Source organism: Barbus barbus (assembly GCF_936440315.1).
Source record: "Barbus barbus genome assembly, chromosome: 17".
In the NCBI taxonomy this organism is placed as follows: domain Eukaryota; kingdom Metazoa; phylum Chordata; class Actinopteri; order Cypriniformes; family Cyprinidae; genus Barbus; species Barbus barbus.
The window spans coordinates 18,971,816-19,260,173 of NC_136745.1; the positions used below are offsets into that span (position 1 = coordinate 18,971,816).

The 288,358-nt window shown below is 38.2% G+C and overlaps 6 protein-coding genes across 11 annotated transcripts; 2 read left to right on the forward strand and 4 right to left on the reverse strand.

The window, feature by feature from the left end:
- The first annotated feature begins 29,280 nt into the window (after window positions 1-29,280).
- On the forward strand, window positions 29,281-91,724 carry drp2 (dystrophin related protein 2). The gene is made up of 22 exons (XM_079439214.1): window positions 29,281-29,342; window positions 39,997-40,153; window positions 44,169-44,289; window positions 46,373-46,641; window positions 49,837-49,983; window positions 51,478-51,556; window positions 52,907-52,967; window positions 55,478-55,539; window positions 56,036-56,110; window positions 57,492-57,693; window positions 59,145-59,230; window positions 62,977-63,134; window positions 65,978-66,144; window positions 67,113-67,224; window positions 67,622-67,758; window positions 69,682-69,747; window positions 76,649-76,714; window positions 79,216-79,356; window positions 81,707-81,944; window positions 84,951-85,068; window positions 85,230-85,363; window positions 87,858-91,724. Exons 1-21 carry the CDS (start codon window positions 29,296-29,298, stop codon window positions 85,322-85,324), a joined length of 2,604 nt encoding a protein of 867 aa, XP_079295340.1. The 5' UTR covers window positions 29,281-29,295; the 3' UTR covers window positions 85,325-85,363; window positions 87,858-91,724.
- Window positions 91,626-95,744, reverse strand: LOC306883756 (uncharacterized protein). The gene is made up of 4 exons (XM_079439213.1): window positions 94,878-95,744; window positions 94,137-94,681; window positions 93,177-93,318; window positions 91,626-92,583 (listed from the first exon to the last, which is right to left on the reverse strand). Exons 2-4 carry the CDS (start codon window positions 94,257-94,259, stop codon window positions 91,868-91,870), a joined length of 981 nt encoding a protein of 326 aa, XP_079295339.1. The 5' UTR covers window positions 94,260-94,681; window positions 94,878-95,744; the 3' UTR covers window positions 91,626-91,867.
- Window positions 94,428-98,442, reverse strand: LOC306883605 (aryl-hydrocarbon-interacting protein-like 1; the record flags this gene model as incomplete). Its single annotated transcript, XM_079438972.1, has 6 exons — window positions 94,428-94,681; window positions 96,183-96,324; window positions 96,436-96,612; window positions 96,876-97,064; window positions 97,594-97,753; window positions 98,399-98,442. The coding sequence occupies 6 exons, from the start codon at window positions 98,440-98,442 to the stop codon at window positions 94,428-94,430; spliced, it is 966 nt and encodes a 321-aa protein (XP_079295098.1).
- Window positions 98,443-98,973: 531 nt separating this feature from the next.
- LOC306883758 (transcription initiation factor TFIID subunit 7-like) lies at window positions 98,974-107,169 on the reverse strand. 2 transcript variants are annotated; one of them, XM_079439215.1, is made up of 13 exons: window positions 106,925-107,169; window positions 106,723-106,756; window positions 106,406-106,482; window positions 105,331-105,409; window positions 105,053-105,186; window positions 104,778-104,895; window positions 104,598-104,656; window positions 104,073-104,145; window positions 103,621-103,731; window positions 103,353-103,547; window positions 100,719-100,831; window positions 100,140-100,199; window positions 98,974-99,296 (listed from the first exon to the last, which is right to left on the reverse strand). In XM_079439215.1, the coding sequence occupies exons 2-13, from the start codon at window positions 106,739-106,741 to the stop codon at window positions 99,252-99,254; spliced, it is 1,083 nt and encodes a 360-aa protein (XP_079295341.1). In that variant the 5' UTR covers window positions 106,742-106,756; window positions 106,925-107,169; the 3' UTR covers window positions 98,974-99,251. The 2 variants fall into 2 exon arrangements, with proteins under 2 accessions (XP_079295341.1, XP_079295342.1); XM_079439216.1 differs by having other exon boundaries at window positions 106,857-107,132.
- Window positions 107,170-108,797: 1,628 nt separating this feature from the next.
- elf1 (E74-like ETS transcription factor 1) lies at window positions 108,798-152,421 on the forward strand. Of its 4 annotated transcripts, none has more exons than XM_079439218.1 (9): window positions 108,798-109,132; window positions 138,045-138,406; window positions 145,010-145,178; window positions 148,167-148,274; window positions 148,465-148,626; window positions 148,852-148,935; window positions 149,522-149,714; window positions 149,810-150,151; window positions 150,847-151,784. In XM_079439218.1, the coding sequence occupies exons 2-9, from the start codon at window positions 138,335-138,337 to the stop codon at window positions 151,649-151,651; spliced, it is 1,935 nt and encodes a 644-aa protein (XP_079295344.1). In that variant the 5' UTR covers window positions 108,798-109,132; window positions 138,045-138,334; the 3' UTR covers window positions 151,652-151,784. The 4 variants fall into 4 exon arrangements, with proteins under 4 accessions (XP_079295344.1, XP_079295343.1, XP_079295345.1 ...); XM_079439217.1 differs by lacking the exon at window positions 108,798-109,132 and adding an exon at window positions 121,859-122,193 and having other exon boundaries at window positions 150,847-152,421; XM_079439219.1 differs by lacking the exon at window positions 108,798-109,132 and adding an exon at window positions 131,079-131,199.
- A 6,829-nt stretch (window positions 152,422-159,250) lies between these two features.
- LOC306883761 (tenomodulin-like) lies at window positions 159,251-197,568 on the reverse strand. 2 transcript variants are annotated; one of them, XM_079439223.1, is made up of 8 exons: window positions 197,425-197,557; window positions 189,767-189,907; window positions 175,389-175,529; window positions 170,722-170,820; window positions 165,300-165,459; window positions 164,796-164,902; window positions 160,237-160,485; window positions 159,252-159,817 (listed from the first exon to the last, which is right to left on the reverse strand). In XM_079439223.1, exons 1-7 carry the CDS (start codon window positions 197,470-197,472, stop codon window positions 160,276-160,278), a joined length of 906 nt encoding a protein of 301 aa, XP_079295349.1. In that variant the 5' UTR covers window positions 197,473-197,557; the 3' UTR covers window positions 159,252-159,817; window positions 160,237-160,275. The 2 variants fall into 2 exon arrangements, with proteins under 2 accessions (XP_079295348.1, XP_079295349.1); XM_079439222.1 differs by having other exon boundaries at window positions 159,251-160,485; window positions 197,425-197,568.
- Window positions 197,569-288,358: the final 90,790 nt, after the last annotated feature.

A 288,358-nucleotide genomic window follows, 5' to 3' on the forward strand; every position in this document is an offset into this window, starting at 1 on the left:
ATGTCTCTTTCACTGACATAAATGCACACTCTAGCCTGTCTGTGTTTCTCTCAGCGGCTGGCTGATGGGAGAGCACATTACATGTTCTTACTGGGTGTTTCTTTAATTAAATTACCCTCTGCTGGGTTCTATATACTCTATTATCTGCAAATAGACTGACATCCATTAGATCCATTCAGGGCAAAGTCGTACGTCACCTATAAGTAACAACCATTGCTTAATTTTTTTCTTTAGCATTCAGGGTGTAAAGTATAAGCCTGGCTTCCTATAAAACCTGGTTTGTGACAATCTCCACTATAAATAAAGCTGATGTGATTTTACTCACCATCAAAAAGCATTTCATGCTCCTGAAGCCATGCTGAAGTTTATCTGAATGAACGCTCCCAATTCCTAGCGACAAAATGGTTCATTATCAGGGCACAAAGGGAATGACAGAGGAGCTAACACGGTGAATGATGGATTAGCTTGTGTGATAAATGCACTTCAGCATGGTGTCCTACTTAAAGTGACAAGCACTCTGTTTGTGTGGTTCGACACTAAATGCTGTTGGTCCTTTGCGGCACAGTTTGGTGCAGGGTGGTATACAGCCTGAGTGTTTTTCACTGTAGCTATTCGCTTTCTGTCATACTGTCTCCATCTCTTCCACCTTCTCCAAGTTTCACGTCCAGGCCACCTGAGACTTCTTATTGGTGAGAATGTGCAGATGGGCTTTAAAACGCTCTTGATTCAGCTGGCTGAATGCTCACGGATGGAGCGGAGGCGAACGGGACACTTTGGAGTCCTTAAGTTATCTTCCATCAAGAATTTTGTGTTTTATCTTTAAAGGGATGCGTTGCTCAAAAATAATATAAAAATGGTGTCATTTACTCACCCTCATGTAGTTCCAAACTTGTATGCCTTCATTTCCTCTGTGAAGCACAAAAGAAGATATTTTAAAGAATGGGGTCCAAAGTTGTGTTGGGGAAAAGTGGCAGTCCAATGTTTTTTTCGGTGAACTATCTCTTAAATTGTGCAAAATTCTCTTTTTTTTTTCTCTAAGTTATATTTATGGGCTTTTATACCTTTAATGGACAGGAAAGTAGAAAGCAGACAGGAAAGCATTTGGTGAAGAGAGGGGAGTGGGATCAGCAAAGGACCTCGAAACAGGAATCAAACTCTGGTTGCCACAAGCACATTTGCGCTATGTGCCAGTGCACTAATCACAAAGCTATTGGCGACGACAAATTGTGTGAAATTCTTGAATTATGAAGATTTAAGGACTCAGAATTGTCCCATTTGTCTCTATTGTTTTTGCTTTTATTCAGCTAAAATGAGTGTTTTGAAACATTTTAAACATCTGTATTGTATGGCAAAAAAAGAGAGAAGAAAAAAAACACGGCCTTTATTCAAAATATCATCTTTTGTGTTCCACAGAAGAAATAAAGTCAATCAGGATGCAACAACATGAGAATGCTTAACTGAATTTTTTGGCGAACTATCCCTTTAAGACCTGCAGTCTCAGATATACCACAGTGCAAATCACACTAAAGAGGACAGATTCAATTGTATATTAGAGAACGTACAAGAAATCTAACAGTATTGTGAAACAGACATAAAAGCATAGACTTTTTTTTAGATGTTAAAATTAATGGCTTCTTGTTACTTGTCAGTTTGAAGAGAGGAAAAAGCTCAGGAACTCTGCTTCTTGCTCTCATTTGGCCTATGTTTCTAGAGCCCTTACACATATAGGTTCATTCATACACAGCTAAGTGACACCACAGCCTTGTGTGCATGACATGGAATTGGGACATTGGGAAATAGAGAAAGACTTTTACTCTCAGCTGAAACTATAATGTAAATTACGAATGCCTGCTACAGCTCTGAAATATCTGGTCTCATTGCTCTGGCTAGTTACTACCAGCCAGCTGCACATTAAACTTTTATGGCTTTTGTTTTGAACTTCAGAATTTTTTGCCCACCTTTGTACTTTGACTGGTGGGTGAGTGACACATCTTCACGTAGGCCTTTCGTAGCTGAAAAACCGTCGCTTGTCCACCATCGAAATAGGATTTGTGTCCATCAACACCCGTAAAGGTCAGCCGGTGAGTAGACTTTAGAGATTAAAGAGGAACTCGGTGCAGGTGGCAGACCTCAGGCCCAGCCTGGAGCTGTTTGTGGCTCGAGAGCACGTCCAGGAAGTAATGAAATCTCGGCTTGGCTGGCGACGCTCATTGGCATTCGCACTCCGTCTGCTTCGCTTTCCCGCCATCGGCCATGTGTGAGCTCAGCTGACTGTTGGGATTGTGTGGACAAAGCATGCTGTCCCCTGATAAGGGAGCCTCCGCTGGTTAGCCATTAGCCAGATTAGCACAACTAGGAGGCCTGGGCAGCAGCATCATGTCAAGTTCAGAAGCCGGAGAACTTGGTATCTTGGGCTGAGCTTCATTTGTGGGTCCTTGCCTTGGCATGCGGCCCAGATCCAAGGGTTTCAAGGGAAAGCAATGAGCAGCTGTTTGATTTTCTGTTTGCTTCAGTCTCTTATCACATCTTCTCTCTGGCAGTAGGGTGACAATATGATCCTCTTCTTCCTGTAGGTCCCAGGATACGCAAATTGCCAGGTCTTCTACTCCTCTCCATACCGCTCTGCTGGCTGCTCCTATAGCTTCTAGAGAACGCCTCCTCTCCACGCTGCTTCGGACACCAGGAACCTGCCGCCACGTCAATCACGTCCTCACAGCTGGGTAATTAATTTCAAGTGCAAATTGTAGCCGTCTTCACTTGAGAAAGGGTGAGAATAGATCAGACTTTTCCCCCTCTTTAGTCTGTTTATACACAGTCCTGAGGCTTTCCAGACTGAGCTTGTTCTTCCAGACCAGTTTGCCAATGAGACTCTGCTTAAATCTCCAGGGTGGTGATCAGAGGTTTTTGTTTGTGCATCTTTCAAAGCCAAGCGACTGAACGGAATATCAGTCATTTTAGAGTTGCCTGCTTGGCTACAAGTCACCTTTGAATTTTCAAAAGATATACTCTTTATGAGAAGAGACCTTTGTGACTAAGCCAATAGCCTTTGGTGTCTTTCAAGAATACATTACCAAGCCTACTATGCGGAATCTCATGATACTGGCTTTGTCAACACAAGACTTTGTGGCTTCATTGAGTTTACCTCTTTCTTCTCTTTCTTTTTTTCACTTTTTGCAAACTTGTTGTTTGCCTTGTTCAGTCTATGTTGAAATTATTAGTGTTGGGAAATTTGACTTTGGAAAGCGTATTTGCGCTCGTCTTAAAAACTGCTAATTGCATAATTATTTTGGTTGGTTGGGATAGTTTGCTCACATTTAGTTGCTCTAATCGCTTGTAGCATAAACATACTGCAGACATCAATGTGGGAGAGTTAGAGTTTTCAAACGAAAACCCAGATATTATGATGTAACGTGTCCCATTTAAAAAGCTACAAGTAAAGCAGTTACTTTGTGTTTCTCAATTTTTAATTGCATATACTGATTCCTGTGTTGTACATTACATAATTTTTTTTTTTTTTATCTCCAGTGGAGAACATAATGGTTAAAAGTGTGCATAATTGCTTATGCAGAGATTGCAGGAACATCCCACCCACACGATTTACTGGCTTGCATATACACACACATAGACACAAACACTCAATTACACACAGGTCTTTTTGTGGTTGACAGAATACCCACATTTTCTCTGTGAGCCCTCATTTAGGTGAGCTGACCTTGCATGAGCTGCGTCAATCACTTTCTATCTGCCGGTAAATCCTCCCTTATCTTAGGCTTAAACTGACGGAGCTCGCACACATCTGCACTGCAGGAGACTGTGAGGCTGTACGATCCAGGAACAGAGTCAGATTGACTGAAGCTACTGGAGTGATGGGATGGTTTGTTTGTGAATGGCGAATGCTGAAAGTGGGTTCGGGTTCAGGTCGTTCACACAGGATGGGGGCTGAATGGTGTATTAGGCATGTTCAGGACAGCCGTGTGGCTAATTTGAAGCCCGGATTCACTTTTGTGCAAGATGAAAATTGTAGAATTGTATCCAGCACAGATTTTGTGTGTGCATTTGCTCCATTACCTGATTTGCATAATTACCTTAGTGAAACGGGCGCTAAAACAGCACATGTAGAGCGTGCAAATAAGCGGTGCTATCAGTGAGCACGATTTACTGTTAGTAAATGCGTAAAGTTTTAGGAGAAGGTGGTGTTTTGTTATAGCTGTTGAGACAGCACTGTCTCTGGAGGTAGAGCTGTGTGATTTGAGTCTTATTGTCCTCCAAGTCATTTGAGGGAACAGCTCTGCCTCGAGTCTGCAGTGCATTCAGTGGAACTGTAGATCTCACCGTTGGCTGAATGTGTGCTCTGTTTCGCTCTCCCTCTTGCTGTCTTTCTCTCTGTCACTCTCCGTTATTTTGAATAGCATTGGAAACCCCTGTTGTTAGAGAATAAATTTGTTGCACATTATTATGCTTTTTAGGCATGCATGATATATCAGTACAATTATTAGATTTTTTTTTTATTATTATTTATCTGTGTCGGGTGATATTGGATATTTAATTGTGCATGATACTTTCCCCTGTTTTTACATTTAGATTATCTTTGCTGTCATCTAATACTCTGTTAAAGTATTTAAAAAACATTGATAATGCATATTAACATGTAATCTTTAGGCAATCTCAAAATGAATACCCTTTGTAATGTTGCACATTATAGTAATCTGATGCCTAAATTAAATTGATTTTAGTTTTTAGTGTTTTATTTTATAATCTGTTTATGCAAAATATCAACCATTTACTGTAGTTATCAGCCAAAACTTGTGACATTCTGTAGTTTGTCTCATATTCATCTTTTAATCATATTTGCAAATGTCTTGACTCCACAGCCAACAGAGCAATGTTGTCTTTACTGTTCCAATACTTATGGAGGGCACTGTATATATATGGTTAGATCATGATATAACGAATATTGATCTTAGAATGAATTAGTGCTGAACTTATATTGTTGCTATATGATATCTAGAGACCAGAATGAAGGTAGTTGATACAATGCTGATATAGACGTAACAATGTGCAATAAATTATATTAAAATTAAAAATCTGTCATTTACTCACCCTCATGTTGTTCCAAACCTGTATCTATATGAATTACATTTCTCAAAATATCTTCTTTTATGTTGCACTGAAGAATTTTTGTGTATGTTTATCATCTTAAAATGGCCAAATATTGACCAGTTAATTGGCCCAAGGAATAATGATGATGAGCTGATGATGAGTACATGATGAGTATGAAGTTATTCATTCTTTGTATGATTGTCAAAACATGTATGTATTAATCAAACATGTCCTGTCACATTGTCTCTCTTCTCCTTTCACTCATCAACAGTACTTACATCCCCCAACCCCTTTCTTCTCCTCATGTTTTTTTTTTAAGAAGCTGAGGGTTGTTCTCTGTGAATGCCCCCCCCCCCCCCATTCCTGTAGTGAAGCTGAGCTAATGTGGCGTCAGTGCTGTCCGTATGCTGCCCTTCCACACAATCTGCGGCTGTGTGTGCGTGTCTCTGACGTAGAGAGACATAAGGTGGCAGCCTGCAAACCTGGAGATGCTTGATTTTTTCCCTACCTGTGTCAGCATGAGGTTCAAGATACTTTGCTCGATCTGACACTGATAAGCTTTTATCTTGCGTGTGGGAAGATTTTTTTATTTGTATACAGTATGATGAATAGTAAGTGTTTCTGTTGACACATAAGGGGTTCACAATGAGTTGGTTCATTGACATTCTGTTAAGGTATATTTGTACTGCTATCTGTAGATCTCTAAAATGGGAACCCACTAAGCAATTTGTCAGACAATACGTTGCAGCAAGTGTGTCTGTGTATGTCAGGGTGAAATCAAGCAAAAGTCAAGCTGGATGCGCTTGTGTGCAATTAAATGCATGTCAGTGGGCAGGCATTCACATTAGATCAACAGAACATGACATTTTCTTGGTTGAAGACAGATGCTTGCTCTATTTCTTGCCTGATATTTTCCTCCTTTTGTGATGGCAGATTTACACAAATTAATTTGCATTTTTTCCTCCTGACATCCAAATTGTGCATTCACATTGTAAAAAAAAATGTAAAGAGTTAACTGGTCAAATATGATTTGATAAAAGTGATGGTATGATTCCTGATCAGTATGCAGCCTAATTATAGCGTAATGACAAGGAGACTTGTGTTCATGTCTGTCAAGCGCTTGAGTGTTTGAACATAATTTCATGCATCCATAACTAGGTCTCTTTACTCAATTTTCCACTCTGGCAATCCTGATGATTGTACAGCTGATGCAAACCTAATTTAGTTTTCAAAGAAAGTCTTTGACCCTGTAGCAACAAGTTAGAAAGGTGTTACAGCATGGGAAAACAGCAGACCTTATGATCACTCAAATGGAGCTACTTTATTGACCGCTGCTATTGTGCTGTGATAGATTTAACTTGCAAAATAAAGAGTCTTTACTGCATCACATTAATTAGCTGGCATGTCTCTTTAGATTGTTTTAATCCACAGCTAAACCTGCAGAACTGCAGTATAATCAAAGCACTGTGACAACAACTGAATCGAGTCATCCAGAGCTAACCGTGGGTCATAGTAATCAAATGTTAGTCATCCAGTTTTAAACAGCACTATACTTTCTAGACAACTGCATTTGTATTGCACTTCCTTTTGTGAACAGCTGTAACTAGCACTGCCTACAAAGCACATACAGACTGGAAACAAATTTTAGATTGACTTTGAAACAATTTTCACGAAGAATTTACTAAATTTCACAAGTAATTACAATTTTAAGATGAAAGAATGAAAGACTAAAATAGAAATGATAGAATAGTTTTTTTTTTGTGTGGAAAATGTACACCCATTATCTATATGAATAAATATACTACATGAATAAATATTATATACATATTCTGTATGTACTGTATATAGTACTGTGCAACATTTTAGGCTTGGTTGGAAATCTTTTTGACTGTTTTTTTATGTTTCCTGATTTTATTTGATGTTTTTTTGACATATTACTTACTGACATACTACAGCAAAATGTATCAGCTTAAAATAATTGTGAAGCATTTATTGTGCTTGCACATGTACAACTTGCACAGTATTTATATGTGTGTTTACTTTTATATTGTTTATATTAGTACTTTGTTTTGATGGTCATTCATAGCATTCTGATGTCAAATATTTTTGAATAATGACTCATTTTTATCATATCTGTATTTACTGTATATTTTGCCATTGTCCTTGCTGGTCATTATTGCAAAAGTAATCACTTCAGGATGATGTTAAATTCCTCTGCAACAGTTTATTTTGCACATATGTTTACATTAATTATTATTATTATTATTATTTTAAGACATTTTAACATTTGCCTTGGTCATTTGAAAGCTAGAGATGCAATATTAAAATAAGGTGTAAACTGTTGTTACATATGTTTTTAGAGTCTTTTTAAAGAGATTTTTGTATCACGCTTGGCTTTTCAGTGGTAGGTCACTGCCAAGGGTTGTAGAGTCTCAGACTAAACATCTGAGCCTCAGGCTAATTCATCCCACTCAGGAAGAGAAAGCGCAGCCACTACTACTTCAACCAAACCCTTAATTATGATAGAATTAATCCTCTCCACAAAATGCTGAGGCTGGGTGCAGACCAAGCCTTATTTTGGCTTAGCTCAGATCCCCGCCAGAGGTTAGGAGCTATTAAATGTGGCCTTTCCATGTGAGGCCATTTTTTTCCTTCCTTTTTGGTTGAGCACCTTGTCTTTTCATTAACTTGTTCCTAAGCATCCTTATATTTCATTTGTGAGTCTGAAGTGTCAGTGTGCTCTCATATGAATCAATCAATGTAATTATTTGCTTGATTGAACCCCTTAATTATTTTTTGCTGATTTGTTTCTGGAACAGCTGAATATTCAGAGGAGACTCTTGAGTGAGGTTGAGTATTTTAAGAGCCGTCACGTATCTACGAGTTGAAAACAGTCGGGATAGTTGTTGGCGTATTAAATGACCCCACAAACTTAGTCACGCTAATTTATCAAAGAACCAGGATGTAGGCAGAAACCGGAATTAATTACTAGTCATATAGCTGCTAGCTGGAATCTAGGAGTAGCAGTAAATAGCCCATGCTAAAGGAGAGATAAATCATTCACAAGTGCTACTCTAGTGGAGAGGGGCCTCTCTAACGTCACGTACCTTATATACATTATCAGCACAAATACAGTACTCGTAAATAACAGTTCACCCATGTTGTGCGGCTTTTCTTGAAATGTTATAATGCACACGATTTGCACAGGAGAGCCACGCACCGATGAAAAATCACATGTAAATTGATCAAGCGCGGTAATATTAGGTAAATATTCTCAACATTACCCACTTCACTCTGTCAGCAGACGGAAGGCTGCAAAATTTAGTGCCCCCCCATGAGGGATAATGTCCCACACATGAATGCCGGCATATAAATTACACTGAGCTCTACCTGTTTGCGCTGATGGGTGGCTGAAGAACTTATGTGCTTTCTGGAAATTGAACAAACAAGTTAATACAGTCTCATGGTGATTTTTTAACCTAGCGATCTTTTTGCATTGACAGGCTCGACTGAAATGTGGGGCGTTGCCTGTTATTTGCGAGGGGTCTACGCGTGGCCTCGGGGGGTTTTATCAGGAATACAGCACCCTAATGAATGAATTCATCATGGTATTTTCTCTTGGGGGTGGTAATTCACTTGACTGTGGATGGCGTGGCAGAGTTTCCGAGCTCTGCGGCGGTAACGCTAGCGTTAGATGCTGCAGTATTATGGTGATTAGCGGCCTGTCACACTGCACCCAGAGGGCAAGCTCCAGTTTTTGCCATCATCCTCTGGGCCATAAATAATTCCCATCGTGCTGCTGTGTGATGGCTTCCCCTAATGGTGCCAGGCAGCATGCCGTGACCGGTCACTGTCAACTGTGCCCACCTGAGACCCGCAAACACTGGGGGAAGGAAGTATAGCATCCAGCGCCGCTGCTCAAAGCAAGCCCACTTCTGGCCACTATAATTGAGGTCTTATCCAAGATAGAGCTGTTCATGTAAACTGTGTTCTTTTAGACAGGTCTGCCTCAGGCCCAATGATAGAGAAAAGAAAGTGTTTACCCTTGAGGATCCAGTTCTACCACACTGTTTTTTTTTAAGGAATCCTGACATCGGTGTCAGGATCGGTGTATTGAATCATAAAGCTCTAGGAGGCCCGCTAGGGGATTGGAGCTGGGAGATGTGGAATCCCTTGACAAACATGAATGTATGTGAGCTCTTCTGCCTATTTATCACATGCAGCTTCTGCAATCAGCTGAAACACTTCCTGTAGTAACTGTGATACCCTTGTGGTCTAATAAAAAGGAAGCAAAGAATAGGCACTTCTTAATTTAAATGCTATCCCAAATAGTAGTGCCTATGCATTATTAGAATTCGTTTTACAAGAAATAGTCAATATATCTCCTTTTTAAGGAGAAAATATGAACTTGAACTTCAGTTTTTGAATGAATAAAGGTTTAACACAAAGAATTTATCACATGCGTATGTTTGCAGATGCTAAGAAGTAGCAAAACTATTACTATTAATATAAAACCAATAATATTTTTTTCTTTCATATAATCAGCAAAAAATACTCAATCATGTATTTACAATGAATGGTGTCTGGAGCTTTCAAGCTTCAAAAAGGGACCATAAAGCACTTTATATTCTTTTGAAGTCATACAATACCTTTATGTGACAAACAGACCAAAGTATAAGGTCTTGTATAAGTTCAAAGTATAAAGTATCTTGTGAAATTTAAAGGGACAGTTTGCCCAAACATTTAAACTCCTATTTACTGATATTGTTCCAAACCTTTAATTCTTCTGGAATATCGGGGGAAATGTCTCAGTGGTTTTGTGCATACAGTGGAAGTCAATGAGTGACATGAAAGTGAGTAAGTGATGACAGAATTTTATTTTAGTGTGAACAACCAGATCTTAAGGCAAGGCAAGTTTATTTATATAGCACATTTCATACACAGTGGTAATTCAAAGTGCTTTACATAAAAGAAAGTAAAATAGTTATTAAAAATAAAAACAAGGAATTAAAAATAATAATGAAAACAATTTTAAAATTGTATTTTTTTAAATTTTAAAATGATATAGAAATTGATTTAAAATGAATTTAAAACAGCTAAGAGAAAATGATTATACATAAAATACAGTGCAGTGAGTTCGGACATAGCATAGTGCTCATTCAACAAATGCACAGCTAAACAGATGAGTTTTGAGTCTGGATTTACATGTGGCTAATGTTTTAGCGCATCTGATCTCTTCTGGAAGCTGGTTCCAACTGTGGGCGGCATAATAGCTAAAAGCGGAATCATAGAGTCAGTTAAATAGAGTCAGTTCAATGAAATCTTGAACCTCATCAGTTTCATTTGCATACAAATCATACAGGACTGTGTTTCTCAAAAGCAAGATAAACCAAAGTACAATCCATTGGCACCAATGGTCATTACAATCTGCTTTGGCCTCTGGTGGTTTTGGGAAATTAAATGAGCTGGATTGAGCAATTCATTGAAAAGATTAAACTCAAAACAAAAGTTAGTTTATGAATTGTGACCCTGGACCACATCATAAGTTTTTAAAAATAAGTAAATAATAATAAATAAGCTTTCCATTGATGTATGGTTTGTTAGGAACGGACAATATGTGGCTGAGATACAACTATTTAAAATCTAGAAACTGAGGGTGCAAAAAAATCTAAATATTGAGAAAATTGCCTTTAATGTTGTCCAAATGAAGTTCTTCACAATCCATATTACTAATCAAAAATTTATTTTTTATATATTTACGGTAGGAAATGTACAAAATATCTTCATGGAACATGATCTTTACTTAACATCCTAATGATTTTTGGCATAAAAGAAAAATCAATAATTTTGACCCATACAATATATTGTTGGCTATTGCTACAAATATACCCGTGCTACTTATGACTGGTTTGTGGTCCAGGGTCACAATTGGTCATGGCTACTTCTCTTCTGTTGTGATCGCTCAAATGAAAGTTAAAGTGGATTTTCATTGAATTGGGTCTTACAGCTTCAGAAGATGTGGGATACAGTGCAAGACTTGTATCGATCACTTTGATACCTTTATGGTGTATTTTTTTGTTATTTTGGAACTTGACAGCCCCAGTCCTCAATCTTTTTCATTATATTAAATAATGTGCTCAGTATACTCTTAAATTCACCTTTTGTAAAAAGTCAGAAAAATCAAATGGGTTCAAAACAGCATGAGGGTGACTAAATAATGGCAGAATGGCCTTTTTTCTGTCAAGCACTAAACTGAACTTCTACTTTCCCAGGGGTTTGCCTTTGTATAATTAAAGCTGAAGTATCAGGCAGGCCGTGTGGTACTCTGTGTGAGGTAAGAAAAGAAGTTGTGAAGTTATGAAGTCCTGCCCTGTCGAGGGCGAGGGACCTGCAAGCGATGCAGAGAGCGAGCCTGATGGTAGAGGGGCAGAATGAAAGGAGGAGACGGAAGGAGAGAGAGATAGTGCTCATCTCTTCCATCGTAGCTTGTGAGGCTCACATAGACTGTTCTGGCATCGCTGTGATCTTCAAAGTCATACTAAACCTTGCTCCGGAGGGGCAACATACAAGCTGCCCTTAGGCAGGGAAAGCTTCGCCACTTCAAAGTTTGTTCTGCACTTATATCTCTCCCATTTTCATTTCCCCCCTCTCCAAACGCCATATTTAAATTAACTTTGTCTTTTTCATTTACTTTAACAAGAGAAATGAAGCCAAATGAAGCTTTGTTCAAGGCTGGATTAGATATATCTTAGTGACACAAAGGTTACAGCGGGTAATTAAAATTTCCACCAGCACAGTCTCAATATATCACACTGTCACTTTTTTAGGGTACAGCTGGCAGTTTCTGTCTCTCTCTCTCTCTCTTCTTGTTTCAACGGACGAAATGAGGATGAGGATGAAAGAACGGGCATTTTTCAGTTCTTTGTTTACCACCCCTCAGTTCTCACCTTGTGTTTCACCTCAGGCCACAAAAGTTTTCTTGCTCAGTTTTCTTTTAATTCTCCATTCTGTTTTCATGTCACGAGCATCTCAAACTGCAAAACCTGAGCCTTGAGACCAATTTCCACTGGTTGTTTTTTAATATCTAAGTTCTGTTTTGTGTTAAAAGCAATCCCATATGTAAACCCAGCGCGCATAGCACAGCATACAAATCTGTCACTTTGTAATTCAGACAACTAGTGTTAAAAGTGCTGAAGGGAAGATGTCAACTTAAATTTGCAGTATTTTGAAATACTCCATGCCTTTTCTCTTTTTTCTTCCAGAAGATGCCCGTATTTGAAATGAGTGTATACTCTGCATTTGATATGCACCACTGTGTCTATGTCAAAATTCGGCCAGTCTCATTAAATTGGACCGCTGCAGGAGAGAGACACAAATGAATGGAAAACCCAAAGGATAGCGATGAAGTCAGCACAAGTTGCATGTGCAGGGCTGCAGAAAATGTGATACAATACTAATTAGCTCGGATTCCCTCTGAGTCCATGCACATTGTAAGGAATTTCATAACCAGGGGTTAAATTGAGCAGGAACAATCTGGAATGACACTCCAGAACCCTTGATTAAATATTTGTTTCAGAAATTCATTGATATGCAGTAGCAACTTTTCTTAGATTATCAGAAACCATTTAGCCAAAAGCAAAAGATTGTTCCCAAAAGTAAAACTCATATTGAATTTAGAGATATTTGTACACTACTGTTTAAATGTTATGATTTTTTTATGTTTTGAAAGAAATCTCTTATGCTCGCCAAAGCAAAATACAGTAAAAACAGAAATAACGTGAAATATTATTACAATGTCAAATAACTGTTTTCTATTTGAATATATTTTAAAATGTAATTAATTTCTGTGATGGCAAAGCTGAATTTTTAGCAGCAGTCTTTGGTGTCACACGATCCTTCAGAAATCGTTCTAATATGCTGATTTGGTGCTCAGTGTTGAGCAGTTGTGTTTCTGAATATGAAGAGTTCATTTGCAAAAACAAATAACTCAAAAATGTTCAAAAATCATGTTTTTTCATTGTGCATTCCAATTAATCTCAATCAAACTGCAGTTGGGTTATTTTGATTAGGTTAAAAAATAACTAAAAACACAGCTAACTAACAAAATAAAACACAATAAAAACATGAAACATGATTTTTGAAAAGTTATTTGTTTTTGCAAATAAACTCTTCATATTTCTGTGGAAACCGAGATAGATTTCTTTGATGAATAGAAAGTTTTTATTTAAAGCATTTATTTTAAAATAATTTATTTAAAAATTTTTACTATCTACTTTACTATCACTTTTGATCAATTGAATGCATCCTTGCTGAATAAGATTAATATTAATTGCCTTAAAAACATACTGATCCTAAATATTTGAATGTACATGTGTATCTGTATAAGCATTTCAATTTTGATGGATTTGTTTGTTTTGTTTAGCACTACCCTGGTTTACATTTAGCTTAGTTGTGTCAGTGGATCCAAGAGCAATTATACTTTTTATACTTCAAGCTTAAACTCATTGTTCACCGTATTATGTGTTTATTCCTGTGAAGATGTTGACAGAAGAATGACAGGCTTCATCCATCCAAACTGAATATGTACCTCGCTAACAGACAGTGTATTTACGTATATTTTATGTTTGTTGATAACAACATCTTTCTTGAATTTAGCCTAACATTTCCCTGAAGAACATTATATTTGTTCTCATTCCCTTCACATGGCCCCTCTTGTAGGCAGTCTTTCTCATTTAATTAACTCATGAAAGAGCTGTCTTACAATGCCATTTTGCGATGCAAAATATCATTACCTTATCTCCAATGTCATTGCAATCCACCATGAAAAATAACAGCCTTCAGTCTCTCTCTGAATTGATGCTATTGTTCATTTGACAGGAATGCAAAGTTGTATTTTTTTTATTAGATCCTCACATTAAGGGATGTGGATTGACTCGCTGTGGTAAAATGTCATGCGAGCCGCACTCTCTCATTTGTTTCTGCCCATGCTGTGTATCCAAAAGGCCACCATTCCTTAGAATAAGTTTACACGGCCCACATCAGCACCCACCTTCTCTGGACTCATAGCTGTTGCCAGAAACAGTATATAGACGCTTTGTACTATTTTAGCAAGTGTATAATCAAGTATATATTGTGTAATGTGTTCAGTTATTTCCTCCTTATTCAACAGGTGCCTCACGGACCTCATTTGACCCATTAGGCTTTACTTTATGGCCCCAACATGCCTATTAGACTACTGTTAAAATTATTTTTTTAAAATTATACTTTTATTCAGCAGGGATACATTAAATGTGGCATTGAAGACTTTCATATTGTTGCAAAAAATCATTTAAAATGATATATATATATATATATATATATATATATATATATATATATATATATATATATATATATATATGTGTATATATATGTCAGTCATCTGCCATGTGTGTCATGTGTTCCCGCCTCTTGTGTCCATATTTGGTTTGTTTCCTGTCCTCGTCTAGTGTTATCATTGGTTGATTCTTGTCCAGCTGTGTTTGTCTCTGTCTATTACTATCCTGTGTATTTATAGTCCTGTCTATTCAGTGTGATTTCGTCTGGTCTACTCGTTACTCCCCGGTGTTCCTGTCTGTGTCAGCCTTGCCTTGTCTTGCCCTGCCTTGATGTCATCATTAAAGATTGTATTTTGAGTTTACATCCTCGTTTGCGTGTTCCTCGTTCCTCCCTCGTGTGTGCACCGTGACTATATATATATATATATATATATATATATATATATATAAAGAGAGAAAGACAGATTTATACATATTACAATGATTTGTGAAGGATCATTTTACATTGTTTTTTGATAAAAAAAAATACAACCTTGTTTTTTTTTCATTAAAAATTATTAATAACCCCAAACTTTTCAAAAGTAGTGCACTTGTTTAACCTCCAAAGCATGAAATTTAGTCTGCACCATTTAATTGTTTTTCCTATGCAATATCATTTTGAATGACAATGTTAATTATTTTTCACAAGAGCTAATCTCTCAAACCTGTAGAACGCCGTAAAGCATAAACCAGGCTTTAGTTACAGAAAATTCCTAGATTTATGGAACCACTTCCTGTTTATTTACAGCGCACATTCATGTACATCTTTTTGATGTAACACATCAATTCAAGGTTTTAAGTGTTATAAAAGATGATACTGAATGACCCAGCTGCATGTATAATGAAACCATTTGAAACCATGTTGGCGTTCGCTGAGAAAATATACATATATTACGTAGAATCAAAGCAACAGATGCAAAAGGCTGAAACGATGGCAGTTTAAATGCGGCCTCTGTTGACCTCTGAAGCATTGACTTGTTGACCTGACATTGAGTACTTAATCTTTCATTTCCTTGGGCCCAGAATTCATAGCTCATTTAAAAAGCGAAGAAAACATTTTCACGGTGCTGGGAAAAACCTCTTGCTCATTAGTGCTATCTTAATTATGCTTGGGGAATAGACATGGATTTTGCTTCTAAAGAGACATTTGCTCAAATATAAGCATGTGTTGCAGTATTTACTTTGTGATTTATTTTGCTTCTGCTCTTACTTTGAAAAGCCAGCAATAATTAAGAAATGAGTTGTACTTTCAGAGCAGACAGTGAGACCGGACCCCCTCCTGCGAGAGTGTGCTTTGTTCTTGGCACAGGCCAATTACGGCTGTGAAATACAAGCTTCAGACCTGCCTTATTCGGTGCCCTCTTAAGCAAAATGATGCTGAGGAACTGAACCCAGCTGCTGTTAAGTGATTGTTCAGTTTGGAGAATGGCAATGAAACTGGTGTGATACATCAACCCCCCACTGAGTCCAGGCAAGGCCTCGTCCACTCTGTGGCTCTCTATTTCCATGCTTTGTGACTCAAGTGATTGGCACTTTCGAATGCTTTCGTGATCGAGGTGAGAAAGATCTTGCTGGCTCTCTCATCTTGCTTTTTATTGCTGTCTCTCTCTCTTATTCACAAACACAAACACAGTTCTGCTACTGCTCTGTTTGTCTCAGATTTATGTAAATATCTTAATCAGATTTTTGGTTGATTTGGCTTTGCTTGTAAATTGAATGAGGAGTCATTGGAAAACGGCTCATATGATAATATCAATGTTAAACAAAGGCAGATGATGCATTTTATTGATCTTCATTAGGTTCTGAATCTAAAACCCTTTAATTTTTAGTCTCTGTAATGCTGTTTGGGTCTACAAGGACCTTGAACGTCTGTAACGTCTGCGTTCACAATTGGATCTTGTCATATCTGCACCAGCTGAGTCAAAATAATTTAGGAAGCATTTCAGCTCAGCTAGAACCTCCATTACGACTTCAGTTTGGATGGGTGGAGTATACAAAAAAAAAAAAATTCCGGGGAGGTTTAATAATTTATGGCTGGCTTTTTATTTAACAACAAGCTGTCAACCTGACTCCCGTCTCATAGAATTTCAGTGACTAATTCTGCAAACAGGAAGTGACACGGCTGACAGGGCAGCCCACGTGGACGAGCAGGAGAGGGTGAGATGTCACATAGAAGGCTGTCAAAAGCCTTTTCTCTCACTTTTAATGAGATTCCCAGATTTCAAATGAGCCGTAGTCTGATCTGCCTCAGCTCTCCTTATTATTCGTGGTGGCAGCCGTGACTTTGGAGTGTGTGCGTTTAGGTGAGCGGACAACCGTTTGTGTGAAAATATATATCCATCAGTATCTATGGATGTAGACTGCTGCGTCACAACGTTGCTGTGTCACATACCGAACTTCACTCATCATTGTAAACAAATCATGTAGCATCAATATTAACGTCTAACAATAGAGCCTTGATTAGCTGCCGTTGTAATTAAGGGTTGCTAAATTGGTGATTTGCTGGACCAAGAGTTTATGGTTTACAGATCAGTGGTCCTTAAGAATAGCTTTGAAGTGGTGTATTAATCAGATTTTTCCATGTATAGAGGCAGAGGAGTGCGTTTAGTGTCCATGTATGAATCTTTGATAATTAGGTTTAAACAGCACATGCATATTTACTTAGATGAAATTAGCAGAGAATTGTGGGCTGATATGAGAGGATGTTCAAACAAACACAATCTGTGTGAAGCCGCTTCGTTGTCGCCTAGAAACAAGACGAGCTCAGTCAGATGTGCTCTCTTATGCTCAGAGTTTAAAGGTAACTTTCCATCAAAAGATCATGCAGTGTATCTGTGGAACTTGATTAGATGTAAAAGTGAAATTCAGTGCCACATTTCAGATCTTAATGCTGTTTATAATATTTCTTCTTAAAGCCATCCTGATTCATATTTTTACGTTGGCACACTGTTTGAAAATATATATTTTTAAAATTCTAACAGAATGCTTCATAAAAAAAGAAAATTGCGAAATTTATCATATCCTTGTTGTTCTAAAACCACATGATGACTTTCTTCCACAAAGCTGTTTATTTGTATTTATTTATTTATTATTTGTTTTGTGAAGAATATCAGTTTTGAAAGCTTGCCAGCCCCAGTGGCCAGGAATATTTTAATATTCAAAAATTCACCTTTTGTGTTACACAGAACAAAGAAAGTCATACGCGCTAGGAAAGATGAGGGAGGGTAAATGACAGAATTTTCACTTTTGGTTTAATTATTTCTGTTAGTAATTTTTCACAAAAATCTTCCCATCTGCAGCTGCTCTCAAATCTCATTCTCCTGAAACCATTAAAACACCATGGCAGTAATGATTAAAAATATGAATCATGTAAATTTAGTAATAAAAAAATACCATCATAAAAACAATGGTGTTCTCTATCTTGCATAAAGAGTAATTTCTACATAGAAACAAACATTATTTTTTATATTTTATTGCATATTCTGCTGAAATGCTCATTACTGCAATCCTTCCAGCAATGTCTGGATGTGTATTATGTTGTCATTTAAACATATTAAAAACTAAATATTCTGAAAAAAATAAACGGCTGTTCATCAAAATGACAGAAAAAAAATTAACTGAATATTCATGTGTAATAATAATGATAAAAGTGGAAAAGTTAGGTCTATGACGCTCATCGCCCGTAATTTTTTTTTAAAGCACTGTGCTTCTGCACACTGAAATTTGGCAAGTTTGATCACTGATGTCAAGCCTGGTGTGACACGAGTCGTTAGTCTTCAAACTCCAGGTTTGAATATGTGCAAATGCAAAAATATATATGAGAGCTGCTGTGAAGGGGAACGTTTCCTAACGACTGAGTGATTGTGTATGTAAATAACCTTAATATAAACTGAATTGTCCTTTTCTGAGTTCCTACTCCCTGAATTTAGCTGGAAGTCTGAGCCAGCCCTCATACAGTATAACCTTTTATGAATTCATTAAACAAATGACAGAAGATGCAAGAGTGTCACAGGGGAACCAATCTGCCAATTCGTGTAACAGTGTATGTGTAATTCAGCAGATTAATCACACCTCCACTCGCACTCAATAACTTTACCACTCAGTAAACCATTCTCAATTTTCCAATGGGAGTTTACAGCAGAAGTGGACAAAGAGGTACATGAACTGTCTTGATTGAAGTCTTAAATGAGTTCTCTCTAATTGCTCCTTTCTGCGGTAGTTAGTTTTGCTCTCAGGCAGTCTTACATGAAGCAGAGACCTAGTTCTTTTGATATGAGCTGCAATGTTTGCACTGTCATCTGTTTTACACAGCACAGACTGATCTCATCAGAATCCTACATATGTTACCACCCCTCCTTAACCTTCATAAAGGCCTCTAGAGCTCAGCTCTCTGCAGGGTGACAGACAGCCACTGTTCATTAGGCAGATGTGGAACTGATCTGAAGACAGTTTGAGAATCTGAGGACTTTGCATTCATGGCAGTTTTATTCAGGGATTCATTCTCAAATAACTCATCTGTAGTACTGAATGTCAATTCATTTTGAGCCTGTGCTCTCAATATCATAGAAGCACAGTTTCATTGTGAACATCAACATAATGGGCCTCATTCTCTATCCATGCATACACATATTTTAGCATAAAAGCTGTCATATGGTTCATACTTATTCAGAATTTATAATTATAAATTTGTTCACCGTTTTTTCCTAATTTGCTGCTTATTAATAGTAAGTAAGGTATTTGTTGTAGTAGTAGTTATGTTTTGGTACTGGGTATAATTTATTATGTAATTTATGTGTATGTATGTTAAGTTATGATTTAAATATACAAAAATATTCAAGAAAACATTCTTATGATCAGTGTTGACAAAAGTTAAAACATCAAGCTTTATATTTTTGTGGACATTTTTTATTTATTTATATATTTTAGGATTCTTTGATGAAGTCCAAAAGAAAAGCATGTATTTGAAATAAAAATCTGTAACATTATAAATGCCTTTACAGTCAGTTCGATCAGTTTATTGCATCTTCCCTTATTAAAAGTATTTTTATATTTTTTTAAATTAAAAATCATTCAAAGCTTTTGAATGTTAGTGTAATGGGATTTCTGACAGATGATTTGACACTGAAGACACTGTTATTTTCATTTTAAATTCTAATGTATCACTGTTTTATTGCTGTTTTGCTGTACTATTGATCAAATAAATACATGCAGCCTTGGTGGGTACACACTCACACACATGGAATGGAAAGGTCATCAAACAGTCAAAGCGAGCAATATCTGTGAGGTAAACAGATGTTTACATGCTCAGATTTAATGCAAAAATACCAGAACAAAAATGTAGTCAGATTGCAATGTTAATGTGTACCATATACTGTGCAAAATTATATGAGCACATGTCTTCCAAACAAAAGTTCTGTGCATGCAAAGAACATTAGCATAGCAACAAGAAGCTGTCAACACTCCTGTTAGAGACATAGGCGTGTTTTCCTTTCTAACACATGTAAAAATATATCAAAACAGATGTTGTTTCTTACTTTTCCATCCATCCAGTTTCTTTTTATTTTATAAAATGTTAAGACATGCAATCTCCTCCACTAATTATTTCTTCACAACCTCCATCATGTTTATAGTTGTGATGCAAATAAACGCACACTGCACTGGAACTGCCAGACTGTAAAAATGGCCAATTCTTCTATTTTTAATGTATTATTCCAAGACAATTTCGATGTAGGCCTAAGTGTTCACTCCGAATCAGATTACGCATACAGTTTCAGTGACGTGATCACTGACCGGATTGAGATTTCTTTTTAGTCAGTCACAAATTTTCACGCCTTCACAACACATTAGCTTCAGTCTGTTGGCTGTTTTGTTTCTTTAATATGCTTCTCAAATGCCTGCCCTGTTATTCACCCTTCGCTTTTTGTTTGATATATTACAAAGTGCAAAGTTGGATTGTTTCAATACCTCTCAGTGATAATTGGCTGTCTGCCGTCAAGTGTGTTTTGTCACTCCACTAAACTGCAAGAGCTCTACAACACACTAACCTTATATTTCTGTATTCAAATTTATTCTCAGTGCACTCACACGAGCAAATAAGCCTAACCTTCCAATCACATTGAAGCACAGCTCAAATGGAGAAAACATGCTTGAAACATAATAAGAATGTCTACATTAGGTTGCTACTTTGGTTTTCTGAGCATTTCCCCGAAGCCTTCTTGGAGAAAGTCAGGGTTATGAGAGGTGCTTTACTGGAGAGGCTATACAGCTTGGAGACTTTTAGTTGTGACTCAGAAAATTGTGTTTGCTGTAAAGTCCTCCTGACCAAAGCCTTCACCTTCTTTCCCAAACCAGCAAACCGTCTTCCACGTGGTGCACAGCTACAGGTTCCATTCAGTCTGTAGTGTGGATAAGTAGTCTGCTGGGGTTTGACTGCCAGACCTTCGGCACTTAATTCTGCTTGTACACACGTATGAATAAAACATGTGCTTATCAATCATCTGATGCACAGGGGCGAGAGTGGCATTACGCAAGTGCCAGAATAATGGCCTGTCATCTTGCTGAGCCAACCATAGCCAGGGATAATGACTGCTAATGCTAATGGAGGTCTAATTTCCAACACTGCTCTTCAGGGTGGAAAACAAGGGCACTGCCTCCATAAATAAGTGTGCATATGGCATGTTTTTGTACGGAAAATTACTGTTTGTCATTGAGGGGATAATAATTTGTCTGGGGTAGGGCAAACTGTTTTGTGCTCCGTTAAACGGAACCGAAGTTACACCGCAACCTAAGATTCTGCATTCGTTGGCTGATTTTGGCTACTAGGCTTTGTGTCACAAAAGGTCAAGTTTAGCTCTTTAGCATGACACTGTCAGTGAGTCACTCATTTACACTCATTCATTTAAAAATAGCTGTGTATGTATACTACTGTTCAAAAGATTAGATAAGTAAAAAAAAAAAAAATTATTTATTATTTTTGAAACAAGTCTCTTATGCTCATGAAGGCTGCATTTATTTGATCAAAAATACAGTAAAAACAACAATATTGTGTAATAGTGTAACAATTTAAAACAGCTATTTTTATATTTTCTTACATTTTCAAATGTAACCTGAATTTTTAGCAAATCTTCCGAAATCATTCTAATATGCTGATTTGGTGCTCTAGAAACATTTCGTATCATTATCATTGTTTAAAACAGTTGTGATGCTTAATATTTTGCGCAAACAGTTACACATTTTGGGGTTTATTTATGTATTATTTGATTCTTTGAATTGATTAATTTGAAATATTAAAGCCATTTTAATGTTGCAAAATTTATCTGTCACTTTCAAAGAGTGTAAGTGATCTCTGAAGTGAAAAAAACAACTTGAACGTGTATATTGCTATTCTTTCAATATGTTATAAGGCTGTGAATCAACAAAAATGTCATTAATTTCAGTTTTCCATGACTAATCATGAACCATGAATATTAGAATGTCCGATCATACATATATTTAAACATTACATCACCAAATGAATGTAGATTCAACATAAAAGAAGTATACTTTAAATAATATTTGATTAATGGCATTTTTCACCAGAAAAGGTCAGTAACACCAATGTTAATACCAATACTGCTTCATTTATCTGTGCTAAATGCATTTTCTTAAATTAGTAAGGTTTTAACATTACTGTGAGCATAGAATGCTAGGAAAACAAATGCTGCATTTCTTGCGTGAGCAATTTTTTCAATGTTAAACTCTCCAAATTAATCACAGAAACTGTCAGTGGGATGCATAGGATTGTTAACAGATAGCATTTTCTAGGTATAACCGGATATATCCCTGTGGCATTTTGAGCAAGTTGGGCTTCAACAACTAAATCTATTCACATCTAGCCTTTGGTCCAGCCAGATACTTACCCTAATCAACAACTAGGCACTGGAAATAATGAATACACAGAGGTCAGTTGGAGTTTGTTTGAGATGTAGGGAATACCCAGCACAACAGGAGGACTCTGGGTAGGCCAGAGAGGCGGACAGTGGCCAGCTGCCATGTGTTGAGTGTCACTTAGACAAGCGGGCAGCCAGTTGCGGCCTGCTGGATTGTGTACATGGCATTTTCCTGGCCCTGTGGGTGGACAAGCTAGGTTGGTGTGATGTGGAATGTGAGGGACAATAGTGCTTTTGACTGCAGGACTTGTGCAGTATTTGAGCACTCCTTCCAGACCATAAACAGCAGACCGTCTCTGTAAGCCCAACTCACCCACTGGAGAGGATCTGTATGTGTATATAACGAGAGACAGGCTCTTGCATGCACAGGCTGGTGTCAGAGGAAGAGCTTCAGGTCTTTACACTAAGGTAAGAACTATCACTGTCTTGTCGATGTAGAGTTCAAAGAGCAGATGTTTTTCACAGTGAACTGAGGCCTGAATCAGATTATCAAGGTCGGCTTTTTAAATGTTACATGACTTGTCTGTCTCCTTTACAGACTTTGATCACCTGACATTCATGCTGTTAAGGCGTTTGAGAGAGTGTTGTGCTACAAACTGAGTGTTTTATTTTAGTGACATGGAAATGGTCGGTCTTTGAAGGCAAAGCTTGGCACTTAAAGCTCTGTGGCTCAGTAGTGGTCAGTATAAAATGTTCTGCACATTGTTTGTCAGTAGACTGGCTCGGCTTTGATTGTGCCTTTGAATACTGTATGTTGTGTGCCTCTAAGTCAACTGGAGATACAATGAAGGAGTGTATCTGTATTATGTCTCTCTTTCTTCTTGGTTCAAACCAATGTATGCAACACAAGAGAAAGTTACACAAGAACTTACATCATGAGCCTTCATTTGTTCTAACAAAGATCCAGTGCAATAGACTTTTAACTAGTGAATATATACATACAGTATACACTACCGTTAAAATGTTTGAGGTCGGAACGATTTTTAAAAAGATTTTTGAAATGAGTCTCTTATGCTCACCAAGGCAGTATTTTTTTTGTATCAAAAACACAGTAAAAGAGTAATATTCTGAAATAATAATATTATAAAATATATATTTAATAATAATGTACAGTTATAATAATGTATTTTATTCCTATGAGTTATATGCTGATTTGGTGCTCTCAAAATATTTCTTATTATTATCAATGTGAAATCCTGTTTTGCTGCTTAATATTTTTGTGGAAACTGTGATTCAAGATTCTTTGTTTTAAATAGAGATGTAACATAAATGTCTGTACTGTCACTTTTGGTCAATTTAATGTGTACTTGCTAAATTAAAGCATTAATTTAGCAAAAATTATTATTGACTCGTACATTAAGTATGGGTTTCTTGTCTATGTTCTGCTGATTTCTGTCTAGGCATATACTTTCCTACAAAAAGCTTGAACATTTCTCCTTTTGTTTCCCAAGGGAAAAATATACAGTTCTTCATTGTGCCATCTTTATTATAAGTTGTAATATTCAGGTAATAAGCATAAGTTTTCATATTCAGAACCTGTCATTAAATCAGTTAGTATAGGCAATTTACAAAATAATAATTGTGAAGTTCAAAACATATAAAAGGCAACATACAAAATATCAAAACATGTTTTATAATTTAAACTACAGTTTAAAAAATCTACTTTCACTCAGACACTTGTCTGATGATGCTAATGTGGTTTTATTGTTTTCACTTGTTTACCCAACAGCAAAAATATTAGAGATGTACTGATTGACCGGCCAGTGATCGGAATCGACCAATTTTTCGCATGACCGGCCGGTCAGTCTCTCAGTCGCGTGTAAACACGTTGTGTCGCGTGAGAATGATTCTAATTTTAATTGCATTCAGTGTAAACGGCGACTGATAATGTATTTATGTCGTGCCAGATGAGGCTTGCACAGCCTGAGTGAGTGTGTGAGAGAGACAGCACACACAAAGTAACTCACAGAAATTAATAGATGCATACTGCGGTAAAAAAAATATGATATGGTAAGCAACATTAGACGGCCATGATGTTTCCTCGAATAACAATATCTGCCCGATTGCAATGTGACACTGATTTTATACAATAGTATTTCAATAAACAAGAGGTTAAAATTAAGTGACTTAGGTTTTAGACAAAATATTGACTGTTTTTGCTCAATTTAAAAAATTTAAATTTAAATTTTCACTGACGAAAACGAATCGAGTGAGTCAATGATTCAGTGGCCCATTCATAAGGACAGTCACTTGCCTCGTTTCTGAATGAATCAGCCGTTTGAATGAATCGGTTGAATGAATTATTAAATGACTCACTCATTAAAACAGAAATTTGCCGCCACCTACTGGTGGTTTATTCATATTTAAAAGTATCCTTGCATTTTTTCAACATTTATTTGTATGTTTAAAAAAATGTGTAAAACATTAATCTCGTAAAATTATTAATGCATTTGAAATTTTGCAGTGTAAAGGCATTTATGGCACCTCAGCTTCATCAAAGTATCTGTGTAAATGCATCTAATACCACGTCAGATGCAGCTTCTGTCTCCTCAGCAGTGGAAAGATAGAGTTTGCTAATACTAATTTCATTTGAATGGTAACAACTCTACAGTTTCTTATTATGCTAACTGAATTAATTGAAACAAAGTAAGAATTTGATGTGAAAGATGACATTTAATAAAGTTAGGGGAAAGAAATTACCATTTATAAACTGGCGAATGACATCTGTTTTGTTACATAAAGCAACTAATTTTAAGTTAACTATTTCTTCCTCTTTCCAGTCACAGAGCACTTTATTTTGAGAGTTGTTAAAGTGAGAGATTAGTCCAGATTGGGGGAATTGTAATGTTTAATAATTTATTTTATTATGTAAATAATTTTTGTTGAAATCTGCATAGATTTTTGTTTGTATATGCTGTCAATTATAGTTCTTAGAAAGAAAATCGGAATCGACAATAATCGGTATCGGCAGGTCACAAATCGGAAATCGGAATCGGCCAAGAAAATTGCAATCGGTGCATCTCTAAAAAATATATTCAAATTTTAGTTTGGAGAATTTAATTCACAATAACTATTCTTGTGTTAAGAAGTTTTTGAAATAACTGTTTGAAAACAACATACAAAACAACTGCAAGAGAAACACACATTTATGTAACTGGATAATTGACTCAAAGCATTATACTTGCTGAGATAAAGCCCTTGTGACGACTCACCCGTGTGACAACTAGCCCCAGGCTCCCTTTTATAGATTGATGCTGTGCATTTGAAATCCATAGAACCGAATCAGAGAGTTGGTGTGTATATATGCATGTTTGTGTTTGTATGAGTGGGAGGTGTAGGATTTCTGTAGGCATGCCAGTCCCTGTGCTGCCTGGGCCAGAAGAAGTGGTGCAGGGTCCTGGCAGTGGACAGCGGATCACGTTCCATCCAATCGCCTCTGATTGGTGGAAAAGCCTCTCTGTAAATCCTCGCCAGAGGCTCATTTCCGCAACTGTTTTTGTTTTGAGCCTATTCAGCACAATTTTTGTCAAACACACAAATCACTAAGTGGCGAGGGTGTGAGTAGGGACTCGTAATGGCACATAAACACAAAACAGAAAGGGATCCTGCATTGAATCAACTGTTCACCCCTCCTCCAAAGATCCTACCTCACTATCTCCTGACCATTTTGAGTTTAGCAGTATCTGATGCCCGCATCTAGATACCTGATGAACCATAAACAACCAGAATTAATCACAGACAGTGGATTAAATACAGAGAGAGAGAGATAGAGAGAGAGAGAAGGATTCAAGAAAGACTGAAAAATGACAGTGAATTAAGAGGAACCGCCTGAGGAGGGGACGCATTAGAGCCGTGCGGATGCATTAATTCACTTCCTGCTCTGGGGAACATGACATACAGAATTTCTCATTGAGACACATCTCAGGTTCTTTTGGTTTTGGCTACGTGTCATGGCCGCATGGGCCCGGACAGCCGGATGTGTTTATTTCTGCACAGATGTCGGTTGAGATTATGCAGCATTGACTAGGTGACAGTATGTCGTCATGGTCAGTTAGCAAGGGGTCCCAGAAGAGGCCTTGAGTACTGTAGATGATGTGTGGGATGATGGGGCTAATCAGGGATGGGATGGGACTAAACAACTCGGGGATATATGCCATCATAACTCACATTATATAATCAGTCACTGTACTGTACTATGTGAATACAATACAAATTATTGCCAGCTGTATTATATATTCAATCATTATTATTGTTTACTTTATTTTGATACACTATCATAAGCAAAATGTTTTTAAAAGAAGACTGTTATGGTCACCAAGGCCACATTTATTTGCTAAAAAATACAGTAAAAACGGTAATATTGTGAAATATTATTATGATTTGAATAAACTGTATTGTATTTTAATATATTTTAAAATGTAATTTATTCCTTTGATGGCAAAGCTGAATTTTCAGCAGCCATTATTCCAGTTTTTAGTGTTACACGATCCTTCAGAATTCATTCTAAAATGCAGCTTTGGTGCTCAAGAAACTTATTATCAAAGTTTAAAATGAAAATGTGGAATCGTGATTCTTTGAGGATTTTTATATTTATTATTGAGATTTTCTAAATATTACATTTAATATTAAATTATTAGTGTTTTATATATTAACTTTAAGTGTTAGTTGATGAAAATTACAAATGCAAAAATTAGGGAATTAGCAAGCACATTTCGAGACAATGCAATACAATACAGTATCAGCCAACATATTTCAAATCTGTAATATTGATCAATAACCGAAATGGTTATATATAGCTGATGTTATATATTGCTCATGTATAGCTGATGTATCATGCATCCCTAAAATCTGACATTGACATTGCCAGACCTCAGACCAACTCCATTTGGAAAAGTCCCAGCGCTCCCTATGGCTAGTCCCTCCCTGGGGCTAATGAAAGGCTCAGAGAGGAACATATAGGCAGTCTGACAGCCACACTGAACGAGACACAAGGGGTTTCATGACTGAGGGAAAACTCCTTAATCATGAGACTTTTGCTGGAATGATTGTCTCTCCGTCCCTTTGCTCTGGACGTGTGCTGAATTCCAGCGATGCTTTAAGTAACAGCAGCATTACTGCCACTCTGGCTCTGGCTGAGAGAAACAGAGCTTACGTGACCTGTAGGCATTACTCATATTGTATTTATCTGCTGAGTGCTTCAGGGATCAGCTGTGCATACTGTGGGAATTTGTTTGTTCCTGTGCGAGTTAATTTTTTTTATTGTTATTGTAATTGAAGGATCATTACAATTGAGGGATAATTGCTGATTATAATAATTTGTATGTTGTAAATGTGGCATGATAGGTAAGTCAAATCTGGCTCCGGTCCCTTCCCAAAACACTCTTATTATGCCTGTAATTGTGTGTCACCTCTAACAAAGTCCCTGTAACGCATGGCCGTTCACTCAACGACCATCTTGGCAACACTCCCGGCAGATAATTTCTAGACAGCAGGCATTTTGTGTACTGTACAGTTCCTGTCTACTTAAATTGGGAAAGAACAAATCTCCAAAACTATTTGTCAAAAAAGGGCAATCAGCTCGTTTAACAGAGAAGTGGGACTTCCATTCCTACTGCCGCTAGCTGATGTGTTACAGTTGTTTCCATTCTTTTACTGTTTTTGTGAGTGAGCTATCTTCTCTTCTTTATATTGTTCCTGTACTTCTAATCTCTCTATATGTAAAAAAGGTAATTGATGAAATATAATGAATAACTCAGGCTATAATAAAGCAACATAATAAAAATAAAGAGTGGTGTTTAATGTATTATCAGAGCTGTGGTTCAGATGTGGGAACCATTGTGACTGTGATATTGCTTATATAAGCCTACAGCAATTCCATTAACAAGCAGTTAATATAAATTAACTTACATTTTACACACAGTTATTTTATCTAATTTGCTCCACTAATGAAAACAGCCCTACCACACCAGGATTAATGAACAACACCAAACAAATACACACTAGTGGGGTTCATTCTTGAATAAATCAGTGTTCTTGAATTAATTGTTTCAGTGAATGATTCAATGATTCCCTTATCACTTGTGGCCCTGTCTCAAATCGCACCTGAAACCCTTGTGGTCTTCCTCTGATTCCGCACGTTCGTGATGTAATGCCACTTTGACTGTCGGGTAGAAGTTTTCCGCGGAGCTCAGGACAGGGCGTGGTTCATTCCTGAATGAATCATTGTTTTGGAAAGAATTAGTTGGATAATTGATTCAGCCATTCACTTATAATAAGATTTTGTCACCACCTACTACTGGCACGTCAATGTAACTTGCAGAAAGAGTCAGTAAATATCTCTACCAAACAGACTGGCAGCCTAAACACCAAGAAGAAATGCATCAGTGTTGGAGTCGGCTCTCTTGGAACACGGCTCAGCGAATCAAATTGAGAACCAATACTAAAGGCCTAGGTCATACAGAACTCATCTTTGCATTACTATTTTTACATACCTCTGCGTTCAATCTTGCGTTTTTAAACGCATTGCTGTTCACACAGAGCATGTTTTTTTGTATTCTATTGTGCTGTTTTTCTATTTCTGTTTCCTAAATATACTCTAGAATGGCACGTTCGCGTCTTTTGCAGCATCTTGTGCATTACACAGCGCCAACTCATTTTTGCGTGAAATGTGCACAGTGGAATAAAAAAAAAAAACGCAAGTTCTAGAGACAGGTTTTTGAAAACTTCTTTCAACTTGTGTGCTACTGTATGATTATGTGAGTTCTCTAAATTTGAAACTGTGTGTTTCAGCTGCAGGGCGGCCCTCGTGGCCGGGATGCCACTGTGTACCCTGCCAGTCGGCGGTGGATCCTGAGGGGCAGGAGCTGCCCACCCAGTGCAGGGGGCAGAGAAACAAGCACCCTGACCACGACATGAATATCTGCTGGAACGAGATCAAACGCAAATCCCACAACATCAGGTATATCACATCTTCTGTTCAACCTTCTATTATATCAGCCTTCTATTGTGTTCAATGTCTTCTGGGGATTATTAACCTTGTCTCAGTAGAACCAGTTGAAGATCCACATATTGCAATTCTCCCAGTCTCAGAGGCGCTAATGAAACCGTTGATTGAGTTTGGGCTGTTTTGCATGCCATTTGTATGTATGTTTGTGTGTAATGCAGTGTGCTATGTTTACATAATTAGCCTCTTAATTACAGCCTCGACCCCAACTTTTCTCTGGGGACAAATTTACCAGGTCGTGATTGGTTTAGACATCTAGACAGCACTGGGTAATAAGATCACCCCAGGATGGCCAGCAGTCTTGTCAGTATTCTGACATCATTCAGCCCTGAAGGCAGACTACAGCCATACAACATCACATGTAATGGAAATGTATTGAATACTAAGTGGCTTCTACAAAAGACCCTCTGGGATTATATTGCAGCAGCGTTACGGTGACTGACTTTTTCAGCTGGCCATGTTTTGACAGACAGATGTCCCTTCCATCTAATCGCCTGGTTTTTCAGCTTTGGCATCTGTAAAATGCAATGGCAGGCATTTTTGTAGACTTAAATTATGTTTGATTTTTGTTTGGAAGCAAATAATATACAGTATTCTCTTTGGTAAATTAATGGATTATGGTCAAGGTTTTCGTGTGTCTCTGTGCTGTTGTTTTTGTAGAGCTGTCATTATTTATTTTATGCCTAATGTTGAATCACTGCTTGATTTTTGTAGATTGGGTTTCAGAGCAACACAACATGAATAATTTACTTGAAATTTTAGCTGTTTTTCTTTCTCAGGCACTGTGAATGGAAGAAATCAAACAGACTTGCTAGTAGGGCAGAACAGAGCTTGTCTTTGTCATTCTCATCAGAATGTTTGGCTTCACTGGGGTCCACTCACACGGCAGTGAATGTGCTGTGACCGGGGGGCTATGTGACTGAGGGGGTATATGGGTGGACAGAGGCATGCTGGGAATGTTTGATTGCAGACGTGCCTGGATGTTTCGCACCTCTTTGATGGCGCAGCTGTGAGTGGGTGCTGATGGTGTGACTCAAAACCCACATCCCTAAATCTGCTCAAAGCATCTCTTTGTCTGCGTAGATTGTAAATAATTAACACATCTGAACTGCCACGACTGACTGCGTCATGCTGTATTTTGAAGTTAAAGCTAGTACTCTTTGGTGAGATCATTCCACATACTGTACATTCATATTTGCAGAGTTTTGTGAAGTATATGTGCAGAGCTTGCAGTGGTGAACGTAATAAAAAGAAGGCCATTCCAGTTCAGTTCTGTTATTTTCCACGCTCAGCGCTAAATGGCAGGGGAGAGCATGGTGACCTTTCAGCCATCCTCAAAGCCTCATCCAGTCTTTTCAACAGCAGGCAGAAAAAGGCTTGATTGAGCATTAACAGCATGCTAATTGCTGTCCTTTCTCTGAGTTTTAGGCTCGGAGATTAGAATGTTAAAAACCCTTTTACTAATGGGTCTACTGTCATGTCAGACTTGACATGTAATAAATGTACTTTGTGCATCTGAGTGCAGTCTACGAAAGGGAGAGGAAATGGAATATTCTGTCAAGGGTTTTTGCTTGTTTTGGAAGTAAGATGTCCTTAAGTTTTCTTTAAATTATTAAAGGTAGATGATTAACTGTGTGGGCAGCAGGAATCTATTGTCAGCTTTTGACCATTAAAGGGATAATTCTCACTAAAACCTGTGCTAATACCCTCATGCTGTTCCAGGTCTATATGACTTGTTTTTTTCTGTGGAACATAAAAGAAGATATTTAGAAGAATGTTGGCAGCTAAGTTTTGGTTACCATTGACTTTCAATATATGAGATATTTCTCAAAATGTTTTCCTCTAAAGAAAAGAAGGTTTTGAATAACATAAGGGTCAGTGAATGATAAGTAAAAATACATGTGTTGGAAATTACTACAGTACCTTGTGGTGAAGTCTTAGGTTGTTTAGGATAAGAAGGGAGATATTATTTTTCTGCTTAGCTTCCCAGTGTTGCTTGTTATCACAATTTGTTGTGTTTTGCTGATGTGTTGGTGATTTGACAATGCTTACCAGCAAGATTTTGTTTGGTCAGCAAGCTTCACCAGAATAATCCTGCTGATTCACCAGCCAGAAGGGATGGAAATAGTTATTTTTTAAAGCTTCCAATTCTGACAAACCTTTAATGATTTTGGTTCCATAAAGATTTTATTAGTAATTCTTTAAAAAACTTTTGAGGAAGAAATATTTTCTTATTACATTCATACAGCAGTCTGTTACTACTGATGGCATAATTTCAATAGATATGACAAGTAAGGAATTCTTTTTGGAAAATTCTTCCAAAAGTGCATTTACAGACTTTTTAAAGGCTGCATAAATGTAATTAAATATTTGCATATTAAATAAAAATGCTAAGTGAATAGAAAAGTGGAATAATTTCATTAATTCATTCAATAATAAACAACAAAATTCATAACTGTGTCTTTTTTAACAACGCATTGTCATATGAATGACCAGTTTTTGATTTACCGGTACTAAAAAGATCTGAACTGACAAGAGTCATTTGTTTCTGACTAAACAGATCGTTTATGTTTCAGTTGTAGATTTGGTAGCAGTCTTGTGATCATTAGCAGTACAGGGAACACTGTGAGAGAGTTTTAGTGGGTTGTTTTGTCCATGTTGGCAGAAAATTGCATGTTCGAGAATGGTTAATGGAATAAAAAAACAAACAAATGGAACCAGTTCTCTGTTCCTTCCCATATAAAACCAGCCTGGTCCAGCACAGGGTTATTTTGAGCTCAGCCCATATTCTGACACAGTCTACTCATTGTGAGAAACTTTTGAAATGTGTTGCAGCCATCGGTAAACACAGCCTTTTCTAACTTTGCTGAAATGCACATATTTGTGTTTGTACCAGATGGTTTCTCAGTCCTCGTATGGCTGTAGGAAGGAACCCATATCAGCTGCATCATGACATGGGACCAGAGATGAAGAGCAACAAAAAAGGAAATTTTTGTGAGAGGTACACTCTGGTGTTTTGAGTTTCTTGCTAGGCTTTGCAAATAAACCCACTATTCAGACACCCTAATGAACGAACGAGTCAAAAGGGATTTCGAAGTGCATGAATTATTAACTACAAGTCTACCCGGCTGTGCTTGTAGGGATTAAATCAAATAAAGCTTGTCCGGCGTGCTCATCTTTCAGCGTGGGGCTGAGCGGATCGCTCTCTTTTGCTGGGTAGACACAATGCACTGCTGATACTGTTGCATTCTCTGCTCCAGCACTCTTTGAGTAAATAATAATCATGCATTGACATAAACAATCGACAGCATGGGGTCCCTCAGAGAAATGAGAAATTGTAGTAAGGCTGAATCAAATTTTCACTGGGAGATGCTGCCAGGCACTCGTCATCCCTATCTTGGCACAAGTTTTGAGGAAGCTAATGATACAGTTGGCCAAGGCTAGACCAGCAGACATAGTCTCAGGTTCCCTCAGTTTAGCTCTCTTTTACTCGTTCATTGAGGTATCTCAGACTTCTGGCTTTCCTGACAAACCTTGTTAAAGTCAAATGTCTACTTAGCCCCACCTGAGATCTGCCCATGATCTGGCCCTAAAACTTCTGTACACACGTCTCTCACAGATAATGCTTTAAGCTGAGCTTTATTGGATGTGAGCGAATTTATGAATAGCTACATGAGCGTCTGTGCGGGATGCATATCTAAAGCTCTCTTGCAGGAAATGTATTCCTTTTTGCATCTCAGTGCTCACATGAAATATTCCAATGGCGCGTTCCAAAGGAGTGTTTATGCATACCCAATGATATATATGGAACTGGCTGATATTACAGGTGCGGTATTTGTATGCATGTGAGGGCCTGTGCAGCGGCCCATTGTGTTTGCTTAACTGTGTCTTATAAACAGAATGTAGGGTAATGAAAGAGGCGAGACAGGCAATGCCGAATTGTAAGGCTCATTTCTCCCATGGCACCATCACCTTTTTTAGCCAATGGCTTCATTCCGGCTGAGGATCTGTGCTCACAGACAAATCTCCCACCCCGCTTTTTCATTCGATGTTACATTTCGAGGCTTGTGTCGCTGAAAGGACAGGCCTCAAAGAAAATGGCGCCCAGAGCCTTAGGCGATGCTTCTGAAATGGAAAAACAACAGACATCTCACTCTTATCTTTAGCATTTAGCTATTCGCTGATCCGTGAAGCAAAGCCTAATGGTTAGAGAGTCGGACTCGTAATCCAAAGGTTGCGGGTTCGAGTCTTGGGCCGGCAGGAATTGTAGGTGGGGGGAGTGAATGTCCAGCGCTCTCTCCACCCTCAATACCACGACTGAGGTGCCGTTGAGCAAGGCACCGAGCCCCCAACTGCTCCCCGGGCGCCGCAGCATAAATGGCTGCCCACTGCTCCGGGTGTGTGTTCACGGTGTGTGTGTGTTCACTGCTGTGTGTGTGCACGTTGGATGGGTTAAATGCAGAGCACGAATTCCGAGTATGGGTCACCATTCCTGGCAGTATGTCACTTAAAACCCTCACTGATGGTTATCATGCAACTTGACTAAATAGTCAGATTTTATCTAATGAGTTTTATCTGTTCTTATTTGCTTTAATCTGTAAGGCTGAGACAGGTTAATGTCTCTACATTTACATTTTATGTATCGGGCTATTTTACAGACTACTTTGCTGTAAGAGTGTCTTGTTGATCATCTTGCATATGTCATCAGAGTGCACATTAACACACACACACATATGCACGCACACACCAAGTAACAAACGAGTGGCTAGTCTATTCTCTACTATCTGTATCAACCTAAAGTTTTTAAAGGATTAGAATCAATTCGGTTAATTATTAATTAGTTATGGCTAGCCATTGCAATTTACATATTGCGATTTGTACATATGCTATATTGTGATCATTTTTATGCAGGCTTAATGTGTATGTAGACATACATTTTGACTTACAGTAAATTTTTGTACTTTTGGACATATAGTGAACAGTACAAATGGATTTATTGACAGCATCCAAAGTGTAAGAATACATGCATACAGACATCTTTAGAAAAAAAAATTGGCACCAATTCTCACTATTAACTAGTTGCTTATTAGCATGCCTATTATTAACATATTGGCTATTTATTATCATGATTAATCGCATCCAAAATAAAAGTTTTTGTTTACATGATATGTGTGTGTACGGTGTATGTTTATTATGTATAAATAAATACACACACATACAGCAGATATTTTGAAAATATGTACATGTATTTACATGTATATATTTATATTCATATAAACTTATTATTATATTATAAATATATTTAAAGGGGTCATATGATGTTGCTAAAAAGAACATTATTTTGTGCAATGCAATGTGTTTATGTGGTTTAAGGTTCATAAAACACATTATTTTCCACATACTGTACATTCAGTTGATGGGGATACAAGAACCTGAATCTGCTTGTGTTGCTCTCGTTTGTAAGTCTCCTTGGTTAAAATGTCTGCTAAATAAATAAATGTAAAAGTCATTTAGAACAGATGGCTCTGAAAAGGCATGAATGGTCCTCAAAAAATGGCTTGCTTTGTCCCTGCCATGTGTGAACATTGTAAAAGTAGCTCCTCATTGGCCACTGGTATTGATTACTATACCCTGTGCTAGCCATCATGCCTGATGGTTCATATCGAACAAGCGACGTAACAAGACTGCCCGAGCACTGCGCACAGCTGTTGCCTGTTTGCTTCCAAGCTCACTAGCAGTAACAGCCAGCCACACTAACATGCCATCCAGCTTCTGCAACAGAACCGATCCAGATGCCTCACACATGTGCCATCTCAGCGCTGCAATCCAATCCATTAAAAGCCCTCCATTAATCTCCATTTGTTAACCCGAGTTTGCTACCTGGAGCCAAGCGAGGAGGTCTATAATGCTGCCCTGCCCTTATTCTATTGAGTTTTATTTGTTTCTCCTCCACAGGATTTGGATGCTTGTCCAGTACAAGCATTGTTTGATTTGTGACTTTTGGAGGAATCCCCATAAAGCCTTAGAGAGAGATGAGATTATCGATGGTCTAAGTCTAAGGATTCAGAAAGGCTGCAGAAACCCAGCGGTCTGTGCATGATGGGTTACTGGCTGTAATGTACTATATCTGTGGTGGCGAGCGAGGCAGAGAGATGCTGTGCAATGCTCAAACATGGCACAGGTATGAGGTATTGCAGTCTTGCTGTGGATCAGTGAATTAGTAGCACAGGGGCTTGACTGTACAGGACAGATCATATCCTAGCGAGCATAAAGGGGCAGATGTGTCCCCTGTACTCACAGCACTGGATGCAGGAACTGCTCTGATTTAGTCAAATGTGTAAAGGTGAGGCAGGTGTGAAAGCACACATAGATTCCTAAGTATTTGGGTTGTCTTTTTTTTTAATGACAGCAGCATGAATCACCTGCATGAACTCCACAGCAGTAAAACCTGAAGAACATCTCGCTGTCTGTTGAAAGGAAAGAGTTCACATGATCAATGTCACAAATTTATGTAGATTAGACCCCAATGTATTCAATAGCACTTGCATTAATGGATAAATAAACCCTTGGCATTGCTAGTAACAACAGCCCTATTAACATTGTTCGATGACTTTTTATACCAGTGCTTGATACACACTTACCTATACTTCAGTTTACAAAGCTTGTTTGTGTTTGTGTCTGTATGATGAAGGAGCCTTCAGGCAACTATAGAACACACAGGCTCTCTAATGAAATGTCTGCAACCTGGCTGCCTTTATTGAGTCTAATAACACATCATTATAGAGATCGCTGTGCTGACCCTACTTCACTACAATAGAGGTCCGAACAGGTGAAGCAGGTCTCCTATTTGGCTTCTGTCTTTTCATCGTACTTCCCCTTGTTCTCTAATTATACAGTATATAATAACAATTTCTTTTATTTCTACTGAGAATATAATTTCAAATGATGAGCACTTTTGATGGCTTTGGGGGCAGTGCTTTGCTGAAAAATATTCTTTAAACTAAATTGAAAATATGTTTGCATGAGTTTTCTATATCTGCCTGTGGTGTCCTAATGAGTGGATGGTTGCCTGACAATTGGCCTCTATCTGCGAATGATTAAAAATAACAAGCACATTAGTGTTTGTATGTCCCGGTGGACACTGTCATTTCAATTATCACTAAGTGGAGGCTACATTTAACTAGCCCTGTTGAAAAAAAAGTCATCCCTCAAAACACCCCTCTGTGTGAACCAGAGGTCAATTTGTGAGTAAAGGGACACTGAGGACAACAATCACTGTCTTTTTGCTTTGTCATTTAACAGGCACTTTTATCCAAAGGGGCTCCATATTACACAGACAGTCCCGCTGGAGCAACCTGGGGTCTTGCTCATGGGCACAATGATGACAGCTCATAGATTTCTGGATTGTTGGAGTTTGTACCTGCTGCTTTTTGGGTACTGGTCCAGATCCTTAGGCTACACCATGCCCAAATATTTGATTATTTTCTTTAGACCGCAGTTGCTATGGACCTTACAGTTTGCACATATGAGGAAGTGGTTCTCAACCTTTTTTAAAATAAAATAAAAAAAATCCCAGAAACTGGGAGTGCCGATATAGGTGAATTATCAAACTGCAGTTGTGATACCGGAACTGTGTTTTTGTTTACATAATATATGTGTGTGTGTACTGTGTATATTTAATGTGTATATAAATACAAACGCATGCATGCATATGTTTAAGAAAAATGTTATGTTGATATATTAAATATATTTATATATAATATAAAATATAATAATATAAATATAAAAATGTACTGTATATACATGTAAATGTTTTCAAAATATGCTGTATGTGTGTGTATTTGTTTATATATATATATATATATATATCAGTGCTGTCAATCGATATAAAAATTTTTACTAATTAATAACACATTTTTCTAAAATTAATCGAGATTAATCACACCTAACATTAAAGTTTTTAAATATACTTTTATATTGCAATAATTTCACATTCAATCTTAAAATGTACAATGTACAAACAAAGACAGTATATTTTTAATATTTCTTTAATGGCATCTTTTTTATGATTGAAGGCCAGCATCACTGATATCAATACTACTGATGTCTCTATAAAATTGTTTTTTCCCCTTAATATTTAGCCATTGACTGTAACCATTCAGCATTACAGTATAATTGAGAGCTATCAATTTTAACATTTATTAGACTTAACTTCCAATTTAAGTGATCTTAAAACAATCTTCACATGGACCTATTATAATAAATGACATATTTAGCTATCTGTGCCCTTCAAACAGAAATATACAGAAAATGAATAGTTACCAAACACTAAATTCTAAATTAAATATAGATGAACCCCTTAAAGCTATAAAAGTTATTGATTTCCTATTTTTTCTTTTGTTCTTGGATTAATAGACATCACCGCAGCTGGTTATTATCTTATTTGCCTGCTATTGCTTTAAAAGCTGCTGCTGCTGAACGTGACGCGGACCTCACACATCTTATTTTCTCACGACTCTCTTTACCTTTTCTGACCCACTTCAGGTCTTAAAGTCTCTACTAATGAGCGGACGAGTTGAATCGGGTGTTTTAGATGAGGGAGACAGTGCTGGGGTGCCTCAGGACAGTTTTTAAAACCGTTTCAGAGACATGTTCTTAAATGTGACGCATATATAACATCTTGCATGCATGCGCACAGTTTTAAGGCAGCTTTAATTGCCTTTTTGGTCATATATTTATACACATAATAAATAAATACAGTACACATACATATATTATGTAAACAAAAACGTTTATTTTGGATGTGATAAATCGTGATTAATAATTTGACAGCACTAATATATATATGTATAATATATATATACATTTTAAGTCATCGTGCAGCCCTCTTAGAAATGTATTGGTTCTTCTGGATGAGAACCATTCATACAAGATACATCCTAATTGCGAATTCAGTTTATGCAAAAATAAATAAATAAATAAAAATCACAAAAACAATTTGCAAATGAAGCTGTTTCCATCCCACTTCACACGTCACTGTTGTGTAAATTTGTTTGAGCAAATTATTCACTCAACATGACTCTTTTGATGTGCATCTAGGATAGTTTTATGCACATATCCTTTTACCATATATCAAGATTCTTTAACACATTTTCATGTGTTATTCCAAAATTATCATAAAAATAGGCGGATGGAAACCCCGCTTATAACTTGTTTGGGAGAGTGGCACAAAAGGAATCCAATAAGACCCATGCAAAGCACACCTGGAGCCAAAAAACATAATAGTGACCCAGGAAAATATTGCTGAGATGAGCCAAAAATATAACTTTTTATCTAGAATTCAAAGCTGTATGTGAGCTGCAAATCTAACACAGCCCACACCTCAAAAAACACCATACCTACAGTGAAGCAGCATCATGCTGTGAGGCCACTTTTTTTATCAGCAGAAGCTGAGCATCTTGTTAAAATGGAAGGTAGACAGGATGCAGCAAATACTGCTAGAAGGAAATTAATTCATGATCTCAAACACAAAAAACACTGTATAGTGACACAAATAGGTGAATGTCCTGCAGTTGTCTTGTAAAATCGCATAACCATCATGTGACCAACCTAAATGGCCTGGAGCGATATAGAACAAACTTCATCCATGACTTAATGTGGCCCTCGCTGCATTAGCGTTGGCTTTTAAATGCATTGGTTATTTTTACAGTGTCATGTGGCGATTCAGTAGTCATGCAAACAAGCTTTTTTTCTAACATAGAATGTCACACTTAAGTGTTTTTTTTTTAATCCCATTGTTTAGTTATTATTTTTTTCCAGTATTCCCTGGGTTTTGACAGTGCTCTTGAGTTCCATATAATGGGCTATAAATAACACCGTGTGAGTGTCTGCTGCATGCTGGGACACTGGGGGTTATTGCAACACAACGTTCTTCTCTCTTAATCTTCTATGCAGCATCAGGTGGGATGCTGACAGAACTGGCCTCTCTCTAAAACAATCCCAGTCCATGTGGGCAGGTGGCTAAATGACTGGCTTTATATTTTATTTATCACCTTGTGAAAATGTGATTTCTGGAAACAGATAAGATTTCATCCCATGAGTTCCTCCATGTAAATTCAGGGCAATGGGTTGAGACGTGCTTTCCTGTTTCTTCGGTATGCACAACTCTTCTTTTGACGTGGCTAGGTAGGAGATGGAGGCAGGTTGAAGCTAAGTACAAGTGCAAGTAGGTTAGGAGAGTTAGCATGGTTCAGTTAACCCCTGCTGGAAACAACCAACCAAAACAATGTTTTAATGTTATATATTATTTACTTATAATGTGAATTAAAATATTTATTAAAAAAATATAGTTATAAAGTAATATATGTCAAATTTGAATGTATTCACACTGTATATCCTGTGGAGCATCGAAAACATAATATGCTGTTGTCTAACTATGTTGGCCTGTTCATCAGAGAACAGTTGGCCTGTTCCCAGAAATGGTGACAATGTTCCATATCAGTATGTCCTGAGACTCTAGATTTGGACGGTTTTTCAGAGCTGTGATCTCAGTGGTGTTTTGACCATGGGTCCGTGCCCTGTCACAGGCTGTCGTTTGCTGTGTTGGCAGGGTGCGGCTGGAGGCCTTTTCGGACAACAGCGGGAAGCTCCAGCTGTCCCTGCAGGAGATCATTGAATGGCTGACAGCTAAAGACGAGGAGCTGTCTGAGCAGCTGCCCATAGGTGGTGATGTGGGAGCAGTGCAGCACCAGCGGGAGTTCCACCAGGTTGGCTTAACACACATGCACGCTTACTCATGCTGTCTTTCCTCACATTAGCATATCTTTTCTCTTGCTGACTTTGCTCGTGAACATGGTTAATCTTGTCATCTATCAACATAACAGAATCAATTCAGTATTTAAGACTGCAATATGGCAGCGGGAGTTCAGACATAATGACATTAAATATTTGAGCCCACCCACCTGTAAGCTAATAAAAAACCTCTGAATCCATTATCAAGATGCAAAAGTAGACCTGAATGAAACATGTTAATTGGAAATCTGAACCCCCGTCTGTTCATAAACCACAAAGAGGCTTGCAAGATCACTGAAAATAGAACAAAGAGAATAGTGGAACCAACTGATGCATGCGCAATAAAATGGCTTAAGATGCAACTTTTATGTTTACACATTTTTTCCCTCCAATTTAGGGATTGTTCACCTAAAAAGACTTTTACTCAAGTCATTCCAATCTTATATAACATTCTTTCTGACACTGGAAGACAAATGGGGAAATTTGGAAGACTACAATGCACAAATTAATGGGTATGGAAGCTTCAAATCTTTAAAAAAATAGACACAAAAGCACTAGGAAAGAATTGTATGTGTGGTTCTTATGATTTTTTGTAAACTTTTGTAAAGAAACAAACTTTACAGAAATGGATGTTTCTACATTACAGTTAAATGGATAGTTAACCCAAAAATGAAAATTCTGTCATTAATTACTCACCCTCATGTCTTTCCAAACCCATAAGATCTTTGTTCATCTTTGGAACACATATTAAGGTATTTTGGATGAAATCTGAGAGCTTTCTGAACTTGCATAGACAGCAATGCAGCTACCATGTTCAAAGCCTAGAAAGGTAGTAAGGACATCATTAAAATAGTCTGTTTGACATCAGTGGTTCAACCATAATTTTATGAAGCTACACGGAAGAGAAGAAATTGTTGAATAAAGATGTTATTTTTGTTTTCTTTGCGCAAGTATTCTCGTAGATTCATAAAATTATGGTTGAACCACTGATGTCACATGGACTACTTTAATGATGTCCTTACTACCTTTCTAGGCCTTGAACATGGTAGCTGCATTGCTGTCTATGCAAGGTCAGAAAGCTCTTGGATTTCATCAAAAATATCTTAATTTGTTTTCTGAAGATGAACAAAGGTCTTACAGAATTGGAACAACATAAAGGTGAGTAATTAATGACAGAATTGTTATTTTTGGATGAACTGTCCTGTTAAGAGTAATACTCTTTTACCAGAGTTGAAATATGTCCATATTGCAGAAATGTACAGTTCTAAGATTATACAAATAATGTGATTAGTTAACATTATGTATTTATTTAAGCAGAAACAATGAACAAGTTAAAGCAATGATTGGTCACACTTTATATTAGGTGGCCTTAACTACTATGTACTTACATCAGAAAATAAGTACAATGTACTTATTGTGGTCATATTGTATTTTAAAACACTTTTGCTGCTATTGAGGTGGGATACGGGTAAGGTTAAGGACAGGTTTGGTGGTATGTGTAGGTTTAAGGGTGGGTTAAGGTGTGAGGGATGGGTCAACAGTGTAATTATAAATGTAACTACAGAAATTAATTACAGATGTAATTACAAATAGGTATTTTTAAAAATATAAGTACAATGTAAAAACATGTATGTACACAATAAGTGCATTGTATCAAATGATTGATTTCAATGTAAGTACACAGTAGTTAAGGCCACCTAATATAAAGTGGGACCCAATGATTCATTCACGGATCACACATGAACTCACATAAACCTAGCAGAGCTGGGGTGGATATCACATTTTTGTGTCATACGGGTTTGGAAAGACATAAGGGTGAATAAATGATGACCGATTTATTTTCATTTTTAGGTGAACCATCCCATTAAATATTTACCACTCTCCTGTGCATACACATTATGTTCTGCATTCAAACATGTTTTTTCTCCCAATACACAAACACAAACTCACTCTCCCAGATAAACACACACCTTGTAATTGGCCCTGTACTTACTACAGGGTACTGCTTCCATCTTAGCAACAATTTCCAGTGCTGTCAGCTGAATAAAGCAGGAAAAAGAGGGATATTGAGAGAAAAGATCCAGCGAGAGAGTGAGAAAGAGAGAGAGATAGCAAGCTCTTTCTTTCTGTGACTGACACACTGTGAAATCAGCCTCTAAATTAACAGATCTGTATCTCACTGTCCGTTTCTTGACTCTCACTTATTTCTCCCTTATTGCTTTCTTTTTGCTCCTTATGTAGTATGTAGATGCACATATGCCCATGCATGCACCGCCATCCTTGCCCTATCATTCCATCTGTCACATACTGTTCTTTCCCTCCAATTCACCGCTGCATTGTACAATTTTCGCATTCCCAATGTGCCACATCGCCCTAAAACTTTTCCGACAAAGCATATCACATATGCTGCTCTGCCGAGAATAACAGCGTTTTAAGAAATTTAAATTATTGATCATAAGTGGATTTCTTCCTCTGTGTTTTAATATCATACTGTTTTTGTCTTCCCCTGTGCTAATTTTTCTGAGGTTGTTGACAGATTTTAATAGATTGGGTTTGCTTTAAAAACTGTGTATATACTGAAGCTTGCTCTAATACTAGTGTAGACTGAAATTGTAATCGTTTCCCCTGAGTCTTTGAACCCTAAGTAGATGCCATCATTACTTAAGAGTACTTAGTTGAAGAAACAACAGAGACATCACCAGACAGAAACAACCATTTCTTGAAGCTTTTCCTAAAAAATTATATTTAATACAAGAGTGATCTTAAGTCTTTTATTTTTGTTCGCTCAGCCAAAGGCGGACCTCTTGAGTATGAAGTTTAGCTGCTATTAAAGTTTCACAGTGAGTGAAATGAAAATATTTTCAGGCCTCAAATATTTCAGGAAATGGCAAGGGATGGGCAAGAGGGTATGCTTTCCATGAAGACCCCTCAGGAGACCTCTTGATTCCAGCAGCCTGGCAGTACGTTTCTACTTTTGACTGTTTGATTTCAGTTTACAGTTTCTTGGTTGCTAACTCAATTTGCAAATAGGTGGGTAGAGGTTTCAAGGGCATGGTACATGTAACTGGGGTGACTCCAGATGCGGTTGCACAGCCATGTTTGTAATATCTATAATCGGCATAAGAACGTAACTCTGGGTATTTCCTTTGGGTAATATGAGAAAAATATGAGAAAAATAAATAGTAATTTGAGAAAAATATGAGATAAAATAAATAGTCATCTCTTTATGCTTTAAGAGGATTGAACTGTTGGATCATCCAAATAAATGACTTTACAAAGAGGGCGTAATATTTCTATGAGATTTAAAATGGCATGATGAATGCACGAAGCTGTAGCCTTAGTAACTATTAGGGATTAGTGAAAAGAAAAACGGTAGGTGGTGCCCAGAAGTAGGGAATTTACGCCATGAATGATATATATCATAGTTCAGGTCTGGTTTGAGCTGAACGTCTCCCACATTGATTTCTATTGGACCCTAGATGTTAAAAAAGGTCTAACAGGTATTTAGAAGAGCCTTAAAGGGATTCTGGCATAATTTACTCAGCCATGACGTTCCAAACCTGTATGATTTTCTGACTTTTGTGGAATACAGAAGATGATGTCTCAGTTGTGTCCAGTGTAGCTTTAGACCCCATTGACTTTCATTGTTTGGACACAAACTATTTATACCTTCATGTATGGACAGAAGAAATAAATTCATACAGGCTTGGAACAACATTGAGGTATGAATGCCAGAATTTCCATTTTTTGGGTGAACAATCTTTTTAATGGTAATCTGTCAGTATCTACCCAGGTAAAGCTGGAAAAGCAGATTTAGTTCAGTAGATTGACATCTCAGAGGTTGATGGATGTTGTGGGGCTCCAATACTGTGTCTGTGAGCTCTGTGAGCTTTATGTGTGACAGTGAGGCTGCTTTCATGTTTATGCCTCTGCTGTTGTGTTTGATCATGTCAGCATGATGCACAAGTAAACATATGTTTTTGTGTGCAGGCTTTCATGGAAGATGTCAAATCCAGAGGGCCCTACATCTACTCAGTGTTGGAATCAGCTCAGACTTTCCTGGTACAACACCCATTTCAGGAGCCTGAGGAGACATTGCCTGATGGCAAAGGTTTGTTCCCTAGTGATGAAAGTTGGTTAATGAACCATTTTGATACATTTAACTAAGCGTCATGGCATTGTGGTCCTGTGGCTCCAGAATTAGTCACATGATATTTAAGGCTAAGGTGATTGGCTCAAAAACAAGGGGGCTTCCCTTCATAACATTATGGGCCCTATCGTACACCGGGCGCAATGCGGCGCAGGGCGCGGCGCAAGTGTTTTTGCTAGTTTCATCCCAACACAGTTCATCATCCCTATGTGATGGCTACTAGCAATGTTTCCATTCAGATAAATTTTTCATTTTCTCCTCTCTTTAATTTTTCATTAAAATTTGATTCATGGGGAAAAATAAGAATCCTGCTAAAACAATGGTAACACTTTATTTCGATAGTCCACTTTAGACATTCTACTAACCCTAAAACTACCCTAAACGTGCGTTCACACCGGCGGAGCTCCGGCAAGAGCATCTTGGATGGTGAGGGCGTCGAGGAGAGTTCAGGAGGAGAGGAGAGAAGTCAGGTCAACTTTATGGTAATGATGCGGTTGGGCGGCAACCAATCAGAATGTAGAAGTCCTCCGCTTGAGAGGGTTTCAGAGAACGCAGTCCTGTAAACTTTTGTTCCAACCACATTAGTTCCCAAGCATTTTCACGCTAGAACGCTTGTTTTTCAGCGGAAATGCAATTAATTTGCTCAAAACAACACCGATTTGACCAATTGCATTTAGGCTACACTTCAACCAGGACAGTTTGGAATGTAGGATGTGCACAAATTAATGTTAATGTTAGTTAAAGACCTAGGCTAGTAAACGTCTCCTATGAACTGCATGTTGAAATTAGACTAACTTAGCACTTAACCATGAACACAAAAACACACTACACAAATGGCTTTTATTGGTTTATTTAGTTAGCAAACATGTAAGTATAATTAAGTTCTTTCCATCGATCAATTTCTTACTTTCACAATGAGGTTAACTTATACCCTACTTGTGGTCAGTCTACACAAGATCAACTTGCTTGTTTACTTTGCGGCTCCTTTAAATACAAGACCAAAATTTTTCAATTTTTACGCTCTTGCTGGCGGTGGTGTGAACGCACAGTAACAGTCTATTCTGAGAGTTAGAATACATGTGCCTGATGTCTGGGCAATAACATGTCAGACAGTTCTAGAGGTTAATAGTACAGTGCCAAAAAAAAAAAAAAAGAGCTTTGATGAATTTAGATTTTTTTAATTAATAAATTTTAGTAGTCTTTTTCAGGATCATTTTTCAGTGAAAAAAAAAATATATATATATATAAAATGTCTTAAAGCAAAATAAAATAACAAGTAACACTACAGTAGATATTAAGATTTGTTGTCATAGATTCATCTTGAATGTGTGTTTTGTCTTATTTTTAACTTAAAAAATCCTCTTGTTGTCAGCGCCGATAGCTTTGTGGGCAGCGTGTCGACATGTAGTGCTGTTGCGCTTTGGGCGTCCCGTGTTCGAGTTCCGGCTTGCAGACCTTTCTCGATCCCGTCCCCCCTCTCTGTCTCCAACGTTGTTTCCTGTCTTCCTACTATCCTATCAAATAAAAGGGAAAACCGCCAAAAATAAATCTTAAAAAAAAAAAAAAAAAAAAAGATCCTCTTGTTTTTAGCTTATATAGTTAAAACAAGTGAAAAAATAATTTCTTACGCAGTTACTCCTTGCAAGTAAATTTATTTTTAAATATTTTAACTGGAAAATTAGAATATTCCAATGACAATAAATGCACAGTTTATTTGCATCATTGTGTTTCCATTCACTTTTTTTAATGCAATATCCAAAAATTACATAAAAATATGCGAATGGATACCTAGCTATTGACAGGCAGCTCTATTATGCCCATATTATAACCCACATTAACCCAGCACAGGTGCAAAGAAATTGCAATGCCTGATGAGAATTTGCCTCCTCGCATGTTGGCCATTAACCCAATTCTGCATCCACATGTCATCATGAGTGTGTCTGTGTCAGATGGAGCAATTAATAATAGAGAGATCAGGGCTGTTGCTCTTACTCTCTTAGCTCATAGCCTCTCTGTTACTCCCTATTTTTCCTCTCCGTCACAGAAGTCTCTCCTCGCCGGCGAATGCTGAATGTAAGTCGCTCCGTGTGGAAGCAGGCCAACGTGGCCAGTGACCTGTGGGAGAAGTTGACGGCGCGCTGCGTGGACCGACACCGGCACATGGAGCGAACCCTGGAGAGGCTGCTGCAGATTCAAGCTGCCATGGAGGAGCTGGCTGTGGCTCTGGAGCAGGCGGAGGGAGTGAGGGACGCCTGGGAGCCTGTGGGAGACCTGTTTATTGATTCGCTGCAGGACCATATAGACGCGACCAAGGTAATGCGTCTTCAGTGACTTGATCACAAGTGATTAATGCAGACAAATCACTGTTTACACTTTTCTGATTGGATTTTAAAGGGAATGGTGTCTGATTTGGTAACTACATACATCAGTTACTACTTCAGTGTGTTACTGCATGCACAAAGCATAACAGAGCAAAAAATAAATAAAAATCAGCTTCTAGATATATCTGAGTCTCCCTGCATATGTGACGTTTTGAGTAGAATTGTCAGGGTTATTTTAGTCATGCTTGCCGTGATTCATATTATCTGTGTCACTGCATGACAGGAGGTTCTGTAAAGTCTCCTACGTGTTTGTGTACCAATTATTTTATTTATTAATTAATTTTTTAAAGCTGCACAGAACTGGCAAAGTTTAAACATAATATAGGCACAATGGTTGATTGATGTGTGTAGGCGAATTTCCCGATGTTGTCTAGGATGGATCAGGGTGCATTAGAGTTTACGCAACATTATGTGATATTAAATCACAGAGCACATACCAGTGCTATTGATACAAACAGATACCATTGCAACAGTATTGTTGTTGAAACAACTATTCATTGAATTATTCTATTTTGGTAGGAGTGAATAAAACTTTATAAAATACCCAAACTGCAGTTTTACATCTTACAATTGCAGGCATGTTTAAGAAGTGAAAAGTGACTTTATTTTGACTTTTGTATGGCTGGCTGCTGAGACACTGTGATCCATGTACCCAATTTACTTCTAGATGTGCTGCCTAAATAGATAAGGATGAAGAGGTTCAGGGTGCATTTATATTTTTATATGGAAATGTATTTTTATGTCCAGATGTTGATGTATTATGTGAGGAGTTCTGATGGAAGTCAGATATTTTTTTCATTTGTTAGTGGACCTCACAGCTTGCTCAATTACTATTTCTAAGAAATTCAGCCAGATTGTAATGAGACTCTCCACAGGGCACAATTCTTTAATGGCATAGAAGGTCTTTTACTTTTTCTCTCACTTCATTTCGCTGTGGGGTTTAAGCAAGTGATTTTTTTATACTTTAAATTAAATGTACTGCGTGAATGTGTGATGTGATTTGCTCCTGATGTGAATATGTTATTTTTTTCAGTTTTGAAAGGTTTTTGTTCTCTCTTTTTCATTACACTTTTACTTTTAAAATGTTATTTTATTTATTATTTTGTTTATTTTTTTATTTTGTCAAATATTTCTATTTGTTTTTAATTAAACCTTTTACATTATTAATTTATTATATTATTTTATTTAATTTCATTTCAGAATCAAAAGGAATCAGAATGAGCTTTAATCGCCAAAAAGTTTGCAAAAACACACAAGGAATGTATGATTGTATGAAGAGCCAGAAGGCAAATGGTGGCCATAATCCGTCCAGTGGCGTTTTTATATCTTGACCGTCATTTACTTTCTGAATCTTTGTACGGTTTCCAGCCTGTGTGTTTTATGGTTTTCTGATAATAGTACAGCTCACTCGGCTGTATGCTGCTATTAGTTTTGCCCTTAAGATACTGTACACAGTCATTTGACTATGATCAAACAGAGAGATTAGTGTCGCAACAATAAAATGACTGAAAGATGAGGCATCTGAAAGTTATCCTGTAAACTACCGTGCTATTCCGAAATGTATCTCCCTAATGTTTCCTCTCGTAATCTACCAGCGACGATGTACAGACCCAGACTCCTACAGCTGTGCAGTAGGAGGTCTTTTTATTGACGATATGATCATGGTTGTTCCCGTGGAGATAAGCAGAGTTATTATAGATTTGGAACAGTGTAGGTATCTATCTACAGTAATACCTTGTGCATCAGTGAGTCAGTTTCAGTTCTGCTGTCCGGGTCTCAAAAGGCTTTCTTATGTGAGGAAATTATATTTCTGTTTCTCTATTAATGTACTCACATTTTTGTGATGTAATGTGCTTTTTTTGTGAATAGCAGATAGAACCATATCCGTGAATAGCAAATAGAACCATAATTTGCAAATAAATTCTTTAAAAATCCTACAATGTGATTTCCTGGATTCTTTCCCCCCATTCTGTCTCTCATAGTTGAAGTGTACCTATGATGAAAATTACAGGCCTCTCATCTTTTTAAGTGGGAGAACTTGCACAATTGGTGGCTGACTAAATACTTTTTTGCCCAGCTGTATGTAATTTAATAATTAACAAGTTTGTCTGCCTAGAGCTGTACCCTGATGCAATATGTTGAGTTTTTAATTCAGGCTGAAGCCGGACTCCGTGAGCTGACATGTTCGCGTTACGCTCTGACAGGACGTGGGGCATTTATCAATGTTTCCCCTGCTGTCAAAACCGGCAAGAACATGGCAGGTCTTGCAGACTTACAGTTTCTCATTCGTTTTCCTGGCTGCATGTCAAGTGTATGAACAGGCCATAAGATCAAGACTCCTACTGTCCTACTGCTCCTACAGTTACCTCTTGCCTGGGACCCCATACTGTACTGTAAAAAACAACAACATTTTAAATCATCTATTGTTTCGTTTTTAAAAAAAAATAAATGAATACTTTTATTCAGGAAGGATGCATTAAATTGATCAAAAGTGATAGTAAAGACATAAATATAATTTTTTTTTTTTACTTTCTAGTTATCAAAGAATCCTGGAAAAAAAAATACACCACAGTGTCCACAAAAATATTAATTAACCAACTTTTAAATGTTAGAGTGTTTTAATTAAACTTTTCACTTACAAAAATATTTCTCCCAGCATTTAAAAAAAAAAATTATCTTGCGACCAGTTTGCTGTCACACACATTGAGTCTTTTCACACTTACACATACACACATTTGGTGCAGTTTCACTCTCTGCCATCGACAGATTGGGTCTCTCTTGCACTTATGCCCAGTGTGGCACCTCAACGTAAGTGTGTGGAAGGAAGCGAACAGCGCTGGCGGGTGAAATGAAAATGGACAAGTGTAGACTGTGAATGGATAAAAAGATCTCTTTAAACATTAAAATATCCACCCTATGGCCAGCCTTTAAATATCAGGGCTTTTTTTAATGCTTTAAATCAGAGCAGGCATAATTGTAACACTCAATAAAACATCAAACATAAAACATAAAAATGCACAGTGCACCCAGAAATCAGATGGAAAGTTTGAGTAATTCATGGCATGATTATGTTTTTGTGTTTGTGTATGGTGTTGACCATTCATCTCTTTTTCGCTTTCTGTTGTAGCTATTTAAAGAAGAGCTGGCCCAGGTGAAGGAAGGAATGAAACAGATAAATGACCTGGCCCACGAGCTGGCCATATCTGATGTGCACTTGTCTATGGAGAATGCCAGAGCTCTGGATCACCTCAACAACAGATGGAAACTTCTGCAGGTAGTGAATTCACATCATCCTTATCTCATCCTTATCTGCCCCCATCACTTATGGACCCCTATGGAGATCATACAGTGCAATGGTCAGCTTTCCAGAATTGGCTCCAGCCAGCTAAGTTAGTGCATATACACTATGAAAAATGGAGCTTAGGAGATGGAATATAATATGCCGGTCCTGCCTGGCTGAGAGCGGTGATGGCTCCATTATCATCGGTCACGGGGAGTGCCTTTTGTCTACATGCTCATGGGAAAACAAAGGCCTTTCCGACGAGAAAAAGAGAAGATGTAAAATGAAATTGAGTGTTTCGATTGCATCTGGTTGTTTTATGTGTGTGATGAGCTTAAGAGAGCCAGAAAGAGATGCAGGAAGAATGAGAAGTACTCTTGAGTGTGGGGGAGTGTGTAAATCCAGTTATCAAAAAATGACTATGAAATGCATATCTGCAGCAGTTTGTGTGACCTAATGTGACAGAAGACAAACAGCACAAGTGTGCATGATCATATCTCTTTGTCTTTGTAGTATGGATGTCATGAGAAATGCTCTGTTGATGAATCCTTGGGTTTTAATGTGCAAACTTTTATACAGATTGCTAGGGCTTTCAATGGAATCACAAATTTAAAATGAATGTATATTAAATAATATATTTAATTAATAATACGATATCATTAATAATTAATTAAATGCAAATAACCCCAGATGACAGCATTCAAGGACTTTTAAGAATTAAGATTTTTCTTATTTGCATTTATCTTAAAAACACAGTTGACTATTTATTTATTTATTTTTTAAGATGTAATGTATTCTTGTGTTGGTAAAGCTGAATTTTCAGCAGCCATTACCCCGGTCTTCACCTTCACATGATCCTTCAGAAATCATTCTAATATGCCGATTTGTTACTCAAATAACTTTTTTTTTTCAGGATTCTTCAATGGAAATGAAGTTCAAAAGAACAGTATTTATTTGAAATAGAAATCTTTTGTAATATTGTAAAGGTCTTTACTGTCACTATTAATCAATTTATTGGATCCTTGCTGAATAAAAGTGGTCATTTCTATTTTAAAAATCTAACAAGACAGTTGGTGTCTCAATAGCTACACTGATTAACAGAAATGTCTGCTTTTACACAGGGCAGAATTATATTTCTGTTATGCCACAGCAGTGTTGGTTGTCCTTGAAAAGCCTCACAGAAACAGAGAGAATACAGAGAGGAGGAGAGAGGGGAAGAAAATACTTCATGCTTGAGTGGATTTTTTGGCCTTTGTATATGTCAGTGTTTTGACATCTTCTGAATGATTTACATTGTAAATATCTCAGAATTAGGTAGTCCACCATCCCCCAAAATTGTCACTTAATGTACTCACCGACATAGTGTTACAAACCCATATGACATTCAGTTTTTTGGGTGAACTACCCCATTACACCATCAGAGAACTTTGATTTAGTGTGTAAAGTAATCCATTCTTGAGTCTGACTGTTTCTCTTTTTCCACTCAAGGGGTCTATTGAAGAACGTCTGAAACAGTTGCAAGATGCCCACAGAGATTTTGGCCCCGGATCACAGCACTTTCTTTCCAGTAAGTGTGGTAACTCATTTGAAGCCGTAGAGTCTTTCTCTGAAATGTGATGCTGAGCACAGGGAGAGGGGTGGGCTGGTGGAGCTGAGCGGAGAGGGGTTGGCAGGACTGTGTTTAAGTGGGCAGGATGTGCTGTGACTTTATTCATTCTCACTGTCACTCACTGCCTGGTCTAACATTACAGGACAAAGACAGTGCCTGCTTCACACTTAGCCTCATTTAGAAGTTGTCCAAACTTTTCTGGCTCTCTAAATCACTACAAATCAGTACTACATTTCTACACTAATTGAGGACACAGGGAATGGCAATTTCAAGTGACATTCCAAGAAGTGTTATGGTACTTGGTCTTATCGTGGACCATTTGGACACGGTCTGGGCAAAGATTTGACCCTCAGTTATGAATGAAGCTCCCTTAAATACTCACAACACAATTTTAAAGCTGCCTTTTTTACTAAAATAGGTTTTACACAAAAGCTCATGAAAAGCACCATAGAGAAATGCCACTCAAATATAAATCCTGAAATATAAATATTCTAGAAAAAGTTGTTTTGCTTTAACCAAAAACTTTAACCAGATGAAAGTTAGCAAAAACAAAAACTTAGTGCATAGTTTAAGAGCTAGTTTATTTAGCTTATTAGCCTTTAGCTCAGCCCCTTATCTGAATACGAGGCTCAGAGGATTATTGTTGTTTTAGCAAGATTATATCTTGCTCGACTGCCAATCATTTTTTAATAATCAAAATCAATTTAAAATTGCACCTGTTTGTCAGTAGCTCAGTATAGCTGGTTTATTTTGTGCCACTTCATTTTTTGATTTCACTGGAACAGAGAGTGAGTTAGGATAGAGAAATAAAAAAGTATAGTGTACTTAGTTATGTGCGGAGGTGGTGCCCTGTTCTCTCGCTTACCCCTTTGGTCTGCCACTGACTAGAGGGAAGGATAATACTCAATGTAATTTTACATAAACCAAATATTTGTAAAATGCTGGCACCTAATTCGTTTCAGATTGTAGAAGCAGTTGGAAAGGAAGACAGGAGTGCTGAAGCCCTCTAAATGGAGTCCAGAATGACCTCAGTGACCAAATAGTTCTCAGTTTTCTCCATTTGTATCTCATAGCAGAGCAGCGTTTGACCTTATGGGCTCCATATAAAGAGGTTCGCAAAGCTCAACTCAGAAAAGCTTTCTACCATTTTGAACACTTTTGAGGTGCTGTTGTTTAATAGCCTCTCCGTGTGGAAGCAGTATGCTTGAAGAACATTGAGCGGTGCCGTTTGAGATTTTCAGAATAGCTTTTCATGCTCGACATGTCTGTCTGATTGATATTGCCCTCTTTCTTTCTCTGTCACTCCAGGCTCTGTGCAGATTCCTTGGGAACGTGCCATATCCCCCAACAAAGTGCCATACTACATCAAGTAAGTCCAGTCGTAAAGCATCAACAGTCTATGAGTGTCAGAAACGAGAGACAGTGTAAAACCGTGGGATGAGCATGTCAGATTATCAGGTATAGAGAGCAAACTCAATTACTGATCCCTGGTGCAGAAGATTATTACACTCTGATCTAAAAAGAAAACAACATTTCAACTGTGGCGTTCCTTTTGTCATGTCTTGTGCGTTTTTAGCTATTTGAGTTTATAGATGTCACAACAGAATCTGTGTTGTGTGGGAATTGCAGAGGTTGGTGTCTTCAGATGAGAGAAAGAAGGTCTGTAATAACTGAAAGATTTATGTTGGAATACAAGGAACTGTGAAGTTTTTTGTCATTTAAATAAAGCAGTAATAAAATCTAAATATTACACAAAAGCCCATGAATTTACTTAAATTAGGAATGTTGCAACTGCAATAAACAGCAATAAGTTAAGTATGAAAATTACTGACACTGAAATTATAATAAAAGAAAAAAAATTAATACATACAAATTTATAGAAATGACAGAAGTACATAAAATTACTAAAACTTATATTATTATATAAAATATATAAATTATCTAACTTAAATAAAAAAAAAATACTGTAAAAGTTATATAAATAATAGTATTATTTATAAAACATTATAGTATTTATTAATGTTTTGAATGCCTTGAAGTGCCATGTGAGTATTCTCTGAAGTCGCAGGAAATTATATCAGGGCAATGCTAATTGGCTGATGGCTGACTACAAGAATACACGCCTTACCCTGACGTCAAGGGAAGCATTTCATAGTTCTGATAAAACCCAATGTTAAAAAGAGACACCACTGGTAGTCGATGTGAACAAGCCAAAGGATGAAAATTATGCAAGTGATGGTTTACATATCATTGGCTAATCAATGTAAACAACAGCGCAGGTAATGATGAGTTAGTGAACAGCTCGAAAACTGCTCTTTTCAGACCCCCTCAGTTATTTGTTCCTATGATTTATTCCTCTGATAGTTTTTCATGGCTGCTGGTGCTATAGAAGAAGGCACGAGTACATGTTGCAGCAAAGCATGCAGCACACATGTACTGGCTTTGTGAAGAAATTCTTATTCTACATACCAGTTCATCAGATTTGAATTCAAGCTTCGTTTAGCCATGAGCTTTTCTTTGAATGTCACAAGGTAGCACTTGTGGATATAAGCACTCAATGGCTCTGAGAATCTTTGTTCAAGATTACTGTGATTGTGAGTACTCTCTCTCTCTCTATACTGTGGTAATGTTTCAGATTTACGGGATGGCATATTGGTGCCTTCACAGCTTATAACCATATATTAAATTAAGTGAAATAATGTTAATATAATCTATTGAACTATCTAAATCTACTTGAATTATCAAAAGCTTTTTACTGTAAAATGTACTGATAAGCACTCTATTATTAGCAGGTAGTAAAATAAAAAGTCACATAATGAATTAGTGTTCATCATAAGAGGCTTTTGCCTAAAACATGGACAGTACTCATATACAGACAGTGCACAGGGTCATACACACAAAGACAATCCAGCATCAGGGTGACTAACCAGACCTCACAGGAAAACTATTTTATGAGATGCCCTATTTGTATGAATGATTTTTGAAAAAAAAAGGATAAGGTCAATGAAGGTCAACCCCTAATCCCACCATTAAACATAAAAGTCACTGAGAGGTAAGCAGATTGTGTGAGAAATGTACAAATTCTTACAAATTAGCCACCAATTCACTAAAACAATAAAAGCCGTGATGAATTGCCATGAGATACAAAAAATACAATAAACGTTAACTAAATAACAGACAGTGTGTCACAAAACACCCTAATGTACATTACTGATAACAAAAATAATAAGAAACAAAATCACGCAAATACTTACTTTTTTCACTGTAAATTATACAGTAAATTTGTAGTTTTTTACTTGCAACATATTTGACTCTATTTACAGTAAAATTACATATAATGTGATGTTAAACCAACAGTTTTTCAGTGTATATGGTCAGGTCACAAGTTAACCAATTGCAGGATTTCACAGCTTCACAAACCCTATGGTTTTGTAGAAAACATTTTTATAGTGATATTAAAGTTTTTTTTTAAGTTTCCTTAAAATTTTTTATTCAGGTAGCATTTATGCACCCTTCACTCCTTCAAATATAAAAGGGGTTTTCGTTCTGTCACAAAAGGTGAAAAGCCGTTCCTGTGTGCGTCGTAACCATTTTCCAAATTTGAATATGCAGAAAGCGGCAGCAGAGGGGAAGTTTTTGTCCGTAATGACTAAAATTTGCATTTGTGTTGCATAGAAGAAACAAAGTCATATGGGTTTGGAGTGCCATGAGGGTAATAAATAATGAAAGAATGAGCAAATAATGACAGAATTTTCATTTTTGGGTGAACTAGTACTTTAATGTTTCTCTCACGTGTGTTCTCCCTCCTCACTCTATGTTTTTCTATTTTTGGCTTCACTATTCTGCACTTACTTCGCTCTTTTCTCTCCCCTTTTATAGCCATCAGGCTCAGACAACCTGCTGGGACCATCCAAAGATGACTGAATTATACCAAGCTCTGGGTGAGGCAATTACACACAATTAAACTCTGCTCTTATATCTTCTATGTGTCTACTTTCCACTGGGGAACCATAGTGTGGTTCCCCACACTGAAGCTCAAATAAACCAACTAGAAGACGGTCTCACACTGAGCTCGGTTTCTTTACCTAGACCTCGCATTATAACCTAATATTTCATCCCACCCCAGAGATGTCAACAGCTCTCTCGTTAACCCAGGGGCAGCTGGGCCAACCTTACGATTGCTTTGCCAACTTCTAATTAATGATGATTAATGGGCGTTTACTGTGTGTGTTAATCCAATGCAATGTGACGCGGGTTGTCTAAACACTCCGGCACAGCATGAACATAAACCGCTCGACCCCACCGAAGTGACACATTGCTTCCTGTCTCTCTGTTTGCCTATGTCGGAGCTCAGCTATTCTTTTGCTGCTTTTTTCTCTCCTCATGAATGATATTCTCTCTTTTTCCTCTCTCGTCTCCCCTGCTGCTCTCTCACAGCGGACCTGAACAATATCAAGTTCTCTGCATACCGGACGGCCATGAAGCTGAGGCATGTGCAGAAGGCTTTAAGATGTATGTAAAAAGAAGCACCCACACTGGCTTGCCCTTTTCCCTCTACTGCTCTTTGAGCGCAAGTCATTGATTATTCGTGAATTTCGCGTACAGAGCTGGCCCTGCTGTGCGCCTCTGATCCGTCTTTTTCATTAAAGCCCAGTGATTTTTATGCAGCTTAATTAAGCCTAATAATTGGTGTGATTGTACTTCTTCAGGGGAGGTAATTAAGAAGTCTGCATGAGTAATTAACCACTGTTCCCCCTGCGACACGCTTTGTGGGTGGAGGTTTATCTGCCACTGTCCAGACAGGAGCTTTCTCTCGTTGGCAGTTCCCTTCTTTCCTTCAGCCTCAACACTGTGTACATAATATAAATATAAATGTGCCCATGTAGGTTAGTTTTACTTTCAGGAGCCCTTTAAAAAATAATCTGGCACTGAAAAAATAAATCTGCTATAATACAATGAAATATTTATGATTTATGTGTTGCTTGCAAAAGATTTTATTTCCTTAGAATACACATCTACACCTGAATGTCCATCAACGGTAAAATATGCTTTTTGCAGGAAACTGATGTAGTTATATAACATCTAACTTCAGAAAATTTACAAGTTGATGGTTTTACAGTTTAATTTAACGTTGCAAACTTCTTACTCAACTTTGTGAAACTAGGTGCTTGTTTTCTACAAATTTTGTTCAAGTTAACCGGTTTAAGATGGCCCTCAATTTACAAACATGTCAAAACAGATGATGAAGTGGTAGTGGAGACTTTGACTTGTGCTTGAAAAGTTTGCATCTTGAAAGGATGTACAAAATATATTTCAGAAATTCAAAGCATTTTTTATTAGTTAACATTAACAACAATCTAACACACAAAAACTCTATACCTGTATGGAAAAAGAGTTAAATAAATAAATTAGTTTGTTTGTTTAATATTTTTACATATATGTACATGAAGGAAAACAGAGCATGGCATGTGTCTTTTAATATCTCTCAGGACAGGTTACTGCTTGCATCTCTCTCTCTCACACACACACACACACACACACTTCTGGTTTGCTAGTCCATGTCATTAGAAGAATTAATAACCACGCTGCTATAGAAACGATCCTTTTAGTGAGCCTGGCTCTGATGATTGAGGATGGCTGTATAAAATGAACATCTACAAAGGCCTGTTAGAGTCTGTAGCTGCCCACCTAACCCTGAAAGCACCATGGCCGTGCTGCTTCCATATTTCAGCTCATTATCCAATTAGGATGACATCAGCATACAGCCTTAACCCTGTACTCTCATTGCCGCACAAGAGATTGATGTTATAGCAGTCAAATCAAATTAGTTAACACTCCACACATGTACAGTAATAAGCATCTGGCTTATTTTTATGTGTGTGTGATTTTCTAGTGGACCTGTTGAAGTTAAGCAGCATGGTGGATGTTTTTCGAGAGCAGGAGCTGCAGCATGCTGAGCACATTATGGATGTGGTCGAGGTCATCCATGCTCTCACTTCCCTGTATGAGAAACTAGAGGAGGAGAGGTCCGTCCTGATCAATATCCCCCTGTGCGTCGACATGTGTCTCAACTGGTTGCTGAATGTTTACGACAGGTACTGACGGTAATGTCACTCACGACCCATTTGACCTGCTCCAACAAATGATGTCAAACCAACCCTGCACCTTCCTGCTGTCTGTGAGACACTTTTACTGGTTAGTCACACACTGTGCAAAAAGGGGGCGCCCTGTATCTGGGATTTAAGGGTTAATGATGTTACACTTATCTAATAATTTATTGAATGAAACTTGAAAATTTATTTTGATACTTATATATATATATATATATATACTGTATCTGAAAACAAAGAGTATAGTTTCTAAGAACTTGGCACATGTGGTTCAAAGATTTTTAGATTTTCCATTTTATTTAATGTGGACACTCTTATATGTCATTGACCCTTAAATCTTTCACTTATAGGCAAAGCTGCGTTCTCCGTGTTCCACAGTTAAGTGAATTAAAAGATGACTACGGCACTGAGACATCACCAGCAGGCAGCTAATCAGACTGTAGGAGTTAAAAGCCCCACTGCTTGACTCCAAGTATCGCATTCTGTGCCAAGCTCTTAGCTTCTTAGCCAACGTTTAAAAAAACAGATTCATTTATTTAATTATTTACTTGTTTTTCATTATCCTTCGTGAATTTGTCTCAAACATATACTAGACTCTTAACTACCTGCTGCTAATGACTGGAAATCAGAGCGAATAATTGGTAGTAATTGCTTTTTTGTTTTGCTACAAACGCTGGATGTGAATAAGAATGAGCAGCATGCATGAGGATGATAATGACAAGCTCTCAGTCAAACAAGAAAGCCAAATAAGGTAGGAAATGTTCCCTTTAGTAGCAATACTGACAGGGGATTTCTTGTTATACAAGGCAAAATGTGATTTGGTAGTGTTTGATCAGTTTTCTAGCAATTTCTTTTATTTTTTTTTTGCGTCTGTACAGCAATCTGTTTAGATTTGCTCGTGATATCTTGGTCTCAGTGGAGCTCAAATGCTTCCTGACCTGTTTTAGAATTTTTTTAAAAGGCCTATCTGGTGCAATAAATGTGAAATGTCTTTTCCTGTAAGCATAAAACATTGAATAAGACAGGAAATGTACCACTATACAAATATCTAAAAGTACACTTTGTATATATTTGCAGTATCGCTATATTTTGCTCGGCTAGCAGTAGCAGCTCCTGGCAGCCTCCTCATTAAGGATTCAGATGGCTTGGAGAAAGTTACTCCTCCAGAGTAACTTCATATGTTGACCATATATCTGTGGTAGATTATTCATAACTGTAGTGAGAAGAGGCAGTTGCTGGGATGATTTTTTATATTTGTTTTTGCATTGTGTAGTACATGGAGAGAGAAAGCAGACTGTACAACATGATGCAAGGCCCTTTCAGTCCTGTTTGGTGGCGTTTACTGTAGTTACTCCATAGTCATACTATTTGACAAGATCATTTCAATAAAGAACCTTAGTGAATTTTTAAATGTGTGTTTGTGTTTCTTTCTCTAGTGGTCGTAATGGTAAGATGCGAGTGCTCTCCTTCAAGACAGGTCTGGTTATTCTATGCAACGCAGACATCCAGGAAAAGTATAAATGTAAGTAGAGGGCTAGAGTGATGTCTTTCTGTCTTTCCTTTATCTCTACCCCTAAACCCTTACCTTGTTTCATGAAGCCACATTTAAGCCACCACTGGTCCCCACAACATACACTATTGTTCAAAAGTTTGGGGTTGGGAAGATTTTTTAAATGTTTTTGAAAGAAGTCTTTCATCCTAACAAAGGTTGCATTTATTTGATCAAAAATACACTAAGAACAGTAATATTGTGAAATATTATCACAATTTATAATAACTGTTTTCTACTTTAATTGATTGGTTTTAATGGTATTTTAAGTTTTACTATCCTTGTTAAGACATTTTGACTTTTTGATCTACACACCACCTTGTCCTTTTTTTCTTTCTTTTTGTTTTTTAGAATCTGTGGTCCAGTAACACTAAAGTAAAAATGACTGTGTCACAGTGCAAAGTCCAAGTCTTTCTCTCACAGGGTTTCCCTTCCAATCTTCTCTAATGCTTTAAAATTTCATCAGTTGCCTAAAATCTCATCTGCTGTTGTGAGAGTGGGTTAGGGGGTAATTTGACAGGGCAGACACAAGCAGGACCCAGTAAATAAGAGTCAGGCATAGTGCACTGCAGAAAGCATTAGAGGAGAAGAGTCTGAGCCAGATGTGGACATCCTTGAGTTGGAATACAACCATCATAACTCCCAAACATTGACTAAAATTTTTTTATATCTGTAAAGATAATGAGCACTGATTGGTTGGTCTGTCTTGATCTCTTTGTTACCAATGTCTTTGCCATTTCAATAGTAAAAAGCACATGTGCTCTTACTTAGAGTGTGTAGACAGGGGGACCTAGTGGTCATGTACAGATTAAAGGGGACATATTATGCTCCTTTTTACAAGATGTAAAATGAGTCTCTGATATCCCCAGAGTGTGTATGTGAAGTTTTAGCTCAAAATACCCAACCGATAATTTTTTACAGCTTGTTAAAATTGCCACTTTTAGGGTATGAGCCAAAACGCGCTGTATTTGAGTATGTTGCTTTAATGCAAATGAGCTGTTGCTCCCGGAGAAGAGGGCGGAGCTTCAAGAGCTCATGCTCCGGCAATAGCAGTGCTAGCCTTTGCAAATAAACATTCTACTATTAGTACAAGCCTGTTATCTTTACAGAAAACATACTCTGTTTAAAAGTCAGTCATCTGATTGTACTGCGCATAATAAATTCACGTTTATGAATTACACAGACAGGGAGCACAGCGCAATAAAAATAACAACATAGCTGGTCTCATGGTGCATGGCATGCTATCACAAACTTTATAAGTCCCACTCGTGATTATGAGCTCAAACTCAAGCAATCGACTCACATTGCTTTCATATGCAACTTTTAACTACCACATTCCTATTCATGATCCTTCATGGGCAGCACCAGTGAAAACAGATGGTAGCTTTAGCATCATTAGCCTTACAGAGTACCAAGAAGCTCTTTCAGAAGGGCAATTTGGAAAACAAATGCGTGATACTTACTTTGTCTGGAGCTGATGTTCGCGCACGAAGTGTTGGTATTGATCCCTAAACATATTGGGGACTTTACCGATTTTTTCCAGGACATTTCCTTAGACAATGAAACTTAACCACAGTGTCCTCAGCGGCTCAGATGGAGGGAGTCTATGGAGACTCCTATGTTCGTCCCAAAACACAACACCTAAAATGCCTCTTTGGCTCTGACATTGTATATCTCCAGCAGCTACAGCAAGTAATCAGTAATGGCGGAGTCGGACTGCTGGCAGTGTCACAAATGGGTGGGACTTTTTCCCCTCGGTGACGTGAACAGAGGGAGAATCTGAAACTGCTCGTTCTGAGAGACTGTTTAAGATTTTTTTAGATTATAAATAAATGAGTGGGTGGATTTATACCATTATAGGCTGGTTGTTTTCACACACTGCGTCCACACAACTGTGTTCAAACACCTTATAAAAGTGATTTTTGCCTAATAGGTCCCCTTTAAGGTCCTGCAGGGCCCCGGGGCAGCAGCCTCTTTGTGGAAATTGCAATTTTTTTCTTGTAAGAAAATCCTGTTTAAGATGGTAGCGGTGCTTTGGAACAAGCTGGTCTAAACGGGTCATTAATTGGTTGACCAGCCATCTTGTTCCAAATCCAACTGGAACACCATAAGCAGCCGGTTTATTGGTGGTGTACAAGCTTATACCAGCCACGCTAAGACCAAAAGAAGCCACCTACTAGCTGAAATAGCATTTTCCATCAAAGAATAGACTTTGTAATAAAGTCATAAATACAAGAAGTTGCAATAAAAATGTATTATTATTGCAGTTGCAAAAATAATCACACCTCATGTGCAATACTTTCCAAAAGAGACACCAGTGTACAATGATTGTTATACAACATCAAAGCTGCAATAAAGGATTCTGTGAGTGCTGAGGAGGGACCAGGAACAAATAACATCTCTCATTTCTTTGTTTATTTCATATCATGCCAACAGCCACTGGCACAAAGCGCTGTTCATGTGTCTATATCAATTTTACATCTACAGTGGCTTGTTTTTGGGTGTCAGCCTATTAGCTTGAGGGCCTTGGCAGTCAGAGGATCCAGGGCTCTGGCCTTGATTGACCCATCCATAATCTGTCCTTGGACTAGACTATGTATGAGGCTGGTTTACATGTGAGTGTGAATGTGTTTGCCCGCACAGCAGGAAGGTCTGTGTGTGCCAGCCACTTTAGATGGTGCTATTTTTACTGGCACTGTAGAGAACATTCTCACTCCTGTCAAGATCATTCTGCTCAGTGATGGCTAGATTCATGACACATACCGTTTGAGCCGTTCGGCTCTCTCAGCTAATGTTAGCCTTTTGTCCACATTTACACCAGTGCTTGCATGATGCACACACTTGCATATCTTGCCAGACTCCACTCTGCCAAAATGATTTTCTTGCTTATCAAATATTTTTATTTTCCAGTGATAAGAAAATCCAAACATCTTTAAAACAAGATTATTTACTTGAAGCAAACTGCACAATATATATCACAACTTGTTTTATATATACCTTTAATTTAATATTTAAAAGTTGTTTTTCAAAATAGTTTTTTTAATTGAAGAATATTTATAGTTAAAATAAGAAAATACACTTTGTAAGACAGTGTTATTTTAGTATTATTTACTTTAATAATATTTATTAATATTTTAAACTAGTTTTTCTTTTTATATTTTCAGTTTTAATTTTAATGTATGTTTTAGTAATTTTGGTATGTGCTTTTGACATTTGTTTTTTAAATATTTCTGTTTAATATATTTTTATCCCAGTTTTAGAAATGGTAATACTTCCATTTACTTCAGTTACTTGCCAAGGCACATTTCTAATTTTAGTTTTTTTTTAAGTTTCAGTTTTTCATCAAATAGTTGTATTTAATTTTATTTCAGCTTAATTTCAGTTTTATATATATATATATATATATATATATATATATATATATATATATATATATATATATCAGAGGGGGAATAAAAAAAACGGAATATATTCTTTAATTAAATTTTTATTTTTATTTTAATATATTTTTACTTGGAAAAACACATTTTTTTTTCAGTGCCAAATTATCACAGATTAAAGTGTGATCCATCTCGCCTCACACCTCCTATAACATAAAGCCATTTAAGTCTCACATTCTCAGTTTGCCCACCTCCAGGTTTCTGCACACTGGCACAGAGCTCCTTTTCCCTAGTGCCAGTGCAGCATTCAACCACGTCTTCTCTGTGTGTGTATTGCAGACCTTTTCAAACAGGTGTGCGGTCCAAGTGGACTGACAGATCAGAAACATCTCAGCCTGTTACTGCACGAGGCTATTCAGATCCCTCGGCAGCTCGGGGAGGTGGCGGCGTTTGGAGGGAGCAACGTGGAGCCCAGTGTCCGCAGCTGCTTTCGAATGGTAAGACTTCAGATTCTCTCTTTCAGTATCTCTCATTTTCTCTGATATGCTTTCTGTTTAGATGATGAAAGGGCCTCCCTCTACACAGAACCTTTGCTCTCTGCGATGAGCAAATCTTCTTAAATATTTGTACCAGAGGCCCACTTTCTCACTTTCCTTCTTTATTGCCTGTCACATTTCTCTCTCGCCCTCGCTCTCTCCTAACTAGGCTTTGCTTCTCCTGGAACGTACAGAGATTAAAGAGCTGTTCTGTGACTTTATTCCTTTGGGTTTTACTGAGTCACTGGCCAGAAACATAGTCTACGCAAATGCTCGGTCAGTACTTGGTAGTCCTTTTGTGCTTATTAAATGTGCATTTCTCCTTCACTGTGCCAACATCAGGCCTGCATACTCAAGGGGGCAATAGAGTTACCTTCAAACATCTGTGCCATTAAAAGAGAAGTGCATAATTTCGATGCCATTAACGCCACTAAATGAAATAGCAAACACGATGGCTATTTTTAAACGTTTCCCTAAACACTCCCCATCAGCCATTGGTTGCAATGTTTTGATCACACCACAGAGACACAGGTTAGACTGGTTGAGGAATCAACCAAAAAAATCTTTTGTCTTTCTATATTCTTGGTATGCAGAAAAGTATTTTACAAAATAAGAAAATAATACACATAGACCTTAAACCAGACGTGTTGTTATTCAGTTAACCAGCTTGGAAGCTAGTCAACAGTTAAACTAATTTTAAAAGCTGCTGTATTATTTTATATTGTTATTGTTATTAGATTATTTATCGGTCTGTTACCACAAAAAGTTTAAATACTTATCATCACTGTCTCAACTAATGACATAACTGGCAGGACTAATTTGCAAATGTATAGGAAACCTGTCTGGAAGAAATCGTTTTTGCTATTGATGCTAGAGGCACAGAAATTACACATTTCACTTTAACACTACCTTTCAAAAGTTTGGGCTCATGAAGATTTTTTAAAATGTTTTTGAAAGAAGTCTCTTATGCTCACCAAGGCTGCATTTAATACATTGAAACGGTAGTATTGTGTTTCAGGGGAAGTCGTGGCCTAATGGTTAGAGATTCGGACTTGTAATCCAAAGGTTGCGAGTTCGAGTCTCAGGCCGGCAGGGATTGTAGGTGGGGGGAGTGAATGTCCAGCGCTCTCTCCACCCTCAATACCACGACTGAGGTGCCCTTGAGCAAGGCACCAAACCCCCAACTGCTCCCCAGGCGCCGCAGCATAAATGGCTGCCCACTGCTCCGGGTGTGTGTTCACGGTGTGTGTGTGTTCACGGTGTGTGTGTGTTCACTGCTGTGTGTGTGCACTTTGGATGAATAAATGCAGAGCACGAATTCCGAGTATGGGTCACCATACATGGCCGTATGTCACTTTCACTTAATATTATTACAATTTAAGCAACCTGTTTTCTATTTTAATATATTTGAAAATGTCATTTATTCCTGTGATGGCAAAGCTGAAATTTCAGTCAGTCTTAAGTGTCAGAAATGATGCTGCTAATATGCGGACTTGGTGCTCAAGACTGAACCATTATCACAGTTGAAAGCAGTCATGTTGATTAATATAGCATTTTTTTAAATGATTGAAAGCATTGATTTCTTTAAAAACAACAACAACAAAATTAACAGTGGTGTAAATTGAGTTGCGTTCAATTGCGTTGGTGTGAAATCAAGCTTTCCAAAGAGTTTGGGTTCACATACTTGCATAGTGTGTGTTTCAGATTTTGAAAGTCTATGCTAATAACGGAAAATGAAGGTGTAATGCTCGCTGACATCTTCTCATCCATCTTTTACACTTATGAGGCTGTAATTCAGAAAATGCAGGGGCATTGCAGTGGAACGTAACCTTCTGGCATTTCATTCTACTGATGGCCTAATTATGAAATTGGTGTTGGGCACAGGTTTCTTGTAGAATGGCCTTAAACCTTTCGTTCTTAGGTCTGCCAGCCCTTAATTAAATCCTGTTCCATTCAAGAGCATGTGTGCAATTTCAGGCACATGTAATTAAAATTAATTTATTTTCACATTTGTTCCATGTCTGCCTTTTATAATTCTGGAAGAAATGCCAATCGGTGCTTTCCAATTACACATTTTTTTTCACTGGCTGCCTTAATCATGGCAGATCAAGAATGATACAGCGTCTAGATGAAAAGACTGGTTCACTCTGTTTGAAGTTATGGACTATCTCATGGGAAACTCTTGGCTGTCCCTGTGGTATGGACTCTTTAGAAGATCCTCTTTTGTTGTTTCCCGTGAAACTTCTGGAGTCTTCCACTCAACTCCTCACTGCACACTTTCGTTTCAGCCTACAAACACTGCTAAAGACACACACACACACACTGCCTTTCCCTTTCAGGAGACGACACACTCTAGCGATTACTAAGAGCCACGCTAGAGATACTCATGTTAATTATAAAGCTCTGCCCGAGCTTTGGGAGTGCGCCCAAGGGAAATCAACCTTTTAATGCATCTTCGATGCGAATTTAATGAGAATTTAGCACGTTCCAGATTTTTATGTCATCCTCTTTTATTAGGGTTATTGCTTGTCATCCGTTTTCCACTGTGTCACTATAACAAGGGGCGGCGTCTCTGAGATTGTATCCTTCCCTTTCACGGGGCCTTGATTGCCCTGTATCGCATGAGGACTTTTAAGGGACATGCTCTGATAGGGTGCTTGTGCCCATCAGCTACCAGAAGTTGTTTTGGTGCTTAATTGGGCATGCATAATGAATAATATGTCTTCTGGGTATCTGGATTCATGCTACTTGTTGTTGTTTGATTTTTAATTTTTTTCATGTGTATCTTCTGTGTCTACCACTAGGCTCCAGGTAAGTCAGCAATCGAGGTGTCTCACTTTCTGGAGTGGATGAGCCTAGAGCCTCAGTCTGTGGTGTGGCTTCCTGTTCTGCACCGGGTAACTGTGGCCGAGACCGCCAAGCACCAGGCACGCTGCTACATTTGTAAGCAGTGCCCTATCAAGGGCTTCAGGTGAGCTGCTGCTGTGCTGAGTCATTTTTTTGGAGAAAGACGGCACAGATATCTCTTTCGTTATTTTTTTAGCTACTCAAAATAAATTATTAAAAAAATCCACTTTTAGCTGATCAAAAAGTTTAAGGTAATAGCACTGAAGTTAAGAACTGCAGAGGGAGTAGTATACATGTGGTGTTAATGGACTGGATTTTAATTAGGGCTGAGTTTAATTGAATATGTGAATACTTTTAAATTTATATAAAAAATTTTTTTTTTTTAATTTGGCTCTTTTTTATATTTTATTTATTTATTTTTTATATTTTAAATAAAATGTATTTTCATCTCTTATTTATGCTTTTTGTCCTTCAAAGGGAAACTGAATGCACTTTATGTTTAAAAGGGGTAAAGTTGAGGGGGAAAAAACAGCTTATTAATCAGAATACAGTATGTACACTACCATTCAAAAATTTGGGTCAATAAGGTTTTTAAAATAGACTTTTTAATAGATCAAAATGATCAAAAATGAATTTATTTTAAACTTTCTATTAATCAAAGAATCCTGAAAATATTATCACAATTTCCACAAAAATAATAAGCAGCACAACTGTTTATAATAATAGATTATATAATTATTCGAATAATTTGCGAAAGATCATGTGAAAAATATATGAAAAGTGTTATTTTAAATTGTAATAATATTTTACAGTATTACTCTCTTACTGTATTTTTGATTAAATAAATGCAGGCTTGGTAAGCATGAGAGACTTATTTTTAAAAACAATACAGCATCTCACCAACATCAAACTTCTAAATGGTAAAGTACAATAAGTAATATTGTGTTTTATATGCTGGTTTTCTGGTGTCCCCACCAGACATCTTGATTACTCTAACCAAAAAGGTTATATTAGTCATTTTAATCTATTCATAATCCTAAAATGAACACATCAATATTTGGATGTAAAATATGTCTCTGACTGTTTCATCAGATACCGAAGTCTGAAACAGTTCAATGTGGACATCTGCCAGACGTGTTTTCTGACGGGCCGGACTACCAAGGGCAAGAAACTACACTACCCCATCATGGAGTACTACACCCCGGTACAGAAGCTATGTTACTTGCAGAGGATTTTTCTTTGCCAACTGGCAGCTTTGTGCTTGCTCAAAGGTTTCAGATTCAATCACTGTTGTACAAGGCACTACGCAAAATAAATATGAATTGAACCAAATTGATCTCCTGCAGTGAAATACAGCCCAAGGCCATTTGCTTAATGGTTTTCCCATGCTCCAGTCTGAGTTTTATAGGTGGGTGTCTTTATTATGCACCGGCTTTCTGTGGCTGCTCAAAAGATGATAGATTGAGATGGGAGGAAGACGAATGTTCTGTGGAGGAACTGATGTACTGGCTGTGTGTCGGAGGAATGTTACGAAGGGGATGTGTTGTGTCTCAATCACTCATGTTCTTTTTCTATCTCTCTCTCTTTCTGAATCATTCCAGACGACCTCAGGCGAGAAGATGCGGGACTTCGCAAAGACGCTAAAGAACAAGTTCCGCTCGAAGCAGTATTTTAGTAAACACCCTCAGAGGGGATACCTGCCCGTTCAATCAGTACTGGAGGGGGAGAGCTCTGAGACGTGAGTCTGACTTCCTGTCTCCACTGATGAGAATCACACCTAAGCGCCATTGTGCTCTTTTTGAAGATTTATAAGTGGAGAACTGAGGGACTGAACACAGCGCACTGCAAACAATTATTTTCTGTCCTGTTGAAAAGAAACATTTTAAACCAGCTTAACATTAGAACTTCTGGAATTCTATAACTACTAGAATGGCCATAGCATTCATACTAGACTGAACTGAATGCCATTTTTTGTCTTACATTCGAAGCTTCTATTGAGGTTTTACAATGAAGCTTTGAATGTCAGTCATCATATTTTATGAAGTCATCACTCTAAAAACTACAATATTTTTTATAATATATAATTGTGTAAGAGCTACACCGCTCCCGAATGTGCATGCCTCACTTTGTGTCTGGAAAGCAGGAGAGAAAAGATTTTTCACCACAGTGAAAATGTTGTAATTGAAAGTCTAAATGCCAACAAATATGAACCGAAGCAGAATATTTCTGTAGATAAAACTTGTTGTGAATTTTGGAAATGATTACATATACTGTATCTTATTTCAATTCATTTTTTTTTACTTTACAACGCTCTGGAGTTACTAGTAATGTTTGGATCACATGAATCCAATTCTGTGTAGCCACCACTGGAATCATAATCCATGAATAAATGGATCTGTTATGGTAGTATAGGTAATAATAAACTAAAAAAAAAAAACTTAAGTTTGTTTTATTTCACATTATCGGTCTTGTCGGAGCTAAAATTAGCATATATGCATTAGCTATAGCATTAAACTAGCATAATAATAATAATAGCCCTTATTATTATTATGGCTATTTTGTCATAAAATCGAAGTAGGCTAATATTAATAACAGCCAGATTATAGTCTTCCTAGGATCAGCCTAGCATACCTGGAACCGTGGCAGAATGAACGGCAGCAGTTGTCAGATTGGAGGTGTCCACACTTTTTTACGAACGGGAATTTTATCTTAGCAATAAAATATAAAAACAACCAATACAAAAGTTGCTAGGCAACAGTAACTTGCATCTTCAACCTCAGGAAAAAGTCGCAAAACCTGAAATTATACACCGTCTGTAATGTGACCAGTCAATTTGACCGCTTTTATCCATTCAAGGTAGAAATACTCTGAACTCTTTTGTGTTTTGTAATTTTAATAAAATAACAATGTTAGCATAAAATATACACACATTTATGAAAAGTCAGGGACCAGGGTATTATAGTTATGCAGGTTTTATTTAAACAAAGTTATTACATTGCAAAATTAAAAGAACAGTCAAAATGACTGCCTTGGTAGTTCTAGTGTTAAGCTGTTTTTTTTTTGTTTTTTTTACATTTCAGCTTATCAGGCTGGGAGGCCTTCTGGCTGCTCAGGTAAACCAAGAAAAGGATGAAAATCTAGGTTGTTTGCTGGTTTTAGCAGCCGCACCGAGGTGGTCGTCAGCTGGTAGTCCATCTGTAGTGTTTTCCCATTCGGACTAGCTGCAAACTCCCAAAACTCCTCTAAAGTGAGCAATTGGATCAGCCTGGCAAAGGAGGGGATACCAGCTAAGACCCACAAACCATCTTAGGCCAGCTTATTTTTGTCTTGCTTTTCTGAAAAAAAACAAGCAAACATCTAAACATCTTTAAAAGCAGATAAATTTAGTTGAGATAAAGATGAAAACCTAGCTGGTTTGCTGGTCTTGACTGGGTTAAGTTGGTTTCCCAGCCTCGCCAAGGTTATCTTATCTCCAGCTGGTTTAACTGGACATCCATCTGTTTTCCTATCCTGGCTAGCTAAAAGCACCCAAAAGTCCTCTAAATCAAGCAAACAGATCAGCCTGAGCAAGTTCATAGACCGGCTAAGACCAGAAAACTAGGCATTCATACATGCAGTAACAAGCTACTTTGCTAACAGATGTTTGTTCTTGTTTTGACAGGCCCTGCTCATCTCCCCGGCTGCCTCATGCGGACACACACAGCCGGATCGAGCATTTTGCCAGCAGGTACGAGTTCAGTCTCACACGGACAGGGATCGCGCCTCACTTATGCTCTGATATTCTCCCAGCAGCTACTTCTGCTCACTTCCCTGAGCTCTGATTGGCATATTGATTCTTTTTGCATGGACACAGTGTTCCAAACAGCAGGGCCTTAACAACAGCCTGGGAGGAAGTGAGAGGGATGTGAGAAAGATAGAGTGAGAGATGGCATTCAGAGGGGTGGACAGGGGTCAGCTGCTTTCCACTAGAAGAATGAAAGCTCAACCCACAAGGTCTGGAGGGCTCGAGGGAGCTGCCAGCACGGATCAGTCTCATTCTGGCCTGGATGGAGTGCACATTACACGCTCAGGAAACACTCAAACAGACATGCAACTGTACTCGAACATGTTAAAAAGCTTGCTCATACTTACAGACACATATCCGCGGGGTTTAGAATTAGGTGCAGTAGCACTTCAAGGCTTATGTCACCCTCACACATTTTTGAAGTCACAAAGAAATCTGGTTTAAACCAGCCTATACTTAATTTTTGGTCTTCCAGCCTGGTCAAGCAGGTGTTTAGCATAACCAGCTGGCCTCCTATTCATAGCATCTGAAAAGTGTGCCAAATTAACCTAAAACCAGCCAAAGGAGACCAGCTAAGAGAAGTAAACCAGACTGGTTTGATGGTATTTTTAATTTTTTTTGGGTAACACTTAACGTGAAGCCTTTATATATAATGCATTATAAAGGTATTCATAATTTAAATTGTAATGCATTATATATTTTCAGAAATAATTGTAACCAAAGTTAAAATGGATTACAATATTTGCAGATTCGTTGTTACATCAAAAATCGGTTGACTGATGTGTTTTAATGCATTTATTTTGTAAAGATATAACAGTATGTATTATAATTTATTTATAACTGTTTACAAATATCCATCTCATACAGGCCCGTAGTCAGGTATGAGGTCACTGAGGTCTGGACACTTTCAAAAATAAAATTTGTTCTCTGAATGACTAATTTGCAGTTAAACTCCTCATATGAATGTCTGCATGACATGTATAATTCAGTTTCGTGGTATGAAAACGATCGCTGCGAGATGCTGTCAGAGTGAATGAGGCTTGAAAGATTTGTGAGTGAGGGCGCAGCATTTTTGGGATTCATCTTTTACTCTTAATTTAACACTTTAAAAAGTTAAAGTAGAAAGTTGCAGTTTATGGTCAGCGATATCTTTATCTTATTTTATTTGCAAAAGATTTGAAATAATTTTGGTTTATTTGTATTTATTTTTTGTTTGTTTTAATAGCGGTATCTGGCAACACTGCGCCACCGGCACTTAAACTGACAGTAATCAAATCAAAAAAAGCCCATGGACATGTTATTGTTGACAGGATAGCACATCCGATAAGGGAAACGCATATTTAAATATATGCAAATGTAATTGAGATCTGGGCGTGGTGGAGGGAAATATGTTGAGTAATTGGTCACTTCTGCTTAAAGGCAGGGTAAGCAATTTCTGGAATTCAATGTTGATATTTGAAATCACCAAAACAAACACGCCCCTACCCCAAAAGGATCTCGCCCCTATTTTGATAGATCCACCCCACATATATGTAGCCTACGCAACCCAGGCAATCCACCAAAATTACCTGGAACAATATGTCCCAGGAACTTTTTTCCTGCAGACCTGTTGCTGTCTGCGTTTCCATCGCGGTCTAAAGTACCAAAAAGATTAGGCAAATTGTCTGGTGATGTAACGTTTCTTAATTCCAAGTTCATGTCGGACTTGCATCCTCTGTAGTTCGGACTTCACGGGTTAGACTCGGGCTCCCGCGGACGGAACGACGCTAGGCCGGTAATTCTGCAAAGAGCAGTGTACTTGATAACGTCAGTCAGCTCGCCTTGGCTGCTGCAATCTTCCTCACTGTATTTACAGACGAAATATATCAAACATGGCCTCTTTTCGTTTTCATTTAAACATATTAATAGAACAATAGAATAAAGACCAAATATTACCTGTTAGATTTACCCAAAATGAATTATATCTTATGTTTATCCACTACAGAGGCATCAGAGCCAGCGGGAAATTTCAGAAGGACTAGCCGAGGTTATGCTCCTCTCGTCGGGATACATGAGCACTGAGCGCCCGGTGATTGCATGGAGCTCACGTCTCAGAAATCGGCGAAGCACGTTTTCAAATAGGCGCTGTTTTTATAAATAAACCGCAGATTTGAGTTTTAAACAACTACATTCTCGACTGAAATACACGCATCCAGGTGTTGTTGTCCGGTGTAGACACGGTGTTACTCGCCTATCGAGAAGAAACAAAGCAACCTCGGCGTCCGATCGCAGGCCTTCCGCTCCTCGAGTTCTCTCCAGCGCTGGAAGGCTGATCCAACATTTACACGGGTCCTATTTCTTGCCTTATCGTTCCGCAGACGTTTCCGTCTTTTGTTTTTTACCCACCATCTCTATCTTACTTTGCTCGGCTGTTCACTGAACGCTCTCTCCTCCATATCACGAGTAGACACACCCCTTACTGCTGATTGGCTACAAGTTTGTTTTGGGACTCGGCCTCGACTCAGTTTTCTAAAACGCTTTTTAAAAATTGCATACACTGCCTTTAACTGATGTATCCAAAAGTATTTAATATGTTGACACTCAAATAAAATGCTGTAAGAGCAACAGAAAAACAAACAGAAACTGTATAAGTCAATTATCAAACAATAAAACCAACGTAATAACCAATATGATAAGCAATAAGCAATTTACATCATACAATCACTAAGTGATGAATGATAAATCATTTACCTAATAATAATTTAAAGAGATGCACAATATACTATAAAAAATAGGGAAATCCATCACGCATCCATTACAGTCTGCTTTCTTTACAATCCATGCACACAGTGACAATGGTAAGAAGTTTATACAGTCATATAATGGGCCAGATTAAGGACTAACCCTTTAATTCAGCTGTGGAAGCGCAGTGAAGCTAACAGCCCAATGTGACTGGTTTGGTTTGACTGCAGCAAACGATCAGGGATGTGCTCCTCTGCCCGGACTAACTTCCCTGCCAACTACCTAAATACACACAACCATATGCACAAATGAACACACAGATCAGCCCTTTGCCTACCCTACCATACTGTGCTGCCAACTGTCTCAGCTCACACCCTGCTGCAGCTCTTATCTGTACTACAAATAGACCAGAGTGCGCACACACACACTCTCTCTCTCAGCTTCTGTGTCCTTTTTCTTCATCTGTCTGTCTCCTCCTCTGTCATATGCTTGATTTCTGCTCCTGCCTTTCAATGTCTTATTTCATTTCCCCCTTTCCTTCCTAATATCAATCACTCACCATAGCACATTTCTTCCTCTTGTCTTGTCCTTTTTAATTCCCCAAATTTGTTTCTTCTCTCTCTCTCTCATGCTATCTCTGGTTTCCTCCAACAAACATCAGTGCCGTCTGCATTAGTTGTTCCTGCTTAAAACAATATTCGTTGTTTTTATTCAACTGTCACCAGTTAATGTTTCACAGGGGTCTGTTTGCATCTGACTGATTGTGTAAAATGTTCTGGGATCATCGGATAACAGAATGCCAACAGCCTTGACTAAATTAGAAACACTCGGGGACATGACACTACATGCCACTGGATACAAATGAAAATATAAAAGTGTGCTCCGGTGCTCTGATGGCTTCCAATATTCATAAAATTTTTAATTTGCAATATTTATCACAAATTGTTTAATATTATCTGAGCAATTTATTACCGCTTTCTACCCAGTGAATATTATTTTCATTGCCACTTGCAAACTGTCACTTATTTGCAGCATTATCGGATTCACATTATTTATTTACTGAATTTGGCTGTTAAAACATCTCTTACAAATGAAAAGCATGCTAATAAGCAACATTATCGGACAGGCATCATTCCTCACTCTGGCTTTGCCAGTTCACGTTTGTTTCTCGACATGCTTTCAGAAAATTCTCAAACTTTTCATTCATTTCCTTGCTTTTGTGCATTCTTAAACTACTACATCTAAATGTCGGCTAAATAAGAAAAGACTAAAATTTTGCTAAGGATCCTTCCATAAAAAAATGAACAATCCACATGTCTTTGGCAGCCCATTGGAAAATCCCTTTCATTCACTTTTATCTGATAGTTCTGCAAAATATGAGCGATAGAGAGCATGTGCTAAATGAGGTGGCACATTATTTATTTCCGACATTGTCAAGACTGGCTTTGAACTCTAATAGAAAATTAAATTCTTGTCAGATGTTTCAGATGTGGTATCTGCAGTAAGAGCACAGAGGAAGAACGTCATAGCCAAGGGAACGGAGAGTGTACGTGCGTTTATAGGCTAATGCAGAGTAATGACTGGAGGACCTCGAGATCGAGGGGGTGGGAGAATAAATCCACTGGCATTTGATGTTCTAGACTCGCCATACAGGGGTGGATTTGCTTGGATATGACAGAGTAAGTGGTCTGTACTGACAGCCTTTCATCTGAAGAACAGACAGCATCAGAAAGGCTGAATCTGTTCTGAATCTCAACACACAATGTCCATTTCAAGACAGCGCTTCTCAAAGAAGGAAATTGTTTGTCATGTACTCACTTATCTGTGTTTGTGACCTCTCTTTTTCTCTAAAACAAGAAACCGCACTAACCACACACTGAGAAACCCATTTAAACAACTACAAAGACATACGTGTATGACCGCAAACTCCATTTGACCTCGCACCACAGAATCTTTGACATCCTCAGCGGTTCCTAGTAACACATTTGATTGGATCTAGCTGATGGCGGTTTCAGCGGATTCAATTAGCAGTCGTCCTAGCCAGGCAGTGGGGTTAACCTGCGCTACACCTGGTGGATGAATGTGTATCGACTTTCTGCTATTCTCTAAGGCAATTCATCCTGCATGTGGGTTCTCTAGTCTGCTGTCTTCTGAAGTTCAATTCAGAGCTTTCTCTGGCAGCTTTCCTAGAAGCATGACATGAATGCACTTAGCACTCCTCATTACGGTCTCTATAGAGGCTCTTATATTGTTGCTAATTCACAGGCTGTCCTGGTAAGGCAGTGAAATTTCCCTAGTCTCTCACCTAAAGGGTAAGCTAAGGCAGGGAAAGTGTAGAGCATTGCTAAAAGCAAAGTTTCACCCCTGTGTTGCTAATGGTAAGCACAGGGACCATTGTCCACTCCCTGCTGTGTCGAGGACACCTCTCTTGTGCTGGGTTAATCTTGTCTGTTCTGGATGACACACAGAATTTTGCTAGAGGTGCAGGGTGAACCTTCTAACCACGCAAACTCATTTTCATACATTGTTGCATTCTGATATGGGTGGGAGTGCTGTTTGTTGCATGGTCCAAGTTGCCACAAGGGGCACTATAGTGAGCTTTATCACAGACATAGACATTTTTCAAAGACATTATAGAGCCAGTTGCCACTATTATGGAGACGTTGCCTGTTTTTCTAAGTCCTCTGGAAAACTGATTTGAAACAATATTTATTATGAAAGGTACTGCACAAATAAAATTGACATGATAAGCTAGAGCAACCTGAAATGTTAATTTTAATTTATGACAGTTTTTAGCATGATTGAGCTAAATAAATATGATTTATGATGCCAATGTTGTCTTATTTTGTTGCCGATTTGACGTACACTAACCATTCAAAAGTTTAGTTTTTCAGCAGGGATGCATTAATTTGATCTATAATGTCTAGGGCCATCGATTTAATACATTAATCTAATTAAATAGTTGTGGAATAAACTTTGTAATGCAATTAAAATTTAACAGAACAGTTGTTCTGTTATTTAACAGAATGTTCTTTTACATTTTCTATTCATCAACAAATCCTGGATAAAAAAAGGCTGCTTTCAACATAGATGATAATAAGAAATATTTCTTGAGCACAAAATCAGCATATTAGAATGATTTCTGAAGGATCATGTGACACTAAATACTGAAGTACATTGGCTGGAATCACAGGAATAAATAACATTTTAAAATATAAATAGAAACAGTTATTTTAAATTGTAATATTTCACAATATTAATGGTTTTTTTTGTTTAAAAAAAGACTTTTTAAACATTTAAAAACATTTTTTTTTAATTACCCTCCCCGAACAGTAGTGTATCTTGAGACGTAAGCTTGATTTCATTATTTCTCCATTCTAGTAGATATAGGAACTCTACAATTTCCTATATAGAAAATATTTTCAAGATGACTACAAAATAAACTATACTGCTTTCATTACTTTTGCAATTGCATTTGGTGCTGCTAGATACATAGAAATGGCTAATTTCATCGTAAATTTGGCTTTAGGTTGACACAAGGACTCAAGCTACAGTGGACCGTAACGCGTTCATACTGTATACTTTCGGGCATGTCAGTTGTATGCCACGTAATCTTTGGTGCGTGATTAAGATCTTTTTCATATTCTGTTTTCATTGTGCCACTTGTGGCAGGGAATGGGTGTTTGGGAAGTTTGGGTGAAAATATCCAGGAGAGAAAATTCATGTGACAAATGAAGTGAAAGGGGAACAGATTCTCCTCTGGCTTTGTCTTGGAGAGAGAGAAAAGAGGGTGAAGCCAGGAGGCACAGCTTCAGCGTTGCATGATAATTTGCCACCCTAGTCGTGCACGGTATCTGAAAAGTCAGGGTAGGATAACAACATGTGATTTTTACGTAGGAGAAACTGCTTTAAGGTGTCTCTTATACAGTCGCTGAGTCACAGCTGTCGTCTTCTTTTCCTCTGCCGTAATAGCCGTGTGCTATTACATTCCTATGCTTCTTGTTTGAAGTCACCGTCCTTGCCACAGCAAACAAATTACAGTGCAGAGTGACTTTGCCTTTGTATGCCTTTCTATATGTTGTGACTTGTGCTCCATAATTTTCATTTTGCTTGCTCTTTTCAGGTTGGCAGAAATGGAGAACCAGAGCTGTTCCTTTTTCACCGACAGTCTCTCTCCGGATGAAAGCTTGTGAGTACACCACCTCCCACACACACTGAAATCTGTCATGGCCACTAAGTCCCCGTGCATGGGTATGTGGATGTGCGAATGGCCATGCATGCATGCCTCCATGTTTGGTGTGGCTGGGCAGTCAAATTAATTAAAAAAGATAATGAAAATGACCCATGGCAATGTGTGCGTTCACCCTCCATCGTATTAAGTCTGTGTGACTAAGGAGCACAACAGTAGGGATGAATAGAGCAGGCTTGGATGCTGACAGGAGGGAGAGAGAAAGAGAGCGATTGGGCTATTGAAATGCTACACGAACAAGATGTTAAGAGCTGCAGGACAGCGGTCAAGGAAAGCCACTGAAATACAAGCATATATAGGTGAAATTAGGTGATTTATTAGGTGAATTAGGTGAGCCTGCACAAAATCAAAACTAATAAAAGAGGTCAGATCATCACAGCCCAGAGTCATGACTGCGCATATTTTGTGCTCTAAATGACTCTGTGAGTGAGAGAAAGAAGGAAATTTAAAGGAATTGTTCACCCAAAAATACATTTGTCCTCATGCCGTTCCAAAGCTTTATGATATTCTTTCTTCCCTGGAACACAAAAGAGTCTCTTTTCAATGCAATTACAATAAGTCATCCAGCTTTAAAAAGCATGCAAAAGGACCATTAAGCCATAATAAAAGTGGTCCAAGCCTTCTGAAGCCATGCAATAACCATTAGGAACATACTAAAATTTTTGTTATTCACTTATAATCTTCATTGCAACTGTTAATTGTGACCAGATCATTGAGCCGTTATGCAAATGATATCAACTGATTCTTTGAAAAGGTTCATCTAAGAATAACTATTCACTGTGAAACTCATAACCGAAGAGAATTAGTATTTATTGGGAAGACTTGTCGAATAGTATAATAGGGCATATATTATAAATTAATAATACTATTTGTATCACAGAGTAAAAAAAAAAAATTTAAGAATGTTAAGCATGGGCGTAGCTTGACATTTGAGCTTGGTCAAACCGATTTGTTCAGTCGCACTTTTAAACACATAATGTTTCTATTGCAAAGCTAAACATTCAGTCTGTAACTCAATAGTATGACTAGATCAGCAGCAAGTGTATGAGGTTGTCATGCAGCCATGAAAATTATGCACTATAAACATGTTTGTCAACTGTCTCAAAGTGGGCATTAATTACGTATAAATCAATTTGTTTATAAATTTAAAACAGACAGTTGTTGGACATGATTCATGTTAAACGCACAAAGTAGACACACAAACACTTTACGTTTAGTAAATCTCACTAAAAATAAATGATTAAGAAATTTATATTGTACAAATTTGTGTTGAAAGGGATAGTGCACCCAAAAATGAAAATTCTGCTATTAATTTCTCACCCTTATGTCGTTCCAAATCCATAAGACATTGATGAAGACATCATCTTTGGAACACAAATTAAGAAATTTTTTATGAAATCCAAGAACCTTCTGACCCTCCATAGACAGCAACACAACTACCACGTTCAAGGCCTAGAAACGTAGTAAAGACATATTTAAAATAGTCCATGTGACATCAGTGATTCAACCGTAATTTTGTGAAATACATTATATTTGTGCGTATTTTCTTTGCACACAAAAAGTATTCTCGTAGCTTCATAAAATTACGGCTGAACCACCGATGTCACTAATGACAGAATTTACATTTTTGGGTGAACTATAACAATTTAAAATGCATTAACAGAACTAAATTAAAAGTATATTTACTTTATAGTTCAACATATTATTTGTTTAAAAAATATTTTGTAAAATCTTTAGTGACTAAAGGATTTTACAAGCTACGCCCATGAGGAAAAGTAAATATCCACTTCATATTTTTGTGAGAACTGTTCCTTTAAAAGAGAGCAGTGCATCAGTGAGTAATGTAGTATATCTATTTGACAGGGCACAATGTGCCATTTCCTTGGCTTTTACCAAATCTTCCCCGTCCAGCGGTCTATAAGTGGCCTTTGTTTACTGATGGCCCATGTAATGGCACCTGTATAATTACAGCAGAGTGCATGAAAACAGCTAGTTTTTTATTATTGATGTGACTAATGTGAGAGCCGTGATTATTTCAGTGCTTCCTGTGTGTAGTGATAATTTGTTTTTGCTCCTGTGTGCCTGTATTTGAGCTGTGCTTATTTAGCTTGTTGTATTTGATGGCAAGGAGAGCGCTTGGATTACCAAGAGTGTGCATGTTTGTATGATCGCCTCTTGTTCAGCATCTACACTGCTGTTTGTTTTATGGATGATGGTGTGCGTTAGTCTGTGTTTGCATACACTCTAAACACTCCATCCGCAGTTTTATGCAAAATATGCGTGCATGTGTTCTGTGATGATATGCCACTGCTGCATTGTGTGCTTTTGGCTTATGTACCTGCTGCTTTGTGTACACGCTTGGCGCTGTGTGTGTCTGTCTGCTGCTGCGTGGCACCGCCAATGTGTTCAGTGTGCACTGTCTCCTGTGTGGGGGGACTCAGGGATGAAGATCAGTACCTCCTACGTCACTCCAGCCCCGCCCTCGAGCAGGACTCCCCCCACGGCCACCTGCTGGCCCACCTAGACTGCCAGGACAGAGAAGAGCTGCAGTGCACCCTCCAACGCTTGGAGAATGAGAACAGGTGAGAGCACAGCCAGGGGCATGTTCACACTTGAAGCTGAAATATGTAAATTGTGCAGAACTAATCTGAATTCCAAAAATAACAAGAATTTTAAATTTTTTGAAGAACATGTGAATGATTTTTAAACATGCAAAACTTACTGACAAGATGCTGAGAGGGTTGCTAACCAATGCTTTTTGGTTGTTAGTTCAATAAAAGCTGTATAAATATAATAAAAATAGAATAATAATCTATTTTTTCATTAGGTTATTTAAAAATAAAAATAAAAAAAATATATATATATATATATATATATATATATATGTACATGTATGAAATATATATATATACATGTATGAACATTGAATATATATATGTATATATATATATATATATATATATATATACCACAAAAACGGTTTCCTTATGCCAGCAGAATCAACTTTAAACACTTGTAGTCTTAATAATGCATCACTGTATAAAGGTCTGCTTTTATTTGCGTTCACTCACAATGAAAACAAAACATTGTGGTTTTATAAAATAAAGAAAACAAATAGGATGTTGCTTTCTGCCATTTGAGTTTCCTTTCTGTGAACAAATTAAGCCTGTCACAAAAATGAACGGAAACGCAGCATATATAGGCTGTTACGTGTCCCACTGTTTTTTCCCCTTGTTTATCTGTTTACTAAATCAAATATATTTCAAGAATTTATTCCTTGTATGTATATATATGTACTGCAGATTATATATATAATGTAATATAATATTTAGTATTACTACTGTACTAATCTCTGTTCAAAATAAAGGAAAAGAAACCGAGCATAGTAGATTCGTTTTTTTCCCCTGTTGTACCGAAATCGTATCGACCCGTGACCCCCAAACCGAGGTACGTACCGAACAATGACATCTGTGTACTGTGCCACCCCTAATATATACTGTATATTATACACACACACATACACAAACTAAAAATTACAAATCTATAAAAATATATATATATATAAATTAAGTCTAAATATTTTCTGCACTTTTGTATCCAAAGTAAATGCAAGATGTTTATAAATACTGAAATTATTTAGTAGAGAAATGTAACTGTACAATGGGTTCACTGAAGGTTATGCTGAACTTGTTGTTTTAAATAATTGGGGTAAAGTGATTTGTCTTTTTAATTGCGACTCTTGTCTTCTGGCAGTGATTGACTGCACTTTGTGTTGGCCCTTTAAATTTAACAGCATTTCAGAGGATTTAGATAGAGCTAATAGTTTTTAATTGGCTGAGATAATATTTGTTGCTGGGAAACTGTGGTTACTGTAGTTATTATGATTATAATGGTTAGTCTGGGTTAAAAGCGTCAAATTAATGAGGTGTGCTCTTTAGACCTTAAAACCGGTTCAAACATCAGCAGAAACACAAAAAAAGTTTTATTAGGCCTACCATTTTATTTCATCCCAGAGGCTTCTGTTACAGCTGTGAGTCATTTATGAGTTTTGTCTTCGGCATAAATCCTGACCTTTAAGTCATGCTCTCATGTGGTCTTGCTTTGTTATAGGTGAGTAATAGATCAATAAAGCACGATTAATTGTTAGTGTCTGCAGGGGATCTGCAACCTTAACCTCCTGAATAAATCAGGGCTTCCTGCTGTCATTATTGGGATAGAAAGAGCTGAGTGAAGGCAAAGTTAAAAACACACTTTGTTTTGTATAATTTTTTTTCTTCTGTTTTTCATAAAAATGTATTTTATTTTAGAGGTTTATAATAATTTCTCAACAAGAATATATTCTACACTCTTGGTAATCCCACCCAAATCCTCCTGAACTCGCATGCTACAAATAGAGGAATAACGAAGTAATAATATATTAATATTATATTAATTAATATATAATATTTCCATATACCACAATACAGACACTGGAATATATTTATATCTTTATATATATTTATATATATATATTAGCCCACATTTTATCCCCTGACCCACCCAAATCCGACCGAACTCACAAAAGAAAAATAATAAAATAAATAAATATTAATTATTTATAATTAATTAAATGTTTATATATTTAAGGTATTCAAATTTAATTACAAATATTTATTTGATCATTTATATTTATTTAAAACAAAATATTGGGCAAATAAAATGAACTGAAAAAAAAAACTTTTTCTATTTACGATTTTTAAGATATTTGTATGGGCTAACTGAGAAACGGTAATTGTAAATTGAGTAAAGAAACATGATTATATAAAATTTGTTCAATTTAACAACTTTTGTCTAGATGTAGCATGTATAATGACCTAAAATGATGATGATGCTATGAAAGCTATATTGATGATAATGATGGTGGCGGTGATGATGTTGTTGTCTGTCCCGCAGGGTGCTGCAGGGCGAGTATCGGCGGCTGAAGTGGAAGCATGAAGAGGCAGCGGCTTCACCCCAGCTGCTGGAGTCGGGTCCCGGTTCACCGGCCGGTCAGCAGGACGAGGAGCTCCTAGCTGAGGCTCGAGTCCTTCGACAGCACAAGACCCGCCTGGAGACGCGCATGCAGATTCTAGAGGACCACAACAAGCAACTAGAGTCCCAGCTACGCAGACTCAGAGAACTACTGCTGCAGGTGAGATACAGCCTATGAGGTATAAACATGTACTTGTATACCTAAAAAATGAGAAGTATGCCCACAGTGAGTACTAAAGTGTGAGCCAGAATAGATTATTATGATAGAAAGAGTGAAGGAATGGCGCATAGGGAGTTGTATGATTGTTACCACTGTACAGGGAGGGAAATCAGTGACTTCTGCGCTGGAGACTTTTATGTTAAATATTTATGGGTTTGAAGGAATTTTTTGAGCTTTAAAAACAGCCACTTTGAGAAAAGTAAAGATGAGTTTACAAAATATACTGAAAAGGGATGTAGAGGGGAGAAAGAAGACATATTTGAAGCTCTCGGCAAAAAGAGTAGGAAGACGACTGAACAGAGGGGGATAAACCGTATTATAGACTGCCTTGATGTGCCGCATGTAGAAGGGTAAAAGCGAGGCAAGAGATGCTTACTAATGCAGGTTCAGTAAGGACAAGGAGACAGAGAACTAAAAGACATGTCTCAGGTGAAAGCAGAAGAGATGTGGAGACAGAAAGGATTTTTTTTAAGAGTAGCTATTATTGAGACCTGAAAAGAGATGGAGGACGAGAGACTGTAAAGACATACTAACTTCTGGTGAATTGCTTCTGGTAAATTGCAAAGATGGGAAGGAAGAGGTAGGGAGAGATTATATATGGGGAAGAACACCATTGATGGAGATGGAATCATACAGGTGGAGTGGGTAGAAAACAAGTCATTTCTAGAGCTGACATACATAGAGCTTAAGGAGCGGGATGGACAGAATAGAGGGGGCAGAAATAGGATCCTTTTCTTTAGTGAAAGAAAGACAGAAAGCAGGCCGAGGAGGGAAAAGAAAAGCTCAGGCGGTGCTGAGTGAATAGGATAAGAGGTGGTTGAGCAGAAAAAAGAGAGATAGTGCTGCAGTGATATGATTGACAGGCTGGATGGAATGAGAAAGCAGAACAAAAACACTGAGGCTGTAGGTGAAAAGGAATTAGATGGAAATAGAGGGAAGGAACGGGGGGAGAGAGATCGACTTAACCTACAAAAACGAACGAGAGATGTGTCAAGGGGGAAGCAATAATGTGCTGGGATTATGGAGATCTGAACTCTTCATTCTGCACCCCTAGAAAGTCGCTGGGAAAGTTACAGTCTTACCTCTGTGAACAGCCTCAATTCAGAGATGATTCGCCTCTTTTTATTTATTTTTTGTTCATTTCACAGACAGATGAGTTTGTTTCATCCCTCAAGAAAATACAGTCTTTGTAATGTGGGAAAAAGGGGCCAAATCCCTGGTCGATAAACGCCGAAGTTTGGAGTTTTGGCAGCATTTGAAAACTTGTGACTGTTTTTCTCATCAGAGAACCCAATAACAATGTTTTCAGTTTAAAGCATGGTTAGCATACTGCACAGTATATATACTGTCTAATATTTATTAGTATAAAATTATGCACAATTGTTTGGTATACGCATTCTATGTACAGTATATATATATATATATATATATATATATATATATGTATATATGTATATATGTGTATGTATATATATATATATATACTGTATATATTGTGACGAGTCGGCTGCCTCCCCCCTGTCTATCATCACCACCCCGTCCCGTATTCGCCGCCCTTCACCAGGCTCCCGACGGGAGTGGGTGTGTGAGAGAGGAGGGGCGCTGAAACAGCCAGGGCTGGCGGCGTGTGATGAGGCGCACCTGACGTGAATAGAGCCTCATCACCGCCGCCGTTTAAACGCCGAGCGCGCCTCTCCTCGGGAGACCGGTCTCTTCCCCGTGCATGCACGCTGGTGTCCTCGTGGGTCCAGGAAAGGGAGCGTAGAGGGAACTACCCGCCGCCGCCAGAGACGCGAGCGGCCGGACCCGCAGCCCGGTAGGACGCCGACCCGTGGAATCCCGTCGAGCACCCGGGGATTAAGGAGTTGGACGAAGCCGCCACAGAAGCCGCCGTCACCCGCGCCCCGGGACCTCCAGACGGGAGCGCGTGCGGCCGCCGGACTCCGCCCCTTACCTGGACCCTTACCTCCTGAACACTGCCCTCCTTCACGAGCCCCGCAGCACAACGAGGACACCAGATCCCTGTTTATTTTGGACACTTTTCCCCCTTTGGACACTTTATTTTAATATTTTGTTTAATAAAAACCTCTCCGAGGTGTGACGCCACGCCCACTGTGTCTGTCGTTGGCTCCTCCCGCCACAATCTATATAATAGTGTTTTATATATATATATATATATATATATATATATATATATATATATATAACAGTATTGTTTATATTATATATTTAATACGTATTTAAAAATAAATATGAATAATTTTATAAAATAATTTTTTATTTTTTTATTAAAAAACATCAAATTAAAATAAAAAATTAAATTAAATTTAGAAATAGAACTATGTAATTTTCAAAAGGGGTTGGTAAGATTATTAGTATAGGGACCAATACACTCTATTAATACGTTGCTTATTAGCATGGTTATTATTAACATATTGGCTGTTTATTCATATGTATAAAACACATATTCTGCATGACCATATTATACTATCCCTACCTTATTATTAATAAGCAGCAAATTAAGAGTTTATTGAGGAAAAAGTCATAGTTAATGGTTTGTTAATAGCGAGAATTGGACCTTAAAATGAAGTGTGACCGATTATTTTTAATGTTTTGAAATAAGTCTCTCAACAACGCAGTAAAAATAGCAATATAATTGTAAAATATTTGAACCGTTTTCTGATTTAAATGACTCATTCTTTAATAAACTGATAATGGTTTAAAATGTATTTGAAAGAGGAATCATTTGTAGCATTATACATATCTTTACTGTCATTTTTATCAATTTAATGCATCCTTGCTGAATAAAAACAAAATATAACCCCAAACCTTTGAACGGTCATGTTCATACTACAGAAATGATAGAGTAATGTGGTTGAATACTATTCTGGACTGTTTTTATTAGGATTTTTTGCTCTCTCATCATCATTTTGTCATGTCTACCAGCCCAAAGATGACTCAGAGGCCAATGGCTCGGCTCCTTCTTCTCTATCCTCTCCTGTGTCAGGAGGTGGCCACCAGGGGGAGCCTCCCAGCAGAGAGACCACAGACACAGAAGCTGCAGGTATCACCTGGAATAACTTTGCAGCTTTGCTGTCATCCTGCCAACATGGGCTCATAATGGGATTCAAAGAAATGTGACTTTAAATAAGGCTTACATGTTGCTGTAAACTTGTGATGCATTTAGTTGAGGTCATGTTTATTGTAGCATTTAACGTTGTGTAGGTGAAGATTTGGATCATGAGCAGGACACCGTACTGCAGCTGCAGCAGGTAATCGAACAGCTGAGGAACGTCTTCCCATCTGAGCCAGGTCCATGAGGAACGTGAAGCAAAATTCAGAGGCCTATAATTGTGCAGGTTTGCTTATAGTTTCATTATTTCCAAATTATATAAACTTACATATGAGTATTTCAGCTTGTCAACCTTTATGAATTCTTTCAATCATGAAACACGTAGGGCTGGTCCGAATACCATTTTTTGAGCTTCGAGTATTCGGTAGTGATCAACATCGAATATTCGAAGCTTCGGTGGGAGGGGGCTGAATATATTCTTATCTCTAATAAAGGCAGGAATCTCTCTGTGTGTGTCTGTCTGTTGCATTTTTATGTCGAGAACCGTTCATCCAACTGCTGGGGACGCAAGGGAGTGCAAAGTCGCATTTTTGTGTAATATGGATACAGGCAAGTCGCGACACTTTCAGAATGAATAAAACTTTAATAAATGACAGAACAGCACAAGTCGAAAGCCGGGCGCTACATGCGGCCCGGCAGGGTTTATATTATTTAAGAACGAACACTGCACTATAAACAGGTCTGTAAGAGCAATACTTTAAATAAGGTATAGCCCAACATTTACCAAACAAACAAATAACTCCCAAATTAGCAGCACAGTAAGGCGCCATAAAGGGTAGGCTATTTAAATAAAAGAACGAAAAATGAATTAACGAAGTTCAACGAATTGTAATAAATAAAGAACACGGCAGCAGCATACTTTCAATAAAATCACACATCTTAATTAACGAACAGTTTAAATAAAATTAAATGAATTCCCTTATAGAATAAAAACATTTTAATAGTCTAAATAAAATAAACAAAATATTCTTTACAAAGTAAAACTTTTAAATAAATCACTCCCAAATCGGATATTAGCAGCACATTTTTTTAAATAAGGTAGCCTAACATTTTTCCAACAAAATCGCTCTTAAATCAGAAATTAGCAGCAGAGTAACATCGACACCATAAAAGGTATGCTAGTTAAATAAAAGAACAACAAATAAATTAACAAAGTTCAACAAACTGTAATAAATAAATGACAAGGTAGCATTATTTAGTGTTTAAATAAAAGAAAAAAAAATCCCTTATACAATAAAACAAAATGTAATGGGCTAAATAAAATAAGCTAACGTTAGTTCACATTTCAATAAACGAACAATTTTACAAATCAAACTTTCAAATAAATAAAATCAGGTTTCAAGCTGAAGCTAGAAAAGCTACCAATTTAGCTACACTCTTTTCAAGTTGTGTGCAAGAAAGATGAGCTTGTCTACATTTTCGGGCAAAAGCGAACTTCGGGTCTTGTTAACGATGTAGCCAGCTTTTGAAAAAATGCGCTCTGACGGAGTTGAAGTGGCCGGAACGCAAAGGAGGTGTTTGGCTGCAAATGCCAGTTTAGGGTAGCGGTCACTATTTTGCTTCCACCATGCAAGCGGGCCCGACTGTACTTTTGTAGCGTCTTTTAAATATTGCTCCATCTCTTTTTTTGCGCCGTCTCCATGTTCTTCTTCCTCTTCGTCATCGGACTCCATCAGCATTAAAATCTCCAGATGTTTTTTTTTTGGTGGTGGCGCCGCAGTCTCCTCTTCTCTATGGCTTGCAGACAGCTCTTCCACATTCCGATCGGTCTGTTGCTGGTGCAGATGTTCAGCCAGGCGGACAACCTATTAATTAGCATTTTCTTAGTCAAATTATGCATTGTGCACGAGATGAAGTAGTGTAGCAAAATCATCATATTAAATTACATTTAAATTATTTACTAATAATTTAATATAAAATATTAGTCTAACCTCAATGTAGACCAGGTCCTTCTTCTCTTTAATCACGATGTTGGCGTTGCTGCAAGGGCTAGTCATTAAAGCGCGAATGAGAACCGTTTCGCAGGGATCGATGTCACGTGTTAATTTTTTTTTTTTTTTTTTTTTTTTTCGAATATTCGAATCTCAAAATGAAAAATCGAATGCCATCCCTCCAAACGAATATTCGAATATTCTGGTCCAGCCCTAGAAACACGATAGATGTTCAGCAGAATCTGTAAGTGAATGGTGGTTTATACTACCATAAAAACATTAGAATTGTACTGCAAACATGCTGCGTATGACTCATTCACTGTATTCTGAAGCAGTATGATATGATTTCAGTGCAAACCAGAATGAAAAGACGTTGTTTAATTCTCAATTTAATTATTTTCTCTTTCAAACATTTCTCAATTGGCTACAATACACTTAAGAACCAGTGATGTTGGACCTAATTAATTTAAAATCTTGCATGATGCATCTTGCAAGATAAAAGCAGTAAGATGTTCAGCAAAAACAATTACGAGTCTGTTCCTGACAGTCTTCAGAAGACATTTGTGCTCTATGAAAGGAAAGAAAGTCATATAGGTTTATTTTTGGCTGAACCATTTCTTTAAAAGGTGTTTTATTTTAGTATGTGATGCAGATGCAGTACTTAAAACTGCCTGCTATCCAGTGTGTTAAAGGGAACTCTATTTGAAAACATTTATGATCTTTACATTTGATGTTTCAGCTTTCTGTTGATCTGTCTGGATGATGTAACATCCTTCTTGCATTTTTCAGGCGTTGTATTGCTCATCTTACTGTGGGCAGGGTCTTGAGAATGCGGGGCTGGAGAATCCATGAACAGATGAGGCGGCAGCAAGAAGAGTTCAAGACAACCTTCTCAGCCTGTGCTTATTTGCCAATCCCAAAGAGCTGTGGGATATCTGAGTGCTAACTAAACAAACTAATGTTTACATGGTGCCAAAGGCCTGCAGTGATCCGGACACTGTGCTAACCTGTGTAGTAATGCAAAGTGTGTGGCTTCATCAGTACAGCACAAGAACCACAAACAGGACTTACACCACGCAGAAGGGGGATCTCACCTTAGGTCCCTGTGCCAGCAACTTCTCTGTGTGTACGTTTATTTTTTTTCTTTTCTGTTTTGAAAATGGTTTACTATTTTCTGTGACTCACTCATGCACATAAATACAAATATACACATATACCGATGGCAAGTCATGCTTGGCAATGCGTGGCCCTTGTTCTGCGAAGCAGAAAAGAGCATATTCCTCTGAACTGTCAGGACACAGCAAGCTTATTTACACTGTAAGGATGACACATATTCTGTTGAGGCTATCATTTATTTAAGATGCCAAAGTGCCCATGAGCATTATGCTCCTGCCCTGACGTTCTTTTTCTCTTTCAAATAATAAATGCATATATATACACAGACACACACTGCAAAAATAATTTTCTTGATCAGTGTTTTGCCTTGTTTTTATCACAAATATATAAACATCTTTCAAACAGCATACACTACCATTCAAAAGTATGGGCCAGGAAGATATTTTTCTTTTGAAATTACTGTTCAGCAAAGAATCAACTAAATATTAAACAGCACAACTGTTTTCAGAACTGATAAGAAACGCGTCTTGAACACTAAATCTGCATATTAGAATGATTTCTGAAGGATCATGTGACAGTGAAGACTGAAGTAATAGCTGCTGAAAATTCAGTGTTGTCATCACTGGAATAAATACATTTTTAAATAAACAGTTATGTTAGTTTGTAATAATATTTTACAGTTACTGTTTTAAAAAAAAAATTAAACCATGGTGAGGATAAGAGACTTCTTTAAAAAAAAACATAGAAAAAATCTTACCAACCCCAACTCTTCAAATCAAGTGTATTTACTTTTGTTGAAATATTATGTAACTAATTATGTCCTAATTAAACTAGCAAAAAATTATGCCTTTTTTGTTTTTAAAAACTTGAGTTTAAATTATTTTCTGTGGTAGCAGACATTATGCATTGAATTTTGTCGATTGAGCATAACTTTTATTGAACCCAAAACATTTCTAACTAAATTTAGTGAGATTTATGCTTAAATCAAGGAGGAAAAAACTGTATTGACTGAGATCACATCTATTCCTAAAATTGCTTCTCAGATAAATGCACCTTGTTTTTAAGGATGTTTGCTATTTCTATTGGAAAACATGACACAACCTTGATTAATAAATTGATTTTGTAGTGTAGCCACTCGTACAGAAAGGATCTATTGAGGAGATGAGCGAATTTCTCAGCTGTTGGTTTTCACAAGAAAAAGGTCTTTCAGGAATTGAGTTTTGTAGTGTTGTTTTGTTGTCAGAGCACTCGCCGTTAAATTACAGCTGTCCAGCGTGGCATGAACAAGCAAGTAGATACCCAAGGAGATGAGTTGACGCCAGGTTCGGCCCTTTTTTTAACTTTGGCTCATTTTAAACCCAGCACAGCTCTTATTATGCCTTAAGATTTCAAAGCTCCCACTTATTTCTTTTTCTAAAGAATACCAGCCTTACATCTCTGTCTTATTGTCTTCCTGATGTAAGTGTTTTGTTTACCAAATGCTGTTCTCCAGATCTCAGCATTTCCACAATCTAAGGACGAAAATGAAAGTGAGCTTGTGGAAGGATTATTTTACATTATGCCAAGGGAGGAGGATGGCAAATGGATCATGCTCTTTGTAAACAGAGAACAAAGGCTTTTTTGTGGAGTGATTTACTGTGGGGTGTCAGATTTATATGCGCAGAGAAGATGCTGGGGGTGTAGCGAGTAGAAAAGAGAAAAAGATTGCGAGCGGGAAGACATACGGTTTGAAAAAGACCTCAAATGGGAAAGAGAGTGTGTAAATATTCACTGTGATGGGTTGTGGCACTGCAGCCCCTGCGAACAGGAATGAGATTATTGCAGCTGAGAGAGCAAGAGATGCTCTCCATTTGTTTTGGCAAACATGTTGGAAGTATAGCGATTCCTTGCGCTCCCCTTTTCCATAAAAACACAAAGTGACCCCTGTTGCACTGTAGGTTTTGCTTGAATCCCACTGCGCCATCGCCGGCTTCCTTTCACACGCATTGTGATCTCATTTTACATCACAGTGTCGAGCTTTCTGTTTGTTTTGATGCGGTTGCTAAGGAACTGTCCTCAAGGACACAGCGCTGCAGGTTGGTCTTTAGAAAGGTGGGGTGACTTCATAATGGAGGAGATACAAATAAGCATATGGAGGAAGAGAGAGAGAGGGAGAAACTCGGGTCCCCTCCGCCCCATATGCCTGCCTCTGTTTAACTTGCATGGTTCCTCATTAAGATCAACATCTGGTGTTCTATCCACAGCGACACCCATTTATCATTCCAGTGTTTCTTCAGGACAAAAGCACCTCACACATACAAACGCACACATTGAAGTATGCACATTGCGATTCGGTTTCTTTCTCTTGCTCTCTCTCCATTCCATGCCAAACAGTCTCAACTGATTCAGGGCTCTGAACGTGTGGATTGTCTGAAGTCATTTCGACACTGCAAAAATATATTTATTTTTGGCTTTTTTCCTAAGTACAATATCCAAACATCCTTAAAACAAGATACATTTACTAAATTTAATACTATGACTGAGATAGGCCTATGCAATTAAGTATTTTATTTTTTACCCAATCTTATCCGAAAGCATATTTTACATCTTAAGTAAAATGGCTAAAATTTGAAGTTTAATTTTCTTAATAAATGTCCAAATCGTATAATTCATATCCAATCGGAAAAAAAAGGATTCAATATATTCTCTGAAAAGAAGTAATAAAAACTACAAAATAGTTTTTCAAATAAATGAATCATGTTTTAAGTATATTTAGATCAGTTTAATAGAAAGCAAGACAAAATTCTGATTAAGAAAACTACCTTTAAGCCTGTAGAAAGGGAGATGATTTATTAAACATTTTTACAAATTATGATATATAGAGCTTCAACATGGTAGCAAATCATGTAGCATTATGTAATACATGGAAATTCTTCTATATGCTTACCATTTGCAAAATATTATAATTCTCCATTCTGGCATATATGTGTATCCATTTTTCCTTAATATGATCTTTTTAACTCCTAATTATTCCCTTGTCTACTTTTAGAAAATTTAAATGTGCTGAATTTGTGGGATGTGTTAAATTACAGAAGGAAATATTTTGTGGATTTTTAAAGCATTGCTAAACGCTGCCTGAGCTATATTTAGCCATCTACCAAATTAACAAATACACTCATTATTTTTGTTTGTATGTAGCAGACCTGTGTGTCACGACCCCAATATGTCTCTGGATTTGCAGGCTTGTTTGTAATATTGAACTACACAACAGGGCATTTACTGGCGTAACCTCTGAACCTGTGGCATCATCATTACACACCATGACATGTGTTGTATTATTTGTGTCCCTGCAATATATGCGTTGTGTTTTTTTATGTTTTGATTTTCATGTGCAATGCAGTTTTATTTTTAATTATTAACACCATAATTAATGTCCTAGTTTTTTTGTTTTTGTGTTTTTAATCTGTACAAAATGTGAAAGGAAGGCGTTTTAAAAAGTACTGAGTTACTGGCTGCTTTCTACTCATTGTGTACAAAGAAATAAATTTTTATTTGTTATACAACTGGTCTGGTTTGTTTTTGTTTTTTTCAGATGATGGCATTTAATCTGTTTCTTTTTCTGTTCGCGTTTAATATTTTTGGTGAATTTCCCAGGTCTTGCAGGTGATGCTGTCCTGTTGGTTCCTCAACTTGTCTTCTCCATGTTAAATTCCGTAGCTTTCCTCGGTTTCATCATCTCCAGTCGTGTCCGTCAGTCTTTCTTCCCTTGATGCTCCACTGCTTGCATCTTTGTCTGGCTTTGCGGGAGATTCTTGTTTTTCTTCTGTGATCTCATCCTGGCCATCATTTTTCTTTGTAATGTCATTGGTCAGTAGAGTTTCAGTGGCCCCGCTATCTGTCTGTGATCTCTGTGTACTATCTCCCAGCACATTGCTTTGGACTGAATCCCTGTCTTTATCTACAGCCACAGTTTTCTGTTTTGCTTCTTTCAGGGTCAGAGAGCTCTCGTCCTTTTTGTTCTTGCAGTTTTTATTCTCATCCTGTCCTTCATCTTTATTACCTTCTTTCACACTGCAGCTCTCCTCTGAGTTGTCACCGCAGCCTGATCTTGCCAGTTGTCCTTCATCGTTCCTTCCCGACATTTTACTGTCATCCGCCCATGTCACTCCTTTCTTCATCTTCTTTCCTCTCTTGGCCTGCACCTTCTTTTCCCACTTCTCCTGAGTGCTTGTCCAGTAGTTTTTGTTTTCATTGATGCACTTCATTCTTATGTTCTCACTCATCTTCTTAATCTCCTGCTTGACAATGGGTTTGAATTTGGGATCCAGTTGCAGGACCCTACTGAAATCCCTGTGGGCCTCGTCTTCGTTACATAATGCGGCGTGAGCCAGGGCCCGCTGGTACACAGCTTTTAGATTGTCTGCGGTAGAGATGAAAGTGAGAGAGTGAAGACTAGGTCTTGCCATGTTGCATTGGCTTCATGATAAATAATTCATTCAAAAGTAAACAACAGTTTTCACTCTTTACATAGGGGGCTGGATGGAGATACTGGGGAATAACTCAATATGGTGAATGATTCAATTGGTTCAACTTCCTGGAACCACTGACAAAGTGAAGCATTGAGATGTGGCTGCTAACGGAAGAGTGTAGTAAATGCTAACTGACATAGCTCAAGGCTGTTTTTACTACAGGCAATAATAGAGCAATTGGCCGGCTCGCATTGGGTGGTGAAGAATCTATATCTGCTGCCATGCTGCTGCTTAACCCGAAACAACATTTGTGTCTATATCATGGTCTATGGTGTCTAACCCTGCTCCTAGTGGCAGCAGAGTTTAGCCTAACCTTAATTAAACACAACTGAACCAGCTAATCAAGGACTTTAGGATCACTTGAAACTTCCAGGCAGGTATACTGGAGCAAAAGTGGACAGGACAGGAAAGTAGACTTCCAGGAGTAGAATTGGACACTCCTGGTCAATGTCTATTTCTGCAGTAAATGAGTGTATAAGCTCACCTTTATGTTTCTTCAGCAGTTTAGAGTTGAGATCCATCACTTCTTGGTATTCCCCAAGCTCCAGCTTACACTGACTGAGGTTTAGACAGAGTGGCAGATGGACTTTCTCTAGAGATTCCCAGTCTTCTCCTTTATGTTCCACCTCAAAAACACAGAGGGATAGATATGGCTAAGTGAGCACTGGGTTGCTGATTCCCCATGGGAATTTGTTATGCTTCCCTGTCGTTCCTGCTAAGCAGTTTTTGGATCCCATTGTACATCTCCTCTGGGATATGGGAAGGTATATATTTACTATATTTTATATGTTCTGAGGAAAATGTGAGTGGTTGTGAGGTTGATAAGGTGTTTTGAATATGGGTATTTTGATACTGTAATGTTTTGTGTGGGTGTTTAGTCCATTCATCTATGATATAGTCTTTCATGGTTCAGGTCACTCCATCAATTTAGAAAGTCTGATGAAAAGCGACAGTACACTTCTAAACAAGCCACATGATTTGAGACCATTCATGACAGTTACTCAGAATTAATACTTGTAAGCAAGGGGTTGTTCAAATTCCCAGTCTTATGTTTACGCATTAGTAATAGTGATGTTTACCATTAGAAGGTATCACTTGGCTATAAGAATGATCTAAAATGTGCGAACAAAATATATTCGAACCCTTTTCGGCTTGGTCATGAATATTATTCGGACAGTTTTATATTTGCCCAGTAGTTTTCAGGTAAGTGGACACTAGCTTTTTTAGATTACCACTATCGCTTGCACTTTCAGTGTAATACTAAATTAAGAGGCTTCTACATGGTTTTAAATTGGCTCTTGATATTTTATGATTTAATTTTTTTCAAAAAATGGTGGGGCTTGTCCTCAGTGCCTTCTACAGCTATCAAGTGTATAATAAACAAGGGCTGCACCGATGATCTCTACAATCAATCCTGTACTGTACTTTCATTCAGCAAGCTCACCTTAGTTTGGAGATGGTCTACGTATTCCAGAGCCTCCTTGAATTTAGCAGTGGCCTCAGTGTATTTATGCTCTTTCACATTGAAGCTGCCTTCGTCTTGGAGCAGCATAATTAGCCGTAGCATCTGCTGCCAGTCTTTGCCCTCGGTCAGAGCTGATATCCTGTGATTGGCCTCCTCTGCCGACTCTTCACTTTTGGTGTCATGCTTGTTTTCCTGTGCTATAGATGGATTCTCTCCCTCCTCAGCATCATTGACCTCTTCAGGGAACTCAGAATGTTCCCCCCTACTTTCCTATTTTGCATCCATCTCAGAGATGTCTTTCTTCTCTGGTTCCTTTTCTCTTTCTTTCAGGATGTTCCAGTACCTTTCTTTATCCTCCCAGTATTTTTCCTTCATTCTCTCAGAGAGAAGATTGAGTTCTCTTTGCACCAATGGAGACAGTGTGATGTCTAGGTTGGCCACCATCTGGAAGTCTCTCCTGGCCTCCCTCTCACTCCACACAGCCGCATAGGCCTTTGCTCGCTTGTAGTAGGCCTTGACACAGTCTGGAAAAGATCAATAATGGGACTATAATTTAATTCTGCAATCTGTTACTTATTTACTGAGGGTGCATTGTCTTTCTGAACGATGTGTATGTGCATTCATATCCATATGTTATCTTAAAAAGTGCTGTATTAAAAAAGGAACCTTGCTACACATGCACTGTTGATTTAGCCCAAGTCAGACACAAAGTACACCCACCTAATCTTTGGTCTGAGTGTGCTCGAGAGCCTGGTTAAGATTCCCCATTGACGGCTCTCCCCATCTTTCATTTGATCATGCCCTTTACTAAATCTTTCACTCTGCCAACATTTAAACAGACTTTCCCGCCTCTGGCAAAAAAAACAGCAGATTCTGTGAGCACATTTCAAAAGGATGAGATCCCTAGGTGACAAGAGAGAAATGTTAAAGAGAGCAAAGATGGAAGATTTGAACTGAAAAAGACAACAAGGTGTGGGTAACACATGGGGCGCGGCAGAATGAAACGAATAGCTAGAATTAGAGGGGATGGGGAAATGGGAGAAAGTGTCTTCGAAAAAGGGAAGTGCAGGAGGCCGACGTCATTCTGCCGGCTGCATATGCATAAGGCTCATTAGGAGAGCTACCCACGCTGCCTCTGGAGCTACCGCAAGAGACGATACATCTGTCACTTCACATGCTTCAAGAGGGCTTACACAGACCAACTCCTGTCCCTACTCCTCATGCAACCAGCCAAGCTTAAACAAATCCAAACCACCGAGGACGAAGATTACTATGCATGCTGCCAACTGTAATTATGAATGTGAATGCAACTGGATTAATTATGATACTCAAAAAGCAAAGCAAAGGGCCAATTCTCACGGTGGTCAGTAATGCTATAGGGAATAGGGTTTGTTCATACCTCAAATTAAATGCCATGTGACTCTTACTAATTTGCACTGGTTGTCATTGTCTGTGGATCCGATGACTTTTTATGGGAGTTGATGTTTGATTTCCTGTTAGTAATGTATTACAGAATTAAATGCATGGTTTAATTTAGTTCATTTTATTTAGTTAAAAAGAGTGAAGCAGGGAGGAGTCCTAAAAACCGGAAACAATTTAGCAGTCAGTGGGTTATGCTTAAATGCCTGAAATAAGGCCTGTGGTAAAAGATGTAAAAAATCGTTCTGAAAGTGATTCCAACAATATTGTTTCTCTGTTCATTTATCGTTATAGCTGTGGTGTGGATTTTTAGAAGTACATCTTTATCGTTATCTTTATTATCATCCTTGGTGTGAACATCATGAACTTTTCTGCAATAAGCCAAAAACTGGATTACTGGCTTTTTGTCAAAAGTAATGCTAACTTCCAAATTGGCCGACAAAAATATGTCTTTCCTGCAGCACTCTCTATAAAGGTCTACTTTTTAATGGCTGTCAATGGTAAAAAACAGGGTAGCTACAGCATCATGTTACCAGCAGGAGCGAACTGGGTCATGCTAACAAGCAAAACCTCAACCATTTGGTTTATGCTAACAAGCTGGCCTACCTTTGTGTTTGTCCAGGAGCTCTGTCGTATGTTCTATGACCTCGTAATGTTCCTCCAGCTCTAACATGCACTGGCAGTAGTTCAGTACAAGTGGAATGATAAGCCTGTCCAGATTAATGTAGTCTTCATCTCCAGGCATCTCCTACAGAGGAAGGGAAACAAACTCATGTGCACTCATCGATGTCTGTATGTTTTTTTATTGGTTTCTCTGCAGACCCCTAATAATATCCATGTCATTTTGTTTTTCCTTTACCCTGGATTGGACTGTTCGCAGCAGAACCACAGCCTCTTGGTACTTTTCTGCAGCTTCACGGAAACGACCCTGCTTGACCAAAGCGTTGCCCAAAAGATGTAGCGAGGGCACAAGCTTTAGCTTCTCATCCTTCTCCATCATCCAAGACTCCCGCTGGTAAGAGAACGGGTCGCCCACCTGAGGTAGACAAAGAATTGAAGCATGCTCGTCTCGCTTGGTTGAGGATTGAAAACATGGTCTGAGAATTGGGAACAGCATTTCTTTCCTGGCGTGTAGCACTTTATTGTGTAACATTCTGTTACGCTCTGTTTGGGTTGCAGTGAGAAATCTGTTGGAGGTGGAGGAGTGGAACTAGAACGAGTGTATGAGCGTGGTTTTGTGCAAGGGTGCGTGCATGTATTTGCTTGTTTTCTTGCACTGTGTGAATACACCTGACCCACCGAGATTAGTTCCATGATGAAGATTAGAGGCTGAGGTGTCCTCATTATCTCATCAAGCTCTGGAAAGCCTGTCGAATGGTAGTAAAACAAGTTTCCCATGCCGCATGTGTGTTTTTGGCCCTCTAGAGGATCCTTTCCCTGAGCAGCCAGTCGCATCCCTTTTGACACGATAGGATAAAGACCTGTGTGCTGCATAAAAAAATATAAATAAATAACATAACATGCCAGTGTTTCCTACAGAATTACCTAAGAATTGTTTGATTTTTGCTTGCAGCCTCTAGGAGAACCCGAAATATATTTTCTTATTGCCTTTATTTTGTGGTACATACTGTTTTAACTGCACAACATTCATACGCGGCAAACTCACAATTATAACTGATTTCTCTTGCTGTGGTGCTTAAAGATGCAGTAGTGGGGAGCATTGCAGGTAACATGACCTTTCTTTCAACTTATTTCTACATCAACCATCTAACCAGAATCTTTAGTCTCATTTGACTTGCAGGATGGACTTTTAATTTCCTTGGAATATTTAGAGAAAACAGCAAAAGTGAATGTTGATAGGAAGCAGCCAAAGGTGCATAATACATCAGACACATTCTCCTCCATTCTTATTTGAGGATTAATTGAGATCCAATTGAAGCGGATGTGATTATACCTATAGAAAGGGAAAAACAGCAGGAGGCACAACAAGAGGTTTAGTTTGATTTCAAACACTTACAGTAGCATCACACCAAAACTCTGCCACCTCTCCAATCCTCATGGAGGTTAACAGCACCTCCCACACCTCCATCTTGAACATCTTCCCCACGAAAATCTCTGTGGGATGCTTATTTTTGCGACTGTCGTCAATCGCTGTTCTTTCAAAGTTGTCCAGCAGTCTGAAAGTGGAACACCAGCTTTGTGGGTAGGAAGGCAGAGGAAAAAAAGAATAAGAACAGGATTAAGAAAGAGCAGAGATATTTTTCCTGCTTAGTACGTCATGTGCATCTTTTAACTTGCTACTCTGTGCATGTTTGTATGGGTTGCAGAGAAAAGTGCAGGGTTTTTAAGCAGGCCAGAATGTATTTTTCTTCATGCCATCCTAATAGCATCCTGGTCCAATTTTACTTTCATTATAAGACATTTAAATGTAATCTTTTTTTTTTTTTTTTAAGCATGTTGATACAGACACCTTGATGGAACAGGAGCACACAGAGTGAATACAGAGCACAGCTGGTAAATGAAGAGATTAATGTTGGCATTGTCATGGAAAATGTTTGTCATCCTCTCAAGGCTGAGGGCCATATGGCTGGACAAGTATGGGAAAAACGTCACCTGGCACAGATACGCCGCTGTCCAAAATGATAGGATGCCAAACTTTTGTGCAATTATATGCACCAAATGGTTTGTCACATAATAAAATCTTTTTATTATCAGTAGAATCAAGATACAGCCATTTCTAATCAAAGCAAATGGTTAAGACAAGAACCCATCCAAACAAACGTCCACTCAAAGCGCTATTCAGGACTATATATACATCTTACCTTGGTTCCCTTCGGAAAATGCGGCAATGGTCCTTGACCTCCATACAGAATCTTCTTTTTTACTCCAGGATGGTCAACCAAATACGTCTCTTGCATTTTAAACTCTTTAGAAGAGTGTTTCTTTATTGAAACAGTCCTGATGTCCTATAGCCTGTGAGAGCTGGTCCTTGGCAGTGTTAATTAGCAAGCTGAGGAAGAGAGACAAATCACATCCTGCAGCCCAATGCTGCCTGACTGCTTTCTGACAGATGGCTGGATTACCAGGTTGAGGATAGCCACTTTAATCTGCCTTGGCTAATCCTTCAACCCCCTGAATCTTCAGTATAATCCCTGTAAGAAGTGAAGGGATGGGTGACCAGAGAGCAGAACTCAGAGTATGGAGACAGCCGAGATCATTCTGGAAGGCAATAGAGTTCAGTAATCCCAGAAAGAGTTTGCTAGCATAATTCAGTGGGAACTACTGCAGACAGAATCATCTAGAAGTCTCTAGTATGATTTTCCAGTTTGTTGACCACCATAATGAGAGTAGCTTACAAATTTGCAGACTTACTGAGCAGAAGAAATATGCTAACAAAACCATTTCAAATATGATTTTATTAAAAAAAAACAAAAAAAACGGCATTTTCTAAAGGTTTATAGACACAAATAAAGTCACAAAAAGTACAAATACAATCTTGCACGAGAAGAAACTTGTGTGATGAGCCTTCAGTTGAATATGTTGACAATTTTTTGTAAATCTCAACACACATGGGATATTCAAATTTAGCTAATACATGCAGTAGAGTCAGTGATGTGTTCAGCAGTCGCCTCTGGTCAGAGTCGTTGTATTGCAGTATCTTGGTAATCGTGAGCATCACTTCTCGATCAGCGAGTCCAGCTGCTCTTGAAGGGAGGCCAGCTGTTGGAACAGAATAGCAGTGATGGATGGCTAGCAGTAGGGGTATAATTAAAGGCTAAGTGCAACATGTTCAACAATACCTCCAACGTTGTTACTTTTTTCCATCAAGCCATTGTCAGTTTAGGGCATAAACAAACACTGACTGCAGAAACTGACATTGGCCAAGGGTTATGGTGAATCAGTATAGCATGTATGTGTGTCTAGTTTTTTTTTTTTTTTACACTCTCCGATATTACATACAGAAAACGACTCTCACCAAGAGCAATGGGAATATGTGGAATTAAGTCTTGGATTTGACATTTTACATGCATTAGGGGAATTAATATAAATTAGATTCCAATTAAAAAGCTCTCAGTTCTATATGATTTGATTACAATTCATCTGGGTGTATTTTACGTTATAATATAGATTTGATCATATATATAAAATAGATCACTCAGTTATTGCTGTAAGTTAAACTGGGAATAGATGCGTATATATGATAATCATGTCTTTTTTTTAAATGATAAATTAAAAGGACAGACTCTAAAGAGTCATTTGTTTGTGAATTTGACTATGCTATAGTTGTGTTGCATGCTTCTGATTCACCAAAAAGAACCAGTTCACATGAATAATTTGTTCAGGAATCTGACTACACTGGTTGCACTGTATGTTTTACTAAAAGGTCCAATTTATAAGAGTTATTTGTTTGTGAATCAAAATGCACTGGTCACAATGGCATGGAGTAAAAGGTCTTGGGAATTTAAAGAATGAATATTGAGATTTTTCAAATCATGATTAATTGGAAAAATATTTTTACCCAGTTCAAATGCATGCAGAATTTGGGTTTGTATGCAGACTCACCTGTTCCATCTCTTGCTCTTCTTGATGAATCATACCATTCAAATGACCCTGGAAACGATCCTGTAATAAGGAAAGGAGAGAGAGAGAGAGAGAGAGAGAGAGACTTTATCTAGCTGACAGTATGCTGTTTTGATGCTGGCCATTTGTGAATGTCTTAACCGCTTGTACACACATGTATTTGATTTGTGACCCTGTGAATGGACCTCAGACATGTATGACCTTTCCCTGTCCCCTGTGACTACAATAACCGTGGACAAATTTAGCCAGCATAGTGCACACAGGCCAACCGAAGTGACACTGTTAAACCACACGTCCAACCCCATTCCACAGCGTCTAAATCCTCCCAATGGAGCAGCTGCCAGAGCAATGAATTTTATGCTTTTTTGTGAGTTATGTAAAAGCAGCTAAAGGCAGAAATGTAATATTTATGCCTTAAAAAGACAGCAAAAACATGCCTCCTTAGGTTTATTCAAGGCTATTTAAAGGGCTGTACTGCATAAAAACAGTGTCACCAAGGCTATGTGTTTACACAATGTACCGTGCCAGAAATTTAGTTTAGTGCTGGTAAATGAAACTCACCCTCAGGGCTTGATTTTCCACCTCCATTATCAATTTCTCCTGTTCCTTCTTGCGGTTACGTGTGTCCTGAAGCTTGGCCTTCAAATTGCTGATCTGCATCTGATACTCCATTACTGCAGATCAAATAAGAGATTGTGAGCCCTTCACACGAGCCCTAGTTAACACGAATACAGTTTAGTCATAGACCCTGGATGTCAAATTGAGCTCTATTTTATGTTCGAGAGCTAGTTAATCTGCAAATGCTCATGTAATCAAAAGGTCCCAATTATCTGTGAATTCTTCACACTCTTAACTGTGCAACCCCTTCAGGCTGCATAAATACTGAACACCACCTCTTATGTTCTGCACTCTCAGAGACAGGGAATTCTAAAACCTATTTCCATTGAGGGCATACACAGCAAGATATCAAGAAAATGCCTCTTGAATTGTGGATAATATATAAAGTATAATATATAAAAAATTAATTTGGACATGCAGAATTTGACTTACAATAGAAGATACATACCAGTTAGATGTGGTATTATTTGTCACGAGAACATAACTTTTTCAAATCCAATTAAGCGATCTACCTAGACAGAATTTTTTAGGTATTGTTGGCACATTTCGAATGTGTCAATAAAACAGTGTTAAAGGGATTTTTATGTTTATCTGCTTACCCCCAGGGGATCCAAGATGTAGGTCACTTTGTTTCTTCAGTAGAACACAAACGAAGATTTTTAACTCAAATCGTTGCTTTTACTCTCAAAGCCGTGGGTCCCACTGTTTATGTTCTACTGAAGAAACAAAGTCACCTACATCTTGGATGGCCTGGGGGTAAGCAGATTAACATCAAATTTTCATTTTTGGGTGAACTATCCCTTAATTATTTACAGATAGTTTTTGTCTTTTAAGGACAATACCATTTTAAATAGGACTGAACTGGGCTGCATTTCCCAAAAGCATTGTAAGCTTAAGTACATCGTAGACCCATTGTAACCAATGGAGCTACATGCAATTTAGGCTTACGATGCTTTGAGAAGTGCAGCCCTGGCATCTTATTACAGTCTATTGGAATAGAATTTTAGTACGGAAACAACAACACTCTTGAAAAGACATCTAACTTAAAGGGATAGTTCAACCAAAAATGAAAATTCTGTCATTAATTACTCACCTTCATGTCGTTCCAAACCCAAAAGACCTTTGTTCATCTTCGGAACACAGATTCAGATATTTTTGATGAACTCTGACCATCCCATAGACAGCAAGGATCTTAACATGATCAAGGTCCAGAAACGTTAAAATAATCCATGTGACATCAGTGGTTCAACCGCTATTTTACGAAGCTACGAGAATACTTTTGTGCTCAAAGAAAACAAAAAAAAAGACTTTATTCAGCAATTCGTTTCCTCCGCGTCCTGGAACCATTTTGGAGAGCATCACATATGTAAACAACGTATGTACACGGATACGTTGTTTACGTTTTGACCTGAATGTAAACAACGTATCTGCGTACATATGTAGTTTACGTCTGTGAAACTCTCCAAAATGGCACCACGTTGATGCAGAAAAGATGAAATGTTGAATAAAGTCGTTATTTTTGTTTTCTTTACGCACGAAAAGTATTCTTGAAGCTTCGTAAATTACGGTTGAACCACTGATGTCACATGGACCGTCTTTCGGATGAGACGTTAAACCGAGGTCTTGACTCTCTGTGGTCATTAAAAATCCCATGGCACTTCTCGTAAAGAGTAGGGGTATAACCCCGGTGTCCTGGACAAATTCCCTCTACTGGCCCTTGTCTATCATGGCCTCCTAATAATCCCCATACACTTGATTGGCTCTATCTCTCTCTCCTCTCCACCTGTAGCTGGTGTGTGGTGAGCGCACTGGCGCTATTGTACTGTGGCTGCCATCGCATCATCCAAGTGGATGCTGCACACTGGTGGTGGTTGAGGAGAGAACCCCCCTCATGATTGTAAAGCACTTTGGGTGTACAGCAATACACAATAAAGCGCTATATAAATGCATCATTCCTTCATTTAACGATGTCCTTACTACATTTCTAGACCTTGATCAGGCTATGGGAGGGTCAGAGAGCTCTCGGAATTTATTAAAAATATTTAATATAAAATATTTAATATATAATATTTGTGTTCTGAAGATGAACAAAGGTCTTACAGGTTTGGAACCACATGAGGGTGAGTAATTAATGACAGCATTTTAATTTTAGGGTGAACTATCCCTTTAAGAAGGAAACTCTATAGCTAAACCTTTTGATTTGAAGAATAGGCTATGTGAACAAAACATATGAAGGCATAGCTCTGAGCAGCATGGCTCATTTTTTCCCAGTTAAGTGCCAATGTGACGTTGAAGGCACCCTACCAGTTGAGAGACAGAGGGTTGTGGGATGATGCCAAGGTCAGGCATGTCTGTCACTCACTGGCATGGGTAAAGACACCACCAGACAACCGGTAGGCCTACACCCATCTGACCTAAATACCGCAGCAGGCTCATCATTCAAATGCTAATCTAGGTCGGCTGTTGTTTGTCTGCTGGTCTGCCTGCAATACTGAATTGTGGTTTTAAATAGGGCTTGAGCTGCTGTCCTGATGATGCACTGTAATTGATCAGACAACCCGTGTACCACCATCCTACCGATCTGACTGTTGCGGTCATTCTCATCTCTGCTTCCATCTGTCTCGTTCAGTTTCTCGTGGAGCTGCCTGACCATGTCGTCTTCAGTGTCCATGATGTTAAGATCTTCGTCCTCGTGTCGGTCACCCTCCTCGTCCTCATCCTCGCTGCTGCTGCTGATGTCGTTGAAGATCTCGCGTAGCTCGTCGTGTTGCACTAAATTAGAAGAGAACTTTACACAGGGGAAGATATAGCTATAAAAGGCAGTCAGACTTGTGCGATCACTCACCTGAAGAGCCATGACCCTTGTGTCCCGAGGTTCCAGGTGAAGACTCCAAATTGGACAGAGATAAGCTGTTGTCAGGTTCTTTGGTCTCATCCTCAGCAATCACCTCCCATCCTGACCACAGGGTCAAGGTTCAAATATCAATAATCCCTTTTCATCCTCTGAGTTTTGTTAATAGGCCATTTTGCTGTTTGTTATATCACTGTTCTGCTGAGCTTCACAAATTTATACGTGACTCATGCCACTTTTTTTCTGTAATACTGAGCTTAACCGACTCTATTTCTTGCCAAGGTGCTCCATTTAATTCGTGAACAAATCTGCCACCTGGTGGCAAGGCTGAGTATGACAGACAAGCTCAATTCTACATTAGTAATTACATTTGCATCTAAATTTCTTGTGGCACTGGGTTTGCAGCAACATGAGAGGGGAAAACAAAAGCAAGAAATAAAGGATACGAACACTGACGGCTTCGGCGTCTGTGCTCAAGAGCCTCTTCACCTCCTTTTCCACATCAGGAGACTCGATGTACTGCAGGATAAATCAGGTTAGAATACAGCCCCAAGGAACACGTTCCCAAAAACTGCATGCACGCATTCAGATGCACACATAGTACTAACAGTAGAGGTTGGCTGCACGCCAGAGAACACATTAGTGATTAAAAAGGAAGCCGAGTCAATAGCTAGCTGCAATGTAGCTGAGATTTATTCTAGAGTCAGAAGAACCTGCCACTAACTCGGCTGCTGTCACTTCAATCAAAGGAAGAGCCAGATTGCTTTCCTGCATTCCTTGGTGGTAAATGAAGATGTAATGCTTTATTTATATGTAAATCGTAGCTTTTAGCATGAACTCATTTCTCTTTTCCTGCAAGAGTAAACATTTTTTTCCCCAACTAGGGATGATAAAGGATTGTAGAATCATCAGAAAAATCCTAGGAAAAAAAAACAACAACAGAATGCTTGAGGAAAACCAAATGAGGTTACCTTCTTCTTCGCTGTCTTCCTGAACCGCCTCTTCCTTGTGTTCTTCAGAGGAAGCGTAACTGGAAGGAGACAGATGTAATTGGATATAAAATGGGTTTAATCTAGCACTGATAGACTGTCTAAACATTCACTCCAAAACAATTACTGGGAAATTCCAGTATAGGAGAGGGAGGTACTTACTGCCATGGTTCCAAACAAATTTCTTGTCCTTGTCTTTCTTTTTGCATTTGGAGTCTGTAGTGCCTGTGGGCTCCTCTAGAGGGGGGTACAGGTCTCCATCCAGTGTGCATACCAGCATCTTAAACAGGAAGGCAGGGGAATTAATAGTGTTTTGGCCTTGTAGATGTGCTGAAGCTCATTAAATGACTTGTCTCTGTTACCCAAGACTGCAAAGGAGAAATTGAATTTAAGACCCTCTAAGAAACTTCTATCAGCAGCTTCTATTAAAGTCTTACCTGACAGATATCAGCAGTCTTATAGAAGGTCTTTTTGTCAACCGTTTTTAATGACTCCAGGATGCAGGGTAAATCCACTAATTTACACGCTAAAGGGACACGATCCACACGTACAATCCCATGGCGACCATCGGCTAGGAATATGGAAACAAATTTCATGAGCAATATTTTTGCAAAAGAAATTGGCAACATTCAGAGGCTTTTTAAAATGTAATGTGCTGAAGTAAATGGAAAGTACTTCTTTGTTCATCTGAATTTCTCGCTTGCACTCTACTTACCATGTAACTCTATAGTAAGCCTGTCTTTCATGTTCATGCTGCTAGACTGAGCAATCCGTCTGACTGTGGAGGCATACTCCTAAAAACAAAAATCCAAAAATCATTTAATATGCTGATTTGGTGCTCAAGAAATTTCTTATTTTTATAAATATTAAAAACAGTTGAGCTGCTTCATATTTTTTTATGGAAACTGTGATACATTTTTTTCAGAATTCTATGATGAACAGAAAGATCGAAAGCACAGCATTTATCTGAAATGGAAAAGATTTAAATCAATGTATTGTATCATTGCAGAATAAAGGTTTCAAATTCTTTAAAAAAGAATTAAATTAATAATCTTACCAACCCCAAACATTTAAAGACTAGTGTATTTACCCTGATATCTTATTACAAATGTAACCTTTTGTCTGTGTCTGTTTTCTGACATAAAATGACATTTACATAGTATGATGTATATTCACTGAATGGACTGTTCATAATGTCCTGTGTTCCAGTGTATCCCATGCTTGTCTTATTTAATTATAACTGTGCCTTGGAGAATTTTGCTCCTTCATGTATGGTTTAACAACATTTGTCTTGACTGGAACAATGTATATCGATGAAACTATATTTGTTTGTAATTTAGGGCTGCATCAAAATAAAAGTTTGTTTACTATATGCGAGTGTACTGTGTATATTTATTATGCATATATAACACACATATGTATGTATTAAGGAAAAATATGCTAGATTTATATATAAAATATAATATAAATACAAGTATATATATATATATATATATATACAAATATATAAAAAAACGTGTTTTTATATATACATAATATACACAGTACCCATACATATAGTATGTAAACATACACTTTTGCAGCCCTAATGTAATAACGCAATAAAATCAAGTTACTTGTCTTGTTACTCTTATATGCATAATTATGAGTCAAACAACAATGATCTAAAGAGATCGATTATTTAAATGCACTTGATGGAACTGTTCAGAGAGTGTGTACATTACTTAAATACTGTCTGCACTGATGTGTGTCAGTAAAATGAACAAACAAACAAACAAACAAAAACTGACCTGAGGGAGCCGCAGAACAAACTGACTCTCCAGCTCATGAGGAGCATCTTCTTTGCTTTTGGAGCCCACCTTTCCCACTGAAACAGAGAAAAGTCTTGAAATACTACATATTCATTCACATTTATTACACATACACACAAATATGAGGTTATTAAATGTTAATACCAAGGTTGGCACTAAATGATTACCACGATCTTGAAACTCAGAATACCATGTGAATACTTGTTTTCACTTGTTTAAAACAGTTAGACAACACCTCTTTTTTTGTTACTAGAAGAGAAACAGAGTGAATTCACTAATGTATGCATGCAAGTTACCTTTCGTTTTTGAGGTCATCTTTGCTTCCTAATTCTGCTCAAAAATAGAAAAAGACACATAAAAGCAAAAGGTGTGCAAACAATGAGGTGGCTGTTTTAAAAAACGGTTAACATATTTTAGGAATAACACTTGCTTTGGAGTGATAAAATATTAAAAAGCGCATTGCAATAAAAGCGTGTTAATAAGAATAACGTTACTCGCCGAAATACGAGAAGCTAACAGGCTAACGTTATAATATCCAACAGCGTCAGATAATTGTTAAACATTCGTTTCTTTAAAATACACAGAGAATAAAATGGTTGCAATTGAAAGGTTATCGCGAATTATACACTACGTAAATACACAGATTTTGAGGGACAGAAACTAAAATGGTACAAATAAACATTGCTGTGCCTCGGCGAACTGTCTCGCGGAAGCTCAGGTATGTTAGCGCTTCACTGACACCTGCTGTCGGTTGTGTGAGAAGCAGCTGCTAACACTACAACATGAAAGCTAAAGTCTATTAACACAATTTCAGAGAATGTAAAGACTGGGTGAACACTTATGTGACCATAAGAAGAACAATATGATACCAAAAAATGTAAAAACAATCATTATAGCGCATTTGTCAAGAATGAATTAATAAAAACCAGCTGCAGCATGCACCGTCCCATATGGTCTAGCGGTTAGGATTCCTGGTTTTCACCCAGGCGGCCCGGGTTCGACTCCCGGTATGGGAAGTACTCTTTTAGCTTTAAATGTGTGGATCACGAGAAAGAAAAACAAAACTAACAATAAGGCGTACGAGTTCGAGTCAATGCAACAGAAAACCAATTACTTATGTTGTTTTTTTAAATAATGTATTTAAATAAATAAATAATTACATAACCAAGCTTTTATCACGTGTCACTGTATCATTTATAGTTGGTCAAGATATATGGGAAACTTTATGGCTAACATTATGGGAAAGCTACCGGTATATTGTGTTAATAATAACAATATCACTCTATTTATCTGCAAATATCATTATGAGCAGGTAGGGCATAGTTACAAAAGGTCAGTAAAATACAATAATTAATTATAGAAAGTTAACAGAGAAATAAATTTAGACATTTTACTGACATTCATGGGAAATTTGTTAAATATTACTTCCTTCTAGATGTGTGAGTAGTTTGGTAAGAAATGAAGATAATGGTTAAAAGGAGAGACGATGTGATTACTATATGTGGTTTTTAGAAATAAATAAAGAAAGATAAAAGTAAGTTTCTGTGTTTTTATTTCAACATGTCTGTACATTAGGTTTTAGGTCCTAAAATATCAGAATCAGAATCAGAATGAGGTATGTTTGCACATACGAGGAATTAGTTTTAGTGACAGTAGCTCCACAGTGCGACAGGACACAGATAATAAAAAAAATAATGGACAAATATACAAAATGAACAATTCAGTATGTACAGGTATGTTAGGTGCAAATTTGAAATGTAATAAGTATGTGTTAAATAAAAAAAATAAAAAGTATGATAGTGTAATATGTAGTGAAAAAAATATATTTTTAATATATGAAAATGTTAATAATACCGTTAAAAGTCTGAGAACATTTGATCAAATTTTGTATAAATAAGTAAATCCCCTGATATTCCGATAATGGGCGGGGCAGACGCTGTGATTAAGGGCTCATCTGAATTTGTTTACATCATAAATTAACGTTCAGTATAATTAAGGGGCTGTCTGAATTTATTTGATGTAACAAATGAACGCTCACTCACCTGCTGGACAAGGACACTAATATGAAGGCGAGATGATCGCCTTATAACAAAAGCGACGTTTTTACTGCTATATTTACGTTAACCAAAATAATTAGTAAATCCGATAATGTATGTGTAATGAGGTTGTGGATTAAATTGTTTAAACACAACGCGCTTTTATAAAGTGTTAATTGATATAACAACTGGAGATGTCACTCAAAACTAGTGCTAATTCACACGAAAATGATTTAAAACTGTAAACGCTCCTCACATAAAGAAAGTCTTATGATTCGTCGAGTAGGTGCCGACGTCACCCATCCCATCTACAACCCTGAAAGACGCGTCGCTTCGCTGACAACATGGGAGCGTTTAGTTTGACGCTTCGCTCGCTCGCAGTGTAGACGCGGAACCCTGGACCAATCGCTTTCGAGGGAAAATGTGAGCGCAAGGAATTCCCCAAACAGAGCGAAGCTCGATTAGAGCGTCAAAACAACGAGCTTTTAGAAGATTGTGTCTTTGCAAAAGAGGATAAAGTTACTTCGGTTTAACAGGACAGAATCGGGAAGTAGGATTCAGATAATGACAAACTGCTCAGGAATTGTTTCATTGAAATGATCGGAGTGTGTCCATCACTCTCCTCATGCTAACATTTAAACGTGTAAAATTATGGCACGTTAAGATGAAGGTAAGTGTCTCTTTACCTTGTTCTTGTTATTCTAAATGCTATTATTTAAGATTTTATAGTTTTTTTTAGTTATTGGTGAATTTGAGATTGTAGGATGGCTTTTAGAAGTTTCTCTTCTAAAAGAGTTTCGAAGAGAAACTCTTCTCAGTTTCTCTTCGAGTGTACAAGCACTGTTTATTTTATTCAGGTATACATGGAGCCTCTTGGATTTGCTGACATTTCATAAACCAACATATGTTGTCATCATTCTGATCTCATATGAGTGTTCTGATCTGAATAGCCTCCAGGATAGCTTGACCCACTGCTCTGTTGTGCCCCTCTCTCATAACTGTGCACTGAGTTGTTCCAGCATGATTGCGGGCATGTGACTATAATGACTGGTTCAGTGTGAGGATCTCTTGTTTCAGGCTGACATTGCTGGTCAAGACACAGTAAGGGCTTCACATGAGTGTGAACAATCAGTTATCCAGTCCTCGGTGCTGGGGCTTGTGGTGCATCAGTTTTTTCATCCAGACCAGGACTTATTTGTGGATGTTTGTCTTTAAAACTGGGTTGTCTTTGTGGCATTTTCACTACTTGTAACCAAGTTCAGAAATTAGCAAAGACTTGGAGTAAAAATGCCATTGATGTGTGGGCAAAAGTGCTTTTATTATCCGTTATCTGATATAACATAGTGACCAGGCAGTTATGTAAAATATGCTAGCAGAGCATTTATTGTGTTGACATATCTAGTGAATTATTTACAGATTTTGGTGTAACAGACATAACTGTTTAGTTTATAGAATTTACTTATTTGTAGTAAAACTAAGGAATAAGGTTAAAGTAACTTGAACATTTGTTCCAAGACAAATTGCCTATTTCAGACTTTGCTTCTTATAATATGTAGCACTTAGTGTCTAATTTCATATTGTAACAGAGCATCAAATCCATCTGCTGGTGCATGTAAACTCATTTGGTGTGATGTTTTTGTCATAATTTGTTTTCTTGATTTGTGGCTTGATGTCTCACCCGTTGTCTAACTTTCTAAATGTTTGCCAGATGTTTACATTTTTTGGGATACAAAGCTCCCCTGTGAGAGATGCATTTTGAAGTATTTGTTTGGCTGCAGTGTTCTCAGCATTCAAGCCATTGGGAGGTGCTGGGGTCAGGGAGTATACTTCTGTTCTCCTGCTTTGGGAGTTTGTGATATTAGTCAGCTCGTTTCATCCAAAAATGTTATCAGCTGGTTCTGATACCCCCTCCAAGACCTCGCACACCCTAGAGGACTTTAGATAGCTGGAAATTCCAGTCTTCTGAAACGCTCTAAATATACCCCTAAGTTGGGGCTGTCTTGAGTCTTTTCTTTCAGAAATACAGTCCTTGGTAGTCCCCCTTTCTTTGAACTGGATTGCCAGAAGGCAGAAAGGGGCTCTCAGATGCTCTTTCTGCCTTTTTTAGCAGATGAGGCACGTGGCTTGAGATATCCTAGAATGACAATGAAAGATATGTGGGAAGCCTCTGTGCAGGGAACATCCCCAGTGTTTGCTGTAGAATATGTGGCTATGAAAGTGACTCCCATGTGAATACAAAGCCAAGTCAAGGAGAGTTATCCTAGGACAGATTGACCCAGCTCATTCCACTCTGCTCTTGGCCCGATGGTGTACAGAAAATCACATGAGATATGACTTAATGGGCTGGCTATTGATTTGTCTCCACATTTGAAGACATCAATCTTTATAAACTCGGTATCCAGGAACTGCATCACCAGGGCATCGTCAGCTGAGAGCTTGCTGCAACATGAGCCGACTCCTTGCAGACAGACTACAAGCATCAGCAAAGATATCTGGAGTGTGCTAGGACAGTGTGCATAATATGACGCCTCATTTTTCTTCACCATTCATTGTCAAACGGCTCAATGGATTGAGTAATTGTTTGTTGGGTAATTCCTCAAACTATATCCTCATAAATCTCTTAAATATGGTTTTCAGTTTTAGAATGCTGACAAGACCACAAGACAACAAACCAGATGATAGGTCTCTGTCATATAATGGATGGGCAAAACGTTAAGTCAGTAGGATTCCACAAGGTGGTGGTGTTCATATATTAAGCTCAACTATAAGGATGGCTTTGAACCATCTTAACCAATTTATAGAAGAACTGTCATTTGGCCTTTTGGACCAGTGCTGCCTTGCCACTGAAATTGATTTATTGATGCTGGGCGTTCTTTTTTTTTTATTCCATCCTTTTAAATGTTTTGGTTTTCTGGGATGTTCTTTATTGTTGTTGCAAATTCTACTGGTTTGTCACCAAGATAATGTTATCAAGCTTGCTAACATAAACAGTTAGCAAGCAACAACAGTTATGTTTTGATGAAAGTGCAAAAACAATATTCAAGTCATCGGTAAAAAATGTTGAAAACTTCAAACGAATCAGCTAGTTTACGAATTTATGGAGTTAAATTATATGTATAATGTATATCCTGCATGTTGAAATTTTTTTTGTAAAGCAAAAAACTATGACCTTGTAATATAAACCCCATTTAATGAAAAATATAAATATTTCTAGCAAGTATAAAAATACATTGTTAACATAAGAATCAATCATGCAGAAAAAAAATTATTGTTGTTGACGCATTATATAATGTTCTATGGACACAAAACAGGATTTTCATATTAGTCATTAGTTTCACTGTTTGTAATATTACAAAGTAAGGCAGTGGTCTGTACTCTGGAAATTTTAAGCTATGTTTTTCAATTGCATTTTATTGTTAAAATAAAAAGAAAGAACTGCTACTACTGTATATTGGAAGGTGCAACATATCAGTTTAATGGAATATAACTTCTGTTATGAAATTTTAGAAGTTATGGGCCTTTTGCATTATTCCTCATATAAATTACATAAATTGTTGACAAATAGTTCTTGGTGAAGTAAGAAGGGCAGATGTGTGATTCTCACACATTATGTTTCCATAATCAGACAAATCATTTTGATTTGAAGCCTGTTCCTGACGCATTTCCTTACTGTTATAGCTCAAGCGTGTAATTCAGAAAAATATCTTGTCCTCTGTTTGCTTTCACATTAGTTTAATATTTAGGTTAGTGTAATGTTGTGCTGCTGTAACCTTGCTGTTCAGATGGCAGCCAAATATGTGGGAGTCTTATTAAGCAAGGCATTATAGAGATACAAGGCTGTCTGCCTTTGTTTTGACTGAAGAAAGACAAATATGGAAAGCTTTTTAGCAGTCACATCTTATTGCTGATATTGGTAAGAGGTGGAAGGTTTGCTCCAGTTTATTACATTGACTAAACTTCCAAAATAATTAGAGAGAGTTTTATATACAGGTACATCTAAAAAAATTTGAATATCGTGAAAAACTGAATTTTTTGTAACTTATTTCAAAAAGTGAAACTTTCATATATATTTTAGATTTATTACATGTAAAGTAAGACATTTCAAAAGTTAAAATTTTGTTGATTAGAGCTTACAGCTCATGAAAGTCAAAATCCAGTATCTCAAAATATTAGAATATTTCCTAAGATCAATCAAAGAAAGGATTTGCAAAGCAGAAAAGTTCAGGTTCTTTAAAGTATGTTCATTTATGCACTCAATACTTTGTCGGGGCTCCTTTAGCACAAACTCCAGCATCAGTGAGGAATGGCATGGAAGCGATCAGCCTGTGGCTCTGCTGAGGCACTATTGAGCCTTCAGCTCGTCTGGATTGTTGGATCGACTGTTTCTCATCTTTCTCTTGAAAATATACCATAGATTCCATATGGGGTTCAGGTCAGGCATGTTCAATCAAGCACAGTGATATAATGGTCAGCAAACCACTTGGAAGTGGTTTTGGCAGTGTGGCAAGTTGCTAAAGTCCTGCTGGAAAAGCAAATCAGCATCTCCATAAAGCTTGTCAACAGATGGAAGCATAAAGTGCTCCAAAATCTCCTGGTAGACGGCTGCATTGACTCTGGACTTGATAAAACATAATGGACCAACACCAGCAGACGGCATGGCAGCCCAAATCATCACTGACTTCAGAAACTTCAAACTGGACTTCAAGCAGCTTGTGTTCTGTGCCTCTCCAGTCTTCCTCCAGACTACAGACATTGATTTCCAAATGAAATACAAAATTTAAATTTATCTGAAAAGAGGATTTTGGACCACTGAGCAACAGTCCAGTTCTTTTTCTCCACAGCCCAGGTAAGACGCTTCTGACGTTGTCTCTGGTTCAGAAGTGGCTTGGTAGCAGTTTTCCTGAAGATGTCTGAGCGTGGTGACTCTTGATGCACTGACTCCAGCTTCAGTCCACTCCTTGTGAAACTCTCCCAAGTGTTTGAATCATCTTTGCTTGACAGTATTCTCAAGCTTGCGGTCATCCCTGTTGCTTGTGCACCTTTTCCTACCCAAATTCTTCCTTCCAATCAACTTTGCATTTAATAGGCTTTGATACAGCACTCTGTGAACAGCCACTCCTTTCAGTAATGACCTTCTGTGACTTACCCTCTTTGTGGAGGGTGTCAATGATTGTCTTCTGGACCATTGCCAAGTCAGCAGTCTTCCCCATTATTGTGAAAGAACAAGAGATACCCAGAATTTATACTGTAAAGATGGTTGTTTAATGAAACTCAAATATAAATATTCTAATATTTTGGGATACTGGATTTTGACTTTCATGAGCTCTAATCATCAAAATTAAAACAAAAATCTTTTGAAATGTCTTGCTTTACATGTTATGAATCTAAAATATATATGAAAGTTTCACTTTTTGGAATAACGAAATCACGATATTCAAATTTTTTGAGATGTCCTTGTAGTGGCTTTAAATGAGATTTTACAATTCATGTTTTCTGGTCCCTTACTGTTTGAGTAAACCCCAAATTATATGCTAACATTTTTTTTTTTATTTTTTTTATTTTTTTATTAAAAGTCAATTTGTGGGGGAAATAAGGGACGTGGGATGTTGAGTAAATGTTCTTAAGTGTGTTTGAGATTTAGATGGTCCATTAAAGGGGCAGATGTGACTAATTCATCCAGCTGATTTACACTTGAGAGTAAAATCTGTCTAATGTGTGAAGTCTAAATGAGAGTTTGTTAGTACTGTACATCATCGCCAGTGCACCTCAGTCCAGTGAAACGCTCATTCAGCGAATGTCTCGCTAGACAGGGATGAAATAAAGCAATCAAAGTAATAACATTTAAAAAAACAATACTGTACCTGTTTACTTATTTATTTTGTTTATATTTTTAATGGCAAGTTTAGAACAATTGGCCGTTCCTCCCTCAGGCTTGGATTTAAATTATTTAAGTAGGCTGAGACATTAGGTATTCTTCTAGCATAATGCTTTCCAGTGTCTGGTCCTCAGAGAGAAAACATACCATTCAACCATTTAAGCTCTAAAACAGAGCCCACAACCATCATTAGCAGCTCAGCTTATGTTGTATTTTACTATAATGTGAGTGAAAGGCACTGGCAATTTCAAAGTCTGAGATAAATGACAAGTTAGACTGATAAAGAATTAGGATTTACTTTAAATAGTGTCAAGTGTCTCAGTGCTTTTATATTGTGTTTTTCTCTGTGGCTCTGGTCAATACCCTCCATCCACAGATGTTTGATTTGAACTGTCTGGAATGTTGGCCTTGCTCTTTGTCTAATGTTTAATTGGTTGAGGTTTTGTGAGGATCGTATACTGGTAAGGGATAGTTACTTTCTAATGCAGACTAAATAATATTCCCCTCGTATCATAAAGAGATTGATGTCTTGATGGCGTTGTTATATTTGTGGTTTAAACTAATTTTTTCTTTTTTCTGCATACCTGATTGTAGTCATTTTGTTAACTTTATCCGGCACAATCTACTCAGGTTTCAAATTTTTTACATTTTTAAGGGACAGTTCACCCAAAAATGAAACCTGTTTAACTTTTTTTTTTTTCTTAACACAAAAATAAATATTTTGATTAATTTTGCCTTCTGCCGCACTTATGACATTCTTCAAAATGTATTCTGTTCCACAGATGAAAAATGTCCTCATTTGTAAGTCGCTTTGGATAAAAGCGTCTGCTAAATGACTAAATAAATAAAAATAAAGTTAGTCATGGTCAGAATTATTGACACCCTTGGTAAAAAATAAACAAAGAAGTCTTTCAAATAAATCTGCATTGTTAATCCTTTTGATCTTTTATTTAAAAAAATCACAAAAACCTAACCTTTCATTGATGTAAACCAATTGAAAGTGTGGGGACAATCTCATCATGAAATAAATGTTTTTCTCAAATACACATTGGCCACAATTGATGACACCACTAGAAATGATTATGAGTAAAATAACTCTGAAGTATATTCCCTTTCATATTTACTGTGCATTTTTAGCACGCAAGGGTGACTACAAACATGAATTTGTCCAGCTATGGCTTCCTTCCTCACAGGAATATAAATATGAGGGAAAACAAAGGCCAAATTAACTTACTTATCCATCACAATGAGAAAAACCAAAGAACATTGTTGTGATGTGCAAGAAATTATTGTTGAGCTTTACAAAATAGAAAATGTCTGTAAGAAAAGAGTTAAAGCTTTGAAAATTCCCATTTTCACCATCAGGACAATAATTAAGAATTTCCAATGAACAAAAAATGTTACAAACCTGCCTGGAAGAAGACGTGTCTAAACTGTCTTAATGCAAAATGAGGAGAATAGCTTTAGTGGCCAAACACTCTCCCAGGATCACAGCTGGAGAATTGCAGAAAATAGTTGAGTTTTGGGGTCATAAAGCCTCAAAAAGTGATCAAACATCACCTACATTATCACGTTGTTTGGGAGGGTTTCGAGAAAAGAAAATGCTCTCATCTAAAAACCAACTCCAGCATATTAATTTGCCAGACATGACTGGATCTTCAAATATGACTAGGTTCTGTGGTCAGATGAAACTTAAAAAGAAAAAAAAAGTTTTTTTTTTTTTTTTTTGACAGAAAACACACAAGATGGGTTTGGTGCACACAGGGGTAAAAAAAAGTACCCCATGTGTACAAGAAAATATACTGCTGTATCTATAACATTAAAAATCAAAACCTGTTTTCAAATGAAAGGTTTTATAATGGGCCATCTTATCTTTCATTAGGACAATTATCCAAAAACAAAAATCAAGGCAAAAATGGGTCATTGAGCATAGATCAAAGCTTCTGCCATGGCTATCTCAGTCCTCAGAACCAAAGTCTATAGAAAATGAGTGGGGTGGTGAACTGAAGAGAAGCACCAGCATGGACCTGGAATTGCCTCTGATCTCTTGTCTGGTGTTCTTCAACCTCTTCAGGCGTTACAGGTGAAGACTCAGACCTGTTATCTTGGCAAATGGAGGTTTAGAAAAGTATTCAGTAAAAGGGTGCCAATAATTGTGGCCAACGTGTTTTTGAGAAGCATTTATTTCATACATTTTAAATTTGTTTTACTTCAGTGAAAGGATTAAAAGTTTTTGTGGATTTTTTTAAATAAAATATCAAAAGGATTAACAATGCAGATTTATTTTCTTTGTTTGTATTTACCAAGGGTGCCAATAATTCTGGCCATGACTGTAGGATTCTGAACAACTTGAATGAATGCGAGTCAAGGATGACTGAATTTTCATTTTGAATTTGAATCAATCTGTCATAACTCCTCAGACTTTTGAGCTGTTCTAAAACTAAACATTCTTTTTTCATGACAGTCAAGATGGTCTTGCTTAATTCCACCTATAATGTTTCCCATGTTACCTAACCGGTGGTTAGAAAGTTTCAAAATTACAGTGATAACAAATCTTAACTCTGTGGAGTTGAGGGTTAATATATTAAACTTGTAATGGCAGTCTAAATTGCTGGAGGTGTTTCTTTCTTTCAGTAGGAGTGTCTTTATTTACTTGTTAGAGACGTGGACACTTTATCGCAGATTCGCGGGTCATGGAAGGAATGACTCAGCACCTTAGTGCAGTAACGGAATTTCCTTTGAAACTCCCCCTATCCCACTTCACATCCACTCATTTCTTACTGAGGTCAGGAATGTTGTAACCGTTCATAATCCCACATCTCTCGTCATTCTTAGCTGACAGGATTTCTCAAGGTTGACCAAATGTGATCTTTTGGTCCACATTCACATTTACAAATGTTGTTACCTTGGAATCCTGTGGATTGCGGCATGGCATTCAGTTAACCTTTATTTTGTCAGTATATTGAAGCATGTAATGAACTGAATTCTGGTCACCAAGAACTTCAAAATGTCATTTTTATTTTGTGGTTAAAATTCTTGGTAAAGCTAATTTAAAGTCACATACAGGCATGTGTTTAAAACCATAATTCCAACAAGACACCAGATTCTAGTATCTTCCTCATATATTGACTTCATGGCCCTTCGGTCTGGATTTAATTATAATGCTTCACTGCCTTTTTCTCTCGCCCCTTGGTCCTTTGAGGACGGCCCTTAACCAGGATGCAATGGAGGGAGGGCTTTTCTTTGTGCACAAAGCCTCTTGAAGCAGTCACCACCTGACCTCAGTTTCTCACAAACAACACGACCAGCCCCGAGAAGTGCTTTGTCTTTGTCGATTATCTCAAGGCTATGCCTATTTTTGGACCTGTTCTTCTAATATGCCACTTTTTTCCATCTCACAGTGACGTAAGTCATATTATAAAGGTCACTGTGGAGTTCCGTTGCATCACCGATAATAAGACATTTACAAGTTATTTAATGTTCTCACTACAAACTGTAAAGATTTTATATCAAGACACAACATGTCAGCTGGTTAGAGTAAATTGACTTTAACCTAGGAATGAGTGTACATTAGCATTCCTGAGAGCACTCAGACCACAGTTATATTTTTATGTCAGCAATTCATTTGGAGTAAATTTATAGGAGGAGACAAAAATAAAAAAAGATCTACTCTGGACACGGGCAAAGTGGGCCATGTACGTTTTAAAACAGGCACACAGCAGAAAATGAGGCCGCCTTGTGGCTCGGCTGTGTTTAGCTTGGACTCAGTCATGCAGCGCTAGTAAAGGCGGTTTTATTTTTAGGCTGTATAGGAAAGGTGTGTCTTTGAACTTTGTCAGCAAAGGCATGTGATCGGGGTCTGGTTGCTGTGAGGGCAACTGAATTTTCTCAACACTCTGTAGAGAAATTATTCTTCATTAATTTCTTTGCTGTTTATTTATATTGTAGTTTGAATTAAATTACTCACACATAATTTATCCAAGGTTTTAATTGTATACAAACAAACAAATTCCATTGAGGCAAATATGTCCTGTTCATCTATTATTTCTTACATACAAGCAAATTTGTTTGAACAGATTTATTCTTATTATGATTAGCTATAATTTTACTATGTATTATGTGTTTACTGGTTGCTGTGCCATTTCTAGGGAAACACTAATATTAAATGCAAATCTCATCTCTTTGTGCATTTATTTCAGTGACGTGGAGCCTGTTGGACTTGTTTTATGTGCCCCACTTGATGTCACAGACGGTTAATATGTTGTTGCCTCATGTCATACGTGTTGTTGGCATAGAGGGGCAGGTGCTCGTCATGTGTTTACGCACTTTCCATCACGTTATCAGTGCTGAGTTGAACATAATACCCAGCACTCCACCTCACGGTCCTTATTTTTCACCCTTTTCTTGTAATCCTCTTTAGTCTGTAAAGGATGGTGTGTATGCAATACATAATACTATGGCTTCGTGTTCTTGAGCTAGTTGAGAACACGCCCAGTAGACAGAAGGTTACCCAAGAGGCCTGACTGCTTTTTTTTTTTTTTTTTTTTTTTTTAAAAACCCCAACAGTTCACCGGTACAATTAAGGTTTTCTGAGAAAGAGGCAGGTAGTTGCCAGTAAGCCCTAACGTAACCGACACTATAGTTGGCAAAGTGTCAATTAATTGACAAATTGACTGTCTTTTTAGAGTGCATTCACTGTCTCATTTACTCGTCTAAATGGTGCATTGACAAAAACCATTGCATTTCAGCGCTTTTCACTAAGCCACGCTATGCCACAGACCTTGGCTTCCTGTTTGTCAGCTGGATTGTCTCAGATAAAAATGCTTGACAAGGGTTAAGGCCCCACATGCGCAAAGAAAGGGTGAAGAAACCTAATGGTAGATTGACATTAATTTGGTATCTTGTTCACTTCAATAGGGGTATTTGGCGCAGAGGATTCAACCTCATGTTGTCCCAATCCTGAATCCCTTTCTTTCTTCTGTGGAACGTAAAAGATATTTTGAAAAATGTCTTGCTGTTTATTTTTGCAATCCAGTGTGGGTAGTGTTGTCAAAAATATCGATATTTCGATAAATATCGATACTGAAATATCTGAACGGTACCAATATTAATTTCCCGAAGTATCGATACACCGATACTAGCCGAGCTGTCACTTTCACTTCTCTCCAAAGGCGCGTGGACAAGCACCACACGTGACCGCACTCGTCTCCTTCGCTCTGGTTAAATAGCAAAAGTGAAGTGAATAGAAAGATGACTGCTCTGGTTGTTAAAGAACACAGCAGGAGCGCTATCTGTAGGATCTATGATCTCCGCGATGCAGAGAACGCGCACGGAATCCAGTCATAAAATGGAATTTACAGTTTAACGCGGAATGTCACAGAATTTGTCAGTTTGGATGAATTAATCAAAAGTAGGTCATTACACTTAAATCAAATCGCGATATGGACTAGTATCTGTAAATATTAAGCTGCAAAAGTCGATTTAAATATGAATCCTGCATTTTCTGCACGTCTCTGTGTGAATGTGCTGCACGTGCGGTTTTGTTTACTAATGTGGCGCTCGCGGTGATTTCAGCGTCTGCCGTCTCAATGAGGACATACATACATCAACAATATCTCCAGAGCTGATCTGAAAGGCACTTTACGAGCATTTTACCATTTAATTTGAGTAAAACTAGCGTCATATCATACACACACAGAACTTTAAAGGTATTCACGGCAACCCGTCAAAATAAAGGTTCGTTTTACCTTAGCCTATTAAAGACCGTGTGCCAGAAATAGGCTATACTGTATTACTATTATTTAGTAGAATGTACATAATACTACTACTTACTACTACTGTTAATTTTTTAAAAAGAAATAATCACAAAATATTTTAATTTTAAATCCCCTTCATTTGCCAAAAATTTAAATGTTTAATTTTCATTAATTCAAATATAAATGAATTAAAATAGTTTTATGCCTTCATCTGATATCCAGTCAAATTTAAATACACAACACAGAATTTCTGAGGGGGAAAACACATTTCATAAGGCTACTGTAAGAATAAATAAAAATAGTTTGTATGCATTCAAATAGCCTAATAGACATGCTAAAACACAGAATTTGGTAACAATAAAACATAAGGTGAGAAAAAAATAAAACATTTCATACGGCCCTAAACGTGTCATTTTCGTTACACTTTTAATAAATTAAATGTTAAATTGTATAATTTTCATGATTTTAATGAATTAGACATGCTTTTAGATTAATAGCATTTAATTTGACCATAAAAAAAAAAAAGAGTCCAGAAAAATTCAAACGGAAAAAAACGGAATCCAGAAAAATTAAAATGGAAAAAATTGAATGTAGAAAAAAATAAAACGGATTTCATAGGGCCCTATATCTGGAAATATTTTGGTTATGAAGCAAATGAGAATATCAACAAATAGAACTTTGGATTTTAATTAGTACATGTATTAGTAAACGTTAGTTTCAATTAACATTTAACTAAAGATTAATAAATAAATCAACAAATGCAGTACCTCAAGACATTTTTTAGTTCATGTAAAATATACCGCATGTTCTCGACTTGTTACATTTATCTTTAAATTAAAAAAAATTACCCCCTTAATATTGTGGCAGTTTTTTTCACCGTGGTATCGAAAATGGTATCGAGTATCGATATTTTTCAAGGTATCGTATCGAAGTTAGAAATTCCAGTATCGTGACAACACTATTTTGGACCCCATTGAGTTTCATTGTTTGGTTCTTCAAAATATATATTTTTATGCTCCACAGAAGAAATTCATACAGGTTTGGAACAACACAAGTGAGTAAATGATGATTTGGGTGAAATATCACTTTAATGCTGAAATATTGTAATATAGCTGAACCAAGCAGCAGAGTCACTTTCTGTACTTTCCCTTTGGTTGGAAGAACGTGATGACATAGAAATCAGTGGTATGGCCTCGGATGAATTGGAAGTGTTTCTTGTCGGTGTTCTTTTCAACAGCACAACCAGGTGGGGCGGTGCTTCCAGTTCTATAACGCATGGCCTTTTTCATGCCTCATATCAAACATAAATGCTGCTTTATGGGGTGTCATATAGCTTGGAGGGCCACTCCCATTTCACCTTCTCAAATAAAAACTCTGGCACCACTCAAAACAGGAACTACAGAAAGATCTAGTCAGTTGATGTAAATTTAGCTTTCGATGTCCTTGAAACATCTCGTTTTGAAACAGCATTTCATCTGGGGAGAATTCCCCGTGCTTGCTGTACCCTTGCCACGTCTACGTCGAACTGATGAAAACCTTTACACTCTTACCCAGTCTTGTGTTACCCATTTCGCATAGCTCAAGGTGTAGTCTGATTGTTACTTTGTCCAGGTTTCCCCTCCCCCACTGCACTCGCTAGCCAATCGAAACTGCAGCTTGAGCTCACCTGAACTCATTTGCATATTAGCTCTGCCCTTGCAGCTGATTGGCCCCATGCTGAAGTGTGCTGTTTTACAGCCTGTCTGTCAGTGGTTACTTGGGGGATGAGTCACAGTGAGAGAGAGCTTTGCTTTGCAGTACTTCTCTTTTTTAAAGATTTCAGCCCGCTGCCATTGCCCTCCCCTACTCTGTTCTCATTTTCGCTCTATCTACCACTAAAGTGAGTGGGAGAGGCAGAGGGCAGGTCAGTGTTCAACACCTTGAACATGCTATTCGATTCACTTTAGATACACCCTTGGATTATAATTTTTTTTTTTACTCCCATCAACGTAATTTGTCTCTGTCTTTTTTTTTCAAAGATTATTTCTTTATTTTTCCAACATTTTGATATGTTTTCCACCATAACCATGGAGTTTGACATGAAACTCCTGAACCTATAAGGTTAGTGTCCATTTTATATCTTTATGATGCAATAGTATGCTGTTGTAGATCTGTTAGCGCCAAGTATCTTTTAGTCTGCATTCTTAACTTTGTAAGCATTATTCATTGTTTATTACATATATACTCGTATATGCAATATACATTGTATTTATTATGAAGTTGCACTGTCTAATTTGATTTTTTTTGGTCAGCATTTAAACGCAGTATTTATATACAGCCTATATTACGATGCAGCCAAACAGTTAAATATCTGTGTGTTTGGTTTACATTTAATAATCACCTATTGGTCGCATGACCGACAATTGTATAATAAATTGCTTCAGACGAGTGTAAAAACAGGTTTAGCGCCATTTTTCCTCCGTGAGAGACCGTTTTGCAGTCATACAAATCTAACCAAGCATATTTATTATAATATGTGGTATTTAAAAGTTTATAGGTACATGTTTTGCAAAATGTCATTGCCTTATATGGTTACCGAGAGTAAGTCCATTGACCAAGCCCATACAACGGTTAGAGTGGGTTGCAGTATCAAAATAAACTTTTCAATTATATCTTTGCCTGTTTTAGCTATATGCTTGCAAAGTTGCCAACGATGCACAATGCATACAAATAACCTTGGTGCCAAGGTGCTTTTTGTTCACGTAAGTGATGTTTTGCTGTTATAGTGTGTCATTGATTCCATACGTGGGCTTGTAGATTTCAGTTTGATTTTAGACTGGGTTATCAGGCCTCATCATTGCTATGAAACCTGGTCTGAATGTTGCTCATCCGGTTGTGCTAAGAAACCTCATTGAGAAGAGCAAACAACTCTAGTCATTGTCCCTGAGCACCTCTTTTTTGCTCTTTCTCTTTTTTAAAGATACAACCCTCAAAGAACGTCATTTTGCTTGAGTTCTCCACGTGTAATTATGCCTGACACCATACTTACTATAGTAACTTGTGTCATCTCCATGGTATGCGCTGAGACTAGCTTGTAAGTAGCAAGGCAACCAGTCTCATAGAGAAAACAGTAATTTTCTTGACATGATTATGTTCAAACATGTGGTGAAGAGTGATGTTGAAAGAGTTTTAGGCAAATTAGTATATTGGTTGAAGTTACAGATGGTCAAATGGGCACCATCTTTAGGATAACAATTCATGCTTTGGTAATATTTTAAAGTATTTCAGCTATTATCATATTAGCGCTCTTATATGCATTATTATTAATGTAAAAACAGTACAAAGTACAAACGGTACATCCTTTCTGTTCAATCAAATTCACATGTGAAAGCATTTTGGTGGAGGTCAGAAAACTTGGACTTTAGGGAATTTTCCCCCACCCTACACACCCTATGTCATATATCCCTCAGGTGTTCAGGACAATATCAGATTTTACTTTAATAGTCTTGTTATCTCGTCAGACTCCCTGTTAGGCTCGAGATACCAACACCACTCACACCATTATGCCTCCCACTCGGCCGTCCCTGATTTGTATTGTAAATGAGCCAGGGCACCTGGAATTGGGTAGTAGTCAAACACAGGCCCCTTTTCTGTGGATTGTTTTGTTTGGGGCTTCTCTTCAGGCCTGAGTTTCTGTCACAGTTGGCAGCGAGGCCGGTAGTGTCAGGTTGGCTCTTCACATAAAACAGCGTCAACAAGTCCCTGCCTGTAATTGGATCATTAGGTCCTGCTGAACAGGAGGGGTGGACCAAACTGATCTAGCTGGTCTAGTATGGAGAACAGAAGAGGGCTGGGCCTGAGAAAGGAAGAGGACAAATATTCTGTCATAGTATTGTGTAGCGTGGATGGTTTGAGAGCTGTTTCTGAGGCTCATGTTGCAGACTATGGTTTGTTAGTCTTACAGTTTTTTCAGTAATTGAGTTTTTAGAATGAGCTTTGACATGGTAGATTGAGGAATCTGCTGGATTGGTAGCTAACTGGAGGTTTTGAGGACATCTCTGAGGTTTCTTTGTCTGTGTCCCGTCATACTGCAGCTTTTGAGGGATCTTGAAAGTTTCGAAAGTTTATAGAGAGATCTTAGCACTGATGATCATGGAAAAGTGATCAATTTGTCAATATAACACGATACTCTAAAAATGAACGTCAAACTTGAAGCTGACTTCAATTTAAATATAATCTTATGTGACCATGACTCCAGTATGCAAAAATCCCAAACTATTTATAAGTGAAAAGTTTAATGAGATCACCATATGAGATAACAATCATTTCACCGTTGGGTATGTTTGAATTTCTACTCAAAGCAGTAGTGTTCTGCTAAAATAGTCCAGGCAGTCGTTCCTTTGTTGATATGTTGTTGACTGCTCGGGCAGATTTGCATCAAGTTTTCATACTGCTCTCCCCATTTCCATTGAGCAACACACATTCTCTGTGTCGAAACGGTCTGATTCCTGAAACAAGCTCAGACTGGCGCACTGTTCTCAGGTACGAGATATAGGCTACAAGCAGAAGATACTAGCAGATCACAGATGAATACAAAATAGATTTAACTTAATGAGAGAATATTTTGATAGGATCAGTTCTTTTTTTATTTGAACTATGCAAACAACTAGAGATAATACTTTTTTTTTTTTTTTGTCCAAAACATATATAATATCATAGTTTAGGAAAGAAAGCGGAAACAAATGGCCAGTCAGTTTAGCCAAGAAAAACACATGGTCTTGGTATAATAAGGATGAGTGGCCTGCAATCTCTTCTTGAAAATGCCCTTCTGTTGAAAAAGTTGTCGAATCCCACCTACCCCCGTTTTGTTTTTGTCTCCAGCTTTGGTGGGCGATGTTCCACTGAAACTGCCCACTGAATGGGTTCTTTCTGTTCTTCTAGAGTTGAGACTGTCCATTTACATCCTGTTTCACAGGGCATAGATAATACCAGGTTTTACTTTGGTCATAAAATATAACCAAATAGTATATGCCCCTATAGTAAGAACATGAATTGATTGAAAAGCTAGAAGCAGGCATTTCTACAGAAACTTCAGAAAGTCAACATTCAGAATTTTACTTTGTCTCTTTTCAAAGTTGAGGACTGTGTTGAAAAGTTAGGATCACTAAACAATATTTTTTATCATCAAATGTGTCTTTTTATGCTTCAAGCATGTTTGCGTCAGAAAATGAATATCACTTCACTATTATCATTGTTGTATCTCACCAGAGATGAGCTACACGTCACATGTTCACAGATGACTGATATGTCAGACCACTTCCCATGTAAACCACACGACTTAGTCTTTTTTGCTTAGAGTGTATTCACTAAATTAGTCACAAAACATCACATAGTCAAGCGTCTCATGACAAAGGGCTACAAAATAACCAAACAACCAAAAGCACCCATTAAAGACTGTATTGAAATCAATCTTATGAAACCACGCATTGCAAACACTGTGTTTTCCAGAACTACTTTCTTTTGTTAAAGCAGTTGCAAGTTCCTCTTTTTATAGAGGGGCCTCTTGTCTGTTTGTAACCTGCTATACCGCCACTTTTGAATCAAGTCAGCTGCCTGGCATTCTCATTTAAGAGGAATGCTGGCAGCATTGCGCCCTTCCAGACTCAAATGAAATGGATGACATATTCCCATTTGCACCATGCAATATAAACATTTACTGCTTACACCAGTTTAGTGTTGAGTATCCATCCAGAGTCCTGGATGCTTGGGCCCAGACATTGAGTTTGAATAGTTGTTTTCATCTTGAGCTTTAGTTGCACAGGTGTATGTATGTTTGTGTTGCTAACAAGTACTTAGGAGAATGACTAGATGAGGACAAGTGGTTACCTCCCATATACAGAGAAGGGGCAGCCCCTGTGTCTAATATTCTAGTCTGTCTTGTAAACAACAAGTACACTGGTCAAACATGTGACTGTTTATCATCATGACAATTCATCGCTTTTCATAGGAACAGCTCAGGGCAGATACCAGCCTTGAAATGCAATTACATGCAATTCAGGCTCACAAAGACTCCGAAAACAAAGAGCTAAAAGTTGTGAATAGAAGCTACCATTTCACAAGCTCTAAAGCAACATGTGTGGTGAGCAGCTAAGCGAGTATCTAGCGTTTTAGAGAAACGCACACAGGCTTTGAACAAGCTGTGGGCGGTTGCGTTTAACAGAACATTAAACCACAAGTCACAGCTCTAAAAAGACTTGCTAATGAAAAAGTGTTAGGTTCTGTGTGAGGCTTTTTTAAAATTAGGATCTATGATGATGTGAACTATGGTTCGTGTGTACAGCATCGTATCATTGATGAATGATGCTTAAGCTGTTGGAAATGTCCAAGCATTTATATTTTCTTTAGGACATTCTAACTACAATTAAAAAAATATATATTTTAGACTAGTATATGGAGACAACATTTAAATTACATTGATATTTGAATGGCTATGGTTCATGCAAGTTGGTGATGCAGTATAATTGGATGGTTAATTGGTGCAAATGTGTCAAGTTTAGGAACACCGCATCCTCAGTGAGTCACACATTGCATCAGCCAGAGGAATGTTTACTCACAAATTCTGTAATTACATCACAACCTATGGGGCTGACTAAAATAATAGTCAAATAATTTTTAAATAATAAAAAATCTGTTTAACTCTTGTGTGGTTGGAAGGTGGTTGTAGCAGTATCATATTTTAGATGGGGAATATTGAAATCCCAGAACCCTGGAGACCCATGGAAACTTTACAGACCTGAGGGTGTCGTTAACCACCCCCACATCCAACAATCTGTGTTCACAGGATTACTTTATAGTTATTGTTTAAAGGTTTTTAGTATTATTATAATGAGTTTTCTTTTGTGACTTGTCCTTGTATGTATAACCTTGTATATACATAAAAATCATGGACATTCTGTATGGCCAGTCATTTCACACTTAAAATAAAAATAATGTGAAATAATTTGCACTTTTGTAAGATCTAAAATGAAAAGGATCGTTGCCATGTGACATTGGGTTTGCTATGAAGGTACCAGTTTGTTTCAGTTCAGGCCACAGATTGACCTAATTGTTTGAAAAATAACTCACTGGTTACAGTCAGCTAAAATGCAAACTTGTTGGGTGTGATGTTCAAAATGACCTTCTGGCAGAAGTATTTGAAATTGTAGTTTGTTAAAATAAACGGATAATTATTTAAAATTACAAGACATTAAAAGAGAAGCGATTTGATGTGCTATCAACAACATTAATTAATACACTTAAATTAGATCATTTTTATTTCAGTAGACTAATAGTTATTTATTTTTAAACAATATTTATGTACACACACATTTAAAAATAATTCATATCTTGTTTTCTGGCTTTATTTTTCATCCTTAAATGTCAACTACTCATTGTATCTGTGTCATATCACTCAACATACTATAGGTCACCTCACAACCTGTTTCTTGGCAACAGCCACTCCTTGTTTACATTTTCATTATGAGTCTCATTTAGTGTTCACAGTCCTCAAGAGATATTCTGTCTATTGCATACACACAAATTAGTGCCTTGTTATTGGTACCTTGCAGTGAGCGCAAATGCTTTAGTATCAGATTCTGCTGATTTGATGGATAACCGTGTTTTCACTCGTTTGTTTTGCAGTTCTGGACTTACTTCAGGATATTGTCACTATCTGCTTAAGTAGATTTGAGATAACTAGCCTACTTCTTTTTAAGCTCCTTCATTTACAGCCTCACATATTATTGTTGGCTTTTCTCATCTTGTTGCTATCATGAGTAAACGGTGTCACTACATAGGCCAGCATTCCTTCTCAAATATTGACCCGAATAAAACCCAACCACCAGCGTTTGCATCCCGCCTCCTCACGAACCGACAAACAACGACAACAAAATGGCAACTCATAATCTCTCTCCCATCACTGATCTCTGAAAGTCATTACAGCTATTCGTTATCACTCCGTTCCTCTCGTTACTTGCATTGAGAGATTTGAATGGAAGGATGGGGGAAGGGGAGCGTTATTGTGGTGTGTCTTTATTGCGGTGATGTTTGCTTTGCGCTGTTTTTTTCCACAGGTTATGAGCTGCACAGGTGAAGCCCAGGCACACATTCACATCAGCTCATTCAAACATTTCCAGCAGTAAATAAATACCGTATCAAGAGTACATGGCATGCTGTTTGTGTAATTAAGAAAATTATTGATTTATGTACTATATCTTATAACACTGAGAACGTTGTTCTGGTTCAGCACATGAAAATGTGACACTTGCAACAGTAGCTAGAGAGTTGGATCATGGGTTGAATAATTATATGCAATTAGTCAGTAGTTGGTAAAAGGAGAAGTCCTCCTATACACCTTCCCCATGGGTTTTATTAGCTAGCATGGATCTGAAAGCTGTTTAAACATATCACTTACAGTACTATGGCCTCATCAGCTTCTCACAGAATAATAACAGCATATATTACCACAATGGAATAATGGACAATACCACACCAGGTTGGTAAGAGTAGTATGTTTGGAAGTTTAATAAGCATGTGCTATGTTGTAGATAAAGTGTGAATTATCTGGCTGGATTATGAGTTAATTTCAGCCCTGAGTATATACTGGATCTCATTTCATAATGTGTTAAATGCTTTTTACTGAATATAGGTTGACTTTTTTCTTTTTTTTACTTAGTCTGCAGCTTTATCCCATTTAACTGATATGTAATCACTTTATGGAAATGTAAGTGACCTCCTTTCAGGTTACAGCCAGTCTTATTGTCATAGTCGAGACCACGTGACGTGACTAGAAATGAAAACTACGCCACATATTGCACACGGCCCCTGCAGCTCCACAGGGCCAAAGGTAAACCTTACATAACTTATGATAAATGCTATGAATGCCAGTTATTTTGGGCCAATTGTGTCTGCTATAAAGTATTTTATGATGCATTTATATTCAAGGAGTGCCAGCCTCACAGGAGTGTATGATTTAGTATGACTTAGTTTTAGAGCCTGATGATTTTTTACCAATGTCTGTTTAGGCTAGATAAATACAGAGACAGATACAGGTTGCTCCAATTACCTGCTAATTCAGGTGTATTTAGGAAAATTACGACAATCAGTTTTAGATGCCAGTTCTTAGGTGTGAATTTTGTCAGCTTGATTTAGTTTTTTGTGTTTGTGTGTGAAATAGGGCAGTATTTAGGAGCTTGCTATTGCTGTTCCACTACGTTGCATCTAAAAATAAGACACATAAAATATGATCAGTACTAAATACCTAAGCTCGGTTAATTGAAGGTTTTAAATCTTAGTTTTAAATGCCAAAATATTTTGAAGGATCTTGAACAGTCTTAATAGTGCAGTTTTTGCCCAAGTGGACACCTCTCACAGTTTGTGTCCAGACCTGTTTGGAATGCTATTTCCATTTAAAAGCCAGCTTCATTCTCTTTGTACCCCTAGCTTGGAGATGTTTAGCTATGATTTCAGGCAAGAGATTTGATTCTCACGTATGCTTTTTGTTTTGCAAGGCCTTGAGTGCCTAGAAAGGAACTTTATGTATTACCAAAGTGCAGTTAGTTTCTCTTTCACTGACAGTGAAGTGAAATGTGAACTTTGAATTTGACTGCTTTACAGTTAGTGATGGCTATGGTGTTATCCAAGGTAGCATGCAAGCAGTGTCGTCGCTGGCTCTTTAGCATTTAGCGTTTCTGGTTCCCAGAATTTTATTGTGAAGTGTGCGGGTGCAAGGCAGGCATGTTTTGCTGCAGTATTCAGGGAGCATTTTTCCCTCCTTGTGCAGACATATGCTGTGACATGTTGGTATTGGTATGAGTGTAAACACACTGGGGATGGGTGAGTCAAGATGGCTGGGGTGGCGCTATTTCATAAGAGTGCATATGTCGCCATAGACGAAATCATGATAAAAACAGCCTCAGGAGAGCTGGAACGTCCCCATTTATCAAGAGCGGCATTATCAGTGAACATGTCTTGATTTCTATCAGGTTCAACAGTTCTGGCATTGAATTCAGTGTGTATATTGAAGTTAGTTGGCTTGTATTTACTAAAGTGTGAGACAGATGTTCTAGATATAATTTTAGAAACTAAATCATTTAGAGAATAAAGCAATGAGAGCTTTTTAGCAAAGATTGAGGTTTGATGTTTAGTATGCCACAGATTTTACAGATTCTAAACATGGTCAGATGGATTGTGAGTCAGAGGGAGGTGTCAAACTCTTCAAACTTGAGTTTGAAGTCAGCATCGGGCTGAAAGCCCTGAGCTTCTCCAGTCTTGTCATGCTCTGAATTGTTCCTGCGTAGAAGCCAAAACATTTTGTCTTTGTACCGAAATATCTGAAATGTTTTTCATATTGCATATGCAGCTGGAGGCAGCACAGATACTGTGCAAAAGATCCTCACAGTTAGATGCTGGAAGGTTCTTTAACCAGCACGTAATATTGAAAGAGCGGTATTTTTACGGTATATGCAATCAGCATTGTTACTTTACCATAAGATATTATTGCCATTAGTATTAGATATTTAGCTGTGCTTGCTAATTTTCTCTATTTTTACATTGCCGTTACCTTTTTCCATCATCTAACACTCAAAAACTTAAGAAAACTGGCAATATCTACTTTTCCAATGTTGTGATCCCTATATTCACTTGTAGTATCAATATGACAGATTTCAGTTTTTAGCGTATTATTTTTTAACTTATCTAAACAAATATGTAATTTAATATCAGCCATAATGTGAAAATAATTATCCGCTGGTTCTATCGAACAGAATTGCATCTGCACATGCATAATATCATTCCAATGCCACGATGCCATTTTGCAAATATTACCACTTGTAGGTGACAGAATTTGAAATGGATAACTTTTACATTTTGGGCCTCAAAGTTTGAAATACAACAATAACTTTTGTCTTTTTTAGCCCCTGTGGCAATTTCCTGTCCTGTTTTCACAAGTCTGACGTGTTTTCCTATCTGTGGTGTGCGGCCTGTTGCCACATAGTAGAAACGGATCACGGGGAAGAACAGTTTTAACATTTTGTAGCACACACCATGTGCCTTTTAAGAAGTCCATCAGTTGGGGTCAGCTCGCTGCTGGTAAGATATAATCTGCTTACATTTTTAAACATCAGCTCTTGCCCATCAGCATCTGTACCAATGCCTGAGGACGCTACATTCACATAGAGGAAATAGTTAAGCGTTTAGTAGCAGGAGATGAACCCTGAGAGTGAGATGTGCGAGAGAGGAAGTGAGTAAGGGTGCACCCAAGTTCTGTTCCTCATGTTGTTTTCTCCGTAATTAACCCCAGTCTGCAACACCCATACTACATGGAATTTAGTCACTTTCTTTTTTTGCTTAAAGTCACTGAATATATGTATTTTTAAATAATGAGATTGGTTTTGTGTTTGTGAGGTCTTGATTTGATGGTTTTAGTTGATAAAACCATGTCTGATTGTGCGTGTTGTGGTATCAGCACAGTAGTGTGATATCTGGGATGATAATTGAAGCATTTGAAGGTATCTGAAGATGCGTTTTTAGAATTCTGAGAACCAGACTTGTTTTGTTCTTCTCAGAAGCAAACCGCTGAAGGGTAGCATGATCTGTGTTCAGTGTAAAAGTAGGGGGTCTTTAGAATCTTTTTGTGCAAAAATGCCAAAAATTGTTACGTAAGATGTGTGCCACGATGTCATTGTTATTTTTTATTATTTTCTTCAAGTGGTTACCAACTAAATCATAAATATATGACATTCGAACATGTCGAAAACACAAAAAAGTGAGAAATACAGAGTCTAAGAGGAAGGGGAAGAAGTTTCCACTCTCAAAATGAGAGAGAAGTGTTCGCTTGTTTGTGGTCTAACAGTCAGGAAGTAGCAGAAACCGACTGCTTAGTGATGCGTTTCCTGTCACTGCAAGATTCACAGGTCAGTTGTGGCGGTTCTCTTTCCTTTTGCATTTATCTTTCTTTAGTTTTAGGGTTCCTTTACCATGGTTTAAAGTTTGACCAACTGGTAACTCATTTCATAGGGTAGGTTGTATACTTTTAGGCAGTAAAACGTCCTAACTTGTAGCACCAGCTAAACTGAACAACTGTGGTTGTTAGACATTTTAACATTCAACTTAAATCATCTTAAAATTGTTTAGAAAACCATTAATCACATTTCCATAAGGGTGGATGCTCTTTGTCATCTCCTCAAACAAGTTTCCATCTGGCACAGATGAACACAACTGGTTTTAAACAAACGTCTTTAAAACCTAATGAGTTTAGTGGCTAGGATTTTGCCTTCACCTGGCCTCGGTCTCTCCTCCCTAGCCTTTAATGTTTGGAGAGCTGAGCTCCAGCCTAAATGATAACAGCTCCTGTCTCAGGTGGGTGTGGGCCCCTAGACTTTTTCTAGCGCCTCGAGGCGGAGTGGAAAAGTACAAGACTTGCGAGATGAGATTAAATTAGCTTCATCTCCTGCAAAGGTAGCAGAAGGTAAAGCCTTTCTTCTGTCTCAGTTTTCGCGGTTCTCGAAGCAACGAGTTTGTCTCTCTCTCCCCTTCTTTTTTTCTTTTGACTTCATCCCCCTTCCTTCACAAATGTTGCTCTAGTTTTTATAATGGCCTTTTTAAAATCTTACCTGGCTTATGTTTTTATCCTCAAAACACTTTTTTGGATCTATGTTAGATACACACTTTCAATTGTCGACTACTGTAGCAGAAGTTGCTATGTGGTGTTGTTGAAGACTGATGTGGCAATGGGAGTTGGTTGTATGCTAGTCTCATTAATTGCAGTCTCTTTTGTTCTGTTGAATTGGCAAACATTCACCTCACAGGCCCTTGACTTTTCTTCCTAATGTATAATGCACTCTTCTCCACTTCTGTGACCAACAAAGGGGAAGAGAAAGAAAAAATAGCCTTTTTTGAGCACTGCAAGAATGTCAAATACCAGTGCCGATATATTAAAAGAAATGTACCCTCTAGTCTTTCTGCAGTACTCATTTTGGCACCTTTGCCTTTTTTACTGACAAGTGGCTGGTTTCGGGTGTGCATATTCGGACGCTCTCCCATAATTGCACACACGCTTAGTAAAGAACATTTGTGGTAATGCAGATGCGTATATGAACAGACAGATACGCTTTTGGGTAAAAATGGTCACCTTGGTGAGGTATAAATGTGTACATAGTCGGTTATGTCTAATTTGAATGTCGACATATGGGACAATAAATTGGAAAACTTGTCATAAGAACAATATTAATACAAAAAAGATAAAATCACTTTTCTTATGACATGTAGCATTGTTTTACGTTGCCAATTTAATTAGTTAATATTTACACTATTGTTCAAATAATACATGTTTTTGAGCACCAAATCAGCATATTAGAATGTTTTTAATGGATCATGTGACACTGAAGACTGCTGAAAATTCGACTTTGCCGTCACAGGAATACATTTATTTTTAAAATATATTAAATCATGAATTAGTTATTTTATATGCATATGCAGCATCGGTGAAAATAAGAAAAGAAAAAAAACTATAATATTGAATGGCAGTGTATATTAATATTTATATTTTAATATAGTGTTTATTAAAATATATAAATAAAATTATTATTTAGATTGGTATCACTTGGATATAAAGCAGCAGCAGGATAGTAGCTTCTGGCTGGGTCTTCTCCGTGACCATATTAGAGTTGAATGGGATTTTATCCCATTATCACAGGATTACAGGACTTTACTTGAGTTGAAGCATCATATCCTCACAGGAACTAAGCTAAAAACATCCATGTTCTGCTGAGTCAAGCAGATGACCCTGCTGAAAGAGGCTTTGTCCTCTATATTGATTGAAAGGGTGCTGTTGGCATAATTCCACCCTCAGTGTTTCTCTTCCCTGTGGTAAGTGGGAACAAGCCTTAAGATGTCTCACAAGACACATAAATGTTCACTAGCTCACTGGAGCTGTTTTAATGTCACATTTTGATAGTGGGGCCAGCGTTGTGGACTGTGTTTTCGCTGAAACGCTCGAGACTGGCATGCTCTGAAATGCCCGGAATGCCAGTCCTCCTTCCTGACCGGGCAGGAAAAGAACTTCACATTCCTCTTGCTTTCTCTTAGTCAGTGTCTCTCCGAAAGCCCTAGTATCCCAAACTATTTTGAGAGGCAATCTAGACTAGTTTTTCTCAAACGCGTTGACATCACTATTGCCATGACATCACTCCCCACTGAATAACTAGAGACGACTTCGCCCTCTCCAAAACTCCATCTCCATCCATTCCTGTGACGTCATAATAATATGACAACTCACGATCATACCACATCTTGGATCCATGAGTCTTCCCATTAAACCACTCACCTACGTTAGATGATCATTCATCTTTGAATTGGTTTGCTCCGTGATTAAATTCCATTGTCAGGGTGACTCATGGCTTAGTCATTCAGTTGGCTTAAATTACCTCCTTTCATGGTCAACACTGAGCTCAGCTGAGGACTCTACAGGGGCGGGTGGGTCGATAGGGTCAACAGGGTAAGATGTATTTGTTCGTAATCATTCTCCCGTCAAAACTGGTTATTCCATCCAGCATTTTAGTCAGCGTCTTACTATATATTTACTTGTTTTGACAACACCGACTAGGCGCTTAGCCAGACCCGTACCAGCTGCTGCATTAGGACAATTAGAGACTTGGGCGGACGGTTTTTTTTATTTACACCTCATAGTTTTACCTTGCTTGCTGAGCGTGTATCCTTGGCAGACCTCAGCCGTGGAGTGATTCCATGCGAGCCCCACCCTGGAGAGTGTTTGCTTACTTAAGTCTTGAGTACTGAGTAACTCTCCCTCCCTCTCGGCGCCTCTCGATGACGTGCAGCAGGCCCTTGTTTTGGCCCATTTGCATGTGCATGTGTTGGGACAAGGCAAGTGTTGTCGCATCCACTTGTATCATTCCCAGGTTGCAGTCACAGTGGCACAGATCACTTACCATGTGCCCGACACGAGGTCTCGTTATATCCCGCTGGGAATCAGCGTGGAGAGCGGCATGACGCACGCAATCACAGATTTGCACGATTTTGCTCCCCACCAGGCTCACCTCTCTGTGTGAAATGTTCCCATCAATCCCATATCACGCTTTCATTTGCCAGCACATCACCATCAAATGGTGTGAATGACTTCATTACTCAAAAGCAGGGCTGTAGACCATGGCAAGATTGTCTAACAGAATTTCAAGCTGCGAGCTTTGGCTGCGGCGTACACAGCTGCAGATTGAGGTACAGAGCTTTTTGAATTGAAAAGAAGAACTGAGAATGACATGAGGCCATTTTGAGCTAGTCTGTAAAAGAGATACGCTCTTCCAGGCTCTCGCTTGGCGACTTCTGACCCCTGGCTAACGCTACGGAGACTTCATGGGCGAGCGCTTTCCCAGACTGCAGAGGTAGGCATGACCCACTCTTTGTGTGGTCCTAACTTTCCAGGGGTATCACTATAGTTGTGATTATCATTTCTAGCAATGTTGATGCCGCAAATCTGGGTGATACCGCAAATTGTGTGGTTTACTGAGAAAAAGTGTTCTTTTATTTGATATGAAGTGCTCTAAAATACACCATAGATTATACCGATAGAGAGACCTAAGCATGATACATGATGCAGTCATTGTATTGGTCTACATTACCGTTTGAAAGTTTTATTTAGCAAGCATGCATTAAACTGATCAAAGGTGATGGTAAAGACATTTATAATGTTACAAAATATTTCTATTTCAAATAAATGCTGTTCTTTTGAACTTTCTATTCATCAAAGAATGATCCTATTCATCCACAAAAATCAAATAAGAATATTAGTCTGATTTCTAAAGGATCATGACGTGACGGGTGACACTGAAGATTGGAGTAATGACTGCTGAAAATTATATATTATAATAAATGATATTTTAAAATATATCAAAACTGTAATATTGTGTCTATTTTAATATACCCTACATAGAAGACTTGATCAAATTCTTTTGATTTGAAGTAACCACCCAGAACACCGTAGCAGCCACATAGCAACTCCCAGAGCATTGTGGTGGCAAGAAAATAAATAATTGGTTCAAAGAGCTTGTCTTGACCAAAGCCAGGGAGAGGGAACCTTCAGCAGGGTGCTCCAGATGTTGGCCCCATGCTGTGGGAAGGGAGGCAGGGCCGAAGGGCTCTTGGGGGGGCCGTCTGGTTAGTAGTAATAATAGGCTGGGCCTCTCTGTCATGGCATACCTCATCCTGTTGCTCGCTCTCCTTGAGAGACAAGGCCATATGAGGCCCCATGTTGACTACGGGACTCCAGCTGCTACAGGGGTCTTGGGCACAGTCTGAGCTAAACAGAATATTTGTTTGACCTCCCTGCCACCCACATGGGCCTATCTTTCCTGTTCTCTCTATCTGCCCCCATCATACCCTTTACCCACCCACCCCAGCAGCCCCAACCCTCCAGACACCATTCAACCTGGTATGCACTTGTTGACACACACTCTGTCCTTTCAAAGCAAACAAGCCCCACCCTGCCACAGAGGAGACATGGGCTGCTCTGTTGCCATTTACATACCCCCCCCCCCCCCCCCCCCCCCCATTGGTTCAGTCAAACCACCTCTCCTCTCCCCACTGCTCTCAATTAATCTTTAACCAGACTGCAGCCACTCCTGTTCCTCATCAGGGCCGGATAGAGGGTACTCTTTTTCTCTCAATGGCCTGTGATTCTTGTGTTTTTTTTAGTTTCTGTTGTTTAGCTGGCTTTAGTGTGAGAAGTGGATGTGGACTTTAGATGAGGGTGTGTTCTGGGCCTTTTTTCTCTCATGTGACTGATAACCCAACCTTGTTTACAGTACCCCTTTGATCAGGCTGGCTGATCTCATATCCTGTGGCAATCCATGTCCCTCCCCCTTCCTCCACACTGCCTCCACACTGCCACTGAAGAGATTCACTTATTACATTTGAACCTTGATGAATTAAACCAGGCATTCAGAATCACAGTAGACCAAGTGTCTCATAGCTTTTGTTGATTTATGTTGATTATCTGCAAAAAGAATAGTGTAAATGCATTATGTAAATTCTGTCTTCTAAAAAATACATTGAAAACTAAAATGAATGGTTTTAAATGTGAATTTAGACAGCATTACAATATGAACAATTATATTCATTGTGAAATTAAGTGTTATATATTCATTCAATATAATTCAATTTATTTAATTATTTAATATATATGTATAATATTTAAACTATTATTGAATTATTTAAAAATATATTTTTTTATTTTTAATGCCTTGATCTTTTTATAGATAGGACAGTAGAGAGATGACAGGAAAGCACTGGGATGAGAGAGGGGAGCGGGAACAGCAAAGGCCCTCGAGACGGGAATCGAACTCAGGTCGCCGTGAGCGCAGTTGTGCTGGATGTCGAAACACTAACCACGAGGCTATTGGCACCGACATTTTAATATTTTATATATATATTTATATATATATTTAGTTATCAGCATCATACGGTTTTTAAATATTTGAATTAATATATTTTAAATATTTAAAAATTTTGAAATATATTTATTTTTGTAAATAATTGGATTATAACCGATATGACACTGATATATTGTGCATCCGTATTGAATACAGAGTGACAGAGTAAAGCAACAGTTGTGTTGTTGTGATATCAGAGGGTAAACAGGGTTTTCCACTCGCCCATTTTCATTCTGCCTGGCCAGACTTTCTCAGTCTGACTTTGGGGCAGCTTTGTGCGTTTGAAGCCAAGAATGAGTAAAAAGTCTCCAGCAGTGAGCGAACGCTTCATAGAGTCAGAAAATTAGCCCCTCGTCTCAGTCCCAACGGTACCGTCTCAGGCTCGTCTGGCCATCCCAGCCCTCTCTCTCTCTCTCTCTAATGATGTGACGCAGCCCATTTTGCTCAGTCGCAGTTTCCTAATGTTCCTTTTCCTCTGTTTCTCTCTTGAAGGTTTAGTTGCCCCAGACGCAGTTGGAGTGAGAAGAATCCTCCTCCATCACGCAGTCCTCCGCCACTCTACTGTCATCTTGAGGAAAAAAATCAGAAGCGTGCAGGACCAAAAAAGGGAACTCTGTTTTTACCTAACAGTGCCTCTCATTTTGTGAAAGCAGTGCTCCTGCCTCAGAGTGCTTCCTGTGCCGAGGGGTGTGGTGTGGAGCGAAGCGGTCCGGGAGTGTGTGGAGGGGTAGGAACCCTCTGCCTGTCAGCCTGTGTCCTACCCTTTCTCTCCCTACAACACCATGACCACTGCGGTCCAGTCCAGCGAGCTTGTCTTTGAGTTCGCCAGTAATGGGATGGATGAAATCAATCAGGTACATCATAGTCACTTTTGTTGTTTTCTACGAAAACGCCCTTCATCGTTGACCTGAAAACCCCCGATTTTGGTGCCAGAAATCTTTGTTATTGGGCACGTCAACTTGTAGTTTCTTTATGTTTAGGAACTGTCTTTGTCCATCCAGCTTCACAGGCCAGGTCTCAAGGAGGGGATATGGGTTTTTGGAGGTCTGCGCCTTTGATGCCGGGCATGAAGGCAAGGGAGGGAGGAAGGTGGAAAATTAAGAGAGCAAGGAGAGGGTTGAGAGATGACACTGTGGGCTGCTGGCAGGGCGCAGATGGAAAGACTGAGATGTAGGAATAGCCAGTCAGTCTGAACTCAGTGTGTTTGTATTCTTTTACGAAAACCTGGTTGGGAATAAAGGTAGCATTTGGGCCTCAGAACGCCTAGTTATGTTATATACAGTGACCCCAGAAAGTATCTGATCACTTACGAATGTCTGAATTTTATTGCATTAGATACAATAAATCAGAATAAGTGGCATCTGCAAACAAATGCTGCTGGAGCTTCTCACAGAGCTTCACTTTTCTGAGCTATTTTTTACCAACTGGCCTAGAGGTCACTGTTTCAAGTCAAGTTGTGTTTTAAGTCATGTCAGTTCTCTTCAAGATCACAAAGTAAACATGTTCCGCAAAGCTTGATGACCAGAAAATAGCCAAAGTGTTTAAACAATATACACTTCAATTCAAAAGTTTCTTTTTTGAAAAACATATCTTATACTCAACAAGGCTGCATTTATTTGATCAAAATACAGTATGTTTATGAAATGTTATTCATTTAAAATAGCTCTTTCATATTTGAATATATTTTTAATTTTAGCACCATTGATCCAGTCTTCGGTGTCACATGATCCTTCAGAAATCAATCTAATTTTCTGATTGGGTGCTCAAGAAACATTTTTTATTGTTAATGCTGAGAGCATTTGTGGTGCTTTTTTATGGAAAATGATTTCCATGACTTTTTTTCCTTCATTTTTTTCTTAATTAAAAAAAAAACATTCAGAACAGGATTTATTTGAAATAGAAATATTTTGTGACATTAAACATGCTTGATTTAATGTGTCCTTGCTGAATAAAAGTATTAATTTCTTTAAAAATATTACTGTTCCCAAACTTTTGAACGTTAGTGTATTTATCATTTCACATTTTGAAAATAAATATAATTTCACTTTTCTTTTTTTTTTTTTTTCATATTTTTGTTAGGCCATGTCAGGCCATTAATTGTGGCAAAAGTATCCAAATACTTTCTAGGTCACTGTACAGTATGTGAATATGCAAGCATGCTGTCATGCTCGTGTTTTGGTTTGTTCTGTGAATATTCTGAGTTCAGATGACTCCAGAATCCTGATCTTCATCTTAAGTGTGTGTTTGTGTAGTCAGGTGAATGGATCAGGTGTGACAGGTCTTCTATCGAACCGCATGCCTCTTCTCTAAAAGAGAACAGACTAAAAGAGAATTGAAAGCTAGATTCAGGCCTAACCTGCTCAACTTGTTTCAGCGTTGGAGACAAGTCCTGTTCCACCCAGAAGTTTACTATTGTTTTGAAACGACACTGGCTTCTAAGTCACTCCCTAAATCCCCTCACTCTATTACCACACTATCATAAATAAGCTCTACCAGTCGCCCCACAGTCTCAGATATCTTTTGACTACCACTTTTAACAATAGAGCTGCTTTTTCAGGGGCTGCGCAAAACAAATCTTGACGCTTCTCACTGTGTGTGCAGGGTTTTCCACACATGGGTGCTGTGAAATGTGGCCAGCTGCTTGTGTGGACTGTAATAATTAGCAGAGCTGGACATCGAGTCAATAATCATCCCCATAAGTCAAGTCAACTTGTAATGGGAGTGAAATGATATTAAACCACTTTGTCAGTTCAGCTACTGCACACAGAAGAAGCAGAAGTACTAGATCCAGATTTCCAGGAGTTGCTGAGTGCATTTATATCCACAATCTTACACTGATTATCTTATTAACCTAAAATATAACATTATGTGTTACAACCTGCCAAAGATGGCAAACTTTTTAAGAAAAAAAAAAAAAAAAACTTGCACAACTAGATTTTTACCCATTACCCCAGTTTCACTTTGTATGTAAACACCTTTACCAACAGTCTAGTGGTTTAGTCACTATGCACATGCCTCGTGAATTACTGTTGATGTAAAAACAAAATAATTTGTGTAAACAGGGTTTTCTTGCAACGTCAGGTTTTCAGAATGGGCTGATTTTTCATTTTCGTATTATTGTGCATCGAAGTTAAACTAGTTGTAGGGTTGTATAAAATAGGAATGTACAGGTAATATTTCAGAGATTGAGTGCAAGTATTGACACCTAGTTTTGGTTCTCATTAATACCGATACTTGTATTTTTAGTAATGCTCTAATTTTTTAGTACAATATGAGATTGTAATTTGATGGTAGTGTGTTTAACATTTTTAATAAACCTTTAATTCCACTAGTGATTACATCAAATACAGGATGCTACAACTAATCACCATAGTATTTTAAAGTTAAATTACATGATTGCTACACTATAAAAAATGCTGGGTTAAAAACAACCCAACTTGGGTTATTTTGACCCAGCTGGTTGGGTTAAACATTTTTACCCACCATGCTGGGTTGTTTAATATATTGTTTAAAAATTATTATATTGCTGGCCTAAAATGCAATATAAAATCACACACAGAATTATTACAGGCAACAGTAATAATCAAAAGATGAACACCCATGGAAAAAATGGCATAGTTTACAATATTACATGCATTTAAACTCATTTAACAAGCATTTTAGAAATAGGCATATAGAAGTAACATTATAATTTAAGTGTATTCAACCGTTCTCTGTATTCGCTTTTTACCGAAATAGTGCTAATTTTCGTGCCGGTGTGTCGCCGAAATCTGAGAACGGCTGCTCTTCACTGGGGGAACTGCGAACTTAGACCGCGGCCTCGCGTTTTCACTCGTAGCTGAGAGAGATGGCGTGACCACTTTGGCAAAAAAAAAAAAAACAGCACCTGGGTAAAAATATTAAAAATAACCCAATAAAATGACCCAACAGGCTGAACCCAGCATTTGGGTTAAAAAAAAACTAACATTTTTTTAGACTGTACTTTCTGAAATTAATTTAAAGCATAATATATTGGGTGAGAGATACCAAACACAGGAATCATAACAGTTGGCATAATTAGTTTAGTAAACACAGACAACTCCTACTTAAGTCATTTGGTGTGTAACAATGTAGAGCTTTTATTAACTATAATTAATCAAAAATCTCACGCTACTATATAAACAAGCACAACTTTTATTCAGCAAGGACTCATTCAATTGATCATAGACAGTAAATACATTTATAATCTTACAAAAGATTTCTGTTTCAAATTAATACAGTTCTTTTGAACTTTTCTATTCAAACGAATCCTGAAAAAAATGTATCATGATTTCTGCAAAAAGCATAAACAACACAACTGTTTTCAATTTTCATTATAATAAGAAAAGTTTCTTGACTACCAAATCAGCATATTACCATTTTACTGCATTTTTATCAAATAATTGCAGCCTTGGTGAGCAGAAGAGACTTCTAAAAAAACTTGCTGACCCCAAACTTTTGAATGGTAGTGTATGTCAGACATTGATCTTGAAATTTCTTCAATCCACTTACATGTAGTTTGGCTGCTAGTGTTTCTTTGTGTGTCAAAGTTTATGCAACAAATGCTGTGTGTATTAATTTTTTTTACATGCATGTTATCACAGACTGTATTGGTGCATCCACAGTATATTAAATCACCTTTTATGTAAGCTAGGCTTGCATAACTTTTCTTTGCTCCTCTCTCCGTATCATACATGTACTATTGCTGCATTGGCGTGACATTGTGCAGCTTTAGTGGTTGACAGATTAATTACTTATTGCTGAAAACCTGTTGCATGAGGCCTGCTTAGTACACAGTGTTTAAGAATCATCCAAAAGTTTGTCTCTGACACTGCAAGTGAGGGTCTTAGATTGCATCAGTGGGTTAGCATCACGTCTGGCGTGATCAGGTAAAGCAGAAGAGAGTGTAACTCTGGAACACGCCGCATGCTATCGGCTTTATGCATACAGTAGGAACACGGAACTCAACTATGCAAATGATTTTATCTGATGTTTCCTTTTTAGAAATGTGGTTGATTATTGTGAAAAAAGGGATGTTACAAGTTTATGGCAGTCTCTGGGTTTTAAAAACAGAAAAAGTTTTCTTTTTTACTAATGTATGGGCATATAAAGAGCTGTATATTAACACTGGAATCTTATATTTATTAGGGCAGAGCTATTTAGCTGATTTTATGCCATGATTATAAATGCATGAATTGGTCTGTTGACAAATAGCATGCATTTTATGCAATAACTTCTGAATTTCAACTTTGTATAGACTAATATATACATGTTCTGCTATTTTTCATTTACTTGTCAGGCAGTATAAGAGAGGCTATGTAAACCGATCACCAAAGTTTTTTGCATAATCCTGATATCGGACGTCTGTAGTTCCCCAGTACAGCAGGACGAGAGGGAGGATGTGGACAAATGCACAGAGCAAGACTAAGTTTCCTGCTTACTAAGCAGTCAGAGCTAAGCACCCAATTTATTGTGGGATTGAGTGTCTGTCTAGTCTAGTTAAAACTCTTCTCTTAGTAAACTGATAAGCGACACGCTAAAATCGAAAGTTTATTTGGTGTACAAAACTGTTTAAAAGTTTGGGGTCAGTAAGATTTATTTATTAATACTTTTATTTGGTAAGGATACATTGAATCAATCAAAAGTAGCAAAGACATTTATAATGTTACAAAAGATTTATATTTCAAAGACTTCCTATTTATCAAAGAATCCTGAAAAAAAGTATCATAATTTCTACAGAAATGTTAAGCAGCACAACTGTTATCAACATTGATAATATTAAATGTTTCTTGAGCAGCAAATCAGCCTATTAGAATGATTTGTGAAGGATCATGTGACACTGAAGACTGGAGTCATGGCAGATGAAAGTTCAGCTTTCTTGCTCTAAACAGAAAACAGCTATTTTAAATTGTAACAATATATTGCAACTTTACTGTTTTACTGTATTTGATCAAATAAATGCAGCATTGGTGAATAAAAGAGACAGTGACTCCTTTTAAACGTTTAGGTCTCCTTTTAAAGGCCTAAATGTTTAAATGGTAGTTTACGTGCAAATTTAACAGTAGCTAAATTCAAGTGTTGCCATTGAATCTGTTTCTAGTAGTTTAGAGTTTGTGTTAAACTGTACTGAATAAATTATTATGGCCTTGTACTGAGATTTGAAAAGCCAAACCCATCGAGTCTCTGGGGAAAATGCCATAACAACAGCAAATAGTCCAAGGATGATGGAACAAAAACAGAAAACCCTGCCAAAGGAAGATGTAAGATGGCTTACGTGTTTCACAATCTTGTTTGCAAGTATTTCAAGCATTCCTGAAGTACTGTATTACACTGATCAGTTATTGTTAAGTATTATATATATATATGCGTATGTGAGATTATTTTCTTTGGCCAGGAACGTGCTTTGCACACCTGGAGAGGTGATAAACTGCATTCTGCTGCCATCTAGTGATTACACAACACAACAGACATGCGTGCACGTGTTCTCAGTAATATTAAAAATGGCAGAATAAATCATGAAATGTAGTCCCTGAGGAAAGGCAGTCACTTGTCAAGCTCACAATGAACAGCTGCATAATTTAAGCGGTCCTCTAACAAGTGTCAGAATAAAGGTCACTAGACTTCGATCAGACTGCAGTTTCTCTTGAATTATTCCCGCTCTGTCAATGTTCACTCATATTCTGTCATGTTTTGCCTTGTTTGCACATATCGTCTGCCAAAGGCATAATGAGAGCTGCTATCCTACACACACGCGCACACACAAAACGTCTCTCATTCATTGATGTTACCTTCAACACCAGTTTTCCCTGAAAATCGATTGTTTCTTCTTCTTCAAATTGCTCTTACTAACAATCCTGATTCAACTAGACTACATGTAAGATTAGGAAAACATAAAGAGTGGAAGAAAGATGTATGTTGGTGTATTTTGGCTGTGTTGACTGTGGTGGGGATGAGGAACAGTCTCTTGTGGCTTTAGAGTCCAGTACCAACTATTTCCTCTTTCCCCCCATGTGATCTCCACCCTTGCTTAGGAATGCTGGTGGAAATGAGGAAGCCTGAGATGGTGTTTTTGGCATGAAGCTCATGACCCTGGGGGCAAACAGGGTCATATGTATAAGAACCTTACGTGGTGTTTTTGTCACACGATACTGCACAGGCTAGTCTCTGGCCTTATTGTTATTCTGACGCATAGTAAGAGTCCAACCAAGTGACTGAACCGGCTCAGGTTAAAGCTATTATGAATGGGCCATTAGCTGCAGCCTCTGTGAGTATAAGTAACCTGGGCGATTGTGGATTAGAAGCTTTCATCTGCAGGGAAGGGGCAAATTTATGTGTTTAAAGCAATTATGGTGCACTTTACTGCCTTTCCGCCGAAAGCATCACACGACGGTTGATTTTAGATCAATGGCACATTTATCTCTCTGTTTGTTCTCCCACAGCTGGACGACCCTTCAGTTTTCCCAGCGGTGATCGTGGAGCAGGTGCCCGCTGCCGACCTCATGCAGGTTTACTCTGGACTGGAGGCAGATGAGGTGACTAATGGCATCATGGTGGACGCCATTCAGGATGTGGTGGAAGAGAACATGATGGGAGATGTGGGGCTATCTGGTGAGTCCAATAAGTGACCACAGTTATAGGTGGCATGATGTTTTTTGAAAACCTTTCTCATGATAATGGGGAGAAAAGTACTCTTTGCACCTGAAATAATCCACAACACTGTTTATATGCAGCACTACTGTTAAAAAGTTTAAGGTTGGTAAGATTTTTGAAAGAATTCTCTTCTGCTCATCAGGGTTATATTTATACATATACAGTAAAAACAGTAATATTGTCAAATATTCAAAATACAATTTAAAATAGTGGTTTTATATTTGAATGAATATATATATATATATATATATATATATATATATATATATAGATACACATATATAGATACACATATATATACATATATATGTATATATTCCATTTTGTAGTTGTTTATCGTCCTCCAGGATCACTAGGTAACTTTGTGGAAGAATTAGATTTATTGCTCTCAACCTTTCCTGAGGATGGTACTCCCTTTGTCTTACTTGGAGACTTCAACATCCACCTAGATAAACCTCAGGCTGCAGACATCCACACTCTGCTTGCGTCTTTTGATCTCAAGAGAGTGCTATCTACGGCTACTCACAAATCAGGGAACCAACTGGACCTTATTTACACACGACACTGCTCCACTGATCATGTGCTGGTTACTCCACTGCACACCTCGGATCACTTCCTCCTCACTCTTAACCTCAGCATGATTCCTGACACATCACATACCCCTCCACATGTCACTTTTCGACGTAACTTGCGTTCACTCTCACCCTCCCGGCTATCTGCTATGGTTTCTTCTTCACTTCCTCCCCCTAAACAGTTATCCTCTCTTGATGCTAACAGTGCTACTGATACTTTCTGTTCCATTCTGACGTCTTGTTTAAATACTTTCTGCCCCTTATCTTCCAAGCCAGCCCGTACCACCCCTTCTGCCCCTTGGCTATCTGATGTTCTCCAAAAACATCATTCTAAACTCAGGGCTGCAGAAAGGGTATGGCGCAAATCACAAAATCCTTCTGACCTTAATTTATATCGATCACTCCTCTCTGACTTCTCTGCTAATGTTTCCACTGCTAAAAGGACATACTATCATGACAAAATTAACAATTCGCCTAACTCTCGCATGCTCTTTAAAACATTTTCCTCCCTCCTTTGTCCTCCTCCTCCATCATCTCTAACAGCTGACGACTTTGCCACATTCTTCATTAATAAAATTACAAACCTCACTGCACAATTTTCCACACCACAATCTATCAAACATATCTTACCAGCAAACATACACTGGTTCACATCCTTCTCTCCACTTTCTGAGGCAGAGGTCTCTAAACTCATCCATTCCAGTCATCCTACTACCTGTCCGCTTGATCCTACTCCATCTCATCTCCTTCTAGCCATTTCTCCTGCAGTTGTACCTGCACTCACTCACATCGTTAATACATCCCTTCACACTGGAATTTTTCCCTCAGCATTTAAACAGGCTCGTATAACTCCACTTCTTAAAAAAAACACTCTTAACCCAACTTTTTTAGGGAACTATAGACCGGTTTCCCTTCTTCCTTTCATTGCAAAAACACTTGAACGAGTTGTGTTCAACCAAGACTCTGTCTTTCTCACACAGAACAACCTCCTGGACAGTAACCAATCTGGACATTCGACCAAAACTGCCTTGCTTTCTGTTGTTGAAGCCCTAAGACTTGCAAGAGCAGCTTCCAAATCTTCATTACTTATCTTGCTGGATCTGTCTGCTGCTTTTGATACAGTCAACCATCAGATCCTCTTGTCAACCCTATTGAGAAAGGGCATCTCAGGAACCGCACTCCAGTGGTTTGAGTCTTACCTCTCTGATAGGTCCTTCAAAGTATCTTGGAGAGGTGAGGTATCCAAGTCGCAACATCTAGCTATTGAGGTGCCTCAGGGCTCAGTTCTTGGACCAATTCTCTTTTCTGTCTACATGGCATCACTAGGTTCTGTCATTCAGAAACATGGCTTTTCATATCACTGCTATGCTGATGACATTTCCTGCTGGATGATGGACCATTACCTTCAACTCAACCTAGCTAAGACAGAACTGCTTGTAGTTTCAACTAACCCATCGCTTCATCACAATCTCACCTTCCAGTTAGGCTCATCTACCATAACTCCTTAAAAAACAGCCAGAAACCTTGGAGTTGTGATTGATAAGCTGAATTTCTCAGACCACATTGCTAAAACTGCCCGGTCCTGCAGATTTGCATTATACAATATTAAGAAGATCAGGTCCTTTCTCTCGGAACATGCAACACAACTCCTTGTTCAGGCTCTTGTTCTGTCCAGACTTGACTATTGCAATGCTCTCTTGGCAGGTCTTCCAGCCAATTCTATTAAACCTCTACAATTAATCCAAAATGCCGCTGCAAGATTAATCTTTAATGAGCCGAAAAGAACGCACGTCACGCCTCTGTTCATCAATTTGCACTGGCTACCAATAGCTGCTCGCATTAAATTCAAGGCATTAATGTTTGCCTACAGAACCACCACTGGCTCTGCACTCCTTTACCTAAATTGATTACTTCAGACTTATGTGCCCTCTAGAAGCTTGCGTTCTTCAAGTGAACGACGCATTATTGTACCATCCCAAAGACACACAAAAACACTTTCACTGACTTTTTCATTAACTGTTCCCATCTGGTGGAATGACCTGCCCAACTCAATCCGAGCAGCCGAATCCTTACCCATCTTCAAGAAACGGCTAAAAACTCATCTGTTCCATAATTTTTTTTTTTCTGATTATTTTTGTGGAATCCATGATATATTTTTTGACAGGATTCTTTGGAGAAAGTTCAGAAAAGCAGCATTTATTTGAAATATAATTTTTTTAAACATAATAGATGTATTACTGTCTCTTTTGGTGAAATCTTTCTCTTCTCTCTCTCTTCTTACTCCATACATAAATAATAAAGCACATTATAAATGAAAGCCATGATAGTGAAAGCTTAGTGTTTGTCAATTGATTAATATTTATTCTGTTCACAGTAGAGACCCAGGTCTCAGGTGGAGAGGACAATATGGAGACCATAGAGGCAGCTGAAGCGTTACTGAACATGGAATCTCCCAATAATATCCTGGATGAGAAACGCATGAGTATGTGATGACTCGCTGTCTGTTTACATGGTGCTGTTATTTTTTCTTTTTAAAAAAATGTTTGTGGGGAGACTTCTTAAAAACACAGTATATTTCAGTCAGTTGGCACATACTGATACCATTTCTCATTTCAGTTCTGTCTGTGTTTAAGCAAATTGTAAATGCATACTTGACCTCTACCCTTCTGTAGTTCACACATACGGGAATATCCTGGAGTCAGACTTGACCTACATTTCCCTGCGTCCAGAGCAGCTCTCAAACGGCTGCATGGATGTTCACCTGGATGAGGAGACGTCCTCTTTGGATGAAATCCCTCAAAAGAACCTTTCCAAGCCTGCCAGGAAAAGCAAAGGTACCATTATCCTCCAGTAGAAGGCAGTGTGCACCTTTTAGTGTTTTTGTTTTGTTTTTGTTTTTGCTGCATTATATTAAAAACTAAAGATAAGACCACAGAATGTAAAAATGTTCAAAAGATAACCAAATACATCAGTTTTTTTTATTTATATGCTTTTTTTTATTGAATTTTATAATATAATTAATTTGTTTGTGTATTTATTTTCCTGTAATCATCCTGCAGTGCGCAAGCCAAGACCAGTGCGGCCCTGCTCCCCCATCACCAATCCAACTCTTCCGTTGAAGAAGAAGAGCAAAGAGGGCAAAGGTAAGCACGACCTCGGATCGGTGCACGGTGGTAAAGGAGAAAAAGTTGGAAACTATCGCTTCTGTCTCCTGCATGCATCATGAGTTGGGGCTTTGCTGGCAGTGCTGCGGCTGCTTAATTGATGAGGTGCTCTCAAAGTGCTGCGTTTATGAGAGAACTAAAAGTGATAGCGGGCTGGAGGGCACTTCGATGCTGTCCTGATAGAGGCCCCTTATGCATTTGTCCCGTTCCCAGCTCAGAGAGGAGGCCGGCCGCATACATATACATCACCTTGACACGCCGGTCTGTTCTCTCTCCGGCTCCCACTGCCGGGGTAGCTGTTTTTAACCACTTCTGGCCAAAGCGCATGACAAACAAAGTGCCAGGCCCCTCTAATTAATTTCCAGTCCGGCGTAGGGCTACCATGAAGGGAGAATTTATTTATTAAGGTTATGAGAAAGAATACAATAATTGCACCTCTGCCAATTCGGCTTGTTAAATAATACCTGTGGAATCGCGTGTGAAATATGAAAGGTGTTTAAGCTTTTTATAAGTCTAAACTTTTAATGAGTCGACAGAGGAACATAAAAGACCCTTATTCTTGTAGGTAATACCATCTACCTGTGGGAGTTCCTCCTGGCCTTGCTGCAAGACAAAAACACCTGTCCCAAATACATCAAATGGACACACAGAGAGAAGGGCATTTTTAAGCTGGTGGACTCCAAGGCTGTCTCCAAGCTGTGGGGCAAGCACAAAAACAAGCCTGATATGAACTACGAAACCATGGGCAGAGCGCTCAGGTGAGCCAATGGTTACAAACACTTCACCCAGAGGGACCAATCATGCCAGAGGAATTGTTTTTCCTGACCTCCCCCTTCCTCTCACTCTCTTTTAGGTACTATTACCAGAGGGGTATACTGGCCAAGGTTGAAGGACAGAGGCTTGTTTACCAGTTTAAGGAGATGCCCTCAGATCTGGTCATTATTGATGAGGATGATAGCCAAGGGGACGATGCCAGTTCTGGCTACAGAGGGCAACGGTCCACTCCTCACGGACGGGCAGTGGGCCGCGGTTCATCACGTGCGCAGGGGAAGAGTGCACAGATGAGGTCAGTGAAGAGAGAGATGAGTCCCGGGCTGAACATAAATGGAAAACAAGCAGAACAGCTGGTGCAGACTGTCCACGTTCTTCAGCCAAATCAAGGAGCTGCTGTCCCAGCATCTACACACTCCGTAAGGTGAGGGGCATTTTACGTACATGAACAGACAGCCACACACACAAGCAAATTTAAAACCACTGTTGAAACAAAAGCTCTTTTCTAAAATCGGTTGTCTTTGCTGCCTACATAGGTAGCTACATTCTTAGGCAGCAGCATCATAACCAAAATGGACATTATAAGTGAGCCATATGTAACACTTTTCCTAGGCAGTAACACAAATTGCAGAGCCCTGTAAATGGCGTGGGGAAAAATATTGTGGCCTCAAATTAAGAATTTGTCTCCTTGTTTAAGTTAAATTATGGTATAATGTGACCACAATTTAACTAAATTAAAACAAGGGAACAAATTAGTATAACTTGTCTATGATTTAACCAAAAAAGGGGTTGTAGTTGTATAAAGTGGCCATGATTTAACTGAATTAAAACAAGGGAGCAAAGTAGTACAGTTTGGCCAAAACTGAACTAAAACAAGGAAACAAATTAGTAGAACATGGCCACAATTTAATTAAATTAAAAAAAAGGGAATTAATTACTGTGACGTGGCCACAATTTCACTAAAACAAGAGAACAAAATATATTTTGCATGTTCCACAGTTTATCAAAAAGACAGCTGGCTCTTTTCAATTCAATGCTGCCATATAATTTTTTTGTTCTCCTCATACTAGAACTAAAGTGTTCTTGCTTTATAACCCCATGCCCCTCTATCTCCCTCAGGACTATAAATATGCCAGGCTCTGTTCCCATGGTCCTCACGTCAGGAGCTCAAGGAGGAGGTCCAGTCACCCTGCAGACCCTGCCTCTGTCCTCTGTTCTAACCAATGGGGATTCCTCCACTCATGCCTCGCCACCTCGGGTCATTCTCCACACTGTGCCTTCCACCAGCCCTGGCAGTAAAGATGTGCTCACCATACAGACTGCCTCTCTGACCACAGATAGCATCCAGTCCCAGCAGCTCCTTGTGTCCACTCTGAGCTCATCCAGTGGAGGGGTCATCAGCACCACGCCACAGCAAGCCAGATCTCTTAATGGCATCACCCACCTGGTCACTCTCAATGCCAATGGGCAGCCCGTCGTGGCCCATCAGCCCGGAACGGTCATTGCCACGGTCCTGAAGCCCAGTGAACTTCAAGACCTACAGGTGAAGGAGGAGATCCTAGACCCACAGTACCTCCAGTCTCTGGTCAACAGCAACCCTAGCATGGCCTCGTATAGCAAAGATGAGCTTGAGGAAGGAATGGCAGAGCTGAGCTACAGAACTGTGATCATCAACAGTGCAGGTCAGGAGCTGGGTCAGACCCTCAACGGACATTCGGACATGGGCTTGCAGCTGGCCAGCAGCCCCAGTGAGGGCCTGACCCCTGTGGAGGAGCTAGAAGTGAGAGGAGAAGTGGCTCTGCATCCGGAGCCTGAGGCTAAAGAGCTGTTGGAGGGGTCTCAAGGTCTGCAGGAATTGCCGGGAACCATGCAGATACCCGCATCCCACTTCATCCAGGTCAAGGCGGAACCGGCTGAGACCTAAACTAGTGGCCCAAGCCAGGGGGAATTTGGACACAATCGACCAACAAATACAGGATTTTTTCAGTGGAGCATATTATCTGCAATTTATTGCTCTTGATTGTTTAGAATGGGCGTTGACCCCAAAGACTGTTGTTTACTCAGTTATTGTGATATTGTGCCTAAATTCGAACCTTGAGGGATACCGACCATGATGTCATGATGAAAGCTCTTTGATTTGCTCTCCGTCACTCCCAACAGGAGAGCAGCCATTCTCCAACCAGGGATATTCCCACCATATGTGCCAGTTGAGATGTTTCTGTCTCTTCTCATCTCCACAGACAAATCCAAAGACTTTATCCAGCAGAGGGACCAAGGAGGAGTTGGTGGGAAGCCAAAAAGAAACCAACAACACACCATTGACTTTAGGATTAAACACACACACACAGTTGCTTAGGACATACAATATGGAGAAACATTTTTTTGTGTTTTCTTATGTAGCCCTCTTAGTGGACTTCAAAAGATGCCTATTGGAATAAGACTGAAAGAGTGCCTAGGTGGTTAATGCTTTGTTTTGGAAGTGATGTTTTGAAGGGGAAGATTGTATGATTCGCTCTGTTTTTAATACAGAATTATGACATTACCTCATCCCCCTCATACCATCAGAACTGAAGAGGTTATTATTTTTCCATCACACACAAATGTAAAAGTACTGTGCTTTTATGGAAATGGGCATTGACAGTTCTAGTAGACTTTGTATATAGTAACAGACTAGATAATATAGTGACAAATTCCAAAATTATCTGCAAAGTATTTCCCCATTATAATCTTGTTCATATGAAATTGAACGCAGTATATATAAATATATATATAAATATATAATATACAACTAAGATTCAATTTATGGCCACAAATTTATTTATTTTCTCAATTTCTAAATTCTGTATGAAAAGTCTTTTTTAAACAAATGCAAAAATTAGGGAAAATATGCAGTATGTAGGGCTAACTTTACCCATAAGACTCCAGTATGTGTGTGTATTGCTGTATTTTTCCAATTTAAAGCATTCCATGTAATCCGCACACCTTTCATATTTTATCTGTTTTTCAATCTAAGGTGATCTGAACGTAGCTTTATGAGATTGAGCTATCATGCTGTTCTTATTCACTGTGATGTGTTTAAAGCCATTTTACAGAGCGTACGTGCTATAAATGCTATGTCCTTTGGTTTCTGCCTTTACGCTGTCATACTTTTACCCTGTATCGACCACATATCGTTCGACTGATGCCTTACACGACTGTTTTTCAGATCACAGCTGGTGTGGTCTGTGACATTTAGGTAGATTTTTAAAATGTATTTATTTGTAGTTGATGTAGTCGGCTGTCCATGGCCTCCGTTCCTTCCTCGCCTCATTTATATCCAATGAATCTAGAGCACAGTCTCTTAATAGCGGCATCTCCACAAGTAAACAGAGTGGATGCTGCAGACATGTTGATACGATACTAAATTTGTGCTAAATTGGAAGAAGTGACTGAAGTTGTTGAGGGTAAATGTGGACTGGACTCTCAGAAGGCCAGACGCTGATCATGGGCAGCAGGCCTCTGCCTCTAATTCTGTTTGACTAACACCAGAACTCTGGTGCTGCTCTGACAATCATAGCTACACCTTGTATTATGCAATATTACGTCAGTAAGACAATCAGTGACCTCATCATAATAGAAGAAAAATGTCCTTCTGGCCACCATGTAATTTTCAGACCTGGTCTTGTTTGAAATATTTTTTGACCAGGGGCTTTACACACTGTAGTTTTTGGGTAAAGGTATGCCAGTGCTCTTGCTATAATTTAATCTTGCCTTTTCTCGGGACTTTCCTTTTTTTTCCAATTGTCTTATAGTAGACTAGATTTTTTTTTCTAAAAAAGAGAGAGAACCAAAAGAAAATAAATATAATAAAAACAATTTTGCCTTAACGTGAACATGTCATCTCCTGTTCCCTCTTTGCTGAGGAAATTAAAACTAAAGATCAGAGTCTAACCGGGTTGTGGTATACAACACAAAGCCCACAACAAGGCAGATGCTATCATTGTTCCGACGTATTAAAACAAGTACACCATCTCCTCAAGCGTTTCTTCTGTTAATGTGAATTAACAGAGGTCAGATGCACTCCCAGGTATCTTACAACATTTTGCTGTGAATCGAGGCTGCTGCGGGGAGCTTTGTTTCCAGCCATATGTGCTCTTATTCGGCTCGTATACTCCTTCTGGAGACTACAGAGCACCACGGCAACTTCGGCGAGGATGAAGTGAGTGCAATCTGTTAACTACAGGAAGCAAAGCGCCGAAAAGTGTTACTGAACAATCATGGCATGGGTCCCTCATTTGAGTGGGTGAAGAAGAGCATTAGCAACAAAAGAAATTGGTCATAAAAATACCCTCAATGTTTCAAACCTGTTGTTTTTTTTCTGTGAAACATACAAAAAGAAACATTCATATTTCTATGTACAACCACAATCATTAGTGAATGTCAAACTCCAAAAAAAAAAAAAAAATACTATACGACAATATTTTGATGGTGCTTTTTAAATGTATTTGGCCCTTTTTGGAGTTTGACAGCCTGTGGTATTTATAGAAAAGAGCTGCTTGGACATTCTTCAAAATTGTCCTTTTATGTTCCATAGAAGAAGAAAAAAATGTCATACAGGTTTGGATTGACACAAGATCAGCATAGCATGTACTATTTGTTTAACATATCCACCCTCCATGATTTGATGTAGTATTTTTTTCCATCTGTCTTGTGGGCAAATAATCTATCACAGACTGAGAGGACCCATAACACTTTTCACACCTGCAGCTCTGTGTGTGCTGGCCTTGCGGTGAGGATAGAAATGATTGTGTGTGTGATTACTCAGTGGTACGGGTTTGGAGAGGCTTTCTATGGTCTTATATGGTGGGATGTGTGTGTGTGTGTGTGTGTGTGTGTGTGTGTGCTGATGGAGCCATCTGGCAGCTGGTACATGCTGGAGCTCTTACCCCCAAGTCTACTATTCACACACAGCTGCAGATTACCCAGCACTCTGAACCCTACAGGCAACACTGAAAAATAAAACAATAACATCCAGCAAAACACAACACCAGAGCTGTTAAAGGCAACTGTAGCCACAAGTATGGGCAAAGCAAAATGGCAACTGAAAGTGGTTGTTTAAACGATTTGCACAGCATTAACCTGTCCTGTGAAAATGGGAAGATATTTTAATCACACCATTACAAATGTTACGTGAATTGGCGAAGATATAACAAATACATAGATATGAACTTTTTAATTTCTAATGTTTCATTTTAAATAGAGGACGGAGGGAGACCAGTACAGCAAAAAAGCAATATCTTAAGTTGGATTTATTTTTATGTCAAAAATACAGTAAGTCTTTTTCGTGACATTTCCATCTTTCCCCACAAGAAGAACAAAAGCCCCCAAAACTCATTGAACTCCTAAAGAGCCATGCTGTCATTAAACGGACTATTTACAGGCTATTTTAAAAAAAAGCAGTAAAAATGTAAACGGTAATGTACAAAAGTTGTAATTTTGTAATACATTTTATAAAATAAAATATAAAACATGTCACAACTTGTCCCGACCTGACTTTTATAAAATAATACAAAACTTTTATAAAAATTACAACTTATATACAATAATATCAAATCTACCGTTTTACTATATAGTTGTGTGAATGTAGGCTATGTCAATGTGATTTTTTTTTTATCATAGTAAAATATGATGGAACTTTAAAACGCAAAAGTGATAGTTTTAAATTAGATATTTAAAACTAACAAACAAAAACACTGCTAGAAAAAAAATGCATCATTAAATTCAAAATCATGATTACTTAAGATACTGTACAACCCTTGTGACAACTAGCCCCGGTCTTCCCTATAGTGTGTATTTTAGGTGTTGCATCATTTCAGATTTTCACCATTTCAGTCACTTTTCAGTCTTAAGTTCAAATACATTTTTAAAGTACTAATATTCTTTGTAGTCTCACAGTTAACCCGCAGTTTCAAGAAATATCATGATTATACCAGAATGACAAAATGTTGTTCAAAATAAAGATCAAACATAGCATGTCGTGGTCCAGGAAACACATGTAGCTGTTTGACATGGCTTGTTGACTCCCTAATATTACTCATGCAGCATTAAAAAAAAACAAACAGGACAGCTTGCAGTGATCAGTGTTTCACTTCTGAATGCCATAGGATCTATGACTAATCATAAACTTCTAAACCAAAATTACCCTTGTATAGTTTTAAAAAAAGGTATTCAAATTAAAGCTGAATTTCTAGACAGCTGTGGTTCGCTAGAGTCAAACTGGGTCTTTACATCAACACAGCTGCACAAAATCAGCTCAAGGAACATTCTATTTTTAAAGCAAGATGACAAGTAGCTGGGGGCCAATGACATGCTTGAAGAGAGCGAGTGTTTATTGCATCACGGCGTCTCTCTAGTGAGGAGTGGCGGGGCGGCTGAGGGATGGCGGTCATTAGAAATGTGCCTCCAGTCAGAGGCTGTGCTAAGATTACTCACACACCAGGATGCTGCCGCACACACACACACACACACACACACACACACACACACTCAAATACTAAACAATGGTTTTGGTCTGTTACTGAACTAAGACTAATGACATCCACTCCAATTTACGTCCTTTGTTCATCACTTTATATTTACATCAAATTTTTAAAGCAGCAGCAGTCTCACAGCATGAATTTTAGAAGCTAAAAGCAATACTCTTACAGCTATTAAACTTCTCACCCTACATCCCTCAACTGCCTGAATTGATAAAATTCTTCCACTGACAAATGAAACAATAACCATAATTTTATATTTCCCAAGTCATAACCATAGAGTCAAGGTTTGGCTGATTATTATGGCCCCATTAGCCCCTGCTGGTAGATGCTATAACTACATCATCTGGCAGAAAAACAGATCTTTCTCCACTGATAGCCATTCAAAAAGATCTGGATATTATTTCTAGCAATATACATATTTTTCTAGCAACAATGAAATATATAGAAATAATTATATTTAAATATTTAAGCACACTATAGTAGATGTTTTGCAATCTACTATCAATGTGTGAGATTTTATTAATTCATTTATTTAAATTGTGTCATTTGTTGTTTTTCCCAAAATCTGTTCTTTTTGCTCTATTTCAACTCTGAATATTCACTAGTCAAGGGTTTGGGATATATATATATATATATATATATATATATATGAACACAGCCTTAATTATTGAATATAGTGATCCAAAAACATCCTTAGTATATTTACTGTATTTAAATCTGATATTTGTAATTAAATCTTAGTATACAGTATCATCACTTTTAATATGTCATGAAGCAAAAACTCAGATTAAATAATTACAATACAGTATTCATAATTTACATTTGACTATATAGATTATTTTATAGTTTGATGAGTCCTACCCACTGATCTATTAACAGAGAATTACAGATCCGTGGTCCCACAATCGATATAGAACGCTTTGCGACAATGATTAACTGTTGGCGGTGCCTACTGAAATGAGCGTGGTGCCGTAACTAAATCCTATCTGTCGCACAATTCGTTTACAAAACAGGATTTTTTTTTTAGTATCAAATTCGACATAACATTTTCTATAAAAGGATTAGACTATATCATAGAAAATATGTAGGAGATAAATGTTTTGAAATATTTTACATAAAATCGGATAATTCAGCGCGTTCAAACATCTTCGTTGAGTCACAATCAAACAGGTATCCTGTTGACATACCTGGAGTAGGTGTTATAAGCCAACATGAGCAAAGACGCCAGATTTGAGTCGTGTAGCTACACTGGAGGAGTCCTACACCAGCATAGAACTTCCAGCAGCAATCTCCTCGCACTATAATAACATCGTATCCACACGGCACCACTGGAGGGCAGTAGTGACACACCTCACTGAAATACATTTAACAAGCAATTTGCTCTCTCTTCTTGTACACTGCTTTACAACAGAAAGTCTGCCTGTAAAACACAGACTACCTGCTCCACGTACACGAACCGGCGAGTTAAATCCCGGGAACTAAAACAAACAGCTTGGAGGTAAATTACAATGCACTTTTGATGTGCTAACAAAAGGAATTAATTCACATGCGTACCTGTGCAGTCTGCAGTCATCCTGCCTCCTGGCACTGCTCCAGTCTCACTGAGTTTTCTCCCTCAGTCTCATGCAGTCTCTGTTGCTGCAGGCTCACTCTCAATCTTTCTGAGCTTTCACAAATGAAAATTGGTTGTTTTAAATCTGAAATCGTTAGACACGTCTCAGTATGGATCTGAGACGGTATACAGTATTGTTCTATAGGCTAATCTTTCAGGTTCAAGTCATGACTCACTGGTATGTTTTGTGTAGTTTTTTTTGTTGTGTTTCTTACCTTAGTTGGTTAATATACATAACATATACAACATATGTTATCTGTCATAGCTGACATGTATACAAACACACCAACAGGTGCGTGACTAGAAATAGCAATGAAAACACAGGATATGGCATCATAAAGGGCTGTGAAATTGTAAACAGCTTGGTTGAATTTACAGTGACCTAAATGTGTTTGTACTACTCTTGCTCTTTGACTTGTATTAAAAAAAAAAATAATAATAATTGTAATGTTGCTTTGAACGTTTATATTAGTAAAATATAAATAGCACCCAAGAAAAAATGTGGTGATATGTCAATAAAAGGTAGGTTTTAATAACATTAGTTATTCTTCCTCATTTTTCCATCACCTTTATGATGGTTTTTAATTGAACATTTTATTTTTCAGTGTGTAGATGAGAGAAGAATTACAGTAATAAATGTAATAATAAAAAAAAGAAATAATTTAATGAATGGAATAATCATATTAATAATAGATAGTTTAGATGTTTATTATTATATTATAGATATTTATATGAATATTATTGATATCTTCCCTGCTACACAATGGCTCTGTTAATGTTTGAGGTGACTTCCTTTACTATCGCATCAAGATAAGTGCTGGTTTTTCATGATTTCATGTATTGTGATAAATACAATAAGCTTTCTGTGGGGTATTTTGAGTTTGTGCTTTGATCATTTACCTCAGGCTTCTAGTGAATTAGATCTTAGTACTTCAGAAGAAAGAAGTGTTTTGAGAAAGGATATGGCTGATGAAAATCACATTTAGACAGCTGACCATGGATGCGAAAGAGATAAACATCAAGGTGAGTTTTAACTTCCTCCGTGGAATGCTTTGTGGCTTTGCGTGGTTGTTTGTCACAGATGTGGCATCTTTTGTTCCAAGATGAAAGCCCTGTGTTTTGCTCTTTTGTTGCATAGATGCATTTTGTATGCTTTCAGTGCAATTTGTTTCAAGGTTTTCGTTATGATAATTTAAAATAATATACTGTGTCTGTCTTATCAGATTTCATATAGCTCAGTCATGTGCAGAGCTGGAAGAGCATAACGCTAATAATGTCAAGGTCTTCGAGTTTGTTTTCCAAAGAAAACAGACTAAGACATTTTAAGGCATGTACTTTTTAGGTGTCCCTTAGCACATGTTTATATGCAGCAGTAAATTAGTAGCAGACTGTAAACCTTTTACCAGTTTTATTCAGAAGGAAGTTGCTGGAAAAACACAAAAGAGCATTCGATTACGTAAATGTAATTTATAGAGCACACATTTGCTTGGATGAAAGAATTGATTGAAACAGCCCCAGACCTGCAATTGTGGCGCTAGCAATGTGACTACTTAAATATAGCCATGTGATATGTGTACAGTGTAGTTCTACACCGCATTAAATTCACATAACAGCTTTTAAAAGGGCTAATTTTCTAAGTTCTACAGGGACTTGCTTATGCGTAAATACATTATACACAAGTTCATAATGTAAACATGCAAATTACTGTCAATTTATTTGTTAACCTGGTTTCTTATAATGCCTCTCATCCACTATAAACATGACAAACAAAGAGCCCATGGAAACGTTATGTCATGCAGAACTTCATGCACAAACAAACAAAATCAACTTAAATCAATGTTAATTAAATCACATTGTCTCGCCTACACTATTGGAATATGTACAGTAACTGACCATTTCCAAAGCACCTGTTTCTCTTCTTCTTTCAGTATCAACATCAGGCCAAGGACAGATAAAGACACTGTTCATTGAAAAGGATAAGTAAGCAGCCATGTAGTTGACATGAAATACTTCCTCCATTGACATGAGAATCCATATAGCCCTGTTTTAAACAGTTAATTGTATAATAACAGTTTTTATAACCATATTAATTGAGGGCCTAGTATTCCATGTGGTTTCAAATTGATATGTTCATAAAAATGTCATGCATAATAATTACAAGCAAAATGCTGTTGAAAATAGTCTGAGATGGAATATGTTTGTACTACTACAAATTCATTTGAAGTACCACAAATTAAACTAATGAAGGCATAAGGTGAAATTGTGAAAAATAGCACCTACATAGAATACAATTGCCTTATTTTATTTACACAAAGAATGGAAAAGGTTTTGAGCGTATATATGTGACATTTCGTAAAAATTAAGCTGGTCTACGCGTACCCCTGAGCAGCATAGCACCACTGGTTCCCACCGGCATCCTCAAATTCGTCCCAGCATTCTTGCTATCCACCAGTTGCAGGGCATGACAATCTGACAGATGACCCGTCCTCCCTGGTAATAGTAGGGATACGGCCAAAAGCCGCCCAGGGGCTCGTAGTATCGCCGACAGTAACGGTACCCCCGACGACAGTACTGGCAGCAGTAGCCCTGCTCATCTAGGCTGTTGTCCAGCTCCATCCCCGCTTCTCTCTGCAAAGAGAGTGAGTCAACAGGGTCAGAACTGCAGCCAAACAATACCTGCAATCTCACCGCAGGGCGCATGACTGATGGCTTGATTTTAGCAATAAAAAGGTGCAGTGCTCGGAAGGGAAGATGAAGAGTGATTATGGGGTGAAGACACGCGATGACAAAAAACCCTGTCATGCTCGGATATGTCACAAGGATCAGAGTGGCATTTAAAGTAGATGCTTTTGATATGCCAAGCCGGGGTATCAGATATGATATAATGCCCTTGACCTTTCCATTACGCTGCCGGTGGCATCGCTTGACTTTAGCATCTCTGATTCAAGTCCCTTAACCCCGCTGCCTGTCCGTTCTCAGTCACAGCGAGTTTGACACTGGCAGTCACCGAGATAATTACACTATTTCTTTCATCCCAGCCCTCCCACTCCCACTCCCGCTTGAGTCCGAGCAGCGACCCCGGTCTCATTTCGGCTCAGAAATGAGAACCCTCCCCCATGCACTTTCATGCCCTCCTTTGACTTTGGCATGAAGCAAATGGCACGTTCATACAGCAATTAGCGGGGTAATGATCGCCCAACAAGGATCGGTTTATTTGCTCTCGCAGGCAGGGTGTGAATTGGTGTAAGGGCTAAATGAAAGCGGAGTGAAAGGTAAATTGGGTAGAATTAATGGCCCTTGGCCCTCTCCATTGTGATCGTGTACGCATGCCCTCTCCAGATTACCCAGGGCTGAGTGCCATGCCTTTGATAAGCCGCTACAACGAGATGGCTTCAGAGAAGTGCCACTTAACTTTCTATCTCCCATAACTGTTGGAGCAGATAGCACCCTCGACTCGCACTGTTTCATTTGACTGCATTTCGATCTCCCCAAGCTTACCACACAGACAATATGACGTTATCCGTCTGATTAAAAACACTGTCATGGACCTAGTCAACTCCGCTGATCTGCATTAGATTGGCAGATGAAGCCGTATCTCTCCAGGTCGTCTAGCAACGTTTCAGACTTCCTGTTGGGAAATGACGCAAATGAACATGAGGGGAGAAAATCGCTTTGAAATGTGTTGCCCAGATGAAAATGGCTTCTAAAAACGGTCATTTGTGGTGTTTGTATAGTATAAACAGGCATATTATTATCATTATTGATCTTTTTAGGTTTAAGATGAAGCGCAGTGAATTATAATGTGCCTGTGCATGTGCGTGCGAAGATGCATAATGACATGCATTTCTCCTCTGGAGTCCCATTTCTCATTATGTTCTCCATAAACGGCGCATGTATGAGTTTTCATGAGCTCACTATGCAATGATGAATGGAGTGAAAATTGCATTCTTCTAATGATTAGACTTGTGCAAGAGAAAGCAGGGTGATGCTTGTACTCTTTGATTTATTACTCTCACAAATGCACAAAGACAATTACTGATTCATAATGTTTGTCAGGTTTAGGGTCAAGAGTGTTGAGACAACAATTCATTTTGCAAACGGCTCAAAGCCTGTCAGTGTAGCACTGTTTGCTTTATCAGACATTCACAGAAAAGCCCCCTGCCAGCATGAAAGGTGGATGTTATTTGGGAAAATAAGAGATTTTTTGTCGAGTGAAATGATGTGTGATAAAACAAACAGACTATGAATGGTATTGTTCCACGGAGGTATATTAATCAAACTGATTATCCTGCCGCAATGAGAAAGTGAGTGTTAATAACTTCATGTTGGAGACTTTATATGTCAGTGAGAAGACGTGAAGTACTCTGGGACATGATGTCAGTCATGCATAAACTAGTAAGAGTAATTAAGAACAGGTGCCTATAGCTGACTGTAGCGTTTTGTATTTGCTTTACAAAGCCTGTCATGTTCTCTGTTATGTTTAGCGGTACAGCCCGTAAAGCGCGATGCAGTAGCATTTAATGTGAGGAAGTATGAAAACTCATTTATTATGGTGTGGCACATCATACAGTTGATTCTCAACTTGACACCCTGTGGATTTACTTCATAAACCACGATAACTGAGGGGATAAATTATCTTAAACTTCACACTATCTTGATGCTAATCAAGACACTAGAGAGACACTGTTTCCCAAAAGAGTTTTATTGATTATAAAATACTTCTTGAGTAACATTCTTCATGCATTAAATTATTCTTTTCAGGACTGTCAAAGTTAACTCATTAACGTCTCAAACATAATTAACACACTATTTGTTTATTTATTTATTTGAGCACACTTTATTTAGTTTGATATTATACATGCTTCATTTTGTTCTGTTCTAAAAAGCTGATTGGGACATCTGGAGCAGATTGGAACTGACCCGTTTATCGGTAAATGGTAGAGAAAGACCCCTTTTACAGGTTACTTATGAATCAAATCTAGATATCCTGTTTACAACAATAATATAGCATTTGCATTCAATGTATGGTGGAATTTAATTATCGTTGAAGCTGGACATTCATCGAAATGCTAATGCGAACACCTGCGGAGTAATGCTGGGAAGATTACGCTCAAGTGTGTAGAAAGTTGTTTTATTAAATTACTGCAGATTGCATTGTTTTGATTTTCACCATTGTTCAAAAGTTTGGGGACAGTAAGATTTATTTATTTATTTTTTGTTTAAGAAATTAATACTGTATTCAACAAAGCTGACATTTAACAAACATTTTCTTTTTCAGTTGAATACTGTTCTTGAACTTTTTATTTGTCAAAGAATGTATCACAGTTGTCACAAAAATATTAAGCAGCACAACAGTTTTCAACATTGATAATAATTTAGAATATTCTAATATTAGAATAGTTTCTGAAGGATCATGTGACACTATTCACAATGATTTTTAATTTTTTTAAATCAAATAAATACAGCCTTGGTAGTTGGCAAGCACGAGACTTACCTCCAAACGTTCGAATGTTAGTGTAGTTTTAGAATGATATAGTATGTGATTTGTTTCATTTTAGTATCCTAAGTTTAAAGTGAATTCATCTTCATTAGGTCCTTGACCGGACAGAGCATCTTAAGTTCAGACGGACGCAGGGAGGCAGGCTCAATCAGTGATATGCAAGCCAGAATGCTTTCAGCTAGGAAGCAGGGTCATGATGCCCACCATCAACAACTGCGGCAGGCACACGAGTCTGAGATTCAACGGGACCCAATCATCAGAGGCTTATCCTCTCAATGTAGGTCAAGGACCATGATGCAATTTCTCAGCACAGCCAGATGATAGTTATTCAGTTTGAAAGATATCCAGAGCTGTGCTGGCACACAACGCATGAGCGTGGCAGGACTTGGGAAAGGTCACCCTCGTATATCTCAGGCCTTCTGTCATAGGAACTTTGATTATTTATAAAAAGTGCACAACAGGAAGAGACCTGTAGCAAAATATGATTTCCCTTCTCCAGCTGCAGACGTCTGCCGGTGGGAGAGCTAAAGAAGGGCTTGCGTCTAGGATCCTCTGAAAGGTCTGGGATATCTGGCTTCCCAGCAGCATCTACATGACTCCAGATTCCAATTACCGGGAGCTACATCCCCTCTGATGTTCACAAAAGCCTTTGCTATTGCTCTGCCCACAAACACAGCCCGCCTGTGCTTAGCCTTGGAATTGGCTGGATAGGTGTGTATTAACCAGCTGATAGAAGGAGAGGATTTCAAAAGGGAAAGGTGGTTTCATCTGGGTCTGCTTTAATTATACGCTATGTTGCGGTCCATGTTGCTGGATGAGGTGGGCAGGCAAGACGTTCCTGGGCCTCTGCAGATAAATGTGCCTTTTTTCCTCCACCCAAAGTTCTTTCTTTTCTCAGTCTTCTCATCCTTGAGCTTGGAGGCTAGAAGTCGCACGCTAGTTGGGGAGGTGTATATCGTAGGTGTGCGAAGCATTAGTGCGTGCAGCTTCAGGATAATTAATCATTGAACATATGCTTCACTTCATGGACACAATAAAGGACACTCTTTGGCCGCTTGATTCTCCATGCCTTGATAATTAAAGCATGATTAATACATTTATCTATTCATTAATGAGTGACCTTGGGAGGCTGTCTTTGTACATCACTAACTACATAAGAGAGGCAAGGAAAAATTGTGCAAGGCAAACTTGCTTCCTTTGAAGGCTAAATATCCCTCTCCATTAGCTGTAAGACATTAAGGGAGTCTTAAGTGAACTGGCCTGATTTAAGCAGATATATAGAGCAATTTCAATACCCTGTGGTCCACATGGTCTGTTTTAAGTTCGGAAAGGGAATTTCGATTAATGAACGATTTATACCAAGAAAGAGAGCATGACTATCCGACTCACCCGCAGTCTGAAGATGTCTTTTAGTAATGAACCTGGGGCTCATACTTACATAGTCGTTCACTGGTAACTGGTCCATGACATCCCGGGCCTGACGTGGACCTCTCGCCTCCAGCTCTGGGGTCTCCTCCACGTCCTCTACATCGTGGAATTCAGCATCTGCGTCACAGAAGGAAAGACAGTAACGCTAAAAACTTGCTACTAAAAAATTGATACCATGAAAGGCCTCTTTGATCTTCCTTAAGAACATAAAGCCCTGCAGTACTATAATGCCCTGATTTGGAAAAAACAGAAGTTGGTTTGTGGCAAAAATGTTCTTCAAACATGGGGTATTGTGTCCTTGATTGGTTATTCAGTGATTGCTTAGGACATTTCTACAGATTTAACCATGAAAAAATCAGTGCTTTTTCTTTTATTTTCTTTGCCTTCCTATTGAAGAGAAGTACAAGCAAACAGTGGAGAGCAAAATAAATTACAGACTCGACTCTTAGGCTATTCTGAAACCTTATTACTAGGGTTGAATTGGATTTCGAGGTGGTGAAGCCCTGTTTGTAACCTCTAAGAGGAAATGGGTGGATCCAGTGGATGGGCAGATCTTGGCAAATCTCCCAGATCTTGGAATTCAACAGGAATGTTTTGTTGGAGACTGGTTGTTCAGCAGGGATCCATATCTGAGAGTCCACCATCTGCATATCCACTTCACCTGTCTCACTCATCTGCAAAGAGAAAGTACATTTAAGCTTTTAAACTGGGTCATGGATAGGGATGGATGTTCATTTGATCACACCATGTTGATCAGGATACTGTGAAGGACAGTGTTGCCAATATTTCTAATACCAGTCAATCACAGCAATGTAATATATAATTATAATAATAATTATTATTATTATTATTAATATATATATTATAAAGCAATAAGCCCCAAGAAGCTGTGGTTTACAGTGACTTTATAACAGCTAAGGGGCGTTGATAGGCACGACGCGAAGCAGAGCTTTCAGGCCTTCACGGGGCTTATTGCGTTTATAAAACGGTTATTCCATATACGTAGTAAGGTTTCACAAAATAAAACAGAGCAAATAAAGTGCAATGATATTAATAAAAACAGTATTCTTCCATCAAACAATGTAGTTCCTCAGAAACAGTTGTGGTTCCAACACATTGGTTGCCAAGCAACACACAAAGTAAACAACGGTGTAGGTTTGTAGTGTAATTTACAACAGCTTCGAACGCGGCTCAACCAATCAGAATCAAGGACCGTAACTATCTGTTTTATAAATGACACTTTAGTATACTAAAACATAGAGATGACTTCCAGAAGCTTTCAATACTTGGACAGTATCGATATTGCTTCCACAAGATTTTATTTTGTGCTAAATCTTCTCACAACTTCCATACACTGCATTGCACCAAAGTGAGATGGCCACTGAAGCTAAATTTGGAAGTGATCTTGCATGCTGATACCTTTTATTACACATTTTTAATGATATTTGAGGATAAAAATCTATTTTATTATAGCCGTTTAGTAATTTGCTAAACTGCAAATGATCAGACTTTCTGTTTTTAACTACAATTATACAATCAGCTTCAACAGTTAAATAATCTGAATCATTAAACAATCATCACATAAACATTTATTATTGGTTATTTATTATTATGGCTTTTTGTCACAGCCTCTGCTAGCGCTGCGGTCTCTGGTTAAATGAATGTCATGAGTGAAGCGTCAGCAGTTTGAGTGGTTTGCGACTGGCTCCTTGTGTCTTTCTGCGTATGGTAAGATGAGAAATAGATCCTATCTTACTCAACTTGCTAACACATTTCATATTTTCACTTCAAAGTCTACTTTAGTCGTTTTATTATTTTTTTTGACCCAAAAAATCAATGCATAGTTTAGTAAAACACTTTGGATCAATGTTTGTATGTGTGGTTTAACGGGAAAGTATTGATACTTCAGTTGTGCTTTCAGAAGCTCATTTGGCTTGATTGAAACTGACCCAATTCTTTCCGTACCCTCCAAACATATTTCTGTTTGTCAGTTTATTGTGCATACAGGCATCCTAAGTCTCCTTACCACAGCCCGAACAAGATAAAGCTTCTCTGCTTTATGCTATTGCCTTGGATCATTTCACTCTTACTCTGCAGGGAACAGAGAACTAACTGCTGACCATGGCTAAAATATTTAATTTGACCTCTCTTAAAGACTGTAGCTGTACCTTCTTGTGAAACACACTTATTTCTTCCCTAGCTGTGAAAAAAAATTCCCTTTTCTGCAAGCACTGGTGGTGTTGCATTTTAATTTGGACAGCAATAGGAGTACAAAAATATATATGACTTTAAGATGACTTTAAAGTCTGTCTGCTGCGTTGGTCTGAGGAAGGACTGACGTGTTATTCAATCCTCTAGGCATATTAAAGTAGACTGTGGTGCATCCACCCTGTCACCCATTATACAACTAATTATACAACTGTTAATAGTGTATTTAATTTGTTAGTTCTATAGTTCATGAGCTGTTAAGTAAATTATTATTGCTTAATGATAGCGATTGTATGTCAGTTTGATCTAACTGAGATCTAGAAAGCATCGTTGTGTAATGTAATCACATGAGGTATATGTTTGTTGTGCTTGTAGTTATGTGTAAATAGAAGTACAAACAAACTCCGCTACATTCCCTTGTTAATTAGTGCAGAGACCAGAGAAATGGCTCACATTAAAAATATTTTTACAAGGTGATTTTCTCCCAGTCTAAAGCTTAATTGCACATTAGTTAAGCTTGATGTAGAATCCTGAGGCTATTGTCTGAGCTACTATCATTTATATTAGATTTCCCTCTTTCTCTACCATTTGCTCTCCCTCTTCATCCCGCTGCTCTTGTTTTATTAGAAGTCATTTTTGGTGCCTTTTCTTGTTTGTTGGGAAGTGACACAGCTCTGACCTGTAGCGGTTCCAGTTCCGCCTGATTAAAAGCTTCATTCTTTGCGCCTTTGAGACAGTTACTTTGCTCCGGCCCCCTTTCCCTCAAATCGCGCTAAACTAATGATGACTAGGAGGACAGCCTGCAAGAGTCAAGCAGTGAAGGACGCTGTTTTAGCCTAAAATTAAAACAAGGGCCAACGGTGCAAGTAGGCTGCTTTAATTGGCCATCTTGACTGCTCAAGCAAAGCGTGCCTTTCATACAAGTAAACAAAGGTTAGGGCACTGATCCTACAACATTTCATCACATTTTTTGAGAAATTAGCTAGTTAAGTTTAAGGGTGGGTTCCCTTGAGACATCTAAAGGTTGCGGAAGAAGCATTGAAGGGAAAAGAGCAAAGCTGAATTATGTCTTGACTGAGGGGTCAAGGTTTGGCTGGTTAGCATGGCCCAGTTAGTATGACCCCTGCTGGTCAAGGCTGAAATCGTACCATCAAAATGCCTCTTTCTCAATACATCAATGTAGCTTTAACCAAGCATATAAAAAAATATTGAATTATATTATATTAGTTGTTTTTTTTCCTTTGGAGTGTTATCTGGAAATATTTTTTTCTGTAGTGACACATGATGCAGAAATATGCTGATTTGGTGCTCAGAAACATGAATTATTATCGGTGATAAAAACATAAAATTCTTTTTTTTTTTACATTATAAATGACCTTAAATTAATTTATCCTTTCTGAATAAAAATATAAATTTCTTTAAAAAAAAAAAGTCAAACTGACCCCAGACTTCTGAACACGTATGCCTCAGGTGATTGGCTCAAAACGGTTGTGTCCATAAGCGAAATGCAGATTTCAAAGGATGTTCTTCCAAAGGCATGCCTTTGAGATTAATATAAATGCAAACAAATATCTTTCTTTGGGCTAGTACGGGAGTTTTCTCATTTTTAATGCCAAGTATCTTAATGGATCCAAGAATTTGAAAGATTCTTCACTTGATGATGATCTCTCTTTGTAAAATATAAAAACAGCTGTGTTGTCTTCTCTTGAAAATGTGTACACACTGTAAGGAGAGATTAACACTTTAAAAATAAAATGTTATTCTTATCGTTAAAACTAGGGCTGTGAAAATTAAATATTCACAGATCAGTTTTCTGATTTAAAAACAGAATGATACTGAAAAAAAAAAAAAAAAAACATCCACTAACTCCCTTGCATCTTGCATCTCAGTTTGAAAACTCCTGGACAGAATAATTATATAATAGATAAGATGAAATTATATGCAGTTATTCATAACTACATGTAAACTTTGGAATGGAAAGTATAAATAGCAATGATGATGCGGAAAAGAGAGAGTGTACACACAGAGGTAGTTACCAAATTTATCCTGAGACTCCAGGGCTGTGCGGGAAGACAGGCCGCGATTTCATCGTAGACATGTGGCCAGTTGGAGACTGGGAAGTTCAGGGATTACCGCTTTCATCATTTCCCAGACTGAATAAATTGAAAATGGTAAACAAACTGGCAGCATACAATTTATGCTTGTCACCTGGTCGTGCTCGCAGGCTGCTTTATTTCCTTATCAGTGGCATGCAGTTTCTCCACAGCTAGCATTGTTTTATGGTGAAGCGTGTTAAGGCAGCTTGCTCTGGGACCACAGTCACATGCCCTGCGGCTCAGCTGCACTTGGAGCTAATAATGTGGATTTTTATCCTCTACTTCCTTTACATGCTCACAACCTTGGAAAGAATGGCCTGCTTCTCTCTCTCTCTTGCTCTCTCTATCATCCACATGCAAGCGGTCTTTGGTTTCAATAGCATCCTGATTTATCTCAGGCCTCCATGCTGGTATGTATATAATCAAAGATTTAGAGAAAGCAGGAATGTAAATAGGGAGTTAGCAAGCCTAAATAATTCTGTCACCTTCGTGTGAAGCCCACAGCTTGCATTTTTAGCATTTTACACTCTTTAGTCTGTTTATCCAAAAAATGAGAGATCATTTGTGTGACTGTTCTCCTGGTTAGCTGCGTCTTTATGGTAGGAACAGCTTGCACCATGTGTCCCCGTCCCCCCTCGAGAACCAGGCGCATCGTTCGCTTTCTTTCCGTCTACCCTCTCTCTTCAGCCCTACTGCTTCAGCCTCGGCCAACTCTGATTGATTTCACATCTGTGAAATAAAGCTTAGCCGAAAAATCTAATTAGGTTTCACAATGAGCAAAAAAAGGGAGAAATGGCAGCGACATATGGCGTTGGCTTCGCAATTAGTATCTGTAAACATGGATTAGACATTAAAACGATGAGGGAGAGAACATGCAGGCTGTTTCTGCCTATAACACCTTCTGTTCCAAAAGTCAAAGAGGATGTCTGGGAACTTGCAACAACAATAGATCACTGTGTTTTTAATACAAATCGGAGGGGCGCGACACTTTGCCGCACTCCACCGTTTCGATATGAACTGCGGCGGAAAGAGAGTTTAACACTTTCGAAGCCGCCTGCCATTCTCCATGACACCGATAAATTGGATGTTTGATTGATAGAATTTCGCCCATCACTCTTGCAGAGCATCACAGACAGCCATTAGAGCAGGAGAACAGAGATGAATCACTTCAGCCCTGAGTCAAGTGAAATTTACGGAGCAAACATCTTCAAATACCATTTTAATGCCTTACCTTTCCCAAGGACCCCTCTCTCTCTCCTTAAGGCTATTTGGGCTGAAGCTTCAGAGGAGATGATTAAAAATTAATATTAGTTCAGGATTGACGGCAAACACCATTTGATGTGTGCCACAAAGGGGTTATGGGATTGTGGACTTTCGGATGGATTCATGGCCACAGGAGACCCGAGTTTATACTTTTGTGGAAAATGCTGGAGGGGATGATGAGATGGTGGAGGTCGATTGGGGAGTTGGCGTGGGTTTGCTGGTTAGTTGGATTGCAGATAAATGGTGATGGTTGGAGCGAGTTTCATTTTTTGCAGACTGATGAACTCTGTTGCAAAATTTATGATGTTTTTTTCCCCCTGTTTTAAAGAAGCAGATCGCTGAAAGATGTGTTTGGTGAGGTTAGAATACCTCTATGTTGATGGTCTTTGAGTCCAGCTTGGGCAGCTCCTTGGTTTGAGACCTGATGTAGCATCGCTGGTGCTTGGCAAAACGAATGCCTGTGATGCCCTTGAAAGACACAAATGTTAATGAGATTGACTGTTTATTCCATGATTTGAAAAACATCAGCATTTGACCTCAAATACTCTCACAAAAACACCCCGAAGCCTTTTCAGTGCAGCACAGATACAACGAATGTTATATAACTAAAGCAACGGGAATCATTTCCTAGCCAATTCAAGATTATTGGTCTACAGCCCCAGCCAGTAGAGAGGTATACCGCCGAAGCCATGATTATATGTAGGCAAAGCCTATTGATTTGCAGCACTTATGGTCTGTGTTGCGAAGCTAATCTGTTTGGTGAAGTGAGGAGCTTTTTTCCTGAAAGCCACAGCTGATGGTCTGCCATACAGAATTTGTTGCTTTACACTTGAAAAGAGAAAAACCCATTTTAGCAGGAGCATCTGAAGAAAGTTCTTTACTGTCTGAAAGTAGTCTTCGAAGGGAAATAAAGGCTATCGCGTTACAGACTCTTCACTCGGAAGGATAAAAACAATATCTCCCTGCATTCGGGAATACATTGTAATCCACAGTTGCTCTGATTTTGCAGTTGTAGCATAGGGAAAGTGAGAGTGAGTATGATGTTGTTGGAGCTGAATTGTTTCTGCAGTATTAACGGAAGCATCATAAATTCATGTGTTCTGTGGTCTTATAACTACTGTTAGATGGCACACTAACAATTGTCATTTTCAACTAAGCTCACCGGTTAGAAAAGAAACGGTTATGAGAGGAGTGAAAAGTGCATTGTTTGTGCCGAAAATCATTGTGACAAATTGCTCTTCAATTTCTGGTAATGGTTTGCTTTGGCACGCAAGACGGACCTATCTTCTGATGAAATGCATTTATTGCTGAGCCTGATCAACTGGAAAATGGAGAGACTCTTCATTACAGGGATAAAAAATAGGAAAGGAATGTCATTTAAGAAAGAGTGTTGAAGTACAGCTTTGCCATTAGCCAGATTAAATGTGTGCATGCTTTGAGACAATTATTCGAATAGAAGCACTGAATGATGCAATTGGCAGAGAGGGCAAAGGAGCACTGCTCCAATCATTGGCACATTACTCGTATGTAGATGCCCACACCTGTTTCCAACAGTTATTGGTTTGAGAGACAACAAATACTGATTCCTGAATGCAGGTGAAGTCAAGGGCTGGCGCTAAATCGAATTAGCACTGAGGAATCGCTCTTAACAGCATTACTAGATCTAAGATCAGACTTAATCTGTGTCTGGGAAACTGACCCTGGCAGTATACTGTTTCTGTATTAGGATGTTATAAACGGACTTTGACTTTGTTAAGAAATTCCCCCTGCATCTTTACCGACCTCTTGTATCATCAAATGGGTGGTAAGATAGCTCATCTTGTCTTCCTGTAGGACAAACTAATCATTGTTATTCTCCACACTGATGGACAGAGACAGTGATTATTGGCAAAATCATTTAAAGCCTTGCTCTCAGCCACTTTTGTAACTGGTTTTTACAAGACTACAACGGTTGGAGAAAAATGTGCCATTTATACATTAGGAAAGCCTTTTGTCTCTTTCTCTTTTGCACTTTCCACCTCAGAGTAAAATATAAAAAAAAAAAATTAACAAGAAACAAAGCTGCGCAATTGTAAGATCGAGTTGCATATGCATAAACAACCATTTAGAAGTTTAGGGGTCTATAAGATATATAATTGTTTATGAAAGTATATTTTGGTGCTGCTTAAAGGGATAGTTCACCCAAAATTCTATCATTAATTCCTCACCCTCATGTCTTTCCAAACCTGTAAGACCTTCGTTCATCTTCGGAACACAAATTAAGATATTTTTGATGAATTCTGAGAGCTCTCTGACCCTCCCATAGACAGCAAGGGTCCTTACACGATCAAGGTCCAGAAACGTAGTAAGGACATTGTTAAAATAATCCATGTGACATCAGTGGTTTAACCGTAATTTTATGAAGCTACGAGAATACATACGAGAATATTTCACCTTTCAGCGAAAAATTCGCCGTTTTCACCTTGAAATAGGTCAATCACGTAGATCTGGAAAAAAAACATGGTCGTCGTCGTATCTGCGAGCCATCTGTGTCACGTCACCTGTAGCGTTTTTTCCCCCTGTTGGCAAAGGAATGGACCCGCCCTACTCTGCCTCTGATTGGCTTACCTTAATGTTCTTTCCCTCATCCAACCAATCTCACTCCTGAATCCTGACTTTTAGATGCTGCAGGCAACTGTCCATATTTCGGATGGAATGCATTTGTATCTGCTGTAAATTATGGTGTTCCAGTTTAAATGGAGATTACAGCGTGAGACTGCTGTTTTTTTTGTTGTTGTTTGTTTTGATTTGCATGAGGCTGCTGTTGCGATAGCTATGAAGATTGTAAGTTACGTAATCGCTAACGCTACATTAGTTCGCTACCCTTTGCAAAAATGCTCCTCAGTCTCGACCTTAACATTTGTCTCACATATCAGTTAGCTATTACTCTGACATGAAGTCGATTTGAGAACTGTTCGACCTACAAGTAAAGCATACAGTTTAATGTAAAGTAATATTAGTATCACTCAGCTCAAGTGGAGGCAGCGCTAAGCTATAGCTAAGTGTCGGCCTGTAACAACCTGTTTTAAGACGGAGAAACACCTCGTGTTTGCTGCTTCAAAAATTTGAGTGCTGAAATGAAGATTTACAGTGGTTTATTTCCCCTGACTAAGTTCATGTAACATGTTAACTACAATCCTTGTTGATTGTAGACCATAGTTGTCGCTCAAACGTCTTTTAATCATATAAAAGGTGTTTATCCTTGAATGGTGCACTGCAAAAAATGCTTTCCTACTAAGAGTTTTTGTCTTGTTTCTAGTCCAAATATATCTAAAAATTCTTAAATCAAGAAGCATTTTCTAGACAAGTAAAAATTGTCTTGTTTTCAGAAAAAAAAAGTCAAAATTAAGTGAGTTTTTCCTTAAAACAAGCAAAATAATCTGCAAATGGGGTAAGCAAAATAATCTTATTTCAATCCGAAAACAAGACTTTTCTGAAAAAGAAAAAGAAAAAAAGATTTGATTTAAGAATTATTAGATATTTGGACTGGAAACAACACAAAAAATGTAAGAAAAGCATTTTTTGCAGTGTGTAAAATGTTCTCCCTATAAAGCAGTTTGACTTGCCATTGTGTGCGAAATGTGCTATGTGAATTAACTTTCCTTGGGGGGATGGGGAGCAGTTTAGTTTGTCACCTTTTTCACTCCTGACGAGTTTGCACCCCTGAATGTATGTACATGGATACATTGTTTACGCTTTGATCGAAGGAGACGAATTGTTGAATAAAGTCATTATTTTTGTTTTCTTTGCACACAAACAGTATTCTCGTAGCTTTGTAAAATTACAGTTAAACCACTGATGTCACCTGGATTATTTTAACGATGTCCTTGCTACGTTTCTGGACCTTGATCGTGTTAGGATCCTTGCTGTCTATGGGATGGTCAGAGAGCTCTCAGAATTCATCAAAAATCTGTTCATTTGTGTTCTGAAGATGAACAAAGGTCTTACAGGTTTGGAACCACATGAGGGTGAGTAATTAATGACAGAATTTTTATTTTTGGGTGAACTTTCCCTTTAATATTTTTGTGGAAACCATGATACTTTAGAATCCTTTAATGAATATAAGGTTTTAAAAACAGCATTTATTGAAACAGAATGTTTTGTGAGAATGTATGTCTTCACTGTAACTTTTGATCAATTTAATGCAACATTTTAGAATAAAAGTAATAATAATTTTTTTTTTATTATATGCAATGATATATGCAGCATATGCAGTGATTTTGGACATTAAGTAAATGTGTAAAAATGAATTAATAAAAATGTTATGGAAATTCACTGGTACTCTACCTTGTATTGCAGCAAAATATATTCATAACACAGTCTATGCGATGCGTCTCCTTGGCTTTCCCTATAAGCTGCTGTTGTGGAATTCTCATCATTACTTTTAAGTTTCTGGAGGACACTCAGAGTACTTGTCTAAAACAATAGAGAAAAGATTTTGCTTGCGTTTCTGTTGGCATTACCACTGCATTTCCATTCATGGGCTGTAGTCTTCAGGCTCTGTGGAGATGGTTTGTAGTTTTAGTGTGTGTAATGACTTGCAACATCCCTCCTTCACAAAAATCAATTCCAAAGTCTGCCCTGAGCCAGAAGTTGCAAGAAGTGCCGAAGAGGGCTCAGTGCTTGAACTCCCCTTTCATTTATATCAACATGTGATTTGAATGATTTTACCTATTCACTTGTTTTCTGGTTTCCCATGGCAATGCCTTGAATGAAACTAATCTCTTTTGTGGCTTTGCTCCACTGACCATAATAATTTAGAAAGAAGATGGGGCCAGCAACAAGTGTGTCTGAATGTTGATGCGAGATGTCATAACTGCCAGTTTGCTTTTGCTTAGCACAGTGCTTTTCAGAGATTCAATATCATCAGTCTGAGAGAAGAAGAAAAACGTTCTGTCTGTATTTTGACAGCAGTTCCTAAGCTGGATTGCAGAAATGTCAGCTGAATCTCTCACATCACAATGAAAATATTTCACATGTATGTCATAAACCCTTACATTTTTGAAGTCATGCACCTCCAGGACCTCATCAGTGCCATTTCCTATCTTGAACATCTCGATGCGTTGTGCTGGATAGATTTCCATCACGCTCTCTGTCTCCATTCCATCCAGTACGGCTTTATACTGATGATCATATACCTGTTTGGACACATACAACCCAACATAACAAATTACAGTAAAATCACAGTGCCACTAGTCTTTAGCACCAATGTTTGAAAACCATAAAGTGTAAAGTACAAAGTATTAACATAAAAAAATGTCTTCTTATTTTAAATGTCTAAGAAACCTTTTGTGAAATGCTTTGCTTTAAACAATCATAATTTGTTTGGCTAATTTTATAATACTTTTTTTTTTTATAGTAAGGTCCCGACTCCCAACTGACTTTCAGTGTATGCACAAAAACAGTTTTCAGAATAAAGTCTTATTTTATGTTCCACAGAACAAAGCAAGTCATACAGGTTTGGAACGACATTACATTCTTCTGTAAATGATGACAGAATTTTTATTTTTAGTTGAAATATCCCACTAATATGAACACACTTTATGAAACTTTCTTGATTCCTCATTAACACAAGAATCATATCTTCTGTCAAAGCCAGTCAGTTTGCTCAGGCTGACGGGCAACATGACTACGACCTCTATTAATAAATGTGAACTGGCAGCTGCCCTTAGTTGCCGTAAGTACGCTTCAAGTAGACTTAACAAATGTCTGATTTGTCTGATTGTCTGAGGTCTCGGAAGCATTATATGGCTTTACCCAGGCCTTGCAGTACTGCTGTTTATCTCAGAGCTTTCTTAAATGCTGTTTTTGGGCATGCATGAGTGGCTCCTTTCTGTCTACAAAAATGATTCATGCCCACCAGCCAAAAACCCTGCTATTAATATTTATGTGTGTGTTATGATGAGAAATTACACTGCTGAGCTCACCCTCATCTGTCTCAGTAGCAATTCTGAGTAATATGTTATGCTTAGACATAAGGCAAAAGATGAACACACAAATATAATACTACATTAAGATTAATGTCACAAATCAACATGTTTTCTGATTATTAAAGTGCTTTATGCAGTGTAGCATAGAGCAGTAAACATATAATTTAATATCGACTTGTTTGTCAGCTCTTTGAAAGTAACTTCTGCGCGGATCTGCATTTGTATTCATCCATATACAAAGAGGAAGTTATGTGAAGAAGTGAGTGTATGAGTGTGGCGATAGCAGAACTGATTGGACTACAGTGAGTTGTAAAGAGAACAAATTATAGAATATTCCATTACTGAGAAGAAGTGGGGAGATATAATGCTTTTATTAGTGCTTTGTTTATTCTTGCCGTTTGAGGGGGTAATTTTGTTCTGTCGATGTTTTATTGATTGAAATGACTTTCAATCAGTCTGTTCATCTCACAGAGCTATCATACGACTTAAGAAGGTGCTTTTTGAAATGTAATAGCCCCAGTGTCCAGTTATTTTCATTATATGCAGCATTTTTTGTTTTTTTGTTCCACTGAAGAAAGTCATACGGTTTTAGAACAACATGAGGTTGAGTAAATAATGACAAGTTTTACTAAATGGGAACTATCCCTTTAAGAACATGATGAAGAGTTAATGAACTGGGTGTCCTGTGAAGGACCTTGTCAGTGTCAATCCAGATTGAAGCTACTGCAGGCGTTCTTATTGATTAAAATCGCAGAGCTTTTTAAATCCCCATTCCCTGCTCTTTTTTGTTGTTGTTGTTACTCTCCTGTATTATGACAAACCTCAAAAGACCTTACCCTTTAGCACATTTAACCTAACAAATTTTGTCTACTCTGTGCTTTCTTGTATCCAAGTTACCAGAATAGATGACAAAAAAAGGTTAGATATTACAAAGAAATAATGATAATTAAAGCAAATTAGCTCTCAGCACTATGGGAGAGTGCTGGAGTTCAAGGCGAAACAGAGAAATGTATTCATTAGTGCTCCATCATGCAGATACCTTGAGCACTGCATTGATTCGTGTGATACAGTGTTTGCTTTTTAAAATTTCAGACACTCAATAAGCCTACGGTGATCATGATACCTGCCAGGATTAAATATTATTTGATTTAACCATCGTCATGCCAGAATTCTCACAAAACGTATTAAAAGTATTGCAAATTGAGGTGATAATGGACATTGTTACAATATTAACAAATAAAAATAACTGTTATAAATGTGTTAGTTTAAGGTGTTAATTTATTGTTATTTTAATTACATGATAAAATGCATGCAATAAAAATGTATGTATAATGTAAAACTTTAATTTGCCACAATCTAATGTCTTTGAATTATCTGCATTTCAGGGCTTTTCTTAGCAAATATTGATAAATGTCAGTGATCCTGAACCTGTAGTGGTTCTCTGATACTTTGACTTTTAAACTATGATTTTTGCCTCAATAAACTCCTAATTTGCATGAATTAATAGTTAGTAAGGTAGTTATTAAGTTTAAGTATTAGGTGGGATTAGGTATGTAGAGTACGATCATGCAGAATATGTGCTAATAAACAGCCATTATGTTAAGAATAGGCATGCTAATAAGCAACTAGTTAATAGTGAGAATTGGTCCCTATACTAAAGTGCTACCAAAATAATGAAGTGTGATTTCATTTTGATTCCAGAAGGCTTAAGAACTGTTCTCCATTTGTACAACAGTTGTTGAGTTAAATTAGTGCGTCTTTTTTTAATGCTGAACAACTTAATTTTAAATGATGACTTAAAAATTAAACAATCAAGTGTCTACCAAGTTGAGAATCCCTTATTTATATATGCGATGAATATGATGTGACTGATTAATTCATGTTTAATAATTATTATTTTAAATCGATTGACAGCCCTATTTTTTAAATTCCTTTTTTAAGTCTTGTACTTTGTCACAATTTTCCAGACATTTTTTTTTGTCTGTGATATTGATTCGGTTAGTTGGTCTCAAAACAGCAAAAAATAGCTGTATTACAGGACAGAGAAAATGTAATATTGTATCCCTGGGAGATCATAAGAATGTACTGGCAAGTTCAGAGCCTGCTCATGATATATTGTTAAAATCGTCCCTAGTGCCTAGGCCTTGAGCTCTCAATTCCTGCCAAACTCATTACTTTATAAAAGAGGCATTTGAGAAGCACAGTCTTTTGTTTACATTTTTGCAGGTATGTCATGTGACCACCACAGGAGCTTTTCAGTTTTATGACAATCTACGCATTGAGAATTCAGGTAGATTACCCATAATCTACTTCCCGGTGATGCCACCTGGCTTTAATATACTTCAAGCACTCATGATAGATAACATGTGGAGGAGTTTTCAGAGTTTGCTTGTTTACTTCTTTTCATCTACTGCATGTCTGATCTCTTAGGTGGCCCAGCATACGGAGACTCTCAGGAGAGACCCACCCCGAGGAGAATTTATAACAGACAAGGAAGCCAATGAAGTCTGAGAGTGGTTTGCATCATCGTGCCCTACTGGTCCCCTGAGGACGCACGTTAAAGGCTGTCCAGACACTGTCACAGGTGAGTGGAGGAGAGAGGCTAGTATGCTTATGACAGCGTGTCCCCTTGTTGTCCTTAAGGGCCTAGAGATACGACCGCCCGTCAGAGTGCAACATGATGGCTGTCATTCAGAAGTGAGACGATGACTTCACTTGTATCCTTACCCTGCTGAGAAGAAGACCTGAGACGCACCATTGTCAATGGCACCGCCACGTTGCTAGCCTTACCACGGAGGAGTGCGATAAACTCCAGTAATTGAGTTGTTTTTCAGCATGCCCCTCAAGAATATCTATATTCCTCTTAGAATTGCTGTTTTATTTTTGTGCTTTATGAGTTTCTTGTTGTTTTAGGTGTACAAAGCAAGTGAAAAATCCATCAGACTCAAGGGCTGACATATGCCACCCAACGAAATAAACACTAACTGGCTTTCAGTTGGCGCTGAAATATAGTACTTTGACAACAGAAGTGTGAGTACAGCTGTACATTTAGCACTGGTTTGGTTGCAATAAGTGAATCACCTGCAGGGTGTGCGGTCGTCTCTTCCCCTCTGCTTCTCTCCAGCAACCCTGCTCTCCACACGCTCCCTGCACTCCCACGAATTATGATTTAACAACTACTATTCACATGGGTAGTCACATGAGCACAGCAAATTCCTCCCGGGGTTGAGCTCCCCTCTGAAATGTTGTTATGAGAGGTTTTTTTCCTCCTCCTCTGACTTCCCTATCTCTGTTTTCCACATTTTTTCCCTTTATTTTGAGTGAAAAAGAAGTACATTTTTCTTGCAGATTCAAAACGAACACAGCTGCAACTGTCACAACATCCCCCACAGCAACACTGCCACTTTTACAACTTCCCTACTTCCTTTGGTTTCTTTTGCCATTAGGAAAATTAAAGACACCCTTCATTCGATCGACAGCTTGGCTTTCATCTCATAGAAAAGATGAAGTGACACTAGTGTATGAGCTATAATGAAAGCTGGATTCTCTAAAAAATGAGACACTCTAAAGAAAAAAAAGAAAGAAAGAAAAAAAAAACTCCAGGGTATATTGCCGTAAAATGAAGATCCCCTCAGGAAATAACTTCTCCAGATCAGTTGGAGACAGTGGTGCAGATGGCATTCACATGTGCTAAATGCATGTCAAAAGCCACTGTGTGAGCTACTGTGTAGTTATTATTCTAGGAATTAAATGATATTCTCATTTCAACGTGCGCTAAAGATAACAATTCGCCCATTGATGGGCTCTTCATTACCGGCCTGATCTGGTCTGACTCCATTTTATCTGCCCTGAATGGTGCAGATAACAGCAGGTTCATTTCCATCACAGGTTCATCTCTATGAAATGCAAATGGTTTTCCTGTTCCATTTATTTCTCCCTTCAAAAGCCTCAGATATCAGGTATTAGCCGCATACTGCTCACTATGCTTGTGTTTGGTGTGGGGACAAAGGCAAATATTTATTAAATTTTTTTTTCTGTTCTGAGACAAAGGAATTATGGAAGCAGACACCGATGACAAGGCTTGTCAGGCTGTATGACCATTACGGTTAAGATAAATGCGAAGAGAATGCTTTCAGGGCTGCCAGATGCATTTAGTACAGCATCTGGAGATGTCCGATGAAGACAAGCGGTTGCTTTCTCAACAGTCGTCTGTTTTGAAAATGGGGAAAACGATGGTTCACTAGCTAATATGGTGTTACAGTGACATTTATTCCTCTAGGAGTTTGAGCTTTTGCACTATCCACTTTCTTTGTCAGGTTACAGTTTATTGTTTTTGAAAGACCTCCAAAAGTTAGTCTACATTGAGAGGTCTCGATATCTTTGTAGTCTAGCAGCTAGACGCTAACCCACAAAGGTCCCGTTCATTAAAATGAAAGGCCCAGCATCAAAGGCAGATCTGAAAATAATAGATACCTCAGATGAGATTTTAGAACACATGCCGTGTAAATACACAAGCTTGTTATTATGGGATGTTTAATTACAACCGTTTACATAAGGAACCGAGGCCAAGAGCATCTTGTTTTCTAGGGCTCTTTTGTGCCTCTTTCAGTTCTTATTATAGCTCTGTCAACAGCAGAGTTAAAATCTACGTTTGCTTCACCCGAAAGCCACAGCTAACTATTAAAAATAGAAGTGAGCTCCCTTGCGGACATTTTGGATGCAGAACAGAAGGGGCATGAATCACTGCTTGTCTATAACTAGCTACGTTTAATGTGCACCACAAATAATAAACAATAGAGAGTGGGTTACATTACATTACATTTACATTTATTCATTTAGCTGACGCTTTTATCCAAAGCGACTTACAATTGCTATATATGTCAGAGGTCGCACGCCAGGGTTCTTCGATGGGTTGGCACTCATCGAAGTACAAATCACATTAGTGGACGCAGAGTGATGCAGTAATACAGAACATATTTCTTAACGCTAACTGTGTGCACTTTGATGCAGACAATACAAATGTAATTACACACAAGCCATTCTTCACATCCTAGGCACTGTAAATTGTTCAGTCGACTAAAAATGCCTCTTTATAGCACAAACTGGACTCTCGGTGGAATTTTTAATGCATAATTGCAAGCAATTATAGAGAAGGAATTTCAGTAGCTCAATTGCTGGAGAGCTGCAAGCTCATTCCTCTATATTTATACTCCAGAGGTTCACTGAGAATTCCTTCACAAGCAAGGGTCTCTCCACGAGGGGAGCGCAATGACCCAGTTTCTCCCCCCAGATCCCCTGCTAGTCACTGTCGTTTGCCACGTATGACCACCTTGCTGTGGTTGACTCGCATCTGCAGCTGCTTTTAATTTGCTGGGGCACCTTTCTTTAGAGCCAACGCATACATGACTAATCGCACCAGCCATTTTAAACAACTTGAGCTCTCACTGGCGATAAATCACTTTGATCTGAGCGACTGTGCGAGTAATAGAGCTGTGTTCAGGAGGGAGGGGAACCACGGAGCATTGGGAGGAATTGCGTTTTCTCCCTAGTCAGCACGCAATTGTAAGGCAGGCTCAGGGACTGGGACATTGCGCTTTGAATCATTGTTTGCTTTTATGATCTGTTGAAAACCAACAAGCAAGTGGCGTTTAATACCCCTCTGGTTGGGCTAACTCACATAGCTTGCTTAAAAAGTGATATCAGAGTCATGAAACATGCACTTTTTGTTATATTTAGGCATGACATAGGTTGAAAGAGATCAACGTACATATTTGAATGTGTTATGGGACATTTTTATTCTTTGCAGTGGAAGGTTTTTTGCTCTGAAGCTTCCAACAGTTGTCCTTTAGGAAATAACGAAAGCCCTTTCAACAGGACGAAAGAACATTTTCAGGACATTGGATGATGCAACACTCCCAAGCTTCTGCTCTTACAACCATGATTGATATCTCTGTGCTGAAGGGTGAAAACAAATGATGTGGAGTTTATAAATAAAACCTCCAAGAGGTGACAAAAGACCTTTCCCAAGAATACTGGGGAGTCTCACACATTTTTTTCACTCCTCTTCTTGCTCTTATTCCTTTGCGAGGTTTGAGTGACTGCTATTCGAGTGAAAAACACACAATGATTCCTGTAACTGATTGTTCCTCTGAATGGCCTCGCAGTGTAAGAATGCAGGCCAATCTTCCGTCATAATAGGGTACAGGATACCGCATGAAATATTCATCAAACACTGTTCAAAATGCTGGCACACTCTGGCAGTTCTTTGTGAATGTAAAACAGATTTCACACGGAAAATATGGAGCTAAATGCCCATCTGAGAGCTGGGTTCAGACCCATGTAGCCACAAAGGAGGTAACCTCTCCTGCTGTGGGAGAAGACATGATGACCCCGATTGTTACTCAGACTCACTAAAAATGACTAAATTGACTGAAGACATTCAATACTCCAGTGGCTAAGTGGAATTCAGACTGCTTGTGAGAGCAAACGCTCTGTATTTTCAAGCTTTCAGATGCATGGGATAATTTGATTAACAACATTAGCTGCTAATGAGAAGAGAAATGGCTGAGGAGAACTATTAAGGAGCTGTTTTCATTTAAAACTATTGACTGAGGTCCAGAAAGTAGCGATTTTCTGAGCGGAAGACCATTTCAGTTCACTAATTTGTATGAAAAGGTGCATAACGAATGCAAAATAACTAGCCCACACGACAGCTTGACTAAATTTAACAGAAGAACCTTGAATTTTTAGGGGTAGATAATGGAAAATTGTGTTTGGACAACAGTTTCTCTTCTAAAAGCATTTATTTTATAAGCCTCACTTCATTCATAGCAGATCTCATAGGACCTCTTGTCTTGAAAGCAGAATATTACTTATCTGACACTCCATCCTGCAATGTGGCAAGCAGGGAGACCTGAGGCAAGCGTTGAGACCAGAGAGAGCTTTAGAATCGCTCTGCTCTTAAAGTGTTTTTCAGGTAAAGCCCCAGTGATGGGAGTCATCATGTATCGCTCGCATAGTAACAACATTCTGGTCTCTGTGCTTTTGCCTTGGGTGAACGGAGGGGCAGCAGTTTATTTTGGTCTCTAAAGCCTAGCTCAAGACATAGATCTACATAAAAAGGATGAGAACCAAAGCTTGCCAAGATTCCATACGAAAGCTTTAAATGTAAATGCGCCAAAAGTTGTGATCCGAAGGATCAGCTTAGTAGTGGACAGAATAAAAATGTAAAGGCTGCAATAGAATATGTCAAGGTATTAATTACAAGTTATTATTGCAAGCTGCAAATGTAGCTAACTGAGGAGTTTTTAAAGACTTTCAACATTTCTTGCGTATTAACCATAGTTTAATTTGTAAGATCAGTGTAAAAACATTCCCTCGTTACCACGGTTAGATAAAAAAAAATTATAAACACATCTGTAAGAATCTATAGTTAATGTTACCAAAATTATGCTAAATTAAAGGCATTTCCTTATTGATGCGTGTATTAAGTAAAACATGGTCTATATAGCATGATCAAATACAAACATCCCGACAACTATGATGCATCTATTAATGATCTTCCGTTTCATTTGTGTGTTTTATCTTTAGTAATATCAGTGATTTCTCATAATACTGACTACATTTTGCATGATGTATATCACAGTCCTCTCTAAATGAGGCTTGTATCTCCAGTGTTGATGATCAAGTATTTGTGCTCTTGCTGTTTCTCTGTCGACAGACAGTTTTTTCCAGTATCATGCAGAGCAAGTAGGTTCAGAGCTTGGAGGATTGTGTCAACAAAAAAAAGTTCTCAATGCAGAGATGGCTTTGTAGTTAACCGCGGCAAAATGGTGTTAACCTTTGGTGTGTAAATGGAAACACAGTCTTCCACTTACTGAGGATTTCAAGTGGATAAGGAAGTAGAGAGCTCTCTGAATGTCGCTTTATCACATAGCACATGTAATGTATTATATATGCATGCAGCTATTTTTCACATTCCCGATGCAATCAGATATCTTCTAATGTTTCATAATTTTGCCCCATTAAAATCTGTATGATGATGTGCCCAGTTATTAAATGATGATGAGTTTCAAAGCATGTTCAAAGCATATTGAAAATAAGCTAATTCTCTCAGTCAAGCTTTCTGGAGAGCCATATTCAGTTGTAACATTGGCATGCGGAATACATCTGTGTTTACTGCAAATAGTGACACTGTCTGAGGGTTTTTTAAATTACTTTCTTTCAAGAAGTAAAATTGACTTGATTTCGCTGCCTGCTGTCAATGCCTCCATAAGCAGAGAGCAAAATTATAGACCTAGGTAGAGCACGAGTGAATCAACACCTCGTGTTTACTCTTCTTACAGACTTTGGCTGTGTCATTAGTAGATGAATGAGCTCCACATCTCTGATGAAAATCATATCACATTCCAACAGCTTGTGGACAATATCTACAAGGTCATTGGTGCTATTCAGTGTATCTCGTCTTTGCTGTTCCACAAATCTACCCCCCCCCCCATCTCACTCCTCAGTGGTGAAGAGTGAGATAAAAGATTGACATGTTTGATTGAATCAGTAATGTGCTAATTAAGATTTTTGTGCATTTTTACTTCATAGCTTATTAGAATGTAAACATGACACGATGAGATATTGTGTATTTGTGTTTTTTGAAGCAATTTATCTGCTCAAAGTTTTGATGAGACGCCATGCCTATTGCTTGATTTTATTTCCTGTCTGAAATCACCCTAGTGGTCAGTGGAAAAAGACTTATCAAGAGTCTTAATGACTGCAGTTTTTTTGGTTTAGTCATAGTTTCAATATTTTTTTTTTTTCATATTCATTTGACTACAATAGCATCTAATTAATTATATATACTCTATTAAATCAAACGATCTTATTCTTTACAGAAAGTTTTCTTTAAAATAAATTGTTTAACGCATTGTTAATATTTAGTGGTCATATGATGCTGATTTTTCCATCTCATCACTTTTGAAGAAATCAAAAATCCTTGTGTTTAACATTGCCAGTGTGGTTGTGTTTTCGAAACAATCTGAACATATTCCAGTTTCTTAAAACATGAAACAGAAATTTAAGTAGTTCATTGTTAGGTGATAGACAGACGCTTCTTTTTTTCCGTTTCATTTAAAAACCATGACAGATTGTCTCATATACAACATGTGTTGAAGAGATAAATTATGCACTGATCAATTTCAAGGTGTCTGTTGGTTAGATTGCTGCTATGTCAAGTGAAAAGGCAAGCTATGTAATGTTTTAGTTCCACACTGGGCCTGTTGTCATCTTTGAGGATGTCTGTTTTGTTTTTCTCGGTACCGTGCAAATGTCACACTTTCAGCAGGTCAAATCCCATTATTTGCCAGTATGAACATTTTCTTATGCTATAATTTTGATATTGATGATTTAAAAGACACAATGCTTAACAACATGCCAGCCCCCAACTAGTATGCAGGTCAATACTATGCATTGCGTGCATGCATTGCCACTCTCATCGGAAATCTTTCATCCCCCACTTGGAGATGCCAATCATCTTTGTGTTTAATATTTTATCACTGAATCAAGCAGGATCCCCCCAAAGGGCTATTAACACTGACTGACTAACAGAAACACATCTGCTGGGGTACGCTGGGAAACTACCTTTGATAAGTGCCAAACTGAAGCAACAAAACAACAACCGGTTCAGTCCAGTAATGTCATCACACTGACGAGTGACTGTGTCCATTTTTAAGCTTGTTATATAGATAAAATTCAGAAACAGATCTCATATCAGAATGGGAAATTCCCCTTAACTATTATTCATTTACATCTCAATGACTGTGAATTTAACTCCATATCTGGATGACAGATTTAACCCTTAATCCATTTGAAATAATGAGGCACATTCTGTGGATCTGGGTGGTGTTAAGAATGGCTTCAGAAAAGTTAATCTGCTGAAATCTACTCTTATGTGAGAGAGCTGTGTGGCAGGACTAGTTCTTGGCACCCTGTGTAGAATCGAAACAGGATGTAAAAGCTCAATCAGAATCTAAATTGTGCAAGAGAAAGAGAACTGATCTCTGTTCTGTGCTCTGATTTTCAGGAGTCGACGTCTTGATGGGAAAGAGGAAGAGGCAATGTAGGGTAAGGGAAATGGCCAGCACATCCATAATTAAGTGGAAAATATTTTATGTGTGTTTCTTGCATGGACCAAGAACATGCATTTGTCTATCTAAAGTAATATTAGAGATTTCCCAAAACTAGTACTAAATATGTCTTTGCTATGGAGTGGCTGGTTATCTGTATAGATTCCAGTCCGGCTGTTGCCACAGCAACGAATGACCAGTGTCATCATGCAATTATTTTTTTTCTCCTTCTTATGCCTTTTCTCTAATTTTACACATGTGAAATAGGTGTGAATCATAATAAATAAGAGAAAATGTTTAGTGAATTATATACAGTAAATGTGATAAAATGAATAATATTAACTCAAATCATTCTTGAAATTGTTAGTTCATTTGATTTGAATGACAGGAAGAGTAATTTACTCAATTATAATTCAAATAAATCAAAGTAATGCTTTCTAGCAAATTAATTCTCTCTCTGAAAGGCTTTTGAACCTTCAAACAAAAGGCTTTGATGGTTCTTTTTCCACAAACGTTGCTGTTCAGATTGAAATTACTATTTCTTTAAAATTCAGTACATCCAAATTACAATTCGTCAATTGCCAATGGCACACAACCATGTTTGTGATTGAAGCTGTTGACAGGATCCATTACATGTTTTTTGTTTATGAATTAATAGTTATGCTAAAAGGATTTCTTTTAATCGTTCTGCTTTTTGAATTTTAATTTTGTCTTTCTAGGTCATTGCTCCTGATGCTAACATGTGAGGAACCATCAAAAAATGGCTACAGACTTATTACCTTTGCACAGGCTCTCATTTTTCTCTTCATAATATTTAACAGGAATCCTGCAGTGCGCCTGAAAACATATGAAAAACTTCTACAGGTGTTCAAAATCCACCTGAGAGCCCCTGACTGGGTAGAGCGGATGTGTCATGTTCCCCTACCTCTGCTTTACAAGGGAGCAGTTTGTTTCAGCCAGGTGGAGGTCAGAGACTATTGCATCAGCTCGGTAAAAACACAAGCTCATAAGTGAATAAATGAATCTGATGAGTGTAATAAAAGAAGATTGCAGACCCGAAAGCACCATCCGTCTGGAGGGGCTTCCAAAAGCAGCTGCTCGGATTGGCCGGTCTGCTTCATTACTTTAATTATTTTCCCTTAAGATCTGAAGACCTGAGGATTTTCGACACATAGAGAGAGAAGGGGCAAACAAAGGTTTGGCCTATTTTAAGATCTCTTTCTGAAAGCATCATGCCTTCCTGGGGTCCATCCATCCTTCCTGCAAAGAGACCGACACGACAGCCCCCCCCCCAAAAAAAAAGAAAAAGAGAAAAAAAGCCTGGTTGCTGGACACGGCGGGTAAACAAACCTGCTCGGGGGGGCTGCTCCTTGCCCGGCACCTGCCACTTTTACTGGAGAGCAGGTGCAACTGTGTTCATTAAGATACACATCAGGACACAGAAGTCCTTAAGAGCTGGTTGGGGGCACATTTTGCGAGGCTGCCTTGCAAACACAACATGGCAACAAGGTGAGCGAAGTAATTTCAGCTTGAGTAATGGGGGGCGTCTCGTGAGCCTGACAGACGTGTGCGGCGAAAGCAATTTCGCAGCACCTCTCCGTCGCTCTTCGTGTGATCTATTCGAGGTGTTCGCCGACACCGCGGTCAATATGACAGACACCGGTGGTTTGGGCCTGATAAGGTAGACTGAAAGAACACGGCTTGGGTGCTGCACGTGCGTCTGTCAACCACGGTTCCTTAAGAGACAACGAGCATTCAGAAAGGTCAGAAAAATAGATGACATCAGCTTACCGCAGCAGATGTTTTTGGATAAAGTAGTACGACGACGTGTCTCATTTTAAAGGCATTTGCTTTAAATTCGGCAATATTAGGTGATATTACAGGCATCTAATCCCACAGGAACCAGTAGAACAATAATTAGGACACGATAAACATGATGGCGGCATTGGACAACACGCAGTCGCACAGTCAGACGCACACACGCCCATCTTAAACACATAGTTGTGTAAAGAATGATGGCCAACTCTCTATCTTCCCTGGGCTTCTGTAACAACATATGTTTGTAAGTAATTAAAAGAAGTTCCCAAGCGGTTACTATGTCATATTGAAATACAATATGGTGAGCAAATTACCTTTTCACAGCAGTTTATGCAAAGCTAGACACAGGAGACCGCTTTGCCGCTCCCTGCTGCCGCATGGAGGGATTGGCAAAGACAATCTCCTGCTCTGTTGATGTATTGACTTCTAATTAGTTTGTCAGGAGCTGTACCTTTTAAAAGCATGGGAATAATTGATGATGTCTTACCTAGCAAAGTAAGGAAAATGAGAAACATTTCATATTTCATCAAGTCTAAATAAGGGGAGGCGGGGCTTATGAAATATGCAGTGTTGGTTTGAAATATTCATATCTAAGCTACAGAGTTGTGATGCCCGGAGCTGCTATAGTTGCATATTCAGGTTTCATTGTTGATGTCAGCACATGAGGTGTACTGTGTGTGTAAAACACACCCACACCCACACACACACACACACACACACACTCATTGCTTGCCTAATATTTCCCCCTGACTGCTGTTGAGAGGAGACCCCCAAACAGTTGGGCCTATCATTGTGTTTTAAAGCACCATTATACCACTCGTTGCTGGATATCAGCGACTACACAGGCCTTAAGTTAGCCGACCGCAGCAGTTCGAGAGTGTGAACGCTTGCTGTCGATCTCCACAGCCCAGACTTCCAGTGTCATTAAGCCCATTACATGCACTGTGAGAATCTTCACTGCTTCTGCAGCTCAAAGTGATGACTCCTCAAGCAGGAGCGTGAAATATCTGATGCAGAAATTAGACCGGAGCTTCAGCAAATGCGTTAAAAGAATTGGCTTTTAAACTAGTTACATCCTCTAGAAGAATTTATGCATAACGTAGTATACCGAACCATAAGGTTTGCTTGCTTGTTGACACCCCAGTATTGGCAATTACTTACATGCTGTCTGTTTCTGGGTATCAACAAGAATTGAGGAACTTTAATGAATAATATCTATGTTTTGCAGTTCTGGTTATTGTAGCAATCTTATTATAAAAAAAAAAAACTTACTATGTATTTATCTATTCATTCTGCCGTTTTCTCCAACTCTGTGATGTTATTGTTTATGCCAAGAAAATCAAGATTGGATTCAGTCAGTTCCAAGAATACTAAACAGTGACTGCAGATGTTTCTGTGTCTTTCATTTCCATTCCACCATTGTTATTCTAATCATTTCCTAATTAATCCACAGCCATGTACCATGCTCAATAATATCTCTTGGTCTCCACAATTTATTTGGATTTCTCTTACCTTCCCAGGGTTTGGACTCCATATATATCTCAAACTGAAGATACAAAGGGCCAATATCAGGAATACCACACTCAGGATGATGGCGGCACACTGGTAAGCACGATACCTGGCCTTTCTTTCCTTCTCTTTCCCCAGCTCAACCTATAAAAAACAGTCACGTTATCGTACATTTGAACATTTATATGGTGTGATTTCATGTAAAGGTTTCACACATTGAATATATTATGCACCACAATGCTCAACTAAGAAAGAAATAATCACATAGGCAATTTGAATTCTTCTGAGATCAGAACAAAAGGTCACATTTATTAAAATTGTCCCAAATTAAAAGTTTGTCTGTTCGATTAAATTCCCGGAGCTTATGACCGCAAATTAATAAAGAGAGGCTTTTGTTCCGGCTGAGTTCCAGGAGGGAGAGTCTTAAGGCTTACTATTCACAGTGGTGTGCTCCACTATCTCTCAGGACATGGCCAATCAGAATTATGAAATATGGAGGAACAAGCTTCAATTAGCCAACGTCTCTTGCCGAAACAGAAGCTTAAAGAACAGAAATAGCAGCGGTGACCAGGGGCGCTGGATATTTAGAGCTTATAGCCCAGGCCTCTATGAATGTGTATGGTTTCATGCTTTGATGAAATATTGAATAATGCACTTTATTATAATAATAATGTTGAAATGTTGCTGTGAGGTGTCATTTAGATTAAATAAATCTTTAAATATAAAACTAAAAAGGTCACACTAACCTACAGGTGTCATATTTAACACTATATGTACTGTAGGCCTACACTGTAAAAAAAAAAAAAAATTTACAGACTTTTTCTGTATTTTTGAAATACGGGGGAAAATTGTAAAATTACAGAAATAGACTGTAAATGTACATGTTCTATGTAAAATAACATGGCAAACCTGTAACTGTGAATAACCATAAAAGTTCAGTTTTTTAAAAGAATATTTTTGTTTTTGCTTTTTTTCACATAAAAACAATCGCAAATTTATCAAAACTTATAAATATGCATTTTTATTTAACAGATTACCTTTTATAGTAATTTTATAATTTTAAATAGTGTTTTTACAGGAATAAAACCTGTCAACGGTGATATCTGGTCCCAAATGAGTTACATCCTTCCTAACGAATTACTTATTTTGTCATATCATCATACATTCTTTGTTAAAATAAACAGTCATTTATGATAACTATGAAGAACTAGAGGAAATCCCGCCCAGCAGAAGGATACCTCTCCTCTAGGCACTAGGGATGGGCAATACCTCTTATTTTATTTTCGATCCGATACCGATATTTTCAAGCCCAGTATCCAGTGTTCGAATGAACAGGATAAATAGCTCTAACACAATTAGACTAACACGTAGAAGCTTATTTCATGCACCGAATTTCTTGATAAATAAAATTAGTGTTTAAAAAATGCACTTTAGAATCGATATCTTTAGTCTATGGTGAGGATCGATCCTTTCGATACAACATCAGTATCGAAAGTATTGATACTTTAGGATCGATCCGCCCATCCCTACTAGGCACACAGTGAAGTTGTGAGGCAGCAGCGGCGGGAATCACTCAACTTTCTCTCGGCAGTTATTCATGCATGTGGATCAAAAGCAGGTAAAATGCATCAAAAGCAGGTAAAATGCATATTTTCTGAACAATATTAGTTTCTATTGGTAACTTTGTTTTGACTGTCATTGTTAGTGTTGTTATTAAGCTTAATTTGATTACGTGTGTTTTTAAACTTGGACTCGGACCGTTAGGCCTAATGTTTATGATTTTTACATTTGAGGTCTCGTTTTAGTTGAAGGTACGTTAGTGTAGTTATGTTTGTTGCTTGACAGTAATCAAGTTGTGCTCCTATTTTGATTCCAGTTGCATTCTGTCGAATAGTTAAGCGCCATTTTTCCACATGAGGGAATTTCCTCAGATGATGATTATAGCACCGATTTCTATTTAATCATAGGCAAATGACGTGACGTCTGAATTATTCAATGTAGGCTTCGTCTAGAAACTTACAATGCTCTTATCAATGAGTGAAAACTTCAGGATACTCTGAGATCAGTTTGATTGGGAGACCTAAATTCAGTTAGAGTCAACTTCAGGCGGTGTAGATGTCATTCAGACTTAGACTGTGTTGTATTTTTATATATTTTTATGGTATTTTTGAATTTAATTCAAGCTTAGACTGTGGTTAGTGTCAGCGCAGTTGGTGTGTCTAATAACACTTGATTCTGATTGGCTGGTGTTTGTTCAAACGGTTAGTTAACACCTATGGTTCCAGTCAGTTTAATCACCTCTAAATTAATGCGCTGCCTTCACTGAAGCACGAACAGGTGCACAGAACCGGAATGATATGTGTTCTACTACTAACAGTACTAAAATTTCTTTGGATTTTTGTAGTATTTTTAATTATAATGTCCCATACACTCACATGCTTGTATTTGTTTTTCTCTGCAGATATGTTTACTTGAGCAGCTGATATCAGGGGCGAGCTAAAAAGGTGAGAATTTTATAATTTAAAAGATGTATATGATTATTTTATATTATATTCGTTGTGGTGTTTCTGTGAAAAACTCTAAAAAGTCATGCGTCAAGGCTTGAAATGAGGCACATTTCCTGAAAACATGTTTCACATCCCATCCATCTAGAAAACGCATATCATCGTGAACCATGTACAAGAGAGTGTCCTTCACGTCATAAAGCCAGTAGAAGCGAGGAGAGTGCTTTCACAAATCAAAACTACAAGTATGTGTTTTAGTTTGTACATTTATTATTTACATTTAATTTGTGCAACTTTCATATTAGAAAATTAACTGTCCTTCCTTTTATGCATGTAATTTCTGCATTGGGGACATTCTGCAGTCTCAGTCCTTCGTTTGAGTATGCATCTTTTCTGGATTGTGTCAGTTTTTGTATGGTACCCCCCCCCCCCCCAAAAAATAAAAATTGACCCACAATATACACTGTTTTTACTTTTTTATTACACTCACATAAAATCATTGAATCGACTGAATCTGAATCTGAATTGAATCTGCAGTTTTTGTCATAAATTCTATGCTTTTTTGGGTGCGGGTCAGATTACCTTGATCAAGATACCTTGAGGGACACTTTTGTTACTTGTTGATTGTTTTTTACAGTGTACTTTAAAATGGGAGTTTAAAAAACTCAAGGTTTTTCTTCTATGGTTTGAAGCACATTAGCCATTAGATTCGGCAAGTGTTGTTTACAAGTTAGCAGGCTATTATTAATATTAGCACTTCTGATATAAAAATAGTTTCTGTATATTATTAGCATTATGTTTTAATAAAACAGATTTTTCCCAAAACTGCTAATGTCTAGCTAAATTTGACAAAATATCCTTAAGCACTGTATGTTCTGCTCCATTTTCAGAGTTATGTCTTTAAAATATTTTCTTCTTTGCCAAGATATCTGAATGGACCAAAGTCAGTGCGTTTTTTTTCTGAATACTTTGGTGTGGGCCATGGAATGGAAAGCGGCGCCATCATTTCTTTCACTTTGTGACAGAATAAATAACAAAATACGGCAGATTTTATGCAAAATAGTCAAAATATGACCACGTCTGATTTATAGAGCAGCCTGCAGCTCTGAATAATTTTATTTGTGGCAAAGGTGGCTTAAGTCCCAGTAGCCCACCCCTAATGTCACCCAAGGTGGTGACTCCTGCGATTGTACTTTACAGTATCTTTTATATATATATATATATATATATATATATATATATATATATATATATATATATATATATATATATATATATATATATATATATAGAGAGAGAGAGAGAGATATTATTAAAAATATGCACACATATAGAATCATATAGAATCAGAATCAGAATTAGCTTTATTGCCAGGTATGTTTGCACATACAAGGAATTTGTTTTAGTGACAGTAGATCCACAGTGCGACAGAATGACAGCGACAGGACAGGACACAGATAATAAAAAAAAATTATATACAAAATGGACAATATGCAAAATAGCACAAACACAATATACAAAGTAGACAATTCAGTATGTACAGGTATGTTAGGTGCAAATTTGAAATGTAATAATTATGTGTGTTAAATAAAAAAAAAAAAAAGTGTTTCATGTTTATTGTTAAGAGTTCAAATGTTCATGAGATGGATTGCCCGAGGGAAGAAACTGTTCCTATGTCTGGTTGTTTTGGTGCTCAGAACTCTGTAGCGTCGACCAGACGGTAACAGTTCAAAGAGGGAGTGTGCTGGATGTGAGGGGTCCAGAGTGATTTTACTAGCCCTTTTGCTCACTCTGGATGAGTAGTTCTTGGAGAGTGGGGAGGGTTGTACCAATGATTCGCTCAGCTGTCTGGACTGCCTTCTTTAGTCTTCTGAGGTCAGATTTGGTAGCTGAGCTGAACCAGACAGTTATAGAACTGCAGAGGATGGATTCAATGATGGCGGAGTAGAACTGTTTCAGCAGCTCCTGTGGCAGGTTGAACTTCCTCAGCTGGTGAAGTAAGTGCAACCTCTGCTGGGCCTTTTTGACAATAGAGTCAATGTGATTGTCCCACTTCAGGTCCTGAGAGATTGTGGTGCCCAGGAATCTGAATGACTCCACTACAGTCATGGTGCTGTTCATGATGGTGAGTGGGGGGAGTGCAGGGGGGTTTCTCCTGAAGTCCACGATAATCTCCACTGTTTTGAGCGTGTTGAGCTCCAGGTTGTTAAGACTGCACCAGACAGCCAGCTCCTTAACCTCCTGTCTGTAAGCAGACTCGTCACCATCCTGGATGAGGCCGATCAGTGTGGTGTCATCTGCAAACTTCAGGAGCTTAACAGAGGGGTCTTTAGATGTGCAGTCGTTGGTGTACAGAGAGAAGAGCAGTGGGGAGAGAACGCACCCCTGAGGAGCGCCAGTGCTGATGCTGCGGGTGCTGGGTGTGTATTTTCCCAGACTCACTAGCTGCTGCCTGTCTTTCAGGAAGCTGTTGATCCACTTACAGACAGAGGTTGGGACGGAGAGCTGAGTTAGTTTGGGCAGGAGGAGGTCTGGAATGATAGTGTTAAAGGCCGAGCTGAAGTCCACAAACAGGATCCTCACATAAGTCCCTGGTCTGTCCACGTGTTGCAGTATGTAATGCAGTCCCATGTTGACTGCATCATCCACAGACCTGTTTGCTCTGTAGGCAAATTGCAGGGGGCCCGGAAAGGGTCCAGTGATGTCCTTCAGATAAGCCAAAACCAGTTTTTCAAATGACTTCGTGACCACAGATGTTAAAGCCACGGGTCTGTAGTCGTTAAGTCCTGTTATCTTGGGTTTCTTTGGGACGGGGATGATGGTGGAGCGTTTGAAGCATGAGGGGACTTCACACAGCTCCAGTGATCTGTTGAAGATCTGTGTGAAGATGGGGGCTAGCTGGTCAGCACAGGATTTCAGACAGGCTGGTGTCACACCGTCTGGGCCTGGTGCCTTCCTTCTCTTGTTCTTTTTGAAGACCTGGCACACGTCATCTTCTCTTATCTGCAGTTCAGGTGTGGGGAGAGGGGGGTTGCAGGAGGTGTGAATGGTGTTTTTTCAAACCTGCAACAGAACTCATTCAGATCGTCTGCCAGTTGTTGATTCTCCATAGTGCTGGGATGGTGTCTTGTAATTGGTGATGTCTTTCAGACCTTTCCACACTGAAGCCGTGTCACTGGAAGATAATTGGATCCTTAGCTTATTGGAATAATTCCTCTTTGCCACTCTGATCTTCTTTTCCAGTGTGTATTTGGCCTGTTTATACAAGACTCCGTTCCCATTCCTGTAAGCATCTTCTTTGGCCTGACGGAGCTGTCTGAGTTTAGCAGTAAACCATGGTTTGTCGTTGTTATAAGTTAGATGAGTCCTGGTAGGAATGCACATATCCTTACAGAAATTTATATAAGTGAAGTGACATTCAGCCAAATATGGTGACCCATACTCGGAATTCGTGCTCTGCATTTAACCCATCCAACGTGCACACACACAGCAGTGAACACACACACACCGTGAACATACACCCGGAGCAGTGGGCAGCCATTTTATGCTGCAGCGCCCGGGGAGCAGTTGGGGGTTCGGTGCCTTGCTCAAGGGCACCTCAGTCGTGGTATTGAGGGTGGAGAGAGCGCTGGACATTCACTCCCCCCACCTACAATTCCTGCCGGCCGGGGACTCGAACCCGCAACCTTTGGATTACAAGTCCGACTCTCTAACCATTAGGCCACGACTTACGATAAGATGTTACAGTCTCTGTGAGCTCGTCCAGATCGTTTGCAGCAGCTTCAAAAACACTCCAATCAGTAACGTCGAGACAAGCTTGTAAAACCCGCTTTGTCTCATTAGTTCATCTCTTAAGACTTAAGTTTCTGCCTGTAGTATAAATGTGCTGAATAAGACAGTTTCACATCGAGTGTAATGAATGCCCTGTTAAAAACATCCAGTCATAGGCCCTCTCTCTACACATGATGGGAGGAAAAACAATTAGAGAAGCCTGAAATTCCTCTAAAGAAGAATTTCCTCTTGCATGAAGCAAAAAATGTGAATAGAGATGGAGTTGAAATCCAGAGGTTGCATAAGCAGTGGAAACTTGACTGGAGGACAACGTTCCATCTGCTCGGAATACAAATGGCTCTGAAAATATACAGACGGCTGCCAGCAAAACAGTATTAAACCGGTTTAACGTTAAGAATCAGCGAGGCAATTCTGCTGTTGCGGGATTGAGTCTGAGTCTACAGTGATGAAGGGAGCCGAGGGCCCCCTGCTGATGAGAGAGAGAGTGAGGAAGGGTGAAGAGGAGAAAGAGAGAGGTAGAGCTGGAGGGAGGGTGCGAGAAAAGAGACGGGGAGATGAGAGAGGAAAGGAAAAAAAGTTGAAAGAAAGGTGGAGGGAGAGAGAGAATAAGAGTAAAGGAAGATAATAGACGCTGTGTAGACGGTTGTCCTAAGACAATTTTCATCTGAATGGATAAATCGGGAAGAATCCCCCTGTAATGTCTGTTATTTCACATCATTGGCGGCAATAGAGATCTTTCTTCTTAAAAGAAATTGCACACTGTTGTACAATTGCTCAAATCTATATTTATCATCACCGGCTCCATGCTAGTCTAAAAGGGTATATTAATAATTCAGTGTTTACATTATTTTTGAAAAGAAATCCACTCATTTTCAGCAGAGCAGACACATGATTGTGTATACAATGCTGAGAAAATGATCTTGATTACTTAATTGTAAATCATGTGGAATAATTTGCACAGTAGTAAATGTCTAGCCATACAGCCGTGCAGTGCGACGCTCAGCTGGAGAAGAGGCACAGAGTGCAAGAAAGCAACTCGGAAAACCAAACACTCAAAAAGCTTGCAGTCTGAAATAATTAACATTTTACCCTACCTGACATTCACATATCACAACTTTTGAAAAGAGCAATTTAACACAAATTCAAAATCAATCTGAGATCGTCCACTTATCAAATCCTCTATACTGAACCTTTTAAGCATTTTAAAAAGCAGAAAATATAATTTAGTTAATTATTTAATATTTATACATTACAGAGAGAATCATCATTCCATCTGAAAATCGATTTTCTTTTAGATTTTTCTCCCCCTCATTTAGATTTATGAGTTTTAACTTTCTAATTTTGAATCACATAAAAAATACTCACATCTTTGCAAAGCACTTGTTGACTGCTGAAGTAAGGGTTACTCTCCATAATTGTAGCTGGAGCGCAGATAATCTTCTCTGGAAACCTTCTTCCACCCAGAAGTCCCTCTCACTGGAATCCAAAGAGCCAAACTTTCTTTCCACTGGTAATTTGGGAACCTGATCAAGAGGGAGGGTTCCTCCTTCAGATGGGATGGAATAACTTTAACTACTGTGGTTCTTTTCGTACACAAAGCAGATGTTCTCACATTCATCTATGAATGGAGGTTATACTGATGTGAGCATTATTAGATTATAGGACAATGCACTCTGCTATTATTTGCTTTTCGTAGCAAGTAACTTTGGAAGTTGCAAGCCCACATTCTGAATTTGAAACCATATAAAATTATTAATTCTAAAACAGTGTACTTATCAAATGTAAGCACAAGTATCAAACGCATCAAGTTTTTCATGACATGAATGTTGACTAAAAATCAGTGTGAAAAACTTTTGTGCAGTTTGATAGCGATTCTTTTATCGAGGTGTGTCTCTGAGGTCTGCACTTGGAGACTGTGGATAATGGATAAAAGCTGTGATATTTATAACCCATAGCTTCTGCTATAACACTTCCCTTACAGCAAAGGCAGAAATCGCAGTTGACCTTAAGATGTGAGCCGATATTTGAGGTGCTCGCATACCTTATATTATTTCAAGTTTGACCCAAGATGTTTGGATAAATTTGACCCTGACTTGAAAAATAAGACATGATGAGTACTTAAGATTTCTTTTATGTAAATATTTGACATATTTTACAATCTCACAAAGTTGAATGTGAAAGCTTGTGGTGGTCCATACTGGAAATTACAAGAAATACAGAAGGACTCTGTATGGTGCTCAGTCAATAAAATGGTGAGAAACTAGTGTTTTAGGCTAATATTTGAATAGCCAGTGTCAGCCAGGTGTTTTGCAACCAGCTTGACTAAATCTTTACGGTCACACTGGCATTTTCATTTTGCATAACTCATCTGGAAATCTGTTTAAACAGAAGTGTGGAGCTCCCATCGAGAGCCATTCCAACCCAGCAGCACTCAAGACAGCAGAGGAAGGCTTTCTGAGCCATAAAAATAAAACAAACAACACTTCGGAGAACTGGAATGACATTGGAAGGCCAAAGAAAACAATGTGAAACACTCAGCCAGTACAGAAGATTGAATGAAGGAGATAAGAGTAGGGTGATGTACCAATTATTTCTGACTACAAAGAAAAAGGGTGATTAACTTATTTGTCATTTCAAATCAGATAAATAGGGCACAACTGTGAACCTAACACTTTCTTTTCACCAAGGTTTTCACCTTAATGCATTGCACATTAATAATATTTTTTCAGATTTATCAAGCTTATCGTCGCTATTTCCACTGGTGTTTCATGCACTGTTATGTGAACCGCAAGCTTGTTGTTAATTAATGAGAACACAGACACAACCACGCTGTTTCTGAGAAATCATCAGCTACTTGCCATCTGCAAACGCATGTTTGTCGATGCCTGACATTATGCTTCTTGTGAAAGTAGTAAAGAATGTTAACTTAAGTTCTTTTCTGAACTCTGTTAATTTCAGATTTTTCTCCATGAAAAAACAAAACAAAACTGTTTACTTAAAATTGAATCGTCATTTTTCATGTTTGATTGTAAAGGGAGTTTCATTTGCTCATGATGAAGCTTTGCTATCCTACTCAACTACATGTAGCACAAGAGCCTCCACTTCTCATCTTCTGTTCTCTATTGCCAAGGCTGCTTCTGTCAAAGATTCACAAAAGACACCCACACACACTGCCAATGGAGACCACTACGAGAGCCTGCTGTTTCTAAAGGACTTGGCTGATGTCACCTGGTTGTGTGATGAAGGGCAAGGAAAGGAGGATGAAAAGCTCATCTCTGGCCAACAAAAGTGAACCTATTAACCACAGAATACATTTTGCTGTGTTCCTCTACTGTATGCAGGAGAGGAAAATAAGCATATTTCAATCTCTTATGTGACCATGAATCATACAAGCAGTGATAGAAAATGATAAAATGTCTTTTCGGTTGCCCAATTTAGCACGCACAAGGTTGAATATTACAATTTTACTTCAGATGAGAGCAATGACAAAGCAAGATTAACAAGCATCTTTCACTAACCTAATAAATAAAGGTATTCAGATGGAGACAGGGTCTTTTTAAATGGAATTAATTGCTATTAAAGTCTAATTTAAAGCACAATAATGTTATTAACAGAATTCTATGAATCATGTTTCTCCATTAGATTCCTTGATACTTAAGACGAAACGTAGGTTTGAGAGATGAATACAGGTACAGTCTGGCCCCAAGGTCTGCTAATTGTATTAGATTTCTTAGAGCAAGCAAAGTGAGTCAATAAATATTTGAGGGATAACACCGATTCAGTCTCAGCGGAGAACCTTTGAACCGGCATGCTGGAAAACAAATAAATAGAGTCAAGGATTACAGTGTTGCAAATCTCAAAGTTAGCGCAATCGTCTCCCGCTCCTTAGCTTCGGGGAAGAAAGCTGTGCGCTGTGGGATTTTTGCAATTTCTTGCATGGTGGGACAGGTGTATTTACTTTGGTAATTGTATTCCTTTTCCCAATTCCTAATGTGATTAAATATTAATGCCATTCAGAGCACCAGAAAAAGCAGATCTCAGAAATTATCTAGGCAGCCATAATGCAAAATCGTTTTCTCCCGCTTCCTGAGTCTTGGTTATTGTGCGAAAGTGCACTGCAGCAATCTGGATAGCAACTCTTTTTCACTTTCATTGAGGTTTGCAAAGGTGGTCTATCACATACAATGGAAAGAAAATAATAGCCTTGACATTTTATCTCCAAGGGCCCTCAGAGTGCAATACCAAACTATTTTACTTTAAATGTTTTAATAAATCCAATTGACATATTTTTTTTCCCAAACGTGCCTTAATAAAGGCAGAAGCCATTGAAAATCAATAGGATTGTTAATTGTATTTGTACAAACACAACATACAGTATAGAGGCTATGGGTCAATTGTAATATATTCTCATAGCTAGATTAGCTCAGAAACTGAATTATTCATTAAATCATTTTAATGCAGGCAGTTGAGCATTAAAACGAATATTAACTTTTATTGCACTGCATCCTTAATTTAATGTCACCTGAGAATGAGTAGATGGGTAATTTGGTCGTTTTAATTAGGGATGTAGTTCAAAATAGAATAATGACTTCATGGAGTTTTTATCTCACCTGCGTCTTGATTTACTACTTTATGCCCAGAGAACTTCACACTGTCTAACTATTAGGACAGCGCGTTCGCAGCTTCTGTGAGGATAGCACCTTTATTTTAAGATTAATAAGGTTTGAGGCCATAACTCTAACGAATTAAACATAATTTTATATTTTAAACTGATCTCCATAGTTATTATAACACAAATAGACAAAAGTGAACATAGAATAAGACCCATAAGGCAAACATAATGAAATATTTTATTTTATGTTATACATAGATCCATATTGTCCCTTTTTTTATTCACCCAAAAGCTTGGAAATGTATTTTCTAGCCCTTGAAGTACATTTTGCAGTTTGAAGGTTTACATTTTCAATTATAAACATTTTTCATAATGTTTCTGCATAGGGTTTTAACAATCGTTTGTTTACATAACTCATAATCACTGCATTTATCTTTATGTTAATGAAAAGAAGTATTTGAAGTCTTTGAATTAGCAGTCATATTCTGTATGCTGTACCACACTGATGAGAGTCTAAATATTAAATATGTCTTTTCGACATGACCAGTGTCCAGAGGTCACAGTGAATGTCCAAGCCCTTATAGTTATGGCTCCTCATGCCGAGCGCTGCGGGATCCAGGAAGAAATCCAAACTCTCACTGCCTTCACTATCAACACCCCACCCTGCCCTTAGGCCAGGCACCAGATTTTTCATGTCAGCTGGCACACACCTTCGTCTCATAAGTAGGTGTTTGACTTTCACAAGTCTCTCTCTATCCTGGCAAATGGACTCTTTGCCAAGGTTGCCATATCCTTGGGCTGTGTAGATGTCAGTTAAACATGCAGATTTCTTCTGCTTCACATGGTACGAATTCCCTTTGGGCTTCTAGCAATGCAGCTGAATGTCTAATACAAGTTTTAACTTTTTTTAGAGCAGGAAATATCCTCCTAATTACTTCAATCTACATAATTGCTCCTCTGGTAAAAACTCATATGAAAATCATTGTGAAAAGGCAATTTCACATGTAAATGTATCTTAAACGGTGAGAAATGCTATTAATAGTTTTACTAATGACGAACGAACATTTGGCGTTAACAAAATTACTGCAATGCCTTCAGTGCAAAAAATAAAAACCTGCAAAATTTCTCTCATATCGTAATATCTGAATATTAGCATAGCTCTTGAAAATAACTGTAATTAACTGTATTTTCAAAAATGATATGTTAAATATATGGCTTAGGCTGCACTGTCTTAAATGGTTTAAGTCAAGCTTCAGGCTTTACTTATTTGTAAGTGTCAAAAAGACAACTGTCAGGGAAGGAGAGAGAGTTATAATTTGATATCCAATAATTGCAAGGCATTGCTATTAGCCTGACTAAAAATGCTGTTCACTATTTTAAGAAAGTAAATATGTAACTGGAAAAGAGCAGCAACGTTTGTGATGACATTTTCTGAAACTTAAATATTTCTGAGAAAAACATCTAAGATGAGGACAATTTTTTTCCCCCTAAAATCTACAGTATATTTCATTAAATTATTTTTATGTATAGTTCTGTTTTGGTGAGGTTAGTGGCACACTTTAACTTTATGAATATATCTGATTATGCACATGGAAATCATCAATATCTTGCTGACTAATGATCAGCTTACTGAAACATGTGACATGTGAACTGAGGAATTTACTCTAACTTGCCAGGTTGCTTATGATTTCAAACTCTTTGTTCTGAATTTCATTTCATTTTCTTGTTTTATCAGATAATTGTGCCAAAGGACCCTTAAGGTCTATTGAGCCGTTCTTTCTTAAAAAGTACATCCTTATTAAGAAGAAGGGGGAAAACACATTTCAACTTAACATAGAGAGAGAAAATAACCTCATATCAACACCTTTTAAAACTAACACAAATTGAGCCTACAAGAAAAAGTTCACGAAAACACTCTTCGGCAACACTTTACACGTTACATGTACTTACTATTATAATAACACTTAATTATGCATAATTACATGCAAGTAACCATAAGCCAAACCCTAACCCTAACCATATAGTAAGTACATGTACTTACTTAATATTACTCAGTACTTAAATGTATAATTACACTGTAACAAGGACACCTTAAAATAAAGTGTAAACCACTCTTCTTTTATCAGGTTAGCTGTAAGGCCCCGATGATCTAATGTGTGTAGTCAAGAACATCTGTGGTGTAAATCACAGTGGCTGGTGTCTTACCTTACTTATGCTGTATTAAGGAAGTCAAATACACCACAGGAAATATTAATATTTTTAATAGGAAATATTATTTTTAAAACAGCTTGATTTTGTTTATGACAAAAGTTATCTTTAAAAAGTTATGACTATACCGTTAGCAAACTCATGCAAGTAATACATTTGAATACAGTTTGCAACATTGCCCCCCCCCCCCCCTTTCCTGTCCTCTCTCTGTCTCTCTGCAGCATTGTGAATGAAAATGGAAACTGAGTTTTCCTAAACTGTGCTCATGTGCATTTCTACTCAAGAACAAAGTAATCCGCAGTACTTTAATTAAAACATTCTCCTGACCCGGGTGATAAGGGCATCTTCTTTTGAAATGTCTCTAAATACAAATCAAAGACTTGTGAAAGAATTTCAATTTCAAATATTTTTACTTTTAACTTCAACCCTAGATCAACCTGTTTTAAAAGCATATTCCTGAGTTTTAACCTGTTCTTCAGTGATCAATTGGTCCAAATAATTCAATCACATATATACACAAAAGATAGCTGAAGTTCCTGCCCTTGATCTTAAGTTATCATCTCCATCATTGTGAAAGCAATCATGACCTCAACATGAACGTAGGCTGCTGTTTACAGTATGAAGCTATTGAAATCTGAAGCTGAAAATGAAGCTGAAATCTGGGGTGGTGATGGCGCAGTGGATAAGACGCATGCCTTTGTTGTGAGAGACCCGGGTTCGAATCCACTGTGAGACACCAATGTGTCCCTGAGCAAGACACTTAACCCCTAGTTGCTCCAGAGGCGTGCGACCTCTGACATATATAGCAATTGTAAGTCGCTTTGGATAAAAGCGTCAGCTAAATGAATAAATGTAAATGTAAATGAAGCTGCCAGGGATGGTAAGATTAAAAGCTATTTGAGAAATTGACATGTGAACGTGAAAATATTGGAACATGTTTTAGAAGAACTTGAATATAATTAAAAAGAAGAAGAAGAAGAATTGGGCACTGAATTCATGACCAGGCTGAACTCTAAAAGAAATGCCTACAATTTTTATGAAATGGTAAAAAACCATTAGTTGGTTTTGAACTTTGAAGTATGGAACTACACAGGTATTGCATCTCAGATGGCAGATAAAGCACTATTTTATCACATTGCACACTTAAAGACTGAAACATATGTTTACATTATCTTATTGCAGAAGAGGTTAAGACTTTTTCATCAACGATTCATCAGGTTGCTCACCAGCTAATTTTTTAATCTTTTGTAATAAATTTTCTTAGGTGAGATTCCGAAGCTAAGAAGATCTTGGATCTTCATTTTCATTTTGCTGACTGCAGTGGATTTCGTAATTGAGTCTTTTAAAGCGAGTTACCTAGAGCCAAATTGAGGGCTGCACTTTGCAGTTTGAGATCCTCCTGACAGGACTATTGCTTAAATTAAATATACTTATTTATGTGCATGCAAAAATCACAAACTGTTAGTAATTGCATTCAATTCTGATTTTCTTCTGTCACAGACAAAATAGATCTCCTCAGCATTCAATGAAAAGATGCAGCAATCAACTTTGTGTCTGTGCAGACAGATAAAATGAAACAAGAGGGATAGAAAACAAATCATGTATAACAAACATAATTTGCATAGCACTGGGTGTATAATACTCTTCAAAAAGCAATATAATGTATTCACCTGCACTGCATCCAACCGAGTATCTTTTGTATTATAGCAAGCCTATAATTCTTCTCTGCCTTGGCAGTAACAGCATGTTTGAGTGCTTGCTCTGATTCATCATCATTCATCTATATAAAAAAAAATGATGGACATATTTATAGAACTGACTTATTTACATTTTTTATGTGGACGTCAGTCAAAGTGAAGTGAGGGAAGAATTGACATTGGTTTGCCTCAAATGAAATTAATTAAATTTGTTTTCTTGTTATCAATGCAACCAGAATAGCTTGCAAAGGTTTGAAAGTAATTTTTGTTGTTTGGAAGAGTGAAGTTTAATTTACCAGCCTCATTTAAAACGGTATGGGGATATTCTGCATGACAGTTGCTTGGTATATCACCGACAAAGAGAATGTGTATGTTTGTAGTATTTTGGATAAATTTTAAATTTTCACTTATGATTTCTCATACCGCTTCAATAGTCATGATGCGATACGATTCCAGGTACAAGCTATGTGTCTTTCCAAGCTGAACGTGCAACTGCTTTGTGACCTGATGCAATCATAGGCAATCAGGTGGTATTTATTGTGAAGCGGCAATTTTGGACCAATAAGATTTCTTAGTGGGCAGGGCTATAGCAGAATGCCGCTGAAATACAGTCCTGGTCACAGTATAGTTGGCCGCTAGTCAGATGCATTGTCGGTAAAAAAAAAATTAGATGCCATTCTATTTTGAAAAGGATTGCATTTTCATGCTGCTAAAAAATAACGGTAACACTTTAGAATACTGTTTCTTACTTACTGCATAACTAATAAGGAATTACTGAAGAACTAACAGGTAATGATTCATTAACACCTAACTCACTACTGTTAACTACTAAGGAAGATGTGTTAACTAATCAGTATGTAATACAATTTTATGATTGTGTTAAGTAACAGTTAGCTAAACAATAACGAATGTATTCTGTCACACCTCATGAAGAACTACTATTAATTATCTACTAGTTAAGGTTCAATAAAAATAAATATTAAGTAACTACTAACGAACAGTCATACACAATTACATTGAGTTGTGACCCTTTCGTATAAATGTTATTAGCAGTAGTAGCAGTATGAAAATGCAATATTAATAAATGCAATCAATTTTACAGAGGTTTTGCCTATATAGTGAATTGTTTTGAGTTTGTTTTGTAAGAAATCAGCATCCGATAGGAACCCCACCACCTCTCCAGTGCCATGCGATAACTTACCTTAGTTTTTATATTTTATATAAAGTACTGTATGTGTGCCTCCTCAGCATATACCATATTACTATTAATTCAATTTCTGTATGTAAGGCAAGGACTGAGGGAGAGTGAAAATACAGGTAACCCATTAGTAATTAATAAAGGATTATTAGATAATTCCGCAAGAATTACTTAGAACCTGAAACAGTATTTTAAAGTTAAAACATAGGGAGCCCATTAGTAATTAATTAATAATTATCAAATAATTATGCAGGACTTATTTTGAACCTGCAAGAGTAGGCCTATTCTAAAATGAAAATATAGTGAAACCTTTAGTAATTAATAAATAATTATTAGATAATTCTTCAAGAATTACTTAGGACCTGAAACAGTATTCTAAAGTGAAAATATAGGGAACCCATTAGTAATTAATAAATAATTATCAAATAATTATGCAGGACTTATTTTGAACCTGCAAGAGTAGGCCTATAAGTGAAAATATAGCGAAACCTTTAGTAATTAATAAGGAATTAATTACTTATACAGGAGCTGGGCTCAGGGAAACTGCCGTTAACTAGGCATTAACACAACACAAAAACTACCTAAGACTAAAAAACAAATATGACCCAACAGCTTCATCCCAGTGTTTCAGAAAATAAATAAATTAATTAATTGATTAATTAACAAACCACCATTTTACAGAGTGTACTGTATCTGTAGTAAGTTGGATAGTTATGGCAAGACAGTTGAGTTGCGGTTCCTTTCCGAAGCAGATTTCCTACAGAACAAGGAAATTATTTACCATACAGGCAAAAACATAAGGGGTGAGAACCAGAAAGGCTTAAGTGACATTTCACTAACTTTACAGGAGGGCCAAAACAAAAACTTACCATAGGTTGATCTGACTTTGTGCACTGATTTCAATCGTTTATAATAAAAATGTCTATACACATGGATGACAGTATACTTTTGCCAGTATATATATATATATATATATATATTAAATATATCCATTTCACCCAAAATGTCACTTACGCCCTTCTGGTTCTCACCCCTCGTTATGTACAATTATAGTAATGAGTCCTTTTGGGTGTGCAGCAAACAAAATGCATATTTCATTTCCATTATAGGCTAATAATAGTAGTAGTGGACTGTAACAAAGTTGGTACTATAGTGTCCTTTTACTCAAGTAATTAAAAAAATTAATAGGCCTACTTATAATTTTACTGGAGTAATATTTTATTGGGTATCTGTACTTTTGCTCAAGTACTTGATTTGTGGGCCACAACCTGATTATTATTGTGACTATTTGCGTATAATTGTTCAGTAGTAGTTACTTCATAATTATTTTTATTGAACCTTAACTAGTAGATAATTAATAGTAGTTCTTCATGAGGTGTGACAGAATACATTAGTTATTGTTTAGCTAACTGTTACTTAACACAATCATAAAATTGTATTACATACTGATTAGTTAACACATCTTCCTTAGTAGTTAACAGTAGTGAGTTAGGTGTTAATGAATCATTACCTGTTAGTTCTTCAGTAATTCCTTATTAGTTATGCAGTAAGTAAGAAACAGTATTCTAAAGTGTTACCAAATTAACATTCTGCAAGGAAAAACTTTTGTATATAAATTGCAGCAGTGCTTAATGCATCATAGCTTGAATTAGGTGAACAATTATCAGCGCTTGAATGAAACTCACACAGGATGTTGACAATTTCCCACACGGTTTTCCATGCACCATTATCTCTCTGCATGTGGGAAGAGACGGATCATATAGAATAGTGAAATGAACTTCTCTGTCTTGCATTCGACTGCAGCATCTTGCAGGAGATGGATCATGTGAGCTCCACTGTCTGTCACTTTGATATGATAATGATAGTCGGCACATCGCATAAACTTGTGGAGTCGCCGTTCTCACTAGAAATGATGTCTTCTATTGAAAATCAATGAGTTTGGTGGCTGCACATCTGTATGAACCCCCCTTTAAAACAAAAACTCAGATTAAAATGTAAAAGATATTGCTTGTCATGTCACATTTGGTAAGGACACGAGCATGTAGCAACTCTGTATTATTGAAAGAATTGAACAACTCTGTATTAATAAATGAATGGGGAAAATGCTTGAAATACAGTTTTGCAAATGGACAGACTGTGCTGTTTCACACAGTCCCAAATTAAGATTTGTCATATTTTATTCCAATTCATCAAGTGGGGTAGACAATGCTGGGCTGAGGTGCTGCCAAGTCCTTGAGAACTAATTTATTTGATGGCTTTGCTATTTGATTGCCCTTATATAACTTCCTAACCTAATTTACATAACACACTACATTAGTCTTGGACACAGGCACCCTGAGTAGGTGCATAATTAGCCTTGTATCAGTCCATTCTGAATTCTATTTCAGCTAATCACTCGGAGTATTTCGTGAGAGAGGGAGAACCAGTATGTTTACATGCTGTAATAGTGGTTGCTTCTGATTTGAGAAGATATCTAAAACATATGGACAAATTACTGCTACAGACAGTTAACACAGATAAACGCCTTTTCCTGCAATATAATGGAAATACTGTACTCTATAATCACAATATAATGACACAAATCCACAAACTGGCAAATATGGGTTCCTTTTTTCTCTCTTATATGATTATTTGCCTATTCACAAAAAATAAAAAATAAATAAAAAATAAATAAATAAAAATAAAAATGAAAATAAATACAATAAAATAAACTTTCCAATAAGGTATAATGAATTAAATTAGCCTATGTATTACATAATAATACAATTAAAATAAAATGAGCTTATGTATTACAAAATAATACAATTTAAATACAATTATTTTATGTATTACAAAATTATTTTGGTCGCTGTGGTTGCCAGTAGAACCACAATAATTTTGTAAAAAATACAGATAAAGTGTAAACATATTTCTAGAACAAAACTGTACATTTTACAGAATAAAACTGTTATTTAGAATCAAGAAAATTTGACTGTAAACCAGAAAATTTAACAATGCACACTGCTACTAAACTCTGTACCTATATGTAATGACAACCACCATAATAATATAAGTGGTAAAAGCCACATGAAGAATAATCACAAGTAGCTTTTTCACACGTTGAAGTATATATTTATATACAGAAGAGTCATTCATCCAAACACAAAACTCCATCACAGAAACACACACGATAATGCAATGAACATTCATTAAACAACAGAAGATGTAACGTAAAACTCTAAAGTACATAACTGATAACAAAACCTATTAAGAAACATAATTATTTAAACAAAATACCTACAAATGTGTAGTGTCACAGGGAATTCTAGGAAATCAGTATACAGTTTTAACTGTAAACAATACATTGATTTTTTTTTTTTTTTTTTACTTATTAAAACAGTATAATTATTTTTTTACTGTAAAATTACATGAAATGTCTGGTTAGATCTTTTACAGCTTTTTCCTGTATATACTATGGGAATTTTACTCATTTTTTATAATTTTTTTTAAAGTATAGGTATTATGAAATGTCTTTATTTTCTTTTTGTAGATACACACGCACGCACGCGCACACACACACTTTTTTTTATCACGTCAAATTCTCAAACTGGGGTTTGTGAGGGAACTGCAGGGTGTTCGTGAGATGATGAAAAGCTAGTAATTAATTGAATTATTTAATAATAATAAAAAACTTCAGATTTTCATTAACCGATATTAGAGAACTGTGAACAAGCACGTTTTGTTAAATTATTGAAATATTAACGTAAAATCTCAATGGTTATTTCAAGTAAATATTTTAGGTCAGATTGGGTTCTTCTGGCTAAAAGGTTTGTGAATCCCTGCCTTACATAATGTTAACAAATTGAACCTCACTGTAAAGTGTTATGAACATTTAATATTTATAAATGAATATTTAATTACTTTTTCTCATTCGGAAACATAAAGATTTGTTTTTCCAAGCTAGGTTATGTTCTGGACAACTGACATGCTCCTAAATGAATAGAGTAATAAGTAAATTATAGTTTACAAAAGTGGTGAACTAAAAAGATGACACCAGCATTGCTTGAGGATAAATGCCTATGATGTTGTATCTTTTCAACAGTGAATACGAGCAACAGTTGCGAATGGTCAGGAGAGAAGATGATTTACCCTATCTGGCCTTAAACTGGTATAGAAACAGATGGAAGACTCGCTGACTCTCCATGGGCACTGAACACATTAAAACACCTCTAAGCCGCAGATGCTTTAATGCTACCTGTGGTGCTGAGCTAAATGCCTCTCATTCGAGCACTTTCTCCTTGAGTTCATTCCCTCAGTTTCCATTTCCTCCTTCGTTTGTCTCATCTAAAATTAAGCACAGTTTTTGTTCTAGGATTTGCTTATGATTGTTTGAATTTTCCATTATGTCCAGGTGATGGCAATGTTTCAACTGGCTGTGACCAGCGTGTGCAACTGAACTGCTTAAGGCATTGTAAATATGAAGTCTGTTCCAAAACTGATAAAGCCAGTCCACAGCTTCTGTTTACACCAGGCTTAAGCACTGACACATGTTTTGGAAATGAACATCTGCTGAAGCAAGTGTTAATCCTATAGACAGCCTATTTGACACCCAGGAATCTCTGATATGAAGCATGTTCCCCAATTTACCCTGTGATCCAGCAAACTGGTTTTCAATAATATGCTGAACTTCTAAGCTCCGCCACACTAAATCTATTTATCTGGTCTAAAACGTTAAGCGAGGCTTTTTAGGGGCTGTATCTCACTGATGACAAGGGGTAAATCTTTAATCATTGCACTTAGTGTCAGCAGATGCATCCCTACTTATCTATCAAATCCTGTAGATTTGGGCGCCGCAACACTGATGTAACACTCTGCCCTGATGAAAGGACCTCAAGATGATGGTATTTCCATGAATGACAGAGCCAAGCAGAGGAGAAGGAGGGCGGCTGCGGTGCCACCATGTGGTGCATGGGATGTCTGACGCAATCTTCAATGGAAGAGCTTATTGAAAACCATTAGCCCACTAGGCATGGTTGTCACATTTATTTAGCCAAATACAAAAATGTCTGAAACATGCAAAACAACAGATTTTTACTCACCCTCAGGCCAGTCAAGATGTAGATGAGTTTCTCCATCAGAACATATTTGGAGAAATGTAGCATTATATCACTTTCTCACCACTGGATCCTCTGCAGTGAATGGCTGCCGTCAGAATGAGAGTCCAAACAGCTGATAAAAACATCTCAATAATCCACAAGTAATCCACACGACTACAGTCCATCAATTAACATCTTGAGAAGTGAAAGGCTGTATGTTTGCAATGAACAAATCCAGTAAAACATTCTAAAGTTAAAAAAAACAAGTCTTCTTTCTACAGTGAAAAGGTTGTCTTGTCTGAATCAGGAGAGAAATATGTACAGACGGACAAGCACCGTTTAAATTCCAACACAGTTCTAAACAAATACGTTACTTTACAGGAGGCTAATTAGTTTGGAGACATGTGGATTACTTGTAGATTATTGTGATGTATTTATCAGCTGTTTGGACTCTCATTGCATTTGTGAGCAAGTGATGTAATGCTACATTTCTCCAAATCGGTTTCTGCAAATTTTCTTTTTTAGGTGACCAATTCCTTTAAACTTCTGTGTTGTAGATATAGAGCAGAAGTTTTGTTTACAGCAAAGTGACTGTATTGTAAATCTGACTCGAGTAAATAAGGTAAAAGTAAAACTCTGTTTTGGAACATAATTATATAACTATTTCTTGTCAAAGCATTTCCCATACCACTACATGGCTAAACACAGTGAGATTGCACAGGTTCAACATGCAACAATAGAGAGTTAATAATGAGATTGTTGCTATGGCCACAAAATGCTTTAAATAGTTTGGAAGAAAAGGGTTTTTTTGTGGACTAAAGTAAAAGAACTACAGTGTACTCTGTAAACTGACCCGTAATCACCTAAGTAAAATTGACCTTTTTATGGGACTGTCATCGATTAATTGTGCAAAGTTTTTTTCTTTTTTTTCTTTTCAATGGTCCCTGACAAGTGATTCATAAAGTGAAAGAAAAAGGCACACTGGAACACCAACAGCTCTAATAATAAAAGGTTTTGAGTTGAAAGACTCAAGGGTTGGTCATCCTTTGTTCACAGTAACATTGCAGTATTTTCTTGGAAACAGATCACTTTCTCTAGCAGGTGTGTGAAAATTGCGTCTGTGTTCACTCTCTCTTTAGAAGAATATATATAACTCGGGCAGTTACAGCAAGCACGACTTTTGTGGAGAGAGGATCGGCAAATGATTTACTCAGTGAGACTCCTCATCAAATTATCACTTCAGGTCTAGGTTGAATATCACATCCTGTGCTCTCATTTTCCTCTTTGCATTTTCTTCATTAATTGAAAGCATACAGTGACATACATTACACACCAAACTATTCCTGTGCTCGTCAGCTAAACTTGAATTCACTAAGACTGTTCACTAATAAAAAGCTCATGATTTCAAACAGAGGCTAAATGGTCTTTTCGAAAATTGATACAGATGAAAAAAGAAGCGCAGGCAGTGCTTCATTAGAAAATTGCAATACTATCACTTTAAAGATGTGCTGAGGTGCTTATGTGCACCTTGCCAAGATTTAAATGCACCTTATTGCTATTCAATATGTCTGAAATGAGCTTGTACAAATCCATATTTTAATTACGGGTATGCCTGAAAATGGCATATCACACATAATCCCAGAAAATAAAAGAGAGAAAAAACTTATTTCATTCAAGCCAAGGATCTAAAGACCATTATCTGAAGTTCATCAACTCCATTCTCGCAGCCCTACTCTAGTATTAAAAATAAATCAATACGCTTACTGAGAATCTGTGAATTTTCAGGCCAAGCGCTGAAGTAGCAATCAGAGAAATAATGATGAAGTAGTCGGGGAAATATTGTAGTCCCTGTCTAGCACTTCCTATTGATTTGGATCCCCACAAACCAGGATGGGCGAATATGTGAACGTCGCACAATGGAATCCATCTGTAAGCGGTACAAAAGACAAATGGAAATTGCCGTACAGTATTCTTGATGCTAGTTCCTTATTATTATCCTGTGTAATTCATTCAACAGGATTATCCTGACTGCATTAATTTTCAAGGCTTTCTGCTGAGGCACAATCACATACATTCACAGTCATCTTTTTTACGATTAATTTCTAATAGATTTTCATTCTTTTTGAGTTTCGCATCTTTAACATGAAAAATAATGTCAAATATAGATTGATCTCATCCTAGTCTGCAGTCCTCCAAGAGCCATTTTAATCATGTTCTTGACAGTCAGAGTAAATTGGATGAGCTGGAGGCTTGGAGATGATACACACAAACTGTGAAGGTCACAGGCAAAAAGCATGTTAGCACTGAGCTTTGATGTCCTCTAAATTTGAATGAAATTGACAGTGTTTTCATATTTAGATGAACCGACCTTGTCAGTGCATAAACTTCTATTACCGTCACAAAATATCAGCCAAATTCAGTGCTGCTGCTGCGCGCAATGAAATAACACTTTACAATAAAGTTCAAACCAAGATTTGTTTCAAGTTATATCAATTTAAGCTCAAGATATCTTTTGGTGTGAACTTCTGTGTCTATGTGAACATTCTATGTGTGACTCACTTTTTGAGGACAAATACAAAAGCCAAAAAGTTTTCATAACAGTAATCCAAGAAAAAAAAAAATTGGATAAAACATTGTGTGCCTGCAGCTACAGAAAAAATTAAATAAACAATATATATACACCGAAATGAAACAAGGTGCAGCCAGCAGCTGTTACCGCCACCTTCAATCTCAGAAGAAGATGGCCATCTGAGCGGTCAAAGACACTTTCTCAGCTTCCAAGCGATCCACGGAACTATTTAATCATGTCTGGCTTCACCGTGACAAATTGGCACGCAGCGATTGGTTTGGGTTTGACTACTTTAACCATATGGTGGATGGTGATATACGTGGCAGTTATCATGCTCTGACTGATGCCTCCAGTAGAGATGATTGCTTCATTTAGCCAGGCTTTATTGTTGGGGGTAGGAAGGGTGGGTGCTGGGAAAGGAAAGGTTTATCGAGGCTCTGTGTGTGGCAGCACACCTGTGGCTTCAGACAGTCGTTTTCAATCTTGGTTGTATGGTGGCGAAGCACACTGTATGAAATGTACATTTTCCTGGCTTTACTTAAAGAAAATGTTACTCTCCACTAATTTAGTCATGCTGAAGACAATTATTCTAATTATAAATACAATCTAAGGTATAATGCATACAGTAACTATATCCACAATAGACATAATTAATTAAGCAACTTTGTGTCTGGTGTATGGAGGGTATTGTTACCCACAGCTGGATAATAAAAGGAAGGAATTATTCATTACACCATTATTCATTCATTGTCTTTTCCCCAAGATGACCTAATATGTGAAACAAGCACTAATTATGAGGCACATGATATTTAATGGCTAATTTGTACGATGATATGGATGTTGATATTAACATATTGTGGATTAGTCATTGCCAAAACCATGTGGATATGTGGCATTTACAAAAATGTCAGCTAAAGGAATAAACAACCTACTGTGTCTTCCCCTTTCACAGAGAAGCACTCATTAGCCCGGAATGTCAGTGTGTATGTGTGTGTGTGTTTACAGTAATCCACAGCTTTTACTCAATAAGGGCACAAATTATAAAATGTTAATGTCCTCTGACTTCGGCACTTGTGGCAAACGATGGTACTGTAGGATATCATTTTGGAATTATTAGTATATGCCAGGAGTGAAAGTACACATCACTGACTAATTTGTTCATTAAATTGGCAAATCTAATCACATGGTCATTAGTAATGTGTGTCTGGAAAGGGTGGGCTGATTTTATGACACCCTGTTGCTCCGAGCCAAACACAGTAAACACAGTATCAATGCACATAAATTGGATTATCACATTAGGTCTCAGCAAAATTAATCTTTCAAACTATTTGTTTCATTAAAGGATTACTCCACCCCAAAATGAAAATTTTGTCATTAATCACTTACCCCCATGTCGTTCCAAACTGTAAAAGCTTCGTTCGTCTTTGGAGAACAATTTAAGATATTTTTGGATGAAAACCGGGAGGCTTGTGAATGTCCCATTGACTGCCAAACAATAAACACTGTCAAGGCACAGAAAAGAATGAAAGACATCGTCAGAATAGTCCATCTGCCATCAGTGGTTCAACCGTAATTTTATGAAGCGACGAGAATACTTTTTGAACACAAAGAAAAAAAAAAGACTTTATTCAACAATTTGTCTCCTCTGCGTCAGTGTAGCGGTGTTTTGGAGAATATCTGCTGGACGCAAACTGCGTACGCAGTTCTGTGTCAGCTGCGCCAGATGGCTATGTCTTCTACGTTTGTTTACGCTTTGATTTGAATGAAAACAGGGTATCCATGTGGTGCACAGGTGCAGGGGATTAATCAATGAAACTAAACAAGGACAGGAAGGTGACCAAATAAGGAAACACAGGAAGAACTCAGGGCAAAACAAGACCAAAAACATGACAAATTGGGGACTATCTGTTTTAATTATTATTTAAAATCTTTGCAGTCCTGGAATTTGATTGGTCAACCAGCATTCCAAGAGTGCCTCACTTTTCTTTTTTGTGCTTCCACATTCTATGTCACACAGCATTAAATGTGGAGATTTTTCTGTGACTATTTCTGCAATTTACATTATTACGCCAACTATTTTATTTGGATTAAAAATAACCAAATTAACTGGCAAAATGGTGTCTAAACATTAGGTTATTAGTTATTAAGTTTGTTGAACTGCTTTATAAAAGCAATATCACACTCGTACAGTATTAATAACTTATAAATTAAAAGGGAACAAATGCACTTTATTGGTGTTTGTAAGAGAATTTCTATGTGATTTAGTATTGATCAGATTAAACATGTAATATATTTGCTGATAATCAAGCTCATATTTCCATACACATACAATCATTACATGCCCCTGATTTCTGAAAACAAACATAATGATTAATGATGTGTTATAATCTCTCTGATCACTAGCCCAGATTGCTTTGATAGCGGCCAGATTGCTTTTGGAAGCCCAGATTGCTTTGATAGCGGCCTTCAAGTCATCTGCATTGTTGGGTCTGGTGTCTCTCATCTTCCTCTTGACAATACCCCATAGATTCTCTATGGGGTTCAGATCAGGCGAGTTTGCTGGCCAATCAGGCACAGTAACACCATGGTCATTGAAGCAGCTTTTGGTACCTTTGGCAGTGTGGGCAGATGGCAAGTCCTGCTGGAAAATGAAATCAGCATCTCCATAAAGCTTGTCAGCAGAAGGAAACATGAAGTGCTCTAAAATTTCCTGGTAGATGGCTGCGTTGACTGTGGACTTCAGAAAACACAGTGGACCAACACCAGCAGACGTCACGGCAGCCCAAATCATCACTGACTGTGGAAACGTCACACTGGATTTCAAGCAGCTTGGATTCTGTGCCGCTCCACTCTTCCTCCAGACTCAGGGACCTTGATTTCCAAATGAAATGCAAAATTTACTTTCATCTGAAAAAAAGACTTTGGACCACTGAGCAACAGTCCAGTTCTTTTTCTCCACAGCCCAGGTAAGAAGCTTCTGACGTTGTCTCTGGTTCAGAAGTGGCTTGGTAGCCCTTTTCCTGAAGACGTCTGAGCGTGGTGACTCTTGATGTACTGACTCCAGCTTCAGTCCACTCCTTGTGAAGCTCTCCCAAGTGTTTGAATCGGCTTTGCTTGACAGTATTCTCACGCTTGCGGTCATCCCTGTTGCTTGTGCACCTTTTCCTACCCAAATTCTTTCTTCCAGTCAACTTTGCATTTAATATGCTTTGATACAGCACTCTGTAAACAGCCACACCTTTCAGTAATGACACTCTGTGACTTAACCTCTTTGTGGAGGGTGTCAATGTTCATCTTCTGGATCATTGCCAAGTCAGCAGTCTTCTCCATTATTGTGGTTTCAAAGAACAAGAGATACCCGGAATTTATACTGTAGGGATGGTCATTAATTGAAACTCAAATGTAAATATTCTAATATTTTGAGATACTGATTTTTGACTTTCATGAGCTGTAAGCTCTAATCATCAAAATTAAAACAAAAAAAACTTTTGAAATGTTTTACTTTACATGCAATGCATCTAAAATATATTAAAGTTTAACTTTTTGACAATATTCTAATTTTTTGCGATGTACCTGTATATATGTATAGAAATTTAAAAAAATAAAATAAATACACCGTCGTATCAGTGAAATTAATCTTGATTTACTTTTTAGGTTTTTGAACAATGAATCATACCATTGCATATGGAATAATTACACTAAACAAGAGTAGTGGTGTATAAAGTATCTGAAAGCCATACTCAAGTAAGAGTACAGATACCTTACCAGAAAATGTTGAAGTTGAAGTCACCATTTAGAATATTACTTGAGTAAAAGTCTTAAAGTATGTGATATTTATTGTACTTAGGTACAAAAAGTATTTTTAAAATCTTAAGTATTGAAAGTAAAAGTACAAGTAAATGCAAAATGGAAGAGAAGCAAATCAATATATTTAAAAAAAAATGCTCATACACAGCTTGAGTAGCAAGATTGTGTTCAGTTTTAACTCTTTCTTCTATTTTGTATTTTTGGGTAAGAATAAAAAGCACAGGTACTTAGTGTCTTTCATTCCAACATAAGAAAACATTTCTGGAATCTGCATCTGAAATAGCATTTAGATGTATTTACACAGTTTAAAGGGGTCCTATTATGCATTTTCACTTTTTGAATTTTATTCAGAGTGTAGTGTGTATATTTGGGCATAAAAAGACCTACAAAGTTACAAATCTCAAAGTCCACTCCAAAGGGAGATATTTCGTTTTTAAAAATGACCTTTTCAAGAACTACAACGAATGGCTCGTTTGGACTACAAAGTTGTCTTCCTGTATTTGTGACATCACAAAGTGGCTCATGAGAATATCATTGAAATAAATCTGGCCTATGAAAATGTGAATGGTTGGCGGGTGGGGAGAATACTTGGTTGAGCACTGCACGTTTCAAAATCGAAACCAAGTGCGGGTGTTTTTATATCACTGTATTTCTGAAAGAAACCGACTGTCTTCAGAAAATTATGGATGTCATTTTCAATTCATCTTGCATGTAATGTCTGATAAAGCAGTGTTTGTGAGTGGAGCTCTGTTTTGTGTACAGCGTTACAGGGGAAACCTCACTCTCTACAACTCCAACAGTGCCTCTCGCTGGCAGAGAATTAATTTGCATATATATGGCGCCACAAATAGTGAAACTGTGGGACTATGGTATAAATAAATTCAACTGTATAACATTTTCACTGCAATTGATGTTATAATGTTAGAATTAAAGAACAATAAACATAATACATATTACCGTTGCACTTATCTGTACATAGTAAATGCAGTTATGTTTAAGCTGTTGTTGACATATGCTATCTAAAACGTGATTTGGCCAAAAAACAAAACAAAAAAAAAACAACAATAACGTTACCACTTTAATATGTCTTGCAATATCCGTGCGTGCAAAGGTTCTGCGTGATCCTCAATATTGATATAGCAATATAGACGAACTTGCTGTTTTAGCAAGGCGCAGGGCAGTACTGAAATGCCGTTCACCAATCACAATACATTTAGTTTTTTGGAAGGCGGGTCTTCATCAAACCCGGAACTAATTGAGCCGTTTGTGCAAGGCTGGGGAGAAAGGTATTGTAATAATCTAAATTATGTGAAAAATAATGCGATTTTTGAACCACCAAGCATGAGAGCATGTTCTAGTATGCAATTAAACTGCAGTTACAGATGCATAAATAGGCCTAATGTTTTGTTTTTAACATAAAATGTTGAATACTGATGTTTAAAATAATTTAAGACATGAAAAAAATAGTCGAAATATGAAATTCGTCAAACCTGCTTTCCCGCAGTCCATGTTCTTCTGCTATTTTATAGTCAGTAATGCTTCGGGGAAATGTATCGGAGTAAAAATATACATTTTAATTAGGAAATGTAGTGGAGTAAAAGTTGGCTGAAATATAAAAACTCAAGTAAAGTAGCCTACAGATACTCCCAAAAAATACTTAAGGACTGTAACAAAGTATTATTACTTCATTACAATATACCATTGAACAAGTGACTAAAATGCTATCCATTTTTGGCTTAGTACAGCATATTTTTCAGTCAATGCGTGTTTTAAATAACTTCCTTCTGTGAACTGACTCTAATTACAGAATGCATCAGAAATTATATTATTTAATATTATTCTATAAAGGTGATTAGTCCTATGAGTCTTGCTTGTGAACTTTTTGTGAGGGCACCCTCTGGCATCAAGTATGATTGAAACAATTCACATGTGAGTTTATTATGTGTTATGTTGTCCTATGTGTACTATGCATTTTTAAATATTGTCAGTACCGGTATATTGTGACACCCCCAATTAACACAATAACAATATTTCATTATTTAAATAATACTGCAAAATGCTCGATGTTACAGTCACTGCTCTTGCCATCTAGAATAAAAGAGAACATCCCAGGGATATGTTCCTAATTATTGTGATCCAACATTTGCCTCGTATTTCAGGATGTAAAGACAAACATTTCAGGTGAAGGATTATCCACTTCTTACCTCAGAGACTGTGTTATGATCTATATGACCTTATTATTTTTTATTATGAGTATTAGGTGTAACGTAATAAAATGTAATATTAATATGTAATTTAAAGAAATAGTTTAGCTCAAAGGGAATCATTTATGACTTTATAGGGAATTTGAACAGAATCACTGTTTCACGGCTGATCACTGCGGCGGAAGCGATTCACTGAACGAGCCGTGTACCATCAACTCTGCACTGGATATTAAAATCCAAAATATAGTGAAAACACTATTTAATAGAACAGTAACAAGATCGGCAGATTAAGACATTAACTTGTGAGCAGAAAACACAAGATACTTCTCTTTTCAATATAAATCAGATTTTATTTATATAAACCTAAGACATAAACGGTAACACTTTAGAATACTGTTCCATCATTAATGAATAACTACACAAGAACACATGAGTAATATTAGCACTCTAGTAACTAACAAGAAACTCTTATTAATGAATTAGTAAGTAATAGTGCTTAGTCAAATGTGGTAGTTCATTATTAGCTAATCAGTAACTATTATTTTTTCATACCTCCCTAAGAACTACTAAGAACTACTGTATACAGGTTCATAATTAAAATGAATAATACATAATATATAATTAATTCTGAAAGTAAAGGTCATGGTATCCCACTAGTAATGACAGGCACAAATGTGACACTGGATGGGTTAAAATGTTTATGCATTTTGGTGGGAAGCCTAATTTGTTGCATTGACTGGTCAGTTTAGTAATAGCAGGCATCTTTATGCTGTCAAACTCCTTTAATATTTGTACTGTGATTAAAAGATTACAGCGTATGGAAAAAAAACTGACTTTTTAAATATATATATTCTCTCTCTCTCTCTCTCTCTCTCTCTCTCTCTCTCTCTCTCTCTCGCCGCCCGTCTTCTCATTTCAAGGATGAGGCGTTTGGTTCTGGCTCAGTTTGGATACCTGCATTTGTTGGCTGCTGACCTGATAAAAAGGGGTTTAAAGAAAAAAGTTTGTATTCTTGTCTTGAGGCAATTCTTGCTCCAGCTCTAAACCGTTTGTGGGCTAGATTTACTTTGTATTAGTTTTGAAATGGATTTACAATTGCTTAACTTTGCTCTAGCTTGTTGCTAAGCAAGCATACAATGTAATTTACTCTGTAAATAACGAATCATCCTTTCTAAATAGCGTAGTTTTCCCTATGACAACAAAAGGAGCAATACTATGATGCACATTATCCTTTTTCCTGTTTGGGTTAGATGAGAAAGCCAGATTTGAGTTTTTCTGTTTTGATTAAGCTAGTTACCTGAAAATTAATTCAATTAGCTTTGAGATTTAGTATTTTAATTTGTCTAGCAATCCTCACCGCAGAAAAGCAAACAAAATAAAAAGAACATTTATTTTGCTACATTTACGCTGCTTGCTCAAAAGACAAGCAAAGCCTGGACTGATGATTAATACCTTCCTTGGGTCACAACACAAGGTGGCGAGCCATTTCATATTAATGCCATCTTACGGCCATGTGTGAGGCTATTTCATGGCCATTTAAAATCACTCCAGAAGGTCGATTATATTTTGTTGTTGCTCATATCCATAATTCATGGAGGACAGGGACTTCTTTTGACCAGTGTTTATATCATGTCTTTGAACACCTCACCTTCTCCCTGATTTGTATTCTTCGCCACAAATGCAATTTGTTTGTTTCCATTCCATTTTTGTTAAAATGTCACTAATATCAATTACACTGGAGATTGCCTAGCATCTGCTTGCCTATATGTGCAGTATAAAGACTGAGGCAGACAGAGAAGAGGCGTAACCTCTAAGCACAAGATATCTAATTGCCCCGACATTGCTAACACTGCTGGGGCTCATTTGAATGTTTGAGTGAAGGAGTAATTAGACCTATTCATTTGCACACTTCATTTCTAATGCACCTTTTCTCCACTCTCCTTTATCACTGAAGGGAAAGAGAGAGAGAACAGAGTGAAGAAAGTTATTTGCTAAACTCATTGCCTCACCTTGTCAGACCAAATTTCATCCTCATAGTTTATAGAGCATGTAGCGCCTGAGATGTTTGCCCTTATAGTTCTAGAAACAGGCAGAAGTCTGAAGCAACAGTACAATAATGGAGCTCCGGTATGTGTTAATAAAGATACCAAAAACCTCAATATAAACAATTTGACCTGTTTTTCACACCTAAAATGAAGTAAAATGGTACAAAAACTCAGCAAAAGATTAAAACGAAACCCCACAGGGTTTAACTGAGAATATTACTTTTAGTTTTTCACTTGAATATTTAGGGGCACATATGGGTGAAGCATGAAAACAGGACTTCAGTTAGCAACATTAACCAACATTAAAGCCCAATTGGATTGCAAATATGAACCTGGGAGCATGCAATTACACAGTTAACTTCAAATGTTTAATTAGGTTACCATTTTGTTTGTAGCACAGTTGTGAGAAAGAAAATATGGTAGCATTTACTAAAAGCAATTCCAGTTTGTGATTTCTGTTCATTATGAAAGTAATTACAAGGCTTTCTGAACGAATCTTTTATTATAATTTAGCAAAAACTGATTAATAAAATACACAAACATTACATATTTTCTATAGATATAGATGTTTCTCAGAAGATCTCTGATTGGTGCCTGACTGTAAACAGCATGTTTTAGTACAGTATCCATTGTGATCTGGAATTGAAAAGAACCGCACTTTGGCCTCCTGTGCCACGGGGTTACTATTAATATGTAGCTGTGCCGCTCTTTTGATGGAAGCAGTCGAGTGGCTGCTGCTTCAGATGTAAATAGACCGTCTTTCCATGGCCCATACTGTATAACTTATTGAATGAAGCTATGATTTAGGTGACTAAAAAAAATAAACCTTAGTTGACTCCCATTCGTACGCACCAGCAGGAGGATCTGCCATTTATTCCTTCGAAGGGGTCAGTTGTATGTTCAATAATTCATCCAGCATATGTTGAGCTGTCAGTTAGAGCGCTTTGATCTCGCCTGGCCTGTCTCTGCTACTGCCTTCAGTTGCCTGTGCAATCATTGTCATATGCATTAACACACAGGTTGCATCATCTGTGTAATTTGCTTAAATCTTGCATGCATTACTGCATTGATCCGGTGTTGTTTGTGCAATCACAACACCTTTAAAAAGACAGGGGTTGACTAGATGCACAGTGTTTTTATAAACAGCCCGAGAGTGATTTTTTTTGGAGCAAGATATGAAAAATGAAAACAAACACATGCTGGAATAGTAGAGACGCCCTGATGACAACAATATATTCTGACTGACAGAACTCTGCATGTAGAAGAGGGAGGAATCCTCATAAAGGAGTAGTATCAGCGTCAATCTGTCAGTGTAGCAGAATCAGTGCAGGGAAATCAGGCACATAGGGGCACATTTGAAGTACGGGAATGAGGTGGAGTGCCGCTGAATTAAATTGTCTCCAAAAATACCTGCAGAGAAGGTGAAAACTAAAAAAATCTCTCTTTATAACAGACCAAAAATATTGGAAAATTTAGAGATAGCAATACATCTTTCATAAAGCATATAAAAAATAATTCTGTTTATCTGTATGTGTTTTAATGGGTCAGTGTTTACCTGGTTAACATGATGGCCCAGTTAGCCCCTGCTGGTAGACTATGTAACTACACCATTCTTTTTTTTGTGATTGTATTTTTATTTGAAATAATAACATTACAAATGTTGGATGACAGCATAAGTACCAAGAAAGAAGAGAAATTAAAGGGGAAAAAAAGAAAAATTACAGCGAACAAATACATACAGTAAGTGATTAATACTTCAGAGTAACTGAAAAGGAACATACAAATAAACACCGGCAGCAAATTACCACACCGTATAATGCATCATTAATTTAAAGCAATTCCTTTAGAGCTTGGGCTACTACTCCAATACGTGACAGTTTGTATTCTAGCCCCATTGATCCTAGCAGTGCTGCATTCTAAACAAACAATATAATGAAAAGACAGCAACCAGAATCTTCTAGGATCCATGTCAGGTGTGAACCATTGCTGTGTAATTGTTTTTTTAGCAGCAGTGAAACCGGACACTAACAATCTTCTCTGAACTAATGTAAAGTTATAGGAAGAATCATCATTTAACAACATAAGACAAGGATCAAGGTCAAACTCCAACTTTGTGATGTGTTTTAGTACTTGAACTACATGTTTCCAAAAATTGGATATGACTGAACAGTCCCAAAACATATGCAAAAAAGTACCTTTGGAGTTATTGTTGCACAGACTGCAATTAGAATTTGATGAGAGTTTCATCACGTATCACTTATATGGGGTACAATACATTTTGTGTACTGTTTTGAAATAAATAAGAATGTGCGATTTTTTTGGAGGTAAGATTTGACCAAACTGTATTCCAATCAGGACTATAGCCCAACCATGAGAGTTCTCTCTCCCACACAGCTAATATCTCCAGGGTCTTATATGAACATTCAAGTAGTTGCTTATAGATCAAGGAGACTGTGCCCTGAATTTTTCCAGTATTTTTTAACCACTTTAACAATGGGTGATCATCTAGAATAGAATTCCAATATGCTTTCATTGCAGACCTTAACTTCAAGTACATAAAAAGGAGGTACCTGGCAAGGAATAATCTGCTTGAATATCCTGAAATGTGCGCAGTCCACTACCATTGAATATATCACCAAATGTGAGCACACCTTTTGAGGACCAAGGGGGGTAAACGAAAGGCTGATTACCAGATAATAGGCGGGTATTATTCCAGAGAGGAGACTGACGCAAGATTTTTTTAACGTGACCGGTAATCTTTTCTGCATTAAACCAAGCTTTTAAAGTAGTTGAAATAATATTTCCAAACTTCTGATGTAAACTTCTTGAGCCTACACCAGTAAAAGGTAGGTCTTGAAGTCTATGGGGAAGAACACGGTCAGACTCAATGCTTCTCCAAAGTACTTTGGAGTGAGTGTCCACCCAGACACGCATGGCCCTAATTTGGAAAGCAAGGTAGTAAAGCATTAAATTAGGAAGAGCAAGACCTCCATGTGGTTTTGCATGCTGTAATACTGAAAGACTGACTCTCGGACGCTTTCCACCCCAGATGAATTTAGAGATTAATGAATTAATTTCTTTAAAAAAATTTGGGGAAGGAAAAAAAGGGAGAATGAAAAATAAAAAGTTAACTCTGGGTAAAATGTTCCTTTTAACCGTGCTAATTCTAGCTTGCATTGACATTTTTAAGTTGTCTCACCTCTGTATGTCCCGTTTAATTTTCTGACTGACTTCGGAAAAATTCGTCTGAGCAATCCTAGGCAGAGAATCAGCAATTTTAATACCAAGATAGGTACATGAATTAGCAAAGACAAGACCACTAGGTAGAGAGGCTGCTTTAGTAATGCTATTAAGTGTCATTAAGGATGACTTATCCCAGTTTATTTTATAACCAGACATAGTACTAAAAGAGTTGAACAAATGCAAGACCCCTGGTAGAGAGGTATTTAAGTCTGAAGGATAAAGCACAATATCATCAGCATTCAAGGAGATGTGTTGATGCGAGTTGTTGATAGTTATAGGTGTTATTGTTTGGCTTTGTCTAAGAGCTTGTGCGAGAGGCTCTAGTGAGAGTAAAATTGGTGATAAGGGACAACCTTACCGGCAACCTCTTTGAAGTGGGAAAGGTTGCGATTGACACAAACCTGTTGTTACGGAAGCAGAAGGACTTTTATATAACAATCGTATAATATTTAGGAACATGGGACCAAATCCAAATTGCTCCAGAACAGACCATTAATAGTCCCATTCAAGTCTATCATATGCTTTGAGAGCGTCCAAAGAAAAAATAGTGGAATTAGCATTAGAAGTCTGAGCGTGATCAATAAAGTGTAATAATCGGCGTATGTTATCTGATGCTAAACGGCCCTTCAAGAAGCCAGTCTGGTCATAATGAATCAGATTTTCAATATATGGTTCCAATCGTAAAACCAATGCCTTGGCTAGGATCTTGACGTCAGCTGATATCAGAGATATTGGACGATAGCTAGAACAACTCAGTGGATCTTTGTCTTTTTTAAGCAACAGGGTAATGATGGCTACATTTTGATCACATTTTGCCACAGTAGAATCAGCGGAGGAGCGGTCTAACTCAGGGTGAACACAAACATAGAAATCCGCACCTAAAATAATGTGATAGTCATTGAAATTAATCAAGGTTCCAGAAATATTATCCATAAATTGGTGGTCACATACGTTCGATGCATACAGTATATAGAGGTTAAGAGGACTTTGGTATGATTAATTCTAATAGCTGCATATACGAACCGGCCACAATCATCTTTCCCCATAGAATCCACAGACACACTTAATGATCTCTTAAACAGGATTAAAACGCCTTTGGATTTGTTAAGCGCACATGAACATGCCAACATCTTATAATATTTATTTTGAAAGCAATGAACATCTCCGTCTTTTAAATGGGTTTCTTGGAGAAGCGCGATGGACACATCTCTCCGTCGCAAAAACTCCAAACAACGAGTGCGCTTTACCGGCGAGTTTAATCCCCTCACATTCCAACTTAGAATATTAAAAGTAGACATATCATATACAGGCAAAATGACAAGTGGAATGTAGGAAAGCCCAGGCCTCAAAAACCATTTGGAGAAAATTGTACATTAAAGTCAGTTGCTGCCGCGAACAAAACACAGATGAACATAAACCAAACTATGTACATAAATTTTGCCAGCCGTGAGGGTATAATGAATCCTCCGGCTAGTGTAAGGCTGCAGTTTACAAGAGCCGTGACTGCTCAGTTGCGGTGATCCCAACCACTACTAAGGAGAGATTATTATAACTAGAATAGGGGGAGGAGGATTCGAGATTGTAATACAGATTGTTTAAAAATAAATCACAAAATGAATTTCTATGTAAAATCTCAATCTGCTCAGAGATTTAGTAGCCTAGAAAAATAAAATAAAGGGGGACCTACCTCGGAAACCAAGAATGTCCATAACCAATTTTGTGGCCAAAGAAGATATGAATACAAAATAGCAAATGAAAAAGGTGAAATAAATGGCTTAGAACACCATATACAGTACTCTCGCTGTATAGTTTTATCTCTACTGAGTGGCGGATTGTTCCATATCCATGTCAGCACAGCGGTCCAGTTGAGGAGGCAGTCCCACGGATGCTATAGCTATGTCGTTCCCAGGCCGTGAAGACAGAAGATACTGCTCGGCCTCCAGCGGCGAACGGAAGAGGTTTTGTCTCCCTGCATGAATGACCTTGAGTGTAGCCGGGAAGAGGAGAAACGACTGAATTCCGAGTGTATCCATCTTCTTCCGCACCTCAGTGAAAGCCTTTCTTTTCTTAGTGGTGTCTGCGCTGTAATCCAGGAAGAAATGAAGGGTTTCGCTGCCGAACAGTCATCTCCCTCAACACCTTCTCTGAGGCCGACTAACCGTACGTTGGATCTTCTGCTGCAGTCTTCCATGTCAGCAATCTTTAATGTGATGTCATCAAATTAAGATTCCAAATGGCTGATCTGATCCCTGTCTTTACGAACAGCCGCCTGGATGGTGTCGTATCTGGATTGAGCAGGGATACCGATTTTCCCACTTGCTCGATCTGCCCAGTTACGGCGGTGACTGCTTTATTGGTATTTTCAATTTCACGTTTCAGATCTAGAATCTGAGGCGTCAGCACATCATCTATAGCAGATTTGATAGCGACAGTAACAATTCTGTCTAAACCAGTCTGATGTTCGCTCAGAGGTTGTTTCACTCCAGCCAAAATGGTGCCATCCAGCTCAGCTCGGGAGATTGCGGTGGAAGACTCCCTAAATTTCCTCTTAATAGTAGCGTCCTCCCGAGTATGAACAAGTGTGGCCTGGGTTGACATTTTCGACGATTTCACGTAATTTAGCATTTAGTTGACCTTCAAAGACCTGAAAATATGCTAGTGGTGTGGAGAGCGCCTTTTCAAAGCTGCACTGCCATTGACGCATCACCGGAACTCCGTAACTACACCATTCTTCTCTACACAAAATTTGCTCCATTGACAGCCATTGAAAAATAGAAATGCATTAACGTTTTGAATTCATTTTAAGCAACATAAAAATCAAGATTTTCATGAATATATTATAGGCTACTGAGAAACATATTGATATTCGGATGTTGCTTATCTTGTTTTCTGATGTCACAGCTTATGAACTGGCAATACAGTAGCAAGCTAGTGAAAGAGGATTGTTGTGGTGCATTTACAGCACAAGTGATTGGCTCAGTTGGGTTCAGAGCACTAGTGTGAGATGTTTCTAATATTAATGCTGATATGACTAAAAAAAAAGTAAAATTGGGTGATTAGGAGTATGCTCATATTTACTGTACAACCAGATAGTTAAGGGCAGAAAGCTAATAAAGTTACGTTGCCATGGAAACACCCCTTGCCAGTACAAATGTCTAAGGAAAGGAGGAGGAGTGTGGAAGAGGAGCTTGCAGAGCACCGTTTCTTTCTCTTGCGTTTCCTTCCTTTCTCTGCCTCTCTCTATTGCTATTCAAATCTTTTGTTATTCAATTAAAAACAGACTATGACAAAGTATTACAATGCATGGAAACAAAAACAACAGCAATACAGTAAATAAATAAATAAATATAGTAAGACAGAAGGAAAGAAAATTCCAGTTGCACATTTTTCTCACTTGGTGCATCTTTTATTTATTCATTTATTCTACATGTGCACTATTAAACTATATAATGCTGCATTTAAGAATCTGGTATTAAATTTTGACAAAAATCTCTGGTTGATCAGCATGTAAACCAGCCTGTGGCTTCACTACCTACTGGGAGAAACACAATTGTTTCTGTTCATAAAAAGGCCCCTTGGTGAAATGCAAACAATGTTGGCCAGGTGTTTTTCATAGTGTTGTATAATTGGGTACTTTGTATGGGGTTGATGAATTAGATAATACACACGGAGGTTAATAACCCTAAATCAGTGCCCAGCCCAAATGTGGGGCACACCTGTGTGCTTTCTAAATATACCTGACACACAAAACTAGCACCCCGATGCAAACTGCAACAGCTAGTGGGCACACTATAAATCTGAATGTTGTTTTGACACCTATTATCACACCCCAAGAGCAGTGTAAGGAAATACAAAATAAAAACAAAACATATTTTTGATTAATTTAGTCACCTATTACAATATAATAATTTCTTCCCTGGATTTGCGTGATTGCAAAACCATAATCCAAACAGAATGAATGCAACAATCAGTGGTCATTTCCATACACTATTTTCCCATCATTCTTTTTTCAATTGTCCATTCTCTCATTGCTTCTCTTGTTTTCATTAATTAACAGGCTGTCCCACTTCACATAGCCAAGCTTAATCAAACTAACAATTAGCTGCAGGCACTTGTAGACCCTCTGATTGATAGCCACAATCCTTGGAGTTTAATTTGAGCGATTGAGTGGGTGCTTACCAGCGCTCCAATCACCCTCAGGGATGTCTTCACAAGGACATTTCAACTATGATGTGTCAAATTTCTGTCCTACTTTTCAAGTTTCTGAATGTTGTTTGCAGGTTTTCAGAATGAGGAGATTAAATATTGTTTTTATAGTATATACATGTTTTTGAAAGAAAATCTATTATGCTCACCAAGGCTGCATTTACTTGATCAAAAATACACAGATAAAATAATATTGTGAAAATATGATTGCAATTTAAAGTTATATACTGTTATTAACTCATATTTGTTTGATGAATAGAAAGTTCAAAAGAACAGCATTTATTGAAATTAAAATCTTTTGTAACAAAATAATTGTCTTTAGTGTCACTTTTGATTAATGTAATGCATTATTGCTTAATAAAAGTAATTATTTATTTTCTATTTTTTATTTTTAAATCTTACTTACTCCAAACTTTTGAATGGTATCACAGTTTCCACAAAAATATTAAGCAGCGCAACTGTTGTCATTATTGCTAATAATAAGAAAATCAACATATTGGAATGATTTCTGAACGTTCATGTGACAGGAATAATGGCTGCCTAAAATTCAGCTTTATAATTACAAGAATAAATTACATTTTACAATATATTGAAATTGAAAACAGTTATTTTACACTGTACAAATATTTTACAATATTACTTTTCTATTTTTTTATTATTAAATAAATGCAGTCTGCTAAAACATAAAATATTTCTTTCAAAAACATTTCACATTTGAATTATTCCAGTATACTGTATATATAATATCATAATAAATAAAATATACTGCTTTAATTACAAATCATATATGTAGTAAAGAATTTGTTAACTTCATACAGCCAGTAATGGAGTTTGTGGACCAAGTACCCACATTTATATTTCCGTCCATATATTTTCTACATCTCTTGTGGGCCCTCAAAGCATACCCTCTGTTTAATAAGATATAAATTTTCCCTCAGCAAACTGAGAGAACTTAATGTCAGCATAAAACTGTGTTAGTTTAACAGCTGTCTGCACAACAATGTGAATGTGCCCGAAGCCTACACCCGCCCCCAGCAAGATCCAATCAGGGTGGAAAAGTATATGAAAACATGCTGCTTCCAAATATCTATGCATCCAACATCAAACCAAATTGGTGCTGGGTATAATAATATTGACCTTTTGCCCTCATCCCACCACACACATTTAAAAAAGTAATTAAATTTTCCCCACATTTAATTTTACGGAGAAGTATCACAAGACCTTTAGACAGAAGTAACATTTAAATCTAAGCATCATTTTAAAAGACCAAAAATAAATCTAAATAAAATAAAATACTTTTCTGGAAAAAATATTTTCTTTGGAGCAATAACTAGAGCATAAAAAGCACAGAGCTCATTCTTCACAAGTGACTAAAAATGTCTTAATAGGAGAATTTTTCCAAACATCATTTTAAGTGTGTCATGCATCAAAGTACAGCTAACTGCAACCTCAGTCTAAAATGTGCTTGAAGCTCATTCTTACAGCTATTTTTTTATTTTTATTTTGGGAAGTACAGTATATGAAAAGCATTAGGGAAAATATACTTCACTTTAAAACTTTTATGCTGTTAAGGGTCATCTTGACCCTACTTACCATCAACTGTAATTATGGATTATGAACACATATTTTGGCCAGAAGCAATAGTTTAAGCAATAAAACGCCTTGATGTAGTTGTTTCTTACAAACACACAGTCTTTCATCTCACAAGACATTAACTGATGGACTGGAGTCGTGTGGATTACTTGTGACTCTCATGAGATGGCACCCATTGGCGAGCAGGATGTAATGCTAAAATTCTCCAAATCTGTTGTGATGAACAAACAAACTCATCTACACCTTGGATGGCCTAAGTGTGAGTAAATTTTCATTTTTAGGTGAACTCTTCCTTTAAATGTGTATTTCTGACAACTCTTTTGTAGTATTCTGTCTATATTACATTCCTAAAAATCGGGTGGTTTCTAAACGTCAAGTCTCTTAATGCCAGGGCTATTATTTCCTTTGATTGAGTCATTGTTCCAATTCCAGTCCCTCTGTGAGAACAGCACGATCAAGGCACATTTCGGAGACAGAGGTACAACTTTTTCTCTCCATACTTGGTAATACAGAGAGATTAATGTGGCAAATCCCAAGGGCCTACAGGAGACTCTGGCATTGTTCTTGACGATGCCCTTCTCAATCCTTGCACTTTTGAAATTTATTAGGGGATTTGTATTCTTAATGACACCTGGCCCTTGCCACTGGAGCAATGTAAATAATCCCATCACCCTGCCCAAACTCATCAAGCGCGGGCTAATCCCTTGTTTAAGGCAGTTACACTGGCTCCACCCATTAATTCCCGCTTCATAAGGACACAGCTTTGCATATATTACACCGCTGTGATCTGGTGAACGCTTCCAGCACGTCTTGAGGAATTCGCACAAGCTCTGAGAGTCAATGTCACTTCCTCCAACTGCATAAAGACCTCTGCCACATGATATCAAAGAGCCTGCTAAAACATGCACTTTTAAATTTAAAACTTCCCATTTGTGACACATTGGTATGAGGTTCAGGCGATGGGATTTGTGTGTTCTGAGAACATAGAAGTTGGATTTAGTGCCAGAGACCTCTGGCAAACAGCCAGGCAGAGGGAGAGGGATCAGAAAAGAGTTAGCATGTGTGTTTCGTGTTTAATACGTCCTCCCCGATAAGGAAACAACAACTAGTAAGTCCACTAAATATTATTTGTTAAAGCTGTGCAAATCAAATCAAATCACTTTTATTGTCACATCACCACAGCACATGTGCCTTGGTGAGTGAAATTCTTGAGAGCGTGCTCCAGACAGTGCAGAAACTATTTACATATAAACATTACCATACATACTTACAGACTTATACAGATGACAATGTGTAATATACACATACATATATTCAGTACACACAGTATTAGACATACTTACAGTTATCCATACACATTATACACCGTATGTACACATTCTACGTTATGTATACATATATACACACAATAATATGCGAAGATGCAGCAGATTATACATAAGATGGATACGCAAATGTCATGGATGTGCATTGGATGGTATCCAGTGGTAGCAAAAAGATTGTTGTATTAGTGTAGTGTATACTGCTAGTCCAGTTTGAACTGTATTGGAATTAAAGTGCAATGCGTGGCATACCGTAAGGTGGGAGTATGCTGTAGGGTGTATTAGTTCTGACTGTTCATTAGCCTGATAGCTTGAGGAAAAAATCTATCCCTCAGTCGGCTAGTGCGGGATCGGATGCTGCGGAGACATCTTCCTGAGGGCAGCAGAGAGAGCAGTCTGTGGGATGGGTGGCTGGAGTCATTGATGATCCTCCGGGCTTTCCTTATACACCGCCTGGCATAGATGTCCTGGAGGGAGGGAAGCTCACCTCCAACAATGTGACGGGCAGTTCGCACGACCCTTTGCAGAGCTTTGCGGTTGCCAGCAGTACTGTTTCCAAACCAGGCGGTGATGCAGCCTGTCAGGATGCTCTCCACAGTGCAGGTGTAGAATGTTCTGAGGATGCTGGGGCTCATTCCAAACTTCCTCAGCCGTCTCAGGAAGAAGAGGCGTTGATGTGTCTTCTTCAGCACTGCATCTGTGTGAGCGGACCATGTGAGATCCTCAGTGATGTGAACGCCGAGGAACTTAAAGCTGTTTACCCGATCCACAGGTGTCATGTCGATTGTGATGGGTGTGTGTTCTCTGCTCTGTCTCCTGAAATCCACCACCAGCTCCTTGGTCTTGTCGATGTTGAGTGAGAGGTGATTCTCTTGACACCATTTAGTCAGGGTTCTTACCTCCTCTCTGTAGGCCATCTCATCGTTGTCAGTGATCAGGCCTGTCACTGTTGTGTCATCAGCAAATTTGACGATAACGTTGGAGCTGTGTGTGGCTGTACAGTCATGTGTGTACAGGGAGTACAGGAGTGGGCTGAGGACGCAGCCCTGAGGAGCACCAGTGTTGAAGGTCAGCGGGGATGAAGTGTTGTTGCCCATTCTGACCACCTGACATCTGCCTGTCAGGAAGTTCAGGATCCAGCTGCACAGATATCCGTTTAGTCCCAGAGTCTGGAGCTTCTCGACCAGTGTGGCAGGCACTATGGTATTAAATGCTGAGCTGTAGTCCACAAACAGCATTCTCAAATAGGTGCTCTTATTTTCCAGGTGGGAGAGAGCAGTGTGCAGGGTAAAGGCAATAGCATCGTCTGTGGAACGGTTGCTGCGATATGCAAATTGTAGCGGATCCAGTGAGACAGGCAGCACAGAGCAGATGTAGTCTCTGATGAGTTTCTCCAAGCACTTGCTGAAGGTGGGTGTCAGAGCAACGGGCTTCCAGTCATTCAAGCATGTGATTTTATTTTTCTTTGGTATGGGCATAATGGTGGATTTTTTAAAGCATGAGGGAACCACAGACAGAGAGAGGGAAAGGTTAAAAATGTCTGTGAAAACCCCGGCTAGTTGGAATGCGCATGCTCGGAGCACACAGCCTTAAGTTAAAGCTGATTAAGCTTGTCCGGTAGAGAGGCGGCAATGTTCACAGTAGCTGGTTTATTCCCTTTGAAATCGGTGATGTTATTGATACCCTGCCACATTATTGAATTGTTCTTCAACTTTGTTTTTATATTGTCGTTTTGGTGGCTTTGATTGATTTCCTGAGATCAAACTGGCTTGTTTGTGATCGTCAGAGTTTCCAGATTTAAAGGCTGCTGACAAGGCTGCTCGGACATCACTGTTAATCCACGGTTTTTGGTTGGGGTAGATGCGGATTGTTTTTGTCGGTACTACGTCCTCTACACACTTCCTGATGAAACACATTACAGTATCTGAATACGCCTCTATGTCGTCATCAGACGCTGCCCGGAAAATGTCCCAGTCCACGTGATCAAAACAGTCCTGTGGTATAGCGTCTGATTGGTCCGACCAGGATTGAATTGTCCTGAGGGCGGGTGCTTCTCGTTTCAGTTTCTGCCTATAAGCAGGCAGGAGCAAAACGGAAGAGTGATCCGATTTGCCGAAAGGTGGGCGGGGGAGCGATTTGTAGGCGTCCCGGAAGGGAGAGTAGCAGTTGTCAAGTACACGATCACCACGCGTGTTGATGGTGATGTGTCGGAAGTATTTTGGAGCTATTGTTCTGAAGTTGGCTTTGTTAAAGTCCCCCATAACAATAAACGCCGCATCTGGTATGCGGTTTCCTGCTCACTTATATTCCCATGCAGTTCCTTGAGTGCCTGGTCTGTGTTGGCTTGAGGGGGAATGTAAACAGCTGTGATTATGATCACTGTAAATTCCCTTGGTAGCCAGAATGGTCGACACAGAAGCATATGAAATTCCAGATCAGGGGAGCAGGAGGATTTAATAGAGTGTAGGTTCCTTTCATCACACCACGAGTTGTTGATAAAGAAACAGACGCCCCCACCTCTGCTTTTCCCTGTGAGTTCTTTCGTTCTGTCCGAGCGGTGCATGGAGAACCCCGTAAGCTTGATGGCTGCTGGAACCACTGCAGACATCCAGGTTTCTGTGAGGGAAATAATGCAGCAGTCCCTTGTTTCCCGTTGATATGAGATGCGTTCCCGCAGTTCACAGAGTTTGCTGTCCAGTGACTGAACGTTAGCCAGCAAAATGGTTGGGAGAGGAGGCCGGAGGGGACGGCGTCTGCGTCTGACAAGGATGCCGGCCCTTTTCCCACTTTTCCAGCGGCGTGTCCTCGGTCGCGATCGTGCAGCCCAGACAAAGGGCTCTGATGCAGTGTCTGTAAACAAGGCGCCGGTGTTCAAGAACTCAAAGTCCGGTTTGCGTTGCGCGACAAAGGAACCAATGTTTAAAAGCGTGTGTCTATCGTAGACAGTAATACTAACAACATCCAACACGTAAAACAACAAAATAACAAATAAAACATAAGAAAAACTGCAGAGTTTTCTAGGAGCCCGCAACACGGCTGCCATGCTTGGTGCCATCTTGGTCATCCTGACATGGATAAATCTAAAACTATTGTTTACTAAGTGCAATATCTAGTGAGTAGGTTTTCTTGCACAGTCTGTATCACTTGTAACAAACCTAATTCATGTAGTAAATAAAGTCTTGACGATACATTCAACACATCATTGAGCAAGATACCAAAGGTATGATGCATCGATACACTCACCAATACAAAAGGCCATCTTCAGTGTTCATTTTTAAAATTTTGTTTTCCCTGAATGAAGAGAGCATGAAAAATGGAAATTGGACTAGTAATTTCAATGAGCTTGAGCCGGAGCCCGGTCAGAACTCATTAAGAACCAGAGAAGGTCTCCAGCTTTACGCTTTAATTAAGCGTCAATCTCCTCCCGATTTGATTGTAGGAGACATGCCATTATGTGCGGCTTGTCATATTATTCCTCTTATTCAACAATGGAGTTTAAATACGTCCCTTCACCTGTCTCACAGTGCCGAAACACTTGCCACATGAGAATGGATTACACAAAATGAACACTGTACTGCTTCACTTGAGTACTGGCAGCACTGAGAGGTTGTGCACATCTCTCGCCTGAATGTTCAAACTCCCTGAAAGATTAAATGATAGAAAAGCGAGAGATGAATCTTGGGGCTAGGAGGGAGGCTGGGTGAGCTTGATTGCCTAGGAAATGTGCAATGAATATATCAATGATCTCTGCCACAGCATCCCACTAAAAGATACTGCTGGTGAATTTATGAGTCAGGAAACATGCAGGATAAGCTCACATAAGAAAACGCACATAGTGGCTCTTAGCTGGGGAAATCTGAGGCATTGAATATACTGCTATGAAAGAAACAGGAAACATTCATTACTGTAGCAGCAGGTAACTTTGTTTTTCATTAACATACACGGATACACTGCAATAAAATGGTGCTAAATAAGAATAATAAGACTTTCTTTAAATAAAACAAGTCCTAGCTGTACAGTGAGGAATAAAAACAGTTTTGCCTTTCAGAGCTCTTTCTTTTTGCAAAACCATGCTGCATTTGCAAACAGTGCATTTTAATTTTGTTGACCTGTTGTATTGGTTAACCCTTAGATTTATTTTTCAAGTTTTTAATTTGTGATGAAATGCAAGTTCTCTCGTCACCTTTCCTCATGACCCGGAACACACAATCAACACCTTCGCGCGTACGGTTGCCTACCCCAAGATTCGCCATCTGTTCACAAAGCCTACAGAAAGTAACTAAAATTGCACAGAGGCTTTGTTCAAAAAAGAGATCAAACTAAAATTGCAATCAAAGACATTATCAGCTGACAGGTCATAAAGTGGCACAAAGCATAACATATTAGACATCAGACTATTGTCATTGTGCATAAGTGAATGATTATAATTTGATATAGCATTAAATCAAAACCTCCACTTTCTGATGGAATATCTAAACATAATAACTGTGCTGTGTCTCGGCTCTTGAAGTCACACATTAATTTTGTCTGAAAATGATGAAGCGAAAGATAACAGTCTCAAAGTTGAGCTTCTCAGCCATGCAGACGGGTGGCTTGTCAGATCTCTAGCCTGTCAGAGATTCATCCGAAGTGACAAGGTCTGGGAGAGCAGCGGAAATGAGGGCACTATTGAATTAGAGTGTGAGATTTGCTGATACACACAGGGCGACTAACTCGATTTCGCCACCAAAGTCTCCATTGTTTGAAAACACATTATTATTAATGAAACTGCATTTTACTGAAAAGATGAAAGGGAAAATGTATTCGTTCTTGGGTTTGTAAAACACTGACTAACAATGAGATGTTCCAGATTGAACTTCACTTGACTGGCTGAAGGGAAAGTTTTGGGTCATTTTCAATAATCATCATGTAAACATTCAAACATTATACTGCATTTTCTCTGTAACAACGTCCTTTTTATCATAGGAAAGCTTGAAAACAGTAACATCCACATTGAACAGGAAAATAAAACACTCATTCCTCTAAGGTTATTAAGATCCTGTCACCAGGCTAACTTAAACATCTACTCAGCACAGTCAATCCGGAACAGTGGTATGATAAAATACAGACAGAAAACATTTATTATTCCACATCTTTTCACATTAATGTTAAAAAGTTAGGATTTTCCCACACTTTTAAGAATATTTTCAATGCTTTAAGGACAAGGGGAAAGTAGCTACAGCATGGATCTAAAATGTTGCTTAAGTTATTATGCATACCTATTTTTCCTGTTTTCTTATAATTGTTATGAAAAGTTTCATATTGCAGAATGCTTGTTTACACAATTAATGATACAACAATAAAAATGAATTCATTTTATGAGAAAAAAGTCAAATGTGAAAGTAATGCATGTGAATAGTGGATTGGTGATTGTGTTGAATTTACAGCATTAGCTTTCATATATAGAAAAACATATCAGATTAAACTGGCAACGTCTCCAAGATGCTTCAAGAGACCTACCTGCAAAGCTACCTGAAAAACTATGCGCAAATGCACCAAGTTTTTAGTTTTTAATTGATCAAGAAAATCTATTTATGACATTATTTTTGACATCCGCATTTTTACACAAAAACATTTAACAGTACTGTGGCTTTGCAGGTAGGTTTCTTGAAGCGTCTTGGAAACATTTCCACAGTTCTTCTGGATTTAGTTTGTCTCAGTTTGTTCTGTTTCTTCATGTCATTCCAGAGAGACTGGATGATGATGATATCAGATCTCTGTGTGGAGCACTGGCTGTTGTCAGACTCTTTGTGCAAACAAAAATCTCACTGGATTATTATATTGGCAAAATGAATGTTTGGAAATGTAAACTGATATTTCCTACTGACACACTACAGCAAAAGATAGAAATAACTGACTTAAAGCCATTTTTAGGTGGTGAAAATGCTAGTGTTCTAATACTTTTGGCCACTAACTACACGCACTCAACTGTTTGCCAAATGGAACTTTGTGCTCGTGTATCCTATCTCTCTCTCTTATCTCTCTCATTCGGCACAAATCCAAATATTCCATAATATTTCCATATTTGCGATGCAACAGCTCTCGCGCCTTTTACATTTAAATCTTTATTACAAACATTCCAGTGGGTGGAATGAGGCAGCGCTCCTCAGCGCCTACCGGCAAGGCTTAGATCCCCGCATTCATACTCAGATGGCGATCTATGATGTCACGGTTGGTCTGGAGAGCTTCATGCAGAAGGCCAATCGCATAGCCCAACGCTTGTCAGCCTGGCATCCTACTGAAGCCGCCCACCAGTCTGTCGCACCTGCCACCAACCCTCCAGTACCAGAGCCTGGGCCTGAAATTAACACCCGACCATGTGCCAAATGCGGTTGAATTTTGCAATTGGCGGGTAAAACTGTCAATCTACGTGCCACATTGGCGGGTAGCCAATGAGAATTGAGTGATTCATTAGTTGTTGTTTTTTTGCGTCTGTTGTTTTTTTTTTTTTTAAGTCTGCCATTTCGTTGGATTTTAGCTCCAAATGTGGCAGCACTACTGGGGTAAAGAGGCCAGCTGAAACGAACAGCCAACAAAAAGATGAGGATGAGTCAAAGAAAAGTAAAAGACAACGTTTTAATACAAAGTGGACAATTGGCGACAACGGCAAGGTTGTGAGTGTCTGATTATGACCGCAGTACGGATGAATTGTACTGCATGACTGCCGTATGTATGGCTCAGAGAAAGCGAAGTCAAATCCTTTTGTAATCGGGACTAAAAACTTAAAATTAGAAGCAATTAAGGACCACGAGTCATCAAAAAGCCACCTACACACAATAAGTTGCAAAATATCAAAGACTGCGCTTCCAGAGGAGACCGCTGCGGTCAAGGCACTGACGTCCATGAAAGCAGTGCAGTTTGAGAAGATGCGACTTCTGTTTCGGAACGATCACGCGATCGGCAAGAAGATGAGGCCCTTCTCTGACTACGTTTGTGTGTCACAGATGTGTGTGCGTGTGTATGTTGGGAGTTGGGAACCAGTGAGAAAATGTCCGGTACCCGGTAACTTTACCAGTAATATTCATTTAGTTCTGCTTAACGGTTCCTGAAGGCTGTAATTAACAGTTGCCAGGAACTGTCTACAGACTAAATCAGCCATCAACACAGCCGTGTGTGATTTGTTTACAAACGAGCTGCGGTAAGGTCTAACTTATATCTGTTGAGTTAGCACGGTGTGTGTGTGTATACCTGTTTTTCTATCCCGGTGTGACTATGACATATGACTATGTCTGTGACACAGCAAATCATTGAATAAAAAGATAAAAAAATATATAGTCTAAGAGTTATTATTACTTATAATGATTTCGTTAATAACTTGACAGCACTTAAATGTGTATTCTTACAAGTTAAAGAATAATGTTTGTGGGATTTCTATTTTTCACCTTTATGAGGCAAAAAAAAAAAAAAAAACTGGCTGGTAAAAAGTTACTGTGGCAGGTGGTCAAAAAAGTTAACTTCAGGCCCTGACCAGAGCCCATGCAACTGGACTCCACACGGCTCTCCCATGCTGAATGTGCTCGCCGCCTCACGGCAGGACTCTGCTTATACTGCGTCGTCGCAGATCATTGCATCGGGACCTGCCCAGTCAGACCCCCACGCCCAGGGGTGAGTACATTCAAATTAGGGCCAGCCATTTCCTCCCTTTCCTTGTTATCAGTACAACTACTCACTCCAGAATGTTCTGTTATAGTCCCAGCCCTTGTCGACTCGGACTCCTCGGTCATCTCACAAAACCTACTAAGCCGCCTTCATCTGCCCCGTGCCTGTCAAGCCTGGGAGCTCCGAGTCGAAACCATCCAAGGGAAACCGCTTGGGCGTGGTCAGATGAAATATCGAGCACCTCCCTTGAAACCTCCCACCTCCCTTTCTGGTACTGGAGGGACCCACGGTGGATATCATCCTGGGATGCCCCTGGCTCGTGCTCCACTCTCCAGAAATCAGGTGGGACTCGTGTGAGGTTACTCTGGTCCTACACCTCCCAGATTGCCTCCACACACATTGAAAGCCCAGAACCACCGGAGACACCCTCGGTCCCACCTGATTATGTGGTGTTCCAGGTTGCCTTCAGTAAGCAAGCGGCCGCTCATTTACCACCTCACCGGCCATAGGACTGCGCCATCGATTTGCATTGTCCACTGTCCATCCCGGAGCGCAAGGCTATGGAGAAATACATCCAGGAGGCTCTTAACCAAGGATTCATTCATCCTTCCACCTCTCCTGCAGTATCAAGTTTCTTCTTTGCGGGCAAGAAGGACTTGCGGCCATGTATCAACTATCGAGCTCTGAACTCTCAGATGGTGAAACTCCCGTATCCCCTTCCCCTGGTCCCAGTGGTGCTAGAGGAACTCCGCGGGGCACGCATCTTCTCCAAGCTGTACCTGTGGAGCGCCTACAACCTCGTTCATATTCGGGAAGGCGAAAGTTGCAGAGATTTCACGGCTTCGCAAATTTCTATTGTCGATTCATCAAAGATTTCAGCCTGCACACTGCCCCTCTGACGTCATTGCTCTAAGGAAAGCCCAAGTCCCTGTCCTGGAACACTAGCACCCACGAAGCATTAGAAAATCTGAAGACTGCCTTTTGCACGGCCCCCATCCTTCACCATCCAGATCCACATGTTCCGCTTGTGGTAGAAGTGGAAGTCTCTACCACCGGAGTGGGGGCCGTGCTTTCTCAATAGTTTGGTGAGACTCCATGCCTCCAGCTTTGCGCATACTACTCCAAGAAACTGTCCCAGCAAAGCAAAATTATGTTATTGGTAATCGAGAGCTACTCACCATCAAGCTTGCCCTGGAAGAGTGGCGGCATTGGCCAAACGGCTCAATCCCTGCCAAGCCCGCTGGGCGTTGTTCTTTACACGATTCCATTTCACCATAGCCTACCGTCCAAGGAATCGCAACTGTAAGGCGGACACCCTTTCCCGTCTGCATTCTCCTGATTCACCATCAGACTCTGAGCCGATTCTCCCTCCAGCCTCGATTGTAAGCCCCATTCAATGGAACATCGTCAAGGACATCAGAGCCGCCACTCTGACTGAACCCGTTCCGCTGGGAGGCCCAGAAGGAAAATATATATTCCCACCTCTCAACTACAGTCCCATCTGGTCTCAGTTCACAAAGTAACGGGCTCTGGACATCCAGGCAGCCAACGGACCCTCTCACTCCTCCAAGCTTGTTTCTGGTGGCCCAGTATGTCCTGTGATGTCATCAGGTACGTCCGTAGTTGCAGTCTGTGCTAAGTCCAAGACTCCTCGTCATCTCCCCGTAGGCAAGTTCGTGCCCCTACCCATTCCTCGCCGTCCATGGTCACACATTGGAATTGACTTCTCAAAAGCCTGAAAACTGGTTCCACTCACGGGATTGCCAACCGCCCTGGAAACTACTGAATATATATTCTCAGACCATAGCCCGCAATTGATTTCCCGAGTAGGAAGGCCTTCGTCAGACTGCTAGGGGTCCCTGTGAGTTTGTCCTCCAGCTACCATCCCCAGGCGAACAGCCTGACTGAGCGCAAAATCCAGGAACTCAGACGCTACCTCAGGGCATACTGCCAGGAGGACCAAGACAACTGGAGCCGCTTCCTCCCATGGGCCGAATATGCATAAAATTCCCACCGGCATAACACCACCAGCCTCAAGCCCTTTTAGTGCATGCTCAGCTACCAGACCCATCTCTTCCCTTGGTCGGGAGAGCCTTCTGAGGTTTCAGCTGTGGATTATTGGTTCAGAGCGAGCGAGAGAGTGTGGGACTCATGTCCAGCTCCAACGGCTCATGTCCAGCTCCAACGTACAGTGCGGAGGCAAAAGAGCTTCGCAAATGCCCAGCATTCCTCCGCTCCTACCTACCATCCTGGAGAAAGGGTATGGCTGTCCACCCGGGATCTGCACCTCCGTCTGCCCTGCAAGAAGCCAAGTCCCCACTACATCGGTCCGTTTAGGATACAGAGGCAGATAAATGAAGTCACTTACCAACTCCATCTGCCACCCAAGTACAGAATTCACCCCACCATTCACGTGTCCCTCCTTATACCTTTCTCTCCTTCCACACCAGAACACATGAAACTGAACGAGCCTCCTCCTCCAGAGATCTTAGACCAACCATCAGTCTACCAGGTCAGAGACATCTTGGGCTCGCAGCGGTGGGGTGGCCGGCTTGAGTACCTGGTCGAAGGATATGGACCAAAGGAACGTTCCTGGGTGGTCTGGGATGACATCCTAGATCCCATACTACTTGATAACTTCCACCGCGCTCATCCAAATTGTCCCGCACCCAGAGGCCATGGCCTCCCCATCGCAGCTTGAGAGCATCAGGAGCCACCCCTGGAGGAGGGAAAAGTCAGGAGAGTAATGCCAGAGAAGTCACACAGTCACAGCCTCCACCGTCATCACAATCATCAGCCACTTACACCAGATCACACTCACTTGACTTCTGATCACCTGCACCTGCCGTTCTCCAATCAAGTCACATTTAAGAGCACGCTGCACTCAGTCAATGATAGTCCGGTCTACCGTTCACTATCCTGAACTGTGCCTGACTTCTGTGCATTACTTACCTGTGTGTACTTACCTTTAGATCTCCAGAGAAACTCCAATGTTGTTTCCTCACATTCCTGGACATCCGATCACCAGCGAACCTGCAAAGATATAGACTATAGTGATAGACTATATGCATAGTGATCACTAAAAGTAATTAATCAAAAATGACAGCAAGCCTAAAGAATTCAGACTCAGATTGGTGGTTTATTACTAATCAATGAATATCTGAAACTACAAATTTTAAAGTTTCTCTGTCTGAAACGGTTAAACGTTGTAGTCTCAATGTTATCCATATGGCTACGGATCTCAGAATCCAACTTCACGTTTTATTAGGGTCCAGTGGTTGTGAACACAAGTCAAATAAAACGAGAGAAACAGTGGGTGAGCACAGTGAAATTAAAATGTTCCTCAGCACAGTGTTTTAGATGGCATCTCTCACCCTGGTGACACAGAGCTAATTCTCAATCTTATTAAGATGCTTCCTGCTTTCCATTCCACTTTAGACTGTAGAAACAAGCAGAAGAGCTGAATAGCCTCCTCTTGATTATGGAAATAATTGGTCCCATCTCCATATCACAGAACCTTACTCACGCTTGTATTCACTGTACACATGCTTCGTCAACATTGTGCTAATGCAGTGTCATGGCAGAGAATGTTGAATTATGGCGAATTTAAACACTTGAATCAGGATTTACAGGGCTTTGCAAGCGATGTTTCATAAGCCACTATGATTCTGCTGCATTTTGGACAATACCTCATTTATTTAGCAGGCATGTGGTGGGGGGTGGGGGCAATCAACCATGGAAAAGCCCACCCTGGTCAAGCACTAACCTAATAATTGGTGGAGAACTTCCACTGTCTGCATGGACCCTGGGGTTACATCTCTGGTTCTGAACCCTATTTAGGGAGGTTAACTCCTTGTCTTTTATCTCAGACCCCCTACAATTCAGTGATTGCCTGAGCACCCTTAAAGGCTGTGATTATGTGATTTCTTTTCATGTTTTATGAAAACAGCAGCTGTACTCAGCCTTTTGTTTTTTATGAAATTGCAGTCTGAAACCTCTCCCTTTCCCTTACCAGTCATTAAAAAGTTTGATATTTTAAGCAAAGCGTGCTGCAGAGTTGACATATTTTTGTAAGCCAATGCAAAAGTTAGCATAACCAACACAAGTTGAGAACAACACAAAAGCATTATTGGCCTTTTGGATTATTGCAGAAAATAAGCTCTGTGACAAAATAAAAGTTTGTGATTCTTTTGTGAATGATAATCTTCACAAACAAAAACAACTTTTATGCATTTTGAAGCCTAAATACATTTGCCAGAAGAACTACATCATGGTAAAAAACTTCCCAACAACTCTTTCAGTCTTTACTTAAAGTAATTTTCAAGAGCTTAATTACAAAAACCACGAGGCTGTGAAAGCAGACTAATAAGTAGATGAGTTTATTTATTTGGCATGTTGACATTTAATGTCTCCAAAAAACTGTTCATCCGTGTTTAGCCATAGCAATGCCTTGTTCAATGAAAAGCTTTAAATAATAAACAAGGGGTATTACTGATGTATTTTTTATGTTGTAGAATAAAACATGAAAATATCCAGAGTTTGTGTTAACCAAAAACAACATTTCAGGCATTTAACCAAAAATGCTTTGACTACAGGATGATGGAATTGGAAGTGTCAAAATGCTAAATCATCTCCAGGTTCAGGCTACCAAAATATGTCATCCCTGCAGCACTCTATTATGCTTTGCTCTTAAGGAGGCTTAGACCCCCCTAGTGGCAGATCCTGACATAGGTGACAGTCCCCAATAGGGCGGCACTGTTGAATAGGGCACACAACTTGTATACACACTAAACAATGCAGATAAACATGGAGATACATCATCAAAGTTTGAGATACACAATTAAAAAGTAACTAGAAAAAAGTTATCCTGGCCCCTGCTGAATAAGTTCTGATAATCACACTTTTAGTGAAAATGCCTCGGAAATGATGATAAGCCAAGTTTAGTTAAAGTTTAATAAATTTTATTTTGAAGTTTTAGTTAGTTGTCATTTTATTGAGTTGTATATACGCTTGATACCATTCTGCATACCTAATTAACTAAGAATGAGTTTAAAGAATTATTTAAAACTAAAACAACAAAAAACTATCTTCCACTAACGCTAAAAGCAACCTGACTAATTTTAATTACTTATATTCATGAGTGCTTCATCTTTTTAGGGGCAAAATGCAATCCACATTTACTACAGCCTAGCATATACATACTTCATTTAATGTATTTAAGCATTTTCTTCCTTATTTACAGAGGTGCACTGCAGGGTTTTTCAGTGTTACGTGCATGAATGAATCACAGAACAATACATTTCTTCTCCAAGATGTATATAGTGTATCATTTTGTGTGCATATAGATACTTCATGCACTCATGCCGAAAGTAGTTTAACTCTGAGCTGCTGTCAAAGCACTTTTATTGAGTGCAGATAGCAAAATAAGCCATTTTCATGGACAGTTACCCCAGCAGTCTCTACAACAAGCCTCAAGTTTTACATCACGGATCACCATCATTACACTAACATTCTTTCATACAGCTAAATTTTACCCAGGAATATTTGTGTATAGGGATTGATAAGTACCATACAAAGGCATGAGGAACCTTATTTGATCTGAGTCAATAGTCAACTGTGAAGGATTCTGCAAAAGAAACAAAACTCTTCAGTTTTCCTGACAATGTATGTTTGGCCTTATTGTCACAGCACTGAACTCCATAGACACCTGACACACAGTATAATGTGATGCACCCATAATCCTTAGTGAATCTAGATAATTATAATTAAATTAAAGATGTGATCTGACTTGACTGAGGAAAGTATAAGGACAACAGCAGCAGAGAAAGAAAATGTTGCACTGAATAGAATAAATGAACAAAATACATAAACTAATAAACTCTGTGGTGTTTTCTTTGAACCAACAAGGTCTCACCAGAACATACTTGTTACTGGGTATTTGCTTTTAAAATTTATGGTTGATATAAAGATCACTCTCTAGATTTCATAACTGTTAAATGGACACAGAATATTGTCTCAGGCAAAGACTTTCAGAAATTTTAGAATGATAATTTTTAAAAGCTCTAGAGATCATTCCCAAAACACAATGAAATTTTGGTTTCCAGAAAAGCCATTTTCATTGTGACTTCAAGATGCACCTTTGTACCTTAAATGCTCCATTTTTGTACCTTGAAGGTACACATTAGTACCAGTGGCGGCTGCTGGTCTTTCAAAGAGGGGAAGCTCATTTTCGGCCAACATCATACAAATTGTCCATTTATTTATACGTAAATTCTGCCCTACGTTCCTTTTCAAGAAAATGCTCTGTGACCCTGTCGTACCAACTAGGCATCTTTTCCAGTGACTTGACCCAGTGTCCTCTCAATGTCCAGCTAGGCTGCTTAAACAGCCTTGGCCCATTGTGTTACGGGTGTAGGACTTGAGCCGCTTTAAACAGGAGAAGCTCCTTTCTACACCTGCAGATGTAGCTCCAATTGTTGCCACTAATAATGTTCATTGCTCTTTTCATGTCTTTTATATGCCCTGTCAAAGTTAGACAGATCTCCAAACCCCACCTTTGACCAAACAACATATCCGTGAGATGGTTACATCAAGAGGCATGGCCAGCAGTACATTTTCTGTCACAGCACTTCCGGTCAGCCAGCTAACTTTGTCATACTAAGATAGCTGAAAAGACCTGTTACTTTTCCCTATCTTTTGCACTAAATCAATCTTAGGTGTTGATCTGCCCAGCTGTTTAATTCTAAGTTTCTCCTCGTAAGGAAGATTTTCAAATGGCTTCGCCAAAATCAGGTCGACAATATTAGCACTGTCTGCCATCATGTGCAGTTTGCTAGCTGGCTAGTTCACCCCTACGACGCTAGCCTAACCTACTGTATGAATGAAAAAACGATCTAAAAAAAGATATTAAACTCGGAGGAAATGTGGGAATTAGGTTAAACTGAAACAAGGAATGTGGTGTATAATTGTGTGAAATGTATGATGAAATTTGGCTAGCAATTTCGCCAAGCAAATACCAAGAAATAGGTTGCAGCAATTTGTCTTTCGACTACACTTGCAAAATCCGCTATGGTACTGAGCTCGAATAGCTTCAGCGTCAGCGACTTTTTATAGTACAAAATTGAAGTCAATGGACGCTAGGCTTCAACAGGGAAATACACTGTGACGATATGGTAATGTATGAGAAGGAAATCGAGTCAGCCAACCTGCTATATGTAGCTGATTCTGAACGAACTCATCTTCGAGATGAACGTGTTCTAATGCATTTTTTATCAATAAAATGTTAACACAATAGTACATATTTGACCATTAATTTTTTGACATTATAGGAGAAGCCGAGCTTCCCTTGCAGTCTTAAAGAAATCCCTACTGATTAGTACCTTAAGGATACAAAAGTGCCCCAGTGACAACTTTTGTACCTTTTTTTCTGAGAGCGGACAACAAATCCACATGAACGAAAGATTATTTTAACACAGGGTGCCTATCCATTACACAGAAAGCTCAATGACGTGATTCTCTTTTATTGTTCCAGATCTGTTAAGTTATTAACACACACACACACACACACACACAAAATCACTTCATCACAAAGACTTGAATACACATCTACTACTATGAAGAACATTCATTTTTTCAAGGTGTAAATGGAAAGTCTAGATGTAATCCAGAAATTGGGAAAATTATATATATATACAGTGCATTCAGAAAGTATTTAGACCCCCTTCACTTTTTTCAATTTTGTTATGTTGCAGCCTGATACTACAATTGTTTAAATGAATTTTTTTACTTATTAATCTACACTCCGTCCCCATAATGACAAAGTGAAAACACAATTTTAGAAATGTCTGTAAATTTATTAAAATGAACAAACTGAAATATCACATCTGCATAAGTATTCAGAGTGACCCTTTACTCAGTACTTAGTTGAAGCACCTTTGGCAGCAAGCCTTTTGTGTTGTCACGTTACACAGCAGCCACAATGTTTTATTTATTTTTTCCATTTTATTCGAAACATTCCCAAACACAAACTATATCATGAAATATCTTGATTCTCACCTTTATAGATTACGTTAGTTGATTTAATGGGCGATGGTGAAAGTAACCTAATAATGTGTCTTTTCACTTAATTAACAGATATGGGTGTCATGCATATTTTAATACGATTGACTTTATATTTAATGTGAACTTAACACTGAAAGTTAATGTGAATAAAAACATTGTAAGATAGGCTAATAATCATAACACTTTCATTGTAGCTACAGAAAGAGAGCAAATAATATTTTCACTGTCAAAGAACATTTTTACTGACAGTGTAGAGTTCAAGCACTCTCAAAAACTTCCATTAAAATCACTGAAGCGGTTTAAAGTGAAAGTGACGTGACATACGGCCAAGTATGGTGACCCATACTCGGAATTCGTGCTCTGCATTTAACCCATCCAAAGTGCACACACACAGCAGTGAACACACACACACACACACCGTGAACACACACCCGCAGCAGTGTTAACACTGTGAAATGAATATCTTACTTACATATTCGAACACACATTTGCACTTTGTTGTTTCTAACGAGAGAATTAGTCAGAAAGAGGTATTCAGTCAGCAAGCAAGTGAAGAAAACATCTGTATTTTAGCGATGACTCATCTGAACGCCTCTGATTGGTCATTGCATTCATAAGCTCAACAGCATCTTGATGACTTTATATGATGACTTCCCAATGCTGGGGAAGTCGTGGCCTAATGGTTAGAGTTTCGGACTCATAATCCAAAGGTTGCGGGTTCGAGTCTCGGGCCGGCAGGGATTGTAGGTGGGGGGAGTGAATGTTCAGCGCTCTCTCCACCCTCAATACCACGACTCCAATCAAGGTGGAGAAACATCTCAGCAATGATCAAGAGAAATAGCTTTTCTGTAGCTCAAATAGTAGAGCATGGCACTAGCAATGCCAAGGTCATGGGTTCGATTCCTAGGGGAAGCAAGAACTGATAAAATGTAAAAACTGTAACTTGAATGCAATGTAAGTCGCTTTGGATAAAAGCGTCTGCTAAATGCATAAATGTAAATGGGAGTGTTGCTGCAATATTTCAGTTTTTTCTTTTTAATAAATTTACATACATTTCTAAAATTCTGTTTTCACTTTGTCATTATGAGGTACAGAGTGTAGATTAATGAGAAAAAAATGAAGGAGGTTTGAATACTGAATGCACTGGATACAGGTACATCTCAAAAAATTAGAATATCGTGAAAAAGGTCAATATTTTTTGTCACTCATTTCAGAAACCCATATATTATATAGATTCATTATACATAGAGTGAAATATTTCAAGCCTTTATTTCTTGAAAATTTGATGATTATGGCTTACAGATAATGAAAACCAAAAATTCAGTGTCTCAGAAAATTTTAATATTACATAAGATCAATAAAAAAGGATATTTTAAACAGAAATGTTAGGCTTCTGAAAAGTATGTTCATTTCTATGCACTCAATACTTGGTTGCGCCTCCTTTTGCATGAATTACTGCATCAATGCGGCGTGGCATGGAGGCAATCAGTCTGTGGCACTGCTCAGGTGTAATGGAAGCCCAGGTTGCTTTGATAGCGGCCTTCAGGTCATCTGCATTGTTGGGTCTGGTGTCTCTCATCTTCCTCCTGACAATACCCCATAGATTCTCTATGGGGTTCAGGTCAGGTGAGTTTGCTGGCCAATCAAGCACAGTAACACCATGGTCATTGAACCAGCTTTTGGTACCTTTTGGCAGTGTGGGCAGGTGCCAAGTCCTGCTGGAAAATGAAATCAGCATCTCCATAAAGCTTGTCAGCAGAAGGAAGCATGAAGTGCTCTAAAATTTCCTGGTAGATGGCTGCGTTGACTGTGGACTTCAGAAAACACAGTGGACCAACACCAGCAGACCCAAATCATCACTGACTGTGGAAACTTCACACTGGATTTCAAACAACGTGAATTCTGTGCCTCTCCACTCTTCCTCCAGACTCTGGGACCTTGATTTCCAAATTAAATGCAAAATTTACTTTCATCTGAAAAGAGGACTTTGGACCACTGAGCAACAGTCCAGTTCTTTTTCTCCACAGCCCAGGTAAGACGCTTCTGACGTTGTCTCTGGTTCAGAAGTGGCTTGGTAACCCTTTTCCTGAAGACGTCTGAGCGTGGTGACTCTTGATGTACTGACTCCAGCTTCAGTCCACTCCTTGTGAAGCTCTCCCAAGTGTTTGAATCGGCTTTGCTTGACAGTATTCTCAAGCTTGCAGTCATCCTTGTTGCTTGTGCACCTTTTCCTACCCAAATTCTTCCTTCCAGTCAACTTTGCATTTAATATGCATGAGCTGTAAGCTCTAATCATCAAAATAAAAAAAAAAAAAAATAAAAAAACCTTTTGAAATGTTTTACTTTACATGTAATGAATCTAAAATATATGAAAGTTTCACTTTTTGAAATAAGCTACAAGAAAAAATAAACTTTTTCACGATATTCAATTTTTTTTTTAGATGTACCTGTATACTATAATGAAATAATTAAAATATGCATTTTTATTGCTTCTGCTTCTTTATTGCTGTTTATAGTATTATTATTATTATTATTATTATTATTATCATTGCCTTTAATAGTTCAGGTCAAATGTAGTAAGCCCAAAAAACAGTTTAAAAATCATGATAAATTTGGCCAAAAATAAATTTGAAAACATTTTTGAAAATAATGATTAATATGTGTATTCCAGGTGTAAAGGAAATATTGTATTACTTTTTACTTGATGGTTACACCACATGACATTTTTAGCACCATTAAAGGTGCTAGTATTTTAAATTGTTCTCTGATATCTACATAGAAGGTATGTGGTAAGGACAAAAAATCTCCAGAAACGATTTTACATGTCCATTTACAACCCTAGGATTTCCCCCCAGAATGAAACGGTCTGTTATTGGCTTATTTAGCAGGGTCATGAATAATAATGAGCTCTGCTCTGATTGGCTGTTTCACAGTGCTGCTCAATGATGAGCTCTGCTCTGATTGGCTGTTTCACAGTGCGGCTCATTTCAGTAACTCACAGCAAGAAGGAAACACAGGGAGGAAAATATATATTTAAATACTTTCTCTCACAGTTATATCGTCGGGTAATTATACTGTATATAAAATGTGGGCATCAGTGAGCCGTTATTAATATGCGAGGCATTGAAACTGCTTTTGAACGATCGGTCGATCACGTCATAGTTTCACTTTCAAGATATGTGATCGCACTAAATATGTTTATATTATGGAGCGGCAGTACTTACACATTTTACAAGATCAGATGCTTGTCAGTGGTGCTCAGGATCTGTAAATCATTCGCCATCATCCTCATCTCTCCTTACTCTGTTTATGTGGTAAGTGAAATCTTATGTACTGCAGTGTAACAGGCTACAGCTAGCAAGCAGCTAACAATGTCCCTTTAGTGGCGCGCGTTATTTGCTTTCCGTGCCTTTCTGAATAAAGACACCAACCCATTCCTGCACATCACATTCCCTGCACAGCCTGGAACATAACATTTATTTCCATGATCTGCCATTTTCGCTGTTGTCTGCGCTTGTCTATTTACAATAACTGCAAAACTTCTGATGATTCGGCTGTGCAGGTTCGGCTGGCGGCTGGCCTCGAACAAGGGAGGGTTTATGCAAATGTTGGGGGCGTAGTGATCCCGACTGTTGCGTCACAGTCGGCGTTATGTTCTGATTCGCCTGTTTTTCAGTGGTCTTTTTTAATTCACGAGATTTACATAAGAAGGAGGAAACTTTGGTGTTTGAGGCTCATGGTATGTCATTTCCATGTACAGAATTTATGTTATTATTTAACTATGTCAAGGTAAAGACAGTTTTTCATTCTATGGCACCTTTAAATCAAATTACTTACTGAAAATATATGAAGCCAACATAGATATGACAACGATTTGTCATTTATCCTTATATAAGACAGGTAGTTCGCTAAAATTTATAACATCCCATAACTCAACAAGAATGTGAAAAACCAAACACAAAGAAAACAGCATATTTTACTTCTGAGCTCCCGACAGTGGTAAAAAGCAAAGCTACTTCATGCAAATATCCAGTTCATTTCAATTATGTTGCAGGTAAATAAAATGCTCATCTTCATTTATTCAATAACCAGTCAAATATGTCATGCTGCATCAACTAACTAACAAACTGAATAATCGTTTCCCACTGTTAATATGTTATTCTATCCAGATATGTAGAAATATGATTTCCAGAAATGTAGCAAGCATGCAAACACCTCACCACATAGCGTTTATACATGTGTAGGCATGTAAAAACAGAGAGAGAAATGTGAAGGAAAGACAGAGGCAGAAACACAGGCAACAAGAGGAGGACTGAGAAATGGGGTACAATTTCAAATGAACGTTTACGGACATAAAAGATCTGTGTCATAAATCTAACCAGTCTATGCATTGGAAATGTAAATGCACCTGTCTTACATGAGCCACCGCAGTCCCTGCTGGAGAAAGAGAGATAGAGCGAGCGAGGAGTCTGACTGAGCCATCATTCAGCAGCTAACACTCGCTCCGGACATCTGCTGCAGAGCTCAGGCTGAATGAGGACATCTCAGAGCGAAGCTGTGTAACAAGGCCTCTAGTCAGCCAGCGTCTCTGCTCCCTCTGAGCAGTCTCCTCACTTCCCTGCTGACTGGGGGGCTGGCTATGCATAATGCATAGTCCACAGGTCCCGGTGCATGTCACAGGTAGCCATCAGCCAAACCGAGGTGAGCGGCCCAGGGGATTCAGGCAGACGGCCACTGACAGGGGGTCTGTTCATTGAGCAGCAGATGCCAGGGTAGGTCACGGTGTTACCCGTTTAAACGCCTCACGGATGATCTGTGTTTGATAAGTTTGGTGTTTATTGAGTTGCCTCACTATGATATTTTGGTGAAATTGCTTTGACAAAAAAAGAATAATAAATGATTATTTTGCATGAACGCCTAATATGGTCCTGCTTGTAAAGACTTGATAAGATGACTATATTTTATTGGCATCAATTATTTACATGCATTATGTGCAACACTGAACAACAGACAGCCCTTCATAGGATTCAGCAGTTCATATTTGTCCTCTGTAGAGGACATTTGGGTGTGTGTGTGTAAATGTTTGTCCATAACAACTTCATCTCCTTGCTTTTAATGACTGATATATTCTTAAGCTTTTCTTGAAAGAAGAACAGTAAGTTTTTTTGGTAATTATAAGTAATTTTTTTTTAAAATGCATATTTCTTTTAAAAGGCCAAATAGCATTTGATCAAAGATACGGTACAAATTATCCGTGGAATATTTTATTATATTGTAATAAATGCAATTTATTGCCAAATTTTCAGGAGCCGTTACTCCAGTCTTCAGTGTTCAATGAACTTTCAGGAATCATTCTGAAATGCTGATTTTGTGCTCAAAAAACATTTCTTATTCATTCACAGTTTAAAACAGTTATTCTGCTTAATATATTTGTGGGAAACATAATATATAGATATATATTTTCATAATTATTTGATGAATATAAAGTTTGAAAGAACAGCATTTATTTGAAACAAAAATCCTTTGTAACACTATAACTTTTCTGTCACTTTTATGGCATCACTACTGAATAAAAGTATTAATGTATAAAAACTGACCCCAAACTTTGAACAGTGGTCTATAAATTGTTTATTATTAATATTACTTAATGTATTTTTTTTTGTTGGGGGGGGGGGGGGGGGGGTCACACTCTCACTGGGGTAATGTTCAATTATCGCTATTGACAAACCATTAACTTAGACTTTTGCTTAAATAAACTCATAATTTGCTTCTTATTAATAGTAATTAAGGTAGTTGCTCGGTTTAGGTATTGGGTAGGATTAGGGATACAGAATATCTGTTTTATAAGTACTAATAAACAGCCAATATGTTACTAATAGGCATGCTAATATGTTAATAGTCAGAACTGGACTCACACTAAAGTGTTACCTGTTTTTCTTTTATTTCTTATTTATAAATGAAACTACTGTACAAATCCATCAATGCTATAATTTTCTAGAAAATGAATACAAAAACCAGAGGAACAGTATGTGACTGGCATGATTAAAATAGACCCACATGCAATAGCACATGTCCATTAGCACTACACATATAATGAAGAGAAGTGTGTAATCTCTAAGCTCTGAATAATTCTTGTTGGGTCAGTTAAAATGATTTCTATAAAATGCACCATACATTTACACATAAATGTACTTTAAACAGCACTGCTATGGTTATACTAACAATTCCACCTTCTGCAGATAAATGTGCGACGTTCGTGCATGCGCCTCTCATAACAGTACAAGTGATGCAGTATTCTTTTCACAGAGCATTTTCAAAGCAGCCTTTTACAGCAAAAACACGTTTGCCGGTATGTTCTTCCTCCAGCGTGTGTGCTATTTGAGGTTGCGGGGAACAGCGGAACACAACCCAAAGTCCCCTGTGTGAGTCCAATGAAATAAGCATGATTTCTTTTGGGCAAGCAGAGGTGTGGACTGGGCCATGAGGAAGGTAATGCTGTTAACTCCCTGGCCTCCACTGAGATAGAGACAGCATCTGCTGGACAGATAAAGGCATCAGTCACAGCTGGGCTCAGTCCCTCCAAACCCCAGTTTTGGCATTTACTCTATCGATTAGGATCCCAAGAAGCTGCAGTCTGCTGTGATAAGAGCAAAATGGCCAAGTCTTTGGAAACGGGAGGGGGGGAGTTTACAGAGAGCACAGAAATATTCTCTTTGGCTTGATGTCTCATCTCAGCGGATAAATCACTGCATTGATGTGACCTGACTTTTATTAGCTTCTAATAGGAATGTCATTTGAAAGAGACAAATCTGACCATTTTTTTTGCTGAGAATTTGTGAGGCTCTGATTTAATATAACCATCCCCTGTTTTCATAACACAAGAAGAAAGAGAAGAAAAAGCAGTTTCTCTCCTGCTCTCTCAATCCAGAGAAGCCAGATGGGTCACTGCTGTTGTGCAGTACATTTTGTCCCCATCCGTGGCGTATATGTCTGAATATATTCTAAAGAGGGAAATCATATTAGTCATTTTCTTTTATCACAATAAATTGAACATGGGGTGAATTTTAAAATAATTTTCCTACTTTGGTTCGGGTGGACATTACTGTATTTTCCATGGCCCTGGGTTCTTCTAACATGGAAAAAAAAATGAGTTATTCATGGTATTATAGTAGATTTTTCACATTTTATAACATTTCATCCTGTCTGATAAAAACATAAACTGATAATATCAAAAATATTTACAAAACATCAAAATTAACTAGTCTAGTTGTCATCATGCAAGATAACGCTCAATCCCTCACTGAGCAATGGATTTACTTTAGCTCTTTATTTCCAACCTGTTCATTTTCTAGCCGCTGTGTAAATAATTTAATAATTTAAAAAGTAATAATTAATACAGTTTAAATGCCTGAGCTTGACCACAGCATATTCCCTGAAAGTCTTGTAATACTCTTTTATAGAAATACTTACTTAAATTACAAAATAGCCTATTTAATTTTTAAAAGATCCTTTTTTTTAAAGGTACTGCATAACAAGAATGACCCTGAGAGCCCAGCAAAGACTCTCAACACAAACGCAAAGCAAAAGAAAGCCAGCATCATGTTCACAGCCGCTCATCACACGTCTCGGATAGGCTTGCATTTCAATTTCACAAAACACGTTCCTTTCTCTTTCAAAGCGTTCTGCCAATAGAATGTCACATCTGTATACATAACGAAAACAATGCAAATATTTTAGTGACTAGAAAATTGCCAGTACCTCAGTGCTATCCTTCCAACAGTTGATATGCACTCGAGGCTGCTTAGATACTGAAAGCATAATGTCAGGCTCTGTAGAGGGAAGTTGAATACTCTAGGAAAACAGGAAGATGCACAAACCTATGACAAAATTCACATTGACTATGTCAGGCCCCTTTTTCATCAGGGGAAAGTGTGTATTTATATTTTAATGCAAGTTTTTATTTGCTTTAGTCACTGCTGATTTACAATTCCAAACAACCTCTAGAGAAAGATTAATAAGTAACATAATAAATTCATTTGTAATTAATTCATTTACTTTAATTTTACTCAAAGAGAATTGCAAAACACAGTTTTTCAAAAAATATTTTTCATTATGGAAGTCTCTTATGTCAGGTTGCATTTGTTTGATTAAAAATACACTTAAACGGCAATATTGTGAAATATTCTAACAATTTAATACAGGCCTAACTGTTTTATGTTTAATATATTTAAATTTTCTTATTTATTCCTGTAATGGCAAAGCAGATTTTTTTTGCAGCCATTACTCTAGGCTTCAGTATCCCATTTTAATGCACCAATTTATTATTATCTTATTTGCATTAGTGTTAACAGTTGTGCTGCTAAATATTTATTTTTATAAAACAAGATACATTTTTTGAGGATTTTTTTTTTTCAAAGTTCAAACAGCATTTTTTTGAAATTGAAAACTTTTGTAACATTGTTACAGTAAAATCTCTGCTGTCACTTTTGATCAATGTAATGCATCTTTGCTGAATAAAAGTATTAATTTTAAATATAAATACAAATAATTACATAATAATTTATAAATGCATTACAATTATTATTTTTTAAAAGTATTTAAATAAAGTATAATTATTATTACTTAAAATTATTTATTATTATCATTATAAATTAAACGGATTATTTTCAGACAGATTTCCCCAAACACTCCTCCTGCCTATCACTGGTCAGACAAACGGGTAGTCCTGCCCAAACTCATCCATTGTTGTCAATGTTGTTATATCACTAAAACCAACACAGCAATGCTGAAAGCACAAAAGAGCCACAATATTTTCACTTCTCAGATAAATAAATCTACGAACGGCATATTTAAAGCCACTGCAAATGAACTGAAATAAGCATTCTGTCATGGACAAAAAATGACACACATCACCTTCAATTAATTTAGCCTATTCTTTATCAGACATATGCAGACATTGAGATTAGTCAGAGCAGTAATAGTCGAGCTTTGTGACACAAAGAGTTAGAGCTCTTGAATGATCTACAATATTACAGCTTAGCTGATTTCAGTCTTTTTCAGTTAAATATCCTGGCTTTACCAATCAAGTGGTCCACGAAAAAAAAAAAGTGTCTATGGATAGTATCATTAAATAAAATCAGTAGCATCGATGACAGGCTGTACGATTGAAGCACACCGCTGATTTCCAAAAATCCATTTTCCAAGAGGCAGAAGTCCATAGATATAATAATGGAGATTCCCCTCACCCCGGTCTTGTTTACCATGCCCGGTGGTTTCATTGGAATAGCATATGATTAAGGCGGCCGAGATGTGCCGCCACACGAGGAGTTGTTTGAAAGGCAAGCGAAAAGTTGTTGTTTGGCAAAAACTAGCAAGATTGCCGGCTGCCTGGGGAGTTCACAGGGATCAATACAGCAGGAGTGACAGCACCAGACTTGATTAAATGTGACTGCTACATCTGGCAGCCGTGGCCATTACTTTCCCACTGCCATTCCCTGAGGTCAGGGAGCATGAAGTGACAGTGCCCAAGCAAACCTCCATTACCCCTTTTCCCTGCCCTTACAGGTAGCTCATAGACATGTCAGTAAAATAGTTACATACTCTCGGCTACGGCGCAATCTAGCACGACAATTACTCGGGTGTGTTTGTTTGCTCGTCCGTGGGGGTGTTTGCGTGACAACTGTACGGATCACGTGAGATAATTACAAAGCTGCGTCCCAGTGCCACTGTGCATTAACATTTGCTTTGTGAAATATCTCCCCTCCATCACGGCTGAGTGATAACGCTCGTATCGCAGACAGAATGACATTAGAACAGTGACTGAGGTTGATATTATTAATCTCCTCGCTCGACACACACGCCATGCGTGTTGTTCACAATGGATCAGCGTGAAATCAATCCAAAGGGACCTCTATAATGGTGACAGACAAAATGCTTGTAAATTGAGAGTGTTTTCAGTCAGAGGCGTAGCTCCAGGTGGAGCTCATGCAGTGTTTAAATAGAAGCAACATGTGTGGCTCCCCAGTCAGTAAATGCAACCTGCTGATACCAAGTCACTTCAAGCAGATTAAAGGGGCCGATGTCTTTGCCTCTATACTAACGTGCAAATGACTATACAGTCAGCGCTTCTCAAAAGTCGGCAGATTTCCATCTAGTTGCCGATAGTTATATCACAATGAAAAACGATCAAACGCCAGGCATGCAAATGATACTTCTTCTAGCGATACGCCTAAAGCTGAATACTTTACTCGGAAAGGCACACATAATTGCTTCAAAATGAATAACGAAACCTCTACAGAATAAAAGAAAATCAATTTCATTCTCCTTTTATTGTGTGCACCTTAAGAATATTCAACAGAGATATTATATCATACTTTTTTTGTAGGGATTTAGAACAAACTTTTTAAAAGGCCAGTGGTTTTTGATCATTAGGTAAAGGATTTTCAGAACAGCACTACGGTTTAACCTTCAGAGCAAGACTTACAAGAACATATTTGTGTCTCAACAGTGTTGGGGAGTAACTAGTTACATGTAAAGGAATTACATAATTTAATTACAAAATAAAAGTAATTGTAATTAGTTACAGTTACTAAGAAAAAATGTGTAATTCAATTACAGTTACTTATGAAAAGGTTAAAGATTACACACACTCCCACATACAGATTTAATTGATTTCTGCAGTGACTGCTCTAAAATATGAAACACCAATGTTTCAGAAGTTTATATTGTAACATGCTTATCCAATAACACTTATAGTTCCTATATGGGTTTATGTATATCCTTTATTTTTTTAAGATTAACAGTTTTTTTTCTAAGGCAATGTTAGATTATAAAAATATTTAAAAATAGAAATAAAATAAGTGAGTGTGGTGAATGGATAATGTATTATAGTTGTGTGTTCCACGTTTATTGTTGAGTGTTCATGAGATGGATTGCCTGAGGGAAGAAACTGTTCCTGTGTCTGGTCGTTCTGGTTCTCAGAGCTCTGTAACGTCGACCAGACGGTAACAGTTCAAAGAGGGAGTGTGCTGGATGTGAGGGGTCCAGAGTGATTTTACCAGCCCTTTTGCTATTTCTGGATGAGTACAGTTCTTGGAGAGTGGGGAGGGTTGTACCAATGATTTGCTCAGCAGTCCGGACTACCCTCTGTAGTCTTCTGAGGTCAGATTTGGTAGCTGAGCTGAACCAGACAGTTATTGAAGTGTGGATTCAATGATGGCGGAGTAGAATTGTTTCAGCAGCTCCTGTGGCAGGTTGTACTTCCTCAGCTGGCAAAGAAAGTACAACCTCTGCTGGGCCTTTCTGACAATGGAATCTATGTGAGTATCCAGCTCTGCTCACCCCGCCCCTCTCTTCTGTGGAAGAGCAAAGGCGATTCGTAAATAATCATAAAAAATATAAAGTGTGAGACTTACTTTTCTGGAGGAGCAGCTGGATCATGAACAATGGGTACTGCTCCATCCTTGAGTTTTAACTTTTTAACAAAACCTGCCTTGAATTGTCCCTCATTCAGAAAACAGTCTGGAGCAAAATGATTTGCGCAGCCAGACATAAACAAATTTAGTGAAAGTGAAGTGAAGTAACGTGTGGCCAAGTATGGTGACCCATACTCGGAATTTGTGCTCTGCATTTAACCCATCCAACTGCACACACACTTGGAACACAAACCCAGAGCAGTGGGCAGCCATATTGCTGCGGCACCTGGGGAGCAGTTGGGGGTTCGGTTCTTGCTCAAGGGTCTCACCTCAGTCACGGTATTGAAGGTGGAAGAGAGCGCTGGTTATTCACATTGATAAATGAGACTGTTTAAATTTTTTGGGGATTAAAAAAAGGGCTTTTTATCATTGTAGGGTGGTTGTGTCCAGACACTGCCAAGACACATTTATATGCAAATGAAGATATTTGGCATCCAATGTCTCCTTTAAAATAAAAATAAAAATATTCTAATCTTAATTCAAGTGATGAAGGATGACAGTAATCAATGTTGAGTACTACTGTAAGGTTAACCCTGTCTGCTTTACATGTTTGAAAATGATTAACAGTTGAAAACATTAGGAATTTAGAAAAGGAATCAAAAAGTAATCCGTTACTTTACTTTAATAAAGTAATTTACTGTAAATATGAGTACTTAGTAGTTAAGGCCGCCTAATATAAAGTGGGACCATACATTTTTATAAAGGATATCAAGACTCAATTAGGATGTGAAGATCTGCATCAGTTGAGTGATTTAATGACTCACTTGTGCAGAATTGTGGCACAAATACTGTATAATGCCATAAGTTACTTGTCACCACCTACTGGCACAATGACATGCTGTAACCAACAGACAGGGTCAGTGAAATAATATATAGTATCAGTTTCACATGAAACATTAAGAATTACATGAAGTATACAAGTCATATTTGCAGTATGAAAACTATAAGATGTTAAATCTGTCAGTGGGCTTTTCATGTAGTTCTGACACACATCTGGCGTAAGCCCCGCCCACACACAATTTTATCCGAATACAGATACAGATTATTTTGTCATTGCAACAAATACAGATTTGTATAATGATAATGGCTTCACTGTAAACCCATAACTACTACAGAGCATCACATGCATATGCATCCTCTGAGGTTAGCATTCAGAACATGCGTAATTTCAGTAAAGCAATATTGCATTGTTTTGCTACTTTGATTGTTTTTTGATTGTTATATATTCTGATAGAACTGACCCTCGTCTCATATTCATATCGGGGCCTTGTGTGAAATGCGAAATGTGCAGGTTACAGACATTTCTTAGAGACTTGTCCTCTTTTGACTTCAATCCTGTTTGAACTCAATCAGGAAATATTCAAATGCATGCTGAGCAGCCTCCGGGCACATCTGAGTTTCACTGTGTTTCAGCGTGATTTTACAGTCTGCGTTGCAGCTGTTGATGGCAGTAGAGCACCTGCTACCGAAGCATCAGCTGGGGGGAAGAGACACACGGACTGTCTTGGAGTCTCAAAGCAAAGGGAGCAAAATGAGCTGTTTATTACGAAGGTGAAATCTTCATGAAATGCATGTCTCAATAGAAAACCGTCCCCTCCCCCTTGGCTCTGTAGTACTGCTGCAAAACGGTTAGTAGCTCCAGAAGTCAATACAGAAGGAGCTCAAGATGAGGTGAAGAAACACGTGGTTTCATGACGTCAAGAATACAATTGTTATTTAAAGCAAAAGAAGTGAATTTCACCACTCATATCTTGCATTTGTTGACTGAAGAGAAGCGTTCTTACAAAAGTAATATGTTTTGTGGTACGATTTTACCTAAAAATGGTAGGGTCAAATGGTAGGGTCAAATGGTCAAATGGTCAATTTCATGATGAACTGACACAGATTCTTAAATCCCCAATTGATTTTTTTCGTTCTATGCTGTTTAACTGATGAGTGTACAAAAGTTTACTAAACATTATTTGGAGTGAGCATCCCATCTAATAAATCGTTATAATGGTATATTATGACATGAAACCACTCATATCAATTGCTAGAAAATGTGTTAGTTAGCTAGAAAAAGAGATTTTGCTAAACATATGCACTATATTACAAATAATTATATTTTTACTTAACTAGTTCTTTAATATGTTTCATGAAAACATATGACATCCACTATTTAAATATTTATATTAAAAAAACTAATTGCAGTAGAAGCATAATTATTAATCAAAAGTCTTGCTTAAACTATAAAAACTGCACTAAGTGCAATTTAAAGGTTTGTATACAAATCAATTGTTCATTTTAACCTTTAATATTATAGTAATGTACAAAACCGACAGGGTTCCCTATATATAATTTACAGCATTAGACAGATTTTTTCATCCTTGAGAATAATTGCTGTACCTGATATACTGTATATCCAAAATAATTGATAAGTTGTGAATCAACATCGACTCTTGATATGTGTCAACATCATTTCAACATAAAAAGGAACCATACTTGGACTAAAATGTTTAGAAATACAAAAAAAATAAAAATAAATAAATCTAAATCTTCAACCATGACATGATCACAAACAAACACAGCTGTTTATTTTTTTTTTGGTCCTTTTTATTTCTTGTTTCACTCTATGACTTGATTAATTAAAAGAGCATTTATATTAATATGGTGTGATTGTTGCACTGCTAGTAGATAGGTCTGCTGTGTTGTATAATATACTGCAGCAGTGCCTTATGGGATGCTACTGACTCTAATTCTGAGGTTGTCACCCCGTGTGTCTCTCTTTTAGCCCATTTCCTCAGGAACAACAACACTGCAATGTATTTTAGCACATGATTTCATCTAACTGTATCTGATAGCACACTCCACAGCTCCGCTCACTGACACCCACAAGGATTGTGAAAGCAGCATTTGGCGTTGCACCACTGATGAACGCTTGCTCTCGCTACCTTTTACAACAGTGATGACAAGCTGCAGACTCAGCTGCTGCGGGTCATCAAAACGATTCACGGTGAGAACGATCCCATTTAACCTCTACCTCAAAGCCAGCGTTTCGGAAACCCACTTCTCAAGTCTCACCTTTCTTCACCAATCTCGCACTTTTAAAGCACTCAACCCCATGGCACAGGAAGTTTAACTTATTTTAGGTCCGGCAATGCAAAGGAATAGAGTGGGCTGCATGCTCATCAATCTGCTTGAGAGATAAACTTAACCTGTATGGATAAAAATCACATGCAGTAAAGTGCAACTGACTGCAATTCTGCTCAAAAAGCATTTGACAGAAAAGGGTGGATGGCCATTTTAATTGTGCCTGGTGTTGCAGAATAAATAAATGACTGCAAAAGAGAGTTGATGCAGCAATATGACGTTAAGTTTTTCTTTGCCACGTGTCTCTCATGGCGCTCAATCATGAAGACATTAATTAGCATCATCCTAATGAAGACTGCAATTCCTTAAACTCGCATGCAGGTGCAATGATGCAGCCAAATGAATCTTTCTTTACTTCAAAAAACATCTGGAATCTCACTGGCCAACATTTTTCTGTTTAATCATTCTGTACACGGGATATTTATTTATTTATATGTAACATATCTATAAATATGTTTTAATTACACTTTAGCAATAACCTTCTTGCAGCAGATTTTTTCTTTCTTTCCAACAGGTGTGAAATTAACCTTAGAACCTCCATTAGACTGGATAAGATGTTGTTATCTGAGTGGGCAGCCCGGCTCATTAAAGTACCATTCTTCACAGGCTTGTCACCACACCCAAATCAGCACCAAGACCGCTGTATATTGATAAACAGTGAATTTCCAGCATATTCATCTCATTAGGTTATTAAGAGAACCATAGTTAAATACTCCTCCTTGAACTGCCACCTTAACGTGGTGGAGGGGTTTGAGTACCTGAATGAACCTAGGAGCTATGTTGTCCGGGGCTATATGCCCCTGGTAGGGTCTCCCAAGGCAAACAGGTCCTAGGCGACGGGTCAGACTAAGAGCGGTTCAAAAAACCCCTTATGAAGAAAAATAAACAGAGGACCGTGACGTCGCCCGGTATGGCGCAGCCGGGGCCCCACCCTGGAGCCAGGCCCGGGGTTGGGGCTCGTATGCGAGCGCCTGGTGGCCGGGCCTCCCCCCATGGGGTCCGGCCGGGCTCAGCCCGAAGGAGCGACGTGGGGCCGCCTTCCCGTGGGCTCACCACCTGCAGGAGAGCCCGTAAGGGGCCGGTGCTAAGAGGATCGGGCGGCAGTCGAAGACACAGAAGCTAGCTCTAGGGACGTGGAATGTCACCTCGCTGGCGGGGAAGGAGCCTGAGATTGTGCGTGAGGTTGAGAGGTTCCGACTAGAGATAGTCGGGATTACCTCTACGCACGGCTTGGGCTCTGGAACCACACTCCTAGAGAGAGGATGGACTCTTCACCACTCTGGAGTTGCCCATGGTGAGAGGCGGCGGGCTGGTGTGGGTTTGCTTATAGCCCCCCAGCTCAGCCGCCATGTGTTGGAGTTCACCCCGGTGAACGAGAGGGTCGTTTCCCTGCGCCTACGGGTGGGGGATAGGTCTCTCACTGTCGTGTGTGCCTACGGGCCGAACGGCAGTGCAGAGTACCCGGCCTTCTTGGGGTCTCTGGGAGGGGTGCTGGAAAGTGCTCCAACCAGGGACTCTGTCGTTCTACTGGGGGACTTCAATGTCCACGTGGGTGACGACAGTGACATCTGGAGGGGCGTGATTGGGAGGAACGGCCCCCCTGATCTGAACCCGAGTGGTGTTCAGTTATTGGACTTCTGTGCTAGTTACAGTTTGTCCATAACGAACACCATGTTCAAGCATAAGGGTGTCCATCAGTGCACGTGGCACTAGGACACCCTAGGCCGTAGGTCGATGATCGACTTTGTGGTCATTTCATCTGACCTGCGGCCGTATGTCTTGGACACTCGGGTAAAGAGAGGGGCGGAGCTGTCAACTGATCACCACCTGGTGGTGAGTTGGATCCGATGGCGGGGGAGGAAGCTGGACAGACTCGGCAGACCCAAGCGTACTGTGTGGGTCTGTTGGGAACGTTTGGCCGAGTCTCCTGTCAGAGAGATCTTCAACTCCACACCTCCGGCGGATCTTCGACCGGATCCCGAGGGAGGCTGGAGATATTGAGTCCGAGTGGACCATGTTCTCCACCTCCATTGTCGAAGCGGCCGCTCGGAGCTGTGGCCGTAAGGTCTCCGGTGCCTGTCGAGGCGGCAATCCCCGAACCAGGTGGTGGACACCGGAAGTAAGGGATGCCGTCAAGCTGAAGAAGGAGTCCTATCGGGCCTGGCTGGCTTGTGGGACTCCTGAGGCAGCTGACGGGTACCGACAGGCCAAGCGAACTGCAGCCCGGGTGGTTATGGAGGCAAAAACTCGGGCCTGGGAGGAGTTCGGTGAGGCCATGGAGAAGGACTATCGGCTGGCCTCGAAGAGATTCTGGCAAACCGTCCGGCGCCTCAGGAAAGGGAAGCAGTGCCCTACCAACGCTGTTTACAGTAGAGGTGGGGAGCTGCTGACCTCGACTGGGGATATCGTTGGACGGTGGAAGGAATACTTCGAGGATCTCCTCAATCCCGCCGTCACATCTTCCATTGAGGAAGCAGAGGCTGAGGGCTCAGAGGTGGAGTCGTCCATCACCCAAGCTGAAGTCACCGAGGTAGTCAAGAAACTCCTCGGTGGCAGGGCACCGGGGGTGGATGAGATCCGCCCTGAGTACCTCAAGTCTCTGGATGTTGTGGGGCTGTCTTGGCTGACACGCCTCTGCAGCATCGCGTGGCGGTCGGGGACAGTGCCTCTGGGGTGGCAGACCGGGGTGGTGGTCCCTCTTTTTAAGAAGGGGGACCGGAGGGTGTGTTCCAACTACGGGGGATCACACTTCTCAGCCTCCCTGGGAAAGTATATGCCAGGGTACTGGGGAGGAGAATACGGCCGATAGTAGAACCTCGGATTCAGGAGTAACAGTGTGGTTTTCGTCCGGGCCGTGGAACACTGGACCAGCTCTATACCCTCTACAGGGTGCTGGAGGGTTCATGGGAGTTTGCCCAACCAGTCCACATGTGTTTTGTGGATTTGGAGAAGGCATTCGACTGTGTCCCTCGCGGCGGCCTGTGGAACGTGCTCCGGGAGTATGGGGTCCGGGGTCCTTTACTAAGGGCTGTCCGGTCCCTGTATAACCGAAGCAGGAGCTTGGTTCAGTCAGACTTGTTCCCGGTGCATGTTGGACTCCAGCAGGGCTGCCCTTTGTCGCCGGTTCTGTTCATAATTTTTATGGACAGAATTTCTAGGCGCAGCCAGGGGCCGGAGGGTGTTAGGTTTGGTGACCACACGATTTCGTCTCTGCTCTTTGCAGATGACGTTGTCGTGTTGGCTTCATCAAGCCAGGACCTTCAGCATGCACTGGGACGGTTTGCAGCCGAGTGTGAAGCGGCTGGGATGAGAATCAGCACCTCCAAATCCGAGGCCATGGTCCTCAGTCGGAAAAGGGTGGTTTGCCCACTTCAGGTTGGTGGAGAGTTCCTGCCTCAAGTGGAGGAGTTTAAGTATCTTGGGGTTTTGTTCACGAGTGAGGGAAGGATGGAACGGGAGATTGATAGACGGATCGGTGCAGCTTCTGCAGTAATGCGGTCGATGTACCGGTCTGTCGTGGTGAAGAAAGAGCTGAGCCGCAAGGCGAAGCTCTCAATTTACCGGTCAATCTACGTTCCTACTCTCACCTATGGTCATGAGCTTTGGGTCATGACCGAAAGGACAAGATCCCGGATACAGGCGGCTGAAATGAGCTTTCTCCGCAGGGTGGCTGGGTGATCCCTTAGAGATAGGGTGAGAAGCTCGGTCACTCGGGAGGAGCTCAGAGTAGAGCCGCTGCTCCTTCACATTGAGAGGGGTCAGCTGAGGTGGCTCGGGCATCTGTTCCGAATGCCTCCTGGACGCCTTCCCGGGAAGGTGTTCTGGGCGCGTCCCACTAGGAGGAGACCCCGGGGAAGACCTAGGACACGCTGGAGAGACTATGTCTCCCGGCTGGCCTGGGAACGCCTCGGTGTCCCCCCGGAAGAGCTGGAGGAAGTGTCTAGGGAGAGGGAAGTCTGGGCATCTCTGCTTAGACTGCTGCCCCCGCGACCCGGTCCCGGATAAGCGGAAGAAGATGGATGGATGGATGGATAGTTAAATCAGCTATAGGAAAAAGCGATTTTCAGTGTATTATTCACCATCACTACCAGGAGCTCAAAATGACTGAGCTAAAATGTATTAATAATATTGATAATGGATTTAGTCACTGACTGACTTTTTTTTTTTTTTTTTTACATGGTACTCACAGTTTTGTAATATATGAATAAATATATATAAACAAACATTTTTCTTCCTGAAAAATAAACTTTAGGACACAATAAACTAAACAAAAGTGACAAAGTCTTTTACAAATAGAAAACGGTTTCATTTGAACTTTCTATTCATATTCTATTCTATATGTTTTAGTCACACACACAGATACGTGCACGTACATGCACACACATATGAGAGGTATATATTAATATATGAGACACAAATACACAAATATAAAAGCTTAAATTACATATGCACACATAAATATTTTTTTTCTGTCATAAATACTTTTTGCGGCACCGATAGCCTTATGGGCAGCACGCCGACATACAGCGCCGTTGCGTCCCGAGTTCGAATCCCGACTCGAGGACCTTTCCCGATCCTGCCCCTGTCTCCCTCCCACTTTGCTTCCTGTCAGCTCTGATCTGTCCTATCATAATACAGACAAAAATGACAAAAATAAATCTAAAATAATAATAATAAATGAATAAATACTTTTTGCACCGACTAAACAACAACAAAAAGGTACTTAAACCTTTGCAGTCTATCAGCAATCGTTGTTTTACCCTCTGTGATCGCCTTTACTGTGATCCATTTTGCATATACTGTACAACACAAATACTTGCAAGGAATTTGTTGAATGTTTCAATAATTAAATGGAGAAGGGAAATGAAGCACCAAGCTATAAAAGCTTCACTGCATCTTGGAGAGGTGAGACATACAAATACTAAAACAAAATGAGCTCATATAAACCCACCAACAACCAACTTTCTTCGCCTCCCCACTATTTGCCAATATTCCTCCAACATCGGAATTAATAGCACGTTATAAAATCTAACAACTCCTCATATGAGACGTGTAACACATGCACTAAAAAACAGGTCAACCTAGATATAACTGCAACCATAAATCAGAAACACCTCCAAACCGCATTGATTTATATGATGGATTGGGCTTTTTGCACTGAATGAGATGGACTAATCACTAATGTTTTAGAGCAATATTTATGAGGTCCTGTCAGAAGAAGTTTGATTTGTAAACACGGGTGGCTGGCGTGGAAGCAGAGGCCAGATTCAAAAAGGGTGGAGGAGATATTCTGTGACGACAGGTGAAAGCTACACAGTCTGATCAAGCTCTGTCTTATATGGAAGATCTGCCAGACCACACACATGCTCAACTGAGAACCAATCCCCTGCTCAGCTGATATGAGCCTACAGCCTTTTCTACTGCCACTCTATTCAGACGGCTGCCATTTCCAATACAGAGCATCACAATGAAGAAATTGCTTTCTCTAAAGTGGAATAGGACACAAAAGAATAAAATACAACAGGACAGAACAGTCAGATTGAGCAGGGGAAAAAAACAGCCTTTTCTCTCTTAAGGAGAACATCATGGCGGAATAACCTGTGTACAAAAATGACAGGTATTATGCAGCACAGGAAACATAAAGAACAAAAACAAAAACTAGAATTACTTTTGCCTTCAACATAATGAATCAAGAGTGAAATACTTGCTTAAAATAGACTGCTAATGACATAAAATGAAGTAAATTTCAACTAGTCAACCATGTAGATGGCCCATTTTTGTATCAAAGAGGATTTTCCTTTTTGCATGTCTGAACAGGTGAACACAGTTACATTATTATCTGTCTAAATCCTGTCTACTCTGACATGAAACATTTAGCAGCCGTGAGTTACCTAGCTGTTTTATTTCTTAATTTAATGTGTCTCATCTCACCCTTTGCAGATTCCAGGTGCACAAACACAACTGCAGTCCCACAGCTGGGTGCGATGCGGTGACGGACTGCCACCATGTTCTGCGGAAGAGTGATGGCGCAGACGTGTCGCTAGGCATAATGTTTTTATAGACGCCTTGGGAGGTGAGAACCTTCTTACAGGAGAATGCATTCAACTCGACATCAGATCCCCAGGCTCCAGCAAACAGCTGCTCTGATCACCCTAATGCTGAGCAACAACACCAGTTTGTCTGGCATTCGCCTAAAAATATAGTTTAATTACACAAGCAGACCTCCTTTGGGATAGCGAACGCTTTTAAAAACGCCTGATTGCTGAGTGAGAGGATTCTCGCTCAATTTAAAAAATATGTTCCATCTGAGTGTTTATTTTTTAATAGAGTAACAGCACTTTTAATTTTCAAAATGTTTATTTGATGGGTTTAGGGGGTCTGACACACCAAATTAAACCTAAAACCCTTCAAAAGAAGTCAAAATAAAATATTAAAAAAGTACACATACTAAGCAGCAATGTATATGCAACATATAATTTGCAAATATTTTATTATGTTATAGTAGATGTTTTACCAGTGGCCAAATAATAATACACATTATTATAACCTCATAATGAGGAATTCCAATCTTTGAAATTCATAAAAACACTTATTTTTGTCCTCCAGTGTACTGTAAAGGAAAAAGTTTGTAATTCTTGTAGAAAAATACTGTACAGTAAATTTGGCTACAGTAAGGATTTTTCTACTAAAATACAGGTATATCATTGCATTACAGTATATAGTTTTACTGTAAAATAATGTCAAATATGATTTTTGAAAGTGAAAATGATGAATTACCATATAATTTAAAGTGGAACAGTAAAAGAGCATACCCAGAATTCCCTGTGTCACACATCACACGATTACACATGATACAGTAGTATGCTACATAAATAATTTAGTTTCTTCTTATTTTACACTTTTATCCAAAGCGAATTACACATGAGGACAATGGAAGCAATCAAAATCAACAAAAGAGCAATGATATGCGAATACTATAAAAAGTCTCAGTTAGTTTAACCCAGTACACGTAGCAAGTTTTTTTAATGTTATAATAAATAAAAAGAAAACAGATATAGAGCAAAAAGAATAGAGCAAGCTAGTATTAGAGGCCTTTTTTGCTTTTGTTAATTGAATAATAAATAAAGAGAAAACAGATAGAATACAAAAAGATTAGAAAAGCTATAGTTAGGTTTTTTGTTGTTGTTGTTGTTTTAAAGAAAACAAGCAGTAAATGAATAGAGTGCAGGTCTAAAAGGGACAAGTTTTTTTTTTTAAAGAATAGAATTAGAATAGAGAATGCTAGAGTTAGAGGGTCAGATAAAGTTGGAAGAGATGTGTTTTTAGCTGATTCTTGAAAATGGCTAAGGACTCGGCTGCTCGGATTGAGTTGGGCAGGTCATTCGTCCAGGAGGGAACATTTCATTTAAAGGTCCGTGGAAGTGATTTTGTGCCTCTTTGGGATGGTACAATAAAGCGAAACTTGCAGAATGCAAGTTTCTAGAGGACACATAAGTCTGAAGTAATGAATTTAGGTAAAGGGGTGCAGAGCCAGTGGTGGTTTTGTGGGCAAACATCAATGCCTTGAATTTTATGCAAGCAGCTATTGGTAACCAGTGCAAATTGCTAAACAGAGGTGTGACGTGCATTCTTTTTGGCTCATTAAAAATTAATCTTGCTGCCGCGTTCTGGATTAATTGTAAAGGTTTGATAGAACTGGCTGGAAGACCTACCAAGAGAGCACTGCAATAGTTCAAGCTCTTGTTTTTGTTCAGACAAAACAAGAGCTTGAACAAGGAGTTGTGAAGCATATTCCGAAAGAAAGGGTCTGATCTTCTTGATGTTGAATAAAGCAAATCTGCAGGACCGGGCAGTTTTAGCAATGTTGTCTGAGAAAGTCAGCGGATCATCAATCATAACTCCAAGGTTTTTGAAGGAGTTATGGTTGATATGCCTAACTGGATGGTGAAATTGTGATGAAACGATGGGTTTGAAGGAACCACAAGCAATTCTGTCTTGGCAAAGTTGAGTTGAAGGTGATGGCCATTCATCCAGCAAGAAATGTCTGTTAGGCAAGCTGAGATGTGAGCAGCCATCGTCGGATCATCAGGATGGAATGAGAGGTAGAGTTGAGTGTCATCAGCATAGCAGTGGTATGAAAAGCCATGTTTCTGAATGACAGAACCTAATGTTGCCATGTAGACAGAGAAGAGAAGTGGTACAACAACTGAGCCCTGTGGCACCCCCATAGTTAGATGTTGCGACTTGGACACCTCACCACTCTAAGATACCTTGAAGGACCTAAGGATTTTTGTTATCGGTGATGTACATAACATAGATTTGCGTTACATTTTAATGTTCATTACATTATTTTATTGTCATGTTTGTTACTCTCATGTTATTTTGTCTTTCTGCACAATACATGTATTGGCCATGTTTAATGGACAGGTGGTTTCCTATTTAACCATTTTAAGGTACAAGGATTTGGTAGATTGGTATATCGACATTGAATAAACTAAAGAAATATACAGTATGTTGTAAAATATACAGGCACCAATATGCCTTTCCGTCAAACCTAAAACACTGTCACCATATTTTTATGGTGAATTTCCATTTGTTCTGCCTTTAATTAGCAGGATATATTTACAGTGTAGAACAGTCTCTAAAAAAGGTTTTAAGACTGTACACATGCATTTCAGTCAATTTGGGCGATTGCACCGATAGTCAATGCCCAAAGCATTGACTATCGGTAGAAGCAGTCAACTAGTCTGTACAACAAATCGTGTGTACACTGTTAATTATAATAAAGTTGTTAATGAACCAGCTTCAAATCAGGCAGTATTCCGTGAAGGCATATAGACATTCACAATGCATCCTTTGTAGTCTCTTTTCTAGAGCTGGAATTAGCACTTTCATTAGTGGAGATTACAGTGTGTTTGTTTGAACTGGCTGGGGTCACATCAAATAATATGTTTGTTTTGGAGTAGAGAGGGCTAGGACACAGGGGAGGAAGGGTCCTAGTTATGAGGAGCAGCGCTTATCTGCACAGCAAACACCTTGAGTGTATCAAACACACACACACACACACACTCACATACACAATTTAATCTAGGTTTAATCTAAGTGCAGTACGACGGTGCTCGCTTGTAAATAAGTCTGTCCTCGGTATATTAACATTTAAGCCATATCTGTCCTCGTCTACAGCATCTAAGTGGTAATTTCCCCTGCTGCAGTAACACACCCAGGCTTTACACATCAAAAAGCGACTGTAATATTTGATCATGCCCCCCCCCCCACCCCACACACCCCCACCCCCACTGAGAGACATATGAACATATTAATCTGCTGGCATATGTCTGATTTTCACAAAGCACTGGATTGTAAGGTCTTTACAAGCTAAGCCAAGAATAGGATTAAATGGCTGAGACCATTTGGAAGTCTCAGATCATATTAACTAAGTATGGTGGTCCCATGACTACCATCTCCACACACACACAAAAAAAATTGAAATAAAAAAAATAAAAGAGAGAGAAAGAAAATGGCATTATTATATCTGCGTATAGAATACAGAAGCAGCTAATGTGACAGGTAATATTAAAACCGACCCTATTATTACAGGCAGGAGCTGAGAATCCTGTTCTATCAACCGAACGATGGTGATAGATTTTCCGCCGCTGTCTTTGAAAGTCACTGAGGAAATTACCCATCTCACATTTCTCAAGTATTTTCATTTGCAAAGCTTGCCATTACTCATTCAGAAATTGTCCTAGTTTTTCCATATAGGACCCCCTTGAAATATGCAGCACCACATTTTTTGGCTTTTTACTAAAAACCTCGCTGAATCAGTCTCAGTGCACTTTTCAACACAGCCACAACAGAGAAAGCATACTGAACTTTCCCTCATTCAGTCGTATTAATTAATATAACTGGGTGCGAATCTCATTTTCAAGGTTAGACATTATTTCCTTCCTCTGCCTGTTCTTAAAGTATGAATTCCTAATTAAAATGACTGAAATATTTTTAAGTAAAATAGCATCTTGCGGTCCTATTCCTGCATTAGAAGAAATTTGATTCACACCAGAAGGAAAGCACTTCCAGATTCAACTCTTTCCCCACACGTTGGCTCCCTGAAGAATTTATTAGACGCAGCTTCTCTAACAGAAGGCTCAAGCGACTCCTCCTCGTTGAATTATAGAGATCATTTCCCAATAACCAATGTAATTAAAAGCAAAAATTCAAGCGCTCTCTCAATGTTAAGATTATCACTTCAAAGACAAGCTGTTGACACACTGGAAACAGTTAACTCCTTAATGAATTAATCATGAGGGTGTGATGTGGTTGGAGAGCGTTCACTCCCTCCTCCCGATTTCACTCGTTGTGGTCACCATTAATACAGTGAAAAGTGTGCTTTAGTGTATCTGCATTCCTCCTGTGTTAGAACAGATAGATCAAGCACAAATCTTGGATGTTGCCTTGATATCCCGAGCAATTATGGTGGGATTCAGGACGTCTAATCAGTTTCTTAAATGCAGGAGATCATTATTATGCTCTCATTATCTGTGAACGAGGCTGGAGAACACACAAGACGCAATGCTGAAGAAGATAAAAAAAAAAAAAAAAAAACACTCAGAAGCTGGGGAGTGACAGCTTGAAACCAGGTCTTGCTCACTGGATTCGTTAATGTCTTTAGCCAGCAAGCAAATGGAATTCATGAAATTAATTTATTGAAATTAATTCCAAATACACTCTGCACCATGGTGATTGCACACCACCAAGGGCATTCGTTTTGGTCCTGAAAGCCTGTTATGAAATTTTTATTATTTAATAAAACGTTCTTCGGCCCATTGTATGTGAAAGAGGAAACATAAGGACCCTCGTTGGGAGATGTAGCATGCATCAATGTTACTATTCATAAAAATAACTGGTCAATTTGAGAAAAGACGTTGAAACGCTGCTAAAATAAAATTAAATGAAAAATCATTCATTTCTGCACTCATTGTAATGAGAATGTATACGTTCTTTGAATCTTCTACATAGAAAGTGTAAATGGTTAAAACATTGGGATACAAATATTATGAGATACTCTTCAAAAAACATTGTACAGTACATGTATGCAGGGATGCAAGTTGTGATATCATTACTCTCAGTGGTGGAAATGGGGGGGGGGGGCGCGGGGGGACGGAGTCCGGGGAGTGAATTTCGAGGGGGGACGGCGTTTCATTTCCAACTGGTTAGATTTATTTGAAAATTAAAATGATTTCTATATTATATCCATTCAAAAGACTACAAAAGCGATCCCAGGTCTGCATAAACCGTAGTGCAGTGCAGACTAAACAAAATGTAGCGGGATATTTGTGTCTATGGTTTGCTGGGCAATGCCGTCTTTGATTGGCCATCAAGAGCAGACTGCAGCCAATGGAAGTGCTTCTCTATTGCTGCGCGTGCTGCTCCTCACAGCACAGATCGTGAAAGCAGACTGCAGTTTGTCATTCATTGTAACAAACAAAGTGTAGAAATAATAGATTCAGTTTGCAGTGTAGAGAGCTTCATTCACTAAAATAGAAGTTTGTGAGATCGCGATGAACTTAATGATTATAAAGAGTTAGCAAATGTGAAATTTAATTAATACAACAGATTTATACATTATTGATTTTATTCAAAAGTTAAAATAAAGCGACTTACATTTTAGGAACACTTGTCTGATCTGTTGAGAACTATTTTGTTGATGAAATAAAGTCACAGCTGAGCCACTGCGCATCTCCATGCAAACACAGCGCTGTTTCGATTATGATCGAATGAATCTTTGTTTTTGAACAAATCTAATGAGTCGATGATTCTATGATCCATTCATAAAGAGAGTCACTTGCTTCATTCCTTAATGAATCAGCAGTTTGAACGAATCGATTAGATGAATGATTCAGTGACAGACAGTGACTTGCTGCCACCTACTGGGAGTTTCATTTTTAAAGTATAAATTTTAATTGTTTAATGTTTCTGTATTCAATCTCATAACATTGTTTTTATTAAATGTATTAATGCCACCTCTGAGTCTCGTTAGAAAGTCTGTAAATATTCCACATTTGTGCTCTTCTGTTCCGTGCAAAGATTAATTGTTGATGCTGATTTCAGGTCTTCTTGATTGTATCTTATTATTTTAAATTAATTTATTGTTTAATTATTTATTTATTTATTTTTTACAAAAAGTTAATAAATCTAATTTTGGCACAACATATGACATACATTTAATAAAGATAAAAATGGCATTACAAAGGTTAAAAAAAATACTTTGAGTCAAACATCATCTTATAATATTAAGTTTAATTTCTGTCATTGATCAGAAGGTGTTCCTAATTTCTTTCTTTATTTTTTTTAAGTAGAAGCACTAGTGCTCCTGAAAAGAAACGTAAGTGTAGAGTCCTTAAGAATGTAATGTTACCTTTTAAAACTAATTGAAAAGGTTTTTGCAAAGTGTATTAAATATAATCTACAAATGCAATACTGAACCGCTAAATAAGACGTGTTTTGTGGGCTTAGCTAATCAGGCCAATGAGAGACAATCATTCTAATATTTTATGAAATCATTAGTTCATTTCACTAATCAATGTTTTTTTGTTTGTTTTTTATTAAACACAAGAGGTCATTAATAATAATTATATTATAAGATGCACAAATTCAAACACAACGCATCTTTAATTTGGGCAGACTTGCAGGTGCCTGTCTTAATGTACAAGGTTTAGAGAAATTATGACATAAGTTCTTAATAAATGTTTTCATAGATTATAAATGTTTTTATGATAAAATACATCCGAAAGGTAATCTAAATACCATTGTTTTGGTAATTTAAAAAAATCACCCCCCCCCCCCCCCCCCCCCCAAGTTAGAGTCCCCCCAGTAAATATCAGCCATTTCCACCACTGATTACTCTAACAAAGAAATCAAATTACTGATGAATGACTGATATTAAATTTCGATATTATTTGGTATAATAAAATAAATAAAATTAAGCATTTGTAATGTATGTACAGTTTGCATATTTATTTTAACATTTAAGGGAACATTACAGGACTTCAAAGGTCATCATGTTTAAAAACAAAAAATCCAAAATTGAATATTAAAATGACTTAAAATTCTAGATTAGATTAAAATTCGAATTAATTTAAAAATGATGTTGAAATTACTTTGATTAGTTAGAATTGATGGAAAAAACATGCCACAACAACTTTTTTTTATCATATATATATATATATATATATATATATATATATATACAGGGGCATAGATTACGCGGGGGATGTGTCCCCCCCACTTTTTATAAAAAGTAAATTCGTCCCCCGCACTTTTTCATTGGACAGTTGTGTTCTCGAAATGTTGAGGTTTTAATGGAGCAATGTATATAAATGCAGAATGATTTCAAATTCAAAGAGACAAGATTTTTTTTATTTTTTTATTTTACCTTTATTGAAACAAATCAAAGCTATACATGACGTTTACGTTTCCATGGCAATCAGTCACTCAGTTTGTGACGTCACGACATGCCCAGGCTCGCGCCCGCGGTCCCGCGCTGTATCCATCATTCATTAGAGGTCGAGATGAGTTCAAAGCGGCAATAAACTCTTCACTCCTCTTTTACGAAAAAGTCAAGCAGCGTAAGTTGGCATGTGAAACCCTTCAAATAAGAATAAAGATAATGTTGAACTGAGATTTTACAGCGTTTGCAGCATTGTGACATGTTTAACTCTAATGTTCAATTCTACATGATGTTTTTCAATCAAGCACTGACGATCTTCATTTAGGGGTGCTCTGTCATTATTGCACTAATTTGACGTTTTTATGTGTTGTCAAGAATGAACAAGAAACAGTCAGCCTAGGTTTGTTAGAATCAGGATGACACACAAGAAATACAAACTTCACAGGTGAGAAGAACTGATAGAGTGGCTTTTAACACCTGGCTATTTTTACATTGTATAAAATCTATTAATACACAAGCATTTGTAGGATTATATATGGACCAATCATAGAAAACACATAATTAGTCAAATATAGAAAAATAAAAAATAACATTATTATGATGAACAACTTTTCAGCTATCATTTTTAACTACAGTAGGTAATTATTAGCTTGCATATTGGTTGTTTATTAGTACTTAAGCACATATTAATTCTGTATTATTCATGACCATATTCTGCATCCCATAATCCTACCTAATACATAAATTTAACAACTACAACGACTACCTTACAAGCTATTAATAAGCAGTAAATGAGGAGTTTATTGAAGTAAAAGTCATAGTTAATAGTGAATATGTGTTCCCCATTCTAAAGTGTTAAAAATAATTTAGGATACAAATGATTGATTATTGTCCAGCAGTGTACTTAATTAGTTATTTTCTTCTGTATGTCACTATTCACTGTATGTAGATGTTTCAAACACTACTTTATTTGCTATAGACAGAGGCAGAAGTTAATTCACAGATGAGAGTGAATGAGGCAGAAAGTTTCAGTGAGGCTTCAGAGGTAAAGATTATTTACAGCATTGTCTATGATAAGATATTTCTTTTAACAGACTAATCAGACTAATGTATAATAGAACAGAACAGAATAAAGAAGTATGTGAATGTGCAAGTATCCATTACTGTGTGCCATGTACTGTACATACAACACACACAAAATACAATCTGAAATATGTAAACAATAGTACCCTTATAAGGACATCTTTGTAACTTATACTCAAAAAGGTGCATATTAGTACATTAGAGTACCAATATGTACCGTAATGTACAACTATGGAACTTTTTGGGGTAAATAAGGTACAAAGATGTGCTTTTAAGGGTACTGTCCCAGTGACAAGCTGTTGTATTTCATTCTTTCTTTTTCTTTTTTCTCTCTTTCTTTCCTTCTGTTTTATAATCATATATAATAATACAATCAAAAAGCATATTAAGCAAAAAGGTATGATTAAAAATAAAACCTGTCAATTAGATTTAGGGTTAACTGAAAAAAACAGGTATAACACTAGACATCCCCCCCCCCCCCCCCCCCCCCCCCACACTTTTGAAATGATGGCTACGCCCCTGTATATATACAGTCATGGCCAAAAATATCGGCACCCTTGGTAAATATGATCAAAGAAGGCTGTGAAAATGAATCTGCATCATTAATCCTTTTGATCTTTTATTTTAAAAATTCACAAAAATCTAACTTTTCATTGGATAATAAGAATTTAAAATGGGGGGAGATATCATTATGGAATAAATGTTTTTCTCAAATACATGTTGGACACAATTATTGGCACCCCTAGAAATTCTTATGAGTAAAATATCATTGAAGTATATTCCCATTCATTTTCACAATTTTGAGCACTCCAGGGTGATTAAGAACATGAAATTATCCAGCCATGGCTTCCTGTTTCACAGAAATATAAATAGGAGGGAAAACAAAGCCCAAATTCCCTTAATCATCCATCACAATGAGAAAAAACAAAGAATATATTTCTGATGTGCAGCAAAAGATAATTGAGCTTCACAAATTAGTGAAGTGGCTTTAAGAAAAGAGCTAGAGCAGTGAAAATTCCCATTTCCACCATCAAGGCAATAATTAATAATTTCCAATCAACAGAAAATGTTACGAAACTGCCTGGAAGAGGACGTGTGTCTATATCGTCCTAATGAACGGTAAGAATGAGAGTTTGAGTGGCTAAAGACTAGAACCACAGCTGGAGAATTGCAGAAAATAGTTGAGTCTCGGGGTCAGAAAACCTTAAAAAAAAAAAAATTGTCAAACAGCACCTACATCACCACACGTTGCTTGGGAGGGTTTCTAGAAATATTCTCCTAGCTCATCCAAAAACAAACTCCAGCATATTCAGTTATCAGACACGACTGGAACATCAAATGGGACTGGCTTTTATGGTCAAATGAAACTAAAAAATGAGCTTTTTAGCAGCAAACACTCAAGATGGGTTTGGTGAACACAGGGATAAAAAGTACCCCATGTGTACAATAAAATATACTGCTGTATTTTTGATGTTGTGGGCCTATATTTCTGCTGGAGGTCCTGGACATCTTGTTTAGACACATGGCATCATGGATTCTATCAAATACCAACAGAAAAAAAATCAGACTGACTCTGTTAGAAATCTTATAATGGGCCATGTTTGGATCTTACAACTGTACAATAATCCAACCCAAACACAAACCTAAAAAACAACACAAAAAAATGGGTCACTGAGCACAAAACTAAGCTTCTGCTATGGCCATTCCAGTCCTCTGACCTGAACCCTGTAGAAAATGAGTGAGGTGAACTGAAGAGAAGAAGCACCATCATGGAGATGTGAATCTGAAGGATCTGGAGAGATTCTAGATGAAGGAATGGTCTCTGATCTCTTGTCAGGTGTTCTCTAACCTCATCAGGCATTATAGGAGAAAATTTAGAGCTGTTAAACTGGCAAATGGAGGTTTCAAAAAGTATTGAACACAAAGGTGCCGTTAATTGTGGCCAATGTATATTAGAGAAAAACATTTATTTCATAATGATATTTCCCCCCATTTTAAATTATTATCCAACGAAAGGTTAGATTTTTTGTGAATTTTTTTAATGAAAGATGAAAAGGATTAATAATAATAATAATAATTTGTTACATTTACATTGCACTTTTCTAGGTACTCAAAGCGCTTTACATGGAAGGGGGGGGGGATCTCCTCATCCACCACCAATGTGCAGCATCCACCTGGATGATGCGACGGCAGCCATATTGAGCCAGAACACCCACCACACACCAGCTTATTGGTGGAGAGGAGACAGAGTAATGAAGCCAATCAGTGTATGGGGATGATTAGGAGGCCATGATGGTCAAGAGTTTTTATTTGTCACATACACAATTATACAGAGTATAACCAGCAGTGAAATGTAGGTCAGAGGCCAATGGGCAAATTTGGCCAGGATTAACAATGCAGATTCATTTTCACAGCCTTCTTTGATCATATTTACCAAGGGTGCTGCTATTTTTGGCCATGACTGTATATGTATATATATACACACACACACACACACACACACATACATACATACATACATACAGTGGTGTGAAAAGTTTTGGCCCCCTTCCTGATTTTTTAATTTTTTGCATGTTTGTCACACTTTAATGTTTCAGATCATCAAACAAATTTAAATATTAATCAAAGATAACAAGTAAACACAACATGCAGTTTTTTTATTATGAAGGGAAAATAAAATCCAAACCCACATGGCCCTGTGTGGAAAAAGTGCTTGCCCCCTAAACCTAATAACTGGTTGGGCCACCCTTAGCAGCAACAACTGCAATCAAGCGTTTGCGATAACTTGCAATGAGTCTGTTACAGCGCTGTGGAGGAATTTTGGCCCACTCATCTTGGCAGAATTGTTGTAATTCAGCCACATTGGAGGGTTTTCGAGCATGAACCGCCTTTTTAAAGGTCATGCCACAGCACCTCAATAGGATATAGGTCAGGACTTTGACTAGGCCAATCCAAAGTCATCAAAGTGAATTCATGGTTCCATTTATCACAGCAAGTCTTCCAGGTCCTGAAGCAGCAAAACAGCCCCAGACCATCACACTACCACCACCATATTTTACTGTTGGTATGATGCTCTTTTTCTGAAACGCTGTGTTACTTTTACGCCAGATGTAATGGGACACACACCTTCCAAAATGTTCAACTTTTGTCTCGTCAGTTCACAGAGTATTTTCCCAAAAGTCTTGGGGATCATCAAGATGTTTTCTGGCAAAACTGAGCCAAGCCTTTATGTTCTTTTTGCTCAGCAGCGGTTTTCGTCTTGGAACTCTGCCAAGCAGGCCATTTTTGCCCAGTCTCTTCTTATGGTGGAGTCATAAACACTGACCTTAACTGAGGCAAGTGAGGCCTGCAGTTCTTTAGATGTTGTTGTGGGGTCTTTTGTGACCTCTTGGATGAGTCGTCGCTGCGCTCTTGGGGTAATTTTGGTCGGCCGGCCACTCCTGGGAAGGTTCACCACTGTTCCATGTTTTCGCCATTTGTGGATAATGGCTCTCACTGTGGTTCGCTGGAGTCCCAAAGCTTTAGAAATGGCTTTATAACCTTTTCCAGACTGACAGATCTCAATTACTTTCTTTCTCATTTGTTCCCGAATTTCTTTGGATCTCAACATGATGTGTAGCTTTTGAGGATGTTTTGGTTTTCTTCACTTTGTCAGGCAGGTCCTATTTAAATAATTTCTTGATTGCGAACAGGTGTGGCAGTAATCAGGCCTGGGTGTGGCTAGAGAAACTGAACTCAGGTGTGATGAACCACAGTTATGTTTTAACAGTGTTAAAAAAAAAAACTGCATGTTGTGTTTACTTGTGTTATCTTTGATTAATATTTAAATTAGTTTGATGATCTGAAACATTAAACTGTGACAAACATGCAATAAAATAAAAAATCAGGAATGGGGCCAACACTTTTTCACACCACTGTTATGTTATCATGTTTTTATTGTGTTTTATTGTGTTAGTTACTGCTGTTTATTAAAGTTACCTTGTCAAAATAACCCAACTGCAGTTGGATTGAGATTATTTGGAATGCATAATGAACTCTTCGTATATATATATATATATATATATATATATCAGTGCTGTCAATCGATTACATTTTTTTTACTAATTAATCGCACATTTTTTTCTAAAATTAATCGCGATTAATCCCACCTAACATTAAAGTTTTTAAATATACTTTTATATTGCAATAATTTCACATTCAATCTTCAAATGTACAAACAACATAAAGACAGTATATTTTTAATATTTTTTATGATTGAAGGTCAGCATCACTGATATCAATACTACTGATGTCTCTATAAAATAGTTTTTTCCCCTTAATATTTAGCCATTGACTGTAACCATTCAGCATTACAGTATAATTGAGAGCTATCAATTTGAACATTTATTCGATTTACTTTTAATTTAAGTGATCTTAAAACAATCTTCACATGGACCTATTATAAAAAATGACACATTTAGCTATCTGTGCCCTTCAGCAGAAATATACAGAAAGTGAATAGTAGGCTAACCAAACACTAAATTAAATATAGATGAACCCCTTAAAGCTATAAAAGTTATTGATTTCCTCTTTTTTCATTTATTCTTGATGAACAGACATCACAGCAGCTGGTTATTATCTTATTTGCCTGCTATTGCTTTAAAAGCTGCTGCTGCTGAACGTGACGCGGATCTCACACATCTTATTTTCTCACGACTCTCTTTACCTTTTCTGACCCACTGCAGGTCTTAAAGTCTCTACTAATGAGCGGACGAGTTGAATCGGGTGTTTTAGATGAGGGAGACAGTGCTGGGGTGCCTCAGGACAGTTTTTAAAACCGTTTCAGAGACATGTTCTTAAATGTTTCGCATATATGATAACATATTGCATGCATGCACACAGATTTAAGGCAGTTTTAATCGCTTTTTTGGTAACTTCATGCCTTAAGTGACGCCATAACTACGACATTGCATGCACGTACTTTCTTTTGCTGTTTGATATGAAATGATACAGGCTACAGCGCGCGCCAGGCACTTTTGTGCGTGTATTTGAAGAGTGCACGCTATGAGCACAGTATCTTTTCTGCGCTTGTTTGACTCGCGCCTGAAACCTCTCCAGTTTGTAAAGACTTTCTGACGTTCTGCATCTAAATAAACGCAATCCTTTTCAAGAAAAAAGAGACCGAGCCAGCAGTTGTGAATGGGGTGGCCAACTGTAGCCCCGCCCCTGCGTTAATTTTTATAATGCCTTAATCTGAAAAAAATATTCTCCTAATTTTGACACCACTAATATATATATATATATATATATATAGTGTTGTGCAAATTACTTCCAAACTGTAATACATTACAGATTACTTGTTACTGTTATTTAAAAGTAATTCCTTACTTTACAATATTACTGTCTCAGAATTGTAATCCGTTACATGACTCCTGTATTACATTTGAGTTACTTTCACCAAAATATCTACAGAAGTAGAACTTAACATTCTAAAATGACAAAATGTACTAGAGCCCTGCCCTAATGGCAAAGTGTTTATATTTCGTTCTGGCTTTTTATTAAGTTAATTTAGAAAAAAAAAGTTTGGAGCATTTTTTGTTCATTAAATAAGTTTTTTCTTTCTTAAAGTAACGACCAAGCGGCCAGCGGCAGACCGGCAGGCTGATCATAGCTTATGTTTGATCAATTTAGCCTTCTCAAATCATCATGACTTGCCTAAAATAAAATCTATAGATATACTAAAACAGTTCAAGCATATAACAATGTTTAAACGTTAGTTTGTGCGGAGAGTGGAAGCTAAAGCACAGGACATGGAGGCACCAGCGCAATCAATAAAACATTTTTTTTCAATGGAAACAATTTACGCCATAATTTTTGCTCGTAAAGGTAAGAGTAATACATCATTCGTAACTGTAAAGGGTCTACTTTTATTTGTGTGCACTCACAATATCAATATCTATAGAAAGCTTTAAATTACTATTTAACGAAATAAATAAAAACGAAAACAAAAAATATTTAATATAATCGTTATCCTTGAAGCTGCACTTCTCTCTAAAGGAGCGTCTAATGAGGAGATGGTGAATCCTTACTATTTCCCCCGGACACATTCATGGTAATTACTTTTGCTGAGGCTTTTGCTTTATTGTGTGTATTTGAAGCAGAACTCTTCAGCTGTGCTGACGGCTCACTGCTGCTGCGGGACACTAAACACCGTCGGACTCGTGTTGTTTCCACCAGCGCGGCAATTTTTTTTCATCAATAACTGATGGATGTCTAAAATATAAAGATAAGGAGAAGCCTAAAATAGGCCCGAGGACCGGCCCGCGTCTGAACTATGACGTGAATATTGGCCCGAAGCCCGGCCCTAGGGACATAAAGTCAGAGCCTGACTTTAAATTAAATAAAAAAAAAAATAAAATTGGGGGCTAAAAGTGTGTTAATTGTAATGCAAGCGTTACTGAACATGTACCGAGTAAAATATTACTGAAAATTGATTAGTAATGCCTTACACTACTGTTTTACAGCAAAAAGTAATACGTTACTGTAATGCATTACTTTTGTAACGCATTACTCCCAACACTGTATATATATATATATATATATATATATATATATATATATATATATATATATATATATATATATATATGTGTGTGTGTGTCTATATGAGCAAAATCACATGAGTGGAAGTGAGATATGGCTGCATCGCCATGGCTGTGATTCGGCCGTAGGTAATCACAGCCGTGGCGATATACAGCCATATCTCACACGAGTGTGATATTGCATTTAAACAACAGTTCAACGGCACGTAAATAATAATAATAATAACAATAACGAGTGTGTAAATAATTTAGAAACAACAATGGAGCCCTCTTTTATGCAGAACTACTTTCTTCCGCCACGGATTTAAATCTAAAGTTAACAGTTTAACAGCTCTGCCCAAGCCTCCGTTACTAATTCCAAAACGTCACTTTATAAAAAACTAGTAACGAAGGAACTTTGAGTTGCTTCATTGAAAACTTATTGTATTACTGTAGTAAAAGCTTGTTGTATTATGTAAAAGCATTATGAGAGAGCGAGATGGACTGAGCGACTGTGATTACCTACATCTGATACAGGCATCTCATTCTCCTAACGTTACTTACAATTAAGTTTAATTGCCCACTGAGGAAAGCGTTATCTTTGTCTTAACCTCAATATCCTTTCATTGATTTCTGATGACAGCGCTCCTCAGTGCATTTGTTAGTTGCGTCAAGCTGTTGTTGAAAGTAAAAATAACTTCCGTTTAGAAAAGCGTTTATTTTCCAAAGTAAAAGTCTTAACTGCAGTGCTGACTCATAAAAACAGTCTGTTGTCGCCATCTAAAGGCGGAACAATGTAACTAAAATCACAATCACGAACACACGCACCATGTCTCAGTACTAAACACTATTGAATACTATTATTATTTAAATAAAATACTAATAATTGAATAATCATATTTAATAAACAACAACAACAGCCATCATAAAAGTTGCTTGGCAATTCAGTCAACTGTAAGCATCGCGATATACAGCATTGAATATACATAAACATGATAAACTTTTGCCAAAACTATTTGCTCTGGAACAAATAATAAGACTGGCTGTTAGATTTACCCAACACAAATTATATCTCGTGTTTAACCAGTATAGGGACATTAGAGCCAGCGGTAAATTCCAGAAGATCTGGCCGCGGTGAGGCGCTCTCTGCGGTTGTAATGAGCGCTGAACTGCCGCTGAACCGCTGGAGATCCTGTCTCCGAAAACGTTGAAACAAATTTTCAAATATACCTTATCTTTATTAACAAACTGCATTCTTTAAGTCCAAGCAAGCACATTCTCGCCTAAAAGTCTTTTAAACTGCATTCCGTGACACAAAACAGTATTATTTTTAAATTATAGTGGATTTGGGAGTCCGCCATGACACTAGATCGACAAAACGTTGATAGCCCCGGCTACAAGCGGAGTGATACAACATTGTGAAAGGGCGTTCCTGTAGCGATACCAGTACAATATATATATGGCTTTTAAAATATGGGATCTATACAGTCTACACACTAGTTGCATGAGACTCATGAGTCATTCATCTTTCAGCTCATTAATTTGTATTTAAGTGTCTTCTGAATGTAATACTGACTGAAGAGTTGGACTGTGAGATACAGAGAACACTTCAAACCATTGTAAAGAACAATTGCTTTAAACACATACACCAATGAAACAGACTGCAGGTGTCCATAATCTCCACTCATCTTTATGCCAGCCTCTCTAAATCATTCAAGAGATCAGAATGAGTCTTCACCTTGAACTCCTCCATATGAGAAAACAGCAGAGGAAGGAATAAATACTAAATTGATTTTGATCAGAGAGACCATCGTTATTTCTGTCCCACGGCTAAAAGACTGCAGTAGAAAAGAGTCACAGAGGGAATGAAAGGGACTCATTTTGTGGAAAGGGGTTTCCAAGTGAATTTGACCTATCAGGCAGCATTTAATGAGCACAAAGTCTGTGGGTGATCTATATGCGGCCGTCAATTTCAAAATGTATATAGAATCTGCGCGACGTGTTCTTCATTAACTACAAAAACACACAAAAGAATCCTGCCATTCCTTAAAGAATGAATCTAGCTGATTAGATGACTTTATTCCAGGTGAAGCCTTTTGATTATGAGCAAAGTCACTGATATATTTATTATTATTAGGGACTGAACTGCCCAAAAAGATCTTAATTGTTTATTAATGATGTCTTAATGAACTCATTACAATTACAGAGCTTTTTGAAACAAGCCAAGATAATAACTGTACATGAACAGATGCATTAGCTTGGGAGTTTACTGATCATTTTCTTCAAAGAACACCTATGATTAGTAATTGCTGCAACAAGAGGACTAGCTTGTTATGTGAGTCTTTGACGACCAAATGAACAGTTGTATAATATGTAATACAACATATAGCTTTATATCTATAGTGGAGAGCAGGAATTGTTGTCTGAATTTTCAGACATTCAGACAAGGATATAAGGTATGATAATATATGATCATATAATACTTAGGTGTTAATTGAAATAGGAATGAAGTAGGAATGTGTTCTCTGGACGAACGAATAGTTTTCAGTTTTGCTGTTTTACTTGTTACATTTTGCTTTAAATTGTATAGACTGTTAAATGGCTAACTGTGACAACATACTTCCCATACAGTAGTGTGACAGCATGCCACATCTTTAAGAATATATTTATATATATATATATATATATATATATATATATATATATATATATATATTATGGCTCTCTTTCATAAATGTTAGATTAGGGCAAGTTGTGGCAACAGTTTATGATTTTTAATATTAACAATATTATTTTTTAATATTAAATGGCAGGCTCCATTGTGACAACTTGCCGACACAGGGTGATGACATGTCCTGCACTACATTTTAAACAACATGCCCCATGCTACATATCTATGGGAAAGTTTTTCACAATATTTGTAGGATAAAACGGATATTACCAAAAATCTTTTACTTTATTGTTAAGGAACTGTGTTACAATTTAAATTTAGCACTATATTTTTACATGGCAGGCTCACATAGAGTGACCTGTGTCTTGTGATACATTTGTATGAATTACTTAAAAAAAAAAAAAAAAAAGCATCCTTATGCCTCACAATATTTGGTGGACAAACTATTTAAATTGAACTGAAAAGCCTTATAATTAGGTTATTTTATGTCAATCTGTCATAGTGTGACAACACTATGAAATTATGTAAATAATCTATAGATTTATTTTTAATAAATCTTAGGTCAGAGTAAGTTGTCACAATATTTTCTGAATAAAATAGCGGTTTGATGTTGATATAAAATATCTTTTATTTTTGTTGTTTAATGAATTGTTTTACAATTTAATAGGCTATATTTCAATGGCAGGCTCAATTGTGACATCTTACCCCCACACACGGTGAAAACATGCACTGTGCTACGCTTTTAAGGATGATCTTAATAAATGTTTGAAATGTAGAATATTGAGTGGACAAATCAACAGCGTAATGGTTTTGTAAATGACATTGGTTTACAATTCAAATTCAGTTTCAAATCCTATAGTAGACTGTTTAATGGCAGGCTCCATGTATCAATGTGACAACATGCCCCCATTACTCATTCAAAACATGACATTACACATGCAGTGCACTGCAAACTTACTGTAGGCTAAAAATACAACAGAAATGAAAACAGACAATTTCAGTCTCATAGTGTCCAAGTGTGGAGTCCTTAGGATTGGTGGAGCACTGGCTGGTGCGTATGACACCCTGATAGACGGTACCGACACTGCTAAGGTCAACAGCAGCTTGATGCACTCTGCCCTCGAGAGCTCCCAGAGCACAAAATGGATCCAGCCATGTCCCAACTGACCGCTGTGATCTCTGGCCAAGCGGCGGCTCCCTCTGCCTGATCAGACGACGCACCTCTTGTTGGACGGCCAACTGGCCACTTTCCCTGCAATCCAAGGCCAGGGCTCCTCCTGCTTCTGTATGCTCTCTCTTTTTTTGCCTTTTGATGGCCGCTGACCAGCCGGCCGTGTCTGTGCCCTGTCAGAGGCAGCCATGGAGACTAGGATTAAAAAGATTTTCCAAACGAGAACGGCTGAACATAATCACTTATAATCTCAAATTCTGGGCCTCTTGATAATGAAATTGGGACGCTTCAACCTAATTTAGAAAGTCAAAGTGATTCTACAACTGGCAAGAAACCCCAGAGCCAGGTCGCAGAGCCAGAATGGAAGGCTGACCGCTAGCCACGTGACCGTTTAGCTGGAAAAATGCCTAATAGCAACCTTCAATTTAGCCGATAAAGGTATGATTATTGATCCGCACAACTGTTAGGGGTGTGGATAAATGGAAACCGGAGAACTGCCGCTCAACGTAATGGAGTGAGGGACAAAGTGGGCATATTAAATCAGATCAGGCCAAAAAAAAAAAAAAAAAAATTCAATGGCGCCCCATTGGAGGCTGTGTCTCAAGCTGTCCATCTTTAACAAGCTAGAAACTGTACTCTGTTTAATGCTGATAGTCCTCCAGCATGCATGCTAAGTCTTCATTTACAAAAATTCCCAGGGCTAAAGCAATTACCACATATGCCAATCGATGTGAGTCACTGACCACATGCAAGCGCTTGGAGGTACATGTGACCTTAGTGCTTTCCAGTGATCTCTGTTCGGCTAGCCATCGCGAAAGTAACAGAAACTAAAGGGTGAGAGTGGGAGGACTAAACTTAGTAAAGACCTTCCGGATTTTCAAAGGTATCGATATCTGTATGAAAGCCCTGGGTTGGGCCCTGGGTTGCTGCTGTACTCGGAAAGGAAAAAGAGGCAAAAAATTCATGAAGAAAGGCTATAAGTAGAGGTGTGAAAATTAAATGTCATTTCTTGACAGCAGTGTCAGAGAATGGAGGTGCTGGTGAAGTGTGACATGGGATTGTTGGCTGACAAGGCAAGAGGGGGGAATTGTCAACATTACCTCCTTCCCAGCATGCACAGCAGAGTGTGGGGGGGGAGTGAGGGTGGGGAACGCACCCACCACATAGTCACATGCTCCAAGAGAGATGAAAAGAGTCTCTCTTGCATTCCCGCTATCTCTTATTCTATCTATATATCTCTCAGCGTCTGTGCGTTCCTTTCGTCAGACTGCAAGATGAACAGAATC

Bases quoted from the DNA above. Each gene is read 5' to 3' on its own strand.
- LOC306883761 (XM_079439222.1), bottom strand. From the start codon at position 197,472: ATGGAGAGTAACCCTTACTTCAGCAGTCAACAAGTGCTTTGCAAAGAT. The intron at 189,908-197,424 runs GTGAGTATTTTT...TGTTTTTTATAG, and splicing joins AACAAGTGCTTTGCAAAGAT to GTTGAGCTGGGGAAAGAGAA. The intron at 175,530-189,766 runs GTAAGAGAAATC...GTGTCCAAACAG, and splicing joins GGAGTCCAAACCCTGGGAAG to GTATATGATCATCAGTATAA.
- elf1 (XM_079439218.1), top strand. From the start codon at position 138,335: ATGACCACTGCGGTCCAGTCCAGCGAGCTTGTCTTTGAGTTCGCCAGT. The intron at 148,627-148,851 runs GTACCATTATCC...ATCATCCTGCAG, and splicing joins GCCTGCCAGGAAAAGCAAAG to TGCGCAAGCCAAGACCAGTG. The intron at 148,936-149,521 runs GTAAGCACGACC...TTATTCTTGTAG, and splicing joins GAAGAGCAAAGAGGGCAAAG to GTAATACCATCTACCTGTGG.
- LOC306883756 (XM_079439213.1), bottom strand. From the start codon at position 94,259: ATGCTACGGCTAATTATGCTGCTCCAAGACGAAGGCAGCTTCAATGTG. The intron at 93,319-94,136 runs GTGAGCTTGCTG...TGTGTTTTTGAG, and splicing joins TAGACCATCTCCAAACTAAG to GTGGAACATAAAGGAGAAGA. The intron at 92,584-93,176 runs GTGAGCTTATAC...TCTCTACCGCAG, and splicing joins ACTGCTGAAGAAACATAAAG to ACAATCTAAAAGCTGTGTAC.
- LOC306883758 (XM_079439215.1), bottom strand. The intron at 104,657-104,777 runs GTAAGTACCTCC...GTCTCCTTCCAG, and splicing joins ATTTGTTTGGAACCATGGCA to TTACGCTTCCTCTGAAGAAC. The intron at 100,200-100,718 runs GTGAGTTTCATT...TCCTTATTACAG, and splicing joins TGGAAAATCAAGCCCTGAGG to GATCGTTTCCAGGGTCATTT.
- drp2 (XM_079439214.1), top strand. From the start codon at position 29,296: ATGAATATCTGCTGGAACGAGATCAAACGCAAATCCCACAACATCAG. The intron at 40,154-44,168 runs GTTGGCTTAACA...TTTTGTGTGCAG, and splicing joins ACCAGCGGGAGTTCCACCAG to GCTTTCATGGAAGATGTCAA. The intron at 49,984-51,477 runs GTAGTGAATTCA...TTTCCACTCAAG, and splicing joins ACAGATGGAAACTTCTGCAG to GGGTCTATTGAAGAACGTCT.